The sequence below is a fragment of the Pleurodeles waltl genome, chromosome 3_1 (assembly GCF_031143425.1).
Source record: "Pleurodeles waltl isolate 20211129_DDA chromosome 3_1, aPleWal1.hap1.20221129, whole genome shotgun sequence".
Lineage (NCBI taxonomy): Eukaryota > Metazoa > Chordata > Amphibia > Caudata > Salamandridae > Pleurodeles > Pleurodeles waltl.
In genome coordinates, this window is record NC_090440.1 from 1,275,794,239 (window position 1) to 1,276,082,596 (window position 288,358).

Here is a 288,358-nt window from a genome sequence, read left to right on the forward strand (position 1 = left end):
TGGGCTGGAAGTATGGAAGAAGGGGGTTTTGCACCAAAAAATGACGTTAGGCAGGATAGAGTAAAAAAAAATAACTCTAATCTGCCTAGAGTCATTTTCTGACGCAAAACCATCCATACCACATGACTCCTGTCTTTGAAAAGATAGGAGTCATGCCCACCACCCCAATGGCCAGCACAATGGACCAGGGTCCCCTGGGCATGGCCAATGCACCCAGTGCCATGTAGAGGGGCCCATTTCAGGGCCCCCAGTGGCACTTTAAAAAATAAAATAAAATACTTACCTGTACTCGCCTGGGATGGGGTCCCCCATCCTCTGCTGTCATTCTGGTGTGGGTGGGGGTGTCCTTGGGGCCTGAGGAGGGCACCTTTGGGCTTTTTGCATGGTGTTCTACCATGGGAATAGGACCACAGGTCCCCTAATGCCTGCCCTGACCCAGGCATTAAAAATTGAGGCAAAGCAAGCTTTGCACCATTTTTTTACCCATCCTCCATCCCGTGCACCATTTTTGCACAGGAGTATATATATAGCGTTAAGGCCATAGAGTCATTTTTTTGTATGGGAACGCCTACCTTGCGTCTCATTAAGGAAAGGTAGGTTTCCACTTCCAAAAAAGTACTTTAACTCCATAAATTTGGAGCTAGATAGGTCTAGCACTAAAGTATAAATATGGAGTTAGTTTTGCACCGAATTAGAGTAAATAAAAATGAGGCAAATTCGGTGCAGAGTATAAATATGCCCCTAAATGCGGTCTAAAGAATATGTTACTACAGCAATACCTTCAGACTTTTTCAATAATATGTTCACTAATAAAACAATTTTTACTTACCTTTAGACACTCATGTAAACTGACGTGTCTCTTCCTACCCACTTCTAAAACAGTAGGATACCATATTTATGCTTAAAAGCCAACACAGTGAAAGTGAAGTTTTACCAATATGGCTGCCTTATTACTTTTGTAAGGGCAGTCATCAGCCAATCATATACTGTTTTTTCATCTGCCTATACAGCGGTATCCCACAAAATGACTGCAGTACACCGATCCCCAATGTATCACTAAGGTTTTTGTGCCTTATAGGCCTGATTCACAATGGAAAACTTATACTTATGTGGTGTGATGTGATGATGGGTAAAGGAAGGCAGCAATGTCAAGCAGTCTGTGTATGTTTGCAAATGTTCTGTTAACACAACATATTTGATTCCTAACGTGATCTCGATAGAGAACTCCCAGGATGAGTTGGAATAATCCTTCATTTTTCTCAGGCGGATACAAAGTGTGTCGATATTGTTAACTGGTAGCAGAACGAGGGACAACAAAAAGGCAGAAGTCGGTAAACCGGATGGGTGGAAGAGGCGGGCACTGTGCATTCACATTGCTCAGCCTCCGAGGCGGGCGTCGAGAAATCCGCATCTAGTGACGGGACTTTTTTTAATCATTGGAAGATTACAAAATAACAGTGCATGTCGTTGGATTTTCGCCCCCTCCACAGTGCATGCTGTCTGTAGACCAACAATGTCTGCTTCTTTGCACTGCTAGGCGCTTCTGCAATGTGTATTGCTTGAGACATTACCGCTTCCACGTTGCAATGTGTTCTGAACAAAACACAGGTTTAGAAAAGATGTCTGGCTTTGCAAAACCATGTTTTTGGATGGGAGACCGCATGGCACCAGATATGACTGAGTAACCTAAAAGACTTAGGCCCATATTTATACTTTTTGACGCTAAACTGCGCTAACGCAGTTTAGCGTCAAAAAATTTTGCGCCGTCTAACGCCATTCTGAAGCGCCATGCGGGCGCCGTATTTATGGAATGGCGTTAGCCGGCGCAAGCAGACCGGCGCTGCCTGGTGTGCGTGGAAAAAAACCACGTAGACCAGGCAGCGCCGGCGTTGGGCAAAAATGACGTTTGTGCGTCTTAAAATGGGGCAAGTCAGGTTGAGGCAAAAAAATCGTCTTAACCCGACTTGCGCCATTTTTTAACGACGCCCATCCCCCATCAACATGACTCCTATCATTGTAAAGATAGGAGTCATGCCCCCTTGCCCAATGGCCATGCCCAGGGGACTTCTGTCCCCTGGGCATGGTCATTGGGCATAGTGGCATGTAGGGGGGCACAAATCAGGCCCCCCTATGCCAAAAAAAATTATAAAAAAAAAAAAAAAAATACTTACCTGAACTTACCTGAATGTCCCTGGGGTGGGTCCCTCCAGCCTTGGGTGTCCTCCTGGGGTGGGCAAGGGTGGCAGGGGGGGTCCCTGGGGGCAGGGGAGGGCACTCTGGGCTCATTTTGAGCCCACTTGTCCCTTAACGCCATGCCTGACCCAGGCGTTAAAAAGCGGCGCAAATGCGCCGTTTTTAGCCACGCCCACTCCCGGGCGTCTCTTTTGCCCGGGAGTATAAATACCACGTAAAGGCCTGGGAGTCATTTTTTAGACGGGAACGCCTCCCTTGCATATCATTAACGCAAGGAAGGGGTTCACGCTAAAAAATGACGCACATTCCGGGAACTTTGGCGCTATACGCCTCTAACGCCATAGTATAAATATGGCGTTAGTTGGCGTTAGTTTAGCGTCGAATTTGCGTCGAAAAAAACGACGCAAATTCGGCGCAAACGGAGTATAAATACGGCCCTTAGAAAGGTATTATGATAGCCATCTAAGGCGACAGGTTCGCATCGCTCCAGACTCCCACTCAGCCTTTCATTCTCCAGTACCTTGAAATATTTTGATGGAAAATGCATAATTGTAACACTCTGTTAATATTAGTCCCCTGAGTCACTTCCAGGACACTTGCCTGGATCTTTGAAGAGTTTGTTTCAGGGCGCAAGCTCCCTGCAGTTCTTGACACGATCTGCAGTGCCCATGTTTTCCTGGTAATTTCGTTTGGCACCTTTAAAGTCTTGAGAAAACAGCAAAGATGTATTTTAGATGAGAAGGTGGTGACTTTCATGAAGCTTGAGTGTGTATCTTCTGCCATCTAACGGACAAATTAAGAATTGCTTGTTTTTCAAGAAACTACGCATTTCTCTGTTCTTCCATTTGCCTGAAAAATTCCCGTTCAGATGACACCGTCATTGTATGTATTGAACCATTTATGCGAATTATTTTTACAGCTACTCAGCAAATGTATTTAATCTTAAAGATAGCCAGTCTATGTTTATAGTCTATATATGCAAGGATACGGCAGTACTCTTCGTTGGCAAGGGGCTAGGAGTGCCAGCAGGCCAACAGAACTCTTTTATGTGTCTTGCAAATGGGACGTTCCTTCTCGAGAGCCCTGTTCCCATCAGTATGCAGATTTTTTTATATGTAAGTCTTGGGGACCAGGAGAAGCGTGCACGAATACACTTTTAAGGGTGTTTGTTATAAGGCACGATACAACTCACAATAGGCATTCTCAGCCCAACTGACCACATACAGTAATACCTTCCATTCATCAAACTAATACATTAACTGTATCTCCCCTCACCCTCAAAACACCTTGCCCCCTAATTGGCTGAAACGCCCTTGTCCCTCTCGATTCCACAACTTTCGTGATGTGTGCCTTTTATTCTAACGATTTGGAGGCACTCTGTCTAGTAAGAGCCTTTCCTCATTGCCTCGCCCCCGTTCCTTTTAACTCCGAGTACACCTTAACAATGTCCCACTGGAAGTGTAGTACCACGTTTTGAGCAGTCGTGCCTATACTTACTTCGTAACCTAACATGCTACCTCACCAGAACGCATACGCACAAACAGTGGTATTATTCAGAAAATCAGAAGCCCATGTTTCTACATTTATGACAGCCCTTGTCATTTAGCCAAATCTCATTAGCCATCTTTAGATCCTTGGGCCCATATTTATACTCTGCGCCGGACTTGCGTCATTGAGTAACCTAAAAGACTTAGAAAAGTATTATGACAGCCATCTAAGGCAACAGGTTCGCATCGCTCCAGAACCCACTCAGCCTTTCATTCTCCAGTACCTTGATATATTTTGATGGACAATGCATAATTGTAACACGCTATTAATATTATGGCCCGTATTTATACTTTTTTTGCGCCGCATTTGCGTCGTTTTTTGACGCAAAAACGGCACAAACTTGCAAAATACCATTGTGGGCCATATTTATACTTTTTGACGCAAAACTGTGCTAACGCAGTTTTGCGTTAAAAAAATTAGCGCCGGCTAACGCCATTCTGAAGCACCATGCGGGCGCCGTATTTAATCAATGACGTTAGCCGGCGTTAGCCGGCGTTAGCCGGCGGCGCTGCCTGGTGTGCGTGGAAAAAAACGACGTACACCAGGCAGCGCCAGCGTAGGGGGATATGGGGCTTGGGCGTCAAGAAATGGGGCAAGTCAGGTTGAGGCGATTTTTTCGCCTCAACCCAATTTGCGCCATTTTTTCCGACTCCCAACCCCCATAGAAATGACTCCTGTCTTAGCAAAGACAGGAGTCATGCCCCCTTGCCCAATGGCCATGCCCAGGGGACTTATGTCCCCTGGGCATGGTCATTGGGCATAGTGGCATGTAGGGTGGCACAAATCAGGCCCCCCTATGCCACAAAAAAAAATGAAAAAAAACACTTACCTGAACTTACCTTAATGTCCCTGGGATGGGTCCCTCCAGCCTTGGGTGTCCTCCTGGGGTGGGCAAGGGTGACAGGGGGTGTCCCTGGGGGCATGGGAGGGCACCTCTGGGCTCCTTCAGAGCCCACAGGTCCCTTAACGCCTGCCTTTTGCAGGCGCTAAAAAACGGCGCAAAAGCGGCCGTACATCATTTTTTTTGACCCGCCCACTCCCGGGCGTGAATTTTGCCCGGGAGTATAAATCCGACGCACATGCCTCGGAGTTGATTTTTTAGACGTGAACGCGTACCTTGCATATAATTAACGCAAAGTAGGTGTCCACGCTAAAAAATGACGCTAACTCCATGGACTTTGGCGCTAGACGCGTCTAACGCCAAAGTATAAATATGGAGTTAGTTTTGCGTCGAAATTGCGTCAAAAAAAACAACGCAATTCCGGCGCAAACGGAGTATAAATATGCCCCTGTATTTTGTAGGTTTGCGCCGTTTTGCGTCAAAAAGCGGCGCAAATGCGGCACTAAAAAAAGTATAAATACGGGCCTTAGTCTCCTGAGTCACAGCCAGGACACTTGCCTGGTCCTTTGAAGAGTTTGTTTCAGGGCGCAAGCTCCCTGCAGTTCTTGACACGATCTGCAGTGCCCATGTGTTTCTGGTAATTTCGTTTGGCACCTTTAAAGTCTTGAGAAAACAGCAAAGATGCATTTTAGATGAGAAGGTGGTGACTTTCATGAAGCTTGAGTGTGTATCTTCTGCCATCTAACGGACAAATTAAGAATTGCTTGTTTTCAAGAAACCACGCATTTCTCTGTTCTTCCATTTGCCTGAAAAATTCCCGTTCAGATGACACCGTCATTGTATGTATTGAACCATTTATGCGAATTATTTTTACAGCTACTCAGCATATATATTTAATCTTAAAGATAGCTAGTCTATGTTTATAGTCTATATATGCAAGGATACGGCAGTACTCTTCGTTGGCAAGGGGCTAGGCGTGCCAGCAGGCAAACAGAACTCTTTTATGTGTCTTGCAAATGGGACGTTCCTTCTCGAGAGCCCTGTTCCCATCAGTAAGCAGATTTTTTTATATTTAAGTCTTGGGGACCAGGTGAAGCGCGCACGAATACACTTTTAAGGGTGTTTGTTATAAGGCACGATAAAACTCACAATAGGCATTCTCAGCCCAACTGACCAAATACAGTAATACCTCCCAGTCATCAAACTAATACATTAATTAACTGTATCTCCCCTCACCCTCAAGACACCTCACTCCCTATTTGGCTCCAATGCCCTTGTCACTCTCAATTCCACAACTTTAGTGATGTGTGCCTTTTATGCTAACGATTTGGAGGCATTCTGTCTAGTAACAGCCTTTCCCCTTTGCCTCGCCCCCGTTCCTTTTAACTCCGAGTACACCTTAACAATGTCCCACTGGAAGTGTAGTACCACGTTTTGAGCAGTCCTGCCTATACTTCGTAATCTAACATGCTACCTCACCAGAACGCATACGCACAAACAGTGGTATTATTCAGAAAATCAGAAGGCCGTGTTTCTACATTTGTGACAGCCCTTGTCATTTAGCCAAATCTCATTAGCCATCTTTAGATCCTTAGGCCCATATTTATACTCTGTTTGCACCAGATTTGCGTCATTTAGTTTGGCGCAAATTCGGCGCAAACCTAACTCCATATTTATACTTTGGCGCTAGACCTGTCCAGTGCCACAGTTATGGAGTTTGAGTCATTTTTTGTATGTAAAAACCTACCTTGCGCTATTGACATGCAAGGTAGGTGTTCCTGGGCAAAATATGACTCTAAAGCATGTGCGCCTTATTTATCCTCCGGAGTCAAAACGACGCACAGGAGGAGGCAGGCCTTAAAACAAGGCGCCCAGCCAGATTTGCTCCGTTTTTTAACACTTGGGTTGGGCAGTTGTTAAGGGACCTGTGGGCTCATTTCCATGGTGGGAGACCATGGAAGCAGTCCACAGGTGCCCTTCCCTGCACCCAGGGACACCCCCTGCCACCCTTGCCCACTCCTGGAGGTCCCCCAAACATGGTGAGAGCAGGTAAGTGCAGGCAAGTATATATATATTTTTTTAAAGTGGCATAGGGGGGACTAACTTGGGCCCCCCTACATGCCACTGAGCCCAATGGCCATGCCCAGGGGACAGAAGTCCCCTGGGCATGGCCATTGTGCAGGGCAGCATGACTCCTGTCTTTTCTAAGACAGGAGTTATTTCCATGGGGGATGTGTGCCAAAAAATGGCGCTAGTCAGGTTTGAGCAAATATTTTTGACTCTAACCTGACTAGCACCATTCTTTGGCGCACAACCCCCAGCCTTCCCTTCGCCTCCACTGCCCGATTACCGTCATTTATTTTTACGCTTACCAGGCCGCAGCGCCGGCTAATGTCATTCCATAAGTAAGGCACTCAGCTGGTGTTTTGGAATGGCGATAGCCGGCAGTAAACTTTTTGACGCAAATCTGCGTTAGCACTGATTTGCATAAAAAAGTATAAATAAGGGCCTTAGTACCTTGTCTTCCTGTGCAGTACCTTCAAACAATCAATCAATCAATCAATCAGATTGGTAAAGGGCTGGCTAATACCCACCAGGGTATCCAGGCGTTTGCACGTCCCGGAGGCTCATTTAACCAGCCATGTCTTGAGGGCCCTTCGTAATTCCAGAAGTGAGGTGATGGAAAAAGCAAGGAGAAAGCAGTGAAAACTAGGGAAAAGCAAGGAGAAACCACACAAAAACAGGGGTAAGGAAGGAGAAAGCAGTGAAAACGAGTGAAAGGCAAGGCGAAGGCACGCAAAAAATGGGGGGGAAAGCAAGAAGAACAGGAGCAAAAGCGATGCAGCAGCACAGGGAGAGCTGGGCCTCCGACCTGGTACCTTAAAAATAATCATAATCATGCATGATCTAATCTATTCTCTTATTAGCACCCAGAAAATCAGTTGTACCCATGTATGGCAAATGTATTGTATTTAGTCACCATTTCACATACTGATGCCCTTCCTCCAATACGCCCCCCTAACCTCCCCCCAGGAGGTCCCAAGATATCCACTCCCAACACAGGTCCTTATCAACCTGTACTGCACAGTTGCCATTCTGTAAAATTCCTTATTATCTCTTCTGCAGTGACACAACCGCCACCCAAACAACTTTATCCCCGTCTTCTCTGAACCTCCTTTTCCTGATCTTCAGCCCTTCCTTTTTTCACTTTGTTCCAAGTATGTATCCCATGGTGTATGGCACCTCACAAACAGGTCCCTTAGCTTGATCTTGCCCACCCTTCTCCGTTATGTCTCTCTGACTGCCACCCTTATCCTTTCTCTGTTCATCTTTCTCCCACATTCCCTGGTCACACTATTTCTGCTTTTTCCTTTCTCCTGTTTGACCCATTACACATTCCTGTCATTTCCACAAAATCCATACCACGTGACACGTCTCCCTCCTGACCTTTTACTGTTAGGCATCTCCAGGATGGCACCCGCCATTTAGCTTTTGCCTCCTCCCTGCATCTACATCCATGTCTTTCATCACCTCTCTCCTTTCATCTTTAGTATTGAACACTCTCCTCTCACCAAAGCACTTCACATCATCATCCTACTCTGGAGTGCATGTCCTTTGTCTCGCTATCTTGATTCTGCCACGTTCTTTACGCTCACAGTGGTCAAGCTTGTATATGCAGGTCTTCATTGGCATTCATGACTCTTGCTCTCCTATCACCATGGGCCAGGTTAGTCTTCTTATGAGCTTGACTAGCAGTCTTTCCTCCTCATACTTCAAAGGTAATGGTCTATCGTCTGTTCTTGGCTCAATGCATGGTATTTCAAGGGCAAAGGATGCAGGCCCAGTTCCATGAATTTTCAACTGGATGGGCCAAAGGATACCTTCGGGTGGGTCAATATGAGCCCATTTCTGTCAGTTCTGGAGGTAGCCTATGACAGGCATATAGTGTGCATCTAGAGAGTTGTTTGAGATTATGAGCTGTTGTTTGTACTCAGCAGCCACAACCCTTATATTTGCAAGCAGGCCAGGCTTCAACACAAACACCTGGATTCCAAGCAGACTGCAATAGCCTTTCAAGGTTAAGGAGGTTCCTGTTACCACACCTAAGCCTTGACATTTCGCTCTATGAAGATTGGCCACTTGCTCCTTGCAATTTGTCCAACACCTATTTCTTTGCATACTGTGAACTTTGTAACTTTATATTGTCATGTTATTCTTTTACAGTGTACTTTTATTGATAAAAAAGTTTAAAAAAGCAACAACGCATTTGGAAACAAAGCAGTATTTTCGACAACTAAGAGCAGTTTTTATGCCTGACAAGTGTAAAACCAGTAATTGCAGTCATACGGGTAACTTTCTGGGACCATATTACACAAAGTGCCCAGTTACAGAAGGGGCTGAAGATGCTTGTGCAGCCTCTTCTGTAATACTGACGCATGTGCGGCCGCCGCTATACTCCAGGATGTTCCCTCATTTACATAGGGTGTAACCCCACATAAATAAGGGAATAATTTTGTCTCTGAGCCCACCCATATTATGAATGTGGGTGCAGAGACAAACAGGCACATAACATGAGAAACAAAAGCTATCATCCAGACTAACAGAATACTTGAGCATTGTTGGGGTTTGTGCTAGTCTGCATTGAATGCTCCATAAAGTGCATTTGATTCTCTTGAGTATTGTCATGTCATGCTATGTTATGTTGGTTTGTAAAGCGCACTCTCACCCAGCAGGCTATCCTCGTGGTGAGCAGGCCTAATGTGGTCACTCGAGAAGCCAGGTCTTCAGCTTCTTGTGGTTTCAAGAAGTGAGGAGAAGGCTTGGATTTGTACCGGCACACAATTTCACTGTTTAGGAGTGATGGAGGATAATGCTCAACTGCTGGATCTGGTTTTACATATGCGTGGGATGTCTGCAAATAGTAGTCTTGCCGAGCCTCGAAGTTTTTGAAAGCAGATGGTATAATTAAGGTATGCTTGGCCAGAGTGCCTTTAAAGTTTGGATGAGATGTTTGAAATGTGCCCATTTGGGTATGGGTAGCCCGTGTAGCTCCTTGAGATGGAGTGAGCGGTGTGTGTGTCATGGGAGGTTGGGAGTGATTCTGGCTGCAGAGTTCCGGATGTTCTGCAGCCTCCTTTTCAGATGCTTGCTTATCCTGTGTGGAGGGTGTTCCTGTGGTGTAGGTTGCTGGTGAGTGTGGGTGATGATTTTCTGCATTTTGGCTGGGAGCCACTTGAAAATCTTCCTCAGTGTCTTCAATATTTGAAAGCAGAAGGCAATGATGGCATTGACTTGGACTTTGATGTCGAGTATGCAGTCGAGGAAGATCCAAAACCTCTTGGCTTGGGTTATTTAGTTCTGAGGTAGGTCTAGATGAATAGCATTAGTGTCACCTTGTATATATCATCCCACATTGCATAACCCATGATAGCCCTTTATTGAACTGAATTATGATCAGTTCTATTGCGAGTAGACGGCTAGATAAAGAATATCACCAGGGCCACTAAAGTTATGCAGTAGGGCAGGACCAAATTATGTGACATAGTTGACTTAATTATGCATCAAGAAAAGTCAAATAATGTAGTGCAAAACAGCAAAGTTTTGCAATAATATTCATTATTTTGGCATTTTGTTTACACTTGTTAACACTGGTTGGACCTAGGTTGCACGTCATTAGTACAAGTTTAAAATACATGTATAGCAATAAGCAACTTGAAGGTGAACAGTCAACTGTGCTACAATATGTATTGCAGCATTTTTTTGTATCTTTTGATCCCTTTCAGATACAACCTTTTTTTAATCTGCATGTTATGCAGCAGATGATATATTATGTGGCAAATGTGGCGAATGCATGATTTTGAGAAAAATGCAACAGCCACAAAATTGCATGATTCCAGTGGCACTGATATAACCTGGGAATGTGCGATGTACTGTAACAATATACCAGAATAAGAAATGCTCACATTTGTAACTGCCATACTGGTGAGAACAAATTCAGCCAAACACAATACTTTACTCGAGATAACACGGTTATTTAATTCACATCAGCATCTGGCGCAAAACTGAAAGACACTTTAAGAGCCTGATTCACTTTTGTGTAAGTTTACTAGTTTTTTTGGTATTCATAAACTACAGGTTTAACTTTACGAATAGTAATTATACGACTGTGGAGATTCTGCCCTTGTGGCAGAGACTCCGCACATAAAAAGTTAGGCTTATCCTATCTTTTTATGTGCAGAACTCTCCACACCGACTGTGGCATCTCCAGAGTCATAAAATTACTGTTAGTAAAAATAAACTTGTAGTAAATAGCAAACTTACACAAAAGTGTAAGCTTACATTGTGAATCACGCCCTTAAACTATTAGGCATTGTAGTTCCACATTATTCTTGGGGGTCAGTTATGATTCCCTTGCCCTGGTTGCTGCTTGTCCAATGAGGCATGCATTGCAGCTATCTGAATAGTATAATGCATGCCCCATCCTACAGTATATTACTATGTGCATCTTGCACAAGCTAAAATACGTAAACACTCTCAGAACCCCCACACAAACCATAATTGAGGTGTGGAAGACCATTCACAAGTCCTGGGCTCTAATATCAATGTACCTGCTCTATCATAGGCAGGTATACCCCTGCCTCCACTGTCTCAACTAGAGATGGGGACCCAATGAAATCTCGATCTGTGCTTCAGCCTGAAGCCTAGCTCTGGCTCAGCTTGAGGTCCTTTTGGAAGCTTGAGCCCATAGAGAACCATGCTTTCAAGTACCTTCTGCCTGTCACTCTCTATTTACCCAGGATGTGGTTCACGATGAGAGCTTCCAATTTTGGAACTGGTGAGTTAGGTTTGAGTTTTGACGTTGGCTCAACATTCTGAGATTCCGGGCAAATCTCCAGTCCATAAATGAAATGAATGTGACCTTTTGTAATGTAACTGGTGTTCTTGTAAAGCACTGCAATACCTCCAGGTTGAGTTTGCACAATATAAAAACTGCACAAAGAGGTAAACTAAAGCACTAACATAAAAAGGTGAAACAGTTAGCCATTGATTGGCTGATGTGTACAAAGTGAAAACATTAAACCTGGATCAATTGCACCTTCCTCACTTAAATTGTGTGATCTTGGGCAAATATTTCATTTCACCAAAAAACTGTTTGTGTTCATATTTGTGCATGAAAGCATGTTCAAATACATGAATTAGCAAACCAACTATACAAAAACTTATTGCATTTGATTTAGTAGACTAATTTTGCTCTATGATAATCTGGGCCCCATACAGGGTCCACTTGACAACTGTCTTGCCTGTTGGTTAACTTATGGCACTGTCACATGTGTGAGGACGGGGGCAAGAATGACTCTAAACTCATGTTTAAAAACTATCACTTTTAATAAGTACTTCTCAATGCAGCACTACATTGCGACATATTAATGTCAAAGCTACTGTGTGTTCGTGAGATACACTTTTTTAAAGTGTGAACAGACTTTATCATATTTTACGTGATGATTGTGAACAGACTTTATCATATTTTACGTGATTATTGTTGCATGTTTTACATAGCAAACATTTTCAGGCCTTGCATGGGCTCTAAGAGCCAAGCCAGACCCTTAGCACGGCTCTTGCTCGGCTCTCCCTGTTAACTTATTGCCTCGCCCACCTCTACCACCAAAAGACACAATCCAATTGTAGTTTTAAAGACAGTGAAAAGAATTGCACCATTCTGATGTCGGGATGGAGGAAGCGCTTAACCGGTGCCTTCTCCATGGCCTCTCTGCTGTGACTGAGTGTGCCAAAGATCATGTTTGGGTGAGCCAGGCCCACCTGGATCCCCCTGCTAGAACCAGGCCTGAATGGATGATAGAATGTTGACAGTCTATGCCCCTCTTTTGCATAATTTGAAATTGTTGTTGAACAGCTTGCTGGGCAACTTACGTGAACCGTAAATATATTTTCGGTCCTCATGTGGTCACTTTGTTTTCTTTTCCTCCAATCATTGCTAATTGGAAAGCTGCACTTATATACACCCTACGGCATCTGTGCCTTGTGTTTTCTGGGCACTTGGATCCAGCCCTGTCTCCTTCTCCCCGACAATTCCATCTGCCCTCTGGTCATGTCTTTCTTCTTCCTAGCTCCAGTTTTGGGAGTTTCTTTTTTACTCCAAATTCCCCATTGATTTCTAAGAAGCCATTGTGCACAGTGTGGCATGCCGTGTCCCCTTTATTTCCTCACCTCAGTTCCACATCATAGCAACACTTCTCTTCATGTCCCAGTGCTTAATGTGAGCCAGTGGTTTCCAGTGGGGGGCACCAGTGTTTATTTTGTAGGACTGGCACTTATTTTCTGCATTAGGCATTTACTGCAAGCAAAAGACACATAAGGTAATGAAGGAAGAAGAGAAAAACAAGCAAGCATCACAAAGGGAGAAAGCAGAAAGTTGCAAGAGTGAGCTGAAGGGGCAGGGAGTGGCTGTAAGTGGATTACAAAGGCCTGAGATGGCTTTAGGAGTACGCTGCCTCAGCATTCTGTGCGTGCACATTTAATTGCAGCAGTTGCAAGTTTCAAAGGAGAGCTAAGGGCCCCAGCATGTTTTTATTTACAAATTAAACACAGTTTTGCCCTCATCTTCCATCATCCTCAAGTTCTTTTTCGAGGGTACTTGCTTCTCAACCACTCCTCCACCTCCATCATAATGCCCATTCTCCCGTTTCGCTTCAGGAAACAGGTGCCCTTAACCATCCACTGTTTATCCCCTTCCTATGAAGCCAAAGATGGCACACTTAGCCTTGCAGATCTCTTCAGCTCTTAGAGGCAGCTTGCTTGGATCACACGAGTCAGACAGCCGTGCATAGAACACATAAAATTCCAGTAATTGGGTACTCCTGTTGCCTCATGAAAGGGAATAATTTGTTTCTTCAGTTCACACACAGTTACTGAGTGGTTGGCTTGTGCTCCTGCGAGTCTTCCCTTCCCAGACCCTAGCATCTACAAGTGGAGATGGTCATGCTCCACTCCAACAAGCCCCCACTGCCAAAATTAGTATACACCAAGACGGGACCTACCACTTGTTAATGCGAATGTAATTTTCATGAAAGCCATTAAGAGTCCGCTCAATGAGCAGTGTTTTAAACAGGAATTAATAAATACAACTACTCATCCAACTGAGTAGAGGCAGGTTTAAAGGGGTGACTATGTGTTAAAATTATGGCTACAGTAGGACTAAGAGGCAGGAGATTTTATGAAAGTTCCACATTTTGTCCTGTGCACAAAACCCTGAGGCATCGAATAACATGTCCTGAAGAGCCAGATGTCATAGTTATCGCACCCCATAAAGTCTGACACCCAAGTGCAATAAATAATCCTAAATTCTGATTCTGAGAATTTACCACAAAATGGGACCTAATCTGCAGATTTTGTGATTGTCCACAACAAAATCTACACATATCAGTAGTTACTAGGTCTTTTTCCTCAAGAAAATAGCAATAAGTTTGATCTGCCACAAGTTAACTGAGGAAAATTGTGGGGTGGGCTGTTTGACACAAAACTTATAATTCCAGATTTGTACAGTAGTAGGAGCAACTACTCGAACAGAAACTAGCCAGGACACTCATAATCAAGGCTTAATTTTCATTAACTGTCCCAAAAAGTTTTTTGTTTTTTTTACAGAATTACTTCTAGGTATATGTTTCCTTATCTCTCATTTCTGAATAAAGTGCAGGTACTGCGCGTTTCCAGTGGTGGGGGCCTTGTTCTAGTTTGGCAATGGCAGTGTGGTGTATGTCTGATATTCCTGTACCTTGCACACTAAATGCAGTGAGTTCAAGCTGTGATACCCAGATTGCTGCTGTCTCTGAGACCATATGAATTTGTCACCAACCTCTTAGGTAATTATAATATGCTCTCATTACAATCTAAAAGCTTTTAAAACAATGTGGGCCTTATTTACATAAATCGGACGCATCGTCATCAATGCATCAGATTTCTTGCACTTCCCGCACATCCCCTAACGACGCTATTGATGCACTGTATTTACAACATCGACCTCCATGGAACATGTTTTCACAGATGCATCAAAACATCTGATGCATATGTTGGCACTAAACTCATGCATTGCTGGAGTAGCATCGTTAAACTGACGGAACTCCAGCAATGCTAGAAGTCTACCATAGGAAAAAGCCCAACATCAATTTTACACCTGCTCTGAGCAGGTGGTAAAATTTTGACACAGTGAAGTCGCAGAATGACTAAGTGAAATGTTGTACATTTTACTTCATCAGTTTTGTGTGGCTTTTCCCTTGGGAACGCCTACCCTGCAAACATTATACCTGGTACAGGTATAATGAGATGCAGGGCTCTACAAAATGACACATTGGGCCCAACGCTTCCATTTGTAACTAAGAAGCAGTGTAGTGCACTTCTAGGGCCACTGCTGCGTTAAAAAGATTACACAGTAGTGGTGCAAAGGGCTTGTACATGAGGCCCTGTGTGCTTTGGCTAAGGTATTCTATGCCACATATATCCATTTTCTAACAGAAAAGTTCAATTACTATGTGTTCATGAAGAATCTGAAATCCCCATTGAGCAAGTCTGTGTGAAAACTAGGACAAGGCACAATTGACAATGTTCCTTCAATGTACTTGCGTAATAAGTTAACTTACAAACGCTAGTACTGCAGGTTCACAGTAATTCTCAACCATCCTTTTTACCAACTAATTGTCAGAATGTACTAACTGCACTAACCTTGTGCTCTGCATGCAATGGGAACAATGCACATTTCCATCTGTCACTGGCTCTAGTAATGACCACATTCACAGGTGTAAGAGAGCCACTGAAAAAACGGGGAATCGAATATAAGAGAAAACTGAGCCACTAGATTTCAGTGCTCTACCTCATCACATCTGATGGCCAGTGACGTGTACAACACATAGTAACTGTCTAAAGGCACAGAGATTCTAGTTAATAATGGTAAAAGTGTGTTGTAATTTATTCTTAGAATTGTGGGGTTGCCTAGGGGATGTTTCTGGAATGTGGAATGTGGGGACTGTAGAATGTGGGGAAGGCTATTCGTTGGTGAGGAAGCTTCGAGTTTGGATGCTCTGCGCTGCTCTCAATAAACGCTACAGATATTTTATTCTGTCTACGTTTAAATATTACAAATTTGGTGACGAGATTTTGAGGAGGCACACTTACGGCAGGTATCCTTCAGCAGCGCAGGGGTGGTGCTGCTTTCTCTGCTCTCACCGCGTAGGACTCGGCGTGAACTTGGTCATCGGTAACGTGGCTGGCTGGATGTACTGGTACTGTTCTTGTTATGGTCTGCGTTTAGGCGGTGTATGATTTTAGCTGCCTTGCGAGGTCTACGTGTGTAGGAAAGTACCATCTTGCCTGGCATGTTACCCCCATTTTTACTTGTGTGTATGTTTGTTTTTGCCGGTGTCACTGGGATCCTGCTAGCCAGGACCCCAGTGCTCATATAGTATGCCCTGTATGTGTTCCCTGTGTGGTGCCTAACTGTATCACTGAGGCTCTGCTAACCAGAACCTCAGTGTTTATGCTCTCTCTGCTTTTAAAATTGTCACTGCAGGCTAGTGACTCATTTTACCAATTCTGATTGGCACACTGGAACACCCTTATAATTCCCCTGTATATGGTACCTAGGAACAGGGTATTGGGGTTTCAGGAGATCCCTATGGGCTGCAGCATTTCTTTTGCCACCCATATGGAGCTCAGACAATTCTTACAAAGGACTGCCACTGCAGCCTGAGTGAAATAACGTCTACGTTATTTTACAGCCATTTTACACTGCAATTAAGTCACCTAAATGTCTAACCCTCACTTGGTGAAGGTTAGGTGCAAAGTTACTTAGTGTGTGGGCACCCTGGCACTAGCCAAGGTCCCCCCACATTGTTCAGGGCAAACTCCCCGGACTTTGTGAGTGCGGGGCACCATTACACGCGTGCACTACATATAGGTCAATACCTATATGTAGCGTCACATGGTAACTCCGAACATGGCCATGTAACATGTCTAGGATCATGGAATTGTCACCCCAATACCATTCTGGTATTGGGGGGACAAGTCCATACATCCCCGGGTCTCCAGCATAGAGCCTGGGTACTGCCAAACCAACTTTCTGGGGTCTCCTCTGCAGCTACCACTGCTGCCAACCCCTCAGACAGGTTTCTGCACCCTGGGGCCTGGGCAGCCTGGTCCCAGGAAGGCAGAACAAAGGATTTCCTCTGAGAGAGGGTGTTACACCCTCTCCCTTTCGAAATAGGTGTGAAAGGCCTGGTAGGAGTAGCCTCTCCTGGCCACTGGAAATGCTTTGAAGGGCACAGATGGTGCCCTCCTTGCATAAGCCAGTCTACACCGATTCAGGGATCCCCCCAGCCCTGCTCTGGCACGAAACTGGACAAAGGAAAGGGGAGTGACCAGTCCCCTGACCTGCACCTCCCAGGGGAGGTACCCAGAGCTCCTCCAGTGTGTCCCAGACCTCTGCCATCTTGGATGCAGAGGTGTGAGGGCACAATGGACAGCTCTGAGTGGCCAGTGCCAGCAGGTGACGTCAGAGACACCTCCTGATAGGTGCTTACCTTTCTCTGTAGCCAGTCCTCCTCTGTGGGCTATTAGGGGTCTCTCCTGTGGGTATCTCACCAGATAACGAATGCAAGAGCTCACCAGAGTTCCTCTGCACTTCCCTCTTCGACTTCTGCCAAGGATCGACCGCTGACTGCTCCAGGACGCCTGCATAACCGCAGCAAAGTAGCAAGAAGAATACCAGCAACATTGTAGCGCCTCATCCTGCCGGCTTTCTCGACTGTTTCCTGGTGGTGCATGCTCTGAGGGCTGTCTGCCTTCACCCTGCACTGGAAGCCAAGAAGAAATCTCCTGTGGGTCGACGGAATCTTCCCCCTGCTAATACAGGCACCAAACTTCTGCATCACCAGTCCTCTGGGTCCCCTCTCATCCTGACGAGACTGGTCCCTGGAACACAGGAGCTGGGTCCAAGTATCTCGGACAGTCCAGTGGCCCTTCTGTCCAAATTTGGTGGAGGTAAGTTCTTGCCTCCCCACGCCAGACTGTAATCCTGTTTACTGCAAGAACTGCAGCTGCTTGGGCTTCTGTGCACTTTTGCAAGACTTCCTTTGTGCACAACCTAGCCCAGGTCCCAGGCACTCCGTCCTCCATTGCCCAACTTGCTGAGTTGGACTCCGACGTCATCTAACCCTCTTTTGTTGCTCTGAGTCGACCATCGTCCTCAGATATTTTTAGTGCCTGTTCAGGTGCTTCTGCGGGTGCTGCCTACTTCTGCATGGGCTCTCTGTGTTGCTAAGTGACCCCTCTGTCTCCTCCTCCAAGGGGCGATCTCCTGGTCCTTCCTGGGCCATAGCAGCACCCAAAATCCTCATCCGCGACTCTTGCAGCTAGCAAGGCTTGTTTGCGGTCTTTCTGTGTGGAAATAACTCTGCATCCTCTAGCACACCATGGCTTATCTTCTGACCAAAGTAGAAGTTCCTGGCACTTTCCGTTGTTGCAGAATCTTCAGCCTCTTCCACCCAAAGGCAGCCCTCTTGCACCATCATCCGGGGTTTAGTGGGCTCCTGCCCCCCCGGACACTTGCGTGACTCTTGGACTCGGTCCCCTTCCTTTACAGGTCCTCAGGTCCAGGAATCCGTCTTCAGTGCTTTGTAGTCAGTTGTTGTCCTTGCAGAATCCCATACCTCAACTTTACATTCTGGGTTAGTAGGGTAACTTTACTCCTACTTTTCAGGGTCTTGGTGTGGGGTATCTTGGACACCATTAGGTAGTCATTACAACATTGGTGGTAAAAGCCGCTTACCACTGTGCAGAAGACTGCCAACACACTGCCGCGGCCGTGGAATTCCACCACAGCTATTACGACCCACATCCCGAAATCCGACAAAATTCAGACAGCCACACAAGTCCGCCACACCAAAGGTCAGTGAGAAACTGGCAAAAACAAAACCTCCACCGTCATGCCAACAGAAATACGCCCATGCTATCACGACCCACGAATCCACGCGGCGGTTTTTCAACCGCGGTATTCCATTGGCGGCACACACCGCCGCGCTCAAAATACACACACTCTTACAAAACAACCCCACATTGGACAATTCAAAAGACACACACTTGATACACATACACACACCACTCCCACACACCCAATACAATATAAAACACACACCCACATCACCCACAAACCTGAACAACAAAAAATTCAGAAAGAAGGCCAGAGAGAGACACCACCATCCACAAACTAGCAGCCACACGACACCATCACCCACACTACTTCCACGCACAAAACACCACACACCACTACATATCACCACACTTATCACCACATAAACCACCCCACACATCACCTACACCACCCCATGGCACGGCAAAGACAACCCAGGTTCTCGAAGGATGAGCTCAGGGTCATGGTGGAGGAAATCGTACGGGTACAGCCACAGCTATTTGGATCACAGGTGCAGCACACCTCCATAGTTGGAAGATGGAGCTATGGCGAAGAATTGTCGACAGGGTCAACTCAGTGGGACAGCACCCAAGAAATAGGGACGACATCAGGAAGAGGTGGAACGACCTACGGGGGAAGGTGCGTTCCGTGGTCTCAAGACACAACATCGCGGTACAGCGGACTGGCGGCGGACCCCCAACTCCTCCCCCACAACTAACAACATGGGAGGAGCAGGTCTTGACTATTCTGCATCCTGAGGGCCTCGCAGGAGTCGGTGGAGGAATGGACTCTGGTAAGTCAAATCTTAACTATCATATCCCCCACCCTACCTGCATGCTATCACAGACCCCCACCCTCGCCCCCTCCCCTATTACTCCAACTCCTCACAAATGCACTAATAACACAAACCACCCATTCCAACACAAAGCCCTGCATGACACAACAAACCATGGACACCCATCACTCAAGCATGCCCACTGCACAAACCCATAACACCCCCCTCAACCATCATCACACAAGCCCCCACACAGGAATGCTAGCACTGGGGTACACGCTCACCCACCCATTGCCCACCATGACACACACAGATGCAATAATCATGCTTTTATACCCCTGCAGGACCACTACCCAACGTCACCAGACAGGAGGGTTCAGACATCTCCACCCCACCCACAGAAGAGGCCCACAGTGATGACAGCAGCTCTGTCCAACTGGATCCAGATGACCAGCCCGGACCATCGTGGGCCTCGGGACAGTCGGTTCCCCACACCCAGTCACAGGCCACCACAGAGCTTCCACCCTCTGGTAACACCAGCACAGCACCCACCCAGCGGGCCCATACCTCCGTCCCCAGGACACGTCAATCAGCTGTGTGTCCACCACTTCAGGGAACCCAGGATAACCCACCACCCCAACAACAACAGGAACCTGGGGGCAGTGGTAGTGGGCACACGGTCCAGGGGACGGAGGCACAGGAACACAGGGGAACTGGGAGGGCTGCTGTGCGACAGGGGGCAGACAGGTCTAGGGAACCCACTCTCCACGAGGCCCTCTCCTCCATCATGGGAGCCTACCACCACTCCCAGGAGACGATGGCAACAGTACTGGCCAAGTTTCCGGAGACCCAGCGGCTGCAGGAGGAACAGTATTTGGGGTTCAGAACCATCAGCTCCGCCCTGGGCACCATCGTAGGGGTGCTGGAGGAGATACTTAACACCAGGAGGGACACTGTGGCACTGCTTGGGGCCCCTGACACTAGCATGGACAATGAACTGCCCACCACCTCAGCCGGCACTAGTGGACAGGACGCCCCACCACAGGACCACCTCACCAGTACCCCACCCCCTGCAGACGGAGAACCACCCCGCAAACGGTCACTGAGATCCAGGAAAAAGACAGAGCACAATGCCAAGACCCCCGCCGAGAAATGAGACCACCCTGATTGTCATCCTACTGTCCCACTTTGTAACCCTGTCCATCTTGGAACTGCCCCAGCTCCACTTCCTATGCCCATATGGGCAATGCACCTGTGAGACCAATAGACTGGACTCTGCCATGGACATTCCTCCACCATCACCCCTCACCATTTTACAACCCCCCTCCAATATTGAGCACTTCAATAAACACCCTTGATACACAAAACAATCTGGAGTCAGTCTGTGATTTCGAAAATGTGTATTAGCAATGACAGTGACAAAATGCGTTTTCAAATGTAATGTCAACATACCTATGTCACACATCTCAAGTCCATGAGGAATCTAAGCAGATGACACACAGTGGAAACCACACCTGTGTGAAAGTACTTGTAGTAGGCAGGAATTTATTCTCACCTGTGTGTCACTGGAAATATTGCTGGATAACTGAGTCCCTGTTGTCAATGTCTTCTTTCTCTGCTTCCTCTTCATCACTGTCCACGGGCTCCACAGCTGCTACAACACCGTCATCTGGACCATCCTCCTGCAGAAAAGGCACCTGTCGTCGCAAAGCCAAGTTGTGAAGCATACAGCAGGCCACGATGATCTGGCACACCTTCCTTGGTGAGTAGAATAGGGAACCACCTTTCATATGGTGACACCTGAACCTGGCCTTCGGGAGGCTGAAGGTGCGTTTGATCACCCTCATAGTCCGCCCATGGGCCTCATTGTTGCGTTCCTCTGCCTTGGTCCTGGGATTCCTCACTGGGGTCAGTAGCCATGACAGGTTGGGGTAACCAGAGTCCCCTAATAACCACACCCGGTGCCTCTGAGGCTGACCCATCACATAAGGGATGCTGCTATTCCGCAGGATGTAGGCGTCATGCACAGAGACAGGGAACATAGCATTTACCTGGGAGATGTACTGGTCTGCCAAACATACCATCTGTACATTCATGGAATGATAACTCTTCCGGTTCCTGTACACCTGTTCACTCCTGTGGGGGGGGACTAGAGCTACATGGGTCCCATCAATGGCACCTATGATGTTAGGGATATGTCCAAGGGAATAGAAGTCACCTTTAACTGTAGGCAAATCCTCCACCTGAGGGGAAACAATGTAGCTCTGCATGTGTTTCAGAAGGGCAGACAACACTCTGGACAACACGTTGGAAAACATAGGCTGGGACATCCCTGATGCTATGGCCACTGTTGTTTGAAATTACCCACTTGCAAGGAAATGGAGCACTGATAGCACCTGGACTTGAGGGGGACCCTGTGGGATGGTCTGGCTCCAACTGGGCACACAGTTCCTGGATTGTGGCACGGTCAAACCTGTAGGTGATGATCAAATGTCTTTCCTCCATTGTCGACAGGTCCACCAGCGGTCGGTACACCAGAGGGTTCCACCATCTCCTCACATTTCCCAGCGGACGGTGCCTAGGAATGACAACAGCGACCACAGAGTCAAACAACTCAGAGATATGTACCCACAGTCTACACAGAACACCATTCATACACAAAACCTGGCCTGTATTTGTGTTGCGCGACAAGGCCTAGGTCTGTGTAACGCAGTCGGTAATTAGGCCATGTGGGCCCCTGAAATGGCGGCTGCCTGACCTCTAAAGTGGGACAATGGGATGTGAGGTAACTGCGCTGGCGTTGTACACCGTTGCGGTAGGCGGTCGAAGACCACGCGCAATGCTGCATTGGTTAACATTGTACCCTATGGGTCCCAGGAGCCAATGACGAAGTGCGCCGGCGGTGATGGTACGCACCGCAGCGGACGTGACCGCCATTTTCTATCTGTTCAATCACTCGATACCTGATCTTCGACAGGAGAGGACCTACACTGCAAGTGCTGCTGTGACCTCGGTCTGGAAGAGACAATGGCTCGTGCGTCAGGGGAAAGGGCCCCTGCCTTCACTGCAGAGGAGTTGGAGAAGCTCGTGGACGGGGTCCTCCCCCAGTACACGCTACTTTACGGTCCTCCAGACCAACAGGTAAGTACACAGGGAGCAAGTTGTATGGGCTATGCCTGAGTGGAGAGGGCTGGTTGTAAGAATGAAGAGGGCACAGTTCTGCGTGCATGAAGGACTGTGAATGCAAGTGCCACATGGCAAGGGTAGGGATGTGGGCCACTCACTTCGACGGTGCAGTTGGTAATGACTTCTCTTCTTCCCCTGTACATGTCATGTAGGTCAGCACCCACCAGAAGAAGGATATTTGGCGTGCCATCGCCAAGGACGTCCGGACCCTGGGGGTCCACCACAGACGGAGCACCCACTGCCGGAAAAGATGGGAGGACATTCGCCGCTGGAGCAAGAAGACGGCATAGGCTCAGCTGGGGATGGCCTCCCAACATGGGAGGGGTGCCAGTCGAACCATGACCCCCCTGATGTTCCGGATCCTGGCGGTGGCGTATCCGGAGTTGGATGGGCGCTTGAGGGCATCACAGCAGACACAAGGGGGTGAGTACAACATCATTCAGCGGACTTTGCGCGCAGTGAAGGTGTCTGGGTGGGGGAGGAGGGCTGTGGGTTTCCCTAGGCCAGGGCAAGTTCCATAGGCTAGGCCCACCCGTAATGCAGACCATGTGGCACCCCACCCCACCTCTGTAAAGTGCCAAGTACAGGTATACATGCCCCTGTGTCATCTATGTGTGCACATGTCGACCATAGGCATGTAGGACATATCCCAGGAATTGCATCTGTAGAGCCCAACAGCGCGACGTAGTGCAGGGGGCTGCTGTGTCTGTATTGTCCGCCAACTGTAGCGGTAAGCCATGCACTCAACCTGTCTTTCTTCTGTCGTCGTACCCCCTTTTTGTGGTCTCCCTGTTCTTGTGTGCATCAGCATCATCAGGCGGAGGTACAGTGGCACCGGAGCATGAGGGAGCTGCATCCCACATGGCCATGGACGCCCACACCACGGACTCTGAATCCACCAGTGGGACGGAGGGCGAGGGGAGCTTCACGACGGGGACAGGATCAGCAACCAGCGACAAAGACTCGTCCTCCGATGGGAGCTCCCTTGTGGTGGCGGAAAAACCTGGGCCCCCCACTTCTACAGGTACAGCCGCCACCCCCCCTACCAGCACCGCCCTCCCAGCAGCCCCTCAGCCTTCGCCCTGTGTCCGCTCACCCAGGAGGGTGGGCATCACCTTCGCCCCAGGCACCTCAGCCCCTGCCCCTGTCACCTCAGCTGCCCTCAGTGAGGAGGCCATTGACCTCCTCAGGTCACTCACTGTTGGGCAGTCTACCGTTTTGAATGCCATCCAGGGTGTAGAAAGGGAATTGCAACACACAAATGCATTCCTGGAGGGCATTCATTCTGGTCACGCTGCCCTTCATCGAACCCTGCAAACTCTGGCCTCAGCACTGATGGCAGCCATTGTCCCTGTCTCTAGCCTCCCCCCTCCAACTTCCTCCACCCAGACCCAATCCCCTGTACCCCAGCCTATCTCAAGCACACCATCAGACCAGCCTGCACACACCTCACCACACAAGGGAAGCTCAGGCAAACATAAGCACCACACATCCCACAGGCACTCACGCAAGCATCACACACATACAGACACACCAACATCCACTGCCTCCACTGTGTCCCCTCCTCGTCGTCTCCCTCCTCCCTCCCAGTCTCGTCTACACTCTCACCTGCATGCACTACCTCTACAGCCACTACGTCCCGCACCAGCACACTCACGTGCAGTCACCACCCCCACTCCCATTTACACGTCCCCTGTGTCCTCTCCCAGTGTGTCTGTGATGCCCCCTCCGAAGATACACAAACGCAGGCACACACCCACCCAACAGCCATCCACCTCACGACAGCCTCCAGCGCATGCACCTTCACCCAAAGTCACCAAACGTACACCTCCTACAACCACTACCTCACCCTCCAATCCCAAACCCCCTCCAGCTACACGTCCCAGTGTTCCTAAGAAACTTTTCCTAGCCAACCTTGAACTCTTTCCCACCCCCCCCCCACCCCCTCCAACTCATAGGTCCCGTACTAGCACCTCAGCCAAAAAATTGCCAGGAGCAGTGGTGCCTGTTACAGGTATGTGGAGTGCACTGGCCATCAGGCCAGCCAGTGTGGCACTGAGCCACTGCACAGCCAGTCCCCCGTGAAGCACCAGAAGTTGGACAGTGCCCGGCGGGAGAGGGGGAAGACTCCAGCCAGCAAAGCTGCTCACACGGGTCCCGGGGGTAGTGTCGACTCAGCTGTGATTCCTCCCAAGGTATGGAAGTGCCAGAAGAAATCTCCAAAGTCTGGGAGGGGCAGCACGGTGGAGAAGACCACCATCATCCCCGCTGCCCAGGAGGCCACCGCCAGCCCAATCGTCACTGGCCAGGAGGCCACCGCCAGAGTCACTGACTAGGAGGCCAGCCCCATCGTCCCTGGCCAGGAGGGCACCGCCAGAGTCACTGCCCAGGAAGCCAGCCCAATCGTCACTGGCCAGGAGGCCACCGCCAGAGTCACTGCCCAGGAAGCCGGCCCAATCTTCACTGGCCAGGAGGCCACCGCCAGAGTCACTGCCCAGGAGGCCGGCCCAACCGTCACTGGCCAGGAGGCCACCGCCAGAGTCACTGCCCAGGAGGCCAGCCCAATAGTCACTGGCCAGGAGGCCACCGCCAGAGTCACTGCCCAGGAGGCCAGCCCAATCGTCACTGGCCAGGAGGGCCCCGCAAGCCACAGCCCAGCTGACCCATGAAAGACCGCCAGCCACAGGCGTGCTGGGCAATGAAGGACCGCCTTGGCAAGCACCGCTGAACAGGCCAGTGACCGCTGAACAAGGCAAAGGCCGCCATGGCAAGCACAGCTGAACAGGCCAGGGACCGCTGAACAAGGCAAAGACCGCCATGGAATGCACAGCTGAACAGGGCAAGCACCGCTGAACAGGTCAGAAACTGCCAACTCAAGCACCGCTGAACAGGGCAAAGACCGACATGGAAGGCACTGCTGAATAGGGCAAGCACCGCTGAACAGGTCAGAAACTGCCAACTCAAGCACTGCTGAACAGGGCGAAGACCGCCATCGAAGGCACCGCTGAACAGGGCAAGCACCGCTGAACAGGTCAGAAACTGCCAACTCAAGCACCGCTGAACAGGGCAAAGACCGCCATGGAAGGCACTGCTGAACAGGGCAAGCACCGCTGAACAGGTCAGAAACTGCCAACTCAAGCACCACTGAACAGGGCAAAGACCGCCATGGAAGGCACCGCTGAACAGGGCAAGCACCGCTGAACAGGTCAGAAACTGCCAACTCAAGCACCGCTGAACAGGGCAAAGACCGCCAAGGCGAGCACCGCTAGCCCATTAGCGGCAGGGGCAGTGATGCAACTGGGACCGTCACGGGGTGAGTGCTGCACTCTGGGCACCAGTCCCCCTCCAGAACCAGTGGAGACATGCATCCACTCCTTCTGTCCTGCACAGGATGAAGCACTCTGGGCACCAGTCCCCCTCCAGAACCAGTGGAGACTGTTATCCACTTGAGAGACTGTGACTTTGCAATCCCCAGGATGGTACAGTGGGCAAACCACCCACTTGTGAGACTTGAGAGACTGTGGCTTTGCACTCCCCAGGATGGTACAGTGGGCAAACCACCCACTTGTGAGACTTGAGAGACTGTGGCTTTGCACTCCCCAGGATTGAACAGTGGGCAAACCACCCACTGTAGAGACTTGAGAGACTGTGGCTTTGCACTCCCCAGGATTGAACAGTGGGCAAACCACCCACTTGTGAGACTTGAGAGACTGTGGCTTTGCACTCCACAGGATGGTACAGTGGGCAAACCACCCACTGTAGAGACTTGAGAGACTGTGGCTTTGCACTCCCCAGGAAGGTACAGTGGGCAAACCACCCACCGTAGAGACTTGAGAGACTGTGGCTTTGCACTCCTCAGGATTGAACAGTGAGCAAACCACCCACTGTAGAGACTGTGGCTTTGCACTCCCCAGGATACATCAATGGGCATGGAGCCCCCTCGTGGATCTGGCGTGGTGCACACATCCGGCTGAGGTGCCCCCCCTTCCCTTCCCCCTGAGGTGCCTGTTGTATTTCTATCTGATGTCCCTGCAGTGTTCTCTCCGTTTTGATCAGGTATCTAGTGTGGGCCTCGCCCATGCATTTTGGGCCCAGTGGTCCACGGACAATGAATGGTGCATTGCCTGCACTACTAATCGTGGTGTATATTTTGTTTAATGTGTGTATATATATATGTATATATTTGGTTACTCTATTTTGACAATTACATTACAATGGTTCAACTCATTTCCTTTTGTCTTTGCATTCTTCCGGGGGGGGTTGGGGATTGTTGCTGTAATGTTTGGTTATGCATTGGTGTGTGTGTTGTAGTGGGTGAGGGTCAGGGTGGGGATTGTGATGTTGGTTGTGTGTGTCCCTGTGTTTTTCCCTCCCCCTCCCTTATGTCATAGGTGCAGTACTCACCGTGGTCTTCACCGCCAGCGTTGTTCATCCTCGTATAGGAGCAGGAAGACTATCGCAGGGAGAATATGGAGTTCCGGCTCCATGGTGTCGTCGTTCCTCGTGGGGTGTGTAGAGGTGAGCGTTTTCCCTTTGAAATGGCTGTTGTAATACTGTGGGCGGTACATTGTCTTCCGCCTGTCTGTTGGCGGTGACTGCCGCGCTGTTTGTCTGTACCGCCGTGGCGGTCAGAGTATTAAAGTGGCTGTCTTTGTTGGCGGTTTCCGCCACGGTCATAATTCCAAACGTTTTACCGCCGGCCTGTTGGCGGTTTTACCACCGCTTTAACACCGACCGCCAGGGTAGTAATGACCACCTTAGTGTTTTCTTACACTCCCAGCGACCCTCTACACACTACAGTAGGCCTGGGGTCCATATGTGGTCCGCATTCCACTTTTGGAGTATATGGTTTGTGTTGCCCCTAGGCCTATTTCTCCCTATTGCATTCTATTGTGTTCTACAGTGTTTGCACTACTTTTCTAACTGTTACTTACCTGATTTTGGTTTGTGTGTGTATATTTTGTGTATTTTACTTACCTCCTAAGGGAGTGTATCCTCTGAGATACTTTTGGCATATTGTCACTAAAATAAAGTACCTTTATTTTTAGTAACTCTGAGTATTGTGTTTTCTTATGATATAGGGGGTCATTCCGACCCCGGCGGGCGGCGGAAGCCGCCCGCCTGGCGGGAACCGCCAGAAGACCGTACCGCGGTCAAATGACCGCGGCGGTCATTCTGACTTTCCCGCTGGGCCGGCGGTCGACCGCCAGAAGGCCGCCCGCCGGCCCAGCGGGAAAGCCCCTTCAACAATGAAGCCGGCTCCGAATGGAGCCGGCGGAGTTGAAGGGGTGCGACGGGTGCAGTGGCACCCGTCGCGATTTTCAGTGTCTGCTAGGCAGACACTGAAAATCATTATGGGGCCCTGTTAGGGGGCCCCTGCACTGCCCATGCCTGTGGCATGGGCAGTGCAGGGGCCCCCAGGGGCCCCACGACACCCGTTCCCGCCATCCTGTTCCTGGCGGTTTTTACCGCCAGGACCAGGATGGCGGGAAGGGGGTCGGAATCCCCATGGCGGTGCTGCGAGCAGCGCCGCCATGGAGGATTCTTTGGGGCAGGGGTAAACCGGCGGGAAAACGCTGGTTGCCCTTTTCTGACCGCGGCTTTACCGCCGCGGTCAGAATTGCCCATGAAGCACCGCCAGCCTGTTGGCGGTGCTTCCGCGGCACTCTGCCCTGGCGGTTTTCAACCGCCAGGGTCAGAATGACCGCCATAGTGCTAAGTGATATAAGTGGTATAGTAGGAGCTTTGCATGTCTCCTAGTTCAGCCTAAGCTGTTCTGCTATAGCTACATCTATCAGCCTAAGCTACTAGAACACCTCAAATCTACTAACAAGGGATAACTGGACCTGGCACAAGGTGTAAGTACCACAAGGTACTCACTATAAGCCAGGCCAGCCTCCTACATTGGTGGTGAAGCGGTGGGATAAGTACTTGTAACTGCTTTACCACTTTGTCATTTGTGCTTTTCATGAGAAAAACCTATACCAAATACTTCAAGATATACACATTGAACTAAACAGTTAACTTTCCTTTTCTAAAAACTTTCTTAAAAGTTTCTAAAAAGTTTCAGAAAACTTTCTAAAGTTTTCAAAAAGTTTGAAAAAGTTTTTTCTCTGTGCTTTCAAAAGTTATAAAACTTTTTCTCTCTCTGTCCTAAACCTTTTCTATCATGTCTGCAGTAGAGCTCACTCCCAAAATTGTTCAGGCAACCTATGAGAGTTTAAACTTTAAAAGTTTGAGGGGTTTCTGCATAGAAAGAGGTTTAAGCACTGGCATAAATCCTACCAAAGACTTTCTCTTCAACCTTCTCCTAGAAAGTGACCAGAACCAGTCTGGCCCATCCCAGGAACAGGAGGTAGAAGGGGAGGGTACCCAGTCAGACTCAGAGGAGTTCCCTAAAGAGATTGGGGAAGGTTCTTCCAAAGACCTCCCACCTAGCAGGCCACCTAGTGACACTGGTAGTGGGAGGGGGTCACACATTAGTAGGGCACCTTTCACTCCTAAAGGCCAGGTTACTAGGGTCCAGCCAATTAGGGAAAGGTCTCTCTCTGCCAACTCCCATATTTCCTCTGTATCTCCAATTCCCAAGCCTCCCACCCTGAGGATAAGTTAATGAAAAGGGAACTCAGAAAGCTGAGGTTGGAAGAGGCCAGGCTGAAGCTTATACAGCAGCAGCTGGCCTTAGACAGGGAATCTCTGGATGTAGAGAGGGAAAGGCAGAGATTGGGGTTAGTTCCCTGTGGTGGCAGCAGCAGTGTTTTTGATAGCAATCCTGTTAGAGAGCAAGATTCCAGAAACCTGCATAAGATAGTCCTCCCTTACAAGGAGCGGGATGACATTAACAAGTGGTTTGCTGCACTTGAGAGGGCCTGTATGGTACAGTTGGTCTCTCAAAGGCAGTGGGCTGCTATCTTGTGGCTATCGTTCACTGATAAGGGTAAGGATAGGCTCCTTACTGTCAGAGAAAGTGATGCTAATAACTACAAAGTTTTGAAGAATGCGCTCTTGGATGGATTTGGCTTAACCACTGAACAATAAAGGATTAAGTTCAGAGACACCAGAAAAGAGTCCTCTCAAGACTGGACAGACTTTGTAGACTGTTCAGTGAAGGCCTTGGAGGGTTGGTTGCATGGCAGTAAGGTGACTGACTATGAAAGCCTGTGTAATCTGATCCTGAGAGAGCATCTTCTTAACAATTATGTGTCTGATTTGTTGCACCAGTACTTGGTAGCCTCAGATCTGACCTCTTCCCAAGAATTGGGAACAAAGGCAGACAAACGGGTCAGAACAAGAGTGAACAGAAAAGTTCATACTGGGGGTGAGAAGGATGACAAGAAGAATGATGGTAAGTCTTCTGACATGGTGGGGACAGAGATAAAAAACATTCTGAGCCTTCATCAGGCCCACAAAAATCCTCTGGGGGTGGTGGGTCCAAATCCTCTTCTAACAATCAGAAAAAGCCTTGGTGTTATTTATGTAAAGTAAAAGGCCATTGGGCAAGTGATTCCACTTGTCCAAAGAAAAACACCAAACCTCCCACCACCACAACCCCAACTGCAACCTCTAGTGCCCTTAGTAATAGCAGTGATGGTGGGAAGTCTACTACAAATAGCCAATCCAAGGGTGTAGCTGGGCTCACTATTGACAGTGTAGTTGGGGTTGGTCTTGTTAGGGAGACCACAGAGGCTGTTTTAGTCTCTGATGGTGGCATTGACTTTGCCACCTTGGTTGCTTGTCCACTTAATATGGGTAAGTGCAAGCAACTACCCCTAATCAACGGTGTTGAGGCCTACAGGGACAAAGGAGCCAGTGTAACTATGGTGACAGAGAAACTGGTTCACCCTGATCAACACCTACTTGGTCAGCAGTACCAAGTGACTGATGCTCACAATAACACACTTAGCCACCCCATGGGCTGTTGTGAATCTCAACTGGGGGGGGGGGGGTACTGGTCCAAAGAAAGTTGTGGTAGCCACTGAATTACCTGTAGATTACTTACTAGGCAATGATTTGGAGATATCAGCTTGGGCTGAAGTAGAGTTGGAGGCTCATGCAGCAATGCTGGGCATTCCTGGGCATATTTTTTCTTTGACAAGGGCTCAGGCCAAAAAGCAAAAAGGACAGGGAAACTTGAATCCTGGAACAATGGACCAAGTGCTCCTAGAAGCTAGGGGTAGAAAGAGTAAATCCTTGCCCACTATCCCTCGCTCTCCAGAAGATTCCCCTTTTGAGGAAGAGGAATCCTCTCCCTGTGCAGAACCTACACCAGATGAGCTGGCAGCAGACACTGCTGAGCTTTTGGGCGCAGGGGGGCCTGCTAGGGAAGAGCTGAGTGTGGCACAGCAGACTTGTCCCACACTAGAGGGTTTAAGACAGCAAGCTGTCAAACAGCAGAATGGGGATGTCAGTGATAGCCATAAGGTGTATTGGGAAGACAACCGCTTGTATACTGAGTCAAGGGACCCTAAACCTGGAGCTGCCAGGAGATTGGTCATTCCGTTGCAATACAGAGAGTTTCTTCTGACCTTGCCACATGACATTCTTTTGGGTGGGCATTTGGGCCAAAGTAAAACTTGGGACGGACTTGTTCCCCTGTTTCACTGGCCTCATATGTCCGAGGACACTAAAGAGTTTTGTCGCTCTTGTGTGACCTGCCAGGCCAGTGGCAAGACTGGTGGAACTCCAAAGGCCCCCTTAATTCCACTTCTAGTGGTTGGCTTGCCCTTTGAAAGGGTAGGGGTTGACATAGTTGCCCCCCTTGACCCTCCAACAGCTTCAGGCAATAGATTTATCCTGGTGGTAGTGGACCATGCCACTAGGTACCCTGAAGCCATCCCCTTAAGGACCACTACAGCTCCTGCAGTGGCAAAGGCCCTCTTGGGAATCTTTTCCAGAGTGGGTTTCCCTAAGGAAGTGGTGTCAGACAGAGGTAGTAACTTCATGTCTGCATACCTCAAGGCAATGTGGAAGGAGTGTGGTGTAACTTACAAGTTCACTACCCCTTATCATCCACAAACAAATGGTCTGGTTGAGAGGTTTAATAAAACTCTCAAAGGTATGATAATGGGACTCCCTGAAAAACTCAGAAGGAGATGGGATGTCCTGTTACCTTGCCTCCTTTTTGCTTACAGGGAGGTACCCCAAAAAGGAGTGGGCTTTAGCCCCCTTTGAACTCCACTTTGGGCACCCTGCGAGAGGTCCCCTTGCACTTGTTAAGGAGGGTTGGGAACAACCTTTAAAAGCTCTTAAACAGGACATTGTGGATTATGTACTTGGCCTAAGATCAAGAATGGCTGAGTACATGAAAAAGGCCAGTAAAAACCTTCAGGCCAGCAAGGAGCTGCAAAAGCAATGGCATGATCAGAAGGCTGTCCTGACCCCGTACCACCCAGGACAGAAGGTGTGGGTATTGGATCCTGTGGCCCCAAGAGCACTCCAGGACAAATGGAGTGGACGCCATCTAATTGTTGAGAAAAAGGGTGAGGTTACCTACTTGGTAGACCTGGGCACTGCCAGGAGTCCCCTTAGGGTGCTTCATGTCAATGGCCTAAAACCCTACTATGACAGGGCTGATCTCACCCTGCTCATGGCAACTGATGAGGGACAGGAAGAAGAGAGTGACACTCTCTGTGATCTCTTCTCCACCACTGAAGCTGATGGCTTAGTGGAGGGATTAGTACTGGCAGATTGTCTTACTGCTGAGCAGAAAGATAACTGTGTAAATCTTTTAAGTCAGTTTTCTGAACTCTTCTCACTGATACCAGGTACCACTACTTGGTGTGAGCATACAATCAACACTGGAGACAGTTTACCTGTCAAAAGTAAGATTTATAGACAGCCTGACCATGTCAGGGACTGCATTAAACAAGAGGTTCAGAAATTGTTAGACTTAGGAGTGATTGAACCTTCAGAAAGCCCATGGGCTAGCCCAGTGGCGCTTGTCCCTAAAACTCACAGTAAGGATGGTAAGAGAGAGATGAGGTTTTGTGTTGACTATAGAGGGCTCAACCAAGTAACCAAAACAGATGTTCACCCTATACCCAGGGCAGATGAGCTCATAGATACACTGGCTTCTGCCAAGTATCTAAGCACTTTTGATCTAACTGCAGGGTATTGGCAGATTAGGTTATCAGAAGATGCAAAAGCAAATACTGCATTTTCAACCATTGGAGGGCACTATCAATTAACTGTAATGCCCTTTGGTCTGAAAAATGCACCTGCCTCTTTTCAAAGGTTGGTGAACACAGTCCTGCAAGGGTTGGAAGTTTTTAGTGCAGCATATCTAGATGATGTAGCTGTCTTTAGCTCCACCTGGGATGACCACCTGGTCCACCTGTGAAAAGTTTTAGAGGCCCTGCAAAAGGCAGGCCTCACTATCAAGGCCTCAAAGTGCCAGATAGGGCAGGGGAAAGTAGTTTATCTGGGTCACCTGGTAGGTGGAGAACAGATTGCACCACTGCAGGGGAAAATCCAGACCATTATGGAATGGGTACTACAGGAGGTTTATTAAAAATTATGGCTCCATTGCAGCTCCTCTTAACGCCTCACTAGTAAAAATATGCCTAAAAAGGTATTGTGGACAGCTAGCTGTTAAAAAGCTTTTGAGGAGCTCAAACAGACCATGTGCTCTGCGCCTGTCCTAAAAATCCCTTGCTACTCCAACAAATTCATAATCCAGGCTGATACTTCTGAATTAGGGGTTGGGGCAGTGCTATTACAACTGAATACTGAGGGTCAGGATCAACCTGTTGCTTTTATCAGCAGAAGGTTGACCCCTAGAGAATAGCGTTGGTCTGCCATAGAGAGGGAGGCCTTTGCTGTGGTCTGGGCACTGAAAAAGTTGAGACCATACCTGTTTGGTACTCACTTTATTGTTCAGACAGACCACAAACCTCTACTTTGGCTAAAACAAATGAAAGGTGAAAACGCGAAATTGTTGAGGTGGTCCATATCCCTACAGGGAATTGACTATACAGTGGAACATAGACCTGGGAGTAACCACTCCAATGCAGATGGACTCTCCATATATTTCCACTTAGACAATGAAGACTCATCTGGGCAAGGTTAGTCTTATTGTCCCTCATTTGGGGGGGGGGGGGGGTTGGGTAGGAAAGTACCATCTTGCCTGGCATGTTTCCCCCATTTTTACTTGTGTGTATGTTTGTTTTTGCTTGTGTCACTGGGATCCTGCTAGCCAGGACCCCAGTGCTCATATAGTATGCCCTGTATGTGTTCCCTGTTTGGTGCCTAACTTTATCACTGAGGCTCTGCTAACCAGAACCTCAGTGTTTATGCTCTCTTTGCTTTTAAAATTGTCACTGCAGGCTAGTGACTAATTTTACCAATTCTGATTGGCAGACTGGAACACCCTTATAATTCCCCTGTATATGGTACCTAGGTACCCAGGGTTTTGGGGTTCCAGGAGATCCCTATGGGCTGCAGCATTTCTTTTTCCACCCATAGGGAGCGCAGACAATTCTTACACAGGACTGCCTCTGCAGCCTGAGTGAAATAAACTCATGTTATTTCACAGCCATTTTACACTGCACATAAGTAACTTATAAGTCACCTATATGTCTAACCCTCACTTGGTGAAGGTTAGGTGCAAAGTTACTTAGTGTGTGGGCACCCTGGCACTACCCAAGGTGCCCCCACATTGTTCAGGGCAAATTCCCCAGACTTTGTGAGTGCGGGGACACCATTACTCGTGTGCACTACATATAGGTCAATACCTATATGTAGCGTCACAATGGTAACTCCGAACATGGCCATGTAACATGTCTAGGATCATGGAATTTTCACCCCAATACCATTCTGGTATTGGGGGGACAATTCCATGCATCCCCGGGTCTCCAGCATAGAGCCCGGGTACTGCCAAACCAACTTTCCGGGGTCTCCTCTGCAGCAGCTGCTGCTGCCAACCCCTCAGACAGGTTTCTGCCCCCCTGGGGCCTGGGCAGAGCTGGGTCCAAGTGTATTCGACAGTCCAGTGGCCCTTCTGTCCAAATTTGGTGGAGGTAAGTCCTTGCCTCCCCACGCCAGACAGTAATCCTGTGTACTGCGTGAACTGCAGCTGCTCGGGCTTCTGTGCACTTTTGAAAGACTTCTTTTGTGCACAGCCTAGCCCAGGTCCCCAGCACGCCGTCCTGCATTGCCCAACTCGCTGAGTTGGACTCTGACGTGGTGGGACCCTCTTTTGTTGCTCTGAGTCGACCATCGTCCTCAGATCTACTAAGTGCCTGTTCAGGTGCTTCTGCGGATGCTGCCTGCTTATGCGTGGGCTCTCTGTGTTGCTGAGCGACCCTCTGCCTCCTTCCTCCAAGGGGCGACCTCCTGGTCCTTCCTGGGCCCTAGCAGCACCCAAAATCCTCAACCGCGACTCTTGCAGATAGCAAGGCTTGTTTGCAGTCTTTCTGTGTGGAAATAACTCTGCATCCTCTAGCACACCGTAGGCCATCTTCTGACCAAAGGAGAAGTTCCTGGCACCTTCCCTTGTTGCAGAATCTTCGGCTTCTTCCACCCGGAGGCAGCCCTTTTGCACCTTCATCCGGGGGTTTAGTGGGCTCCTGCCCCCCCGGACACTTGCGTGACTCTTGGACTTGGACCCCTTCCTTTGCAGGTGCTCAGGTCCAGGAATCCATCTTCAGTGCCTTGCAGTCAGTTGTTGTCTTTGCAGAATCCCCTATCTCGACTTTACTGTCTTTCTGGGGTAGTAGGGTAACTTTACCCCTACTTTTCAGGGTCTTGGAGTGGGGTATCTTGGACACCCTTAGTGTTTTCTTACACCCCCAGCGACCCTCTGCACACTAGACTAGGCCTGGGGCCATTCGTTTTTCTCATTCCACTTTTGGAGTATGTGGCTTGTGTTGCCCCTAGGCCTATGGTCTCCTATTGCATTCTATTGTGTTCTACAGTATTTGCACTACTTTGCTAACTGTTTACTTACCTGATTTTGGTCTGTGTAAATTTTGTGTATTTTATTTACCTCCTAAGGGAGTATATCCTCTGAGATACTTTTGGCATATTGGGGGTTATTACAACCCTGGCGGTACAAGACCGCCAGGGCTGTTATGACGGAAGCACCGCCAACAGGCTGGTGGTGCTTCGCAGGTCATTACGACCACGGCTGAAACTAGCAGCACTGCCCAGGAGATTACGAGTCCCCCTACTGCCAGCCTTTTCCTGACGGTTGCACCCGTCGCACACCCGCAACACCGCCGGCTCCATTTGGAGCCGGCTCCTGTGTTGCGGCCCAGATCCCCGCTGGGCTACCTTAATCTGTCAATACCCTGCAGTTCAATCAAAAGTGCTTAGATACTTGTCAGAAGCCAGTGTATCTATCCGCTCATCTGCCCTGGATATAGGCTGAGCATCAGTTTTTGTTACTTGATTGAGACCCCTATAGTCCCCACAAAACCACATTTTTTTTCCATCTTTACTATGAGGTTTGGTGACAAGCACCACTGGGCTGGCCCAGGGGCTCTCAGAGGGTTCAATCACTCCAAGATCCAACATTTTCTGTACCTCTTGTTTGATACAGTCTTTGACATGGTCTGTCTGTCTATAAATTTTACGTTTGACAGGTAAACTGTCTCCAGTGTCAATTGTGCGCTCACACCAGGTAGTTGTACCTGGAAATTAGTGCGAAGAGGTCAGAGAACTGATCAAGGAGATTTATGCAGTTGTCCTTCTGCTCAGCAGTAAGGAAATCTGCCAATATAGCTCCCTCCACTAAGCCATCAGCTTCAGTGGTGGAGAAGAGGTCTAGGAGAGGGTCACTCTCTTCCTCCTGCCCCTCATCTGTGGCCATGAGCTGGGTTAAGTCAGCCCTGTCATAATAAGGTTTAAGGCGATTAACATGAAGCACCCTAAGGGGGTTTCTGGCAGTGCCCAGGTCCACCAAATAGGTGACCTCACCTTTCTTCTCCACAATGAGATGGGGTCCACTCCATTTGTCCTGGACTGATCTTGGTGCCACAGGCTCCAATACCCACACCTTCTGTCCTGGTTGGTACTGTGTAAGGACATCCTTCTAGTCATGTTATTGCTTTATGGAGCTCTTGGCTGGCCTAAAGGTTTTTACTGGCCTTTTTCATGTACTCAGCCATCCTTGATCTGAGGCCAAGCACATAGTCCACAATGTCTTGTTTTGGAGCTTTTAAAGGTTGTTCCCAACCCTCCTTCACAAGAGCAAGGGGACCTCTTACAGGGTTTCCAAAGAGGAGTTCAAATGGGCTGTAGCCCACTCCATTTTGAGGTACCTCCCTAAAAGCAAAAAGGAGGCATGGCAACAGGACATCCCTTCTCCTCCTGAGTTTTTCAGGGAGTCCCATGATCATGCCTTTGAGAGTTTTGTTAAATCTCTCAACAAATCAATTTGTCTGTGGTTGATAAGGAGTGGTGAACTTGTAGGTAACACCACACTCCTTCCACATTGCCTTGAGCTATGCAGACATGAAGTCACTACCTCTGTCTGATGCCACTTCCTTAGGGAAACCCACTCTAGAAAAGATTCCCAGGAGGGCTTTGGCCACTGCAGGAGCTGTAGTGGTCCTTAAGGGTATAGCTTCAGGATACCTAGTGGCATGGTCCACTACCACTAGGATGAATCTATTTCCTGAAGCTGTTGGAGGGTCAAGGGGGCCAACAATGTCAACCCCTACCCTCTGAAGGGGCTCCCCAACCACTGGAAGTGGAATTAATGGGGCTTAGGTGTGCCACCAGTCTTGCCACTGGCTTGGCAGGTCACACAGGAGCGACAGAACTCCTTGGTGTCCTCTGACATATGAGGCCAGTGAAACAATGGAACAAGTCTGTCCCATGTCTTACTTTGGCCCAAATGTCCAGCCAAAGGAATGTCATGTGCCAAAGTCAGGAGAAACTCCCTATACTGCAAAGGGATGACCAATCTCCTGGCAGCCCCAGGTTTAGGGTCCCTTGCCTCAGTATAGAGAAGGTTGTATTCCCAATAGACTTTGTGGGTATAAGTGACATCCCCAGTTTGCTGTTTGATAACTTGCTGTCTTAAACCCTCTAGTGTGGGACAGGTCTGCTGTGCCACACTCAGCTCTTCCCTAGCAGGCCCCCCTGCACCCAACAGCTCAGCAGCGTCAGCTGACAGCTCCTCTTGTGTAGATTCTGCACAGGGAGAGGATTCCTCTTCCTCAAAAGGGGAATCTTCTGGAGAGGGAGGGATAGCGGGCAAGGATTTACCCTTTATACCCCTAGCTTTTTGGAGCACTTGGTCCATTTTTCCAGGATCCAAGTTTACCTGTCCTCTTTGCTTCTGGGCCTGAGCCCTTGTGAGAGCAAAGATATGCCCAGGAATGCCCAGCATTGCTGCATGAGCCTCCAACTCCACTTCAACTCAAGCTGATGTATCCAAATAATTTCCTAGTAAGCAGTCTACAAGTAAATCAGTGGCTACCACAACTTTATTTGGCCCAGTAACCCCCCCCTGTTGATATTCACAACAGCCATGGGGTGGCTAAGAGTGTTGTTATGAGCATCGGTCACTTGGTACTACTGACCAAGTAGGTGTTGTTCAGGGGCAGCCAGATTCTCTATCACCATTGTGACACTGGCGCCTGTGTCCTTGTAGGCCTCAACCTCAACACCATTTATTAGAGGTAGTTGCTTGCACTTACCCATATTAAGGGGACACGCAACCAAGGTGGCAAAATCAATATCACCATCAGAGACTAAAACAGCCTCTGTGGTCTCCCTTACTAGACCAACCCCCACTACATTACCAATGGTGAGCCCAGTTACACCCTTTGACTGGCTATTTGTAGTGTTCTTCCCACCCAAACTGCTATTTTTTTGGACAAGTGGGATCACTTGCCCAATGGCCTTTACTTTTACATAAAAAACACATGGCTTCTTTTGATTGTGTGAAGAGGATCTGGACCCACCTCCCCTGAGGATTTTTGTGGGCCTGAAGAAGACTTAGAATTATTTTGGTCTTTTCCCCACCCTTGTCATGAGACTTACCATCCTTCCTCTTGCCATCCTTGTCACCTCCTGTATAAACTTTTCTGCTCACTCTTGTTCTTACCCATTTGTCTGCCTTCTTTCCCAATTCTTGGGGAGAGGTCAGATCTGAGTCTACCAAGTACTGATGCAACAAGTCAGACACACAATTATTCAAAATATGCTCTCTCAAAATTAGATTATACAGCTTTTCATAGTCAGTCACCTTGCTGAGATGTAACCATCCCTCCAAGGCCTTCACTGAACAGTCTACAAAGTCTGTCCAGTCTTGAGAGGACTCTTTTCTGGTATCTCTGAACTTTCTCCTGTATTGTTCAGTGGTTAAGCCAAATCCATCTAAGAGTGCATCCTTCAAAACTTTGCAATTGTTGGCATCACTCTCCCTGACAGTAAGGAGTCTGCCCCTACCTTTGCCAGTGAAAGATAGCTACAATATAGCAGCCCACTGCCTTTGAAGGACCAACTGTACCATACAGGCCCTCTTAAGTGCAGAAACCCACTTGTTTATATCTTCCCCTTCCTTGTAAGGGGGGACAATCTTATGCAGGTTTCTTGAATCTGTTTCTCTAACAGGGTGACTATCAAGATTGCTGCTGTTGCTGCTATCATGGGGAACTAACCCCAACTTATGTCTTTCTCTCTCTACATCTAAGGATTCCCTATCTAAGGCCAACTGCTGCCGTCTTAGCTTCTGTCTGGCCTCTTCCAACCTCAGCTTTCTGAGTTCCCTGTCTAGGGTGTTATCCTCAGGGTGGGAGGTTTAAAAATTCTCTGATACAGAGGTAATGTGTGAATATGCAGAAGTGGACATTTCTCTAACTACCTCAACCCTAGTGACCTAGCCTTTTGGAGTGAAAGGTGCCCTACTGTAGTGTGACCCCCTCCCACTACCAGCTTCACTAGGTGGCCTGATAAGTGAAAGGTCTTTGGAAGTACCCTCCCCAGAGTCCTCAGGGCCCTCTCCTGAATCAGTCTGGGTACCCCCCTCCTCTACCTCCTGATCCTGGGTTTGACCACTCTGACTCTGGTCACTTTCAAGGAGAAGGCTAAGGAGGAGATCCTTAGTAGGGTTCTTACCAATCCCCAAACTTCTTTCTATACAGAGACCCCTCAAACTTTTAAAGTTTAGACTATCATAAGTTGTCTTCACGACTTTCGGAGTGGCCTCTACCACAGACATGGTGAAAAGAAAGAAGTTAGGGGCGAGAGAAAAAGTTTAGAAAACTTTTAAAGAAAAGAGAAAACCTTTTTCAAACTTTTTAGAAACTTTTCAGAAAGTTTTTAGAGTGAAAGTAAGACTGTTAAGGTTACTTGTGTATATTTCTAAGTATTTAGAATATGGTTTTCTTATGAAAAGCACCAATGACAAAGTGGTAAAGCAGTTACAAGTACTTATCCCACCACTGCACCACCAATGTAGGAGGCTGGTGTGGCTTAATAGTGGGAACCAACGGTACTTACACCTTGTGCCGGGTCCAGTTATCCCTTATTAGTAGAGTGTAGTAGTGTTCTAGCAGCTTAGGATGATAGAGGTAGCTATAGCAGAGCAGCCAAGGCTGAACTAGGAGACATGCAAAGCTCGTGCAATGCCACTTATATCATATAGGTACTATATCATAAGAAAGGCAATGCTCATAGTTACTAAAAGTAAAGGTACTTTATTTTAGTGACAATGGGTCAAAAATATCTCAGAGGATATTCTCCCTTAAGAGGTAAGTAGCATATACAAAACATGCACAACAAACCAAATCAGGTAAGTAAAACAGTCAGAAAGTAGTGCAAACACTGTAGAATACAATAGGATGCAATAGGCCTAGGGGCAACACAAATCATATACTAAGAAAGTGGAATGCGAACCACGAATGGACCCCTAGGCTAGTGTAGTGTGTAGAGGGTAGCTGGGAGTGTAAGAAAACACTAAGGGTGTAAAAGATACCTCACCCCAAGACCCTGGAAAGTAGGAGTAAAGTACTACTATTTCCCCAGAAACACACTAAAGTCGTGATAAAGGATTTTGCAAGAACCCCAACAGACTTCAAAGCACTGAAGACGGATTCCTGGACCTGAAGTCCTGCAAAGGAAGGGAACCAAGTCCAAGAGTCGCTAAAGTGTCCAGGGGGGGAAGGAGCCCGCTAAACCCCGGATGAAGGTGCAAAATGGCTGCCTCTGGTTGGAAGAAGCTGCAGGTTTTGCAACAATGGAAGGAGGTAAAAAGTTCTTCTTCATGCAGAAGATGTCTCACAATGTGCTGGAGGATGCAGAGCTGTTTCCTTGGCAAAATACCACAAACAAGCCTTTCTAGCTGCAAGAGTCATAGTTGAAGAAAAAGGGTGCTGCCCGGGCCCAGAAAGGAAGAGGGTGTCGCCACATGGGAGAGGAGACAGAGTGGGCCCTCAGCAACGTAGACAGCTCTCAGACAGGAAGGAAGCACCTGCGGAAGTCCTTGAACACATGTTCAAGACGTCTTAACACAGCAGTTGTCTCACCACTGCAAAGAGAGGTCCCACGACACCGGAGATCAACTCAGGGAGCTGAGCATCGCAGGATGGAGTGCTGGGGACCTAGGCTCGGCTGTGCAGGCAGGTTTTTTTGGAAAAGTGCACAGAAGCCCTTGTAGCTGCAGATCACATGGTGCATAGGATTACTGTCTGGAGAGGGGAGGCAAGGACTTACCTCTTCCAAATTTGGACAGTTGGACCACTGGACAGTCTGGGTCACTTGGGTCCACCACCTGTGTTCCAGGGGCCACGCTCATCAGGATGAAAGGGGACCCAGAGTACCAGTGAAGCTGAAGTTTGGTGCCTGCTGAAGCAGGGGGAAGATTCCGTCGACCCACAGGAGATTTCTTCATGACTTCCAGTTCAGGGTGAAGGCAGGCAGCCCCCAGAGCATGCACCACCATGAAACAGTCCAGAAAGCCGGCAGGATTAGGCGCTACAATGTCGCTGGTATTCTTCTGGCTACTTTGTTGCAGTTTTGCAGGCGTCCTGTAGCAGTCAGCGGTTAATCCTTGGCAGACGTCGAAGAGAGAAGTGCAGAGGAGTCCTGCTGGATTCTTGCAAGTTGGTATCTGAGGAAAAGCCCACTGGAGAGACACTAAATAGCCCTCAGAGGAGGATTGGCCACCTAGTCAGGTAAGCACCAATCAGGAGGGGCCTCTGACGTCACCTGCTGGCACTGGCCACTCAGAGGCCTCCAGAGTGCCCTCACACCTCTGGAAACAAGATGGCAGAGGTCTGGGACACACTGGTGGAGCTCTGGCACCACCCCTGGGGTGGTGATGGACAGGGGAGTGGTCACTCCCCTTTCCTTTTTCTAGTTTTGCGCCAGAGCAGGGAATGGGGCTTCCCTAAACTGGTGTAGACTGGCTTATGCAATGAGGGCACCATCTGTGCCCTTCAAAGCATTTCCAGAGGCTGGGAGAGGCTACCCCTCTCCAGCCTTTAACAACTATTTCCAAAGAGGGAGGGTGTAACAACCTGCTCTCTGAGGAAATGCTTTGTTCTGCCTTCCTGGGACTGGGCTGCCCAGACCCCAGGAGGGCAGAGCCCTGCCTGTGGGGTGGCAGAAGCGGTAGCTGCATAGAAAACCCAAGAGAGCTGGTTTGGAAGTACCGGGGGTCCATAGTGGAGTGTCCGGGATGCATGGAATTGGCTCCCCAATTCCAGATTTTGAATGGGAGGACAATTCCATGATCTTAGGCATGTTACGTGGCCATATTCGGAGTTACCATTGTGAAGCTACATATAGGTATTGACCTATGTGTAGTGCACACGTGTAATGGTGTCCCCGCACTCACAACGTCCAGGGAAATGGCCATGAACTATGTGGGGCACCTTTGCTAGTGCAAGGGTGCCCTCACACTTAGTAACTTTGCACCTAACCTTCAGCAAGTGAAGGTTAGACATATAGGTGACTTATAAGTTACTTAATTGCAGTGAAAATGGCTGTGAAATAACATGTGCGTTATTTCACTCAGGCTGCAATGGCAGTCCTGTGTAAAGGTTTGTCTGAGCTCCCTATGGGTGGCAAAAGAAATGCTGCAGCCCATAGGGATCTCCTGGAACCCCAATACCCTGGGTACCTAGGTACCATATACTAGGGAACTATAAGGGTGTTCCAGTATGCCAACTGAAATTGGCAAAAGTGGTCTCTAGCCTATAGTGACAAATTTAAAGGCAGAGAGAGCATGAGCACGGAGGTTCTGATTAGCAGAGCCTCAGTGACACAGTTAGACACTACACAGGTATACACATTCAGTCCACAAACTATGAGCACTGGGGTCCTGGCTAGCAGGATCCCAGTGAGACAGGCAAAAACATACGGACATACATATAAAATTGGGGGTAACATGCCAAGAAAGATGGTACTTTCCTACAACCGCGTCTTCTGCAGCTCCTTGGGCTTCTGTGCACTTCTTCCAAAAGTTCTTCATGCATAGCGTAGCCCAGGTCCCCAGCACCCCATCCTGCGATGCACAGCTCTCTGAGTTGTTCTCGGGTGGTGTGGGATCCTCCAGTGTAGTGCTGCGATGATCGCACTTTTCAACTTCTTTGTCCTCATTTTCTGGGACTCCTGTGGGCACTGCCTGGTCTTCTGTGGGCTCTCTGAAGTACTGAGCGGCCCCTCTGTCTCCTCAGCCCGAGTTGGGACCTCCAGGTCCCTTCCAGGTCCAAGCAGCTCCTCTTTGATGCAAATCGCATACTTGCATGAATCAAGGCTTTTTGGCGGGATCCAGCGTCGCAAACAGCCTGCATCTAACAACTCGATGTGGGATATCTCTTTCACCAAGCAGGAACCTGCAGCTATCTTCTTTGGTGCATTTCTGTACTTTTCTTCCAACCAGAGAATCCACTTTTGCACCTTCTTCCAGGATGCCAGGCGCTCCTGTTCTTCCTGGACTCTTCTTCAACTTCTGGACTTGGTCTGCTCTCTCCACAGGTCTTCAGGTCCAGGAATCCATTGTTGGTTGCTTGGAGTCTTGGTTGGTTGTTGCATATTTCTTCATCACAACTTGTAGTGTGTTCTGAGGAAACTTGCTGTATTTTACTCCTGCTTTCCTGGGCTCGGGGTGGGGTACTTTACTTACCTTTGGTGGTTTCCTTCACTCCCAGCGGCCCTCTACACACCACACTTTCCTAGGGGGGAATTCGACATTCGCATTCCACTATTTTAGTATATGGTTTGTGTTGCCCATAGGCCTATTGCATTCTATTGTATTTTCTATTGTTTGCACTATTCTATGGGGGTCGCGGGAGCACCGCCGACAGGCCGGCGGTGCCCTGCAGGGCATTCTGACCGCGGCGGTTCAGCCGCGGTCAGAAGAGGCAAACCGGCGGTCTCCCGCCGGTTTACCGCCGGTTTACCGCCGGTTTACCGCTGCCCTTAGAATCCCCCATGGCGGCGCAGCTTGCTGCGCCGCCATGGGGGATTCTGACACCCCCTACCGCCATCCTGTTCCTGGCGGTTCGCCCGCCAGGAACAGGATGGCGGTAGGGGGTGCCGCGGGGCCCCCGTAAGAGGGCCCCGCAAAGTATTTCAGTGTCTGCTAAGCAGACACTGAAATACGCGACGGGTGCAAACTGCACCCGTCGCACCCCTGCAACTACGCCGGCTCAATTCTGAGCCGGCGTCCTCGTTGCAGGGGCATTTCCTCTGGGCCGGCGGGCGCTCTTTTGGAGAGCGCCCGCCGGCCCAGAGGAAATGTCTAAATGGCCGCCGCGGTCTTTTGACCGCGGTGCGGTCATTCAGCGGCGGTACCTTGGCGGACGGCCTCCGCCGTCCGCCAGGGTCAAAATCAGGCCCTATGACTGTTTATTTACCTCATTTTGGTTACTAGTGTATATATTGTTTATAATACTTACCTCCAGAAGGAGTATTGTCTCTAAAATATTTTTGGCCTTGTGTCACTAAAATAAAGTACCTGTATTTTTGGTAACACTGAGTATTGTTTTTTATTGTGTATAAGTACTATGTAACTATAGTGGTATTGCAGGAGCTTTGCATGACTCCCAGTTCATCCTTGGCTGCTCTGCTACAGCTACCCTTAGACAGCCTAAGCTGCTAGAACACTGCCTACATTTCACTAATAAGGGATAACTGGACCTGGTTTAAGGTGTAAGTACCGTAGATACCCACTACAAACCAGGCCAGCCTCCGACACATCTGTACATACAGGAGTAGGACCCTGTCCACAAGCTTCTCCAGCTCCTCCTGGGTGAAGGCTGGAGCCCTATCACCTGCAGGACGTGGCATGGTGGCTCTCAGAGACAGTACACAGCAGCTCACGTAGTGGAGGTCTTCCTTGCACGAGTGTCAAGAGTCAAGTGAGCTAGGCAGCAGAAAATGGCATTAACGGCCACTGCATAAATGACCATCACCGATGGCGGTGATCATCCTTGGCTCCAATCCCTCATAGGCAGCAGTGTGATCCAATGAGGAGTTGTACTGCGGTTGCAGCTGCCTACCGCCATAATTACATACTCTGGCGGAATTATGTCACTTCCATCTGTACAGTGCACACAGGACAGGCGGCTGCCATCTTAGGCATATATAATGGTTTGTAAATAAAAAATAAGTGAGTCATGATAGACATATCTACTGAATGCAATGGAGGCCTATGTTATGCCATCATGGCTGGGCCCCTAAATGTGATTTTCATGCCACAGTAGTGTACAATGGGTGGGTGTAAAATCCAGTGCATGACCAGAGCTCTGTACCTCATAGGCAGTGTAACCATATAAGGCAGTGGCCTCTGTACATACATGGGATGTCCTGGGCAAATATGCAGCTTTTACATGGACCATTGTAACAGGCAGCTAGGTTGGTTTACATGGGCCCTCTACATGGCCATAATGGTATGTGGCGACTATAGAGGCCTATCATAAGTGTATGTTGTGTGCAACAAGGATCTTGTTAGCTAGCATGTGTTGAGTGGTCAACAAGTTGTAAATTTTCTCTTCTCTCTCCCAGATACCTGGTAGTGGGGAGACTGAGACATGCACTAGTGTACCGCGTCCTTTTGGACCTTTCAACCGTGGAGGAGCGACACATCATCCAGACCTATCGTCTGAATCGTAACACCATAATGGAACTATGGACCCAGTTGGAGCCAGATCTATTGCCTGCTATACGTAATCCCTATACCATCCCTCCCCCACAGTACAGGTCTTGTCTGTGATACACTTCCTTGTCTCGGGCTCTTTCCAGATTACAGTGGGTTTGGCAGCAGGGATGTCGCAGCCCATGTTCAGTCTTGTGTTGACAGATGTACTGTCTGCTTTACAAAGACACATGGACAGCTACATCAGGGTCCACAGCGTGTGGATTTGTCTACTGTTAAGGCTGAGTTCCATCATATTGGATGCATCCCTCATGTGATTGGGGTCATAGATAGCACCCACATTACTTTGGTCCCTCCCAGAGCCAATGAGCATGTCTACAGGAACAGGAAAAACTTCTACTTTATCAATGTACAGGTGGTGTGTCTCGCAGACCAGTACATCTCCCAAGCGACGGCCAAGTATCCAGGATCTGTGCATGACTCCTTCATTCTAAGGAACAGCAACATCTCACACATGATGGCACTCATACAGAAAGAGAGAGAGCTTGGCTCAATGGTATGTTTGCAATAGAATGTGTGTCACTGTAATGTCAACTCTCATCCAATTCAGCCCTGTGCCTCTACCGGTATTGTGACAGGTCCTACCTTTGTGCACACATGTGACTCTGGCTATTCTAACCTCCCCTTGCTGCTGGCAACAGTGAGGTACCCTACCACGGATGTGAAACACAGTTTCAGTGAGGCCCACGGCATGATGAGGCATGTAATTGAAACAACATTTGGACTCCTGAAGGCCAGATTCAGATGCCTACACGTCTCTGGAGGTGCCCTCCTCTACACTCCCCTAAAGGTATGCCAGATCATAGTTGCCTGATGCATGCTACACAATCTGGCCCTGAGACGTCAGATTCCATTACTGGCTAATGAGGACGAGGCTGCTGGACCAGTGGCTGATGATGGGGAGATGGAAAGTGATGAGGAGGATGAAGAGGAAGACGCAGCTGAATCTAGGACAGAGCAGATCAATCATTACGTCCAGTAACATAAAGGTATGTTGTGTGTGCTTTGTCAGGTGTTTGATTTCCAAATTGCCTTATGACAGTGCTCCTCGTGGTCAGGTACATCATTGGAGATGTTCAGTGCACCTATTACTCAGTGTGACTTGTGGTGGGTGACAGCCTATCAGGAGCTGTGTGACTGATGAAATCTCACTGGCACGTGTGGTGAATGCAGATTGATAGTTTTATAATTCCTATGTACAGGCATGTGGTGTGTCATTTGTCCTACAAGCTCCTGTGCAGATGTTTTCCCAACAAAAGATTATGGGGGTCATTCTGACTCCCGCCGGCCGCGGTAACCGCAGGGCCGGCGGGAGCCGCCAGAATACCGCTGCGCGGTTAGAAGACCGCCGCGCTTATTCTGGGTTTCCCGCTGGGCTGGCAGGCGACCGCCAGAAGGCCGCCCGCCAGCCCAGCGGGAAACACCCTTCCATGAGGATGCCGGCTCCCAATGGAGCCGGCGGAGTGGAAGGGGTGCGACGGGTGCAGTTGCACCCGTCGCGATTTTCAGTGTCTGCATGCAGACACTGAAAATCTTTGTGGGGCCCTGTTAGGGGGCCCCTGCAGTGCCCATGCCATTGGCATGGGCACTGCAGGGGGCCCCAGGGGCCCCACGACACCCCATACTGCCATCCTGTTCCTGGCGGCCAAAACCGCCAGGAACAGTATGGCGGTATGGGGGTCGGAATCCCCATGGCGGCACAGCAAGCTGCGCCGCCATGGAGGATTCCCCAGGGCAGCGGAAAACCGGCGGTACACCGCCGGTTTTCCGTCACTGACCGCGGCTGTACTGCCGCGGTCAGAATGCCCATGGGAGCACCGCCAGCCTGTTGGCGGTGCTCCCGCGGTCCCCAACCCTGGCAGTCTTGGACTGCCAGGGTTGGAATGACCGCCTATGTAGTGTGTCTCGCTATCTATCAAAACTGTTGGCTGTGGCATTCATGGACATTTCCCTTTCATAACAGTAGTGAGTGTACTTATTTACCCATTTCAGCTGCGATCAACTGTATAATACTCATGTGAATCCTGATTGTGTGGGTGTGACATTGTCTTCTGTTGTCCCCTGTGTTGTTGCCAATCCACACTGTGGACGACAACACTGTACTGTATATGCGGTATGGCTCCCACCATCTCTACTATCCTGATATGAGTCCCTGTCTTGGTCTATTTGCAGGTTGTGTGGCTGGGCTAGTGACTCCCTTGCAACAGGAATTTCAATCCTGTCTGGTGTAGGGTGTCACCTGCAGGGAATGGCTCCCTCTGCTGTCCATGTGACATACTTTTGGTGAAGGGGAATTACCACACATTACATTTTGCTAGGACTGACATTCGTACATGTGACAATAAAAACATGAAGACAGTTCCTGTGTTCTCTGGTGTTTATTGTGCACAAAGTGTGGAAAAGTTGATGAGTGGGGTCAATGTTGGAGTAATCATCAGAGTAGGTGGCCTAGCTGTAGCTAGTATAGGTCCAGTATCCAAGGATCATGTGAAAATGGAGTATTGACATTGAACAGCCAACGGGGTGTCTCAGTGGCATCCAAGGGTGAATTTTCAGAAGAGGGCCACTTCCTGGCTGTGGATCTATGTAGGAGGCTGGCCTGGTTTGTAGTGGGTACCTTAGGTACTTACACCTTATACCAGGTCCAGTTATCCCTTATTAGTGAAATGTAGTTTTGGCACTGGAGTCCTCCAACAAGCCTTGGTTCCAGCAAAGTCACGGTTTGCCTCAACTAGGCGCTATCTGGACCCAGGAGGGACCTGGGTGCCTCAGCTCTGTGTGACGAGGAAGAAGGGGCTCTCAGCACTTCAGAGAGCCCTCAGAGCACCAGAGCACCAGATAGCACCCACGGGTGTCCCAGGACACGGAGGTGAAAAATGTAGTTGGTGCAGTACTACAAAGGAAGGTCCCACGCTGCCGGAGATCAAGTCAGCGAGTTGAGCGTCGCAGGATAGAGTGCTGGGGTCCTGGGCCAGGCTGTGCACAAAGGAATTTTGCAAATAGGGCAAAGGGGCCTCAGGAGGTGAAGAAGAGACGGTACACAGGGGTACTGTCATTCTGGGGAAAGACAAAGGGGGTCATTCTGACTCCCGCCGGCCGCGGTAACCGCAGGGCTGGTGGGAGCCGCCAGAATACCGCTGCGCTGTCAGAAGACCGCCACGGTTATTCTGGGTTTCCCGCTGGGCTGGCGGGCGACCACCAGAAGGCCGCCCGCCAGCCCAGCGGGAAAAACCCTTCCATGAGGATGCCGTCTCCGAATGGAGCCGGCGGAGTGGAAGGGGTGCGACGGGTGCAGTTGCACCCGTCGCGATTTTCAGTGTCTGCATGGCAGACACTGAAAATCTTTGTGGGGCCCTGTTAGGGGGCCCCTGCAGTGCCCATGCCATTAGCATGGGCACTGCAGGGGCCCCCAGGGGCCCCACGACACCCCATACCGCCATCCTGATCCTGGCGGCCGAAACTGCCAGGAACAGGATGGCGGTATGGGGGTTGGAATCCCCATGGCGGCGCAGCAAGCTGCGCCGCCATGGAGGATTCCCCAGGGCAGCGGAAAACCGGCGGTACACCGCCGGTTTTCCGTCACTGACCGCGGCTGTACCGCCGCGGTCAGAATGCCCATGGGAGCACCGCCAGCCTGTTGGCGGTGCTCCCGCGGTCCCCAACCCTGGTGGTCTCGGACCGCCAGGGTTGGAATGACCGCCTAAGTCTTATCTCCTCCAAATTGCGACAGCAGGACCACAGGCCGGTCTGTGTTGATGGGGTCCACCCTCTATGTTCCAAGGTGCACACTCGTCGCTGTGAGAGGAGTCCAAGAGAACTGGTCGTTGACTTAGAAGGTGCCTGTGTGAGCAGGGGAGTGACTCCGTCACCCCACAAGAGATTTCTTCGGTCCTTCAGGTGCAGGGTGAAGACAGGGAGTCCTCAGAGCGTGCACACCATGGAAACTGTTGCAGTTGCTGGCTGGAGCTGAAGTTGCAGAAGAAAAGTATCCCTTGTGGATACTTTGTTGCTGTTACAGTGGTTCCTGGAGCAGGCTGTGGTTGATCCGAGGTCAGAGGATGAAGAAGTAGTTGCAGAGTATTCCTGCTCAAAACTTGCAAGTAAAATCTGAAGAGTACCCACAGGAGAGACCCTAAATAGCCCTGAGAGGGGGATTGGCTACCTTATCAGGTATGGACCTACCAGGAGGGGTCTCTGACATCACCTGCCGGCACTGGCCACTCAGAGACCTCCAGAGTGCCCCCACACCTTGCAATGCAAGATGGCTGAAGTCCTGGACACACTGGAGGAGCTCTGGGCACCACCCCTACGGTGGTGATGGACAGGGAAGTGGTCACTCCCCTTTCCTTTGTCCAGGTTTATGCCAGAGCAGGGGACAAGGGGTCCCTGAACTGGTGTAGACAGGCTTATGCAAGGAGGGCACCATCTGTGCCCTTCAAAGCACCTCCAGCAGCAGGGGAGACTACCCCTCCCCAGCCTGTAACACCTATTTCCAAAGGGAGAGGGTGTAACACCCTACTCCCAAAGGAAATGCTTTGTTCTGCCTTCCTGGGACTGAGCTACTCAGACCCCAGGAGGGCAGAGCCCTGCCTGTGGGGTGGCTGAAGCGGTAGCTGCAGAGAAAACCCCAGAGAGCTGGTTTGGCAGTACTGGGGGTCCATGGTGGAGCCCCCAGGATGCATGGAATTGGTACCCAGTACCAGATTTGGAATGAGGGACAATTCCATGATCTTAGACACCTTACATGGCCATATTCGGAGTTTCCATTGTGAAGCTACATATAGGTATTGACCTATATGTAGTGCATGCATGTAATGGCGTCCCTGCACTCACAAAGTATCGGGAAATGGCCTTGAACTATGTGGGGGCACCTTTGCTAGTGCAAGGGTGCCCTCACACTTACTAACTTTGCACCTAGCCTTCATTAAATGAAGGATAGACATATAGGAGACTTATAAGTTACTTAAGTGCAGTGAAAATGGCTATGAAATAATGTGTGCATTATTTCACGCAGGCTGCAGTGGCAGTCCAGTGAAAGGGTTTGTCTGAGCTCCTTATGGGTGGCAAAAGAAATGCTGCAGCCCATAAGGATCTCCTGGAACCCCAATGCCCTGGATACCTAGGTACCATATACTAGGGACTTATAAGGGGGGGTCCAGTGTGCCAATCGAAATTGGTAAATGAAGTCACTAGCCTACAGTGACAAATTTACAAGTAGAGAGAGCATGAGCACTGAGGTTCTGATTAGCAGAGCCTCAGTGACACAGTCAAACACTATACACACCACACATTAGGCCACAAACTATGAGCACTGGGGTCCTGGCTAGCAGGATCCCGGTGAGACAGGCAAAACACACTGACATATAGGTTTATATCTATGAGCACTGGGGTCCTGGCCAGCAGGATCCCAGTGACACAGTAAAAACACACTGACACACACTCACAAACAGGCTAAAAGTGTGGGTAACCATGCTAGAAAGAGGCTACTTTCTCACAGTCTGGTCTTGCAATCTGCTCCTGCAGGATGTCTGGATGGATGACCATGTTTCCGGTAAGGGGGGGTGGTTCCTCAGCTGCAGAGGGTGGGTGGCCAGTTGTAGGAGGCTGGCCTGGCTTGTAGTGGGTACCAGAGGTACTTACACCTTGTGCCAGGTCCAGTTATCCCTTATGAGTGTAGAAGAGGTGTTTCTAGCAGCTTAGACTGATAGAAGGTAGCTATGGCAAAGCAGCTTAGGCTGAACTAGGAGACATTTAAAGCTCCTACTATACCACTGGTGCCATATGCACAATATCATAAGAAAACACAATACACAGAAGTACTAAAAATAAAGGTACTTTATTTTTATGACAATATGCCAAAAGTGTATCAGCAGTTCCTCTGGCAGGGCATCCATTCCACTAGCTGAGGCTGATGTTGATGGCTCAGTTGGTATCTGGCTAGAGGAAGGGACCTGCTGGTGGGTGGAGGTAGCACGTAGAATGGTTGGAGCTCCTTGAGCACCCCTGAAATGGAGGCCATGGTGGCATTGTGGGCCTGCTACTGCTGCATGGCCTCCTGGTGGTATTGCTTCTGCAACCTTTGGTTTTCCTCCAGAATTGTGAGTATTTGGCCCATCTTGCCCTGGGATTGCTGGGATGCTCCCAGGACATGGGAGATGGTTTCCTGGCCAGTCGAGTCCCTTGGGGGCCTCATTCCCTGACCCCAGGTGCCCTCCCACGGCCCCTGAACCCCTATGCCTGTGCCCCTGGCACCGTGTGCCCACTCCTAGTTACCCGAGGACCATCTTTGTCTTGGATGTGAGGGGAAGACTCAGGTTCCTGTACTGTGGGGCACACTGCTGATTGACCAGTCCTTGGGACACATATTTGGGGAGCAGGGTTTGTCTGAGATGTAGATGCCAGAGGTTAGGGGGTTGATGTGGGCAGGGTGAGGCTGGGAGTGGTGGACTGACCAGGTGTCCTGGCGCTGCATCGATCTTCTTGTTGCGAAGTCGGGCTGCGTTGTTCCGGTTCGGCATGCAATGAAATTTTCCCTGCAGTGCAGGCTGTGCATAATTTCTGGCAGGCTGTGCGACGAATTTCGCCGCACAAGGAGTCTTTCTTGCAGAGCTGAGGCCTTTTTGGTTCTGAGACTTCAGGGAACAGGAGGCAAGCTCTATCCAAGCCCTTGGAGAGCACTCATTCACTACAGCCAGAGAGCAGCAAGGCAGCAGGGCAACAGCAAGGCAGCAGTCCTTCACAGAAAGCAGACAAGTGAGTCCTTTGGGCAGCTAGGTAGTTCTCGGCAGGATGCATGTTCTGGTTTCAGTTTCTTCTCCAGGAAGTGTCCGAGTTGGTAGGAGCAGAGGCCCTGTTTAAATACCCAAATTTGCCTTTGAAGTTGGATAGACTTCAAAGAGTGGCTTAGAAGTGCACCAGGTCCCCTTTCAGTTCAATCCTGTCTGCCAGGGTCCCAGTAGGGGGTGTGGCAGTCCTTTGTGTGAGACCAGGCTACAGTCCTTTGACATGTAAGTGTCAGGCCCTCCACCCTCCCAGCTCAGGAAGACCCATTCGAAATGCAGATGTATGCAGGTGAGGCTGAGTATCCTGTGTTTGGGGTATGTCTGAGTGAATGCACAAGGGAGCTGTCAATTAAACCCAGCCAGATGTGGATTGTATGTCACAGGAGGATTTAAGTGCAGAGAAATGCTCAGTTTCTAAAAGTGGCATTTCTAAAATAGTAATATTAAATACAACTTCACCAGTCAGCAGGATTTTGTATCACCATTCTGGCCATACTAAATATGACCTTCCTACACCTCAACTACCATTCAAACAATATATGAGGGCGGCCCCCATGTTAGCCTGTGAAGGGAGCAGGCTTCACAGCAGTGAAAAAACGAATTTAGGAGTTTTACACTACCAGGACATGTAAACTACATAGGTACCTGTCCTGCCTTTTACGTACACAGCACCCTGCCCTAGGGGTTACCCAAGTCACACCTTAGGGGTGACTTATATGTAGAAAAAGGGGAGTTTTAGGCTTGGCAAGTACTTTTAAATGCCAAGTCGAATTGTCAGTGAAACTGCACACACAGGCCTTGCAGAGGCAGGCATGAGGCATGGTTAAGGGGCTACTTATGTCGGTGGCACAACCAGTGTTGCAGCCCACTAGTAGCATTTAATTTACAGGCCCTGGGCACACGTAGTGCACTTGACTAGGGAATTACAAGTACATTAAATAAGCCAATTGGGTATGAGCCAATATCACCATGTTTTAAGGAGAGAGCATATGCACTTTAGCACTGATTAGCAGTGGGAAAGTGCACAGTCCTAAAGCCAGCATAAATGATCTCATAAAAAGAGAAGGAGGAAGGCAAAAAGTCAGGGGATAACCCTTCAGAAAGGCCATTTCCAACAGGTTGCAAAGAGCTGTGGGTTGTATGGGGGTGTGTTTTCTAGTGGTGTGTGTTGGTGTGTCTAATGTGGTTATGTGTGTCAAGTGTGGGGTATTCGATTTGTCCAATGTGGTGCTGTGTTCTGGTAGAGGTGTGATTTTGACCGCAGTGGTTCACACGGCCAATGGTTTTCCGTTGTGCAATGACCGCTGTGCTGATTTGTGGGTCATAATATGGAGGGTGGTATTTGTTCGGCGTGACGGTGCTGGTGGTGGGACCGCCTCTATCCTGCCCTCTGTTGTCCTGGCGGTGTCAGATTTGTAGCTGTTTTTGGGCATAACACTTTGTGGACTCTTAATATAGTGGGCGGGATACCACCAACACTGGCAGTCTTTTGGCGCCACAACCACTGCAGTCTTGCTGAAAGACTGCCAAACTCATAATGAGGGCCTTAATATTTTGTGACCCATTCTATTTATATATAGGTTGGATGGCAAAATACCATTGCATTTGGCAGAAGTTGCAACTACTTCTAATCAATACATTATAGTACATTCTAAATAAGAAACCACAAATCGCAAATCAATGTTATGCACAATTTTCAATGTATTTTTTGGACTATTAGTACGAGACCCTTAGCACTTTAAACACCAATTCCATGGCTCTTACTATAAGTGAGAGGAACAGATGAGATATTTACCACACGTGGAAAATACCATTACCCTGGAGTGATGTATTTTTCATCTGTGATAAATATCCCCTATTCTGACTTTTTAACTTACAGTTGAGGCATAACATGTGAAATCAGTTTTTTACACACTGAATCTCACACGTTTTGCCTTTTTTACAGGCCTTTCGTTTGCACAGGATTGGAATTTGACCTGCACATGTAATCAGGGCCATAGCACTATCCTTTATTTCCATTATAAAAAATGTGCTAGATCATATTTAGTGCAACTAGTTTATGGGGTGTGGTAAATACCTTAGCACCATTTGACCAACTTTTAATCAGGCCCTTAGGAAACCGTGACATTTTGTTCTTTAATCATTATGATTATTGGAATAGTCCGTTTTTTTGCACATATATCTTTACATTACTCAGAGGGAAAGGGCAACACTTCAACATGTGCAATCTCAACAAAAGTAAAATAAATGATTTAATTAGCTTGTCAGAGTTCATTTCCAGAAAGTTCACTCTTCCCTACTATTCTTCTGTGTATTTGCCAGGACAAGTGTTTCTGCTTATGTAATTCATACTGCTGACCCTCAACCCTATCCATTCTAATAACTTGCGGTGGATTTGGTGTTTGCATGCCATGCCTCACTTCTAATTTAAAAACTTGAAATAGGAGCTATTTACAGCACCCTGTCTATAACCCTCACTAGGTTGATGGTGAATATCAGTTTATTCTAGCCAGACTAAGGGCCAGATTTTTGGAAAGTGGCACTTTCTCTGTGCCGCTTAGCGCCCCCTACTGCCACCATGTGTGCGCCGTATTTAAAATATGGCGCACCACGGCGCAGGGTATTGGGCAATAGTGTAATTCTGTATGACCCTATTGATGGACTCTGGAGGGGTGGCGGCAAAATGTTGGTGCTACTCCTGCAGAGTACATAGGGGCCCATTCTAAATAATGGAAGCCCCCTTTTAACACCTGCTCTGAACGCGCCTGCTCTGAGTGTGCCATTTTTTCAGCCCCCTTAATGGGGGAACGCCCCCCCTTGCATACATCATGCCTGGTGCAGGAACAATGTGGCTCAAGGGTTTACAAAGTGGTGCAATGCAAGCATTACACCACTTTGTAAATATGGCGTGTGGGAAATGCCACCTTAACGCCACATTTGCGTCTAAATAAATGCTGCAAAAGTGGCTAAAGGGGCTCATAAATATGCCCCTAAATGTGGCTGATGTTTCTCCAGCTATTACATTACCAAGTGAACAGGAAAGAAACAAAATACAAATATTTGTGGTATAGAAAAAACGCAGGGAGGAAATCGCATTTAAAATAGATTAACATCACTTACATATGTATTATTAACCGACCTTGGACTTGAGGAACCAGGTCCAAGTCCCGGTTTAAAATCTGGTTATTCTGGGAAAATCACTCAATCTCCTTGTTCCCAAAAATTTTAATATAATCTGGTGCTCGTGCAAATACGCTCTTAACGCCCTTGTGTCAAAGTCGCTTTAGGAAAAAAAAGAAAGAAAACTCTCGAAAGGATTTTAGAAAACACATAACAATAGAAGTACGTGTATCATACACTAGGTGGCAGTGTTTCCTAAGAAAAATAGATCTTAATATAGATCCACGATATTTTTCTCTACTTTTAAATGTGCCGATATCACAGTTAAATGTAAAAAATAATCAGTGGCTAGAAGTTTAAATACTTCTGATAGGCGCTTTCTCGCGAGTTTCTTGTTTAGAACATCTACATATGAGAAATGTTCTCTTGAGCTTCTGGTTTAACATATCTATCTACATGTAACAACGTTTAGAGCCAGTAGTATTGCTAACGCAGAGGAATGTGTAATTTTTTATCGGATCAAATTTGATAAACTGAATTGACTACTAACTCAAGCGCAGTTGGGATTGTGTGTATGCAGTTTATCATCCCAATACCACAAAATAAATTTAAGTAAGCATTTTTATGGGTCGAGCATCAGCAGCACGCATGCGCTGTTTCTTGACATGCTTTACATCTGTGGGCTTTCACGAGGCCCATCACTTTGTTCCCTGGTCTGCGTTTCAAAATTCCTTTGGTAAGTGCTTTACATTGTCCCGCCTTGTTCCCACCCTGGAGACTGACCGTGTTACAAGGGTCAGTTAAATTCTGGCCATTTAGTTAGTTTCGTGCGCACCACTTTTTAGGGTCGAGCCTGCGTTGCATGCGCTCGCGCATGCGTTTCGCAGGGAGACTCTTTTGTATTTATAAAAGGGCTCGGAGCCCTGTCAACTTCACATCAGTGTTTTTTATTGGTTGGTGGGCTTCCCTAATAAAATCTGCTTGCTTTCATTAGTCGAAGGCACGCATACGTCATGCCTTTTCCGGTGGCTAGCCCTCCTCCAGCGCAGCGACCAAGTACAGAAAACATGCGACGCTCGCTGTTTTCCATCGGGCTCGTGGACTTTTTTTTCTCTAATTTACGAGCCCGATCTCGCTTGGCAGAAGTCGAGCGCTTTACGTACTTGATTTCACTTTTTCGGGTTATGCACATAAATGCACTTTTGCCCAATAGGTGAAAAGTCGGGTTAGGAGTTTAAAACACGATCAGCTCTAACATGAGCAAACGCGAGACCCGATGCATTGTAAATGCTTGTTTCTTTTGTCTCGGCTCACACTGCCGTCCCCCAGCTCCTCTCACCCGTCGCTGCATTTCTTGTTTGTGTCTGCCTGCCCAAACTGTTGTGTCGCTGGCAAGCAGCGCAGAAACAAGACACAACACACGTGTGTAGGTGAGTAATGCTTTATTAATCCTCTTACATCCTGTCTGTATTTCCCGCGTTCCCCACCTCTAGTTGTATCCTCCCCGAGTCACTCCTAGTGCGCTCCATCTCGCACCTCACTGCAGGGGGGGGGTTAATCCCTAACTCCTTCCGCTCCAGGGACGTGGTCTTGCCCACTTCCCGCAGCAACACTACATCCCTCCCCAAAGGGGGAGACGAATACGAACAAAGGATAACTGTAAACAAAAGTGATGCTGAGAACTTTGACCTGCGGCGGGCCAGGTTGGGAGTGTCATGCCCCGGGTCTCCACTGCTAGGGTCAGTCACATGCAAAGTCTGCATAGCGTCGTGAAGGACCTGGGTTGTGCCTCAACATGTATCGTCCGCTCCCGGACCTCTCTGACGCTGGGGCCTGATTTGCACTGTCGCTGGGTGCCTTTGCTCTTGGGGACTGCTCTTGCGCTGGTGCGGGCACTTGTTCTTCAGTAGCGACTCTCTCTCCGTCACTTGCTGTCTCCTGGTATACGGGGTCGGTGCCTGAGTCCGTCCCAGTGTCCGTGCTGCTTCTTCTGTCCTCGCAAGGTGTCAGCAGGGGCTGGAGTTTGAACAGTGCCACGTTTCGGGTTACAGTCTCTGGCCCCCGACTGGCTGTGACCATGGTGCCATTCACAGCGATTACTGTCCACGGTTGTGCCTCGAAGAGCAGGCGGAACTTGCCTCCTGGGTGGCGGTCTTTGACCAGGAAGGCATCGCCCACCTGCATAGTGACTGCACGAGCTCTTCATCTTCTGGAGGCATTCACGTTTGTACGGGCCCTCCTCGCTGCAGATCGGTCTGGTGGTGGTGGTTGTGTTGCCCACAAGGGGTGATGTGGGATGGCATCCGTTATTGTTCTTCCAAAACAGAGCTGGTTGGGGGTCACCCCGGTGGTGGTGTGGGGAGTGACCCTGTATTCTCGTAGAAATGTATAGATGGCGCTTTCAAGGTTTCTGGATTCCACCATGGCAATGCGGATTACTTTATTTAGGGTTTTAACAAACCTCTCCACTTCTCCGTTCGCTTGCGGCCACCGGGGTGTGATTCGCCTGTGCTTGGTATTGGTGGAGGCCAGGAAGTCCGCCCACTCTTGGCTGTTGAAGGGGGGTCCGTTGTCTGTGCGCACCTCGCCGAAAAACCCATGGGTGGCCATGAGTTTCTCAAATTTTGGGATGACTGTGTGTGCAGACGTGGAACGTACCACTTCAACCTCAGGGTACTGTAGGAAAGTACCATCTTGCCTGGCATGTTACCCCCATATTTCACTGTATATATGTTGTTTTAGTGTATGTGTCACTGGGACCCTGCCAGCCAGGGCCCCAGTGCTCATAAGTGTGCCATGTATGTGTTCCCTGTGTGATCACTAACTGTCTCACTGAGGCTCTGCTAACCAGAACCTCAGTGGTTATGCTCTCTCTGCTTTCTAAATTGTCACTAACAGGCTAGTGATCAATTTCACCAATTCACATTGGCATACTGGAACACCCTTATAATTCCCTAGTATATGGTACTGAGGTACCCAGGGTATTGGGGTTCCAGGAAATCCCTATGGGCTGCAGCATTTCTTTTGCCACCCATAGGGAGCTCTGACAATTCTTACACAGGCCAGCCACTGCAGCCTGAGTGAAATAAGGTCCACGTCATTTCACAGCCATTTACCACTGCACTTAAGTAACTTATAAGTCACCTATATGTCCAACCTTCACCTGGTGAAGGTTGGGTGCTAAGTTACTTAGTGTGTGGGCACCCTGGCACTAGCCAAGGTGCCCCCACATTGTTCAGGGCAAATTCCCCTGACTTTGTGAGTGCGGGGACACAATTTCACGCGTGCACTATACATAGGTCACTACCTATGTATAGCGTCACAATGGTAACTCCGAACATGGCCATGTAACATGTCTAAGATCATGGAATTGTCACCCCAATGCCATTCTGGCATCGGGGAGACAATTCCATGATCCCCCGAGTCTCTAGCACAGACCCGGGTGCTGCCAAACTACCTGTCCCGGGGTTTCACTGCAGCTGCTGCCAACCCCTCAGACAGGTTTCTGCCCTCCTGGGTTCCAGCCAGGCTTGGCCTAGGAAGGCAGAACAAAGGACTTCCTCAGAGAGAGGGTGTTACACCCTCTCACTTTGGAAAAAGGTGTCAGGGCTGGGGAGGAGTAGCCTCCCCCAGCCTCTGGAAATGCTTTGATGGGCACAGATGGTGCCCATCTCTGCATAAGCCAGTCTACACCGGTTCAGGGATCCCCCAGCCCTGCTCTGGCGTGAAACTGGACAAAGGAAAGGGGAGTGACCACTCCCCTGACCTGCACCTCCCAGGGGAGGTGCCCAGAGCTCCTCCAGTGTGCTCCAGACCTCTGCCATCTTGGAAACAGAGGTGCTGCTGGCACACTGGACTGCTCTGAGTGGCCAGGGCCAGCAGGTGACATCAGAGACTCCTTCTGATAGGCTCTTACCTGTGTTGCTAGCCTATCCTCTTTCCTAGGTAGCCAAACCTCCTTTCCTGGCTATTTAGGGTCTCTGCTTTGGGGAATTCGTTAGATACTGAATGCAAAAGCTCACCAGAGTTCCTCTGCATCTCTCTCTTCACCTTCTACCAAAGGATCGACCTCTGACTGCTCAGGACGCCTGCAAAACCGCAACAAAGTAGCAAAGATGACTACTGCAACCTTGTATCGCTGATCCTGCCGCCTTCTCGACTGTTTCCTGGTGGTGCATGTTCTGGGGGTAGCCTGCCTCCTTCTTGCACCAGGAGCTCTGAAGAAATCTCCCGTGGGATGACGGAATCTTCCCCCTGCAACCGCAGGCAACAAAAGACTGCATCACCGGTCCTCTGGGTCCCCTCTCAGCACAATGAGCGTGGTCCCTGGAACCCAGCAACTCTGTCCAAGTGTCTCCCACAATCCAGTGACTCTTCAGTCCAAGTTTGGTGGGGGTAAGTCCTTGCCTCTCCACGCTAGACTGCATTGCTGTGTACCGCGTGATTTGCAGCTGCTCCGGCTCCTGTGCACTCTTCCAGGATTTCCTTCGTGCACACCCAAGCCTGGGTCCCCGACACTCTAACCTGCAGTGCACAACCTTCTGAGTTGTCCTCCGGCGTCGTGAGACTCCCTTTTCTATCTTCGGGTGGACTCCGGTTCACTCCTCTTCCAAGTGCCTGTTCCAGTACTTCTGCGGGTGCTGCCTGCTTCTGTGAAGGCTCCCTGACTTGCTGGGCGTCCCCTCTGTCTCCTCATCTAAGTGGCGACATCCTGGTCCCTCCTGGGCCACAGCAGCATCCAAAAACCCTAACCGCAACCCTTGCAGCTAGCAAGGCTTGTTTGCGGTCCTTCTGCGTGGGAACACCTCTGCAAGCTTCTTCACGACGTGGGACATCGCTCCTCCAAAGGGGAAGTTTCTAGCCCTCTTCGTTCTTGCAGAATCCACAGCTTCTACCATCCGGTGGAAGCTTCTTTGCACCCTCGGCTGGCATTTCCTCGACATTGTTGCGACTCTTGGACTTGGTCCCCTTGTTTCACAGGTACTCAGGTCCGTAAATCCACTTTGGTTGCTTTGCTGGTGTTGGTCTTCCTTGCAGAAACCCCCTATCACGACTTCTGTGCTCTCTGGGGCTTTTAGGTGCACTTTACACCTACTTTTCAGGGTCTTGGGGTGGGCTATTTTTCTAACCCTCACTGTTTTCCTACAGTCCCAGCGAACCTCTACAAGCTCACATAGGTTTGGGGTCCATTCGTGGTTCACATTCCACTTTTAGAGTATATGGTTTGTGTTGCCCCTATACCGATGTGCTCCTATTGCAATCTACTGTAACTTTACATTGCTTGCATTACTTCCTTTTGCTATTACGGCATATGTTTGGTATTGTGTACATATATCTTGTGTATATTTGGCATCCTCATACTGAGGGTACTCACTGAGATTCTTTTGGCATATTGTCATAAAAATAAAATACCTTTATTTTTAGTATATCTGTGTATTGTGTTTTCTTATGATATTGTGCATATGACACCAGTGGTATAGTAGGAGCTTTGCATGTCTCCAAGTTCAGCCTAAGCTGTTCTGCTATAGCTACCTTCTATCAGCCTAAGCTGCTAGAAACACCTCTTCTACACTAATAAGGGATAACTGGACCTGGTACAGAGTGTAAGTACCCTTTGGTACCCACTACAAGCCAGGCCAGCCTCCTACAGGTACCGGGAGTATTCGTCAACTACTACTACCATGTAGGAGCCATCAGGAAGGCTCCGGAAGTCGGCGCTTACCCTTTGCCACGGGGCCGAGGGCCCCTTTTTGGTGATGACCAATGCTGGAGGATCCGGAGAGCCACTGGCTTGGCAGACAAGACATCCTTTAACGGCTTCCCCTACGAGCTGGTCTAGCCCTGTGAACCACACCTTGTTCCGGAGGTGGGTCTTCGATTTGACAAGGACCTGGTGGGCTCCATGGGCGAGGGATACGGCTCGGGCCGTCAAACTGGATGGTATTACCAGGCGGAATCCTCTCAGCAGGCAGCCATCTTCGCTTACTGAGAGCTCGTGTCGTACGTTGAACAACGCGTGTAGGCTGGCTTTAGCGTCCTGCGTACGGAAAACATCTGGGCGTTGGAGCGGCCGCCAGTCTCCAGACTGGGTGGCTGTTATGGCAATTTGTAGGCACTCGTCCTGGTTGGTAGCTGTTATTACTTCACTGAGTGGTATGGGCAGAGGTCTGACTCGGTCTACCACAACCCGCACGTACTCCTCTGTTTCTTGGGCCTCTGCCACTTCTTGATGGGTGGCCAGGCGGGCATGGCGTGATAGAAAGTCTGCGGGATTCTTTGTGCTTGGCTGGTATTCAATGGTAAAGTCAAATTCTTGGAGTTGCAAAATCCACTTCTCGATCCTGGGTGGCGGTTTTGAGGACGACCCCTTGAAAAGAGGCAGCAATGGTTTGTGGTTGGTCACTACGGAGAATGGCTTGCCGTACAGGTATAGGTGGAAATGGCTACATCCCCAGTGGATGGCAATGGCCTCCCGCTCAATTTGGGAGTATCTCTGTTCCGTTGGCGTGAGTGTGCGGCTGGCAAAGGTGATGGGGGCCCATTCCCCGCAGTCTTGCTTCTGCGCTAGGACAGCTCCGAGGCCAGTGGGACTGGCATCGACGACCAGCTGTGACTCCCATTAGGGGTTGAAAAACGCTAGCGTGATGTCAGCGGAAAGTGCGTTTTTGGTGGCTTGGAAAGCGTGTTCTTGTTCCTCGCCCCACTCCCATTGGTGGTCAGCTTGTGTGAGCTGTCGCAGGAGGCCAGTGATGTCTGCCAGGTTCTTCATGAAACGGCCACAAAATGTGACCATGCCTAGGAAGCTTTTGACCCCTGAGACTGAAGTGGGAGCTGGGGCTTCTTGGATATCCCTGACTTTGAGTGGGACTGGCCGTGCTTGGAGAACCGGTATCCAAAGAAAGAGATCTCTTCCTTCAGGAAGTCACATTTCTGTCGGTGGAGTGTTAGTCCTTACTTCTGCAGTCTCGTGAACACAGCCCGCAGCTTCCTCAGGTGTTCTTCTAGGGTAGGGGCATGAACCAGGATGTCGTCGCTCACGTTGAGGACTCCTGGAAGCCCTTGCAGGACTCCTTTTATGACATGTTGGAAAACTTTTGCCGCACTGGAAATGCCGAAGTTGAGCTGCTTGTACCGCCAGAGGCCATTGTGTGTGGAGAAAGTGGTTATTGGCTGGGACTCGGGGTGCAGCATGATTTGATGATACCCCGACCTAAGGTCCATTTTTGAGAACCAGCTGGAACCGGTTAACTCACTGAAGATGTCATCTATGGTTGGAGTCAGGTGTCTTTCTCTTTTGATCGCCAGATTCGGCATGCGCATGTCCACGCAAATGCGGACAGCGTCTGGCTGTTAGGGTTTCTTCGCTACCACGATCCGAGACACCCATGGTGTAGGGCCTGAGACCTGTTCAATGATGCCTTCTTGCTCTAGGAGTTGGAGCTCGCGCTCTACTTTTGGGCAGAGGTGGAACGCCACTCGCCGATGCCTGAGGGCCGTGGGGGCAATTGAGTCATCTATGTGGAGTCGGAGCGAGTGCCCTTTTAGGCAGCCAATGCCATCAAACAGTGAGCTGAATTCCTCAATAAGGTCTCGGAGTGCGTTGGCATGGATGCTGAATACAAAGTACACTAGGTCGAGGTATTGGGCAGTTTGGCAGCCTAGCAGGAACCCAGCACCGTCCTTCGATACGTAGATCTTCGTGGCCTTGTTGGTGACCTCATGGGTGACCTCCGCCGTGAATACCCAAACTATTTCTAGTGGTCGGGTGTTGCCAAATGCGTATACTTGCACACCTGTGGGTCGGAGTGGCGGCAGCGGCTTGGGTAATGTCTGGTACACACCTATGGCCATTGGACGAGAATTTGGCATGTGGGTAGCCGCCGGTTCCCGACAGTGTGCACTACGTGGACTGTGTGATGGTCGCCGTCCATGTCACTGTCCGAATCTGGGTCTGGAGTGGTCTGGATCACTTTGATTGACTTCTTTGTTGTGTGAGTTGTAGGTTTGGGCATAGATCAGCAGACTTTTGCGAAATGGTTGGCTTTTCCGCATGCGCTGCATGTTTTGCCCCAGGCTGGGCAGGTGGTGGGGTGTGGTGCCGGGCCACCACACCACTTGCAAGGTTTGCCTTTCAACCCCCCTTTGGAGCTGTCACCTCTTGTTCGTGGTATGTTCGCCGTCACAGCGTTGGCCACTTCTGATTTCACCTGGGCTGGTGGTGCTTGCTCCATGTGTGCCACATGAGCTCATGACAGTTCTTGGGACCGTCCGACGGTGAGGATTTCTTTCATGGGCATGTTCGGTTGTTGTAGGATGCGCTCCCGGAGCTTTGATGATGAGCACCCTTGGATGAACTGTGCCCGGATTTCGTCCTCCTCGTCGGGTAGTGTACAGGTGCTGGTTAACTCTCTCAGCCTGGTATAGAAGATGTCAACTGACTTGTGCGCTGTCTGGCGAGCTTGGCGCAGCAGAAATCGCTTGTAATCCGGGTTTGCATAAGGCTCGAAGTGTGCCGTGATTGCGCTTTTCAGGGTTTCATACATGTGCGGCCTTGCTTCTGTTACTGATTTGAAGACTTTGTGGATGTCTGCCCCACCAATGTGAAGAAGGAGGGGTCTCCGGCTTTCTGGCTGGACGTCCAGAGCCTCGAAGTATGTTTCGAGGCGCTCCACCCAGACTTTCCACCTCGCGGACTGGGTAGGAGGGGCGCCAGTGATGGTGAACGGCTCCAGAGGAGGTATACTGGCCATGGCGAGGGGTGTATGTCGTGGTGAGGTGCTGAGCGCCAGTCTTGGGTCCTCGGCTGTCTCCTATGTCACAGGCCTGAGGTTGACTTCCCCTGCACCACCTCCTTGCAACTGAGTCGTGGAAACTCTCGTGGTGCAGCTCCGAAGGGTCGTGGGGTAGGGAACCAGGGTGGCAGATGGGAGGCGTGCCTGGTGCAGGGTGCAGTATACAAAGTGCAGTCTGATGTCACCTGGTGCAAGCAGGTATTTTCTCCCTTCTTCTTCTCTCTTTTTTCTTTTTTTTTTTGTTTGCTGGTGGTGGTAGGCGCGGCAAAGTACTGTGGCAGGACATCCCTTGTATTCTGGTTAGTGCTGCCAGTGGCGAGGGTGTGAGGAGGTGAGTAAAACCCCTTGTATTTTTTTTTATCTTTGAAGAACTCGCATTGATGGGTGGGGCAGCAACAGTCCTCGAGGGAAAACCTTCTCACCTCGCGATGAGCGTTTGGCAGAAGAGGGCGTGGTAGGGCGGGACGGCCCCCTGGAGACTGCGCGCCGATGCTCTGTGTGTCGGCGGTAGCCGTGGCCGGGACAGAGGCAGCTGATGGCAGGATGGTCGCAGCCTCAGGGCTGTTCGCGCCGCGTTCTTGCCTGCTTTTTTTTGTTTTTTTTCTTAGCCTTCAGGCCTGCTGTTTTCCTTTGCCATCGGGATGGGCGCTGCCGGCAGTTGTCGGCCCGGGCCGGGATGGTTAGTGCGGCCGGCAGGTGGTGGTCGGGGCGTGCCTCCGCACGCGTCAGGGAAATACTCTGAGGGCGTGGCACCGGACTGGGTGGTGCAGCGCACCGGATCATCAGTGGTATCAAGAAGCGGTAGGCACACTTTCGTCGCCAAAAGAATGTTGTGTCACTGGCAAACGGCGCAGAGACAAGACACAACACACGTGTGTAGGTGAGTAATGCTGTATTGCTCCTCTTATATCCTGTCTGTATTTCCCGCGTTCCCCACCTCTAGTTGTATCCTCCCCAGCGTCACTCCTAGTGCGCTCCATCTCGCGCCTCACTGCAGGTGGGGTTAATCCCTAACTCCTTCCGCTCCAGGGAAGTGGTCTTGCCCACTTCCTGCAGCAACACTACACCCACCAACACCCTCAGGTCGATGCTTGCCCGTCCCAACGCCCCCGCATCACTGCTTCTCCCGTGCCTCTTCCCCTCCCCACTGTCAATGCTTGTTTTAAAGGCTGATACCCTTATGGAGGCCATAGTCTCCTTAACAGTGAGGGGTCCATAAAGAACGTGGCAATAAAATGTCTCACTAGGATTTGCTGGAATTGTAGTTTAGCAGCTGCAGTGAATTTAAAGCCATAACAGGATAGGCATATTGTGAGCCAGGATGCTCCTCATTAATTTGTAATCATGGGTGCCGGTATACCTAAACACCAGGGGTTGTAGTGAATGACATCATGTACCGTTTGCCCCACCTACATTTACATCACTGAACTGACTTATTTCCCTGCTCTAAACCCCTTCATTGTTGTTTCCTTCCACCCGTCACGCAACTGCCTCCCACATAACTGCTTGCCCGCCCCGACCACCCTGCCCGGGTCGCTGTTCCCTCTTCGCAACCCCCTGCCACAGCACAGCTTGCGGTTACTGTTAGCCAGCACTTGTAGGGCAAACAGAGCCCCATGTTTCAGAAGATGCAATATCGGCACAGACTGAAGAAAGAGCGGGCTTGCCTCTTTAAGACTAGAACTCCTCAATGGTGATGATTAGCCCCAAGTTGGAAAGTGAAAATCAACCGCTACCACAAATCTGCCACTCAGACTGGAATGAGGCTTTGGGGGTAGCCGACCAGGAGAGAGGTTTCCTCCCGGAATTATTGCGGCAATGGAACAGTCCACGACTGCTCAGGCTATGTTTTGGGCTTCTTTTGAGCTACGATGTCGTCGTCTATTTGTACGCCCATTTTCTGGGTTCTTTCACCATTTTGGGTTAAGGCGAAACGGTGGCTGGCCACTCCCAGTAGCAGTAAATTTAATAATGTAAATTTTATTGTGTGAGCAAAGTTAGGTGGAAGAACGCTTTGGTTATATTACTTGCATAATACAGTGGAGGCTTACTGAGCATGTCGGAGGAACTGGTTCAGCAGGCTTTGGCCTTGCTCGAGGAGGCAGGCAGGATTTGCTGGTGCCGGCCGTGCATCCTCATGCGTGAGCGGTGAGAAGTGCGACAGCGGGTGTGGCGGCCGCTGTGGTAGTGTGCGCAGCACCACGTAGTGATGCGGACAGGGAAGTGGAGGTAAGTTTGAGCGGTCGCTCGCGGAATCGTCGAGCGGCATCAGTAAAACAACATGGCTTGCGTCGGGAGACCGCTTAATAAGGAGCAGCTCTCTGCAGGCTCCAAAGGGTGACAGGCATGAGGAGAACGTGCCGTCCTTGTAGAGTGAGAGTGTTTAATGTTACAAGTGACAGGGTGGGGCCTCGCTCGGGCCGGTGCTGTAAAAGGCCAAGGGCTGGGAGAGGGTAGAGATTTAAGGGGGAGAAGGGTGGGACACTTTCCGGGCAAAGGTTTGGAAAATAATAAGAAAAAGAAAAAATTGCAGACAGGGGAAAATAAGGAAGTAGATTATGGGGATAGTTTAGGCCATCATGATTTATTTAGAACACAATTGGGAGGGGTTTCAAGTTGTGAGAGGCAAGGAGAGCACAGGGAGATGGAGCCTCAAGGCACTGTAATGTGGGATTAGGAGATGCAGGCTGTGCAGATCATTGACGTGGACAGAGATATAGTTGACAAATGGGAGCATGCTGGGACTTCAATAAAGGGTTATGTACAAGAGAATATTGCTGTTTTTGGTACAAATGTTCCAGATGAGGGGGAAAGCATACCTTGGTTAGCTGTTGGGGGGGACAACAAGCTGGGAGCTCAGGAGGGCAGTGGCAAACGTCGCAGGGCAGTGGAGGATCACAACAGTTCCATGCGAACACAACAAGAAGAGGAACGATGCTCATACGCTACGGGAAGGTTTCACATGGGGTTTCCAGTTGGGTTACAAGGGTCAGAGGGAGCGTAGATGGACGGAGACTCTGAAATCAGTAGCAGCAAACAAACAAGTGGTAAGGGAAAAGTTAAAGAAGGAAATTTTGGAAGGTCGCATGGCAGGCCCTTTTATTGATTGGTCGATGAAAAAACGTGATTATTTCTCCCATTGGGGTTGATCCTAAAAAAGAGGCAGGTCAATTCTGTTTGATTCAACATCCATCATGGCTGGAGGGAGCTTCGGTCAATGATTTTATTCCTGAAGAACAAGTATCTGTGTCATTTGCATCAGTGGATGTAGCATTTGATTTGGTGGAGCAGGGGGCTATGTTGGTCAAGAGCGACATTAAGTCAGTTTTTAGGCTTCTGCCGGTACACCCTGACGATTTTGAACTGTTGGGCATACAGTTTGAAGAGTGCTGGTATGTTGATAAAGCATTGCCAATGGGTTTTTCCATATCGTGTGCACTCTTTGAATGTTTCAGCACATTTTTGCAATGGGTGTTTCAGCAGAGCACAGGGCATAATGGTATAACACACTACTTAGATTACTTTTTCTTGGTAGGGAAGCTGGAGTCGAACCAGTGTAGGGAGATGTTGGAGGCTTTTCAGGAGCTTATGAGAGAGTTAGGGGTGCCTTTGGCATAATTATCCTTTCTTGGCATTGAAATAGATTCACTGGGCATGGAAGCACGGCTCCCATCGGAGAAGAAAATTGCAATGGCGCAATTGTTACTTCACATGTTGAATAGAGAGAAAGTGACAACGAGGGAGATACAGGTACTTTTGGGTCACTTGAATTTTGCGTGCAAGTAGGTTAGAGCCGGAAGAGTGTTTTGTAGGCGGTTGGCATTGTCCTTGTCAAGAAACCGGCTGCCTCATCACCATGTTTGCTTATCAGCAGGAGGAAAGGAAGACTTAAGGATGTGGTGGAAATTTTTGGAAGAGTTCATTGGTGTTCCCCTGCGACAATGGCGTGAAGTGTAATGGGATGCCCAAATTTTTTCAGATGCAGCAGGCGGTACTGGTTTTGGAGTTTACTGGCAGGGTAGGTGGTGCGCAGATGAGTGGCCGCAAGCATGGAAACAGGGAGGCAGAAATATTGCTTTTTTGGAGTTATTCCCCTTAGTGGTAGCAGTGTTCTTATGGGGCAGAGAGCTTGCACACAAGAGAGTTCTGTTCAGGGTGGACAACATGGCGGTGGTACATGTTGTCAATCTTCAATCTGGAAGGGATGCTCAGGTTGTAAAATTGCTGCGCGTTTTTGTGCTGCTTTGTCTAAGGTACGATGTTGCTTTCAGAGCAAGACATATTCCTGGAGTGGACAATGACATTGCAGATGCTTTGTCTCGTTCATAGTGGGAGGGGTTCCTTGGTCTGGTCACGGATGCTTAAATCAGGAAAGTGCAGATTCCTCCGGAATTATGGACTCAGGGAGAAAAAGGATGCTTCAACTGGTTCTGAATTCATTAGCAATATCAACGCGCCGAGCGTACTTGCCAGCCTGGAAAGAGTTTGAGCAAAGTGGGGCCTGTAGACTGAGGTAGCAGTGGGAGAAAGTGGAGGATGTGGGGCAGTTTATCCTAGGGCTGTGAAGTACTGGGTTTTTCAGAACCCAGTGGTGCCAGGGAACACACCCTAAGACTTCGAGTCCTTCCTGTTTCAGACTACAGACTTCTTGGTGAAGTCAAAGATCTTGTTTATTTGCTGCAGCCAGTAACAGGTATCCTAGAAGTACAACACTGTGTATATTCTCAGGAGACTGCTCCCTTTGCAAAGCTAACCTTCTCTTTTATACAAAATATTATGCTTTAGGCAAACATTCCTTATTTTACAGTTGATCATTCACATATTTTCACTACAAAGAAATAGCAGGTTTATGATGACAAGCCCATATTCCAGTTTGTCCAGCCCTCAATCAATTACCCGGCAAGGCTTAGTACTTTCATCAGATATCGACGGACCCCCAATATAAACGGGCACCTCCTCCTTGTAAAGCAAGTCATAAAGAAAGAAACAGGGACAGGTGTGTGTAAGATTAGGCATGGTTTGTGTGTGATGAAAGGTTTATGATGTGTTGTGCCTTGATACTAATCTCATTCGGCCACTGGGAAAGAAACTGGCCAAACAGGTTTGGCTTCAGGCAGTGGAGTCAGCTTGCCCAGGTCACAGAGGAGTCAGCAAAGATGTACGTGTCCTTCAGACTCGTTTTCAGCATTAGACATTGGCCTATGTGAGGGCAATCATAAAATGGCTGTCGTTTAAATAGAACACGAGGGTTCAGGACGGAAACTCTGATATTCGGGTGATTTCGTTACCCGAATATGAATACAATGCTTGTGCATACTGTTGGACCTGGCTTTTTGACAGGGACATCCCCAAACTTTTTGCCTCCTTCCTCCTATTTTTTCTGACCTGTTGTTGTTGGCTTTTGACCTCTGGGCACTTTACCACTGCTAACCAGTGCTAAAGTGCATATGCTCTCTGTGTAAATTGTACTACTGATTGGTTTATCCATGATTGACTATTTAATTTACTTGTAAGTCCCTGGTAGAGTGCACTACATGTGCCTAGGGCAGGTAGATTAAATGCTACTAGTGGGCCTGCAGCACTGGTTGTGCCACCCACCTCAGTAGCCCCTTAACCCTGTTTCAGGCCTGCCATTGCAAGGCCTGTGTGTGCAGTTTCACTGCCACTTCGACTTGGCATTTAAAAGTACTTGCCAAGCCTAGAACTCCCCTTTTACTACATATAAGTCATCCCTAATGTGTGCCCTAGGTAACCCCTAGAGCAGGGTGCTGTGTAGGTAAAAGGCAGGACATGAACCTGTGTAGTTATATGTCCTGGTAGTGTAAAACTCCTAAATTCGTTTTTACACTACTGTGAGGCCTGCTCCTTTCATAGGCTAACATTGGGGCTGCCCTCACACACTGTTGAAGTGGCAGCTGCTGATCTGAAAGGAGCAGGAAGGTCATATTTAGTATGGCCAGAATGGTAATACAAAATCCTGCTGACTGGTAAAGTCGGATTTAATATTACTATTCTAGAAATGCCACTTTTAGAAAGTGAGCATTTCTTTGCACTAAAATCTTGTTGTGCCCTTCAATCCACGTCTGGCTAGGTTTAGTTGACAGCTCCTTGTGCATTCACTCAGACACACCCCAAACACAGGGTACTCAGCCTCACTTGCATACATCTGCATTTTAAATGGGTCTTCCGGGGCTGGGAGGGTGGAGGGCCTGCCCTCACACAAAGGACTGCCACACCCCCTACTGGGACTCTGGCAGACAGGATTGAACTGAAAGGGGGCTTGGTGCATTTCTTAGAGACTCTTTGAAGTCACCCCCACTTCAAAGGCACAACTTAGTATAAAACAGGGCCTCTGCCCTACCTCATCAGACACTTGCTGGAGAAGAAACCTGAACCAGAAACTACATCCTGCCAAGAAGAACTGCCTGGCTGCTCAAAGGACTCACCTGTCTGCTTTTCTACAAAGGACTGCTGCCTTGCTGTTGGCCTGCTGCCTTGCTGAACTCTTGCCTGGCTGTAAAAGTGCTCTCCAAGGGCTTGGATAGAGCTTGCCTCCTGTTCCCTCTCTCAGGACCAAAAAGACTTCACTCTTCCTCTTGGACGCTCCGTGCGCCGAACTTTTCGACGCACAGCTTGTTCCGCGGCAAGAAAAACACCGCACACCGACGCTGATCAACGCGACGCCTTCGGGACGACCGAAACTTTGACGCATGGCCTCGCAAGGACAACGCCGCCCGACTTCCCGGGAGAAATCGACGCGACGCCTGCCGTGAGATCGAAACTTTGACGCACGGCCTCGCAAGGACAACGCCACCCGACTTCCCAGGAGAAATCGACGCGACGCCTGCCGTGAGATCAAAACTTTGACGCACGGCCTCGCAAGGACAACGCCGCCCGACTCCGCAGGAGAAATCGACGCGACGCCTGCCGTGAGATCAAAACTTTGACGCACGGCCTCGCAAGGACAACGCCGCCCGACTCCGCAGGAGAAATCGACGCGGCGCCTGCCGTGAGATCGAAACTTCGACGCGCTGCCCCGCAGAACGACGCGCAGCCGGAAAACAAGCAGGAAAATCCACGCACAGACCCGGGACATCTGGTAATCCCCGCGACCCACAGAAAGAGACTGTCCGCGCGCCGGAAAACGACGCACGACTTCCCCGCTTGGAAAATAACGACACAAGTCCGTGTGTGCTGGGGAGAAATCGACGCACACACCCTTTTTCAACGCACCTCTTCCTTTGTGGCCCTCTGAGGAGATTTTCCACCAGAAACCAGGTACTTTGTGTTTGAAAGAGACTCTGTTTACTTTCTAAAGACTTAAGACACTTTATATCACTTTTCAGTGATATCTTTACAAATTCATATTGCAACTTTGATCGTTTGACCTGAAGATACCCAGATAAATATTATATATTTTTCTAAACACTGTGTGGTGTATTTTTGTGGTGTTATGCTATAGTGTTGTATGATTTATTGCACAAATGCTTTACACATTGCCTTCTAAGTTAAGCCTGACTGCTCGTGCCAAGCTACCGGAGGGTGAGCACAGGCTGATTTTGGATTGTGTGTGACTTACCCTGACTAGAGTGAGGGCTTTTGCTTGGACAGAGGGTAACCTGACTGCCAACCAAAAAACCCATTTCTAACACATACTATTCTAATCATTCTCGGTCTGCTGATACCAAAATCGTTGTGATACGACGATGTTTATAACACGGCTCCAGAATTTTCAGTACCACAGACCCTCCTTTTGCCCTTACATAGGCAATAACCTATACTCACGCTAATCTGAGTCCAGGTCTATATTCATAAAGTCGTTGAGATGTTGCAGTAGCATCATCCTATTATTTAGCTCGTCCCTTGATACAGGTTTCCTTACACACGATGTAGCACAGAGGCCACATATTGCAGGAGCACACTGTACACACAGACAGGACAGGAAAAGAATGCCTAAGATCATCCCAATGACTATCAGAGTCTTCCATCCCCAGGCAGATATCAGCTCCCAGAACCACCCCATCAATGACCAATCTCCTTTATCCACGTGAATAGATTTGGAGATCTTATGCAGTTTGGAAATGGCCTGGTAGACTGTTGGAGCGTTATCTGGGATGAAAACACAGCAACTTGATTGGATCACTTTACATACCCCACCTCGGTCTGCAAGTATGACATCTAATGCGACCCTGTTCTGAAGAGTCATAAAGCGATCCGACTGGAGCTCAGCAGTCAAATTACTAAGGGCACCGGCGGTTTCAACTACTGTGGATTCAACCACCCTTGTCAATTGCCTTATGTTCCTGCTGTTAACCATAGGGCCCCAAAACGGCAGAAAACCCTTTACGAAATCTCCAAATTCTTGTCCTGTAGGGTCTTCTTTACTTATGACACCTCGAACTATCCTTGTCTTATGGTAATCTGCCGCGGCCGTGTAGGTGGGAGGTAACAGGAACGAAACAAAACATGTGCCTGAGAAGTCAGGAGGCAACCATGTATAGGCTCTATTATGGCAGATGAAATAGGTACCCTTAGCTGCTAAGAACGAAGGAGAAGTCTGAGACGCAAAAACATATGTTTCAGTGCAGATACTTTTCCCTAACTGAGCTGTGGGATTCTTGCCATTACCTTGCAGACATAGGTGACCCTGATGGGGTACAATCCAAATCGGGGAGGATCTCTTTGCTCGCTGGTTCCCACTCAGAGTAACTCCATATCCTGTTATGTTCCATCCAATATATGCTAGTGTCTCATCTCTCGGGATAGTCTCATAGGAAATATCTTCCCTAATCATATCTACTATACCCTTAGCTAGAGCACTATTCTTAGGATTATCTTTCACAGAACGTAGGGGGTTGGCTTCATACGTGTATATGAACACCGTTCTATATGCCCATACAGAACCATTATTGCTGAAAGGCAGGACCAGATAAGGGATACCTTTATCAGTAGTATGAGGCATAAGACCACACACCCAACAGTTAGTTGTGTTCACTACTAATTGGTGTTGGTGTAGAAGCTGAATGAATGAATTTTTGGCAAACTCTAATCTTCTGGCAGACTCGTGTTCAGGCAGGGGGTGAAAAGAATGCGAGGAAACAGTAGAAGGAGGTATGGGCTGAGTAATGGGTGCAAATGTCACTTGAAAAGAGAATAAAACATATCCTATTAAAAACGTCATTACACCAAGCAACATAAAAACACATAATATCAAAAATCGTTTCTTTGTCATTATTATACCCATTCTGGCTTTAAAGTCCATCTGTCTGGCAGGTCTCTCATTCTTGAAAAACTCCATCCTCTCTAAATGCTGCTCGTGGTGGTAGGGTGTTCTATGCTAGGGAATGCTTCTGTCAGTCCAGGGCAACTCCCTTAGACCAACCAGAACTGTCGACCTAACGTCTTCAGCTGCACTCCAAAGACTTGGGCAACCACGACCCTACAGCTGAACCCAGATGGCGGTTCGAAAAGAAAAAAAAGAAAAATAAGAAAGTTTCTCAGATGAGAGAGCCGCACTTTAAAAAAAAAATCAAAGAAACGGGAAAAAAATTATTTGTCCTTAGTTCTTGGTCTCAAATTATAACGGCTTTTTCCAGGTACTGTCTGGTTCTGGAACAAGAGTTCAGGCTCTGTAGTGTTCAATCGAATTGACGGTGGCACAGCTTCTTGCAAATTATTGTCACTTTCTCGTTCAGAAATTTTTCCTTTTACACGTGCATCGCTAAATGGCAAAAAACGAGGCACAGTCTCAGTCTCAGAGTCAGCAATCCCCTCCTGGTCCCACCGGTCATACGGTAGAGGAAAAGGGACGCCGTGGATCCAGTTCTTTTTCCCTTCCACTCGAACAGCTGATCTTGTTGAGAGAAGGACGAGGTAAGGGCCGGTCCAACGGGGCTGGTCATTCTTTGTCCGCTGGAAGTTCTTGACCAGTACCCATGATCCAGGATCGATAAGATGTCCAGGAGCTTCAGAGACATGAGGCAGAGTATCGTGAACCTGTTGGTGTAGAACACGCAATTTAGCCGTCAATTCATACAAATAATCAAGCAGTACAGGGTGTTCGACCTCACTGAATTTTGTTGGTCTTGGCACTCCCCATATGTTGGCCGGGCGGCCAAACACAATTTCATAGGGACTAAGTCCCACTCGCGAATACACAGTCATTCTTGTTGATAGGAGTGCTAGAGGCAGAGCGTCAGGCCATTTAAGACCAGAGCTCGCTTGTATCTTTGCCAACTTCAGTTTTAGCGTGCCATTATAGCACTCTACTAGTCCAGCTGATTGGGGGTGATTTGCAGAGTGGAATTTTTGCTGGATACCTAGCCCTTCACATACTTTTTTCATCACTCGACCCACAAATTCACTCCCATTATCACTCCAGACCATTCTCGGCATTCCAAACCTAGGGAAGAATTCTTTGACAAGGGCTTTAGCTGTGGATAAGGCAGTGTTGTCTTTTAAGGGATATGCTTCTACCCATCTTGAAAAAGCACAAACAGCAACGAGTACGTATTTCCGATTGTTGCACCTTTCCATGTGGATGAAATCTAGCTGCAAAACCTCGAACGGATACGTTGGAGGCGCAAAATGACCAGCTGGAGTTGGGGTTCCCCTACCAGGATTGTATTTCAGACACACCATGCAATTCTTGACCACATTCTCTGCACATTTAGGAATTCCAGCATTTTGCCATACTGGAGCCAACAACTTACAAATCCCTTTCACACTGATATGGGCCATTCCATGAGCCATTGTCACCACTGCAAGCACATACGCATCGGGTAACAACCATCGCTGATGTTCTGACAAGTCAACCCAACAACCATTTTCATCCAATTTACCCATACTTTCTTTCCACACACTCAACTCTTTCTCTGAAGCTTCAGCTTGAATAGACTTCACACCCTCTATCGTATCTTTACATATTCCAACGTCACCAACCCATCTTGCGGGGCTTGCAACATACATTCGATTCATCACATCTTTTGCTGTTTCTTTTGCGATTTCGTCAGCAAATGCATTGCCACGACCAACATCAACAGTAACCTTCTTGTGTGCACTGCATTTCACAATCGCAACTTGTAATGGCAAGGTCAGTGACTCAAGAAGCTCATTCACCAACTGACCATGCTGAATTTTAGTTCCATGCGAAGTCAGGAACCCAAGTTCTTTCCACAATCGTCCAAAACTATGGGCCACACCAAACGCATACTGGCTGTCGGTATATATGGTCACTTTCATTCCTTTCGATAACACACACGCTCTCGTGAGTGCAATCAGCTCTGCTGCTTGAGCTGAATTATGTGGTATACATGCAGCTTCAACAATCGTATGCAAAGTTGTGACAGCATATGCTGCAGTCGTATCACCATTCGGAAGCTTGAAGCATGAACCATCCACCCATAAGGTACCATCACACTCTACAAGAGGGGTATCTTTAAGATCTACTCTCCCCTTCGTTTCTTCTTCTGTCCTAAGAAAACAATCATGTTGTTCAACATCATCTGTTTCTACTGAAATCGGCAATAACGTGGCTGGATTCAACGTATTGCACCTCTTTATATGCACATGACTCGCTAACAGTGTCAACTCGTAACCTGACAATCGAGCACTAGTTAAATGCTGTGTCTTGGTCCTGTTTAACAACGTGTCCACTGCATGTGGAACCATCACAATCAACGTATTATTCATCACTAACCCAGCAGACTGTCGAATAGAAACAGCTGCTGCCGCTGTGGCTCTCAAGCAACTCGGCAATGCTTTAGCTACCGGATCCAAAGTCGACGAAAAATATGCGCATGGGCGCTGCTTGTCTCCAAAAGACTGTGTCAGCACTGACAATGCACAACCCTCTTTCTCATGGACATACAGTGTAAAGGGCTTACTGTAGTCGGGGGTAACCAACACAGGAGCCGAACACAATGCATTACGCAATTCGGAAAAACTTTTCTGACAATCTTCAGACCACGGAACGGGGTTTGGTGTATCTTTATAGGTCAATGCTACCAAAGGTTTGGCCAGCAAAGAAAAATTTGGTATCCATTGTCTGCAGTATGATGTAATGCCCAAGAAAGCACGTACTTCTCTCTGTGTCCTTGGCACACTCAATTTTGCAATTGCCTGAATTCTTTCTGAGGTCAGTTTCCTTCCCTCCTTCGATAAGAGATGACCTAAGTAGGTCACTTCTTGTCGACAATATTGCAGTTTTGAAAGGGACACTTTGGCCCTCATTCTGACCTTGGCGGGCGGCGGAGGCCGCCCGCCAAAGTCCCGCCGTCAGGTTACCGTTCCGCGGTCGAAAGACCGCGGCGGTAATTCTGACTTTCCCGCTGGGCTGGCGGGCGGTCTCCTTCAGACCGCCAGCCAGCCCAGCGGGAAAGAGGCTTCCACGATGAAGCCGGCTCGGAATCGCTGTGCGACGGGTGCAGTTGCACCCGTCGCGTATTTCACTGTCTGCGCAGCAGACAGTGAAATACATGTAGGGGCCCTCTTACGGGGGCCCCTGCAATGCCCATGCCAGTGGCATGGGCACTGCAGGGGCCCCCAGGGGCCCCGCGACCCCCCCTACCGCCATCCGGATCTCGGCGGTAGGGGGGGTCGGAATCCCCGCGGCGGTGCAGCAAGCTGCGCCGCCGCGGAGGATTCAATGGGGCCGCGGTACACTGGCGGGACCCCGCCAGTGGTGCCGGTCCGACCGCGGCTTTACCGCCGCGGTCGGAATCCCCATTGGAGCACCGCCGGCTTGTCGGCGGTGCTCCCGCGGTCCTCCGCCCTGGCGGTCAAAGACCGCCAGGGTCAGAATGAGGGCCTTTGTGATGTAAATCAGACAAATGATGAGAATTCGCATGTGGCAGTTACTCCTGCTACACATTTTACTCCAGATTTTAACTTTAAGGCCCTAAATATTATTTTTGATCTCCATGAGGTCAAAGGTGCCATTGATAGATCAAGGCAGGGAAAGGCCCCTGGACCCGATGGGGTTCCTGTCGACCTTTTTAAATCAGAAATTGAGCTCTGGGGCCCTTTGGTTACAAATGTGTTGAACAACGTGGTAACTAGTAATGTGCCCTCTTCATGGAAATCGGCTATTATTGTTCCCATCTTTAAAAAAGGTAATAGACAAGACCCCTCTTGTTACAGACCAATCTCCCTTATTGATTCAACGGCAAAGATTTTAGGTAGTGTGATCTTGTCCCGTTTAGAAGATTGGGTAACAGATGCCCAGATTTTATCTCCCATCCAATTTGGTTTTAGACCCGGTGTGGGCACAGTTGAGCAAGTTTTAAACTTACAATTGATACTTAATAAATATGTGTCTGTTAAGAAAGAGTCCATCCACATGGCTTTTATCGATCTAACCAGTGCCTTTGATTTGGTTAACAGATCCAAGTTATGGCAAATCCTAGAAGTTCTAGGGTGTGACCCGGCTCTATTGGAGCTTATTAAACGTCTACATACAGACCTAACGGTCTCTGTTCAGGTCGGCTCATCTGGGCAGAGAACCCCTCCTATTCCGTCAACCAGGGGCGTAAGGCAAGGATGTATTTTAGCCCCTTTTCTTTTCTTGATTTATATAAATGGGCTCTATGATTTTTTGGTTAAACAAGCAAAGGATGTACCGAAGATGGGCCAAAGATTACTTCCAGTTTTATTATATGCGGATGATGCAGTTTTAATTGCTCGTACTGCAAATGGCTTACAGGGCTTATTGGACATGTTTTATGAGTTTATGTCGAGCCTCGATTTGAAGGTCAATTACCCCAAGACTTTTGTCATGACCTGTGGCCCACGTAACACAAAATCCAAACAATTTACTATGGGAGGGCATTCTCTTATTAAGGTCAAAGATTTTTGTTACCTAGGCATGCATTTGAGTTCCTCTCTGTCCTGGAAGACTCATATTAATTTTAAGCTCCAACAGCTGATAAGGAACACCGAAGCGATCTTTCGCTTCTCTAATAAACTAGGCCATAGACCCCCCGCACATATGAAAACTTTGTATAATTCTAAGTGTACCGCAGCTGTGCTCTACGGAGCAGGCGTCTGGGGCTGTGTAAAGGTACCATCTCTCCAGAGGGTCGAAAATAAATTTTTGCGAAGATTACTGTTGGTTCCAAAATGTACTGCAAATATCATCTGCCACGAAGAACTTGGTCAGTGTTTTTTGGAGGATAGGGTTTTTTTGGCGCCATTATTGCTTTGGATTAGATGTTGGCTAAACCCAATGGCAAAATTGGTCCAAGATTGTATTTCCGAATGCTTACAATTGGAAAATTCAAATAGGATCCCCTGGCTTATGTTTCTACGAAACTCTTTTGAGAATTTAGGTCTTAGATATATGTTTGATGAACCTCACCTATTAACTATAAATTCTAGGTCCGTTCTGAAGGCTACTTACTCCGAGTACATATCAGACCTGAGATTTTACAGTTCTCTGAAATTAAAATCCTTTGATTCCTATTCTCAGGTTGTGACAGCCCCATGCCTTGAACCTTATCTGACCTGGTTTTCCAGTTTTAAGATACTTTCTTTTTTAACACTTTTTAGACTTAATTTAATTCATTTTAAAGTAGCGTTTCCTGAACCATGTTTTTGGAAAAGGGATTTACCTCTTTGTCCCTGTGATTCTAGATCAACCCAGAGTACTTTGCACTTTTTTCTCTTTTGCCCTTTTTATGCTGCTCCTAGAGGGGTTTGCATTTTACCCACTTTACGTTCTGTTAGACCCATCCATTACAAGGAAGCTTTAATATATTTTCAGAGATTGCCAGATAGACAAATTTGTCATTTTGTATTAGATTTTGTTACAGCTTCCTTAAGCATTAGGAAAAGGCTCATTTCATTTTAAATGTATATGTATGTATAGTTTAATATTGTAAGTTAATCTTTGTATTCTGTTATTGTGATTTTTCTTATGTTATGAGTTTTATTTGTTTCTTTTATGAGATTTTAGACCGGATGTTTACGTAATGTTTTAGATATGGTACTATTTTATTCTTCTATCTATTTACTGTAACGTAATTATTGTGTGGTATTTGTGTTTTTGTCTGTACTTTTATGGCATTTGCCGAATAAAGTTTTGTGACTGACTGACTGACTGACTGACAAATGATGCAACAACAACAAGGTGGCTTCTTTACAAATCTCTTCAGTATCTGTAGCGACTAGCAAATCATCAATGTACTGAATAAGGGTAGCGCCGTCAGGTAAAACAATGGCATCAAGCTGTGTTTTTAAAGCCTGACTATATATTGATGGACTTTCACAGTAGCCTTGTGGAGCGCGTTTGAAGCGGAAACTTCGGCCTCCTAAACTGAAGCCAAAAATATCCCTGCTCTCCCCTGCAATTGGGATGCTGAAGAAAGCATTCTTTAAGTCAATCACCGAGAACCAGGTGGCGGAAGCTGGAATCATAGTCAATATGGCAGTGATATCAGGAACAACTGGAAACTGTGGCACAACTATTTTATTTACTTCCCTAAGATCAATCACGAGCCTGTAAACAGGTGGCTTAGAGGGGTCAGTACGTTTCAAAACAGGCAAAACAGGACTATTACAAACGTTGCCTCTTGTCTCTTCAATTACATCTTTTTCAATTAAATCATAAATGATCGCGAGCAACGCTTTTTCACCTTCACTAGAGATCTTGTATTGTTGAATGCGTGGTAATTTAACATTGGCTTTCAATGTCACAACATAAGGCGGTATTTCCAACAGACCCACGTCATTTGGACCAGTAGCCCAAATGGTATCAGGAAGAAACGACAATTCGGTCGGAAGTTTATCCTTCGACAAATACATTGGAGAGACCAATTTCCTACCCAGTGTAAGTTGTACTCCTGAAGGAGAACAATATAATGTTGCATACAATCTTTTCAACAAATCCAATCCTAACAAGTTTTCACCACAACCTGTCGTCAGAATAAGGGGTGCTTCCAATTCACAAGGTCCAACAGAAAGGCACATAGGACTAGAAATCGGGTTCCTAACCGGGGCGCCAGAAAAACCTACTGAAACATTCATCTCGCCAGACAAAGGTGCGCCAGGGAGTTTTGTGTGCATAATAGAACTCTTTGTAGCACCAGTATCCAACAGAAAAGGCTCCGACACACCTGAGGTAATCACCTTAACATAAGGTCCATTCTGATCTACTGGAACTAAAAAAACTCCCTCTCTTCGTCTATGGCTGTCCTAACAATTATTACCTTCCAAGTTCTCATCTTCTGCATAGTAGTCGTCAGCATAGTACTGAGCCGTCCTACCAGACGCGTTATGTTGCTGGTCAAAACTATTCATTGAGTTTTGAGACGGAAAGGAACGCGTGTTCTTGGGGAAACTTCCACGTCCTCTACCTCTAGGAGCTTGTTGAACACCTCGACCTCTTGCGCCAGAAGCACCATTCATACGCTGTAACAAAATAGGACAACTATACTTGAAATGACCCTCTTCTTTACAATATGAACACTGATTGGGACCTACAGGAACACGTGGTTGAGAAAACTCGAACCTTTGCGAGTTTCTCTGGAACTGTTGAGGTTGCTGATAGTTACTCTGACCACCACGTGGCGGATACGCCTGTTGTAAAAGAACCTTCGTCTTTAATTCTTTAGTTTTCTTGTCTGCTCTATCCTTCTCATCTTTATCCCTATTTTCGTAGTACTGTGCAGTAGCCAATATTTGTGCTGAAGAGGAAACGGCCCAAGAACTCTCTGAATCCTTCAATTTCTTACACAGCTCGGCAAGCAAATTGTGCACAAACTTGTCGACGAACAACCGTTGACCACCTTCTGTACTCATATCTTGACCACTGTGGTCGATAAACGTTTCCTCAAACCTGGTAAAGAAATCAGACACTGTTTCATCTTTCTTCTGCTTACACGCAGACAATTTATCCCAATTCACACGCATCGCAGGCATTAAAGTCTTCATGTAAGTAATGATCCTAGCAGGCAGTTCTGCTACCAAAGGCTCAGGCTTGGCACCACCAACTTGTCGATCATTTGCAGCACTAATATTAGCCCATGAGTCACCTAACTCTTGTGCATGATCTGTATGGCGAATCAATCCCCACAAAGGCTGTGGAACAACATTCCCAAATAACATGTCTATGTCGGCTAAATTCATAATGCATGAGTCTGCAGTCTGTGATAATTCCTTATAATACCCTGCAGGGTTTTTACGGGGATCAGGCAAAGTCTGTTTAAGGGCTAAAACTTCAGCTCGCTTCCACGGAACATGTACCCAAACACGCTGAAAATGAGCTGGGACAGCATCAATGTGATTAGCATCATTAGCCTTAACAGCGTCCTTCCATTCCGGAGGGACTTCTCTCATTGGGTACTGTCGCACCTTTTTTTTAACAGAGGAGTCATGTTGGAACAATGACTGAGAAGGATCCTTATTCCTAAAGGACAACAACGTCGCAACTGCTGTCTCAACATCGGGACCCACAATCGTGCCCTTTGCAAACTCAAACCGTACTCGGCACAAATCAGGCGGATTTGTTTCCAAATCATTATCTTCCAATTCCTCACAAAGGAAAGCACACATTTTCTCAAAAACGTATCTTTGTTTTGGTGCTCCCCATTGACGGAAGACATCCATAACAGACTCTACATCGTATCTTAAAGGGTAAACAATCCATGTACGCGCCATATGGTCCAACATTTCTCTCTCTTGAGAATTAGGCAGTTGACTACGCGACTGTTTACGCTCCGAATCTGGGGTCACACCAGACGACCCAAAGAGAGGAAATATAAGGTTGGCAACAGTATCTGTCATTCTCTGTTGAACAGAAGGAGAAGTTGATGAAAGAACAGGAGGAAAAACAGAGGGAGGCAAGGCAGACGCAGAAGCAGACGCAGAGGCAGTATCAGGAAGAACACCAGAAGAGGCAGTCAATGTAGTACATAAAGTTGTAGGAGGTACAGATGGAGCAGGTAGCGAAGTCGGCGGCCCTTGAAGGGGCTGCGCCATAGTAGTAGGAGCCAACTGAAAAGAAGCTGGCGGCTGTGGAAGAACCTGAGGCACAATAACCGGAGGTTGCACAGCTAAAGGTTGCGGAGGTGCTGCAGCATTCTGCGCATAAGGGGGTGGCGAACTCAACAAGTGTGACATTAAAGGATCTTTCTCAAGTTCTTTTGCTGCATCTTGCTGAAGAAGCGGAAGAACTGTATAACATTTATCGGTCACCAATTTACGTTGCCTGTGCAACTGCTCATTCATCTGTTCTTCTTCATCATCTTTAAACTGCATAGTAGCTTGCATTATCGAGATACCCTCTTCCCTCTTATTTCTCTTTGCTAATTTAATTTCCTTCTGTTTGGCTTCCTTACGCCATAGGCGGAAAGAGTCAAACATCGCCGGCCGGGCTTTCTTCTTAAAAAGTTTAACCTCCAGATTATTCAGAATCTCTGTGTCAAAACTACCATATTGGGGCCATTTTAAAACTCCATCTTTCCTGGTGTATCGGATCCATACTTCATTATATGTGAGGGGGCCTATGCCATGTTTCACATATAGTTCATAGGTTGGAGTTCCAATCGGAGGAACCGGACACGAGTCCTCCAATCGGGAATCCCTATTATAACCAAGACAAAACAAATTTCCATATCTGCTAAGACCAGGCATCTTCGCTCTCTAGTCTAGCTTCAAACTTCAAAGGATTATCGAATACGATAGTCTCGTGAATACACGAACCCCTCGGCTTTGGTACTTGCAAGTTCCAAATCAAAGATCCCAAGGGGATACCAAACTAAGAACCAAACTAAGGACTGGGAGACGCTCCACTTATACTTAACTGAGGTATCGATGACGTCACCAGAAGACTCGTTTATCGTTTCGCTCTACCAAATCATCAAGGGTCCAAAACAGGGCGATAGTCAGGGCAGCAGTCCTTCGTAGCCGTCGGAAAGCGGGGAACCTCGCAGCAAAGACTTTCGGACCACGTCGACATACAGGGGTCGATGAAGTGGTGGCCTTCCTCCAGAATTTTCACACGAAGCTCCTCACGAACCTTTGGCTTGGACTGGTACCGCTGAAATCGCACCACGTTGGGCGCCAACTGAAGTACTGGGTTTTTCAGAACCCAGTGGTGCCAGGGAACACACCCTAAGACTTCGAGTCCTTCCTGTTTCAGACTACAGAAACACAGAGTCTTCTTGGTGAAGTCAAAGATCTTGTTTATTGGCTGCAGCCAGTAACAGGTATCCTAGAAGTACAACACGGTGTATATTCTCAGGAGACTGCTCCCTTTGCAAAGCTAACCTTCTCTTTTATACAAAATATTATGCTTTAGGCAAACATTCCTTATTTTACAGTTGATCATTCACATATTTTCACTACAAAGAAATAGCAGGTTTATGATGACAAGCCCATATTCCAGTTTGTCCAGCCCTCAATCAATTACCCGGCAAGGCTTAGTACTTTCATCAGATATCGACGGACCCCCAATATAAACGGGCACCTCCTCCTTGTAAAGCAAGTCATAAAGAAAGAAACAGGGACAGGTGTGTGTAAGATTAGGCATGGTTTGTGTGTGATGAAAGGTTTATGATGTGTTGTGCCTTGATACTAATCTCATTCGGCCACTGGGAAAGAAACTGGCCAAACAGGTTTGGCTTCAGGCAGTGGAGTCAGCTTGCCCAGGTCACAGAGGAGTCAGCAAAGATGTACGTGTCCTTCAGACTCGTTTTCAGCATTAGACATTGGCCTATGTGAGGGCAATCATAAAATAGCTGTCGTTTAAATGGAACACAAGGGTTCAGGACGGAAACTCTGATATTCGGGTGATTTCGTTACCCGAATATGAATACAATGCTTGTGCATACTATTCTAATCATTCTCGGTCTGCTGATACCAAAATCGTTGTGATACAACGATGTTTATAACACGGGTCCAGAATTTTCAGTACCACAGCTGATTCAAAAAGTGCAATCCAGAGTTACTATTTCGGGAAAATTAGCAGGCATTGCATTTATGGGCAAGTTATTGTGGGGTTATGCTCCTACGGCTGGCGAGCTGGGAAAAAGAATGTTGGAAGGTTGGGCCAGAGAGGTGGGGCAGAGTAGGAATGCCAGAAGGCCGGTGACGATTCCAGTGTTGAGGGCTTTGGTTTTCAAAATGTCAGAGATTTGCTCGGATGAGACCGAAATGTTGCTTTTCAGCACGCTTATGGTGTGGATGTTTCTTGGGGCTTTTAGGTTGCTTGAGATGTTAGGGGGGAGGTCACAGTCAGGGATACTTTGGTCTGATGTGCAAGTGAAGGAGGGCTCTGTCTCCATTTGGGTTAGGAAGTAAAAGTCAGACCAAAGAGGTAGAGGAATTATGGTTCAGTTGACGTCTTACCCAGATGGGAGCATATGCCCAGTAACGTGGGGTGGGGAGTTGCATGCAAGAAGAGGTTCTATTGCTGGGTTAGTCTTTTTACATAAGGATAAGCAGCCAGCGATGGCGTTTCTTCTGCTGTCAATGTTAAGAAAAGCATCTTTAGCTATAGGACTCATTCCTTCAGAGTTCGGTACTCACTCTTTTAGAATAGTCATGGCAACTGAAGCAGCCTGTAAAGGATGGGATAAGGAACAGATCATGAAGTTGGGAAGGTGGCGCTCCAAGCCTTTCAGAAGATACGTGCGCATTGATCAAGACTAAGTTTAATCAAGTGTCTTAAGTCTCTTGTGCTTGTTCTCTTGCAGGTTCAGTAGCTGGTCCAGCAAGCGAGGAGTTGGCAATTTGGCTCGTGGGGCATTCATTCATAAAATGAGCACGTCTGCAAGCTCACCAGGGCAGTCAGGGTCTGAATTTGGGGCTTAATCCATCAGAATTCGAATTAAAGTGGCACGGAAAGGGGGGCATGAAGTGGCCAGAGTTACTGCCACTGTTGAATAAGTTAGTGGTTCAAGGACAATGTCCAGATGTTTTGGTACTCCACTTGGGGGAGAATGATTTACTTGTAGCGAAAGGGTTGCAGGTTTTAAAAAATATGAAAAGAGACTTAAAAGAGATCTAGAGGCAATGGGCTGGATGCCATGTAGTATGGACAGCATTTGTTCCACGGATGGCGTGGAGGGGTGTGAGGCGACCAGGAGCAATTTGAAAGAGCAAGAAAGAAGATTAATAAGGAGATGAAGAATTTCTGTGGGGAGATAGGTGTTACTTATGTGGAACATTCGGACTTGAAATTGAAGGAAGATGTTTTCTTTCGAGGGGACAGTCTCCGTTTGTCATTCATAGGCAATTAACTTTATATGTTGCACATCAAAGAACTGTTGCAGGATCTTTTTAGGATATGTTAAGAATGGTGGGAGGCAGAAAGAGTCCATTATTGGCCCCTTTCTGGGTGGCGGGGGGCAGGGCCAGTTGGCACGGTTTGCACAGTTTTAGCCTTGAAAGCGGCAGCCGAGGTGGTAAAGGAGAGGGGAGACTGGACTTCGCAGGGTTGAGCCACATTGTTAAGATGTTTGGCAGGAAGTTAGCGTTATTATAGTTGCAGAGTAATAGCATCTTGAAAGGGGTTTTGAATATAGCTATTGCAATGAGAAAAACAAGAGGATAGGATTGCAATACTGTTGTTGGGAGGGGGAGAATAGGATAGGGGTGGGGGAGTGGCATAGTTGCAGCGCATGTATAGTGAGGTGGTTAGTTTTGTAAGGCAAAGGGCAGGTTATAATGTTAAGGCACCTGTCTTCAATAAAAGCGGCCTTTTCCACACAACTCGGTGTCAGTCTTGGTTATGCCCCCATTTTCCCCAATGATGCTTTGGGGGGTAGCCGACCGGGGGTGGTCTCCCGCCGGAATTACTGGGGCAATGGGGCAGTTCACGACTGCTCAGGCTATGTTTTGGGCTTCTTTTGGGTTACGATGTCACTGTCTATTTATATGGCCGTTTTATGGGTTCTGTCACCATTTTAGGTTAGGACAACAAGGTAGCTGGCCATTCACAGTAGCAGTAAATTTAATCCCTCCCTCCCGTTAGCTTGTCAATGAGTAAATAAAGGAGGTTTCTGCAGCATCAGCAGGATGGATGGTAAAGAAAGGAGTTTTTCTTGAAGACAGGTGTTCTAAGATAAGTTGGTATGTTGATTTGTTGTTGCTTGGAGGCAGGTGCTATGGCGGGGACACGGCCAGTTGGCATGGTTTGCACAGTTTTAGGCTTGAAATAGCAGGCCTGTGGGGAAGGAGCGGGTAGACTGGACTTCGCTGGGTCGAGCCACGTTGTTAAAATGTTCGGCAGGAAGTTAGAGTTGTTATAGTTGCAGAATATTAGCATCTTGAAAGGGGTTTTTAATATAGCTATAGCAACAAGAAAAACAAGAGGACAGGATTGCAATACTGCTGTTGGGAGGGTAGGGTAGGGGTGGGGGAGTGGCGTAGTTGAAGCGCATGTATAGTGAGGCGGTTAGTTTTGTAAGGCAAATGCCAGGTTATAATGTTAAGGGCACCTGTCTTCAATAAAAGCGGCCTTTTCCATACAATTCGGTGTCAGTCTTGGTTACGCCCCCATTTTCTCCAATGTCGGTTTCTTGTGTAAAGTAAACACAAATTAAACATTGTTGGAGTGGTGTGTGTGGAACCATGCTTAAGAAGAGAAGCTGAATCTAATGGTAAAGACTCAGAGTTGATTATTAATTATATGTATTTCATCGGCAGAACGGAGAGCGACCTGCCACAAACAACATGGAACTCTTAACAAGTTGTTCGGCACCATTGAGCAATATAGACGTGACTTCATACACAAACACACAGCTTACCACACCTACATTCCTGGGTGCCTTTTTGATAGATTCTTATCTGGGATCTCCGTAATTAACTATTTGATGTGGGGGCAGAGGCGGGACGTTAAAAATGCAGTGCAATTTAGTCACCACAATAACAAGGTTAGAACCAGGCAGGCGCTTTATAAACTCACTGGTCTTTTCAGAAGGTCTCAGGGGGCCTTTGCCACAGCCACCTCACTGCACTTTTGGTAAAGGAACTCTGAATCAAGCCCTGTGTAAAACAGCCATGTATGCCACACCATATCCTTACATTTTTAACATTCAGCCAAAAAGGCCTTTAGAAAAAAGGCATTTTTCGGAGAGTCTGGCAGGGGTGGAGGGCAGTGGGCTAGGTCTGGGTAGTGCTTCATTGTGCCGCGTACCTGGTTCTGTTACCCTGTTGACCAATTTCCCTTTGTGTTTCCGCCTTTGAGTTTATCTCATCCCTAACTAGCTTTCTGTCTGAGTGGACCACCCCTCAACCACACCGCCCAAGAATCACCTCCCCTCGTTAACTGTCCTAGAGTACTGATCCACATATGTGGTTTGAGTAGTCTATGAACCACACTCAATCCGTGCTCGGTAATTACCAAACCAGCAGGGAGATGCCGTATGCTGCTGGAGGGGCCAGTGGAATTATGCAATTCCGTGACCCCTAGGTTTTTTCACATAACTACGGATTTGCACAAAATCCTTCATCTTTTGGGTAATTTGCAGATTTTTTAAAAAGAAAATTGTTTCTAGAGCATACGGATCATGCGTTACTAAAACTGCAACCAATCATATTGCCACTCAGTGCCAAGTCCGTTGTGGCGCTGGAGCAGGTGACCTGTCAGTTGCTGAAATAGGTGTTAAACTGATGATAATGAGGAGAAATCTTGGCCCAGTGTTCAGATATGTAAAATGGCAAATTAGTGAAGAAAAACTGCTTCAAAATGTGCTACGTTTCTAAGCAGAATCTGCCTTTTCTTTCGGCATTATTTGGTCACCGCATAATTCCTACGGCCCAGGCTGCTGGTCGGCTTGGTGGCTTCAAACGTTCTGCATGTTTCAGTCTTAGTGCACGTTGCTCCCTTACTTTTGCAAATATCATTCTATAGAGCATCGTAGCCTGACTTGGGCATTAGGTAGACTCTGGTACTGTTCATGTCTACACCTCCACATTGCCCTTTATTTGAACTAGGTTATTACAAATATTTTACTAAATAACACATGTAAGCACACGTTTCCTGTTTTATACAAGTTGATGACAGGTTTTAGTATTATCAAGAAAATGGTCCTCGTTGTTTCGATCTCAGAAGGATGAAAGCCTCAGATTGCCCTTCCAGGATATAAACATGCAATTCTTAGCAAGCTCTTAACGTACTATGCTTTGACTCCTACACAATTGCCTTATATTGTGTGTGCTTTGTTACAGTATACACAGCAGTGGAGCAGCAGTGCTGTTTTGAGTAACTTTCTTTGGTGCATGGTAAAGGCTAATCCCGGAGCAAAGGCAGTGGTTATGGGAGTGCCGAGGAGGGGGGCCATCAAGTTTCCTGCAGAGCTTAATTTTCACTGTGTTCCTGCTGGTTGAATTTCAATTTCCCTCATCCTGTCTTTAATTCCTCAGCATTTCTATTTTGTTATTATAAATGCATGCAGGGGAATGGTGCCTCATTATGGATCCTGATGCTGTTCTCTGCTTTAGCAATCCCGGGGGCAGTGAAGGCTCACGGGAAGTATCCAGTTTACTCCTTCCACAACAGCCACAGCTAAGAGCCCACTCCATTGCAAAACAATAACATCACCTCCTCCAGGTCTGCTTACTAGAGACAGGTATTTGATATGGAAGTATGTATATACATGTTTAAAAGACATTGACATCGGCAAAAACTCGTGCATTTCCGAGACCTACTGGCTTTGCCAATACTTGTAGTAGTAATTGTATAGATCTTCAAACCCTGGCGGCACAGCACCCAGGATAATATGGTGCATGGCTAAAAACTTGTAAGGTCCCAAAGGCAAGATCTATTGGCTATGCCAATGCTTGTTCCACAATGGCAGTTACTTAGTAAGATATGTGCAGATCGTACAAGATCTGAAGACCCCACAAGACAGCCATGCATTTTTATAACATCTTGACTGTAATAATCCTTGATTGCTCTGTCAAGATTGGAATATATCGACAACGTCAGATTTTAATTTCAATCAAAACAATTGATTACTTTTTAGATAATTATTTTATAATCCAGGAATCATTAAAATAAAAATATAGGTCGCAAGGAGAGGCGTCTGCGATTAGTTTTCTACTCTCGATTCTTTCATCTTTAAAATATAAGCATCACACAATTCCTCCGAATCAAGTGCTAGAAATCGTTCTTCTAGCAGCAGCGGCTAGGTAGTTTTAATATACCTTTCAGCAATATGCTAAAACGCCGAATATGCAGAATAACAAAGTAGTTTTAATGGGTGTCTCATTCTAATATGTGAAGATATGCGGTCAGAGCCAACACGTTCAGAGAGTGCTTGGGCAGGAAGTGAGATGTAGTGGAGAGGTAGAAAGGGGCACAACAGTAAGGAGAGGAACTAGTCTATAGATTAGCTCTCAAAAAGGCCAGTTTACTTGATGGTAATCACATTATTCCAACTTGCTCGACTGAGGCCTTATATTTGAGGACAATCTATCTCCATGACAGTAGGTTCTCCTGCCAATTTCAAACTCCCTCCTCTCCTCTAGAACATTGCCCATAAAAGGGGTAATACCCAAAGTCCTTCCTGCAATAATTCTCCAAGCCCTGAACAAAGCTGTGAAACAACTAAGGAGGCGGAAGAACAATGATGTTTCCACAAAAGGTATGCCGCTCCTGCACAAACTAAAGGGGAGGAAGAGCAAAGCAGTAGGTCGTTAAGGGCTGACCACACAGATCTGGCACATCTGATTGATCAGAAGCTATGGGCAGCTCCTCGTAGGGCTAGTGCTGCAATGACTAACAAGCCCCTTGAGGGGGCTCCTTGTCGGCGAACTTTTGAAGATAAGAAGCTTTAATGAAGTATGTGTAGAGGCGCAGTGTGTAGACTGGTTCCTTAGTGGTTTAAAAATGCCTAAGTGAAACCTTTCAGGTTTTTAGTAAGCAGTGTGGCTGTGCGGGATGAGAGAGGCGCGTTGGACTTCTGCCAAAGAGGCTGGCATGTTTCTTTTAAATCTGCCTTGAAGCAAAGCAGACTGGGTTTTTTCAACAAGGACTATGCCAATGGGATTGTAGAGTTTATCTGCTGACGGTATAGGAAAAACGTTCAGATCCCTGTTGAGCAGCACGAAAGCCGATGACCAAGTTATCCCAATGACAGATCGGAGCTGTGCCTTTCAATAGGTCAAGACCTCTGTGCACACATCTAAGACCTGCATCGCTCTATCCTTGGTGGGGACTGGGCGACAAACAGGAAGATTTACCTCTGCCTCTTGATGCAACCTTTGGACATCTAAGGGTGAAATCAAGGTCCTATTTTAAGAAGTACCCTGCCTGAAAAAATGAAAAGGTATGGAGCCTCTCGAACCAAGAATCTCAACTCTCCAATTTTTCTGATAGCGACAATGACAACTAGTAAACAAAGTTTCAAGGTCAAGAACTCCGAATGGCATCTCCACTAATCCCTCACTACGATACGATTTTAAGGACAAGAGCACTAAGGGTAGATCCCATGGAGGACAAACATCACACACAGGAGTTTGAGCCAAGAGAAAACACTTAAGCAGTCTGAAAGCAAAGGTCTCAATAATTTGTAACCACCCCTCGGAATCCTGATATACAGCAGCAGCCCACTAAACTAAAAGAGTAGAAGGGGGCAGATCTAGAGAAAAACCACCCTGAAGGAATTACAATGGGTTCCATTCCCAAGGAATAATTATTTTCTTTAAACACTATTTATAAAAAGATGGTCACTGTTGATCATCAGACTTTCGAGTTAAAGAAAATCTGGGACACTAAATTGCCCTTGTGAGACCATCAGAAAGATCTGTAACAGGCCAAAATGTCTACTTGCCACACTGGGAGATGCATTCACCCCAGAGTCTTCGGAGACAATTCGGGAAACAGGAGCAGCAATAGTGACACAGATGGAATTAACTCACACCGTTTCCAAGTGCTAAAGAATTGCAAACCAAAGTTTCCTAGGCCACAATGGGACCACAGTGATCGTTTTCTGTATCATCAGCAACAGCCAGGCCAAGAGTTTGGGAAGGACTAGTGGTAAGTCAAAGCCTCTATACCCCACACCATCTTTGTAAGGAACTTAAGCAGAACATGGGATCTAACAACAGGTTTATCACTAGTTTCCCAAACGGGTCAAAAATCTACCTGAACACCTCCTGAAAAAGACAAAAGTTCTGGGAGGATGAAAAGACTCTGTCTAAAGAGTCTGTTAGAACATTGTTCACCTTTTGGTGTGGACTGCTTGTAATGACGGAGAGTGTTCTGTGCCAAAGGACCCATCTGAAAGTCTGCATGTGCCAGATCCCTGTACCTGGTTCCCTTGACAATTCACATATGCGTTGATCATAGTCTTGCACATTTTTAAAAGAACTGCTCTGTTCTTGAATTTCTCTATAAAGGCCTGCAAGGACTGTCACGGTCTGCACGTCTTTTACCACCGTAGGCTGAAGAACTTGAAGGAACACCTGGTATTTTACTGGTTCTAGACTGGCCAAGATAGGGGTGACCCTTTCTATTAGCCACGGTGCTGCTGACTGGAAAAGACACCAAGGCTGACCGTACCCTGCAGAAGGAGTCCTAGAGGAAAAACCTCAAAATTTGTGAAAAAACCTCTACTACAGGAACTCATGAAGAAGAGGAAAAACAATGAAAACACTGAAAAAAATAGAATATAATCTTGCAGGAAGAAGCAGGAGCACGGAAAAAATTGAAAACAGGAGTGAGGATCACCACCAAAACGAAAGTGCTTGCAACACAAGGAAGAAAAGAACTGCAGTGCTTATATACCAGAAAACAGGAAGTGACACAACAGGTAGAAAGTATGACACCATCTTGGATTGGGAAAGACCATATAGAAATGAATAGGAAAAAAGACCAAGTAGAAAAGGAAAAAGGCATGCTGTGAAGAAGAATACCAAGGAAGAAGACAAGATGGAGATCAAGAAGAAAAAAAAACGAGGACAGAAGAAAAAGAAAATGAAAATGAGGGAAAGAAGAGAAAGAGGCCAAGGAGGTGAGAAGATGGAAAATCAGGGAGGTTGGCAGGGGCTGCAGCGCGACCCAGAGCATGAAATGTGCCTCCTGTGCCGTACCGCAGCAAAATGAACACAGAAAAACAGGCCGTGGTGGTGCTGGCCTCCCGAAATGCGGACTGCCAGCCCCACTGCGGTCTGAGAGAGAGACGCCACGGTAGTTCACGGCATCACAATGACAGAAAGTCAGCATATAGGTCTTTCTAGTGGTAAGAGCAAGTTGTAGCCTTCTGCTTCCAAGACCCTTAGTTGTCTGGGATGCCAAGGTTGCTTCCCACCCATCATCTAGGGTTAGGTCTACTGGATCTGGAACCATCAGAGAGAACACTTTTTCTAGGCGACTTAGCAATGTCTGCCTTTTCATGTCCTGAACAACCTCTACTAGGACTGTGATCTGAGAGTCATAGTTATTTGTCCAGAGCCTACCCGAGAGGTGACATATATGAATTAAAAAGGAAGGTTTGGGCCTGGCAAAAGGGATATTTTGCCAGGTCGAACTGGCAGTTCATGACTGCACACAGGCTTTGCAATGGCAGGCCTGAGACAAGGTTAAAGAGCTACTTCAGTGGGTGGCACAATCAGTGCTGCAGGCCCACAAGCAGCATTTATTTACAGGCCCTGGGCACATATATTGCAATTTTGTGGGGACGTATAAGTAAATTAAATATGCCAATTGAGGATAAGCCAATGTTACTGTTAGACCTGACAGCCTAAGGGTGGTCACCCCCAACTTTTTGCCTATCTCTCTCCACTTTTTGACACTGTTTTTGCTGGTTTTAGGACTCTGTACACTTTATCACTGCTAACCAGTGCTAAAGTGCATATGCTCTTTCAGTTAAAACATGGTGACATTGGCTCCTACCCAGTTGACATATTTAATTTACTTGTAAGTCCCTAGTAAAGTGCACTGCATGTGTCCAGGGCCTGAAAATTAAATGCTACTACTGGGCCTGCAGCACTGATTGTGCTACCCACATAAGTAGCCCCTTAAGCATGTCTCAGGCCTGCCAATGCAAGGTCTATGTGTGCAGTTTCACTGCCACTTCGCCTTGGCATTTAAAAGTACTTGCCAAGCCTTAAACGCCCCTTTTTCTGCATATAAGTAACCCCTAAGGAGGGCCCTAGGTAACCCATAGGGCAGGGTGCTATGTAGATAAAAGGCAGGACATATACCTATGTGTGTTATATGTCCTGGTAGTGGAAAACTCCTCAATTCGATTTCCACTGCTGTGAGGCCTGCTCCATTCATAGGCTAACATTATGGCTACCCTCATATACTGTTTGAGTGGTAGATTCTGATCAGAAAGTAGCAGACAGGTCATGTTTAGTATGGCCAGAATGGTAATACAAAATCCTGCTGACTGGTGAGGTTGAATATTATATTACTATTTTAGAAATGTCACTTTTAGAAAGTGAGCATTTCTCTGCACCTAACATTAATCAGTGCCTTGCAGCCTGCCTCCAACCTACGTCTGGGCCGGGCTGGTTGACAGATCCCTAGTGCATTTCACCCAGACAACTGGATACTCAGTCACACCTGCACTCATCTGCATACTGAATGGGTCTTCCTTGGCTGGAAGGATGGAGGGCCTGACACATTTCAAAGGACAGTGGCCTTCCCTCACACAGTGGACTGCCAAACCCCCTATTGGGACCCTGGCAAACAGGGTTGTACAGAAAGGGGAACATGTGCACTTCAAAACCACTCTTTGAAGTCTCCCCCACTTCAAAGGCACTTTTGGGTAAATAAACTGGGTCCCTGGCCCTACCAGCTTAGACACTTCTTGGGACAGACACACTACACTAGAACCTGCAACCTGCCAAGAGAAGCTGCCCGACTGCCCAAAGGACTCACCTGGACTGCTTTGCTGTAAAGGACTACTGCCTTGCTGTTGTCCTGCTGCCTTGCTGGCCTCTGGCTCTGCTGAGAAGTGCTCTCCTAGGGCTTGGATTGAACTTGCCTCCTGTTTCCTGAAGTCTCGGGCCAAAAAGACTCAGGGGGTCATTCTGACTCCCGCCGGCCGCGGTAACCGCAGGGCCGGCGGGAGCCGCCAGAATACCGCTGCACGGTCAGAAGACCGCCGCGGTTATTCTGGGTTTCCCGCTGGGCTGGCGGGCGACCGCCAGAAGGCCGCCCGCCAGCCCAGCGGGAAACACCCTTCCATGAGGATGCCGGCTCCGAATGGAGCTGGCGGAGTGGAAGGGGTGCGACGGGTGCAGTTGCACCCGTCGCGATTTTCAGTGTCTGCATGGCAGACACTGAAAATCTTTGTGGGGCCCTGTTAGGGGGCCCCTGCAGTGCCCATGCCATTGGCATGGGCAATGCAGGGGCCCCCAGGGGCCCCACGACACCCCATACCGCCATCCTGTTCCTGGCGGCCGAAACCGCCAGGAACAGGATGGCGGTATGGGGGTCGGAATCCCCATGGCGGCGCAGCAAGCTGCGCCGCCATGGAGGATTCCCCAGGGCAGCGGAAAACCGGCGGTACACCGCCGGTTTTCCGTCTCTGACCGCGGCTGTACCGCCACGGTCAGAATGCCCATGGGAGCACCGCCAGCCTGTTGGCGGTGCTCCCGCGGTCCCCAACCCTGGCGGTCTCGGACCGCCAGGGTTGGAATGACCGCCTTAATCTCTGTGACGAAACTCCTTATTTGGTGAAAATCGACACATAGCCTAACAGAATCAACGCACAGCCTGCCAAGCGGTGAAATAATCACCACATCGCCGAACAGGAACAACGCAGCTCATCTCCCTGAGTGGAGATCGACGCAGCACCAGCGTTGCGACCGGAACTTCGACACACAGCCCACTGGATCGATGCATTGCCGAGCCGGAACGACGCAGCCTGACTTCCTGTGAGAAGAATTGACGCAGCGCCTGCTGTGCGACCGAAATTTCATCGCATCGTCCACCAGATCAACGCAGCACCAGTGACTTCGCTCTGCACACCCCCGATTTCCATGTATCATCCCTGGGCGTCACAAGACCCTGCATCGCAAAGAGGATTCAAGCCTGCATGCCAGAATTCGTCGCAAAGTCCTTGCCGCATGGAAAATAATCAATCTATCGTCTGTGTGCGCCCAGAAATCTGACGCACACCCCCAGTTTTCCACGCATCTCCTCCTCTGCGGTCTCCGTGTGTGTAATTTTGATGCATACTAGGTACTTTGTTCTTGCAAGAGACACTAGTTGCTTTTTAAAGACTTAAGAATCTTATCATTAGAAAAGCAATATTTCAACGTGTGATTATCAAATCTTGATTGTTTTTTACCTTAATTCATTCAGATGAATATCTCATATTTTTCTAAAACTGTGTGGTGTATTTTTGTGGTGTTTTCACTGTGTTATTGCATGAGTTATTGCACAAATACTTTACACATTGCCTTCTAAGTTAAGCCTGACTGCTCAGTGTCAAGCTGAGTTGCCGGGCTGGAAAGAGCAGGCACAGGCTCCCAGTCTGCCTGGGAGTGCCCTGGCTTGGAGCTCTGGCCAATCCTAACATTGCTATGAGCAGCAACAGGATTGTCCACAGTTCAGGCTGGGAGCCTATGCCTGTCTGCAGTGACCAGGAAAGAGGAGCGGCGTGGCAGCAGAGAAGGTGTTTTTATTTATTTTTTCAAATTAAATGTTTTTGTCCCCCCCAACCTTGCGCCGCCCGCTTCATTACTGCGCAGCGAGCCGCAACTGGTAGATACGCTCTTTTTTATGAATACATACATATTGTATGGCTCAAGCATCTTCCTCACACACAATGACGGACTAGAACATTCCTGGTGCTGTGATAGGAGAGAAACAAAAACACTCTTTTGAAAATGTGCTTTTAAGCCCACTTCAGAGGATTTATTCATATGCAATGGCACCCTGCTGTGTCTGAGTATAAAATGCCTGATTATAAAAAGAATTATTATGATGAGAAACCATCTTACCTACTTTGATGCATAAACGTTTTTGGGGGGAGGGGGTGGGTAATGTTAATGATTCTAATTATACTAACAGTAAATTGTACTATGTAATTAACAAATATTTACCTTGAACTGTCCCATTACAGTGTGATGAATCCCAGAGCAAACTTGTTAGTCACTTTCGGCAGAGTATTTTATCCAAAGCATATATGGTATCATTGTGGGCCAAGGCCGTATTTTGAAGTGAATGGCAACCTTTCTGACTGCGTGTCCCCTATTTTACCTGCATCAGAACTGTACATTCGTCTGATATTTCCTGTTTTTCCTCATTCACTGTCAACTATAACTAGACAACAAATGACATGAGGATTGCTTAAAGATTTAGTCTAAGAGCCTCCAGCTAGGAGACTGAGGCCCTCATTACAACCCTGGCGGTTGGAGTTAAAGCGGGGGTAATACCGCCAACAGGCCGGCGGTAAAAAAAATTGAATCACGACCATGGCGGAAACCGCCAACATAGACAGCCACTTTAACACTCCGACCGCCACGGCAGTAGAAACAAACACCGCGGCGGTAACCTCCAACAGACAGACGGAACACAATGTACCGCCCACCGTATTACAAGGCACCAATCTGCCATATTTTCCGGGGCGGTACCAATGCCATCAAAAGCACGGCGGAAACAGTCTGTGGAACGGAAACCACTCACCTTTCAACACCCAACAAGAAACCAGGACACCATGGAGCCCGAGTTACTGATCGTGCCCATGTTGGTTTACCTCCTCTTCTATCAGGAGCAGCAAAGACGCCGGCGACGACCACTGTGAGTACTGCACCTAGCACACAGGGGAGGGGAGGAGGGAAAAGAGAGTGACAATAACACGCAACACCCCCACCCCCACCAACAACACCATACACACAAATACATGCATCAACATTACATTTACACCCCGTCACCCCCTGGAAGAACGCAAGGACAAAATGAAATGATTGTAACAAGTGTAATCATCGAAAAATCAGATAGGACAAAATTAAAACATCAGTATATACAAATATGTACACCAACTACACAAGTCCGAATAGTAATGAAATTATTGCCAGTGGACCAGTGGTCCCAAAATGCATGGGCAGAGCCCACACATGATACCTGACTCGAAAAGGAAAGAACACTGCTTGGGCATCAGATCGAAAATAAACAGGCACCTCAGGGGGTGGGGTGGCACCTCAGCTGGATGAACGGACGACACCACTGGTCCACGAGGGGGCTCCATGCCCACTGCTTTATCCTGGGGAGTGCAAAGCCACAGTCTCTCAAGTCTCTCCAGTGGGTGGTTTGCCCACTGCTTTATCATGGGGACTGACTGCAAAGCCACAGTCTCTCAAGTCTCTCCAGTGGGTGGTTTGCCCACTGCTTTATCCTGGGGAGTGCAAAGCCACAGTCTCTCAAGTGGATAACAGTCTCCACTGGTTCTGGGGGGGGCACTGTGCCCAGAGTGCTTCATCCTGCCAAGGACTGGGGTAGTAAATGCTTTTCTCCACTGGTTCTGGAGGGGGCTTTGTGCCCAGAGTGGTTCATCCTGCCAAGGACTGGGGTAGTGGATGCTTTTTTCCACTGGTTCTGGATGGGGCTTTGTGCCCAGAGTGCTTCATCCTGCCAAGGACTGGGGTAGTGAATGCTTTTCTCCACTGGTTCTGGAGGGGGCTATGTGCCCAGAGTGGTTCATCCTGCCAAGGACTGGGGTAGTGGATGCTTTTTTCCACTGGTTCTGGAGGGGGCTTTGTGCCCAGAGTGCTTCATCCTGCCAAGGACTGGGGTAGTGGATGCTTTTCTCCACTGGTTCTGGAGGGGGCATTGTTCCCAGAGTGCTTCATCCTGCCAAGGACTAGGGTAGTAGATGCTTTTCTCCACAGGTTCTGGAGGGGGCTTTGTGCCCAGAGTGCTTCACATGCAGTGTGGCAGGTCCCATTCCCTCACCTGGGTGTGTGTGCCACGAGATTGCCTGGGAACAGGTAGCATGATACTCCATGGAGGCAGAGACACACTCCACCCTGCTGCAACTTCCCCTGCCACCTGCAAGTACAAACAGTGCTTGGTGTTGTGCCTTATGTACGCTGTGCAGGGTCCAGGACGTCTCCTGCAGCCTCGGACGGCTGGCCACTGGGGATGATAGCCATGTCAGCTGTGGTGGCACTGTCTGAGCACATTGCCGGGCTGGTGGCGGTGTCTGTGGTGGAGATGCTGGCAGTGGTGAATGTGTCAGCACCTGTGGAGGGACACAGCAGGACGTCTCCTGCAGCCTTGGATCGCTGCACACTGGGGATGATCCTGGGGACTGTTGCTGAGGCAGCAGATGTGCAGGTGGCGGTGCAGGTGGCGGTGTCCACCGCCATACAGGTTGCTGTTCTGGTTGCCAGAAGGGGTGACTCTGGTCCCTCAGCCGGAGGCTCCGTGCCCTGTCCTAACTTGTCCTTCAAAACAGAAGGAGAGAGTGAGGGAGAAAAAAACAACTAGGAGGAACACAACCGTACTAAGCTCCCTATATGTATAACCAGAAATCGCACAAAGAAGTACGGGGTTCACTAATAAATCAAAGAGCGAAAGTCAGGGGTACAACTTGTGCCCCCGACTAATCGAAGTCCTTATTAGGAGAATGAGGTCAGTATGATGCTGCGGAGTATTGGAAGGAACCGGGGGAATTCCCTTTACGGACTAGGTGGTCTCACACATTATATAGTGTAATGCTTCATCATTTGACCACCTAGTCCCACCCAGGTAGGACAGTGCCACCTTGGCAGACTCAACCTCACTGTTAAAAGAACAGGAGGGAGTGCGTAAATTAATTCTTCATCTTGAAAGATTTGGGATCCAGCTAACCTAGAGAAAATAAAAACACCTAACCAGTCACCTGTGCGAAGTTACAGTTTAATAATGGTGTCTGTTTGGTGTAGTTAAAAACATAAGTGGGACACCTCCGTGAGAGCAAGGACTCACAAGGTCACCTATCTAAAAATCGGTAGCCAACATGTTTCTGCCCTTAATAGTGAGCCAAGGAAGGTCTCGGGGCATACATCAGGGCCTCGGATCCCTAAGACTTAAATTAGAGTGAAAGAAACTATTCCAAATTAACAGAGAGTGAGAGTTAAGATGAAAGGCCTACCTTACCCAAGGAAATACCTTGAGGTGGCCTGAGGAATGCAAAACAGAAAAGCAATTAAAACAATAGTGAAACACAACACTGCACAGCAAACCAAACACACACGAAATTTACTCATGCACAGCATATATACGTAGTAGGCACTTCTACCACTAAGAGGAGGTATAAAACCTTACCCTATCCCTATAGACTAATGACCTCTGGTATGCAGGAGGGGGAGTGTCCCCTTATTGTCAAACACTAAGGATAAATAAAATAAAACAAAAGTAAAACATAACAAAAGAAGCAAGGTAGAGGGGTTCACACTAAAATGGGAGGATGACCCAAAACTGCATCTGCGTCTATCGAAGGAAAAGCGGAAAGAGGGAAGAGCCCAAACGGTTACCAGCACTATCTGGAAAAAAGGGCTGGTTGGTAGAGCGCAAAGAGGTCTATGCCAGATTAAGGAGGAGCTCGACATAGGGGAGTGTACCTCTGAACGAACAATTAGTAAAATACAATCAAAACGGACAATGCGTGGAGGGACCCAAGAATAAAGAAAGAAGAAATATCTTACCTGTGCTGCGTGAAGTCCGATAAGTCACTCACTGCTTCAAAGGGGCGCTCGCTGTACTCCTATGCAGTCCTCTCCTTGGACCGCTTGATAGAAAGGGCCAAGGAGAGGCGGTCTTTTATTTAGAGTGTAAGCGAGTGGCACCCGCAATAAGCGCCATCACTGCTGAGAATACTTGAAACAGGTGTTCAAAATCACCGCCCGGGCCCGTGGTGCAGTTGGGGGCCGACGTGAAGACCGGAAACGTGTCTCCACAGTCGGGTCCGGCGACCCGGCATTGTACTGCAGTAGGTCCGTGGCCACTGAGAAATGCAGTTCCCAGCTGCCGCGCGGAGTTCGGAGGCACTGCAGGAGGTCCGTGGCCACTGGGAAATGTAGTTCCCAGCAGCCGCGCGGGGCTCAGATGTGGAGGAGAGGGAGGGGAGGAGAGGAAAAGGCTCCAAAGTGGAGGAAAGGGAAAGAGGGAGGGGGTAACACGGGGGGAGGGGAGGCAGGAGGGGAGGTGGAAGGACAAAAGGAAAAGATGAAAATAAAAATTAAAAAATTAAGAAATAAAATATAAGAATTAAAAATAAGGAAAAAAAGGGGGACAGAGAGGGAGAACGAAGAGAGATAGCAGGACAGATAAGACAAGGAAAGAAAAGAGATGTGTGGTGCTTATGTTTGCCATGTCCACTCGTGTGTTGATGAGTGTGCATGCTGGTCTGATGGTGTGCTTGGGATAGGCTGAGGTACAGGGGATTGGGTCTGGGTAGAGGAAGTTGGAGGGGGGAGGCTGGACACTGGGACAATGGCTGCCATCAGTGCTGAGGCCAGGGCCTGAAATGCTCTCTGGTGGGCCGCCACACCAGAATGAATGCCATCCAGGTATGCATTTGTTTGCTGCAAATGCCTCTCAACACCCTGAATGGCATTCAAAATGGTTGATTGCCCAACAGTGAGGGATCTCAGGAGGTCCATAGCATCCTCACTGAGGGCAGCAGGACTGACTGGGGAAGGGCCAGAGGTGCCTGGGGCGAAGGAGATGCCCACCCCCCTGGGTGAGCGGGCACAGGAAACTCGATGAGGGGCTGCTGGGAGGGTGGTGCTTGTAGGGGGGTGGTGGCTGTACCTGTTGTTGCTGTGGGCACAGAGGTGCCCGCAACCGCAAGGGAGCTCCCATCAGAGGATGAGTCGCTGTTGCTGGTGTCTGCTCCTGTCCCGTCGTGGAGCTCCCCTCACCCTCCGTCCCACTGGTCCCTTCTGACCCCGTTAATTCACCCTCCAGGGCCCCATGGCTTGCAGCTCCCTCCTGCTCTGGTGCCACTGCTCCTCTGCCAGATGATGCTAATGCACACAAGGATAGGGTGACAAAACAAAAAGGGGGGAAAGACAGAGGAGACACATGGTCAATGCGTGCAACACCACTACTGCTGGTGGACACAATACACAGGGAGCAGCCCTATGCACTAACAGTGCAGGGGAAAAGCACATGCCCATGGGGGACTCTGTCTAGACCCATTTCATGCACAGCTGGAACCCATGGGAGCCTGACTAGGTGTATAGGGCAAATACCACCTTTGGGGTTGGAGTGGGACTGAGCCTGCAAATCAATGGATCTACCTTTGCATGTCTGCCCTGACCTAGGCGAACCCACAACCCACCTCCCCCACCCAGACACCTTATCAAGCGCGCAGAGTCAGCTGAATGAGAGTGTACTCACCCCCTTGTGGCTGCTGTGATGCCCTCAAGCGCCCATCAAATTCAGGATATGCCATCACCAGGATCCGGTACATCAGGGGGTCATGGTGCGACGGGCACCCCTTCCACGTTGGGAGGCCATCCCCAGCTGGGCCTCTGCCGTTTTCTTGCTCCAGCGGCGCAGGTCCTCCCATCTTTTCCGCCAGTGGGTGCTCCGTCTATGGTAGACCCCCAAGGTCCGCACTCCCTTGGCGATGGCATTCGAAATACCCTTCTTCTGGTGGGTGCTGACCTAGAGGAATAGTTAAGTAAATAAGGATGTTACTCTCCCATACTGTTCTTCTCCCACATTGGCCACAAACTTCCCACCCTGTCCCAGAAAAACATACACTCACCATCCTCACATGCTGGCCTGTCCCCCCGGTGGACCTGTCGACAATGGAAGACAGACAGATCATTATCACTTACAGACTTGATCGTGCCACAATCCAGGAACTGTGTGCCCAGTTGGAGCCAGACCTGATGTCAGCTATCCGCCATCCCACAGGAATCTCACCTCTAGTGCAGGTCCTGTCAGTGCTCCATTTCTTGGCAAGTGGGTCCTTTCAAACAACAGTGGCCATGGCATCAGGGATGTTACAGCCAGTGTTCTCTAACGTGTTGTCCAGATTGTTATCTGCCCTGCAGAAACACATGCGCAGCTACATTGTTTTACCTTAGGTGGAGGATCTGCCCACAGTGAAAGGTGACTTTTATGCCCTGGGACATATCCCCAACATCATTGGTGCCATTGATGGTACACATGTGGCATTTGTCCCCCCCCCCCCCTTTTCCCCGCAGGAATGAACAGGTGCACAGAAACCGAAAAAGTTACCATTCTATGAATGTGCAGATGGTGTGTTTGGCAGACCAGTACATCTCCCATGTGAATGCCAAGTATCCGGGCTCAGTGCATGACGCTTACATTTTGAGGAATAGCAGCATCCCTAATGTGATGGGGCAACTCCAGAGGCACAGTGTGTGGCTAATAGGTGAGCCTAAGGTCCCCAACCAGTTTAAATAGGTGTCTGACGACACTGTCTGCCTCCATGTTTGCGAGTGCCTAGACTCGCTATGGAGCCGCAATTTGCGACCCACCTCATTAATATTAATGAGGTGGGTCATTGCGACCCCATAGCGACTCGCAGACGGTGTCTGAGACACCGTACTGCATACCAATTTGCGAGTTGCAAATTGCGAGTCGCATGGACTCGCAATTTGCAACTCGCAAATTTTCTTTTTGCTACATCTGGCCCTAAGGGTCATGTCACATTTCTGAACCAGAAATCGCAATTTTGGAAATGCAAAACCCCAGGGTGCTGGGGGGCTAAGGTCCCCTCTGCTGCACCTTAAAAAATGTGGGGGGGACATGTAAGGTGCACACATGCCAAAAGGGCATGTGTGCTTTACATGTACAATTTAAAAATGCATTTTAAATGCATTTTTAAATTTTGCATATGGTTACCACCAAGTTCAACTTGGTGGTAATTAGCGATTCCTAAATGCCAAAATTGCATTTAGGAATTGCTTCATACATGTGCTAAGAAATCGCAAATAAGGAATCCTTTTTTGCGATTTCTAATTTAGAGAGTCGCAATTTGTGACTCTCTAAACAGGGTCGCAATTTTAAGGAATCGCTATTTTAGCGATTCCTTAAAATTACGTTCAGAATGTATTTCATACATTCTGAACTGGCATTTTGCATTTGCAAACGGGCATTCGCACCGTTTGCGAATGTAAAATGCTTTCATACATCTGGCCCATGGTCTCTGCTACATTTTTAGGCTGACGGGAAACTAAAACAATTGAAGAGCTGGAGCTTTATAGTTTTACCGTCTTAGACAGTGGTTAATGGTTGTTTGCCTTGGGAACTTTAAACGCATACACTGCTTCGGCTGGAAATAGAGCATCGTTTATTGACATGTGTAAAGTAAACAACGACATAGCAAGTTAATAACATGCACAAGGCAACGTAAGTATTCAATTAAAACACACCAGGGCACAAAACAACAAAACAGTCAAAGGAGAAGGTAACACCTCAATTACAGTAAAAAAACAACATCTACTTGCAATAACGCAACACAAAACACAGCATCATAAAAAACAGAACATATTACCACCACAATATACTACATTTTTACGTTGTGTAAATGGGAGTTAAGATACTTTTTTTGCATAGTTACTTAAAACCATTGCATTAAAACCACATTCATAATTTTATACGATGTTTAGAAGATCTCATCAGGTTCTGAGCTGTCTCTTTGTTCTTAGGCCCTTTTCATTAAACAGGTTTTTTTAATAGAGCTTTCCTTTCAGGTGCAGGTTTTTCACAAGTGCAAAGCAGATGTTGAAGATCTTCTATGCCAGCACCACACAAGCGACAAGTAGTGTTTGTCGGATCTCTTAGCCAGGGGCTGTGTTAAGTGCGCATGGTAAAAGCCCCAGTCGGTACCTTAAAAACTACTCTTTGGTGTGCCTTGAAAAGCAGAGGCTAAGGTATGCCTGTGGACCCAGGCTTGTTTAGGTGTTCAGTGTCATCCACGCATGGAACCTTCTTGAAAAGGCTGCTTTGTCCTCCACGGAGGACTGGAGCGTGATTGACCTCCAGACTGCTTTTTTGAAGACGCTGTGTGAAGTTGGGGTCCCCCTTTGATCAGTGAGCCCTGTCTTCCTTAATGAATCTTCCAGGTAAGCTGTGGCCGGTGCAGCGTTCTTATGCTGGAGCTCCTGCTATAGGTGGTGGTTAAGGGAGTCTGAAGTGGCTCCCCGGGCTTTACTCCAGAAGTTTATGTATGCACCTCCTCTTGCCAGAAACTGATTTAATAGACTGAACTCCAGTCTAATATGGGCGGGAGAGGTGTAATTCGGAAGGTTGAAGATGATCCAATAAACGTTACATACTATGTGATCTAGATCTAGTTTGCAAGTCTCTTCCTGTTTATATTTCGCTCCCATAAGTTATTGTAGGCAGGAGCTTAGCTTTAATTACCTGTAAGCGGGAAGTGAGTGATGGGCCATTGAATTCTGTTTTCAGTCTTTTTAGAGATAGTCCTAGGGTCAGACTTTTACCCATGATGCTACCTCATTGTGTAAATGGTGATAGGAGATTGGGGGATAATTGCTAATACAACGGCATAACTGGTCAAATTAATCATTTTTAATAAAAAAAATTTTTTTTAACTTCTCCAACAAAAGTCGCACATTTTATGGAATATTTTCTGCAAACTGTAATTTCTCTTGGAGGGAAGCTAGGATGCACTTGAAGATAAGTTAATCCCATGCAGCCACAGAATGTGGGAGACTGAGACTTCTTCATTTGGAGACACATTGGTTAGCAGCTCAGTGTTTACAAGTAAAATACTAGATACAATATGCTCTAGACCAGTGGTTCCCAACCTTTTGACTTCTGTGGACCCCTGCTTTATGATTACTGAAACCCAGGGACCCTCACTGACTCATTATTGGAGTCCGGGGACCCCCCCACTAAGTCATTACTGAAAGCTGGGGTCCTAATCTGTTAATATTTTTTGATTTTCTAAGCAGTCGCGGATCCCTTGAGGAGGCTTCGCAGACCCCCAGGGGTCCCTGGACCACAGGTTGGGAACCACTGCTCTAGACACCATGAGTTGGGTACCTGGTGGAAATCTAATTGTAAGACAGACTGTCAATCTATATTCATTATGCATGATGGACAAAGAACATCAGAAAAAATATAAACTGTGCTATTATCATTCTTTACAATGCTTGACATTAACCACATGCAAAAGTAGGGGTAAAATGTTGAATACATAAGGGGTCATCTTATGGTCTGACAGGAGTATACTCAGAGAGGGTCGCGCAGGACACACGGGGAGGAGGCCTTGATCCCACCCTCCCTCCCAGTAGCAGCAGATGCGGCATGGCCTGTGCCAGGAGGTGCATAAAGGTACCGTCTTTGACTTGCAGCATGGGACTCGAAGGACACATGTGGGGGAGGTCTTGATCATGTCCTCCCTCGCAGTAGCAGCAGACATGGCACAGGCCACACCGCCCACCTCACCGGCAGTGCCAGGAGGTGCATAAAGGTACCTGGCCTGTCTGCACCCGTCAGAGCCTGGAGGAGGCTGGGCTGGGCCACCCCCCTAACATTTCTTACCATTTAAGAGGTAACGTGGGGCTAGAATTGTTTGCCTCGACGGGGAAGCATATTATTATTCTGGGCATGGGAATATTTTCGCTACAGAGTTTACTTGGGCACTATACCTACACATTGATGCCCCATCCTACTACGGGTATGTTTGAACTATAAAAGTCTTATCGGCCTGTACAACAATAAGGGGCCTAGTGAGGATACAGACGTGTTAAAGTAATATTATGTAGGCAATACTGTTCAAGACTAATGCCAAGGATGAGTAAGAGGAAGCACCCAAACGCAAAAGTCACATCTCCTCACAGAGATCATACATCAATACTAAAGTATATCTCAGGTGCAATAGGGGCCATAGATAAGCTTTCAAATGTAGAAGAAATGCTATTGTTACAAGGGAGCTCTATAGAGGCCTCAACCTTGCATATTAGCCCCTCTAATCTAGACCCTGACTCCACTCACCGGACCAAGGTAATAGAGCATAACAATCAGGATGAGGTCCAAAATGGCTGTATTCAATACATTAATGAGACTAATATAGAGGTCATGATTTTCCCCTTCCACCTAAACGTACATGACAGCCCTGAGTACTCCAAAGGGGAAATGTTTCAAATATTCTGACAGCCAAATCTCATAATAAAGCAATATAAGTACTCAATCCACTCACCAGCCGCTAATTAAAACTGTCACAAAGAAACCCTTTCAGAAGACAAGTGAAATTATATCAAAACCTTATGCAAATATCTTAGACACAAAGCTTTAGAACTTACAATTAAATCATCACTTGATACCCTCCTAAATCACCTAATACAAGTGGAGAGTAACATGGTGACTATTCTTGACCTATTGAAGACACAATCAGTTGATCTAATCCCCACAACTATTCAATCTAACAGTACAAGCCACTCAAAACCATGCCCAGAAATTGAGTTGCAATCTCCGTCAATTACATCTCTAGCTAAGCAGCCTCCAATAGAGACATGCATAGACGCGGAACGCACACGCAGTGCACATCAGACTATGTCAGCGCACATAAATGTAAGTGATCCTGGGAGGGAAAACGTGTCTCATTCACCCCCTGATACATCACTCCTTCCAAGCGATATTTTACATCTACCCCCCGCGGTGACTCCCTATGTAGTCGTCCTGGCTAACGTCCCTACTGTACCTGGCCATAACCGGGAATCATGGAGGGCATTAAGAACTAAGGGGCATATTTATACTCTGTTTGCGCCGGAATTGCATTGTTTTTTTTGACGCAATTCCGACGCAAAACTAACTCCATATTTATACTTTGGCGTCAGGCCCGTCTAGCGCCAAAGATCTTGGAGTTTGCGTCATTTTTTAGCGTGGACACCTACCTTGCATTAATGATATGCAAGGTAGGCGTTCCCGTCTAAAAAATTACTCCGAGGCATGTGCGCCGTATTTACACTCCCGGGCAAAAATGACGCCCGGGAGTGGGCGGGTCAAAAAAAATGACATCCAGCCGTTTTAGCGTCATTTTTTAACGCCTGGTCAGGGCAGGCGTTAAGGGACCTGTGGGCTCGGAAGGAGCCCAGAGGTGCCCTCCCATGCCCCCAGGGACACCCCCTGCCACCCTTGCCCACCCCAGGAGGACACCCAAGGATGGAGGGACCCATCCCAGGGAATTTAAGGTAAGTTCAGGTAAGTATCTTTTTAAAAAAAAAATTGGTGGCATAGGGGGGCCTGATTTGTGCCCCCCTACATGCCACTATGCCCAATGACCATGCCCAGGGGACAGAAGTCCCCTGGGCATGGCCATTGGGCAAGGGGGCATGACTCCTGTCTTTGCTAAGACAGGAGTCATTTCAATGGGGGTTGGGAGTAAAAAAAAATGGCGTTAATCGGGTTGAGGCGAAAATTTGGCCTCAGCCTGACTTGCCCCATTTTTTGGCGCCCAAGCTCCATTTTCCCCTACGCCGGCGCTGCCTGGTGTAAGTCATTTTTTTTTACGCACACCAGGCAGCTCCGCCGGCTAACGTCATTCCATAAATACAGCACCCGCATGGTGCTTTAGCCGGCGTTAAATTTATTGACGCACAACTGCGTTGGCGCAGTTGTGCGCCAAAAAGTATAAATACAGCCCTAAATCTTTAAATTGGATAGGATCTCAAATGGAACCTCGCATGGTTGGCACCCTATTCGAAGACATAAACATGGTGAGGAGAGTTAAATGGGTAGGCAGGAGTCAAAAAAACACTAATGGGAGACTGTGTGGTACTTTCTTTTAAATCTCCAAGACTGGTGGAAAGAATCTTACAAAAACTTAAGTGCACAACAAGTATCTATCCGTGAAACTTCACTGTTACCATTAGGTTATTTCTACCAAGGCAACAAAGGTCAGGATCAATCCAGAAACTGGTGCCCATCATTAGGAGAGACAATTGAGCGTAACAACGCCATACTCATTAGCAATAGATTTCAGGCCCTGTCATACCTGGAAGAATTGGACTGACTGAGTGGTCATCTGGTCGGCGGAGCGGTAGGATTGCATTCGTGAAGTTTAGGCTTGATATGTCAAACACTAGCGAGCCTGCAGTAGTGGGGATGTGCCCGTGGGACTATTGATGATCAGCATACCATTAGACCAGGTGTGCGGGAAAAAGAAGATCTCGATCATTCAGTTACTAACCATTCCTTCCTTGCTCTCAATGGGGTAAAATTTGTTACCTCTGACACACATGGAGCAGGGGCCGTAAGATCAGGACTGGAACTTTTGTTTTGGAATGTGGCAGGACTCCACAGGAAGATTGAAAATACTGAATGGATAGACTTCATTGGAGCATTTTCCTGTATTTGTTTTCAGAAAACCTGGTGTACGAACCCCATACATATAAATGGATACAGGACATTCTACACTCCTGCTATCCCTTCCATACATGGGAGGTCGAAAGGGGTGCTCTGCACTTATATCTCAAACAAATTCAAACTGATAAAGATGATAAACCAATCTCTAACTTTAGTTATCAAATGATTGTGTGTAAATTACAAAGTTTGTTTCAGGTAGTCATTATAAATGTTTAGAATAACGTTCATTTGTGTAAAGTCTTAAACATAATCAGACAATTGCAGGATGACCTAGGATTAGTGTGTACCTCTACTAGGAGAGAGACCCTCATTGTATGACGAGGGGATTTCAATATACATTTGTGTACAGAACCCTTTGAGAAAGTCTGTGGCCTATACAAATGTGGTAATGAGGCCCAAGTTCACTTCACACATAATCACTATGGGCATATACTGAATGACACCATGTATAGGTTTGACTTATCCTTCTCAAACAAAATTTGTGCTAGTAAACTGCATTTTAAACCTACCTTTAATGGCAGAGGCGCAAACACAATTGATTTTATTCTAACCTCTAACAACTTCTTCCATAGCGCGTCTAATCAACAGACTCACAATATAGTACTCAGTGATCATTACCCTCAAAGTATACTCCTTGCCTTGCCTTCAGATAAAAAACATCATAGGGAATCTCCAGACCTTCTTAGTAATATAGAATTGGCATCTAGAAACGGGTATTCCCTAGGCTGGTCTCAGATCGAACCATTAGGTTTTATGAACCAGTTTCTTAGCGATCAAGCTAAAGATTTTGGGGTCTGCCTTGAGGATGGTGCAGATCCAAAAGAATTAATTAGAGCCTTCACATCAATTACATGCAGCATTAAAACGGGACTTAGGGCCAGATGTATCAAGCTCCCGGTTTGCGTTTCTTAAATAGCGAATTTTAAGAAATCGCTATTTAAGAAATGCAAAATGGGATGCATTAAATGTGCGATTCGGTAATAGCGATTTCTTAAAATTTGCAAACGCTATTACTGAATCGCAATTAGAGAATGTGACTCCATTCATCCCTATGGGCTGTAGGCCCATAGGTACAAATGGTTTTACATTTCCCAATTTGTGAATTTCAGTTAGGAATTCACAAATTAGGTAATGCAAACCCCAGGGGGCTGGGGCCCAAAGGCCCCCTCGGATGCACCCCAAAAAAATATTTGTGGACATGTGAAGCACACACATGCCATAGGGGTATGTGTGCGCTACATGTCATTTTTAAAAATGCATTTTTAATGCATTTTTAAAAATTGCACATGCTTACCACCAAATTGGATTTGGTGGTAATTGCATTTCCTTAGTGCCCAATTCGCATTTAGGAAATGCTTGATACATGTGCTTTGGAAATCGCAAATAGGAATTCCCTATTTGGAATTTCCTATTTAGAGAATCCCAATTTGCGGTTCTCTAAATGGGGCCGCAATTTTAAGGAATCGTTGCACTGCGAATGCCTTTCATACATCTTGAAAGGCATTTTTGCATTCGGAAACGGACAAATTTTGTGATTCCCACCGTTTGCGAATGCAAAATTGCTTGATACATCTGGCCCTTAGTTCTAGTGTGAGAACGCCAGGATCCCAGAAAAAAACAGAGTGGTTTAGTTCTAAGTGTACGAGGGTTCATAAAAGTCTTAAGAAGGCCCTAAATACTCCAAAAAGAAGCAAGAGCAAGATTCACGCACTCAGATAGGAGTATAAGAAGGCCGTTAAAAATAGGAAAAGACATATAAAAGAAGGCTTGGAACACCTTGTACGAAGCAAGCCTCAAAAACAATAATGCCACATTTTGGAAGGTAGTAAATTTCCCCGCTGCTGGGAGAAAAAGAATCTCCCAGTATAGAAACAGCATTACAGAAGGGGAATGGATTGCCCAGTTCTCTGAAATATATCGGGGCATATTTATACTCTGCTTGCGCCAGATTTGTGTAATTTTTTTAATGCAAATTTGGTGCAAACCTAATACCATATTTATACTTTGAAGTCCTACCACGCGAACGTCAAAATTTCGCAGTGTGCGTCATTTTCTGGATACGTGAAACCACCTTGCGTTAATGACATGCAAGGTAGGTGTACCCGTCCAAAAAATGACTTAAACACCTGTGCGCCATATTTATCCAACCACGCAAAAATCCCACACAGCTGGGAGGAGGAGTCGGAAAATGGCGCAAAGCCCGATTTGGGTCAAAAATTAATGCCTGGGTCAGCGCAGGCGTTAAATGGGGCAAACACACCAGTACTTAAGGAAAACACACAGAAGCAACATCAGAGCTCCCAAAGGAAGACATGGAGGTGCTATTCATCCAGCATGCACGGAGACGCAGAGCACAGGACCAACAGCAGCCGCTTCCACCACACCAGCAGATACCCCAAAGGGAACACAGAAGGCAGGAGAGAATATTCCAGACCAGGACAACCCTTCTGGGCCTCAGGGAACATGACATCATCCAGAGGTACAGAATAAACTGGCAAGCCATACAGCAGCTGCTGTGCAACATTGAGCCACAGTTGGCACCCAGCTTGCAGACACCTCACATCATTCCACCAGAGACCAAGCTGCTAGCTGTCCTCCACATGTTGGCAAGTGGCTCTTTTCAAACCATTGTGCCCTAGTTTCTGGGATCTCACAGCCCTCATTCTCTGCCTTCCTACCTAAGGTACTGCATGCCATCATCTCCCTCATACTCCGCCACATCAGCTTCCCCAACACACAGCTGAAGCAGCAGGAGACCAAACAGGGCTTCTACCAAATGAACAGCTTCCCACACGTGATTGGTGCCATTGACTGCACACATGTACAGATTGTGCCACCTGCTGCAACAGAGCATCTATACTGCAACAGGAAGCACACACACTCCATCAATGTGCAGGCCATTGTGGATAACTGGGGATTGATCACCAACATTGTGGCAAAGTATCCTGGGAGTGTACATGATTCATTCATCTTCCGCCACTGCACCATCAATCAGCACTTCCAGGATGGATGATATGGAAATGGCCTACTTGTTGGTAAGTACAGAAACCTAGTTATATACACACTGCACAGCAACCCTGTAGGACACACAACACATACATCACTACATTGACACGTGGCCAGGAAGACACTGAGGTTGTGACACTGCTAGTCATGTTTGATATCCTGACCCAATGGGATACACAACTATGGACAAATGACAGATGCAAATAACAACAGATGCCACTCCAGAGCCACAAGGGACCAATTTAAAACCACACAGTGACAATGACATGGCCTTAACTGGCAGTACAACTTGGAAGATTAATCTTACAATATCACAACAATAACGCTCAATCACAAACCCTTCCAAGCAATACGTACTGTGTAAGGGGTGTGTAATGGGTTTCGCTGCAGGTCAAACCCCATGAGACACATAGCATGATGATGCTGACTCTAATGAAGATGACATGGAATCATTGAGGCAGTATCAACATCTCACGTCACTCCTGGGGTGACATTGCCCGCTACCAATAAGGAAGTGGACTGTGCTAAGAATACATATTGATGTGACATTATTGCAAAGTGCACATTGCTACATATACCGATTGAGACAATTACACATATACACAACAGATGTACAGGCATATGGACCTTCTGACAATTAAACCTTCACCCCCAGAACCACGTTAGCCATCTTATCTGGACCAGGTTCAGTAGTGTAGGTTTACGTTTGACATGAGCCAACTCGGTGAGGGCACAAAAATAGGTTTGTATAGAACTTGTCACAAATAGGATATTTGTGCATTCTCAATTGTCAACACTTCAGTGCTGCAAACTTATGGAGATGTGTTGTACATTTTCACCTAGCCAAATCAAAGGGCCTCAGTGTTGTTTACTACTACATATATTGAATTGGATGGGATTTTCAGGCCACATAGTGCAACCGTGTTACCACCACAGTGGAATCGATTCTGTGTGTGGAAGTATCATGTCACCTCCAGTGAAGACACATGGACACTTCTTTCACATGACAAAATGCATGGGAGATACACAATGTACTGCAAGTTTACAAATATACCGCTGATATCCGGTCAATCAGCCAAACACCAGATTAGATAAATAAACATCCCAATGCTGATAGAACATCCTAGAAGCCTAGGATTCCACACAATAACACAAACACACATGAGTCACAGACGACACTAGATGGCAACTGCCATGCAAAGTTATCATCGAGGTGCAAGCAACATCCAAATTTTTACACTCATTTTCTCTTTCAGCTGATCAGAGGTATGGGATCCAGCCATGGATCATGACCCCATTTGCAAACCAAAGCACAGCAGGAGAGTGTGCCTATAATGAGGCACATCGGAGGACACGCACCATAGTAGAGAGGACTTTTGGCATCCTGAAGTCAAGATTCAGGCGCCTCGACATCACCGGAGGCAGCCTCTTATATACACCTGAAATGGTCTGCAAGATCATTTTGACCTGTGTCATCTTGCACAACATTTGTGTAAGCAGGAACATTCCCCTCTATGAACCAGACCCACAAATGCCTGAAGAGGAGGATGCTGTTCATCAACATGAGGGGGACCATCCAAACACTGCAGCAGGAAGGCGTCGGAGACAACACATTGTACAAAACTTCTTTTAACTCGAGTCACCATCACCACTTTCTTACCATATGTCATTAAACACCTCACTTCATCAGTCAATCACGGTTTGGGTAATTATTTATGCATCACATGATCCCTAGGAATCATAATCAGAGTTTAGCCTAATGGAATACAGAAATACAGATTAGGATATTGAAAAAGCCACATCACATTTGATGGGTATGAATGTACACCCAACATCACACACAGTGTTAATGACATATATCCTGTCTATTTCACATTTGAAGGGCAATATCAGAGGACCACAGCTAAGAGACACATCCATGTTGCCAACATGGTCCATTGCAGCATATGACACACAACTAAGACACCATCAATCATAAGGTAAAAAAGTGCTTCAAACATGAGGCAGTGGATGTGCAATTTTATTGTTAACAGGAATGTATGACCAGACCCTTGACAGCAGTAAGTGTGACATCAGCTATCTCTGCAAGGAGCATGTGTGACAAGAAGTCCATCTAAGCTGAAAATGGATAGCATGAGTGTCCCAGGTATGACAAGCATTGCTCACAAGACATGGCCTGCGCAGTCCATCCCAGGTTATAAGTCCTGCCACTGCCATGTTTTAAGTCTCTCCCCACCCTTCTCTAGGGGGCCCTGTAAATGAACTATTTGTACCCTGATAACCTTCATCTACACACACCCAGACTCCCATTCAGACTCCTGTGTGCTTCCCTCTTTAGTGTGGCATGCCATAATCATAGTTCATCTGTCTGCATGGACTTCACGTCCGATAATGCACTGCCTGGTAGTCGGTAGGACCTGTAATCACCTGTCCATTGCTTCCATGTGAAAGGTACCGTTGGCCCTTTGAACTTGATTCTCACCTACAGGACTTGTAAAAGACTGAAGCTGCATACACCTGTGAGCACTTCCATGCAGACCAGCCATTTAAACCTGCAATGCCATTGCTGCTGCCTGGAACTGCTCAGAAGCTGCCATTTTATGAATGTCCTTGTTGTACATTGCCGTATAAATCACTTGTGTAACACAGGCCTTGGGGTATTGTGTAACGTTGCAGCCCACAGCACAAGTACAGGTTTTAATTCCCACAGTGTTGTTCCAGCTTTTCACAGTCAGAGTCTGCTCACTGTGTATTTGCCTTGTTCATTTTTGTTCCAGACTGACCCTGCATCCTGTTAGCCTGACTGGTCCCTGTCTTTGCATTACCATTGAGGTTCCCTATGGCTACATTTGTCTCATAGTTGCTTTCCATGCCTTCTCTTTCCTCTTGGGGTATTGTGTCTGGCAGGTCTACGATGAATCCTCAAATGTATAGTATAGTTTAATCAGTTTACTTGTCGTATTATGGTCTGGGACATGTATTCAAATTGCCTAATCCAGCCCCCATCCCTTGTCTGGGTTTCATGTATTCATGAGTGACAAACAGTGACTGTACTATGGCTGTATACATGGATTTGGTACAGTGCCTCCAGCACAACAAACAACGTTTGCTAATGTGTATGAAAGGACATAACGACGGTCTACACACATTCACATTGGCCGCAACCTATGGATGGTGCTTGCGTGGTGACTAGCTGTGAGATTAATCAGCACAGAGGCACTGATGTTCCCTGTTGCAGTGGGAATTTTAGAGGCCACCCTGTGTACAAATGTTGTGATGAAACCTGCCTGTTTCCTATTACTGATCCGTAAAGTTTTTAAGCACACCAAGGTTGCCCTGTTGTCAGCCTTATAAAAGTTCTGCAGTGCCATAGCTGGACCATCACCATGTGTGTCGTCAATTTATCTTTGCATTTAGGTCAGTTCTGCTTTGAAGGATAGTCTGTTGATGCAGGCAATGGCTCCACAGACTCATGACCAGACCTGCAGGTAGCTGTGTGAACATGGAGGCCAATACTTACACAGGGTACACATGGCCACACACTTGAACTGGTCACCTTTGTGCAATGAACCACTGGACATATGTGAACACATGCAGCATGGTCTACTGGTCCTCCACTGCCACAGGAGAAACATTGGTCATTTATATGCCTCAAACTGTGGTGTACCAGAACTTTTTTGGATTGGTGTTGGGACTTTGTGTCACAAACACTGTACCTACCTAGCATGTTCAAATGCCTGACTCATGGGTAGTATACAAACGAGTGACCACGAAGTGGTATCCAACATTCCAGTACATGTGATGGCTAACCCTTGTAACATTGCCATTATCATCCGTCCTCTATCTATCCTGCGCATAGTTAGTCATGGGAGATATTTTGTCCCCCAAGTCAGGGAAGTTCACACAGCATGAGACGCTACGGGTATGACAAACACATATCCTGAGTGATGTACCACAATGAATGGCATCTGATGGTTATACACATTTACAACACATGCATACAAGCACATTATGCAAAATACGTCTTGTGACGTTCACACAGAGGCACGACAACAATTGAAATAGCCAATTCACAGACATATACACACAGGCCATGAGTGAATGTATCAAGTTGCGTAGCCTTACTATCCTCTATTGACACACCACATGTTCAAACTAGGGAATACCAATTTTTATTCCAAATGTTTGGGTTGCTGTTGCATCAGTCAAGAGTGCTCTTTCGGCACAACAACATGAGTATTATGGTCTGCAGTAGTGTGGTCTGCCACATGTGCCCAAACACTGGAACACACACAGCAGGCCCTAACAGCCTATCTCTGTATAGCTCCTTCTGTGCCGCGGACGTAGTGGTTACGTCCTGCGGCACAGTGCTCCTGTGCCGAGGACGTAACCATTACGTCCTCGGCACGGAGCCCGGAGGGAGCGCTAGCGCTCCCTCCGTGGGGTTACCCCCAACCCCCCCAAGGCGGGGATGGAAGGGGAAGACCTTCCCCTTCCACCCCCACACCCCATCCCTCCCACCCCCATTAATGACGTCAGCGTGCGATCGCGCACTGACATCATTACCCACTGCTGGTCGCACTGGAAGCCATTTGCTTCCAGTGCGACGAAGAGAGAAACAGGTAAGTTTCTCCTCCGGCGGGTGGGGGGTTTGGGCCAAAGAGGCACCAGGGAAAAGGAAAGGCTTTTCCTTTCCCCCTGTGTCTCTTTGAGCATTCCTGCTGCCCGATCGCATTGCAATCCGGCAGCAGGAATGCCCACTAGATGGCAGGGATTTTTTTTTATTTTTTTAAATGTGTAAGTGTTTGGGAGAGGCCCCTTGGGCAAGAGTCACTCCCATTTGGGGGCATGTTTATGTTGGCCATTTCTGCCCTCCTTGGGGGCAGATCAGCCTATTATTTTTAGGCTGATCTGCCCCCAAGGAGGGCAGAATCCACTACACGCCAGAGATTTGTTTCTGTTGTTGTATTTTAATGTTTTACGTGTTTGGGAGCGGCCCCTTGGGCAAGGGTCGCTCCCTTTTGGGGGCATGTTTATTGTGGCCATTTCAGATCGGCCTATTATTTTTTGGGCAGAATCACTAGACGCCAGGGATTTTTGTTCTTTTTGTTGTGATAAAATGTTTACGTGTTTGGGAGCGGCCCCTTGGGCAAGAGTTGCTCCCTTTTTGGGGGGATATTTATTGTGGCCATTTCTGCCCCCCTTGGGGCCAGATCGGCCTACTATTTTTAGGCCGATCTGCCCCCAAGAGGGGCAGAAAACACTAGAATGCCAGGGATTTTTTTAAATATGTTTATTTATGTGGGGGGGCGTCTCATTGCGCAAAGGGCACCCCCCCCAAGGGGAGCATTAAACTGTTGGCCATTTCTGCCCCCCTTGGGGGCAGATGGGCCTATTTTTTTTAGGCCCACCTGCCCCCAAGGGGGGCTGAAGCCACGTAGGCACCAGGGAAAGTGTGTGGTTTGTTTTTTGTTTGGGGGTGGGCCCTTGGGCAAGGGTCGCTCATCCTGGGGACACACTACCAAAGGTATTTTTTGCCCTCCTTGGGGCAGATAGGCCTATTTTTTAGTAGGCCCATTTGCCCCTATGGCAGAATCCACTTAGGCACCAATTTCTAAATGCTTGATGGTGGGATGTTTGTCAACTGACAAAGTATTTGCATTTGTGATCATTTTTTTCCTCCTTTTTGTTCTAGTTCAAAGCTTTTGCTTTCTTTGCTGTGGCTCCTTGCGGTTTTGGCGGTGGTTGACCTGCGGTTTGCATAGTTGCATGTTTTAGGTAAGTAAAAACAATTTTTTCCAAAGGAGTATTGTTGCCATGCATGAATGACATGTTTGCAGGTGGTGTACTAAATGCAGGTTTGTGTGAAATTGTCCTTAGATTTGTGCACAATGATATTTGTGTTGTCTTAATTCTAATTTGCTTTTCATGGCTAGCCGCAGGATGACCGCTCAGCAGGTGGTTGGTATGCTTTTTGAGTCATTGTCTGATCATGATTATGAGACGGACTCTGCATCTGAGGCAGAGGAGGAAGTGAGGGATTCTGGCAGTGAAGTTTCTGTCAGAGAGGAATCTTCTGATGAGGAAGCCACACTCAGTGCGGATGGAGGGCCTGTTTCAGAGGAGGACACTGATGTGCCATTAGTGCAGCAACCTGGGGCTGAAAGGTTTCCCGTTAGAAGACCTGAACTCTGGGTTGCCCCAAACTTGGATCACCCAGAGTTGCCTGCCTTTACTGGTCTCCCGGGGTGTAGAGTCAATACTGATAACTTTTTGCCTGTCAATTTCTTTGAGTTATTTGTGGATGATGTGTTTTTGGAAGAGATTGTTGAGCAGACTAATTTGTACACGGAGCAGTATTTGATGGACAACGCTGCTACACTTAGGCCGCACTCTAGAGCTGCCCAGTGGATTCCCACAAATTTGGAGGAGATGAAAAGGTTTTTAGGTTTGACTCTTTTGATGGGGTTGATAAGGAAGCCGTCACTGGCTTCTTATTGGTCTACTAGTCCCTTGATGGCAACAGCTATATTTCCTGCAACAATGAGTCATAATCGGTATTTGCTTCTTCTTAGGATGCTGCATTTTATTGACAATTCATTAGCCTTGCCACAAGATCACCCTGATTCTGACCGACTTTTTAAGATTAGGCCTGTCCTTGATCATTTTGTAGATCGGTTTTCAGAGGTCTATGTTCCAGGCAAAGAAATAGCTGTGGACGAGTCTTTGGTCCTATTCAAGGGTCGTTTGGTTTTTAGGCAGTACATTCCTAGCAAGAGGGCACGATGTGGAATTAAATTGTATATGCTGTCTGAAAGTAGTACAGGGTATGTGTATAATTTCCGTGTCTACACTGGTAGGGATTCCAGTATTGACCCCCCTTGTTGACCTCCCACTTTTGGAGTTACTGAGGAAATTGTGTGGGAACTTGGTAGACGACTGTTCAACAAAGGTCACCATTTGTATGTAGGTAACTTTTACACTGAAGTGCAGTTGTTCAAGGAATTGTTTAGAGTGGACACTGTTGCTTGTAGCACAATTAGTTGTAACCGGAAAGGCTATCCAAGGGAGCTTGTCTGTAAAAAACTTCAGAGGGGACAGTGCAGTGCTTTGCGGAACGATGAGCTGCTAGCTTTGAAGTTTTCAGACAGGAGGGATTTCTACATGCTAAGTACCATCCATGATGAGAGTACTTCCCCCGTGACTGTTTGGGGCCAGGTTGCTGAAGTGCACAAACCTGTGTGCATTTTAGATTATAATAAGCACATGGGAGGTGTAGATAGAGTTGATCAAAGGTTGGAACCTTATACTGCTATTCGTAAGTCTTACGTTTGGTATAAGAAGTTAGCAATTCACCTCTTCCACTTAGCAACATTTAGGGGCATATTTATACTCTGTTTGCGCCGAATGTGCGTCAAAATTTTTGACGCACAATCAGCGCAAACGTTGCTCCATATTTAAACCCTGACGCCCGAGCCCGCGGACGATAAAAATCCACAATGTGCGTCATTTTCTGGATGCGGCAACCCGCCCTGCGTTAATGATATGCAGGGTAGGCGTTCCCGTCCAAAATACGACGCACACAGCCGTGTGCCGTATTTATGCTTCCGGGCAAAAATGACTCTCGGCCGGGAGGCGGAGCAAAAAAATGACGCAAAGCCCGATGTGCGTCAAAATTTAACACCTGGGTCAGGGCAGGCGTTAAAATGGGGCAAACACACCTGTATTTAATCAGAACACACAGAACAAACAACAGAGCAGCAGAGCAGCAGAGCAGCAACAGGGAGACATGGAGGTGATTTTTATTCAGCGTGCACGTAGACGCAGAGCCGTGCAGCAACAACAGCAGCTACAACAACAACAGCAGGGACACCAAAGGCAGCGCAGAAGGCAGGAGAGGATATTCCGCCCAAGAACAACCCTGCATGGCCTCAGGGAACACGACATCATACAGAGGTACCGGTTGAACTGGCAGGCCACTCAGCAGCTGCTGAGAAATATTGAACAGCAGTTGGCCCCCACTTTGGTGACACCCCATACCATCCCAACAGAAACAAAGCTGCTTGCTGTACTTCACCTGCTGGCAAGTGGCTCGTTTCAGACAACTGGTGCCCTGGTTGGTGGAATATCACAACCATCATTCTCCGCATTCCTGCCAAAAGTACTGGATGCCATCATTCGCCTGACACCCCTCCACATCTGCTTTCCTAACACACTGCAGAAGCAGCAGGAAACAAAACAGGGGTTCTACGCCATCAGTGGCTTCCCACACGTCCTTGGTGCAATCGACTGCACACACGTACGCCTTGTGCCACCTGCTGCAACTGAACACCTCTACCGCAACAGGAAGCACACACATTCAATCAACGTGCAGGCCATAGTCGATCACCAAGGATTGATCAGCAACATTGTGGCTAAATATCCTGGGAGTGTACATGACGCATTCATCTTCCGTCACTCTACCATCCACCAACACTTCCAGGATGGATGGTATGGCAATGGACTACTTGTTGGTAAGTACAAAAATCCAACTTATATACACACTGCACAGCAACCCTCTAGGACACACAACACATACACCACAATAGCAACACCTAGCCAGGAACACACTGAGGTCCTCACATCACTAGCCATGTTTCTGAAGTCACCATTGAACCTGTCACACATTGGAATTTACTCTACAGCTTAATGTGAAGACATTAATGAGTGTGGTTGCCTAAATGTCACCTTGCAAATTGTAAGTGTCACAATAACCTGTACATTAATACAAGTCTTAAGGTATGGGATGTCCAGGGTACTTTCATATGAACGTGTTAACTACACTTTCATGTTTTAACTCTGCATGGAACTATCATCTCACCCCCAGTGAAAACACACGGACACGTGTATCACAAGTCACAATGCTAGGGAGGGCACACTGTACTGAAAATCCCAATACATACTGCTGACAAACGGTTAGCTAACAAACACTTGCTCAGCCAAGGAAAAAACTCAATGCAAAAGTTTTCTCCTACAAGTATAGGTTGTCACATTAGTACACAAAAGAGTCACAGACAACTACTGCCATCAAAGGTCTGTACAAGAGTGCCTCCTACATCTACATGATCCCATTCTGTGTTTTTCTTTCAGCTGATCAGGGGTATGGCATCCAGCCTTGGCTAATGACACCATTTGGGAACCCGACTACTGCTGCAGAGCGGGCATACAACGACGCCCATAAGAGGACACGCAGCATTGTTGAGCGGACCTTTGGGATCCTAAAGTCAAGGTTCCGCTGCCTTGACATCACTGGCGGTAGCCTACTATATTCCCCAGAGATGGTCTGTAGGATCATACTCACTTGTGCCATATTGCACAATATTTGTGTAAAAAGGAACATTCCCCTCCTCGAACCAGACCCAGACATGCCTGAAGACGACGAAGAGGAGGATGCTGGCCTGCAACAGGAGGGGGAACAACCAACCACGGCTGCTGGAGTGCGTAGGCGCCAACAGCTTGTAAATAATTTCTTTTCATAATTTCTTATATCAACACTTATTGCACAATTGTAAATAAACACAGATAACAAACACCACATCATGGTTTGGCCTATTCATTTCTGCCCACATTTAGTTTGAAATTGCTGAAGAAGAATGTCGTCTCATTGAGTAATAATTACATAACACTCATCACACAAAAAATATACACCACAAATGTCTGCACAGAGGCTATGATGTTTCATGATACATTACCATCCACAGAGGCCAACAGGAGTACAAATGTGGCAATGACACATGCCTGATCCAGACACCTGAGACATTCTCTCACTCAGAACAAAAATGTAGCTCATTTGAAAGTCTCATTACACGTGTTCAGTGACAGGGTGGGGCCATCCATGTGTACGTGACCATGTCCTCAATGGCTTCTCTCAATTTTTGCTACAAACAATGACCAATTGGAACAAGATTAGCTGCCACTAACTCATGAGGAGACCTTGAAGTTACAGTGACAACATACACCCAGACAGTTGATAGTGGATCTACATTGGCCCACACATATAAACATATGCCATCCAATCAACCAAATATTTGCAAGCAGCCGATCACAGTAGTGTCCCAGTTCGAACCTAGCAGGAAGAATGAAACATGCCACTAAACCAGGTAATGCATAAAGGGCCACATACATCAACAACCTATTTGTCATCAGCACATGAGGAACGCCGAGATTTAGCAAATGTTTTCAGTGCAAAATGGTATGTCAGATTGCTCCAAATAATCAATAGGGCAAACGTCAAATGGGCAAATGGGATTATTGAATGGCTAACAGTGATTCATACCCTATGGCCTTCCATGAGCCTGCTGCTGCAGGTTTAGCATAACAGAATAAATGAAAGCCATGGATAAATTAGCAAATCTGGAAGGGCAAACCCTAGAGTGCTGGGGGCCTAAGTCCACCTCTACCGCCCCCCAAATATACAAGAATTATGTACATGTGAAGTAAACACATGCATAAGGCGCATGTGTGGCCTACATGTCAAAAGTAAAACACATATAAGATACACAAAATCATTATTAGGACATGGTTAGCCCCATAAAAAGTGTAAGTGACAATTGCACTACCTGTTTGGACTATAGATAAATGGATTACCGTGATAAATGTGGACACATTTTTGAGAAGGAATACATCCTGGTATCCCATTCATCATTTCGAAATAGCCATCAGCAATTACCCAAAATATGTGTACAAATATGGTTATTAACCATTTTGAGCAATCATTAATATTACAGTGTGAATGCCTTCTATACATCCAATAAGGGACATGTGTCATAGCTAACCACAAATGTGTATCACTTAGCACCATTTGGTCATGACAAAATTCCTTTCACAACTTGAAAAAATTAAGACATTTTTGTCAAAATGCGTCATATTTCCACGCATACAGCATGGGCGTCATAATTTTTTGACGTACAGGAGTGCACAGAATGCAGTGTCAAAAAATGTCCTATTAAAATTAATAGATTAATAAGCTGCATTACATGGCCACCATATTTTCCATGATGCGTCATATTTCCACGCATACAGCATGGGCGTCATAATTTTTTGACGTACAGGAGTGCACAGAATGCAGAGTCAAAAACTCGGTGGCCATTTTATGCAGGAAGTGATGTAATAGGATATCCTGTTTACAGAATCTGTACTGTGAGTTTACTTTCACTTTCACTTTGCAGTCTCAGATTATTCTAGACTGTGTGGCTGTGTGAAAAGTGTTGTCCTGTGTTTTGCTGCTTTTGTGTCCAGTGTACCTTGTCTATTGTGCTTTTGTGATCATTGTCTTGTTGTCTAATATTGTCTTAGTCTGTTTTGTATACTTTTGTCAAATCCAGTGTTTCTTTTTTTTGTCTGTGGGAGTCTGTTCTGGGTAGTTTAAATTTGGGGTTAGTTGGGCTATTTTTCTTAAGTTTTCTTTTTCCTTCACTTCTCTACCTTTCCCCATTTCCCCCTTTTCCTTTTTGTTCTAAATTTTTCACCTTTCTAATAGTAAAGATGTCAAGTAGGCCACGGCTTGCCAGGATGGGTGAGGAGGAATTGGGGGGATTCATTTGGCTTGTTTGCCATTTACTCCCACTCATGGTGGAGGCTGGGGGCCGTGTGATACAGGGGTATCACACGGAGGCACGTAAAGTCCGGTGGGGGAAGGTGCGCCATCACTTGGTCCGGGTCTACGGTAGCATGAGGAATGACCATCAACTCAAGCACCGCTGGGCTGATCTGATATCCAGGGAGCAGGATCTGCTGGACCACCTGGGAATCAGGATTGGTGGCCATGTTGGTGAGTACAAATCAATTACATGTGAATAATTGAAAGCTGTGTGGGGACATGTGATGACTGTTACCCAATCTGCTAGATAAGTAGCTGACTGTGTGTAATGCTAGGGAAACCTAATGTGTATTTGTTGCACAATGTGTAGGAAGACAAATGCTAGCAGTCAGATGGCTCATGTTTTCAACACATACCGGATGCCTGTAGCTGTATGTAATGTAGTGTTGCCTTTGTGTCAGACAAGCAACACGTTAATGCCTCTATTTGAACTCTACAGGTCATAATTGCCAGTGAAAAAGGGATGTTGAAACATCATACCTACATATGTAGACGCCATAGCTAGACAGAAATTTGTAAAACCATGATGATGCTATAAATGAGTGGTGCCTTCACGTCAATTGAAGTTAGCTATGTTGTCCACACATATGTCACATGTGTGTCTGGTTGGTGTGTGTTGAAAATGACCACATAGCCTGTTTGAGTTTGAGGGGTCATGCAGTCCTCAAGTAACCAGCTTTTGGATGTCTCTCTGGGATGCACATGATGAGATGAATGCACCCCGATATTGTTGGGGCATACTAATGGAGGTGTATCTTTGACACCACATGACTGTCCTGGCCACTGCATGTGTGTAGTATGGTGTGTAACTGTAGCAGGAGACTCATCCAATGTAAATGTTGATTAAGAATTCTTCCATGCAGTATGAGCATGTGTGAAAGTGTTTCATTACGCATGTCATATTCTCACATTGTCATTGTAACTGCAATTGTTTGTCAGTGCACGGAGTCTGAGTATATTCTTCATTCCATGCTTTACAGGTGGACCTGCACCGTACACCGTGGGAGAGGTGGCTCATTTTGAGGACCCCGACACCTACAGTGAGTGTGGCCTGAGTGCTATTTTTATTGTTTGCTAGTGATGCATGATGGACTACTGTGTGTTCAACAGAATTCAAGGTTTGATGCGCTGCCCGTTCATTGGTATTGTTACATTAGTGGGATTTCAAATTTCACTTCAGTTTCTGTAGACCAATGCTTATCCATCTCTCAGATTTAGGGGCTGTAGGTCATTCCAGTCGGCCCGCTATGGGGAGTGGGATGAGTCATGTGGAATACACTGGTTAATGTAAGAGTTGCTCTGGGACTTGGCTTGGACTGAGTCTGCATTTCAGACTGACATTCTCCCAGATAGCTTCTGCAAAAGGCTTGTCTTAAATATGCAGCTTCCTAGTTGAGGATGGACTGAGTACACTGTAGGTTGGATCTTCCGGGGGCATGTACTTCCACAAGTTGAACTAGAAGTGTGTGGGACTACAGTGCAATGGCCTAGGTGTTCATTCTACTCATGATCATGGGTGTTCTTGCTCCTCTGTGTGTGTGTTTAAATATGCCTCACTGGTAGTATGTGATGTTGGCCTGAGTCAGTGCATTTTGACATGTGTGGACCTTGGATAGGACAATGTTTGGCTGACTCCAAATTGTTGCTAGCCCTTCATTGGTGTTGTGTGTGGCGGCAAATACTTGTTGACCTTTCTATACACTCCTGGGTGTGCATTGAATCTGGGATTGTTGGTTGTTCTTCCCACCCCACCCTCAAAGACTGCCATGTGATTGGGAATAGGGTACCTAGGACTGTAGCAACCATTATGTTACACATACTTGTGACCTTTTGCAACTTAGTTTAGAACCTAGTGTACACATTCGGTTATGGCACATGGGTTCAATATTTGCAAACAACAATTTACAAATGGCATTGAGTGAGGGTTGTGATAGTTATCACATAGAGTGACATATGTAGTGAAGTCAGTATGCGGAAGAGGTTCAGCCATAATGTCAGCTGCATTAGCCATTATTTGGATGAAAAGTTTAGGCTGATGTCACTCATCATGTAGAGACATGGATATGCTAGGTGTGAGATGGCCTTTTGTATGCAGGCTTCACATGTACTTCCTCTGAGACTTTCAATGAACTATGTTGTGACAATCGCTGTAACAAATACAGTACAAGTAATGTGCAATTGACCCATTGTGCAATTCCACCCAATGCATTTCCTATGGTAAATAGTTGCCATATCTCTTCACAGCTGCAAACATGAGTGCCGCAGAGAGACACCAGTTTGAACGGCATGCAATGCGATACCGGCACATCCTGCAGGTGCAGTCGGGGTTCAGGAGGATGGCCCGCAAATACCAAGCAGATCGGGCCTCCGGGGCATGGTGGGCCTCACCACTGGGTGTCCCTACATTGCCCACAACAGCCACCACCACCACATCCACCAGGTCTCCCCAAGTGGCCCCAGCAACGGCGGGAACAGTTGACCCTGCCTCGTCAGCACGACCTGGACCCAGCCATTTCCAACACGCAGGACAGTCCAGTGGGCATACAACTACTGCCACACCGTCAACCTCGGCCAGCACACAGACTGCAGAAGCCCCTCCTGTAGACCCAGCGGCATTCCTGGCATTAAGCCGTAAATTAGACAAAGTGTTTTCAAAGGTGGACAATCTAAGCCAGGATGTGGCATATATTAAGAAAAGGGTTCGGTCCATCAGGCGGACCCTACGGAGGGCCAACCTCTAGGACTTTTGCCATGTTTTACTTTTACCCCTCCCCTCTCTCCTCTTTCCTTTTAGTACTGAGAGTTGGGTTTTGGGGGTTAGTGTTAGGTTAGTGTAGGTTGTTAGCTTAGTTAGTGTTAGGGAGGAGGGTGGGGGGTCCTTATTCTTTCTATTTTTCTTTTTTGTGTGGGTGGGTGGGGGTCAATGTTGGGATTCATGTTTGTTAATAAAAAATAAATAAAATAAAAATCACCAAAAAAATATATGATTGTTTAGGATAGTATAGTATGTGTGTAGGTTAGTATGTGTTGTCCTGCATGTGTCCTGTCTCATAATGGTGGGTGGGGGGTTGATGTTTAGATCGTTTCGTTATATGTGTAGAGTAAGTTTAGCTTAGGTTAGTTAGGGACAGTTGTGGGTTAGGAGTAGTCAGGTTAGATTAGTGTAGGTATGACTTTCCCCTTAGTTGCCTCTGGTGTGAATAAATAGGAATAAACATATAGTTAACCCTTTGCATGATGCGTTAACTGCTACTTTATCATGGCCTTGACATCAGTGTAGGTGAATGTTTTTCTATGACATTTGTGTTCTATGCTACCCACCACAGAAAATGGAGGTTTAACATGGCAGCTATCCCTGTGCTAACTTGGTAAGTATCCACCATTTGGGAGACCCACCATTGGTAGTTTACATCGATCACCAAGGATTTGTGTTGATGAGTAGGTATTCTACATCACAAAGTGTGCTTCCAGACTTGTTATTGTGGGTAATTTATTAGGTCGGACTGCAGTGTGATGTTCAGGGAGATCTTTGTAGATGAGGTGTTGTTAACACTCTTGTCTTGTTGCCTTCATTGCTGACCTAGATCATGTGTGTAATAATTCAGCATGACTTCCCTTCATGGAAGTATACTCAGAAAGGGTGATTGATGCAGTGTTTTTTTTTGTTTGCTTAGATTTTGCTGCATAATTTCATGTTTTAGTATTGCATGGTGCCTACATTTATCAGCCACCATTAGTTGACTTGAATTGCTATAGATGGAGCATTATTCTGTCCAACACAGCATGATTGTGTGTGGTTTGTCCCTTCATCAGTTATTCTCCTCAGGATGGTAAGGCTATGATGCAATCCTGGCCACTGCACAGATGTATCAGACTACATGATGTCAGGACAGTTGTATTGACAAGCTACATGGTTGCCACACAGGCACTTTAGAGTTATCTACTGCACAGTTGATGTGTCAAATAACACAGAGACATATTAGGTGTGCAAGTGCTATTTATTGATAGGTGCTGTAGTGCAAAATGTACATTGTCCATGTTTGCTGAGTCCGTTCTGGTGCATTCTTACATGGTGATCCTACAGAAGGGGTGTGGATGATGCTCCTGACATGCTGGGGTGATGTCACAGACAGTGCAGAGGGACAGGATTTGGCGAATAGTAGGAGAGAGACATTCACTGGCAATGGTGACAAGTCATACAGTGGTTAGCAGAACAGTCATTGAGTGTAGTTGTAGTGAGACTGGCATTTGACAAAACGTAGGACCTTGGTCAAAGTAGGCCATGGTGCAGGGACTAGTGCTTCCGGGTACTCTTCCGTGAGAATGTGATCTGTTCCATGTCTTCTTCTTCTGATGTGTGTGTTGCCTGGTTTGTCCTTGTTGTTGTTGGTTGTGAAGAGGCAACACACACCTCAGTGTTAGAAGACATGGAGTCAGACATCCCGGGGGCTGCTCCCTGTGAAGTTCTTAAGGGCAGTACTGCTGCAAGGAGGGCCTGCTGGTTTTTGAGAATAGCAGCCACATCACGATGGTAGGCAGCCAGGTCGGCCCTGAGGGGTTCAATGTTGCATTCGTGCACGCGTTGACTGGATTGCAGTTGTAGGTGTTGTGTCAACTGGATTACAGCTGTGCTGATTTCCTTCTGTGTTTTCGCAAGTTCCTGCAAGAGAGATGTTAGGGCTTGCATAGCAGCTGCCTGATCTGCAAATGACATCATGCATGAACGCACTCCCTCAAGGCTGGCTGCCATATTTTGCATACCCACCCGCACCTCCTTGGCCAGCTCCCGCTGTACACCAACTACAGTTCTTTCAAAGCTGGTACCAGTGTCGTCAGAGTCCTCAGCTGTGTTGGAGCTGGCAGGTCTTACAATTGGGGTGGTGGGTGGGTCTTCTGTGATGGCTGCTTGTTCTGTGCTCCTCCTTGTGACTGAAGGTGGGGTCTGGAGGGTTTCAAGGACCTTTTGGATGGTCTCCTGGGAAATGTTTATGGGCTCGTCATCCATGTCATCAGGGAAATCAGGGACAGGCATATCGGCAGGAGATCCATGTTCCTCTGCAATGAAACAGGGTACAATTAGTATGTCTGTGTTGTGACAGTTTTGCCGTAACATGCAAGCCTTTTGATGTCTTTACTTTGTGCTCTGGTTTGGTATTGGTATCTGCTGTCCTTCATATGGGCATTGTTATAGGCCTATGGCCCACCTGTGTGTCACATGTATGATATAGAGTTATCAGACTTGTCTGCCTAATCGCCTCTAGGTGTTGCTTTGTACCAATTAGGGAATAGCCATCTTTTTGTCCTACTCGTCCCTCCGTGTATATCTATTCTTATGGTGAGACATTTTGTCGCGTGGGCTCTCATTATCCTAAATGAGACTACTGGATTTCTAGGCAGCAGGATCGATAACGGTGTGGGGGACTGAGTCTGACCCACTTGTAAAGAACTCTGTCACCCTAAATCTGTTTTTTTGCTCTGGCTAACTAGCAGTGCCTCATTTCTCCCACGGGGAAGAAATGATTAGGCAGCCGAGCGCATGACATCTTTGGAACTTCTCAGGGAAGTCGTGGTCACTCAGATCCAAACCAACTCTCTCATTTACAATATGATCTCATATACAAATGACAAAGACAGTATAAGTTTTATATGATGATTTCATAAAACGACTGTATTTTAGATAATAAGGCGTGAGCTGCAATAACCAGAACAATACAACATAGTAGAATTGAAATAGTCACCAGGAGAGTAAAACATAAGAACAAAGCTATCATAGTGCCTAACAGTTTCTACTCTCACTCTGCTTGTTCAATTTAGAGCACAGCATGTTAAGCTTCTAGCTTGCCTTTCCGAATCACTGGGGAGACATCAGCCCTCATACCTGAGCAAAGGCCTGTGATCTGGTTCAGCATCTGCAACAAGGCAGGCAGCGTCTAGTTGTGGTTCTCTGTTCGGAAACTCCCTCTTGCGTGTATTGGGACAAGGAAGTGATTTTATAACTAACATGTCATCGTGATCACAAAATGTCCCTACGCAGGAATGCCAAAGCTAAACTCCTACCACGTCTATCGGCAATGTACCAGACTGTATCCTTGACTGAAGCACAGAGTGAATATGTTATGGAGAACTCCAGTGCTGAAGTAGGCAAAACAGTGTGAAATGAATAAAAAACAACACCGTAGAACTGGCTATTTGAAAAATAACAGTACGAAGCCTAATAAAAAGCATTTAGTGCAAAGTGCACAGAGGCTCTAAGCTGTCAGCAAATGAATAAAATACATTCAGGGCAAAGTGCACAAAGGCCTAAAGCCTGAAGCTAATGCGCAAAGGATACGTAAAACTTACCACACTACACTTTCACTGGCTGTGGGTGTTGTGATTGCCCTGGCAGCACACTTGCCTCTCAGGACCTGCCCCAAAATCTTTTTATTCACATTGACCTAAATGTAATTGTTATGTGGCATACCCTATGCATGGCAATGTTACGATGTGATATGGATGTAAACATTGTTGATGTTTCCAGCTGATGTTGAGTAATGTGTGTTTAATTGGATTGCCCTGTTTATCGTATCAATGTCCTATTTGGTTCTCAGACTGTGCAGGTGTGTTTCAGTGACCAGTTGCATGTGTCCCCTCCTCAATGTTGTTGTCTGAGCAGTATGACATTAGTGATGTTGCCTTGTTAGCCAGGCACGTGAGGGACCCTGACGTATGCAGCATGTGTGTGTCCTTAGTGCTGTGTGGCTCCTATTGCTGTTTACTTTGGCTGATGTATGTGTCAACTATGGGCATTGGCATTTGAGTGTACTGGTGCCTTTGTCTTATTTCTAGAAATAGTTGCAGATGTCATCCTCACCCCCTAATTTAGGTAGTTATGTTCCATGGGGAGGTTCCTGCCATTTGCTACCATAGCTGCACAGAGATCAGAGGTGTTAGTGTCAACTGTTGTCGCAGTTACATTGCAGTTGTTGTTTTGGCTACTGGATTACGGATAGGGACCTAGTTGATGTAGGATACATTTTGACTGACGAGTGCCTGGATGTAAGTTTGACGTAGTGGCCTTCCCACCTGTCGCTGCTTTCCCTTAGCTCCATTGTTGTCATGACAGGATGGCCACATGGGACTGTTGTTGGTGCGGTGTTTTGTCGTGCCCCAGCTTCTGTCTGTGCTGGGCATGCCCCCCTGCCGTGCCCCTTTACCCATGCCACTTCATATATATGCTGACTTACATGCATTGTGTAGTAGGTATTCCCCACCCCGGTTGCAGTTATCATTATTGCATTATAATTCCCCATGCGACTTACCCTGCATGTGCGTTGTCTCGTGGTAGTCTGCTCTGTCCTGTCCTTGAATCCCTGTGACGATCTCCTTAGGGATGACGGCTGCGACCATCTCCTCCATGTGGTCCAGGGCCTCCTGGTGTGCTGGACTCCCCCCTCCAGTCTGCAGTGCTGCCTTCCTGTTCCTGGCCATTTTTTCCTTTGTCCTACGTTTGCAGTTATGCCAGCGTTTCTTACACTCGGTGACTGTTCTGCGTTCTTCAGCCACACTGTTGATCTTGTCCACAATTTGTTGCCATATGGCCTCTCTCCTGCTGATTGGCAACTTAGAGGTGATAAAAAATGGTGCTGGTGTTCCGTCACCTCTTAAACCAGGATTTCCTGCTCTTCTGCACTGAAGCAACATTTTCTTTTTTTTCTATAAATGTCCTGGTTCCTGTATGGATCCTCCTGGCTGGTTCCTGGTCTGCTGTGATCTTCCTGGGGTCTGTTGTGGCATCTGGGATCCATTTTGGCTCTCCTCTGCTGAAAGGGCAGTGTTCACGGGTAAATTTGACGCTATTGCGTCAAAATAAACGGCGCTTTCCGGGTTGCGCTGTCGTAAATCGACCTACAGTCATTTGTGTCGCGTTAACGTTGGTTTCCTTTACGACTTGACGCCGCTGTTTGCGTCACGAAATAATGACTCCCACCTGTTGATTGCGCCGCCGTGCGTCAAAGTATAAATTTGACGCCCGCACGGCGCATCAAAATGGCGTTAGCCGGCGGTAATTATTTTGACGCAAAACTGCGACGGTGCAGCTTTGCGTCAAAAAGTATAAATATGGCCCTTAATGCTTTTATTGTGTTTAAGGATAGGTCTCCAGAGTCAAAAATGACATTTGTGAAATTTCAGGAGTCAGTGATAGAGAGCCTTATTGTGGTGGAACAGGCCAGAGTTCCTAGAGAAGCAGTGGTGGAGGATGTGGCTAGATTGAAAGATCGCCACTTTGCTGAGCACATTCTTCCCACACCCAAAAAAGACTTTCCAGCTAAGAAATGTAGAGTGTGTTTTCAAAGAGGTATCCGGAGGGAGACTCGAATGTACTGCCCAGATTGTCCTTCAAAGCCTGGGCTGTGTGTGGGTGGTTGTTTTAAGAATTACTACACCCAGAAGAATTATTGGGAACAACCATGAGTGTAAATTCATGTCTGTTTTGTATTTTCATGTGTTCAGTTTCATGGTTAGCATTTCTGTCATGTACTTAGTTAGAGCTTTTGTGTTTGTAGTTTTGTAATTGTTTCTAATAAGTTAGGGGTTTCTTTGGTTAGAAAAAAAAAAGTGATGCTATTGTGTGTGGAGTGGGGCTTGGCTGAGGGTGTGCATAGTGTACATATTGACTTGCTATTGGCTACTGCAACACACTGCCAGCCAAACACCAGTCCGCACACTCCCATCAGCTGGTGTGATTGTTGTATCAGGCATGTGGGCGTATGTAAGTGATGGGCCCTTGAGTGGCGCTGTCTGTCGATGCAAGTGTTGTAATGTGCTGGGCCCGTGGCTTGCGGCGTGGATTGGTCTTGTGCATGACATATATGAAAGGTGTGTGAATGGACTGTACAGCGGTTGGTGCCTTGCCGTGGCTTTACAGCTCACGAGCTGTGAGTCATTGGTTCAGTTTTTTGGCCTTTCAGTTATTAACAAGTGCATTTCATTTTTGTGAAATCTCTTGTTAATAAAATTTGATCTACTGAACCATCACTCACCCTCGTGCCAAATCCAACCAGTATGTGTGGTAAAAATGACTAAACCTGCTCCGCTGTAATCAGGCGTCGCAGCACACCTGTGACACGCTAGGTGCCTCGGGTGGGACCCCGATGATAAAGCATGCCACCAACTTGGTTGGTGGGTGAGGGGTCTTTTTCACATAACCTAAGTGTGTTTCTTTTCACAATTTCAGTGTTTGGCACATCACAGACGTATGTGGACACATCAAAATGATATATTACAAAACTACCTGTGTTTGGGGGGAGGGGCACCTATGTTTTTGGTCCTGGCTGCGGCTTTCATCTAGGGAAACCTACCAAACCCAGACATTTTTTAAAACTAGACACCCCAAGGAGTCCAGGGAGGTGTGGCTTGCGTGGATCCCCCAACATTTTCTTACCCAGACTCCTCTGCAAACCTCGAAATTTGCTTAAAAAAGCATATTTTCCTGACTTTCGTTTGTACGATCACCGCTCCAGCACAAAATTCCTACTCCCCAGCGTTCCCCTCAGATTCCCAAGTAAAATGACACCTCACTTGTGTGGGTCCCCAAAGCAGAGTCAGCCTAAAGATGTATAAAAGAAGAATATGTGCGTATCAACTCGCTGTGCTATCCCCTCTATCTCTACAAGTTTTTGGCCTTATTCTGTTGCAGGCACCTGGCCCACCCACACAAGTGAGGTATCATTTTTATCAGGAGACTTGTGGGAACGCTGGGTGGAAGGAAATTTGTGGCTCCTCTCAGATTCCAGAACTTTCTGTCACCGAAATGTGAGGAGAATGTGTTTTTTTTTAGCAAAATTTTGAGGTTTGCAAAGGATTCTGGGTAACAGAACCTGGTCAGAGCCCCACAAGTCACCCCATCTTGGATTCCCCTAGGTCTCTAGTTTTTGAAAATGCACAGGTTTGGTAGGTTTCCCTAGGTGCCGGCTGGGCTAGAGGCCAAAATCTACAGGTAAACACTTTGCAAAAAACACCTCTGTTTTCTGTCAAAAAATGGGATGTGTCCATGTTGTGTTTTGGGGCATTTCCTGTTTCGGGCGCTAGGCCTACCCACACAAGTGGAGTATCATTTTTATCGGGAGACTTGGGGGAGCGCTGGATGGAAGGAAATTTGTGGCTCCTCTCAGATTCCAGAACTTTCTGTCACCGAAATGTGGGGAAAATGTGTTTTTTAAGCCAAATTTTGAGGTTTGCAAAGGATTCTGGGTAACAGAACCTGGTCAGAGCCCCACAAGTCACCCCATCTTGGATTCCCCTAGGTCTCTAGCTTTCAAAAATGCACAGGTCTGGTAGGTTTCCCTAGGTGCCGGCAGAGCTAGAGGCCAAAATCTACAGGTAGGCACATTGCAAAAAAACCCTTTGTTTTCTGTCAAAAAATGGGATGTGTCCACGTTGTGTTTTGGGGCATTTCCTGTCGCGGGCGCTAGGCCTACCCACACAAGTGAGGTATCATTTTTATCGGGAGACTTTGGGGAACACTGGGTGGAAGGAAATTTGTGGCTCCTCTCAGATTCAAGAACTTTCTGTCATCGAAATGTGAGGAAAATGTGTTTTTTTAGCCAAATTTTGAGGTTTGCAAATGATTCTGGGTAAAAGAACCTGGTCAGAGCCCCACGAGTCACTCCATCTTGGATTCCCCTAGGTCTCTAGTTTTCAAAAATGCACAGGTTTGGTAGGTTTCCCCAGGTTGGCGGCTGAGCTAGAGGCCAAAATCTACAGGTAGGCACTTTGCAAAAAAAACCTCAGTTTTCTGTCAAAAAATGGGATGTGTCCACATTGTGTTTTGGGGCTTTTTCTGTCGCTGGCGCTAGGCCTACCCACACAAGTGAGGTATCTTTTTTATCAGGAGACTTGGGGGAACGCTAGGTGGAAGGAAATTTGTGGCTCCTCTCAGATTCCAGAACTTTCTTTCACCGAAATGTGAGGAAAATGTGTTTTTTAAGCGATATTTTGAGGTTTGCAAAGGATTCTGGGTAACAGAACCTGGTCAGAGCCCCACAAGTCACCCATCCTGGATTCCCCTAGGTCTCTAGTTTAAAAAAATGCACAGGTTTGGTAGGTTTCCCTAGGTGCCGGCTGAGCTAGAGGCCAAAATCTACAGGTAGACACTTTGCAAAAAACACCTCTGTTTTCTTTCAAAAAATGGGATGCGTCCACGTTGTGTTTTGGGGAATTTCCTTTCGCAGGGCGCTAGGCCTACCCACACAAGTGAGGTATCATTTTTATCGGGAGACTTGGAGGAACACTGGGTGGAAGGAAATTTGTGGCTCCTCTCAGATTCAAGAACTTTCTGTCACCGAAATGTGAGGAAAATTTGTTTTTTTAGCCAAATTTTGAGGTTTGCAAATGATTCTGGGTAAAAGAACCTGGTCAGAGCCCCACAAGTCACTCCATCTTGGATTCCCCTAGGTCTCTAGTTTTAAAAAATGCACAGGTTTGGTAGGTTTCCCTAGGTGCCGGCTGAGCTAGAGGCCAAAATCTACAGCTAGGCACTTTGCAAAAAACACCTCTGTTTTCTGTCAAAAAATGGGATGTGTCCACATTGTGTTTTGGGGCTTTTTCTGTTGCTGGCGCTAGGCCTACCCACACAAGTGAGGTATCATTTTTATCGGGAGACTTGGGGGAACGCTAGGTGGAAGGAAATCTGTGGCTCCTCTCAGTTTCCAGAACTTTCTGTCACCAAAATGTGAGGAAAATTTGTTTTTTAAGCCAAATTTTGAGGTTTGTAAAGGATTCTGGGTAACAGAACCTGGTCAGAGCCCCACAAGTCACCCCATCTTGGATTCCCCTAGGTCTCTAGTTTTCAAAAATGCACAGGTTTGGTAGGTTTCCCTAGGTGCCGGCTGAGCTAGAGGCCAAAATCTACAGGTAGGCACGTTGCAAAAAACACCTCTGTTTTCTGTCAAAAAATGGGATGTGTTTTGGGGCATTTCCTGGTGCGGGCGCTAGGCCTACCCACACAAATGAGGTATCATTTTTATCGGGAGACTTTAGGGAAGATAGAATAGCAAAACAAGTGTTATTGCCCCTTGTCTTTCTCTACATTTTTTCCTTCCAAATATAAGAGAGTGTGGAAAAAAGACGTCTATTTGAGAAATGCCCTGTAATTCACATGCTAGTATGGGCACCCCGGAATTCAGAGATTTGCAAATAACCACTGCTCCTCAACACCTTATTTTGTGCCCATTTTGGAAATACAAAGGTTTTCTTGGTAGCTATTTATTACTCTTTATATTTCAGCAAATGAATTGCTGCACACCCAGTATAGAATGAAAACCCACTGCAGGGTGCAGCTCATTTATTGGCGCTAGGTACCTAGAGTTCTTGATGAACCTACAAGCCCTATATATCCCAGCAACCAGAAGAGTCCAGCAGACGTAACGTTGTATTGCTTTCAAAAATCTGACTTGCAGGAAAAAGTTACAGAGTAAAACGTAGAGAAAAATTGCAGTTTTTTTACCTCAATTTAATTATTTTTTTTCAGTTGTTATTTTCTGTAGGAAACCCTTGTAGGATCTACACAAATTACCCCTTGCTGAATTCAGAATTAATTTTGTCTACTTTTCAGAAATGTTTCGGTTTCTGGGATCCAGCATTGGTTTCACGCCCATTTCTGTCACTGACTGGAAGGAGGCTGAAAGCACAAAAAATCGTAAAAGTGGGGTATGTCCTAGTAAAACGCAAACAAATTGTGTTAAAAAATTGGGTTTTTTGATTCAAGTCTGCCTATTCCTGAAATCTGGGAAGCTGGTGATTTTAGCACCGCAAACCCTTTGTTGATGCCCTTTTCAGGGATAACACCACAAGCCTTCTTCTGCAGCCCCTTTTTCCCATTTTTTTGAAAAAAACGAAATTTTCACTGTATTTTGCCTAATTTCTTGGCCTCCTTCTGGGGAACCCACAACGTCTGGGTACCTATAGAATCCCTAGGATGTTGGAAAAAAAGGACGCAAATTTGGCGTGGGTAGCTTATGTGAACAAAAGGTTATGAGGGCCTAAGCGCTAACTGCCGCAAATAGCCAAAAAAAGGCTCGGCACAGGAGGAGGAAAAGGCCTGGCAGCGAAGGGGATAGTTACAGCTTTCATGTACATAAAAAATGTGTTAAATGACACAAACACAGTTAAAGACAGATATTTTGACACAAACGCAGCAAAAAAGACACATATGCGGCAAAATTTGCTGCATATGCGTTGAAAAATGAGGCTAACAGCCATTGTACATCCATTAGTCCCTAGCAGAAATTCCAACACTGCACCCCATGAAATTGGTTTTCCATGAAAAATATATAGATCTTTGAATGCGGGCAATTTTTAAGCATTTGCGTCAAAAAATGTTGACGGAAAGCCCGTAAGCGTCATAACAATTTCACGCATCATAATATAAAGTCACCGCATTTGAGACAGGAAGTGATGTAAACGGTTATCCTGTTTACAGAAATTGTACAGTGGGTGTGCATTCACTTTCACTTTGCAGTCTGTGATTCTTCTAGACTGTGTGGCTGTGCTGAGAGTTTTGTCTGTCCAAATTGTGCTTTTGACTCCTGTGTGCCATTCTAATTGTCATCTGTTGTTTTTGTAATTGTCTCAGTAATTCAGTGTAAGTGTGTTTTTGTCATTTTTGGTGTCTAATTTTGTCTTTGTACTGTTGGGAGTGTGTAGTGGTTATTGTTAGTTGGGGTATTGTTGGGCTGTTTGGGGATTAAGTTTCATTTTAATCCCTCCTTTTCCTGTATTTTCCTCTTTACCCTTTCCTATCCTATTATTTCTGTCATGTTGGGATGGCCACGTCCGGGGAGAATGGGTGAGGAGGAGCTGGGGGCATTCATTTGGCTGGTGTGCCACTTCCTCCCCCTGATGTTAGAGGCTGGTGGCAGGGTGATACAGGGGTATCACACGGAGGCGAGGAGGGTCAGGTGGTCCAAGGTGCTGTACCATCTGAAGAGAATATTCAACACCCAGTGCAATGACCACCAACTCAAGCATCTCTGGGCTGACCTTGTTGCCAGAGAGCAAGAACCGCTGGACCACCTGGGTGTGGTGATTGGTGGCCTTGTTGGTGAGTACTATTCAGCCTAATGTGCACATTTAAATGCTCTGTAGTCACAGTAGCAGATGTGTTGACATGCTGCATGCAATGTTTGTGGACATGTGGAATGCAAGTTAAATATACAGTGGCCCTGATTTATACAATATTTGCAAAAAATTACCGTCATTTGATGACGCAAATGCTGGGAGTGTGTAGTGGTTACTGTTAGTTGGGGTATTGTTGGGCTGTTTTTGGGTTATTTAAGTTTAATTTTCCTCCCTCCTTTCCCCGTATTTTCCTCTTTACCCTTTCCTATCCTATTATTTCTGTCATGTTGGGAAGGCCACGTCCAGGGAGAATGGGTGAGGAGGAGCTGGGGGCATTAATTTGGCTGGTGTGCCACTTCCTCCCTCCTAGTGAGGCACAGTGGTAGGGTTATGAAATATGTGTACCTAGGTGTGATGATGCCAGTGTAGAAGACAGACATGTAATTCCAACATTCATTTGTTCCGACCTAGGATACCCCCTCATGATTAGCAACTGCATACCATCCTGGCAATTCCATTTACAAATCACAGATCTTGTGGCCCTTGATTGTCATCCAGAAGACAGTCTTTAGTTGGCCTGTCACATGTGGACTACTTGCAGCATTTGCTATGTGGGTAATGGCAGAACAATATACACCTTTTTGAGCATTGCTATGCTGTTAGATAGGAGATGTGTAGGCTGCGTTAGCAGGTACTTCCTCATGGACAACCTATGATCTGTACTGTGATTTGGGCTGTTTAAGCTAATTTTGAGGAAGTGTTTGAATATCATCTGCAAATGTATCACACAATGACGTAACTAATGTTTGGCTTACTCTTTTTTTACAGCTGCCAATATGGATGCCAATCAGAAACGAGAATTCCAGAGGAGGGCGATGCGTTACTGCCACATTCTGGATGTGGAGTCTGGGTTTCGCAACATGGCATGACGTTATTGCCATGAGAGAGCCACAGGGGTCTGGACGGCATTTGCCCAAGGGGGCCCATCCGTGTCCACAACAGCCGCCACCACCAGCGCCACCACTCCAACCCAAGTGGCACCAAGGATGACAGCCACCGTTGCAAGTCCCTCTACATCATCTGCTCCTGAACCACTAACAGCAGCTCCTGAACCTCCCCCTCCGAACATGGCACCAGCACCAGCACAACCATCCACTAGTGGCACACAGACCACCTCTTCTGCAGTCATTGACAATGTGGAATTTATGAACATGCAATGGATGTTAAGCAGGATGGACAGGCTGCAGCACAAGGTGTCCCACAATAGCAGGTGACTGTGTGGGATAAAGAAGATCCTGCGGAGGGAAAACTTGTAACTGTTGGACCCTCAGCCATGATTCCCTCCCTCCTCTTTCCTGGTTCTTATATTTAGTGGGTTTAGGCGGTTTAGTGTTAGGTTAGTTCAGTTAGTATAAGTGGGTTGGGGGTGGAGGGGATTATATTTTTACATGTGTTTTATATGTGGGTGAGTGGGTGGGGGATGATGTTGGGGTTTTTGTGTATAAAAATAAAAGAAATAAAAAATAAATAAAATAAGAAAATAACCAAAAAATATATATTTGTTTAGGATAAGATAGTATATGTTTATGTTAGTATATGTTGTCCTACATGTGTCCCGTCATATACAGGGAGTGCAGAATTATTAGGCAAGTTGTATTTTTGAGGATTAATTTTATTATTGAACAACAACCATGTTCTCAATGAACCCAAAAAACTCATTAATATCAAAGCTGAATATTTTTGGAAGTAGTTTTTAGTTTTTTTTTAGTTTTAGCTATGTTAGGGGGATATCTGTGTGTGCAGGTGACTATTACTGTGCATAATTATTAGGCAACTTAACAAAAAAAAATATATACCCATTTCAATTATTTATTATTACCAGTGAAACCAATATAACATCTCAACATTCACAAATATAAATTTCTGACATTCAAAAACAAAACAAAAACAAATCAGTGACCAATATAGCCACCTTTCTTTGCAAGGACACTCAAAAGCCTGCCATCCATGGATTCTGTCAGTGTTTTGATCTGTTCACCATCAACATTGCGTGCAGCAGCAACCACAGCCTCCCAGACACTGTTCAGAGAGGTGTACTGTTTTCCCTCCTTGTAAATCTCACATTTGATGATGGACCACAGGTTCTCAATGGGGTTCAGATCAGGTGAACAAGGAGGCCATGTCATTAGATTTCCTTCTTTTATACCCTTTCTTGCCAGCCACGCTGTGGAGTACTTGGACGCGTGTGATGGAGCATTGTCCTGCATGAAAATCATGTTTTTCTTGAAGGATGCAGACTTCTTCCTGTACCACTGCTTGAAGAAGGTGTCTTCCAGGAACTGGCAGTAGGACTGGGAGTTGAGCTTGACTCCATCCTCAACCCGAAAAGGCCCCACAAGCTCATCTTTGATGATACCAGCCCAAACCAGTACTCCACCTCCACCTTGCTGGCGTCTGAGTCGGACTGGAGCTCTCTGCCCTTTACCAATCCAGCCACGGGCCCATCCATCTGGCCCATCAAGACTCACTCTCATTTCATCAGTCCATAAAACCTTAGAAAAATCAGTCTTGAGATATTTCTGGGCCCAGTCTTGACGTTTCAGCTTGTGTGTCTTGTTCAGTGGTGGTCGTCTTTCAGCCTTTCTTACCTTGGCCATGTCTCTGAGTATTGCACACCTTGTGCTTTTGGGCACTCCAGTGATGTTGCAGCTCTGAAATATGGCCAAACTGGTGGCAAGTGGCATCGTGGCAGCTGCACGCTTGACTTTTCTCAGTTCATGGGCAGTTATTTTGCGCCTTGGTTTTTCCACACGCTTCTTGCGACCCTGTTGACTATTTTGAATGAAACGCTTGATTGTTCGATGATCACGCTTCAGAAGCTTTGCAATTTTAAGAGTGCTGCATCCCTCTGCAAGATATCTCACTATTTTTGACTTTTCTGAGCCTGTCAAGTCCTTCTTTTAACCCATTTTGCCAAAGGAAAGGAAGTTGCCTAATAATTATGCACACCTGATATAGGGTGTTGATGTCATTAGACCACACCCCTTCTCATTACAGAGATGCACATCACCTAATATGCTTAATTGGTAGTAGGCTTTCGAGCCTATACAGCTTGGAGTAAGACAACATGCATAAAGAGGATGATGTGGTCAAAATACTCATTTGCCTAATAATTCTGCACTCCCTGTAAGGGGGGTTGATGTTTAGAGTGTTTAGTTAAATGTGATAAGTAAGTTTAGATTAGGGTAGTTAGGGCCAGTTGTGGCTAATGTGTAGTTAGGATAGGTTAGGTTAGTTAAGGTGTTTCCCCTAGTTTTAGTATCCATTTTTTACTGTTAAATAAATATTTAGGTACTCCTTTACAGTATGTGTCATATGCTTGGGGATCAGGGCCTTGGCATGGGTGAACAGTGTCAATTTAGTATTAGCATTTATGTTCCATCCTGCATCCAAATCCCATCATTGACATGGTTATTCCCACTTCCAATTGAACTGTCACATTGGCAGCTACACCAAAGTACACCAAAGCTACTTCTCTATGCATCTGCCATCCATTGCACCCACCACTCAAGGTTACTATGGTTCCCAGCGTGTTGTTAAGTTTGGATGTGTGTTTTCAATCTGTCATCGTTTGAGACCTGATTTGGAATCTTGGGTACTGTGGCACGTCTGCCTGCAGCCTGATGTTCATGTGAACCCTGATAAGGTGAGTGATGTTATAATCTTATGTAGTATTGTATGCATAACTCACAGCTATAATTTTTTACATTGTTCTCCCAGGTCCCACATTTTTCCATACATTTGTACACATCCATTCCTGCTGTATGGTGTGTGTGTGTGATGAAAGTTTATAGTCAGATGTCACACACATAAAGATTGTCTAGAAGGGAATTTGGAACACAATGATTTTTTGCTTAAACATCCCTTGAAACTGACTTTTTCAGTCCGACACAGCATTATGCTCCTAGTTTTCTATTTACTTCAGAAATAAGCTCAGGAAGCACAGATGAAGATACAATCCAGACCCCAGTGCATAGTTATCCACCCACAATCTTTCAAGGCTGTTGTATTGACATTCTATGGCCATTGACATGTGACATACATCACTAATCTCCTACACGGTTGATGTGTCACATTACACAGAGACAAAGTGGTTGTGTAAGTGCTATTTATTTTGAAGTGCTGTAGTGCAATATTTACATAGTCGAGGATTGTGAGTCCATTCGTGTGACACATTTGATTGTGATACTACACAGGTGCAATGGGACATGTCATTGGACATGCTGGGGTGAAGTATCATACAGTGCAGAGGAACACAAATTGCCAATGAGGTAGTGAGAGACCATCACAGAGCATAGTGTCAAGGTAAACAGTGGGCTGGAGAACAGTGCATGTGAGCAGCTGTTGCAAAACTGGCATGGACTTGTGCTACCGGGTACTCTTAAGAGTGAAAGTGATATGTTCCATGTCTTCTTCTTCTGATGTGTGTGTCGTCTCCTCTGCAGTTGGTGGTGGTGGGTTTGAAGGGGCAACACACACTTCAGTGTTTGAAGACGTGGAGTCAGAGATCCCTGTAGCTTCCAACTGTGGGGCTATTAAGGGCAGTACTGCAGCAAGGAGGAGCTGCTGGTTCTTAAGTATAGCAGCTATATCACTGTTGTAGGTAGCCAGGTCGGCCCTGAGGGTGTCATTATTGCATTCGTGCATGCAGTGAAAGGTTTGGTGTGAGAGGTGTTGTGGCAACTCCCTTACTGCAGTGCTGATTTCCTTTACACTTTGCTGATGTTCATGCAGGATAGATGTTCGCACTTGCATGGCTGCTGCCTGTTCTGCAGATGATATCATGCACAAACGCACCCCCTCAAGGCTGGCTGCCATATTTTGCATCCCCACCCTCACCTCCTTACCCAGCTCCCACTGTACTCCATCTACAGTCCTCTCAAAGCTGGTGCCAGTGTCCTCAGAGTCCTCATCTGGGTCGGAGCTGGCAGGTTGTACAATTGGGGTGGTGGGTGGGTATCTGTGATGGCTGCTACTTCTGTGCTCCTACTTCTGACTGAAGGTGGGGTCTGGAGGGTTCCAAGGACATCTTGGAGGGTCTGCTGGCTGATGTTTGTCAGCTCATCATCCATGTCATCAGGGAAGTCCAGGACAGGCATATCCCCAGGAGAGCCATCGTCCTCTGCAATGAGATATTGTACAAGTAGTGTGTCTGTGTTGTGGCATTTGTAATGTGACATGCCTGACTTCCTATTAGTGGGACATTGTAATCTTGGTTCCTGTTCATTGTTCTTGTCATTAGGATTAGCAGTCTCCCAGGCCTATTCCCCACCTGCATGCCACATGTAGTGTGGGCTGTTTGGGGAAATGTCTGCATCACATCCTCTAGGTGTAGGTTCTGCCCAAATTGTATGTTGCCACCTTCTTGTCCCACTCAACCCTCCGTCTACTTCCATTATCATGGTGTGGCCTTGCACTGGCTGTGGGTGTTCTGATGGAACTTGAACCACACTTAACAATCTGGAATTGACCCAGTCTCTGATATTTCACATCCACCTATATGTTTCTGAGACCTAGCATATGCTATGTATAGCATTGGGATGACACAATAAAGGTTTCAGCCTTGGTAGTGTGTACTGCTGATGTTGGGGAATGTGTGCTACATTGAATTGCACTGATGGTCCTAGCAGTGTTCCATTTCCTCTTATGAATGTGCGGGTGTGTTTCACTGGCTGGAAACATATGTCCTCCCCCTCAATGCTGATGTCTTAGCACTATGACACTTGAGATGTTGCATGGTGGCATTGCCGCTATTGTGACACATGCACATGGTAGACCCTGACATGTGCAGCATGGGTATGACATTACTGCTGCGTACCGGATAATGTTACATACAATACCTGATGTTTGTAGCGCCTATAGACATGAGCATTTGACAGGTTTTGTCATTTTTTATTAATTACAGGGGATTGATAACGTTGTCATCCTGAACCCTCTATTTTGGGTGTGTTTGATCCATGGGTACGTAACTGCCATTAGCTACTTAACCTTCACACCAGCAGAGCTGGTAGTGGCAACTGTTGTCACTGGTAAATACCACTTGCGGATATAGCCTGAGACTGGAAATTGAGCCCTAGTTCATGTAGCGACAATACCAGCTGTTGTGTGACAGCAGGCCAGTTTTATGTTGTAACCTACCCTCCTGGACTGGCTTTGCTTTTCCAACATCCTTGTCATCGCAGAGTACCCCCATGCAAAGGTTGTAGGTGTAGTGATGTGCTGTGCCCCAGGTTTCCCCTGAACAGCCCTTGCCCCGTGCCATGCCCCTTTGCCCTTTCCACTACCTGATTATCATGGCTGACATGCATTGTGTAGGAGGTATGCCCCCCTGCTTGCAATTAACAAATAGGCATTTTTGTTCCCCATGCCACTTACCCTGCATCTGTTTTGTATCCTGGTAGTCTGCGCTGTACTGTCCTTGTGTCCCTGTGACGATCTCCTCAGTGATGACAGCTGCCACCATCTCCTCCATGTGGTCCAGGGCCTCCTGCGGTGCTGGACTCCCACCTCCAGTCTGCAGTGCTGCCTTCCTGTTCTTTGCCATATTTTCCTTGGTCCTGCGCTTGCAGTCATGTCAGCGTTTCTTGCACTCCGTGACTGTTCTCCGTACTTCTGCCACACTGATGATCTCATCCTACCAATCTGATGACTCTCCTACCAATTGGCAATTTAGAGGTGACAAATAGTTGGTGCTGGTGGTCTGTCACCTCTTTCACCAGTATTTCCTGCTCCTCTGCACTGAACCAACACTTCCTTTTCTTCTTCTCCCTCTCCTGGGTCTTGTGTGGGCCCTCCTGGCTGGTTCCTGGTTGGTTGTTATCTTCCTGGGGTCTGTCATGGCTTCTGGGAACTATTATGGGGCTGCTTTGCACATTTTGCTATGTTTGCGCTGCTTTTGACGCTATTGCGGAGAAAAATGGTGCCTATCTGGTTTGTGGCGTCGTATACTGGATGAAAGTCATTTTCGCTGTGTTAAGGTCATTTTTCTTTACGATGTGGCGCATTGGTTTGAGTGACAAAAAATTACTCTAACCAGTGGTTTGCGCAGCCAAGCTTCAAAGTATAAATTTGACACCCGGGAGGCGCAAGGAAATGCCGTTAGCCGGCGTTAAACTTTTTGACGCAAAACTGCTTCGGCGCAGTTTTGCGTCAAAAAGTATAAATATGACCCATAGTTCTAAAAAAGCTCAGGACTATGGCCCTTCATCTTTGGACGCAAATAATTATCAAGGCGACTCATTGACTATTACCCTGCCGTTAGCATAAAAGAGGTCACCAAAGCCATTAATGCAAGTAAGAGTGGGAAAGCACCAGGCCCAGATGGAGTTCCAGTGGACATATTTAAGTCAGATACCGCACTTTGGGGTCTTTTATTGACTCAGGTCCTGAAAGCATGTTGTTCCACAGGTTTTATTTCAACTTGGGCAGAGTCCATCATTGTACCAATATACAAAAAGGGCAATCGCCATAATCCTGCATGTTACAGGCCCATTTCGCTTCTTGACTCCTTTGCAAAAATAGCTGGCCGGATCATCTTGAATCAATTACAGGAGTGGGCTGAAACAAATAATATCCTATCGGACCTGCAATATGGCTTTCGCCCAGGGATGGGGATGGTGAAACAGGCCTTAAATTTAAATACCCTGATTGAAAAATATACTACGATTCAGAAAGGCAACCTTTATATGGTCTTTGTAGATCTGACCTCGGCCTTCGATTGTGTTGTGCACAGCAAATTATGGTCTACCTTGATTCATCTGGGGTTAGACGAAATGATAATCCACTTTATAAGGGAGTTATACTCTGGAAGTAGAGCAAAGGTAAGGTTCGGGGTGCACGGGGAGTGTACTATCTCATTTAATATAATTGAAGGGGTAGGACAAGGATGCGTATTAGTGCCATTCCTCTTTTCACTATATATAAATAAACTTGAGACAGTACTAGTCAACGAATGCAAGGATTTACCTCAAATTGGTCATCGCCCAATTCCAGCTCTATTGTATGCTGATGACGCTGTTCTCATGGAACGAACCCCATTAGCTTTGCAGCGTCTTCTGGCAACCTTTGTTAATTATATGGCAGAACTAGGCCTTAGAGTTAACTGCTCTAAAACACACGTAATGAAATGTGGCACCAAGACTGCCAAGAACTGCCCCATTACAATAAATGGAGAGAAAATGAATGCTACAGAAACATTCTCGTACTTGGGAATTTTGTTTGATAACAGAATTACCTGGTCCCAATGTATTACTACCAAGAAATTACAGTTTACTAAAACTAACATGATCATAAAAAATGTCTCTAAACGAGTAGGCAGGATAACTCCAAAAGACATGTTGACAATTTATAGTGCCCAATGCATTCCTACTGCTACCTATGGGGCGGGATTATGTGGACATACAAAGTGTAATGCGCTGCAGATAGCAAAAAATTATTTTCTAAAGTCACTCTTAAATGTCCCAAAATCCACCTCATCACTTGTGTGTCATTCGGAATTGGAAGCCATGCATATCGTAGATTTAATAAGGGTACAACCAGCACTGCTAAGCATTAAAGTCTGGTCTTCAGAACATGCAAGCCTTAATCGATGCATTTTAAAAGACTGTTTAATCGTAAATCACTCTTTGAGAATCCTGTGGTTGGAGTATATTAAGAACTTTTTAGGGACTCAGGCCACCTGGACTATTATGTGACTCCAGACATAATGGGAACACTGAGTAGGAAAGAACTTAGAATGGAGTGCCTTACCCACTTGGCTGATTTAGTGTGGTCCATTGAAGCACAAAAAGCGAGTGTTCCGAGGAACCAACTGATGCAGATGGCGGATGGCATGGAAGCCTACCTAAAGTATGTTTTGAACCCCAGGCATCGCTTTGTCCTCATTTGTTTAAGACTTGAGACATTCCATCGCCTAGTTAGCTTTCCTGTAATGAACGACGAGTGCTGTACTGGAAAACTGTCCCTGTGATTCAGTCATGACACAAAGTACAATACATACAGTATATTCTGTATATTGTATATTAGACAAAGGAAAACATTTGTAATACCGCTTTTAAGATCTTTGCAAATACACCAATGTCACCCAGTTTATCTGCATCTACAATCTCTTCCAACAATTGAAATTTGCAATGGCATTGCAGTTTATATATGCTCAGTATTGAAAGCTAGAAAGTGTTTTTCGGAACTCTGCACATGCTTCAATCACAAATTTTGTTACGGCCCAAAGCTTTTTATTTGTTTTGCATAATTCTATAAGCGATTACGTTTTGAATCATTATTTATTGATGGATGCCATCCACGGATCTTAATTACTAATTTATTTATGTTAATTTTGAAATTGATTATATGTGCTTTTATGGTTGTCGATAACAACCGGATAAAGCATTTCTACTACTACTACTCAGAGAGGCGATTCAAATAATTTGGGTGGATTTCACAAATAATTGCATGAGATCCTTTGATCAACTGATACGGAGGGCAGGATTAAAACTTTTGCAGAAGCCCAGCAAGTGATAAGACTCCAACCCATCCAGTTCTAGAAATGTAAACAAATCACTTAGGCCCTCATTACAGCCCTGGGGTAAATGCCACCTACTACCGTGGCCGCAACGGTATTCTGCTATGGGTATTATACCAACACTGAAAAATCCGACACTATACAGACACCCACACAAATCCGCCACACCAAAGGTCAGTGATAAATTGGCGGTGCCAAAACTGTTACATCAACAGGACTACACCCACAGTATCAGGACCCACGAATCACTGCGGCAGTCTTTCAACCACGGTAAACCATTGGCGGTACACACCGCTGCGCTCAAAATACACACACACTTACAAAAGTACACCACATTGGACAATTCAAACTACACACACCTGACACACATACACACATCACACCCACACACCCAATCCAATATAAAATACACACCCACATTACCCACAACCTCTTACAACGAAAAAAAAGATAGCTAACAGAGAGAGACAAGCGAAGAGCACCCACTCAATCAGAGCCAGAAAACACCATCACCCATACACCATCCACGCACCTCACACCACAGACCCCACCACATCACCCCACGCACCCTCACACAAACCACTCACACCACATCCATGGCACCCCAAAGACACCCCAGGTTTTCAGAGGAGGAGCTAAGGGTCATGGCGGGGGAAATCATCCAGGTAGAGCCACAGCTATTCGGATCACAGGTGCAGCAGATGTCCATTGCAAGGAAGATGGAGCTCTGGTGGAGAATCGTGGACAGGGTCAACGCCGTGGGGCAGCACCCCAGAACCACGGATGACATCAGGAAGAGGTGGAACGACCTACAGGGGAAGGTACGTTCCATGGTTGCAAGACACCAGGTAGCAGTACAGAGGACCGGCGGAGGACCCCCACCTCCTCCCCCACAACTAACAACATGGGAGGAGCAAGTCTTGGCTATCATGCATCCTGAGGGCCTCGCAGGAGTAGCAGGACGACTGGACTTTGGTAACTCAAATCTTTACTACTATCACCCCCCTTCCTGCATGCCATCTCATACCCCCACCCTCACTCCTATCACTCCACCACCTCACACATACCCCACTATCACAACTCACCCATCCCAATACCAAACCCTGCATGCCACAACAATCCATGGACCCCATCACAGACCTGCATGGACACCCATCACCACAGCATGCCCAGTAGAGAGAATCACCTAGCCCACAAAATCACCATGCACACAAGGCAAAGCTGACAGGAAAAGCACAACCATAGAGGGCAACACACCCATACACAAGATGGCACACGCAGATACAATAACATTGCATTTGCATCCCCACAGGATCCCTACCCAACGTCACCGGAGAGGAGTTGCCAGCAACATCTAGTCCCCCCCAGAAGAGGCCCACAGTGACAACAGCAGCTCTGCACGCCTGGATCACGATGACCAACCTGGCCCATCAAGGAACTGTGGACAGTCGATTACCCTGCCACAGTCCCAACCCACTACAGAGCCTCCCCCCTCAGGAAACACCAGCACAGCACCTACCCAGCGGGCCCATGCCACTGTCCACAGGACACGTCAATCAGCATTGTGTCCACCACTACAGAGACCCCAGGCAACCCCACAAACCCAGACTGATCAGGGACCTGTGGTCAGTGGCAGTGGGCACACTGTTCAGTAGACAAAGGCACAGGACAACAGGGAAGATGGGAGGACCTCTGTGCGACAGAGGGAGGACAGGCCCAGGGAACGCACTGATTGTCACCCTTCTGTCCAACTCTGTCACCCTGTCCACCTTGAACTGCCATTGCCCCCCTTCCTATGCCCCCTTGGACAATGCACCTGTGATACTGAAAGACTGGACTCTAACTGGACATTCCTCCATCAACACCCCAGCCCAATGCACATCCCCTCTACTTATGATCACTTAAATAAACACCCTTGGAAAAAGTACAAATCTGGAGTATGTCAAATGATTCAAGTATGTATTAGTACAACATTATCAAAGCATTGCAAGTCATATGTACAGTTAAATTTGCATTCGAATGACCTTTAGTGGGCCACAGAGATCTGAAAACAGAGATGCTAAAGGGTACAGTAAGTGGCCATAGACATAGGGAAATCATGCTGCCATGTACAATGCCCAACAGAAAACTGAAATGTAAAGTGAAGTTACAGTGTCTTACCTGTGTGTCACTGGAAGTACTGCTGTATTTTATTACTTCTGTTGTCCACATCTTCTTCTGCCCCCTCTTCCTCACTGTCCAGAGGCTCCACCGCTGACCATCTCCAGGCTCATCCTCTTGCACAAAAGGCACCTGGCGTCTCAAGGCCAGGTTGTGCAGCATGCGACATGCAGCGATGATCTGGCACACCTTCTTGGGTGAGTAGTACAGGGATCCACCTGTTAGATGGAGGCACCGGAGGCTGGCCTTCAGGAGGCCATAGCTTCTTTCAATTATCCTCCTTGTTCGCCCATGTGCCTCATTGTAACGTTCCTCTGCCCTTGTCCTGGCATTCCTCACTGGGGTCAGCAGCCATGAGAGGTTGGGGTAACCAGAGTCACCTGCAAATATCGAGGGGTACCTGTTAGACACACACTAACACTTAGGGACAACCCCATACCCAGACACCAACTAATACTGGGTGGGGACCTTGGGCTCAACTATTAGTCACACCCGGTGCCTCTGGAGTTGGCCCATCACACATGGAATGCTGCTGTTCCTCAAGATAAATGCGTCATGCACAGAACCAGGATACTTCGCAATCACATGGGAGATTTACTGGTCCACCGAACACACCATCTGTACATTCATAGAGTGATAGCTTTTTCGATTCCTGAACACTTGTTAGTTTCTCCAGGGGGGGACAAATGCCACATGTGTACCATCAATGGCACCAATGATTTTGGGGATATGTCCCAGGGCATAAAAGTCAGCTTTCACTGTGGCCAAATCCTCCACCTGGGGGAATACGATGTAGCTGCGCATGTTTTTCAGCAGGAGGTCAACACGATGGAGAACATTGGCTGAGAAATCCCTGATGCCATGGCCACTGTTGTTTAGAAGGAATCACTTGCCGGGAAATGGAGCACTGACAGGACCTGCACTAGAAGGGGGATACCTGTGGGCTGGCAGATAGGTCGAATTGGGCACACAGTTCTTGGATTGTGGCCCGATCAAGTCTGTATGTTATGATAATATGTCTGTCCTCCATTGTCGCAAGGTCCACCAGGGGTCTGTACAACAGAGGTTGTCGCCATCTCATATTCATCCTCAGCGGTCGAAGCCTATGGAGGAAAACGGTGAGCAGAGGGTCATATTCACACATCAATTGAAATAATGATGCATCTTTTCCTTTACAGAACCAGTATGTGAATCCGAGAGTCAGTTGCTGTGCCAGTGTCTGCTGTGACGCAGTTAGGTGCCATGCCATGCCCCCCCCCCTGAAATGGCGGCTGCCTGACCTCTGAGGAGGGACAGGTGGAAATGAGGTACTTCCGCTGGCGTTGTGCGCCGTTGCGGCAGGCGGTCGATGACCGCTGCACAACTTCGCATGGGTTATCATTGGGCCCTATGGGTTCCAGGAGCCAATGGAGATGTACGCCAGCTATGACGGTACGCATCGCCGTGGACGGACGTGACCGCCATTTTCTACCTATTCACTCACTTGCTACCTGACCTTCAACAGGAGAGGACCTACACTGCAAGTGCTGCTGTGACCTGTGTCTGGAAGTGACAACGGCTCATGTGTCTGGGGAAAGGGCCTCTGCCTTCACTTCGGAGGAGTTGGAGAAACTCGTGGATGGGGTCCTACCCCAGTACATGTTACTCTACGGTCCTCCAGACAAACAGGTGAGTACACTGTGAGCATGATGCGTGGGGCATGAATGTATGGATTGGTCTGTAAGCCACATGTAGGGGGGGCTGAGGCATCCTGGTCAGAGTACTGCATGTATGGTGGTCAATGTATGTGCGTCAGGGGATGGGAGGGATCTGGTGGGCCATGAGTGTGACGGTCCGGACGGTTATCTGATTCCCTTTTCTGCTGTCTTTTCTATGCAGGTCAGCCCCATCAGAAAATGGGAATTTGGTGTGCCATCGCCAAGGAGGTGTAGACCCTGGGGGTCTTTGACAGGCAGAACACCCACTGCCGCAAACGGTGGGAGGACCTGCGCCGTTGGGCAAGGAAGACGGCGGGGCCCAGCTGGAGCTGACCTCCCAACGAGGAAGGGTTGCCCGTCGTACCCTGACTCCCCTGATGTTCTGCATCCTGGCGGTGGCCTATCCAGAGTTGGATGGGAGCTTGAAGGCGTCACCACAGCTGCAAGGGGGTGAGAACAGATTCAGATTCCTTACTGTGCGCGTATTAAGGTTTCCCTGGGTGGGGGATGTGAGCTGTGGGTGACCCTAGGCCAAGGCGAACATGGCAGGGTAGGTCCCTTGTTGGGCAGGCTCTGAAGCACTCCTAGCCCAATAGTGTTAGTGGGCATCTACTACTGGGCAGGGTCCTGTGAATTTCAGGTGTGCAGCTAATGGTGTTAGGCATTGTACCCCATGGGCTGGTGACTATCTTAGTAACTGATAGTGCATGGCCTAGAACATAGGGCTGCTCCCTGTGTGTTGTGTATGCCAACGGTAGTGGTGTTGCTGGCATTGACCAAGTGTATCCTCTGTCTCTCCCCCTGTTTTGTTTTGTCACCCTGTCCTTGTGTGCATTAGCATCATCTGGCAGAAGAGCAGAGGCACCCGCGATGGAGGGAGCTGCATCCCACATGGGCCTGGAGGCCGAATCCACTGACGGTGAGGGCACCAGTGGGATGGAGGGCTAGGGGAGCACCACGATGGGGACAGGAGGTGACAACACAGACAGCAACTCCTCCGACGATGGAAGCTCCCTGGCGGTGGTGGACACCTCTGTGTCCACCCCAACAACAGGTACAGCCACCACCCCTCCCCTACCAGCACTGCCCTCCCAGCAGCCCCATAGCGTGTTTACCATGCCCGCTCACCCAGGAGGGTGGGCATCTCCTTCGCCCCAGGCACCTCAGGCCCTGCCCCAGTCAGCCCTGTTGCCCTCAGTGAGGAGGCTATTGACCTCCTGAGAACCCTCACTGTTGGGCAGTCAACCATTCTGAAAGCTCTCCAGGGTGTTGAGAGGCATTTGCAACAAACAAATGCATACCTGGAGGGCATTCACTCTGGCGTGGTGGCCCAACAAAGAGTATTTCTGGCTCTGGCCTCAGCACTGATGGCAGCCCTTGTCCCTGTCTCTAGCCTCCTCCCTCCAACTTCCTCTGTCCAGACCCACTCCCCTCAACCCCAGCCTATCCCAAGTACACCTTCAGACCAGCATTCACCCAAATCAACACACAAAAGTGGCTCAGGCAAACACAAGCACCACACTTCATCTCACAGGCACTCAAACAAGCACCATCCCCATGCAGACACACCAACATCCACTGCCTCCACTGTGTCCCCCTCCTCCTCCTCGTCCACCTCCCTGCCAGTAGCATCTCCACTTACACCTGCATGCACTACATCCTCATCCACTACCTCCAGCACGCCCATCACTACACACCCCTCACTGGCAGTCATCACCCACACATCCATGCACACGTCCCCTGTGTCCACTCCCAGTGTGTCTGTGAACCCTCTTCCCAAAGTACACAAACGGAAGCACCCACCCACCCAACAGCCATCCACCTCACAACAGCATCCAGCCCATGCGCCTGCACCCAAATTCAGCAGACAGACACCTCCTACAACAAGTCCCTCTTCCTCCACTCCCAAACCCTCTCCCTCTTCCCACCCTAAGAAGCTTTTCCTGGCAAAGATTGACCTGTTCCCTACCCCCCGTCCTTCCCCTCGGGCCAGGGTGGCCAGAACCCAGCCCAGCACCTCAGCCACCAAGTCAACGTCCACTGTGGTTCCTGCAGCTATCAGAGGCTCTAAGGGGGCACCCGTCAGCCAAGCCAGTGTGCCACCAACCCCTGTCAAGGCCAAAACCATTCTGCCACCTGGCAAGGTGAAGAGGAGAACAGCATTCAGCAAGGGAAAGGAGCCACAACCACCCAGCAAGGCCACCTCAAAGACACCAGCTGCCAGACCCAAGGTCACACCACCATGTGCCAAGGTGAGGAAGGGGCACAAAACGCCAGGCAAGGCACCTCAGCCATCCGAGGCTGCAGGTGAAGGCCTGGTGGCTACCAGCACAACCACCAGCACTGCCCCCTGCACCGCGGCAAGCACCACCCGCAGCCCCGCTGCTAGCACCACCACCTGCACCGCCGCAAACACCACTACTGTCAGCAGCAGCACCCCAGTGGGCAGCTGTCCGAGGCTGCAGGAGAAGGGCTGGAGCCTCCCTCCACCACTGGCAGCACCGGCACCTGCACCACAGCCAGCACTGCCACATGCACCGCTGCAAGCACCGCCACGTGCACCGCCGACAGTAGCACCACTACCAGAAACAGCAGCCACAGTGGGCGGCCGTCCAAGGCTGCAGGAGAAGGACTGGAGTCTCCCTCCACCACTGGCAGCACCCCCACCAGCACCGGTACCACCACCAGTTTGCAGCCGTAGCTGCCAATAGATGGAGTCTAGCCCTGCCTCCATGGACTATCATGCAACCTGGGTCCCTGCAAATTTCATGCCCCTGACACCCAGGTGAGGGGCTGTGAACTGACACACCCCAAGTGTTGCATCAATGGCCACAAAGCCCCCTCCAGAGCCAGTGGAGATATGCATCCATTCACCCTATCCTTAGCAGGATGAAGCACACTCGGCACAAAGCCCCCTCCAGAACCAGAGGAGATATGCATCCACTCACCCGAACCTTGGCAGGATGAAGCACACTGGGAACAAAGCCCCCTCCAGAACCAGTGGAAGAAGGCATCCACTCACTCTATCCTTGGCAGGATGAATGACACTGGGCACAAAGCCCCCTCCAGAACCAGTGGAAGAAGGCATCCACTCACTCGGACCTTGGCAGGATGAAGCACCCTGGGCACAAAGTCCCCTCCAGAAACAGAGGAAGAAGGTATCCACTCACTATCCTTGGCAGGATGAAGCACACTGGACACAAATCCCTCTCCGGAACCAGTAGAAGAAGGCATCCATTCACTCTATCCTTGGCAGGATGAAGCACACTGGGCACAAATCCCCCTCCAGAACCAGTGGAGATATGCATCCACTTGAGAGACTGTGGCTTTGCACTCCCCAGGACCCAAGCAGTGGGCAAACCACCCACTAGAGAGACTGTGGCTTTGCACTCCCCAGGAGCCAAGCAGTGGGCAAACCACCCACTTGAGAGACTGTGGCTTTGCACTACCCAGGACCCAAGCAGTGGGCAAACCACCCACTTGAGAGACTGTGGCTTTGACCTCCCCAGGACCCAAGCAGAGGGCAAACCACCCACTTGAGAAACTGTGGCTTTGACCTCCCCAGGACCAACCAGTGGGCAAACTACCCACTTGAAAGACTTGAGAGTCTGTGGCTTTGCACTCCCAGGACCAAGTTTTGGGCAAACCACCCACTTGAGGCACTGTGGCTTTGCACTCCCCAGGACATCACTGTGGGCATGAAGCCCCCTCGAGGAGCAGTGGCGTTATTCCATCTTCCGGCTGAGGTGCCCCACCTTCCCCATCCCCCTGAGGTGCCTGTGTGTTTTTGACCTGAAGCCCCTGCAGTGTTCTCTCCATATTGAGGCAGGAGTCAAGTGTTGGCTTGGCCTATGAATTTTGGCCCAGTGGCCCACGGACATTTTGAGTGGAAAATGTACCGCCTTATGTACATATTGTATACTTTTGTAAATACTGTTTTTCAAATTATTACGTATATCTGACTATTTCCAATATATCACTGATTTGACTCTATTCCTTTTGTCCTTGCGTTCTTTCAGAGGGTTACGGGGTGTAAATATAACGTTGTTGCATGTGTTTGTGTGTATGGTGTTGTGGGTGAGGGTGGGGGTGGGGGTGGTGTGTGTTGTGTGTGTGTCACTCTCTTTTTCCTAGAACCGTCCCCTATGTGCTAGGTACAGTACTCACCGTGGTCGTCGCTCCTGGTAGATGAGGAGGTAGACCAGCATGGGCAGGACCTGCAGCTTGGGCTCCATGGTGTCCTGGTTCTTCGTTGAGTGTCGAGAAGTGAGTGCTTTTCCTTCCAAGTCCTGTTTCCGCCGTGCTTTTGATGGTGTTGGTACCACCCCTGAAAAGCTGGCGGATGGGGGGGTTGTGATGGGGTGGGCGGTACATTGACTTCCGCCTGTCTGTTGGCGGTTACCGCCACAGTGTTTGTTGCTACCGCTGTGGCGGTCACAGTGTTAAAGTGGCTGTCTGTGTTGGCGATTTCTGCCATAGTCATGATCCCATTTTTCTTTACCGCCAGCCTGTTGGCGTTATTACCGCCGCTTAACACCGACTGCCAGGGTTGTAATGAGGGCCTTAGTGCCTTAAAATAAGCATTGTCAAAGCCAATAGGTCTCGCCTATGCAAGAGCTATTGGCTCTGAGAACATGTTTTACCCATGTTGTACCCCAGCGCAACTGCTGTTCAGCATGGCTAAAAGTTAGTGGGGTAAAGGAGAGTGTCGTAAAATGGAGAGTTATGGAGTGGCATAGAGAGTCATGGAGTGACATAGAGTGGAGCGGCGTGGAGTGCCATGGAGTGGCACATAGTGGAGTGTTCTTGAGTGTTGAAGGGAGTAGAGTGGAGGGGTGTAGAGTGGAGCAGAGTGGAGTTGCAGAGTTTCATGGAGTGGTGAGGAGCACAGTGGAGTGGTGTAGAGGGTGTTGCATAGAGTGTTGTAAAGTAAAGTGCAATAGAGCGGAGTAGATTGTTGTGGAGTGTCAGAGTGGAGTGGAGTGGAGTACTGTGATGTAGAATAGAGAGGAGTATAGTGGCATTGAGTAGCATAGAGTGAGTTGCATAGAGCGTCGTAGAGTGGAGTAGTGTGGTTGAATGGAATAAAGTGTCAGAGTGGAGTATCGTGGAGTGGAGTGTCAGAGTAGAGTAGAGTGGACTAGAGTGAAGTGGTGTAAAGAACAGTGGCGTAGAGTGCATTGATTTTGAGAAAAGTGGTGTAGAGTGAATTTGCATAGAGTAGAGTAGCATAGAGTGTAGTTCTGCAGAGTCGAGTGTCAGAGTGCAGTTGCACAGAGTGATGAAGTGGCATAGAAGAGTGGGGTAGAGTGCACTGGAGTAGTAGAGTGGTGCAGAGTGGAGAAGCATAGAGTGAAGTGGCACAGAGTGCAGAGTCAAAATGCAGTGGTGAAAAGTAAATTACAGTGGCGTAAAGTGGTTTGGCGTATAGTAGTGGTGAAGAATTAAGTGGTGTAGAGTATAGTGGTGTATAGTGCTTTGGCAAAGAGTGCTGTAGAGTTGCATAGAGGGTAGAGAGTGAGTTGTAGTGAGCAATGGTGTAGAGTGGGGTAGAGTGCAGAGGTGCAGAGTAGCTTGGCATAGAGTATTAGTTTTGAGTGCATAGGCATGGAGTAAAATGGCAGAGAGGAATAGAGTGCTGTAGAGTAGATTGTTTCAGAGTAGAGTGAAATGTCATAGAGTGCAGTGATGCAGAGCAGATTAGAGTGCTTAGAGTGGTTTAGTGTAGTGTGCAGTAGAGACGTGTGGGGTGGAGTGCATTGATGTAGAGTGGTACAGTGACACCCAGTGTCAAAGGGCACAAGGATTGAGGCCATCTCTCAGCACCTCAGTTAATGAGCACCAGGTAGGCACAGAATGCAAGGGGCATGTGTTTATCAGGGGCACAACAGGCCTGTAAGTAGTCTTCAAAGGAGAGGGGTGCGGAGCCTGTAATGTGCAGACAGTGCAGTAACCTGGAGGGATGGAGGGCTGAAAGCCATAACATGTAGATAGTGCAGTAATATGGAAGGATGTGGGGCTGCAAAGCCTGTAACATGCAGAGAGTACAGTAACCTGGAGGGATGGGGAGTGGTTCAGAACCTGTAACTTGCAGACAGTGCAGTAACTTGGAAGGATGGGGACTGCAGAGCCTGTACAATGCAGACAGTGCAGTAATCTGGAGGGAGAGGGTGGTGGGGGCTGCACAGCCTCTAACATGCAGACAGTGCAGTAACCTGGAGGGATGGGTGCACTGCCTGTAACATGCAGTAATCTGGAGGTGTGGGGGGAGGGATTCAGAGCCTGCAATGTACAGTCAGCAGAGAGGGCAGGGATGTCATAATTAGTCATTAAAGTGTATCCTAACTGTGCGGCCAAAATCCCGGCCCTCAACTGCAGTACCCCTGTTCAACAGGAGCCCACTGCCAGGTACACACCCCTCTGCGCCAATGATCCCACACCTCACCACCCGAAAGGAAGCACCACCCACTATGCCCTACAGACTGTCCAGGCCCAATCCACCCTGCCCTGCAACACCCCCCTCCACTCCTATACACTCCAATGTCCTTGGGAATCCCATCCGGTTCTGGAGGGAGACTGTGGCAGACTCCCCAGACTTGCCGGTATGCCCCCACCATCCTAGGCTGCGGGCTCCATCTCCATCCTACCCTCCCGAGACATGGGTCACCCACCCCATTCCTCAGAGTCCTGCAAGCTCACCTCCACACCCTGTGAGGACACTGCCCCCATACCCTACATGCACCCCGCACCCCCACAGCAGAGATCTGTGTGTGTAACCTGACAGCCACAAAATTGAATCCTGTTTCAGCACTGGAAAATAGCGACTTATGTATTTTTTCTTGGAGGTTCCAGCCTGTGACAGAAAGCACTGTGAATTTCTAAGTTATTAATTTAAACTTGCATTACACAGCATATTAAATAGTCTGCTACAGAATGTGCAAGCACTTTTAAGATAGGGTTTCCAAAATATAGATTTTTGTAATGCACAGACTGTATGTAGTGCAATTTTGAGAACTTCATTAAAATAACGCACATCTCAGGTCAGCTGGTAACTCCCTTGCAGTACCACTCAGAAATAATTTGTTGGTGTCATCAGGAAGGTTCAAGGGATTCCATCAATACTGGCTTTCAAGTACCCCTTAAAAATGCAGATTAACTTGTTGCACACATTTGCATTTCTTTCCGGCAGCAGGCACCCTAGGAAGAAGCAGCGCCGGCTGGTGACATTTGAAGGTGGTTGGGTGTAAAAGTTGGGTATGAATTTTATGTAGCAAGTGAAGCGAGCAAACTTAAAGGACAAACATGAGGTCCAAAGTATGCCATCCTCCTAAGAAAAAAATGAAAAAAGATTGACAAATGGTGCATTCGAAAGCAAATGAATTTAGTGAGAAAGCAAGGTTTATAAAGTAGTGGGAACTTATAGTCTTACAAACTGTTATATATCTTACTGCATTATTATGTCCAACAGTTACTTTATTATGCAAATTGTACAGCGTGACTATTCCAGGCCCTTTAACGTGTGTGCTTGCACAGTGTATTGCACTGCATGCAGCATCAAATTTTGAAAAAACATGTTCTAACCAGGCATCAGGATGCACCCACAGCTGCTGGCTGCAATCAGTCATACAGAAATATGTGTAGACAGATCTTTAAGTGAGATGAAACAGTAGGGGCTCTCTAAATGGAAACATGTAAAATAAATTTCTGTGATTCCCATAGTGTGCCACCCAGCTTGTATTTTGTTCTCTCTTTTTATTGCTTCCTGAAATATAACACAACAACTGATATACACCTAAAACCTGTCAGTACTATTGGCTTTGTCAATGTTTGCTAGTTGTTTAAGGTAAATGAGTAACAACAATTATTAGTTATAAATAATTAACATTGGAAATATTTCAATTCTGAAATTGTGAGAATGTGAAGTGAATATTATTGAAGACTGTGGAAGAGGTATGGACTTCAGTTATGTGTACTTTACATTAGATATGTATGCCCTTTTTCTCTTCACATCTCACCCATTTGCACATTTTCAACCTCCTCTCTTTCCTTTTCAGCACCCCCTTCTCACTCTCCCCTCAATGCACTTCCTCGCATCTCCCTTATTTTACCACCCCAAACATACTCTGCACTCCTTCAAATTTAAGCACTTTATTTCATTTTGCTTTTGCCTTCTAAATATTTGTACCTTTATGCACCCCTTTACACAAATGTACACTGAATTTCATTTGCAACTGGAATACACAACAGTTGTTCTGTTTGCAACCCACTGTCAGGCACTTTGGTTTGCCTTCAGCCTCAGCACCACTGCTCTCAATCAAAGTCCCTCACAAAGACCTGGCACAAGTCAAAGTATGCACTGTGCAAGAGTAATACAATGCACAGAAATACAGCATGATGAAACAGCCAACTCTCTTGGGGAATGCAACATTAAATAAAACGTGAAATAAGAGGAACTAAATCATTGACACACATTGCACACTTTTTAGCATTCATTGTTTGAATAACAATCCATGTTTGTGGCGTTAATGTTAAGGGCATGAAGACAGGGCCAGTTTGAACACCATAGAGCTGATAAGTGTCTATACTGTTAGCACATATTTCTCCCCTTGCGCTTGACTCGGATATTTAGATCTATTTCCAATTGTCAGAATTAACCGTCCGGGACGGTTCTCTTTTAACATAACAGTTTTTCTTGATTTCAAAAAGTATTTGCAGTGATGCCCCTCAGATCCCGCCCACTTAAACTACTGAGCCCACCAAACTCAAGGAACACCACAAAAGATATTTCAACAGCCACAGACACCCGTATTAACTAAAACATGCCACTGTGTCCTAAAACAACACCTCACACACAACACCTCACACGTTCTGGTCATGTCTGCTAGGTGAATAAAAAGGGTGCATTTTTAATGTGCACAGTTTCATAATCTAAGTTTATTTCAGGAAAATATATGGACTCCTTCTTTTAAAAGATGTGTCACTGATTTTAGTAACTACACACATAAATAACATACGTACATTGCGCTGCTGAAGGGAAACTGTTGGCGAGGGGTGTTTATTTAGCACTAGCTGTTGGAGTGGAGAACACCTCCGGAGGTTGAGGGGGATACACAGAGCAATAAAATGATGGAGGGGGCTATTTTTAGAGGTGCTGGTGCACAAACATCTAACAGCAACAACAACTTCAGAACCGACAACACAGGGGTGGAAACAAGCACAAAACCCACCCATGAAAAAAGAATCTGCAAAAACTTTAAAAAAACAAACAACCAAAGCAAAAAATTCTCTGACAATTCCAGGAAGGCAGACAAACGCCTCATACTACTTCCTCTCACACAAGGATAATGTTTTAACTCATTTTTAGGTCGATGCGCAAGCACTTTGACCTGTTGTAAGAATTGGGGGCTTTTAACCACACCCACCGTAATCCCATCACTTTCATTCATTCGTGGGCTTGCCTTTCTAAAATCCTTTGTTATTATTGGTAAATACTTTATGTTTGTCCCTCCTGGGGTTGGTTTTGTTACCATCTTGCAGACTGCCCCTGTTACATGGATAATTGCACGATTGCTGATACGTTTGACTGCTAGTGAACTTCCTTTTCTTTTTGTGTCTCTCCTTTGCAATCACGCTCATGACGGCCATAGTGCTTTGAATCGGCTCGCTTATGTCAACTGTTTTACTTTTCATTTTCAATTTAAGTCGCAAGAAAAGTCCAGTTAGAAATTACAATGCTAATAGCTATAACTCAAGCAAATGTGCAGCCCATTACATTGCAGATGCTTGTTTTTCCCTTTAAGATGTCCCAAAACAGAAGGAAAAATTGAGTAATTTATGAACATTTCCAGTGAAAGAAGCGTGGGCGATCACCACCTCCTGTTACTTTCTTGCAGTTTCTACTATTTTTGTTCCAATTAAAGTTGCAACAAAACCCCAGAATGATCAGGAAAAATAGAAAATATCCCGGGCGCCCTTAAGTTCCTGTCACAGCAAAAAAAAAAAAAATGTTTTAAAAAATCCAGAAGGGTGAAGCAAACAAGCAGCCCTGGCAGTTCCCTGTTCCCAGAGCAGGACAAAATGGGGAGCTACTCCAAAAATGAAAGGATCCAGGTGGGGCGAGTTGTCAGAGCTGGGGTTGGGCTAGGGGAGGCACTCCTTGGACCCTTTGAGGCTAGCTCCATTCCTCTGAGCTCTAACACCTAAAATAGAAGCTGGACCCAAGACAGAGGGAGGAGAGGAGGGAAGAAGGCTGAGAATCAGAAAAGAAAAACCAGTAAGAGTTTTCATGCAACAAATAGTGGGTGGAAGTAAACTGCACACAGATGGGGGTGGGGGGGTGTTTGGGAGTCAATACTGGGAACGAGACAGCATCAAAGGCTGATGGCACAGTAATACGATTCCTTCCTGCCATTTGCTTTTTAAGCACAGTAAAACAATAAAGGCTTGGTAGCACATGCTGGGTGACCTTAGGTAAATGTTAGGAGAAAAGAACAATCTTTACAAGCCTGTTGTAGGAGGTTGGCCTGGCTTATAGTGGGTACCCTGTGGTACTTACACCTTGTGCCAGGTCCAGTTATCCCTTATTAGTAGAACAGAGGTGTTTCTAGCAGCTTAGGCTGTTAGAGGTAGCTATGGCAAAGCAGCTTAGGCTGAACTAGGAGACATGCAAAGCTCCTACTATACCACTTACATCATATAGCACAATATCATAAGAAAACACCATATTCAGAGTTACCAAAAATAAAGTTACTTTATTTTAGTGACAATATGCCAAAAGTATCTCAGAGGATACCCTCACTTAGGAGGTAAGGAATATACACAAATTATATGTACACAAACCCAAACAAAGGTAAGTAACAGTAAGAAAAGTAGTGCAAACAATGTAGAATCACAATAGGATGCAATAGGTAGACATAGGCCTAGGGGTAACACAAACCATATACTCCAAAAGTGGAATGCGAATCACAAATGGACCCCAGGCCTATGGAAGGTTGTAGAGGGTCACTGGGACTGTGAGAAAACAGTAAGGGTGTCCAAAATACCCCACCCCAAGACCCTGAAAAGTAGGAGTAAATATACCCTACTACCCCAGAAAGACAGTATAGTTGTGATAGGGGATTCTGCAAGAACCACAACTGCTACCAAAGCACTGAAGACGGATTCCTGGACCTGAGGACCTGTAAAAGAAGGGGACCAAGTCCAAGAGTCACGCAAGTGTCCGGGGGGGCAGGAGCCCACTAAACCCTGGATGAAGGTGCAAAAGAGCTGCCTCTGGGTGGAAGAAGCGGAAGATTCTGAAACAACGGATGGTGCAGGAACTTCCCCTTTTGTGAGAAGATGTCCCACGGCGTGCTGGAGGCTGCAGAAGTGTTTCCACGCAGAAATACCACAACTAAGCCTTGCTAGCTGCAAGAGTCGCAGTTGAGGATTGTGGGTGCTGCTGGAGACCAGGAAGGACCAGGATGTCGCCCCTTGGAGGAGGAGACAGAGGGGTTGCTCAGCAACTCAGAGAGCCCCCACAGAAGCAGGCAGCAGCTGCAGAAGTACCGGAACAGGCACTTAGAAGATCTGAGGACAGCGGTTGACTCAGAGTCACAAAGGAGGGTCCCACGATGTCGGAGTCCAACTCAGCGAGTTGGGCAATGCAGGACGGAGCGCTGGGGACCCAAGCTAGGCTGTCCACAAAGGAAGTCCTGGAAAAGTGCACAGAAGCCAGAGCAGCTGCAAATCATGCAGTACACAGGTTTGCTGTCTGGCGTGGGGAGGCAAGGACTTACCTCCACCAAATTTGGACAGAAGGGCCATTGGACTGTGGGAGACACTAGAACCCAGCTCCTGTGTTCCAGGAACCACGCTCGTCAGGATGAGAGTGGACCCAGAGGACCGGTGATGCAGAAGTTTGGTGCCTGCATTGGCAGGGGGAAGATTCCATCGACCCACGGGAGATTTCTTCTTGGCTTCCAGTGCAGGGTGAAGGCAGTCAGCCCTCAGAGCATGCACCACCAGGAAACAGTGGAGAAAGCCAGCAGGATGAGGCGCTACTATGTTGCTGGTAGTCATCTTGCTACTTTGTTGCAGTTTTGCAGGCATCTTGGAGCAGTCAGCGGTCGATCCTTGGCAGAAGTCAAAGAGGGAAGTGCAGAGGAACTCTGGTGAGCTCTTGCATTCGTTATCTGAGGAATAGCAAAGAGGAGAGACCCTAAATAGCCCAAAAAGGAACTTTGGCTACTGAGAAAGGAGGCTTGGCTACTAAGAGAGGTAAGCACCTATCAGGAGGGGTCTCTGACATTACCTGCTGGCACTGGCCACTCAGAGCTGCCCTTGTGCCCCAACACCTCTGAATCCAAGATGGCAGAGGTCTGGGACACACTGGAGGAGCTCTGGGCACCTCCCCTGGCAGGTGCTGGTCAGGGGAGTGGTCACTTCCCTTTCTTTGTCCAGTTTCGTGCCAGAGCAGGGCTGGGGGATCCCTGAACCAGTGTAGACTGGCTTATGCAGAGATGGGCACCATCTGTGCCCATCAAAGCATTTCCAGAGGCTGTGGGAGGCTACTCCTCCCCAGCCCTTCACACCTATTTCCAAAGGGAGAGGGTGTAACACCCGCTCTCAGAGGAAATCCTTTGTTCTGCCTTCCTGGGACTGGGCTGCCCAGGCCGTGGGGGGGCAGAAACCTGTCTGAGGGGTTGGCAGCAGCTGCAGTGGAGACCCCGGAAAGGCAGTTTGGCAGTACCCGGGTTCTGTGCTAGAGACCCGGGGATGCATGGGATTGTCCCCCCAATACCAGAATGGTATTTGGGTGACCATTCCATGAGCCTAGACATGTTACATGGCCAGGTTCGGAGTTACCATTGTGACGCTACATTTAGGTAGTGACCTATATGTATTGCACATGTGTAATGGTGTCCCCGCACTCACAAAGTCCAGGGAATTTGCACTGGACAATGTGGGAGCACCTTGGCTAGTGCGAGGGTGCCCACACGCTAAGTAACTTGGCACCTAACCTTTACCAAGTGAGGGTTAGACATATAGGTGACTTATAAGTTACTTATGTGCAGTGAAAATGGCTGTGAAATAAAGTGGACGTTATTTCACTCAGGCTGCAGTGGCAGTCCTGTGTAAGAATTGTCTGAGCTCCCTATGGGTGGCAATAGAAATGCTGCAGCCCATAGGGATCTCCTGGAACCCCAATACTCTGGGTACCTAGGTACCATATACTAGGGAATTATAAGGGTGTTCCAGTGTGCCAATCAGAATTGGTCAAATTAGTCACTAGCCTGCAGTGACAATTTAAAAAAGCAGAGAGAGCATAAACACTGAGGTTCTGGTTAGCAGAGCCTCAGTGATACAGTTAGGCACCACACAGGGAACACATACAGGCCACAAACCTATGAGCAATGGGGTCCTGGCTAGCAGGATCCCAGTGACACATATCAAACATACTGACAACATAGAGTTTTCACTATGAGCACTGGGCCCTGGCTAGCAGGATCCCAGTGAGACAGTAAAAACACCCTGACATATACTCACAAACAGGACAAAAGTGGGGGTAACAAGGCTAGAAAGAGGCTACCATCCTACACCTGTTTATGGGGGAAGCCTGTAGCAGTGATCTGGATACTGCATACTTCAGCCTGTAGGCACTGGGAGATTTAGGCCCGTATTTATACTTTTTGACGCTAAACTGCGCTAACGCAGTTTAGCGTCAAAAAGTTTTGCGCCGGCTAACGCCATTCTGAAGCACCATGCGGGCGCCGTATTTATTGAATGGCGTTAGCCGGCGCTAGCAGACCGGCGCTGCCTGGTGTGCGTGGAAAAAAACCACGTACACCAGGCAGCGCCGGCGTTGGGGAAAATGGCGTTAGGGCGTCTTAAAATGGTGCAAGTCAGGTTGATGCCAAAAAATCGCCTCCACCCGATTTGCGCCATTTTTAACAACGCCCAGACGCCATTTACATGGCTCCTGTCTTAGTAAAGACAGGAGTCATGCCCCCTTGCCCAATGGCCATGCCCAGGGGACTTAAGTCCCCTGGGCATGGTCATTGGGCATTGAGGCATGTAGGGGGGCACAAATCAGGCCTCCCTATGCCAAAAAATAATATAAAAAAAAATAAAAAATTATACTTACCTGAACTTACCTGAATGGCCCTGAGATGGGTCCCTCCATCCTTGGGTGTCCTCCTGGGGTGGGCAAGGGTGGCAGGGGGGGTCCCTGGGGGCATGGGAGGGCAGCTGTGGGCTCATTTTGAGCCCACAGGTCCCTTAACGCCTGCCCTGACCCAGGCGTTAAAATCCGGCGCAAATGCGGGGTTTTTTGCCCCGCCCACTCCCGGGCGTGATTTTTGCCCGGGAGTATAAATACGACGCATTTGCGTCGCAGTCATTTTTTTAGACGGGAACGCCTACCTTGCATCTCATTAACGCAAGGAAGGCGTTCACTCAAAAAAATGACGCTCTTTCCTCATACTTTGGCGCTAGACGCGTCTAACGCCAAAGTATAAATATGGCGTTAGTTTTGCGCCGAATTTGCATCGAAAAAAATGACGCAAATTCAGCGCAAACAGAGTATAAATATGCCCCTAAGTGAACTCCACTGCAAAAGGTAACACCAGCACAAATCAAAGAAGAAAATATTCCCCACAAAACACCATGTAAACAGACAAAGCATAAGGATGCAATACTTCATCCCTGCTCCATGGGAAGAATGAAAAAGGTGGGACAAAGAGGTGGACTGACCACTAGCAAGCAAGGATTTTTAAAAGACACTGAAACAAACAAATGAAAGCAGGGTGGTGGCTTTAAGCCCACAAGAGAAGTATATACTAAAGTATATACAAGAGGCCTTGAATGCTTGACATAAAAATGGGCCACAACTCCCACAACTGACCATTTTCAGCATACTCAAATATTTCTGTACATGGGGATCACATAAGGGAGTTCTATCTGGTCTGTATATGGTTATGACAGACCAGATGAATTATTTCCCATGTCTCAAAACTGGTGCCCGCACACGGTAGGGATAAACTACTCAGAGGAAGACAGAAGAATTTATAACTGTCCCAAAACAATTACCTTCAGGAGAGTTGATTGAAGTTAGAATACTATACAATGATACACAGAGGACATTGGTCACCGGCACGACTGAGTAAGGGAGGCCTCTTCCCATTAGAAATTTGTAGGAGATGCAGGTAACCATGCAGTGAAGTGCTACGACAGTATTTGTCTTGTATAAGATAAACCCTTAATGAGAACCTAGTGGCTGAGGGTCCCTTACTGGCCAAACCACAGTGTCACATGACACATCCATATTCCCGAATATCATGCACTGACTCAAGAGGTGGCTCGCCACTCTGCTGCCTGGAGCAAAACAGAGAATACTGAGATTATGGATGACGGACAAGACATTCTGACACATGAGACTTCACTGCAAAACATTTTTACCATAACATAATGTGAGAAAGTTAGTTATCAGCTATCAGATGGAGACGTTTGAGGGACCTGGGGTAATTTCTTGACAAGATAGTTGGAGCAAGGAATTAATTGGTGATCACCATGTATTGGAAGAAGAGTGACACAAGAAGATTATGTACATTACTGCTGATTTATTTTGATTCTCAATCACCAACTCTGAGGTGGGATGCTGGGTGAATTTCTTATAACATAATTAATTGTTTGATTATACTACTGCTTTTGTCTAGGACTTTAGGTAGGAAAGCTTACTTGTATGTCATGTTTAGAATGTTATACCAACTGTCATTTTGCAGATTTCTTTAAAAAAAATAGGTTTTACTGAGAAACGAGACATAAAGTCATTTTGAGTGTTTTCTCACACAAAACCTTTTTTTGTTGACAAGGAACAATACTTTAAATATTTATTTAACAATCCTAGACATCTCTCCTGCACCAACAGTAATAAGGTTCTTTACAAAATAATCAAACATTACTCATTGAACAATAAGAAAACAAATCTGGATAGAGCATCTGGGAGCTCAGAAATTACTGTTTGAAGAATCAGGAATAAGTCACAAAGAGTAACAAAACATGGACTGGATGATAAAACATTTTCGACTGGCTCTATTTCATGTCATTGGTGGTAATTAAGGCAGTGCTCAGTGCAAACACCTTTAACCACTATATTATCAAAACAGATTTCTGGAGGTGGTAGTGCATGACAGGAATGCTTGTGCATATTTGTTGTGAAGCATTTTGTTGTAATGATGATGTGTTCTGTTGTTTTATTGCAGCTGTTGTGCTTTTGTGCTGAATTGTTTCAATGTGATGTGGTATGTTGTATTGCCATTGTTATTTCATATTGAATTTTTGACTGTTTTGTTGTGCCATATCTTATTATGTTTTGTGTTGTTATGTTACTTTGTGTACATTATTCCATTATGTTCTGTTTTTTTAATGTAGATGTGTTATTAAGTACTACTACGTTGTACTCACATGCCTTTAAAGCTCTAGTGGAAGGCAACCATTTGTTACTGTACAAGGTGGTAAAATAGTGTCGTTTGAACCTTTCTTCTATTTAGCATACAACTCAACTCAAAACTTGTTGCAAAAACCAATCTTATATTTGTACTTTCGTAGGTTATCTTTGTAGCAATAAAGAACTAACCCTAGAAAGAACTCAGATGGAATCAATTTGCCTAACACTGCCTATGGGGGTAGCAAGTGCTAAATAAATGTTGCAATACAATGCAGCTGTTGGTGGAGTTAGGAATTAACTAAAAAATAGATGCGTTTTAGTTTCATCCTGAAGATATGAATGGTAGGCACTGTCCTGATTGTGCCTTTTTTTTATTTGAAAGGATTCATATAGCATAAGGAAAGCATTGATATAGCAAAGGAATTAGCAACATCATAACATTGTATATTATAAATAATTTAATGTATGATGAATAAAAGAGATAATACAACAAAACCAATATTTGCACAAGTCCACGGTCTCGGCCTGGCATTGCATTAATATTGTCAAAATCCATTATCTCGGATTTTACATTCCCTAGCCCAAAGTTTCCCATAGACTGCGAAAAATCCTAAGCGATCCAGATCTAAGTGCATATCGATGTTCTAATTCTTTGTTTTTTTGCATTGTATTGGCCAAGTGGGTGGTACCAATAATGACCGGAATATTGTAATGCTCACACAAATAGTATTTACATTTGAGAAGCCACTCTAACCTCTTATATCTGACTTTTTTTGGAGATCTTGTCAGGCGGAGAAAGTCTACAAACTTATACTCCTGAAAAATCTGATTAATAAAAAAAAATATTCATGCTCATTCTACCTTGCATTTTTTTCAAAGAATCTATATGAATAGTGTGCAAAATAGTGTAACTTCAAGTTGGGGAAAGCAAGACCAACTCTTTTCACAGGTCTATAAACCACCTCAATAGCCAATCTAGGCATCTTATTTGCCCATATAAAAGCAGAGAACATACCCTATAACTCCTTGAAAACTTCATCTGAAGGGCGCAAGGAGCCGCCAAAAATAAGAAAATACATAGCAGCAACACTGACATTCTAATAAAAGCTACCTTGCCCATTATTGAAATTGGAAGATCAATCCACCTAACAAGAAGTACTTTAATCTTGTGGATGAGGGGGACATAGTTCAGTGCAAATAGGTCATCCACATTTTTTAAGACATATATCCCTAAATATCTTTTACAACAGTGTTTCGATAGGGGGTGTAATTCTATTGGTAAGGTGTCTAGCGCGCAATTACCAAATAACATTTCTGTTTTCAGTTTATTAATTTTATATTCTTCCAACTCTTGAAAGTCTGGGAATATTTTAAAAACCTGATATAAAATTGCCTTATCTGATTTTAAGAATAAGGCTATATAATCTGCATACAATTTAAAAGGGGTCATACCACTTATCAGGGATTTAATAGTTTTATCCATTCGCATTGGCTATGGCTAAAGGTTCTATAAACAGTGCAAGAAGAATAGGCAACAAAGGACATCATTGCCGTGTGCACCTAGAAATTGTGAAGGTCCTCATATTATGAGAGGTAATAACAATCTGAGCTGTGGTCCATACATATACATGTGATATGCTATGAATCAGCCTCTCAGGAATCCCAAACTCTATTCACATGGCAAAAAGACTGAACCAGGACAAAAGGTCAAATGGCTTTTTGGCGTCCAATAGAAAAACATGGGCAGAAATCTAGTTTTGTGCAAAATAGTCCAGATCTTCAATTAAAAAAATTGTGTTAGAAAAAAGCTGCCTCACAGGAATAAAACCACACTGGTCTGGATACAACAAATCCCAACACTTTACCCATCCGACTGGCCAATACTTTAGCAATAATTTTATAATCTTCATTTATGGACTAATAGGTCTTTAGGAATTAAAATCTTCTTGTTTTTTATCTTTTTTCGGAAAGCTGACCACCACCACTGTGCTGAAGGAAACCAGGACCTCTCCTTCCTCCAATATAAGATTAGCAAATCTTACCAACTTGGGATTTAAGGCTGGCTTAAGGAACTCAGCAGGTAATCTATCCCCACCACATGCTTTCCCACTGGCTGCATCTTCACCACCACCTCTATCTCCTGAAGCGTAACAGCGGATGACAAAACTTGGGCTTCGGTAATACCTAGCTTTGACCGAGGAAGCTGAGATAAAATCTTTTAATTTGCTCTACATCGACCTGTTGTGCTTTACAGTGTCTGAGAAATTTCTTGTAGATCTGGTTGGACTCCTTGAGCCAAGTTTTGGTTTCATTATCAAATAGAGAAGTTACCTTACTATGCATGTGGCGCTCACGTGTCTTCCAAGCCAAAACTTTCCCAGCATACTCGCGCTTCTCATATACCTTTTAAAGATAAGCGGCATTAGCTACATAGCACTGCTTGTAATAATAATGTTGCATATTCACTCCTGCCTATTAAGCGTTGATTTACTAATTGCATTCTTGTTACATGAATATTCCTGATTTGCTTGTCAAAGAGTGGTCTTCAAACCCGCCCAGGAAACATTGAGTGCCCCTCTGTGCAGAATACCCTGTGAAGTTGATTGACCGCGTATTGTTGCCTTGAATGCATCGCAGACACAAGCTACACTAGCGGAGTCCACCTATAGTGCAAAATAACTAGTTATCTTACTATTTATTTCCTTATACCATTCTTCGTTTTAAAGGTTAACCTTATCAAAATACCACCTAGGAGTTGGCCTCACAACTTTTATCCCAAGAATCTCCGTTTCCACCATGGAATGGTCTGAGAAACTACACAGAATATGGGTATACAAACTTAATTCAAACTCACGGGAAGACAGAAAGTAAACTAATCTAGCAGTCAAGTTATATTTACCCGAAATGCAAAAATATTAGCATTTTGTCACATACTTCTCACACCACAAATCAGTTAGATTCAAGATTTTCATACATTCAGAAATAGCTATGGCCACCTTTGGCTTATTCTCCCTGGGAGTGGAAGATGTAGAGTCTAATTTGAGAAAAAGCAACCTGCAAGGGGAAGAACTTATTCATGTAAATTGCCTCCCCGCAGAGAGCGGCATTCGCTGACAATATACATTAATGACCGGCCCATCGCTCAAATATTTAATATTTTGGTACCTTTTTATGTTCAAAATGCATCCACTGGATGAGGACCAAATCAGGTGAATGGCCTTTTATCCAATCTTCAATTGCCTGGGCTTCGCCTTTGTTGTTTAAGCCATTAGCGTTAAATGTAATGATGTGAAGGCCCACCTTATGGATTATCATGGTGCATTTCTGATCTGCCTTGCGGGAAAGGCCTCTCTAGTGCTAGTTAAATTGTGTGGGACATGATTAATAAATATCAGGGTTCTAAAGAATTGTGTGGGACATGATTAATAACTATCAGGGTTCTAAAGCGTTCCTTAACTGTAACTCGACCACCAAACCCTTCCAACCCTTGAGTGATAAAAAATTGGAGGTGGGAATAGATTTATATAGGAACAGCTGCCACCCTTGATTCTCGCAGTGATTTCATTTGCCAATTTAGATCCCCTAAGGTGCTGAATATGCAGGATGAGAACTGTATATAAAGGCATTGGAAAACAATATTAATATATTGCGAACACCGCATTAAACGCCTGCCGTTAGGTACATTGAGCTGTGCTAACATATTGTTCCTTAAAGTGCAGTGCAATAACATCTGGAAGACCCCTAATTGCTAAATTGCTTCTCAAGGTGTAGTATAGCAGCAAAATTGCTCCACCCTGAGCACCCAACTACACTCCTGCCTATTCTCCCATATAGCAGATAAAGTTGTGCAAAACCTGCTTGCGCCCACATGGAACCAGACCACTTTCCACCCCTGAACGTTGGTACAGTTCTATGTATGCCATAATTCCAAGCATACCCAGCTTGCCCGACTCCATTGTTCATTATCAAAAATCACATTCTGTATTAATGCTGTGTTGAGCTCTCCCATTTTTTCTGATGCAGAAACCCCACCTAGACCCACCCAGCCTACCCATTCCCACCCAAACCCCAAATCAACCCACAAACCACTGGGGAAGAGTATTTTGACCCGAACCTTTTCTCACCGCCCCCTTTCGCCCTGGGTGCCTTGACACTGTTTGGATATTTGTGTTTTCAGTTACCCAGTGAATGAACCTTAGTACCTCCATTTTGCTTTTCTCTGCCTATAAATATCATTATGTCATGCTGAAAACACCGATCTATTGCTTTCTTGAGCAAGGGTATGTTTTCCAATGGTCAGGTGAGTCCAGCTTCTAGAAAACAATGTTATTTTAGCAGGCAAGCCATGACTCATGGCGACCTGCTCAAAAAAGAGGATGTCGTGCAATTAATCATTGACCCCACAAGCGTGACCTAATGCACTTTAGCAGTTGAATGTGTTCTATCATAATCCAGATGTGTCAAGTGTCTGACCACAGAAGCTTAACAGTCACATCATCTGTTTTCCATTTGCATGAAACATTGTTTGTTCATGGGTATAAAAGGGAGGCAACTTTTTGTAGCATGTGTACTTGCTCCACAGCCACCATAGCGTTGTGTATTGCTTGTAACCGCTCTGAGCTAAACAAAGTCTGGACTTTGCTTTCTTTGCATGTTCTGGTCCTTAGGTTTTTAGGGTAATTAGTGGTTGAAGAAGATTCCCAATTTCACTCCATCCCCCAATAAATCCCTGGGAACCCCGCCACATGCCCCCGGATCACTTATCTATACACATCAGCAGCACTTTAATTTGTGTCCTTCTGCTGCAAGGTGGACAGACTGCATATTATTTACTCTACCAGTCTTATATCACATCACAAATCTCAGTCCCAATCCAGGCCAAGGTAGTGACCTAAGAGGGAGGTCTAACCAGATATGTTCTGCAGTAAGGCCTGAAATTCTCCAGTGTCAATAAAAAGATGGAACTAGCCCTACACCAGTACTTTTTTTGGACTGCTGAAAAATTGATGCTTGCGCCCCCTAGTCTTAAATAGAATGATCATTTTAATAAATTCTCTACGTCTGTGCCTGCCAATGCTAACATAGCAGAAGAAACCTTGAACTGGGACACCAGTTGACATTGTTCTTTTCTCTACAGGGCAAGGTAAAAAATGATATTTAAGTCGAAAGTCCATGAAACTCACAAGTATTGTGTGTGGGTACTTAGAATTAGGAAGGCATTGAGCAGGCACTCGATGAGTCCAAAGTATTTGTTGGCTCTGGAATAGCTTTTTTTCAATTGAATGTATATACAGTCAGGCATCTTTTTACCTTCAACCCCTTCTGGCACCCCCAATGATCGTAAGGTTGGAGCACCTATTTTAATTTTCTAGGCCCTGTAACTTATCCTCTAGAAGTTATACACTTTTTCTCAGCTGGGTAACTTCCCATTGCATAGTCTCCATCATATCCTCCAGATTAGAAATGTTATCTTCACTGTTTACTTTAGCTTGCTGGGAACCTGGCCCATCGATTCCTCTATTTTAGCCAAACCATAATGCAGAGCAGCAATTTCCTGTGCCTGCGTAGATTTCAAATCTTTAATATCTGCCAAGATGAACTCAAACATCTTTCTTGTGGATTGTTCAGGTGCGTCCCGGGCATTTTGAGAGTTGAGCTATCCTTAGGGGTAGCTCCAGACTGTGGGGAAGGCTGCATGTTTTCAACAAGTGCCTCAATTACCTCCAAGCTCTGGGTGACAGACAGAGGTGTCATACTCACAAGGGACATCTTCCCAGGAAGTGCAATGGATGGGCTACTATTAACAATCCCCTCCATCCATTGAGGAAGCTGATTCCTCAGTTTGTGTAGAGCCCATGGATAATTTTGAAAACAAGGGGTACTGCTTAAATGGAGCAGAGGCAGGAAGGCTGTCCCCTGCATTGGGGGCACTTCTCCCTCCAGTCACAACATCAACAATACGTGGCGCTGACTGCGCACTTGCTGTTGCTACTGGGGATTCCAAATCACCCCCTATTTTCTGACTCTCACCACTCATTCTTATTTCACTCCCCTCAGAGCCTCTTCTTGCCATGCATTGCTTCGCCTCCAGGAGTTCTCTGACTCCGTACTCCATCCCCTGTAGTGCACTGTGGCTGACCTGAAGATTAGCAGAGCCACCTCGATGCTTTAACTTCTGTGTTGAAGTGGTTTGCACAGGCGCAATTGTGGAGCCAGCCCCCTTACGTTGAAATGTTCTCATCATCACTATCTGAGCTCACAAACCAGAGTTTATCCAAAAGGGCACCACAAGCAACTGTGATTTCACTTTCTATCCGTTTAATCCGGGTAAAGTTCATTCTTAGCAAGTAAGTGAGGCAAGAAAGCGAAAAGTGAGGCCCCATAGATTGAATCTGGCCTTAAGAGAAGCATTTCTCTTTTTCTCTTATTTAGCAGTAGGAGGAATCGATAAAGACAGCTCCAGAACAGTAGCAACAGTGGTAGCACTTTGGCAGCGACTGTGTGGATTTAACGCCAGTCTCTCAATGTGCAGCCTCTCCACTCCACTCGCTACACTGTGGCCCATGAGAGGACACTGGATGAAATGTGCCACCTCAGCAGACCACCATCTGATGCTGTCACCGCTGGAAACAGCCAAATGTAAAACAGCCACCAGTTGTCAGCTTCTGCCAAGTCTCTAAACTCCTCTAACTGCTTCTTCCAGACTAAGGTGGTCACTATGAACACAGCAGTTACAACCGCCGTGTTCATGTTGGCGGTCAAAACACTGACCGCCAGCGACCCCGGAATCCCGCTGGCCACATTATGAACATTTCTGTGGGCCAGCCAGCGGAAACATTGTTTCCGTCCGCCGGCTCACAGATAGGCCCGGCTGGGTAATTGACGGTGGCTCCACATGGAGCCACCATCAATGTCTCTGTTTGGCAGGTGCAGTTGCACCCGTCACACAGATCACTGCCCGAAATCGTGCGGTGACCTGCGCCACGGGGCTCTGCGCCGGGGCCCCTGCACTGCCCATGCAATGTGCATGGCAGTACAGGGGACCCCAGGGGTGCCCAGGGGTGCCCCGGGGCACCACCTCCGCCAGCCTGTCCCTGGCGGGATATCCCACCAGGAAAAGGCTGGCGAAAAATGAAACATTATCCGCAGGGTAGTGCCGCTACCCTGACAGATAGTGTTTCAAGTCACTGCCAGGCTGCCTGACTGCGGGAGCCTGGCAGTGGGTGAGGGCTGCCCCCCATGTTCAGAATATGGCAGTTTGGCCCGCCATGCCGGCTGGCGGCTTTAGCCGTCAATGCCGGCATGGCGGGACAAACAGCTATGTTTGTAATGAGGGCGTAAGACTGGTGTTTTGGCCTGAGTGTATCTCCAACAGTGCAACAATACGCAACATATCACCATCTGAGTCCGCTGCAGCATCTTCCTTCAACTCCGTGCCGCGGCTCCAATCCATGTACTTCCAAGAGGCAGGGTGGGGGAGAGTGCTTTAGCAGCAGAATTCACTGGTCAGTTCTGCCACCATGCCCACTGCCCACTGTCCTGACTATGTGAAGTAAAATGTTTCAGACAGCAATCATGGCTCTGATGAAGGACTGATTCTAGATAAGAGATTTTCTGGATCAGGGGGCCCAATCTGAAGAGAATTATGACATCAGATGCCACTGAAACAATCTGAGATAGGTTACAGTTTGGAGGGAAAAGGAGGAAAAGATACAGAACTATGCCTCATAGAGGAGTGTTTTGACACTCTAAGCGCCGCTAGCATCCTGCAGTGTAGGTGTCTCTCAAAGCGGTTCCCTGCCCGCATTATCATCCACAAACTTGCCAAGTGGTTGGGGTGGGACTATGTCCTCCAGATGCATTGCCCAAAGTGCTGCTAGTGTTCCGCAGTGCGGGACATGCATGTGTCCATATTGGCCCAAGGATTTAAAATCTTGTAAGAAAGCCCTTTTGTTTAATAATGTATTTGAACACTGACTTTATACTAGCTGGCTCAGAAAAAACAAATATGGGCAAGCGTAAACTTCCATAAGACTCTGCAAAGCCTGGGGAACCAACTAATGCCATCACAAATTACCTCACCAATACAATGGGATTAAAAAATAGCTAATTTTTCAACACTGAGGAATGGTTGACTGCAACTAAAACAGCTCTACACAGCACCATTGAGGATGCCAAGGATGAGATTGCTTTACTACAAGGGGTCCCAGCAGCCTATATGATAACACGCTAACAGTAATGTTGGAGTGTAAACTTTTAGTAATGCTTTAGTGACACAGAAGTCAGCATTAGGCGACTTTATATTCACATTTTAAGGCTGACATTTGTATAGTTGCACTAACGTGTATTTTGAAAATGTACCATTTTGACTGATAGTGGACATTGTGCCTACCACCGCAAACATTGTGCCCAACTGTGTTTGAAAATGTGTTAACCTGATTTAATAATGTTGAAGTACATTAATCATTAGAATGAATTATTATGAGTAAAAATGATGATGATTTATGTTCATTTATGATTTATTAGTTTAAAGTTATATGTGTGTAGAAAAATATTTGCACATCTGCCATATTTAATGTAATGCATTAACAAGGTTTGCAATTAATATTGAAATGCTTTTTTGATGATATATTATGAATAATGAATTCATAAGTACACATTTAATTTCTTGAGTTAACACAACTAGGTCTGAAGTTTTTGTAATGCAGCAGCAGTGTAATGCTGAATCATTTCTTTCCCTTTAACCTGAATTCATTCATTAGGTTGTTTCACATGTTTAGCGAAGTTTCCAATTGCATTTTGTGTAGGTTTTCCCATTGACCTTCAATTTGGTACATCGAGAGCTGGAGATTTGGACACTTAAAAAGACCCTATTATTCCATCACTTAGTCTCATGGGAATCATTGTAACTGTAGTGAGCCATGAGAAGATAATGGAATGTACACTGAGAATTTGGAAATATGGCAAATATACTGAGTGTCTTTAATTTAATTGGATATTGTCCTTTTTACGTGATGTGGACCATCCAGCTAACCAATCAAAATGCTTTGGACATTCTTAGCTAGGCAGAGACTTTTGCAAATTTTAGTCAGTACCCACTTGATTCTCATACTGCTAAGTCCTTTCTTGATTTTGTATTGTTAGCTTGTCTCCTGATGTGCAGCTTGTGTTCTGTACTTTCCCCTGATGATGCTTCTAATGAACTTTGCTGATGATGGGATGCTCTGTTGAGAAACCTGAATTGTACGCTGATCCCAGAAGAGGTATAACCAATTGCAATGCAAATTGTTTCCTTTGCTTTGTTTTCCTTAATTAGTTCAGCATGTTGACAAATGTTCATTTTTTTGTTAGTTTAACCTAACCAAAGATAGATTACTTTTTCAATTATTTTTGTCTTTTCCTTTTGCCCGCACCTGTTAGCCTGTTCCGGCACATGCTTGTCCTAATTTGCGATAGTAGAAGTGATAACTTTACCCATGAAAATTGATGTATTAATCTGTGAATCCGAGTATGACTAGTTTACATGATTTGAAACCTGTTTCTGTTGCACAAATGTTTATCTTTGTTAGTGTGTGTAATTTGTTTGGAATGTTTAATGGTAATGATATTGAGTAGATTAAACTTGTGTTGCATATTTCGTCTGCCTATGGTTTTCATATACTTGTATAACCTGATATTGCTTACTATTTATGTGACTTTGGCTTTGTGGTTATTCAAAGCTTTGAAAATGTTTACAGATTGGAGTTTTGTTTCTGTGGCCACACTGCTCATGGTGTTTAAATTTGTTGGTATATTGATTGAGATTGAAATGATTGTGTATGGTTAACCACTCTCCACACAGGGTCCAAAGATGCTAGCCACCTTGAAGTACAGTGTTTCAAATCCTAACCAGGAGGAGAAAACATGTTAGCAAAAGGTGGTAGCAGAGTTATGTTTTTTTCCCATGAGGAGAGGAACCCTGTATTTTGATTAGTGTTATGTTGTCGGATTGATGAGTAGTTATGTTTCAAAGCTACATTCCACATTGTGAGTTCTTCTATGGTTAGTTTGAGAGCTTGCTGAAGTTCCAGCATTGTGTTGAAAGTGTTACAAGTATATGTGTGAGTATGGTTTTGTGCTTGTGATGCTTTTGCTAAAAATCGCGATGAAGCATGATGTTGTGAGGTGTTGGAGGAATCATCATACTTGAACTGATTGTGGTGCTTTGTGCTATAAAATTGTCTGCAGTTGTTGTTGTTGTTGGGTAGGGGCCGTTGTGGCCTAAGACCCCAGGGCAACCCACAAGGGTATGGAGACACTTAGTTAATTTATTGGCTGTGGTGGAGTATTGGTCATGAGTTGTCACTGATGATACCAGTAGTTTTTCTTGAGTGAGTGTGAGTTGTTGGTTGGGATTAGGTGAATCCTGAGTGCATGTGGAAGATCTGTATTAACCAGGGTGAGATTTGCTAGTCACGTTTCACTGGTGTAATTGCAAAAGCCACAGTTGCATGTGAAACCTGTACAGCTTTCAAAGCGTTTGAGTCCTACCCGTAATGAGAAGACAGGTTCTTGATTTTTCTAGTACTGGCAAAATGCTTCCTTTCATGTATATGTGAGTTGTGTCAGATACCGTTGTGAAGCAATTTGCAGCTGCTGAGTGAAGTGAGTGTGACGTCATTAGGTCCGTGCTGAGATTGGTCAGTTAGGGAGAAACTGTGCATGTATTGATGGGCAGTATTGCATTGTTATTGGTTGAGGACAACTTGTGAAAAGAATTGTGGGACCGAAAATGATTTCCTGGTTTTGTTAGAATTTGTTATTTGTGGATTGAAATTGTGTGAAAATGAAATGTTTAAAAGCTTTAAGAAGTGCGCTGAGAGGAGATGTGTTTATTCAATGTCCACAGCACCAGTTTCAAAGGGTCCGGTTCAGGTAGTCCCTAGTACTTCTGTCAGCTCAGTGACACAAGTGCCTCCAATTTATCCAGCAGTTCCAGTTATTATTAGAGCACAGCAAATTTTAAGCCCAGTCATGAATCAGGTAATGCCAGCCACAAAAGTTGTTCAGATGGAATTTTTCTGCACAAAATTTTAATAAGAGACAGACAATAGCCATGTATTCCCCAATATCGACAACCCCAGCCGTTGCTTTGAATCAGTCAGGACAGACTTATAGTACAGGATTAACAGGTCAAAGTGCAGGGATGATGAATCCACAAAATCAAACCAATTTGACAGGGCCAGAAGCCTTGACAGTCTTGTAACCATAGATCCACTGTCTGCTCAAGGTAATATTGAGAGTAGCCTTCAGACCCCAAATTCAGTATCTGGAGCAACGTCACCATACTCGACTATTTCAGAAAAGGAAAAGTTAACTACATAAGTTCCAGTCATGTGAATTGCAGGTCCCAGCCAGGTATTAGATCAAATAGGTCCAATATTAGACATGGGATGTCCTCCAGGAACACCAGTTCTACACATGTCCTCGCCAGAACAGATTATGAGAGCCCTTTGTAATACCCCACAGAACAAGACACAAGGAAACATTAGTTTGCAGGGATTTTCAGCACAGCAATTGACTGAGTGGTTAGGCAGTCTGAGTGGAGCAACAGGTAGTGTGAACAATAGTGTCAGAACAGAAGAGACCCCAGAAAGAGACAGGACAATAGTTGTGCCCAGATTAAAATTAGAATTAAATGAGTTCATTGAAGGAACAGTCAAGCTGGAAAGATTGGATACTTATGATGAAGATTAATTGTGCTTCATGTGCAAGGAGGTCACAAATTGTGCCAGATTGTTTTATATAAAAAACAAGAATTATTGGCTGAGAAACATGAAGTGGAATAGGACAAATCAAAACACTTATGGAAAAGTTATAGATTAGAATTAAGTTTCAAAGGCATTGCAAACATGAGGTGCATTTTAAAGAATTAATTTTGAGAATTTGAACATAGGGGGCATGAGATAAATGGGAAGGCAGCTGGGCAAAAAAAAAGGGATCTGAAAAAACCAAAGCAGAAATTGTCTCCATCTGGAGCAAAGTAAGCTGAGAGTGTAAAAATGTTGCAACAAGAGAGATACCAGGTGGATGTTATTTCAATGTCCTTTGGAGCAGGTGACATACTGTCATTCACAAATGATTACCCGCAATTAAGGGAGAAGCCTGTAGAGTGGTGCAAGCAAACAGAGATGTTTTTGAGACTTTCAAAATGCCTGTGGAAAGATTTAAACACCTTATTTGACATTGTGGTCCCAGTTGATTCGTTATTTGAGTGCAAGCGGAGTCTTGATTCGCCAACTCATAAACCATCAAGAGATCCAGTAACAGGTGTGCCATCTGAAGAGGTGATAAAAGGGTACTATAAAGTAAATGTGTTCCTGAAAAACAGAGTTTCCCCCAAGGATGTTGATTGGCAAAGGATTGACAGGACAGCACATGAAACAAAGGAGTTGATTCATGCTTATTATGAGAGACTGTTGCAAGCATTCAAACAGCATAGTGGCTCTGAGGTTATTGAACCGAAAGACATGATTCATTTTGTGTTCAGATTTGTGCAAGGATTGAAACCTGAAATTAACAGCATGATCCAGAGTCATCTGATTTGTTGGCAGAATAAACCGATTGATGAAGTACTGCAGTGTGCTATGTACTGTAGTTATGAAATTGAATTTAAGCAGACAAATTTGAAGGAAAAAGCGATGGTGATTCAAATTAAGGGTCTCATTACAACCTTGGCGGTAAATGCCGCCGACAACCGTACTGACGGCCGCCAAGATGCCGTGACCGCGGCGGTATACCGCTACCCGTATTATGACCCACATAGAGAAATCCAACAAAATACATACACCCACACAAGTCTGAGAGCCCAAAGGTCAGTGATAAATTGGCGGTACCAAAACCCACATCGTTAAGCCAACAGAAATACACCCACAGCATCAGGACCCATGAATCACTGCGGCAGTCTTTCAAAGCGGTAAACCATTGGCGGTACACACCGCTGCGCTCAAAATACACACACACTAACAAAACTACACCACATTGGACAATTCAAACTACACACATCTGACACACATACACACAGCACACCCACACACCCAATCCAATATAAAACACACACCCACAATACCCACAATCCCTCACAATGAAAACAAATATTGCCAACTGAGAGAGAGACAAGCCAGGAGCACCCACCCAATCTGAGCCACATAACACCATCAACCATACACCATCCACGCACCTCACAGCACACCCCCAACACATCACCCCACACATACCACTCACACTACACCCATGGCACCACAAAGACACGCCAGGTTTTCAGAGGAGGAGCTAAGGGTAATGGTGGAGGAAATCATCCGGGTAGAGCCACAGCTATTCGGACCACAGGTGCAGCAGACGTCCATTGCAAGGAAAATGGAGCTATGGCGGAGAGTCGTGGACAGGGTCAACGCTGTGGGACAGCACCCAAGAACAAGGGATGACATCAGGAAGAGTTGGAACGACCTTAGGGGGAAGGTGCATTCTGTGGTAGCAAGACACTAGGTAGCGGTACAGAGGACTGGCGGTGGACCCCCACCTCCTTCTCCACAACTAACAACATGGGAGGAGCAAGTCTTGGCGATCATGCATCCTGAGGACCTCACAGGAGTAGGAGGAAGACTGGACTCTGATAAGTCAAATCTTTACTACTTTAACCCCCTACCTGCATGCCATCACAAAGTCCTACCCCTTCCCTCGCCAAATCACTCCACCACCTCACATACACCCCACCATCACAACCCACACATCCCAATACCAAGCCCTGCATGCAACACGAATGCATGGACCACAGACCTGCATGGACACCCATCACCACAGCATGCACACTAGTGACCATCATTTAGCCAACTGATTCACAGCTCACACAAGCCAAAGCTGCCTTGCCAATAAAAACCATAAAGGGAAAAATACCCATGCACAAGATGTCACATGCAGATACAATAACACTGTATTTACATCCCCACAGGACCCCCACTCAACGTTCCCAGAGAGGAGGTGCCACCAACATCCAGTCCCCCCCCCAGAAGAGGCCCACAGTGATGACAGCAGCTCTGCACGCCTGGATCACGATGACCAACCTTGCCCATCAGGGACATCTGGACAGTCGGTTACCCTGACACAGTCCCATACCACCACAGAGCCTCCCCCCTCAGGAAACACCAGCACAGCACCCACCCAGTGGGCCCATCCCTCTGTCCCCAGGACACGTCAATCAGCAGTGTGTCCACCACTTCAGGGACCCCAGGCAACCCCACAAACACAGGACGATAAGGGACCTGGGGTCAGTGGCAGTGGGCACCAGGTTCAGGGGACAGAGGCACAGGACAACAGGGACACTGGGAGGACTGCTGTGCGACAGGGGGAGGACAGCCCAGGGAACGCACTTTCCACGAGGCACTTGCAGGGATCCTGTGAGCATACCAACATTCCCAGGAGACCTTGGGCCAGATACTGTTCAAGTTGCAGGAGACCCAGCGGATGCAGGAGGGACAGTACCTGGGGATCAGGGAGGACCTCAAACATATCCACACCATCCTGGTCACCATTGCAGGGGTGCTGGCTGACATGGCCAACACCATTAGGGAGGCAGTGGCACACCAACGGGCCCCTGACACTAGCCACACCGATAAACAGCCCTCCACCTCCGTCGGCGCTAGTGGACAGGAGGCCCCACCACAGGACCAACAGGCCACCAGTACCCCAACCCCTACAGAAGGAGAACCACCCCGCAAACAGTCCCTGCGATCCAGGCAGAAGCCAGAGAACATTGCCAAGTCCCCCGCCAGGAAATAAGACTCTCCTGATTGTCACCCTACTGTCCCACTCTGTTACCCTGTTCACCTTGAACTGCTATTGCTCCCCTTCCTATGCCCCATTGGACAATTCACCTGTGGTACCAATAGGCTGGACTCCACCCTGGACTTTCCTACATCATCAACCCAGCCCATTGCAATACCCCCCCCCCACTTATTTGCACATAAATAAACACCCTTGGAACTAATACAAGTATGGAGTCTGTCAATTGATTCAAATATGTATTTGTTTAACAAGCTGCAAACATTGCAATTCAACTGTACAATCATGTATACATAGGTATGACCTGTAGTGGGCAGCAGGGAACACACCAGGAGCCAGAGTGGGGCACATAGATCTGAAAATAGAGATGCCAAAGGGTACAGTAAGTGGCCATACAATATGGAAAATCAGGCTGCCATGTACAATGTCCAACACAAAACTACAATGGAAAGTGAAGTTACAGCGTCTTACCTGTGTGTCACTGGAATTACTATTGTATGAGTGATCTTCTGTTGTCCACATCTTCTTCCTCTGCCTCCTCTTCCTCACTGTCCACAGGCTCCACCGCTGCCACAAGACCATCTCCAGGCTCATCTTCCTGCAGAAAAGGCACCTGGCATCTCAAGGCCAGGTTATGCAACATGCAACATGTAACGATGATCTGGCGCACATCCTTGGGTGAGTAGTACAGGGATCCACCTGTTAGATGGAGGCACCGGAACCTGGCCTTCAGTATGCCAAAGGTTCTTTCAATGATCCTCTTTGTTCGCCCATGTGCCTCATTGTAACGTTCCTCTGCCCTTGTCCTGGCATTCCTCACTGGGGACAGTAGCCATGAGAGGTTGGGGTAACCAGAGTCACCTGCAAATATTTGAGGGATACCTGTTAGAAATACACTCACCCTTAGGGACAACCCCACACCCATATACATATAAATCAACTGGGTGAGGACCATGGGCTCACCTATTAGCCACATACGGTGCCTCTGGAGTTGAGACATCACATATGGAATGCTGCTATTCCTCAAGATGAAGACATCATGCACAGAGCCAGGATACTTGGCATTGACATGGGAGATGTACTGGTCCGCCAAACACACCATCTGCACAATCAAAGAGTGATAGCTTTTTCTATTCCTGGAGACTTGTTCATTCCTCCGGGGGGGGACACAAATGCTACATGTGTACCATCAATGGCACCAATGATGTTGGGGATCTGTCCCAGGGCATAGAAGTCAGCTTTCACTGTAGCCAAATCCTCCACCTGGGGATATACAAAGTAGCTGCACATCTGTTTCAGCAGGGCAGACAACACTCTGGTCAACACGTTGGAGAACATAGGCTGTGACATCCCTGATGCCATGGCCACTGTCACTTCGAAGGAACCACTTGCCAGGAATTGGAGCACTGACAGGACCTGCACTAGAGGGGGGATACCTGTGGGCTGGTGGATAGCTGAAATCAGGTCTGGTCCAATTGGGCACACAGTTCTTGGATTGTGGCCCTATAAAGTCTGTAGGTTAGGATAATGTGTCTGTCCTCCATTGTCGCCGGGTCCACCAGGGGTCTGTACACAGGAGGATGTCTCCATCTCATATTCATCCTCAGTGGTTTAAGTCTAGGGAGAAAAACGGTGAGCAGAGGGTCATAGTGACACATCTATTGAAATAATGATCCATCTCTTCCTTTGCAGAAACAGTATGTGAATTTGAGAGTCAGTTGATGTGCCAATGTCTGCTGTGATGCAGTAAGATGCCATGGCCTGTGCCCCCCTGAAATGGCGGCGGCCTGACCTCTCAGGAGAGACAAGTGGAAATGAGGTAATTCCGCTGGTGTTGTGCGCTGTAGCGGTCGGCGGGCAAATTTGCATTGGTTAACATTAGGCCCTTTAGGTTCCAGGAGCCAAAGGAGATGTATGCGGTGGTCGTGACCACCATTTTCTAACTGTTCACTCACTTGCTACCTGACCTTCAACAGGAGAGGACCTACACTGCAAGTGCTGCTGTGACCTATGTCTGGAAGCAACAGTGGCTCATGTGTCTGGGGAAATGGCCCCTGCCTTCACTTTGGAGGAGTTGGAGAGACTGGTGGATGGGGTCCTACCCCAGTACACTTTACTCTATGGTCCTCCAGACAAACAGGTGAGTACAGTGTGAGCATGATGCGTGGGCCATCAATGTATGGAGTGCTGTGTGTGTAAGCCACATGTAGGGGGCTGAGGGGTCCTGGGCAGAGTGCTGCATGTATGGTGGTCGATGTATGTACGTAAGGGGATGGGAGGGGTATCGTGGGCCATGAGTTTGACAGTCCGGACGGTATGACTAATCCCTTTTCTGCTGTCTTTTTCCTGCAGGTCAGCGCCCATCAGAAAAAGGGTATTTGGCTTGCCATCGCCAAGGAGGTGCAGACAGGTGGAGCACCCACTGCTGCAAACGGTGGGAGGATCTGCACTGCTGGGCAAGGAAGACGGCGAAGGCCCAGCTGGGGCTGGCATCCCAACGAGGAAGGGGTGCCCGTCGTACCCTGACCCCCCTGATTTTCCGCATCCTGGTGGTGGCCTATCCAGAGTTTGATGGGCGCTTGGGGGCATTACAGCATCCACAAAGGGGTGAGTACAGATTCAGAATCATGACTTTGCACGCGTTAAGGTTTTATCCGGGTGGGGATGTGGACTGTGGGTGCCCGTAGGCCAGGGTGAACATGACAGGGTAGGTCCCTTGTTGGTCAGGCTCTGAAGCACACCAACCCCAATGGTGTTAGTGGGCATCTACTACTGGGGAGGGCCCTGTTTGTTTCAGGTGTGCAGCTGATGGCATTATGCTATTTACCTCATGGGCTGGTGACTATCTTTGTAACTGGTAGTGCCTGGCCTAGTGCATAGGGCTGCTCTCTGTGTGTTGTGTACGCCAACGGTAGTGTTATTGCTGGCATTCACCAAGTGCATCCTCTGTCTCTTCACCCCTTTTTGTTTTGTCACCCTGTCCTTGTGTGCATTAGCATCAGCTGGCGGAGGAGCAGAGGCACCGGCTACGGAGGGAGCTGCATCCCACATGTGCCTGGAGGCCGAACCCACTGACGATGAGGGCACCAGTGGGGCGGAGGGCAAGGTGAGCACCACAACAGAGACAGGACGGGACACTACAGACAGCGGCCGATGGAAGCTTGCTGGTGGTGGCGGACACCTCTGTGCCCACCACAACAACAGGTACAGCCGCCACCCGCCCTACCAGGACCGCCCTCCCAGCAGCCCTTCAGCGTGTTTCCCGTGCCCGCTCACCCAGGAGGGTGGGCATCTCCTTCGCCCCAGGCACCTCAGGTCCTGCCCCAGTCAACCCTGCTGCCCTCGGTGAGGAGACAATTGACCACCTGAGATCCCTCACTTTTGGGCAGTCAACCATACTGAATGACATCCAGGGTGTTGAGAGGCATTTGCAACAAACAAATGCATAGCTGGAGGGCATTCACTCTGGGGTGGCGGCCCAACAGAGAGCATTTCAGGCTCTGGCCTCCGCACTGATGGCAGCCATTGTCCCTGTCTCCAGCCTCCCCCTCCAACTTCCTCTACCCAGTCCCAATCCCCTCAACCCCAGCCTATCCTAAGCACACCTTCAGATCAGCATTCACCCAAATCAACACACAGAAGTGGCTCAGACAAACAGAAGCACCACACTTCATCTCACAGGCACTCACACAAGCACCATCCCCATTCATACAGACCAACATTCACTACCTCCACTGTGTCGCACTCCTCCTCCTCGTCAACCTCCCTCCCAGTAGCATCTCCACTCACACCTGCATGCACTACATCCTCATCCACTACCTACATCAGCAGCACGCCCATCACTACACATCCCTCACTGGCAGTCACCACCCCACATCCATGCACATGTCCCCTGTGTCCTCTCCCATTGTGTCTGTGACCCCTCCTCGCAAAGTACACAAAAGCAAGCACACACCCACCCAAGAGCCATCCACCTCACAACAGCATCCAGCTCATGCACCTGCACCCAAACACAACAGACTGACATCGCCTACAACCACTCCCTCTTCCTCCACTACCAAACCTTCACCCTTTTCCCACCCCAATGTCCCTAAGAAGCTTTTCCTAACCAACATTGACCTCTTCCCTACCCCCCATCCTTCACCTCGGGCCAGGGTGGCCAGAACCCAGCCCAGCACCTCAGCCACCAAGTCCACGTCTGCTGTGGTTTCTGCAGCTGTCAGAGGCTCTAAGGGGGCACCTGTCAGCCCAGCCAGTGTGCCACCAACCCCTGCCAAGGCCAAGAAGATTCTGCCACCTGGCAAGGTCAAGAAGGGGACAGCATCCAGCAAGGAGAAGGAGCCACAGCCACCCAGCCAGGCCACGTCAAAGACTCCAGCTGCCAGACCGAAGGTGACACCACCATCTGCCAAGGGCAGGAAGGGGAACAGAACACCAGCCAAGGCACTTCAGCCGTCCGAGCCTGCAGGTGAAGGCCTGGTGGCTACCAGCACAACCGCCAGCACCGCCACCTGCACAGCAGCCAGCACCGCCGCAAGCACCGCCACCTGCACCGCTACCTGCACCGCCGCAAGCAGCACTACTGTCAGCAGCAGCATGCCCAGTGGGCAGCCGTCCGAGGCTGCAGGGGAAGGGCTGGAGCATCCCGCCACCGCTGGCAGAAATGACACCTGCACTGCGGCCAGGAGCGCCACCAGCACCGCCACCTGCACCACCTCAAGCACCGCCGCAAGCACCGCCACCTGCACCACTGAAAGTAGCACCACTGCCAGCAGCAGCAGCCCCAGTGGGCAGCCGTCCGAGGCTACAGGGGAAGGGCCGGAGCCTCCTGCCACCACTGGCAGCACAGGCACCTGCACCGCAGCCATCACCGCCACAAGCCCTGCCACAAGCACCACCACCTGCACCACTAAAAATAGCACCAATGCCAGCAGCAGCCCCAGTGGGCATCCATCCGAGGCTGCAGGGGAAGGGCTGGAGCCTCCTCCCACCACTGGCAGCACCCCCACCAGCACCAGCACTACCACCACTGTGCAGCAGTAGCTGCCAGCAGATGGACTGTAGCTCTGCCTCCGTGGAGTATCATGCATCCTGGCCACTGCAAATCTCTTGGCTCAGTCACCCATGTGAGGGACTGTGACCTGGCACCCCCCAAGTGCTGCATCACTGGACACAAAGCCCCCTTCAGAACCAGTGGAAGAAGACATCCACTCAGCCCCTCCTTGGCAGGATGAAGCTCACTGGGCACAAAGCCCCCTCCAGAACCAGTGGAAGAAGGCATCCACTCAGCCCGTCCTTGACAGGAAGAAGCACAATGGGCACAAGTCACCTTCCAGAACCAGTGGAAAAAGGCATCCACTCACCCTATCCGTGGCAGGATGAGGCACACTGGGCACAAGGCCCCCTCCAGAACCAATGGAGGAGCCACCCACTTGAGAGACTGTGCCCTTGAACTCCCCAGGAGCAAGCTGTGGGCAAACCACTCACTTGAGAGACTGTGGCTTTGCACTCCGCAGGACCAAGCAGTGGGCATGGAGCTACTTGAGGGAGCAGTGGCGTACTATCATCTTCCGGCTGAGGTGTCCCGCCTTCCCCACCCCGGAGGTGCCTCTGTGTTTTTGACCTGATGGCCCTGCAGTGTTCCCTCCGTTTTGAGGCAGGAGTCAAGTGTAGGCTTGGCCCATGTGTTATGGCTCAGTGGGCCACGGACTATTTTTGTGTAGACATTGTCCCTCATTTTGTAAATATTGTATATATTGTACATACTGTTCATTTATTCATGTACGTATTTCTAAGGATTTCTAATATTACACTCATTTGATTCCATTCCTTTAGTCCTTGCGTTATTCTGGAGGGTTACGGGGTGTATATATAATGCTGTTGCATGTGTTTGTGTGTATGGTGCTGGGGGTGAGGGTGGGGGTGTTGCGTGCTTGTGTCACTCTCTTTCCCTCCTCCCTTGTGTGCTAGGTGCATTACTCACCATGGTCGTTGTCGCCGGCGTTGGAGCTCCTGGTATATGAGCAGATACATCAGCATGGGGAGGACCTGCAGCTCGGGCTCCATGGCGTCCTTGTTCTTCCTTGAGTGTCTGGAGGTGAGTGGTTTCCCTTCAAAGTACTGTTTCCACTGTGCTTTTGATGACATTGGTACCGCCCTGGAAAAGCTGACGGATGGGCGGGTTGTAATTCTGTGGGCGGTACAGTGTCTTCCGCCTGGCTGTTGGCGGTTACCGCCGCAGTGTTTGTTGCTACCGCTGTGGCGGTCAGAGTGTCAAAGTGGCTGTCTGTGTTGGTGGTTTCCGCCGTGGTCATGATTCCATTTTTGTTACCACCAGCCTGTTGGCGGTATTACAGCCGCTTTAACTCCGACTACCAGGGTTGTGATGAGGGCCTAAGTTTGCTCAGGCAGGAAAACAAAGTCTGCAATGGATAGTGAACACTAGTGGGATGCAAGGTATGCAACAGCATTGTAATAATGTGCCTTAGCTTAGGGGTAGAGGACATGGTGTTCGGATAGGTCAGAGTGCTAATGCAGTTGATGTTCAGTTGAAGAAGAAAATGCTTCCATGTCATGCTTGCGGAAATCTCAGACATTGGTGACGGGAGTGCCCGTCATTGTAATGTGAATAATTTGGTGTAGAATGGTGGTGTTGCACAAACTGTGGACAATAGTCAGGTTCAAATCCAAAGAGTCCAAAGACCCTGAATCAAAAATGTGACTGTTCCTACTGGATCACCACAATTGCAGGTTTCCCAACAGCTGTGAGTCCCTCACAAATGCATGTTACAAAGCACTGATGCAACAGCAACGAGTGATGGTTCCTCAGAAAACCATAAAACAGAGCGCAAATTTGAATCAGATAATCACACAATACCCACTGATTGATCTGAGTGATTATGAACTTTCAGAAACATACAACAGTGATAGTTCACATGAGGAAGAATGTGCACTGACTTCATCCATAGAGGTGCATCAGTGTGGTCCCTATGTAAATGTAAATGTTATGGGACATGATGTTTCATTCTTGGTTGACACTGGGCCAACACATTTCACCACAGAAGTTCCACATGTGCCCTTGTCAAAAAGAAAAGTACAGGTGGTAGGAGTAGCAAATCAGCATTGAACAACCCTGATTACAGAGCATATTCCAGTTAAAATAGGGTTATTTGAGGATTTGCATCAATTTGTGATTTGTGATTCAAGTTCTTCAAGTTTATTAGGATGTGGCCTATTGTGCAAATTAAATTGTTCCATCAGTTGTGGTCACAATGGAATAGCAATTCAGACAAATAGTGATGATGAGATATCCAGCAAAACTGAAGAAATGTATCCTTTTATTACATTATTCCCAGTGATTACAGTTAACGATTTGCACGAATTGCAGGGAACAGTGATGGGGAAGGTTTGGGACTTTTCAGGAAAATATATTTGACCCAGTTAAAATGGCAATAAAACCAAATGCAGTGTTTCCCAAGATCCCCCACTATATTATGGCCTCAGAAGTAATTGCAAGATTGAAAGTTTTGTTGAGCAGGGAGTTCTGAAGGAAGTCACAGGAAGCCCATGCAATTCCCCTATTATGGGACTATGGAAGACCAATGGAAAATACTGCGTAATCCAAGATTTGAGAAAGGTGAACACATTTTTTTGTTCCCTGTTGTCCTGTGGTAACAAATCCAGCTGTGATTTTGCTGTGGTGGAACCTTTCCTCATCTTTAGATCCTCAGACTGGTCTGCAGCAAGACCTGTATCTTCCAGTGACTCAGTTTCTACTAAGGAGAAGGGGAAAAGGAAAAAGCGGTCTGTTGGAAAGTCTTCCTTTTGGCCCTGGTTACCCAACATTTTGGACAGATAGTGGTAGTTACTGACTCTTGGCTGTGCCCTGGGTACTGCTTACCAGTCCCAGGGCCAGTGCTCTATATAAAGTGGATATGCAAATTAGGATAATTATAATTGGCATTATCAACCTACCAATAAGTCCCTAGTGCATTGTAGGCAAAGTAGGTCTAGTGACCTTAGCATAATTAGTGCACCAGGTGCACTGCTGAGGTGCCCAGTGTCATTTTAAAGACAGGTCTGCCTTGCTGGCTACTTTTAAACTAAAGTTACATGCAAATTCGACTTTGGAATTAGAAGTACTTCCAAAGTCTTAAGCTACCTTATTTTTACATACGTCACTTCTAAGGTGTGCCCTGTGTGCCTCCCTAAGGTTGGGTTCCATGTAACTATAAGCAGGGACCTTAGAAAAATTGTTTTATAAGCCCTGATGAGGTAAACTAGCCAAATTTGTTTTCCCTCACTATAGTGAATAGCCTCCATAGGCTAACATCAGGAGACTTTATTTTAATTAACAACGTCCCCATAAGAGACAGATACCTTGAGTTGGTATGAAATTAATCATTATAATAACTACCACAGCTTGCCATTGTTGGATTTAATATAACTAGTTCAGGTAAAGAGTTTTAAAACTCTACCTGAAAGTTGCCAACTTCAGCTCTATAGCGCCATTCTCTGATTGGACAGCCTATGGCAGCCTGGAGAGGCTGCCTTGATGGGGTGTGAAGTGGCCTGGGCTGAACACAAAGGATGTGCCTGGGGGAGGAGATATTCCTCAGCAGATGGTGAAACAGGATGGGGGAGAGCAGCCAAACAAGTCTTCAAAGGCAGAAAAGGACATTTGGAGCAGCTCAGGACCTCCCCCATTTACTGCAACCCCAGACAATTAGGTGCACTCTTGATTGGATTAGAAGAGGGCAGGAGAGGGGTGTGTTTAGAATTCCAACCACACCAGTGGGTGGGCTCAGCCAGATCTAACCTCCAAAAATCACTTTCAGCCATGTTGGATTTTTGAAGACTGTTTCTCCCTGGGATCGATTTTTGCCACACTTCCCAGGAAGTGGTTATTAAAGTGGGAAGGAGCCTACCTGTGATTGGAAAACGAGGTTTCCCTTGCTTTCCACCCCGGGAGCAAGGATAAATATGGCAGACTTGCATCCACATCTCAGATCCCTAAAAGGAAGAACACCAGAAAAAGAAGGACTGCTCTGCTGGACCCCTGACCTGCACCTGGACACTGTACTATGAAGGACCGCACCAGATGCACACCTGGGCTTCACCACAAGAAGGACTTTGCCTGGCTTCAACTGTTTCCAGAAGGGACTCCCTGCTTGCTACAGGTGAAAAATAGCTACGCAGAGCAGAGTAAAAAGTATCTGAATTCAGAAATCTTCACTGAGGCCTCCTGAGACGTGAACCCAAAGAGGGCTCCAGGGATGTCGGATCGGATTTGTGACTTCATCCAGCTGAAGAAAATCTTCAAGAAAATGACTAAGTCAGAAGGTAAACTTTTGACTGAGGCCTCCCGCTTGCTGTAGCTGAGCAGGGCTACATCGCAGTCAGATGAAACTTTGACTTTGCACGGTCGAGGTGCGACCAGGTGACCAAATTGGTGCTCTTTGATTCTATGCACTAGAAAACATTAATGATTTAAAAATTCATATCTCCGGTTCCCCTTTTCCAATTGTATTTGTTTTGGTGTCAAATTAAAGATGAAAATATTTCCAATTGTTATAAAGTGATTTTTTGTTTATCTGTTTCCTGTGTTTTATTTATCACTGCTTTGTGATACTTGAATGCTTTACACACTCTGGCCCTCATTACAACCCTGGGGGTCTTTGACCGCCAGGGCTGTTTCGTCGGATTTCACCACCAACAGGCTGGCGGTGAAATCCAGGGTATTACGACCGCAGCGGAAGTGCTGCGGTCACACTGCCGGGACTGGCGGTTTTCTGACACTTTTGTCCTGGCGGGAGTAATCCTCCAGGGCAGCGCTGCCCAGGGGATTACGAGTCTCCCTCCCGCCAGCCTTTTCATGGCGGTTTGAACCACCATGAAAAGGCTGGCGGAAAGGGGAGTTGCGGGGCCCCTGGGGGCCCCTACACTGCCCATGCCGCAGGCATGGGCAGTGCAGGGGTCCCCTGCCACGGCCCCGTGCAGCTTTTCACTGTCTGCTTTGCAGACAGTGAAAAGCGTGACGGGTGCAACTGCGCCCATCGCACAGCTGCAACACCGCCGGCTCCATTTGTGTTGCGACCGTGATCCCCGTGATCCCACCAGGTTTCCGCCCACCAGCCCAACGGGGATCTCCTAATGGCTGCGGCGGGAGCTAAAGTTGTAATGACCCCCTCTGTCTCCTAAGTTAAGCCTTGTTGCTTGTTGTCAAGCTACCAAGGGTTGAGCTGGGGTTAATTTATTGAGACCTAACTGAACCCAGTTGGGGTTAGTGGCCTGTTGCTGTTACCAATAACCCACTTTCCAACATGGTCCTTGAAAAAGAACAAAAGGAGAATAACGAAAAAAATTGCAAGGAAACTACGGTTCCAGGAGATTGACGATCTTGGGAGTTCAGCCACAAAGGGGCCCGTAGGCCTGCCTCTGGGGCAAGAACATAGTGATCCACAATCTCTTTTGGTTGAACAATCTTCCTTAGAGTTGTCACCTTTGAAATTAAATCCTAGAGCCAAACCCTTTATTGTACAATCAAATTTGGAGCCCAGTGAATCCCAACTATGCAGCCGGCTGAGTGGGAATTTTTTGTCATCTGTTAAAATTCCCACTCATACCCCAATGGACATTGTATAGTTGGATTTTGCTGTATTATTTGATGCTCATCTGATTTTGAACTGTTTGTTTTTATTTTCTCGCTTTGCAAGGATTGAAAACTTGAAAAAGATTCAAAGTAAAGATATTACTCTTGTAAGTATACCTCATCCACCAGAAATGTTGAAGTCTCGAATCCAGTTCCACTCTAAAATTGCTGTAAACTTAATTTTTCAAAACTGTGACTTGTTGCAGTGCAGAAGTGTTGGTGTGTTTCCTGTTTTGGATGACAAATTATTAGATAGCAGGCAGTCTATTCATTCAAAACCGGCACTGCACAACAAATACTCAAGGTGATTTATCCACCAGTAGTATTAAATTCTTGAACATTTCTATCTCAAGTGGAGGGAGATTAGTAAAATATTCTGGTCCGGAAGTTCCTGTTATCCCCCCTATGGAGGATGAGCTTGCAAAGTGGAGTTGGGTGGCTGGAGCCTTAAACAGCTTCCGGTCATAGGGCCAGGACCTAAATCGTAGGCACTAGCAAAATATTTTTAAGAATTGTGTCTTGGAAGGTAGCAGACATACTAGACTCGCTCAAAAAGCTGAAGATTTTATGCAGTTTAAAAGCTGAGATAATCTGTTTTCAAGAAACTTTGTTTTATGTGAAGGATAAATTGTTTTAAGCTGCAATGCAGTGCCTTCTAAGAAAGGGCATGCTAAAGGGGGAGTTGCGATCTTACTGATCAATTTGTTAAAATGGGAATATAAATATTTTTAAGCTTCCTCCAATATTTACTAGGCCATAAAAGTTGTGTTTTTTTGTAGAAGTCGGCAAAAGAGTTTCTCTGTTGGTGGTAAATGTTTACCTCCCTCTGGACAAAATGTTATAGCAGTATAGTTTCTTGAGAAACTTTTATATTAATTAAGATTTTATATTAATGATTGAGAAGAACAAAAATGTGAGGTACTGATAGCTGGTGATTTTAATTGTAAAATGTCTAACCAATCCATCAATCTATTTTGTGATGATGAGAAGGAAACCGCATTTAATATCCCTCCTCTACTGTTCCCGTCTAATATAAAGACAGACAAAAGAGGGTTTGCACTTCTAAATCAGCATAGAAAGAATAGTTATTCAATCCTAAATGGTAGATTTAACTCAGACTCACACACCCAGTTCACTCACAAAGGCTCAGTGGGATGTTCTATGATTGATTACTCTATTACCTTTTATCTCGCACCTCAATTTGTCTTGGACATATGAGTAGTGGATTCTCTGTTCAGTGATCATAGATTACTTGTCCACTCCCTATATTTAGGTCTTTCTTCCTTAGAGTCTTGGAAATTGGATGGCTCTAGGACCAGATTCAACCGAGGTACAGGTAGAACACATTGCCCATCGTCCAAAAAAGACAACTGAAAAATATGTTTAGAGCGGACTATCTTTAATTTATCTCTTTGGGAACACAATATCCTTAACTCCTTTGAGGAGTTTATGAAGTTGATTATAAAGACCAATTATCAAGTTCCCCCCAAACATCCCCGGAATGTAAGGCTGCCTTTAATGTTACCCTTAAATAAGTAAATCAATACATTCATTTGGCTCCAGTTTATCTCATTCTCTAAGGAAAATTTAGACTGATAACACTATTAAAGAGAAGAAGGAAGAGGTTGAAGTTAGGTTTATGAAAACAGAATGCTGATCGCTGATGGATAGAGCTGAAAGAAGCGCCTGGTTTCAGAAATTCATGTAAATTGTGGTCAATTATTGCAGATTTCTGTGGTGCTAGAAAAGCTTCTCATCCGCTCCCTATGTAGGAGGGTTTTAAAGAGGTTACATTTTCTTTACGCATAAAACATAGATTCTGCTAATTTCATCAAAGATATACTGCCTGTCTGTAAAAGGGATGTTGCTAATTATGGTCCACCTTCAGAAGCAGAGATTGAGTTATCTATTAAGGCAATGACATCTTCAGGTGCAATGGGCCTGGATGAGGTTCCTATTTCAGTGATCAAGCAAGATGCCTCTCTCTGGGCAAATATTTTGCAGCCCGTATTTGAATACTGCTACTTGAATGGTACAGTCCCCCCTCCTGGGTTGGAAGTGTCTTCATTCCCTTGCATCAAAAAGGCGATAGAAGCTCTATTGCAAATTATCGCCAAATTGCCCTGTTGGATGATGTCAGCAATGTGTTCACTAGAAGCCTGCTGAAACATCTTAAGTCATAGGCAGAGAGCAGCATGATATCCTGCTGGAACAAACTGGCTTTAGAAAAGTTCATAGTACACTTGATAACATTACCGCATTACAGCTAATAACCAAAAGACATGTAACAAGAAGGGGTGCTTCAGTTTATGCAGCTTTCATAGATTTCTCCACTGCTTTTGACAAGGTTGACCGCCCTACCCTGTGGAAGAAGGTAGCCAAGCTTGAGGTTCTGGCTAATCTTCTGCATTTAATTATAGCATTGCATACTTCAACCTGATGCACATTTTTGAAGGGTGGTGACCGAAGCTTATCAGCATAATTCTTTATTAAAAACGGTTTGAAGCAGGGCTGTTTATTGGCTCCTCTATTGTTCTCGCTACATATCCATGCTCTTTTTAAAGGCTTATCTAGGAGTCATGGTTTTATGCTCAGTATCAGAGGGAGCCCTCTGGTATGTCTACTTTTTTGCAGACGATTGACATTTTTTAAAGGTGAATTCTTCTAAATCCCAAAAGGTAAATTATTTGTGGTACTTGGGGGCACAGAAATTAGAGCGAGTTGAATCTTATTGTTTTTTGGGGGAAATCATATCTAGTGCCCTCAATGATTCATAACATATTTCAGATAATGTAGGGAAGGCCTTATCCCAAGCCTGTGGGCTAGGTGCCTTCTATAAGGCAACAGGTAGGCAGCATTTTTCTCATCTTATGGCAGTCTTTCAAGCCAAGGTTCCTGCTTCATTGGTATATTCAGTAGAACTGACAGATATAGCAGCTGGGGTATCCCTGGATAAAACCAAAGGGCAAATTTTAAGGCGTCTGACCTCTTGTAACACCTTAGCGTCAATTGCTGCCTTAAGGTCAGAATTTGGGATTAAAAGCTCCTTTGCACAAGGCCTACCCATAGTGGGGAATCTTCATTATGGCATCTTATATGTAAAGGTTTTTTTTCATAACAATGAGAGAGAAATCACTGTTTTTTAGAAACCTAAATTCTGCTTTAATCTCCTTTAGAGTACCTGAAGTTGGACTTAAGTGTAATATATTCATTACGACCTGTACAGCTGAGAATGTGTTTAAAACAGGCTTTCACAAAAAAAAAGTTATCAGTTGGACTCAAATCTATGTAATTAAAAGAAAAGATATGAAGTGTTGACCAACTCTGTTGAGATTAAAAGAGCCTAACCTTATTTAGGGTGGAACCTGCCTCACAGGTGAGGCATCTTTTCTTACTATTAAGATTAGATATGCTTCCATTGAAGATTTTAACCTCAAAATGAATATTTGTTTGTCCAGCTCTGCTGCTACTATGTAGAAAATGGCTAAAACCACTCTTTCTGAAATGTAATTAAAAAACATCAGGAGATGTGCTTCATTAAGTATATATGAAGACCCTAATGAAATGTGCTGGTATCAAGTTTTTAAATTTTTAAAGCATTTTTTAATTTATATTAACTTGTTTAAATGATCTGTTGTAGCTGCTTTAATATTTTATTAAGCATGTACATATTTTGTGAAATGGTATGTTTTTGTATATTGTATGGTTAAATTTATAATGTGGACCTCTTCAAAGTTCCAAATCATTGAATAAACTTTTAACTTTGTGCATACAATCGCAACGTTTTTGCACGTATATTCCTGATAACAGTAAGGAGATTTATTTCAAACATGAAAAACTTGAAAAATGACCTGAAAGATCTGAATCAGACAAATATCTGGGGATTTTCGAACGTTGGATCATAGCTAGGAGATTTTAGAAAGGGAATTGTGAGAATGATCCTGAAACCTTTGTGGATCGTGACTGTGTGTGTTATGGTCGCACTTGGATTTAACAAATAATACAATTTCTGTAAGAAGCAAAGAGTAAACAGAGGAGGGAAGAGAGAATGGAGAAAAAGAGAGGGGAGTTATTAGAAGAACGAGAGGAGAACAGAGAAATTCAGCAGACCAGGGCCCTTACGTTATCAAACAACTATGCTATGAGTTGTCTCATTGTAAATGAGAGTGTCTTCTTATGACAACATAGATTGCCATCTGACGAGGGATTTTTGGAGCGTAAACATTTTGTAATGCTTTAGTGGCACAGAAGTCAGCACTAGGCGACTTTATATTCACAATTAAAGGGTCAAATTTATATAGTTGCACAAACATATATTTTGAAAATGTACACGTTTTGATTTGTGGTGGACATTGTGCCAAGATAACAAAAGCTGTGCCTACCTGTTTGATAATGTGTTAACCTGATTTAATAATGTTGAAGTATATTAATCATTAGAATGAATTAGTATGAGTAAAAATAAAGACGATTTTTGTTGCTTTATGATTTATCAGTTTAAAGTCACATGTGCAGAAAAATAAATGCACATCTAAGTCATATTTAATGTAATGTGTTAACAAAGTTTGCAATTAATATTATAATGCCTTTTTGATGATATATTATTAATGATGAATTCATAAGTTTGCATATTATGTCTGTTTTATTAATTACAGCATTAATATATTATTGTTTTAGCATAACTAGGTCAGCTGTTTTTATAATGACACAGCAGTGAAACTCTGAACCATTTCTTTCACTTTAACCTGAATTCTTTCATTAGGTTTAAAATGTTTAAAGGAGAGTCCTTTTGTATTATGTGTAAGTTTCTCAATTGACCTTGAATCTGGTACATAGGGTTCTGCAGATTTTGACATTAAAACATACCCCATTGTTCGATCATTAAGGCCCTCATTACAACCCTGGCAGTAAATCCTGCCTTCCGCCGTGCTGACAGCTGCCAACATACCGTCTCCATGGCGGTATTCCACAATGGGTATTATGACCCACACTGAGAAATCCGCCACTATACAGACACCCACACAAGTCCGCCAGACTAAAGGTCAGTGATAAATTGGCAGTACCAAAACCCACACCGTTATGCCAACAGAAATACGCCCACAGTATCTGGACCCACGAATCACCGCAGCGGTCTTGGCATTGGCGGTAAACACCGCCGCACTCAAAATACACACACACTTACAAAACTACACCACATTGAACAATTCAAACTACACACACCTGCCACACACACCCAATCCAATATAAAACACACACCCACATTACCCACAACCCTTTCAGCGAAAAAAAGATTACCAACAGAGAGAGACACAAGCCAGGAGCACCCACTCAATCTGAGCCACAGAACACTATCACCCAGACACCATCCACGCACCTCACACCACACACCCCAACACATCGCCCCACACATCCTGACACATCCTCACACATACCACTCACACCACATTCATGGCACCCCAGAGAGACCCCAGGTTTTCAGAGGAGGAGCTAAGGGTCATGGTGGAGGAAATCATCCGGGTAGAGCCGCAGCTATTCGGATCACAGGTGCAGCAGACGTCCATTGCAAGGAAGATGGAGCTATGGCGGAGAATCGTGGACAGGGTCAACGCCGTGGGACAGTGCCCCAGAACAATGGATGACATCAGGAAGACGTGGAACGACCTACGGGGGAAGGTACGTTCCGTGGTTTGCAAGACACCAGGTAGCAGTACAGAGGACTGGCGATGGACCCCCACCTCCTCCCCAACAACTAACAACATGGAAGGAGCAAGTCTTGGTGATCATGCATCCTGAGGGCTCGCAGGAATAGCAGGAGGACTGGACTCTGGTAAGTCAAATATTTACTACTATATCCCCCACCCTACCTGCATGCCATCACAAACTCCTACCCCTAACCTCACCCCATCACTCCACCACCTCACATGTACCCCACTATCACAACCCACCCACACAAATACCAAGCCCTGCATGCAACACCAATGCATGGACACCCATTACAGACCTGCATGCACACCCATCACTAAAGCATGCCCAGTAAAGAGTATCACCTAGCCCACAAAATCACTATGCACACAAGTCAAAGCTGACAGGAAAATCACAACCATAGAAGGCAACACACCCATGCACAAGATGGCACACGCAGATACAATAACACTGCACTTGCATCCCCACAGGACCCCTACTCAACATCACCGGAGAGGACTTGCCAGCAACATCCAGTCCTCCCCAGAAGAGGCCCACAGTGATGACAGCAGCTCTGCACGCCTGGATCACGATGACCAACCTGGCCCATCAGGGACCTCTGGACAGTCGGTTACCCTGACACAGTTCCAACCTACCACAGAGCCGCCCCCCCTCAGGAAACACCACCACAGCACCCACCCAGTGGTCCCATGCCACTGTGCCCAGGACACATCAATCAGCAGTGTGCCCACCACTACAGGGACCCCATGCAACCCCACAAACCCAAGACGATCAGGGAACTTGGGTCAGTGGGCACACGGTTCAGGGGACAGAGGCACCAGGGGTCTGTACACCGGAGGATGTCACCATCTCATATTCATCCTCAGCGGTTGAAGCCTATGGAGGAAAACGGTGAGCATAGGGTCATATTCACACATCAGTTGAAATAATGATGCATCTTTTCCTTTACAGAACCTGTATGTGAATCCAAGAGTCAGTTGCTGTGCCAATGTCTGCTGTGACGCAGTTAGGTGCCATGCCATGTGCCACCCTGAAATGGCAGCTGCCTGACCTCTGAGGAGGGACAAGTGGAAATGAGGTAATTCTTCTGGCGTTGTGCGCCGTTGCGGTAGGCGGTCGATGACTGCAGCACAACTTCGTATTGGTTAAAATTGGGCCCTATGGGTTCCAGGAGCCAATGGCGATGTATGCCAGCGGTGACGGTATGCACTGCTGCGGACGTGACTGCCATATTCTATCTATCTATACACTCACTTGCTACCTGACCTTCAACGGGAGAGGACCCACACTGCAAGTGCTGCTGTGACCTTTGTCTGGAAGCGACATTGGCTCATGTGTCTGGGGAAAGGGCCCCTGCCTTCATTGCGGAGGAGTTGGAGAAACTGGTGGATGGGGTCCTACCCCAGTACACATTACTCTACGGTCCTCCAGACAAACAGGTGAGTACACTGTGAGCATGATGTGTGGGCCATGAATGTATGGATTGCTGTGTGTGTAAGCCACATGTGGGGGGGGGGCTGAGGCATCCTGGGCAGAGTGGTGCATGTACGGTGGTCAATGTATGTGCATCAGGGATGAGAGGGATAATGTGGGACCTGAGTGTGACGGTCCGGTTGGTTAACTAATTCCCTTTTATGCTGTCTTTTCCATGCAGGTCAGCGTCCATCAGAAGATGGGTATTTGGCCTGCCATTGCCAAGGAGGTGCGGACCCTGGGGGTCTTTGACAGGGGGCGCACCGACTGCCGCAAACGGTGGGAGGACCTGCACCGCTTGGCAAGGAAGATGGCGGAGGCCCAGCTGTGGCTGGCCTCCCAACGAGGAAGGGGTGCCTGTCGTACCCTGACCCTCCTGATGTTCCGCATCCTGGCCTATCTGGAGTTGGATGGGCGCTTGAAGGCATCACAGCAGCCACAAGGGGGTGAGTACAGATTCAGATTCCTGATTGTGCGCGCTTTAAGGTTTACCTGGGCGGGATGTGGGCTGTGGGTGCCCCTAGGCAAGGGCGAACATAGCATGGTAGGTCCCTTGTTGGGCAGGCTCTGAAGCACTCCTACCCCAATAGTGTTAGTGGGCATCAACTACTGGGCAGGGTCCTGTGGGTTTCAGGTGTGCAGCTAATGGCATTAGGCATTGCACCCCATGGGCTGGTGACTATCTTAGTAACTGGTATTGCATGGCCTAGTGCATAGGGCTGCTCCCTGTGTGTTGTGTACGCCACCGGTAGTGGTGTTGCTGGCATTGACCAAGTGTATCCTCTGTCTCTCCCCCCTTTTTTGTTTTGTCACCCTGTCCTTGTTTGCATTAGCATCATCTGGCAGAGGAGCAGAGGCACCGGGGACGGAGGGAGCTGCATCCCACATGGGCCAGGAAGCCGAATCAACCGATGGTGAGGGCACCAGTGGGACGGAGGTCGAGGGGAGCACCACGACGGGGAGAAGAGGGGACTCTACAGACAGCGACTCCACCTCCGATTGAAGCTCCCTGGCGGTGGCGGACACCTCTGTGCACACCTCAAAAACAAGTATAGCCGCCACCCCCCCATGAGCACCGCCCTCCAAGCAGCCCCTCAGCGTGTTTCCCGTGCCCACTCACCCAGGAGGGTGGGCATCTCCAGGCACCTCAGGCCCCGCCCCAGTCAGCCCTGCTGCCCTCAGTGAGGAGGCTATTGACCACCTGAGATCCCTCACTGTTGGGCAGTCAACCAGTCTGAATGCCATCCAGGGTGTTAAGAGGCATTTGCAACTGCCGCCGGATGGAGTCTAGCCCTGCCTCCATGGACTATCATGCAACCTGGTCCCTGGAAATCTTTCACCTCAGACACCCAGGTGAGGGACTGTGACCTTGCACCCTCCAAGATCTGCATCACTGGACACAAAGACCCCTCCAGAACCAGTGGAAGAAGGCATCCACTCCCACTATCCTTGGCAGGATGAAGCACACTGGGCACAAAGCCCCCTCCAGAACCAGTGGAAGAAGGCATCCACTCACCCTATCCTTGGCAGGATGAAGCACACTGGGCACAAGGCCCCCTCCAGAACCAGTGGAGAAAGGCATCCACTAGAGATACTGTGTCTTTGTACTCCCCAGGACCAAGCAGTGGGCAAACCACCCAGTAGAGAGACTTGAGAGAATGTGGCTTTGCACTCCCCAGGACCAAGCAGTGGGCAAACCACCCACTTGAGAGTGTGGCTTTGCACTCCCCAGGACCCAAGCAGTGGGCAAACCACCCACTTTAGAGACTGTGGCTTTGCACTCCCTAGGACCAAGCAGTGGGCAAACCACCCAGTTGAGAGACTGAGGCCTCGCACTCCTTAGGACATCGCTGTGGGCACGGAGCCCCCTCGAGGAGCAGTGGCTGAGGTGCCCCCCCTTCCCCGTCCCCCTGAGGTGGCTGTGTGTTTTCGACCTGATGCCCCTGCAGTGTTCTCTCCGTATTGAGGCAGGAGTCAAGTGTGGGCTTGGCCTATGAGTTTTGGCCCAGTGGCCCACAGACATTTTGAGTGGACAACGTACTACCTTATGTACATATTGTATATTTTTGTAAATACTGTTTTTCAAATTATTTCGTATATCTGACTATTTCTAATATATCACTGATTTGACTCTATTCCTTTTGCCCTTGCGTTCTTTCAGGAGGTTACGGGGTGTAAATGTGAAGTTGTTGCATGTGTTTGTGTGTATGGTGTGGTGGGTGAGGGTGGGGGTGGGGGTGTTGCAAGTGCGTGTCACTCTCTTTTTCCTCCACCCCTCCCCTGTGTACTAGGTGCAGTACTCACCGTGGTCATCGCCGCCGCAGTTTGTACTCCTGGTAGATGAGGAGGTAGACCAGCTTGGGCAGAACCTGCAGCTCGGGCTCCATGGCATCCTGGTTCTTTGTTGAGTGTCGAGAGGTGAGTGGTTTCCCTTCCAAGTCCTGTTTCCGCCGAGCTTTTGATGGCTTTGGTACCGCCCCGGAAAAGCTGGCAGATGGATGGGTTGTGATGGGGTGGGCGGTACATTGACTTCCGCCTGTCTGTTGGTGGTTACCGCCGCGGTGTTTGTTGCTACCACCTTGGCAGTCGGAGTGTTAAAGTGGCTGGCTGTGTTGGCGGTTTCTGCCGTGGTCGTGATCCCATTTTTTTACCGCCGGCCTGTTGTCGGTATTACCTCCGCTTTAACACCAACCACCAGGGTTGTAATGAGGGCCTTAGTCTCATATAAATCATTGGAACTGTTGTGAGCCATGGGAAGATGTTGGAATGTAACAAGTAATATACAGAGTTGATAGTTATTGCTGCTGTCACACGGAAGAAGAGATGACTTCACACCTGCCCTGAGAGAATTTGGAGATGTTGCAAATCTAATGGACATTTTTAATTTCATTGAATATTGGCCTTTTTACATGATGTGGACCCATCCAGCTAGCCAATCGAAATGCTTTGGACATTCTTAGTGAGGCAGAGACTTTTGCACTCTTTAGTCAGTCCCCACTTGATTCTTGTACTGCTAAGTCCTCTCTTGATTTGATATTGTTAACTTGTCCCCTGGATGTCCCTGACGTGCAGCTCATGTTCTGCACTTTCCCCTGATGATGCTTCTAATGAACTTTGCTGATGATGCAATGCCTTGCCGACGAACCTGAATTGTATGCTGTTCCCAGCAGAATCAATTGTAATGCAATTGGTTCCCTTTGTTTGTTATTCTTAATTAGATTAGCATGTTGACACCTGTTCATTTTTTAGTTAGTTTAACCCAACCCGAGATAGACAAATTTGAAAATTATTTTTGTCTTTCTTTTCTTTTGCATTTGCGCTCATGTGTTAGCCAATTCCCACAGATGCTTGTCCTAATTTGTGATAGGAGTAGGGATAACCTTGCCCGTGAAAACGGATATATTAATCTGTGAATCTGAATTTGACTAATGTCACCATCAAATAATTTAAAAACTGTTTCAGTTGCACAAATGATATCTTTGTTAGTGTGTGTAATTATTTTTGAACGTTTAATGCTAATGATATTGAATAAATGAAACTTCTTTCACAGATTTGCTCAGCCTATGGTTTTCATTTACTTGTATAACCTGATATTGCATACTATTTACGTGCTTTTTCTTTGTGGTTATAATAAAGCTTTGAAACTTTTTACAGATTGGAGTTTTGTTTCTGTGGCCTCACTGGTCATGGTGTTTACATTTGTTGTTGTATTGATTGAGATTGGAATGATTATGTACGGTTAGCCACACTCCACACTGGGTCCAAAGATCCCATCAACCTCGGAGTGAAGCGTTTTTTAATCCTGACCGGGAGGAGAAAATGCATTAGCAGTAGCAAATAATCCTGCTTGGCCACCCACAGTTTCAAAAACTCCTTTAGAGACATCCAAACTTTCGCGCAGCAATTATGTGACTTTTGCCCCATCAAAACAAAGTAGTCAACCACTGGATCCTATGATTGTTAGGCCAAGGAAATCTAATAAATTGACAAGAACCAGCAGTAAGAGTAATGAAGCTAAAGGGCCTGACAGTGAGCAAGCCTCAAACCTCAATAATAACTTAGAGGAAATTTTGAAAAGGGTGCATGCCAAACTGAATATTATTGAAAGAAAACTTCTATCTGGGATGAAAGAGGTAAAGGAAAGTGTTTCACTATTAGAGATGGTTTTTAATGATTTTATAGTTTTTTTAATAAGAATACCAATCAACCTCAAACAATTGTACTGAACACCCCATGGCCTAGTTCAGAACCAATAAATTCAGGAACCGGCGAGCATATTGCGGCTGGTTCATCCTAGCACAAGTCAATTTCTAAGCAAATCAGTGAAACAAATGTTTTATATCAGGAAATAATAATGGTGAGAAGGGTGCATTGGGTAGGCTTTACTAAAAAGCAGGTCATGGTGATTGCATTGTTGTAAATTTCTGTTCTACACCCATGGTAAAAACATTTCTTAGTGAGCTCCATCGTAGGCAACAACTGAGAGGTAGTCAATTAGAGGCAATCACAGTGGTACCACTTGGGTTCTTTTACAAACTCCCATGGAAAACATTACTCACAATGGACTTGCCCATACGCACTTTACATCTTATCCCAATTTGTATAACCCTTACTTACTTCTAATAGATTTCCTACACTAAGAGTCTGTAGTGAGCAGGATTGACCACAGGAGATCGCTGCATCAGACCTGAATACAACCTCAAATGAGGATAGAGAATCCTAGATAGCGAATAGAACCGAGTTGTCATGTATAATTCCCCAGAGTAAAAAACTTGTTATTAAGTCTTGGAATGTTGTCGGTAGCAGATATAAGTTTGGGAATGAGGAATGGCTGAATACAATTAAAAAAATCTAATTTGATATGTTTGAAGAAAACTTGTCAGGTGGGGTGTTTTCTTATTGAAGGGTACACCTCCAACATCACATCAGCTACACCCTCAAATAATGGAAGGGCAAAGGGAGGACTAGTTGTATTAGTATGTGTTAGGCCTGGCATCATTGGTGTGGCCTCTCCTAAATTTTTGCCCTCTGATCTCTTGTGATTTTGACCTTTTTGCTGACCTTTAGGGATCTGTGCACTTTACCACTGCTGACCAGTGCAAAAGTGCAGGTGCTTTGTCCTGTAAAGCATGTCAACATTGGCTTTTCCATAATTGGCATATTTGATTTAGCTATACATCCCTAGTAAAGTGCACCATATGTGCTCTGATTGTGCCACCCATTACAGTTGCCTTCCAAACATGACTTAGGCTTGCCACTGAAGAGCCTGTGTGTGCAGTTTTAGCTGCCATTTCGACCCGGCAAGTGCAACCACTTGCCAGGCCCAAACATTCATTTTTATTACATGTAAGTCACCCATAAGGTAGGCCATAGTTAACTCCAAGTCCAGGTGCAGTGTACATAAAAAGACGGGCATGTTCTTTTTAAGTTAAACATGTCCAGATAGTGAAAAACTGCTAAAACCATTTCTCACCATTGCAAGGCCTATCTTTCCCATCGAATAGCATTGGGGTTGTCTAAAAACATCTTTTAGGTATAACTTCCCAATTGGATGAGATAGAAATGTGGAGTTTGGTGTCTCTGGACTCATAATTTAAAAACACAATTTATGGTGAAGTCGGATTTTAAATTGTAAGTCTGAACATGGTACTTTTAGAAAGAGGCATTTTCTTACTTTAACCATTCTGTGCCTCCACCTGTCACTAAAAACACGTTTAGGTTAGATGACAGCTGGGCATTCCCACTAGACAGGACACACAAAGGGAGCTTGGGGGTGGCGTTAGCATATTGATGGCTTGTCACCAGGCTAATGGGTCTTCCTGGAGTAGTTGGGAGGATGGAGCTGACACTTGCCTCTGAATAGGGCTCTGCCTCTTCTCACACAAAGGGCTGCATAGCCCCTGTGTAGTGTCTGGAGCTCAGGAGGGCAAGGAAGGGCCCTTTGGGACTTCCAAGGAAGATCTGGAAGTTTTCTCAGCCTTCCAGGCTCTGGGCACCAAGGTACAAATGCTAGACCCCATACCCCAAAAGTGTTAAACTCTACTGGGATAAGGACACCCTGTCAGGAGGAAGGACTGATAGGCTGCCAGGAGGGACTACCACTCTGCTCTGCATTGATGTGATGGCCTACTGCTGCTGTGTGCTGGACTGTAGGAGGGACCACTACCTTGCTACTGTTGTGTAGGCCAGCTCCCAGCTTCTTCTAACCCCAAGAGTCTCCAAAGGCCTGTCAGCTTGCCACCCAGTTGAGCCACGGTCCTTGAGACATCAAAAAACATATCTGGGTTGCATTGTTTCTCATGATCTCCATCAGCCTGTCAGCATGTATCCTAGTGGTGCTGACACAGGCAAGAAGACTATAGCGCAGGGCGGCTGGCCCGCCGCACCGTACTAAGTACAGTGAATTTCTAGCCATGTCCCACGAGTGTCAGTCCACCCGACAAAGCCAAAGATTCATGCCCCCGTTCTGTCTACGCTTGGGAGTTGTACGGCAGCCACCTCCCCACTCCATTACCAGTGACTGCCAGACCAAAATAGCACAACTGTGGTGACTGCCTCAGTGCCACCCACGGGGACCAGCCACTGACCTGAGGGGCCTCAGCCAGGAGTTTGCCGGACATCCATCCATCACTACTGGTTCGGGACACTCAACCAGCTGCTGCATCTACAAGGGGGAAGAAGGTGACTCATAGTGCCGTGGCAGGACATACTGGACCTCCTCACATCTGCTGCAGCTCACTGCCTCCTCCTCCTCCAGCGGGATGGTGTTCTCTGCTCGGGCAGCCTCACCTATGTCACACCACAGGCGATACCCATACGCGGCCAGGGCCACAAGGAGAGTGCCTTCCTTCTTACCTAGGGGCTGGAGCCAGGAAACACCTTGTGGCCATGCTGCATTGCACATAAGAGAAGCGCCCATGGGATTCAACCTCCAGCCTGTTCTCCTGGGGGCCAGGAAACACCTCAGGGCTGTGCCACATAAAAGAAGCACCCGCGAGATTCAACCTCAACCCTGGTCTCCTGGGGGATGTGGCCATGTTGCACTCTTAAACCTCGCATCTGGAAATTAAGACAACTTGAAACCTTCAAAGACAGTGCCGTGGTAGAGGGGAAATCCTCTTCATACACACCGTAGAGACTTTGGGCACGACCAAGACTTCCAACTTTCCTCGGACCACACAAGGGGAGCCCCCATTTTGCCCAAGTTACATACATTATGATTGGGCAACCTGATTTCCATAACTTTCGTACCTGACTCATCTATTGGATTTCTATATCAATTTGGTTTTAATTTAGTTAGAAAAATAATTTGTATTTTCCTAAAACTAGTGTTGAGTCTTTTGTGGTGTCTTACACTGTGTAACTGTGAGTGAATGCTGCACAAACACTTTACACATTGCTTTCTAAGTCAAGCCTGCCTGCTTGGTGCCATGCTACTAGGGGTGAGCACAGTAATTTAAGGAGTGTAACTGACTTTCACTGACTAGTATTGTGGTTACTTCTTGGACAGGGCCCATATCCTGCCAACTAGTGATCCAATTTCTAAGAGTACCTACTGAAGTGCCACTGACCCTACAGAAGTCCTACACAAGCTCAGCATATTTCCAGATCTTACGCTTCCAAACTGATGAGAGACTGAACATTGTTTTAATACATTTTTATAATAACATGTTCGATGGTAATAGAAGCTGAATGATTGCCGATTTGGCAAGGGAGTTGTTTTTTTGAGAGATATATTAAGTCTGATTGCATTTACATCTGGCCAGGGGACTTCAACATAGTAAATGTGATGTTCTAGCAGGAAAGGCCTGTGGTTATATGAGCGAACCTGGAAAGATCAATCTCATTTTTCTTATAACCCCTATGAAGAGGAGATAAATGAAGTGATATTCAGACATAATTCAGAGCTTATGGAGCAGACTGTTAGACCTGACACGCTGCGGTAGTGTTTCTCCAAACTTTTTTGCTTTGTCCTGTAGGTTTTGCTGATTCTCTCTTAGTGGCCTTATGGGTCTGGGCACCTTCCCACTGTAAGTACAGCAGAAAGGGACACGCGCCATCCTTACATGTGTTAGGAAGTGGCGCTTACTTGTGAGTGCACACTTGTAGGAAAGTACCATCTTGCCTGCTACCCCCCTTTTTACTTGTGTGCCAGTTTGTTTTTGCCTGTCTCACTAGGATCCTGCTAGCCAGGACCCCAGTGCTCATAGTTTGTGGCCCAAATGTGTTCCCTGTGTGGCACCTAACTATGTCATTGAGGCTCTGCTAAGCAGAACCTCAGTGCTTATTCTCTCTCTGCTTTTAAAATTGTCACTGCAGGCTAGTGACCATTTTCACCAATTCTGATTGGCACACAGGAGCACCCTTATAATTCCCTAGTATATGGTACCTAGGTACCCAGGGTATTGGGGTTCCAAGAGATCCCTATGGGCTGCAGCATTTCTTTTGCCACCCATAGGGAGCTCAGGTAATTCTTACACAGGACTGCCACTTCAGCCTGAGTGAAATAACATCCATGTTATTTCACAGCCAATTTACACTGCACTTAAGTAACTTATAAGTCACCTATATGTCTAACCCTCACTTAGTGAAGGTTAAGTGCAAAGTTACTAAGTGTGAGGGCACCCTGGCACTAGCCAAGGTGCCTCCACATTGTCCAGGGCAATTTCCCCGGACTTTGGGAGTGCGGGGACACCGTTACACACGTACATTACATATAGGTCAATATCTATATGTAGCTTCACAATGGTAACTCCGAATATGGCCATGTAACATGTCTAAGATCATGGAATTGGCCCCCATGCCAAATCTGATATTGGGGTGCCAATCCCATGCATCCCCGGGGCTCCAGCATGGACCCTGGGTACTGCCAAACTAGCTCTCTGGGGTCTTCTCTGCAGCTACCGCTGCTGCCAACCCACAGCCAGGCTTCTGCCCTCCTGGGGTCTGGGCAGCCCAGTCCCATGAAGGCAGAACAAAGGACAAATAGGACACAATAGGTGTTAAGGGCCTGAGAGGAGTAGCCTCTCCTGGCCTCTGGGAATGCTTTGAAGGGCACAGGTGGTGCCCTCCTTGCATAAACCAGTCTACACCGGTTCAGGGATCCCCAGCCCCTGCTCTGGTGCAAAACTGAACAAAGGAAAGGGGAGTGACCACTCCCCTGTCCATCAACACCCCAGGGGTGGTGCCCAGAGCTCCTCCAGTGTGTCCTAGACCTCTGCCATCTTGAATGCAGAGGTGTGAGGGCACAATGGAGGCCTCTGAGTGGCCAGTGCCAGCAGGTGACTTCAGAGCCCCTCCTGATACATGCTTACCTGGTTAGGTGGCCAATCCTCCTCTGAGGGCTATTTAGTGTCTCTCCTGTGGGTTTCTCAGCAGACAACGAATGCAAGAGCTCACCAGAGTTCCTCTGCATCGCTCTCTTTGACTTCTGCCAAGGATCGACCGCTGACTGCTCCAGGACGCCTGCAAAACTGCAACCCAGTAGCAGGAAGCCTACCAGCAACATTGTAGCGCCTAATCCTGCCAGCTTTCTCAACTGTTTCCTGGTGGTGCATGCTCTGAGGGCTGTCTGCCTTCACCCTGCACTGGAAGCCAGGAAGAAATCTCCAGTGGGTCGACGGAATTGTCCCCCTGCTAATAATAACCAAGAAATTCCACTTCTGTATTTTAAATTAGTCTCTAATCCATGCTGGAGGCTAGGGGAGCACATCTGTGCATTCTCCAGAGACAGCTAAGAACCTTGGGCACACAACCGGAACAGCAGACCTCTGCCATTTGAGGGCCTGGCTGGATAGACTAGAGGGAGAGGGTTTGACACATAGCCTCTTTGAGGCAGCTCACCCCGCCCACTGAAGATTAAGATCTGCATTCCATGGCCCCATGGCAGACATGACTGAAATTTAGGCGAGACATCTGCGGTTCAAAGAGGAATCCTCTGAACCACTCCCTACGTCAAAGGCACACTATAGCATAACTACTGGTACCACACTGCAGCAAACTAGTGATATGCTTGTGGGGATGCAGGACCGGAGATACCTGACTGTGTGGTGCATACTGACAGAGGAACCTGTTATGCACAAGGAGTAATTACTGCCCTTGGAAGGGATCACGCACCCTTCCTGAATCATAACTGGCCTGAAGTGTGCTCTCCAAGGGCTTGTTGGCTTGCTCTTTGTTCTCTGGTGGAGGTCTCAGGGACATCAAAGGCCTCCCACAAAGGATCTACACCTTTTACCTGTGAAATCTGGACTCTTTAGTGCCTATATCTTCTGCTGGATTCCGCCAGGTAGCAGCGGTGTGAGCGTGGTACTAAGTATTGTGCCCAGAGACCGGATTTCTTGATACGGTGCCCTCAAAGTACTGCCTGCATCAAAGGAGTGTGACCCTTCATTGTGGGGCCTCAACACAAATAAGCACCTTAATGGTGCTGAGCGGATTCACTGGTTGTGGGACCCCACATGGGTCGCTTCATAGATCATGCCGCATTTCTCTTGTTCGACACGCTGACTGCATGCTCATTTCATGCAATGTCCAATTTACAGGTTGCTAACCTCAGTGGTGGGGGCGCACCTGTAGTAGTGCCGCATTCTACCTCATGTGGCACCGCTGAACTTGAGCCTCTCTGTGTGACAAGAATTGTCTGGTGCGACAAAGTCATGGTGCACCAGACATTGTGCCTCATTCCAGGGAGGTACAGAATTGGTAACTTTTTGTGTTTGACCGGAACTGTCTTGTGCAACTCAAGGCACTGAGCACTAAATGTTGTTCCTTATTCCAGCGAGGTGCAGAATTGTTAACTCTTCGCATATGACCGGAATTGTCTGGTGTGACTCAAATCATCACGCAACATATATTGTGCCTCATTCCAAGGAGGTATGGAATTGGCAACTCTTTGTATGTGACCCAAGCTGTCTGGTGCATGACAAGTCATTGCGCAGCAGATGTTGTGCCTCATTCCAGGGAGGTCTGAAATTGGTGACCCTTCATGTGTGATCAGAATCATCTGGTGTGATTCAAGTCATCGAGCACCAGACGTTGTGCCCCATTTCCAGGGGGGCACCGAGAAGCAGATTTGAGTGCTATTGTGAACAGTGTGTGTCTTAAGGTGACCCTCTCCCCACGCTTGGCAGAACAGTGGCTGGGAGTGAACTTCTCAAGTGTGTGTCAAACCTCCATTTGTCAACTGCTGCCTGATTAGTCTCTTATCTATTGCTTTTCCCCACCTTTCGTCTGGGACCCTGAATGGGTGTAACTCTGGCTGCGATCAGCCTAGTACCTGGGGAAAGGTTTCTTTCATCTCCAGCACATTGGGTGGGGTAGCAGGGGTTGATTGAAGGTGGAGGGGGGTTTGGGCCCACGTGATCTGTGAGTACAGTAACAACAGACCTGCCAGATATCAGTCCACCTCTTTAGGATGTTGGGAGCGAGTGTGTGCGGGTGTGTGCTATACAAGCCTGCCTGATAGCTGTGGCACCGCATAGCAGTGTAAAGTGTGTGTGTGGGAGTGACTGCCTGTGATCATCTGCACTGCACGGCGGTGTGGCCATATACATTGTTTCCTTGTTAAAAGAGTATCAAGGCCCACAAGGCTATTTAAAAGTGCTCTAATAATCAGTGAGTACACGTTGCTGCTATCGTTGTGAACTAGTGTACACCCTATAACTGTGTGGTATTGAATTGGAATAATTGCTAGTGTAGGTCTCATGCTGACAACGTTTTGCACTGCATGAGGGGTTTAGGAGTGAAAGTAGGCTTTTTCCCTAGTGTAAATATTGCTGATGTTGTTTTAACATAGTTGGGCCTAGTACTGCTAGTGGTATTTCTGAATGTGATTTACGCCCAGAGGCATTAAGTGTTAGATAATGTGTGTGTTGAATACAAATCTTCTATATATGCACAACGTATGAAATCTCTTTTGTGACGTTCAGTGCATTTATTGTGTTAGAGTGCTGTGTCAATGCTTTACCCATTGCCCCCTGATAAGCCTGACTGCTCAGTGCCAAGCTACCCAAGTGTGAGCACAGGTTATACAGTGAGTTTAATCACGGACACCTGATGGGAGTGGTAGGTTCTGCTTGGCTAGGGCCTTGTCTTACCAAACCAGAATTTGCCACCTCCAACACAGACCCATGAAGTAGGAAGAGCAGTAATTCCATCTTTCCAGGGAAATGGTTATAGTTCCACTATTGACCACATCCTGGTTTCAGAAAATGGCCTGGGGCTAATAGAACATTTTGAGGCTGTTACCAGCTCTTTTAGTGACCACAAACTACTATTGCTAGTTCTCAATATTAAGATCAACTGGGTGGTACATGATTAGTAGCACATATTGAAACCCAGGGCAATAACGGGGTAAGCCTTCAGTAGTCAGGTATAAATCCTCTTTTCTAGAAAAGATAATAAAAGATTACATTGCTGAATTCATAATTTGCACTGAATAGAAAATCTCCCAATGCCAAATCATAGCTGCCTTTTGTAAAATAACAACTGGGATCACAGGCAACTTCAGAAGTATCAGTAAGACTGCTGTTAAAAAGAACATTGGCTGGTTTGACCATCAGTGATCACAAGCAAACTGTGTAGTCTGTAGGACTCAAAAGATGCCCTACAGACTACACCAAGAAATAGGGAGGAGGTTAATATTCTCAGAAGTATCTATAAACAGACTTTTGACAAAAGAAGAGCAGATGTAGGAGAAAAGACATGGGCCAACCTGGTACAGGCTGGTGCAACAAGAGACACCATCTTATTCTGGAAAACAATCAACCAGCCCCTCCTTAAAGATCTGACATCGCCGAGGGTTGAGGCCCTTGTCCAACGGGCAGATTGGCTGAAATGTGAGATGTTTAGTCCCAATGATGACAGTCCAGCAGTGCCCACTGACAATATGCACGTGGTAGGTTCTTCACACCTAAAACCATTTAGCCATGAAGAAGTAATCAATGCTCAGAAAAACTGCACCAGTGGGAAGGCACCTGGGCCCAACGGGGTACCCATAGTTACTTTTAAACTAAATATTCCCATTTGGGCACCCATATTAACACAAATATGTAATACAGCTGCTACTGTTTTTTTGCCTGCAACTTGTACTGAGAGTATTATAGTACTGATTTTTTTAAAGGGGGTAGGGCGATGCAAGGTGTTATCACCCCATGTCTTTTCTGGACTCAACAGCCAAATTAATAGGGAGAGTCCTATAAGATATGCTGGAGACATGGGCTACTGAGAATCAAGTGCTTGCAGTCTCCCAGTACAGGCTCAGAAGGGACTTCAGTACTATGGAGCAATGTATCAACTTACATTTAATTATTTGCAAGTATACCTTAACTAAAGAGGGTCACATTTATTTATGTTTTGCAGACCTGAGCAACACGTTCAACTTGGTAAACCTTGCCAATTTGTTGCAGATGTTTGATGAAATAGGTGCCCCCAAAGAGATTATCACATATCTTACGACTGTATGACCACCTAACTGCTTGGGTACAATATGGGACGGGGGTGAATGCACACCATGTTTTTGGGTCACATACAAGATTTGAAAAGGTTGTGTTCTTGGCACTCTTTTGTTTTCTCTTTACATTAACGGGGTGGACAAGACAATGCAAAAGGTGGATGTTGAAGCTCCTAAGGTTGGCAAGCGTAGCCAGAACATTGAAAACTTTGTTGCATACAGAGAGGAGAAAGACTTAAAACTTAATCTGAGGACCTACAGTATTGTGTGTGGAAACCTAAAAAGAGAATCCATTGTATCAAAGGCGACGCATTTGCTGAAACTCAAAACGTCATATACCTAGGCATACAATTCTCAATGGACAATGGGACCCCCAACTGGAAACTGGTAAACTAAAATTCCTGAGCTCTTTAGAAGCCCTCTTCAGATCTGCTGCTAAGATTGGGAATAAGCCAATTAGAAAGATTTTGACATTGTATACGAGTAAATGTCTAACTAGTGTCAGCCAGGGCCCCCATTGTGGAGTATGAAAAATTTTCATTACTACAGACTCCGGAGAACCTCTTCCTATGTAGATGTTTGGCAGTGCACAGCTCAACCTCTACTTACATTGTTGGGTTCCAGGAGATGCTTATGGGCTGCAGCATTTCTTTTGCAATCCATAAGGCGTTCATACAATCACTTCTTCAGGACTGCCATTTCAGCCTGAGTGAAATAGTGCAAGTACTATTTCACAGCCATTTTCACTGCACCAGGTAACTTCCAAGTAACCTATATGTCTAACCTTCAGTTACTGAAGGCTAGGTGCAAAGTTACTGTGTGCGAGGGCACCCCTGCACTAGCAGAGGAGCCCCCACATTGTCCAGGACCAATTTCCTGGACTTCGTGAGTGCGGGGAAACCATTATAAGCGTCCACTACATATATGTCAATACATATATGTAGCTTCACAATGGTAACTCCAAATATGGCCAAGTGAGGTGTCTAAGATTGAGACATTGTACCCCCAATCCGCTTCTGGTATGGGGGGCCAATTCCATGCACCCTGGGGGCTCCACCATGGACCCCCGGCTACTGCCACACCAGCTCTATGAGGTTTCCACTGCAGCCCTAGCTGTTGCCAACTCACAGACAGATTTCTGCCCTCCTGGGGATTGAGCAGCCCAATCCCAGGCAGAACAATTCATTTCCTTTAGGAGAGGGGTGTTACACCCTCACCCATTGGAAATAGGTGTTACAGGCGGCATGGGAGGGGTATCCTCCAAGAGCCTCTGGAAATGCTTTGAAGGGCACAAACTGTGCCCTCCTTGCATAATCCAGTCTACACCGGTTCAGGGACCCCCCAGTCCCTGCTCTGGCGTGAAGCTGGACAAAGGAAAGGGGAGTGACCACTCCCCTGTCCATCACCACCCCAGGGGTGGTGCCCAGAGCTCCTCCAGAGTGTCCCTGGGTTCTGCCATCTTGTTTTCAGGATGGTCATGGAACTCTGGGAGCATCTGAATGGCCAGTGCCAGCAGGTGACATCAGAGACCCCTCCTGATAGGTGCTTACCTGGATAGATGAGCAATCCCCCTCTCAGGGCTATTTAGGGTCTCTCCTCTGGGTGTTTCCTTAGATTTGGTTTTGCAAGATTCCAGCAGGACTTCTCTGAAACCTCTGCTTCACCTTCTACCATCGGATCAACTGCAGAACTGCTCCAGGAAGTCTAAAACTGCAACAAAGTATCCAAGAAGGCTACTACAACTCTGTATCTCCAGCTCCTGCCAGCAACTGCAACAGTTTCTAGGTTGTGCACGCACTGAGGACTGCCTGTCTTCATCCTGCACTAGAAGGACCGAAGGACTCTCCCGTGAAGTGACAGAGTCACGTCCCTGCTTCAGCAAGCACCTCTCTGCAGTGATAACTGGTACTCTGGGACTCCTCTCCTGTCGACCAGTGTGATCCCTGAAACACAAGTAGTGGACCGAAGTGATCCTGACTGTCCAAAGGTACATCTGTCCGAATTTGGTGGAGGTAACGGCTTGTTTCCCCGAGCCAGACAGTACCCCTGTGCACCACGTCTTTTGCAGCTCGTAGGGCTTCTGTGTGCTTCTTCCATAAATCCATTGTGCACAGTGTAGCCCAGGTCCCCAGCACTCTATGCTGCGACGCTCAGCTCCCTGAGTTGTTCTCCGGCGGCGTGTAGAGCTGCGATGACCGCGTTCTCCAACTCCTTTGTCCCTGTGCCTTGGGACTTCTGTGGCTGCTGCCTGGTCTTCTGAGTGCTCTCTAAAGTGCTGAGAGCCCCCTCTGTCTCCACAGTCTGAGCTGAGGCCCCAGGTCCCTCCTGGTCCCAGGTAGCGCCTTTTCCCACCAACCATGACATTTGCGTGAGCAAAGGTTTGTTGGCGGAATCCAACAACGAAAACCAGCCTGCATCCAACGAGTCGATGTGGGACATCTCTTGCACCAAGCAGGAACCTGCAGCTGTCTTGTTGGGTGCATTCCTGACTTCTTCCAACCAGGGAATCCACTTTTGCACCTTCATCCGGGTTAGCAGGGGCTCCTGTTCTTCCTGGACTCTTCAGCTGTTCTTGTAATTGGTCTCCTCTCTCCACAGGTCTTCAGGTCCAGGAATCCACTGTTGGTGTCTTGCATTCTTGCTTGGTTTTTGCATAATCCTTTACCACGACTTCTAGTTTTCTGAGGAAACTTGTTGTACTTTACTCCTGTTTTCCTGGGCTCTGGGGTGGAGTACTTTACTTACCTTTGGTGTTTCCTTACACTCCTAGTGCCCCTCTACACACTACTCTTGCCTAGGTAGGGAACCGACTTTCACATTCCACTATTTTAGTATAAGGTTTGTGTTGCCCGTAGGCCCATTCTAGCCTATGGTGATTTTCACTATTTGCACTATTTTGAAACTGCGTACTTACCTGATTTTGGTTACTAGTGTATATTTTATGTGTATTACTTACCTCCTAAGGGAGTATAGCCTCTCAGATATTTTTTGCCTTGTGTCACTAAAATAAAGTACCTTTATTTTTGGTAACACTGAGTATTGTCTTTCTTTTGTTTGAGTACTGTGTGACTACAGTGGTATTGCAGGAGCTTTGCATGTTTCCTAGTTCAGCCTTGGCTGCTCTGCCTACAGCTACCTCTAGACAGCCTGGCTTCTAGACACTGCCTACATTTCACTAATAAGGGATAATTGGACCTGGTATAAGGTGTGAGTACCTTAAGTACCCACTACAAACGAGACCAGCCTCCTACAGAGTTTCCTCCTGGTACAGGGGGAGATATATTTGGAGCAATGATACCTTCAGTAGGTGTTGTTCTGAATTCAATAAAGATTCAAAAGTTGTCTACTATTGTGGATATCATGCTGACAACTTTTTCAGGAGCCATACTACTGATAGATATTGAATTAGCTGCTGAAAGAGCTAAGACTCTTCAGAACCGGTCTTTTAGCAAAGGTTGGCGGAGTTTGCAAAATTCTTAATTCTAGGCATTTCTGTTAATTTATTCCCAATAATAGTAAAGAAATTAGAAGCTTACTTACTAATCTGACTAATGAAAGTGCTGATTTGAAAGAATTGAAAGAACCAGGTGTTTGGGAGAAGGTTGGCAAAGGATTTGAGTCTGTGGGAAATTGGGCCAGCAACATTGGGAAAGGGATACTATTGAAAATGATACAAGGGATATTGATAATTGTGATTTGCTTAATTGGAGCGTGGGGAATATGTCAATTGTGTAAAAGGATTAAATTGAAGAAGACGAAGAATAATCAGAGGAGGGAACAAAAGAAAAGGGAAAATCTGTTTAGGGAAAATTAAAAAAGGAACGAAAATATGAGGGGCTAGAGATGACAGAATTTTAACTGATACAAAACATTTTGAGGGAAGATTTAGTATGATGACAAATTTAGTCATCAGAGGAGCGATTGTTAATGCTGAGTCTGTTAATGAAATTATTAATGAATATTCATGAATTCTGAGTGTTGAGTTCGCATATAAAATGTAATAACTTGGAGGGGAATGATGCACACATTTGAAATTGCGCCCACCAGTGTGGCCGCTAATGTTCACAAAGTGTACTTATGCATGGCTTTATAATATGAAATGATGAACTTATGTTTGAATAATGTAGTAATATGTCATATTGATGGTTATGCCTTATGTAATAGCTTTATTAACTGTAGGCCTTAACTTAGCGAGATCTTGGCCTAGTTGCACGGCCTCATGTTACGCAGCATTTTCTTAGGCGTTTAATGAAATGGATGCTTAGAGAATTAAATTGTGATTTTCCACTGTGGAGACCAAATGCTCGTATCTAAAATCTGTTTTCCTGAGAACTGCTTGCTAGGACATGATGTACTTGCTAATGCAACATTGTTTAATGTAATGTGTGTGAGACTAACTTTTCCAGGAGAAGACAAAGACCATACTGACTGGAGTCTAAGATGCAACAATATTGTTACCTGATGAGCCGGATGATGAGATCAGTATGAAAGGAGCCAGTCACCAACATGTGAACCACGTACAAGTAGAAATTTTGATTTGAAGTTTTAGTTTTATTGGACAAAGTGTGAACTTGCGATCCCCTGACCAATTAGGTTGTGGGAAGTAGTTTTAGGAAATCTAACTTAGCCAGACTGCACCATGAGAAGATGCGCCATTCTCCCCATTCCTTGAGTTTAGACCATTTGCCTATTTTTCCGTCTTGAAAAGAGCCATGCTTAACTTTATTGCTTAAAATACTTTGCCTTTCCTGAACCGTGATGCTGAATCCTGATGCTTTGCTGACCAGACTGACTTCCTGATGACAAAGACTATCTTAGCTTGCCGATCCATATGAGGAGAGGTATACTGTGACTGATATTTATTGCTACGTCTATTTGTTTTCTTTCTAGATACCAACCGCTATTTTGATAGAGCCATAGCTCATGCTAACTAAATTGTGTTGCATGAAGCCAAACAAGTTATGCTAATCTGGCATTAGTTAGGGATCTCACTGATGAAGTTTGCTACATGAAATAACAGCTGATGTCTTTTCTTTGCTGAATATAAATGTATGTAATATTGTTTGCACAGTTATTCTTGTTATTAATTTGCACTGTAACTCTAGAGTGTGTAGTAGCGCAAGCCTTGATTAGATTGCGATTCTTTTGCCGTTTTGGACAGCCAGTGTTGTTTCTGTATGTTTATCAATTTATTTTGAGATTGACTAACGTGTCTTTAGCATTGTTAATATAGGGAAATAAATACTGTAACTGTTACACAAAGGTGTGGTTATTCATGACTGAATGGTCATGGTGTGTAACAGTTACTGACTCTTATTGATTACTAATGTTATCGATTGTTATTGATTATTCATCTGCATGGACGGGATATATGGTGGGAAAACCTCGAAACGAGTCAAAAAGGTTAATCGACCTATTTGCATCTTCCTTGTAAGTTTACTTTATTAAGGTCTGACACGCTAACAGGAGTCCCCGGATTCCAATAATGATTCACTGGGAGCGCATGTGCACCAGTAATGATTAAGATGGGGTTCACAGAAGTCAAAAGGTTACAAACACTGGTATAAGGGATAACACATCAAACTGTTATGTCTTTGAAGGTAAATAGGTGCTTGGTGTCACTTGTGTGTCACCTGGCATTTTCAGACCTGCCAACTCACACAGTGCTACTGTGTGTCAAATGAGTTCGGCTCCCTTCACATAATCAGCCGACCAGGAGCTGACATCATTCATTAGCAGGCAAGGCGAGCTGGAAACCACTTCACAAAGTGGCTTTTCAGCTCGTCTTTGCATGCTGTAGCACCCGATGTCTATTAAGGTGTGTGAAAACACCCTGGGACATCTGTGGCAGCCTGAAACCCTTTGTTTAGTGTTTTTTGCTAGGGGTGTGGGGAGGTTTGTATAGAGCAGAGTGTCTCTTAGGAAGCTATTTCACGAGACCTCGCCCTCCTCGCGGAGATATTTAGCTGTAGGTTGGAAGATCTGCATTTTGATGGATCAGCCAGTAACTTAGCCATGGGCCCAGATGGAAGCAAGGAAAATAGCCCCTTTGACTGCATCTGCTACACCAATGGCAGGTAGGTCACTGGATTCAACGACCATGGTGTGAAAGTTGCTCGATGATTTTAAATGTTTATGTTGTTTATGAAGCGCTCTTTGAAAAACGAAATTGCTTCTGGGTCCCTAGGCACAGGGGCACAGTACAAATGGATACAGCTATGGCTGGCTCATTAAGGCGTGTGGCAGAACTAGCAAAGGATTCATTAGACAATGTGCTTCTCCTTCTTCCAGCTGTCCGAACAGCACCTCAGAGTTAAAATCCTGAATCCTATTCAACATAATCCCGACTGGCTCTGTTCAGAGTGGTTTGGACCACTGCGAGGCAATCCCTTCAATCCCTGGACCCCATAGTACTTGAGATTTTCAACTTTCCAGTGCCAGATGTCGACATACATGCATTATCTTCACGCGCCAGCAGCGTGTTTTAATGCACACTGAATAGATAAACGCCCTCCTGTAAATGGAACGCTCCAGCTGGTTCCCTTCAGTCCTCTTCCGTGTTGCTATCCTGAAGCCTCGCCAGGCTTTAATGTGCTCTGGCTCGCACCCAGCACCCGCAGACTTAGCAATTAGCCCCTAAAAGGAACGTTTTCTCATAGGTGCCATAAATGTCTTGTGGTACCACAGTTCGTGCAATACTTTCATTTTTATTAGAATCTGCAGCTAAACTGTGGCTAGAAAGGGTCATTGGATTCAGGAAATACGTTACAGAATGAGTACTTAAAAAGACCATGAATAAAGTAGAGTAGAAATGGGCACCGTCCTATTGTTGAAGAAAAGTGGGGTGGGGTTGATGTGCAGCACTGGTCTGACTGGATGACTCTTCTCAAAGTCATTTACAGTTCAACGCCAAAGATGGCTCCATTTACGACTGACTGCTTTCCACAAAAAGAACTATAGAAGGCACAACTGGTTTAACAGCACAAATGCACGGTACTCAAAGGTTTATTCAGTTGTGCTGTAAGTGCAAGGATTGGGAGGTTGAAGACATGGATAGCCGTGAATTTATGCGTTTGCTGCCATTCACCAATTTACTAGACCGTTACCCATGTGCCAAGGAGCATGGAACACCCCTAAGTATTGGGGATCTAGGGAAAGGAGTTTCTCCATGAGGACTAAAAGGTCACTGAGTATTAAAAAGAACAAATATGGATTTGCCAGTTGGTCTGCAGTCAATGTGGGATTGTTCATAAAGTTGAATTCACACTGGGGGAATAGGGGCCTTCACAAGAAATATACTGCTCGGAGCAGTTAAATGAGGCAGCAGCTGCATGCAAATACGAGAATTAATGTTACAGAACGAAGAATTATATTGGTGTAAAACTGCCAAAAATAGTTCCATCAGGTTTCCAGAGATACAAAATTTGAAAGTGAGAGTGCAAATAAGAAAGAAATCAATTCCATACTTTGGGGGCCAAAAGAGAGAATAACCTGCAATAAATGATGGTGCCAGGTGAGGAACTTTACATTAAGCACACTTTACGGAGCAAATTACAATGGAACCAGTAGGAAGGTTGAGCTAGATGAGAGTGGACTGAAAAGTGGGCAGCCCATGGATATAGTTAAAGGCCAGACTGAAAAAGGTGAATGCACTAGCAGTGTGAAGGGCAGCTGATGAAGTGATATGAACGGAGTATACTTGGGGGAAGTTTGTAGGGGACAATTAAAGACAGACTGAAGGGGGCAAGTGAGTGGACTCGAAGAGCAAAACGTAGAGAACAGTAATACAAGTGAAGAAAAAAATACAAAGTAAAGATGAGAGTTATAGAACAAGTGAGAGACACCAATAAAAGGTGGTGAGAAAAGGAAAAGAGTCATAGAAAACACCAACATTATCAGCGGATGGAGACAAGGCCAGTGATGAAGGAGGAAAACGATACAGAATCGAGGGGAAAAGAGGATGGAGAGTCTTAGTTGGAAAATGGAAAATCTATGTTTTTGCAGGACAAAAAAGTAGTGATTGAAGAGACCAAGGAATTTTTAAGAGATGATGGTGTGAAGGTCAAATGCCTATAAAGCAAAGGAAAAGAATAGTCATGAACCATCAGCATGAAAGTGATGGGATACTTTAAACAATGAAAATGTGCTGACAGTTGAGGGTATAGCTCGAAAAGAGGTGTGGGCACAGCACAAATCATTGGAAGGTGCCATTCAATGAAGGGAAGGAATTGTAGCTCATGACACTGAGCTGATCTGATTAGAATTATGAGAACTAAAGAAACTGCAATGCCAGAAAGACCACAAAAGCACAAGGCTGAATAAAGGCTACAGCAGCCTACAGAGTCAAAAGCTGTAGGCAAAATTAGGTGGAAAAAGAAGACAGTTCATCATGTCAGAAGATGGTGGCGGACCGTCTTTGTAAACTCAGCTGAGTGACAGTCTGGCTGTAGAATAGGACAAAGGAGTGAGTGTCTAGGAAAGCTTACAGTCGGTTTCTTATAGCAAAACTAAGAGATTTGTATGCTTGAAAGAATTCGTGAAAACTAATGCAAGAGATATATTGAAAACAGCTGTCAGGTGCGCAAGGAAAGATGCTTTCTCACGTTGGCATCAAACAAAATTGGAACGGAATTGTTGTTCCTCTGGAATATTTTTCATATATATTGCATCAGCTTGCCGTTACTCTACAACAGTAATGTTGCCACCCATTCATATCAGACTAACAGACATGCCCTGTAACACTTCATGAAAGCCTTTGTGAGTTATCTTCTTTATTAGTCACAGAAGTAGCCCGCGTTTTCTCTCAGGGAAATCTTAAAGAGAGATTCCATTCCAAAACCCCATGCGAGAATGGCTCCTCACAACCTCAGCAGCCATTCATTTTCTGGGAGATGATCTGAACAGAAAGTTAGTTGAGGTTCATCTGTGCAGAAGCCTTGGCTACTTGTTCACTGAAGAAGGCAGAGATGCTAGAATAGAAGTGAATGAAGCTACTATGGGAAAACTAAGAAATCGTCAGCATATCTCCAGGCATCCTAAAACTGACTGAGGGCACAACAGACATATTGTTCTAGTCTAGTGTCTGAGCTAGTTGTCAGTTTGGTAGTTGTGAATGGTATGATGCTGAAATGCCTTTATGTAAACTGAGTAAGCTACCCATAGTGGGTCTACTGAGCATGTTTATGATTTATCTCATGACAAGAGGTAACTATGGTATGTTCTAACATCAGATGGCACATCCTACCAGTAGTTTAAATCACCTATGATTAGAGTTTGTACATTAAGAGATAATCAAGTAAGTAGGCAGCTCAGAGAAAGTAAATAGCAGATATAGGGCTAGATTTACTCAATTTTCATGTAGCGCAAAGCAGCAAGGTACCTTACTGCGCTGAGTCGCATGAGACGGAGAGAGCAGAAATATGTAATATTTTCTAAGATGTGAATTTCTGCTCCTTCCTTGCGCTGGCGCACTATGTGCTGTCTAGCAGCAACGCAAGCACCTTTGGGCCAAGGTTCCAAGGTGCCTGCTTTATAGGCAGAATTGTTTTTGTGTAGAAAGAGATATCTTGCGCAATAACATTTCTAACAGTCAAATTCCTCTTTCTGTGCGTGATGTGGAATGCATCCCACATCCCACATGGAACGAAAAAGGAAATATAGTAAATCTGGGATTGCTTCAAATTCCATGGGTGGGTGCATGGTACGTCCATGCTCCACCCATGGAATACCTACCACTATGAAATTTAACACAACACAGTGCAGGCACTGTGTTGCATTCCATTTCTTTACAAAGTCATGCACTATGCAAATCGTCCCTTGCGTGGCTTAGTAACTATCACTTAAGGACTTACTTTGCCTTGCCTCAACTTGCATGATGCAAGAACAGTGGAAATTCTTAGTAAATCTGGACCATACTGTTTCATTGTGGGGCACCTTCCAACTTTTTAAAATCTTTAACACATTTATTAAAATAGTGTTAAACTAATTTTTCTATGTTCTTAACCTACACATCCTTTAGAATACTTCACTTTCTCCTTCTTCATCTACCAGCTGGATCAATTTACCTCTAACTCTTTACCCTCCGACCTTTCTCTGTTTTCCCCATTGTCCACTTTATCATCCATACTATCACCCACCCTCGCACTCAGTAACATCAAAAATAAACTCTGTACGTTTTTTCAACCAACCCGATGTTATCAATGCTGTACAACATACATTCATAAATGCATTCAGTGCAATCTTTTGGCCAGTCCACTTAATCCATTGGTTGTTGGCATTTTTATCACTTGCTAGTGGCTCGGTGGGATGTTCTTAAAGCTATGGCTTTTTCAGAAGGTTACATGGGGCTTTACACATTACCCAGTGTAACCTCGCCACTGTTCTGCTCGAACAACTCCAATGCTTTCTCTCTACCCCCTCATGAAACCCTGACTGTTTTCAGTGCGAGAGTACACACCAGTGTCGCTGCCCAACTTGTTGCACCATTGCATGTGTGATGTTGGTTCTGCCAATGCTTGTCTAATTGCATCGCAAACATTGGAAAAGTCCGAAAGTTCCAAAAAAGCCACTATGTAGGCAGGCATATACAGAGTGGCAATCTTGTATGGATTTATTTTACTGTTTAAAAAAAACCATTACATTGCTCTGGAATGCTTAGTATTCTATTTTGCCAATGTTAATTGTGTGCCAGCGTTTTCACTGTTGACACTCTTCGATTCTTGTTACGATTCTACCATGCATTGTCGCTAGTGTTACTCTTTTGCATCAATCAAGGACACATCATACAGCATTGGCAGTAAAAGTGCGAATTTTCTCTAGCTCAGTAGCAGATACATGTTTGTCAGTGCTTTATGTGCAATGATTCAGTCACACTTCAATGTTCTGGTTGGGTACGCTTGAGGTTAGCGACTTGTTGTTTATGTTTCTGGTTATTTCCTGGATGCTTACACTGTTGCACATCACTGGAGTGCAAGCAGCATTCATTCTTCTCTATAGATGTAACAAAAAGTAGGATACAGAAACTGTCACAGAGAAGGACTGGTTTGAGGTGACTGTTTTTTCCTGGTAATGGGGTCTTGCCATTTACGTGGCAGGATCTAGTGCTGGCAGATGCAGGGAGAAGGAACGTAAGAGAGATACCCTGAGGGCATACAAGAGCTGGGTGGAGGGACCTAGCAATAAGGGGTATCTGCTCAACAAGTATGCCTAATAGAATAAGCACTGGCAAAGGCAAAGGTTTTTGCCTTTGCTACCAGACACCAACTTTTGAAAATCTTGTGCAAGATGGTGCCATTCGTTCTTTCACTCAACTATTCACACTGAACTCCCTTTCCTAACAGTGACAGCTCCTTATCAGGGACTTCACGGTGCACCCCTGCCTTCTATGAGGCCCCACATTCTGCCCTTTGCCTCTGGTAATAGAGAAGTGTATATGAAAACACAACTTTTGTGGTTTCATGAAGCCTACCACTGCACTAGTTAGTTTTCTCAGTCTTGTTTTCATGCTTCTGATGACAGGAGGAGGAGAAGGGGGCTGAGGTAGCTGTGTGACCATCCATCCACATAGTTTTGTTTAAAAACACAGCACTATATAGGTGAATGTCTGAATTCTGCATGTGAGGGGTATAGTACATCTGTGATCCCCTCACACAGGTGCATTCCATTTTATCTATCAAATATACTGCACATGCCTCAGGGAGAACAGTGTATCGGCTAAAATGTGGCCGTCAGGGTGCACGTCAATGCATCCCTGAGGCCAATAGTAAGTCACACAGAACAGCAGGGGCAAGATCCCAGCACTGTCGCAGCTTCTTATATGGCTGTGCTTCCACTCCTATCAAGAAATAGCTAGAAGGATTGATACATGTCAAACCTGGCTCCGCTGCTCCATCTAGCTCTTTGTTGGGAATCATGGTTGGCTGGTTCCAGTATCCAGTGCCAGATTCCTACTCCATTGCTGACATGGAGTCTCTGAGTTGTCAGCAAATGAAGTAAAATAAAAATGTAGTTTCTCTGTGCATGTATGTATGTGTTTGAAGGCATGATAGGGAGTGATTGAGAGTGAATAAGAAAAATAAACCTCAAATATATCGACACTGAAATCACTTAGCGAAACAATCCATGACAGTGTGCCTGACAGACTTTGTTTTTACACAGTGTGTAACTACAGGGCGACACACCTGCCCGTACCCCAGTTTTAGAGAGATGAGATAATTACCAGGGTTAGGTACAATAGTCTTGATTACATCAGTTTTTATGTACCTTTAAACTCCCCCCCATGTTAATGCATGAATCGTGGTGATTATTGGTTCACAATTAGAAAGTGATATTGGGCACAGAAGCTAAAAGCATCTGACTGTAATTGAGATGGTTTGGATGCATAGACCACATACATCTACACTCTTGTGGAATTTTTTTAATGTTGATGAATTTGTTGTACAGGAAATCCCTGGAGTTCTGAACAGAGGTAAGAATTAAGATCACTGCATGATTTTACATCATCACATATCTTACATACTAGTGGTAACAAAGATTGGTGATTGTGATTATAGTGATCACAATCCCGATGAAGGCCAATGACCCTGAGTGACCATAGAGCATGGCAGAAACATGTTGTAAGAGATGACAGTACAATAACTCTCCAAGCTCATCTCATGGTACGTTTTTATTCCTGCCTAGTGAGCTAGAATAAAGTAGGGAGGGACACTCCTAAGGTAGTTTTAAACTTGATACTGTGCAGTGGATTCCTTTTTATTGTTTGTTTGCAACTATTAAAACAAACATTGCTCCACCCCTAGCGTTGGCTGCCCAGGGGGTGTTTTAGCACTCTATGATGAAGCATGCCACTATCCATGGGTGAGGGCACTTTGAAACCATTTATCGGTTCCCGTAGAGGGTGAAAATATTTGTAATTGTTACCTCCTCATCCCCTTTGTTGTGTTAGGTTCATAGTCAGGGAGGATGGTTGGGGAGTTGTACCTCTCGCCCCTTCTCTTTGTGTATTACAGGTATTACGTCCCACACTTTCAAAGATCACCAGCCTCCCCTGCTTCCTGCTTGCTCATCCATTCATTTTCACTTGCTCCCTCCCTCCCTCACTTTACTAATCACTGTCAGCTTGTCTTTTCACTCACTCAATCAAATAATCGCACATCATTCTTATTCACTCACTCACAATCATCTTGCTAAAGCTTATTCAGGAGTACTAGTCGAAAACACTCATCAAACAATAAAAACAAATAAAAAAAGAGAGAGAAACGCTAAATACAGTCTATAGGCTTGCGCTTATGGCCAAAAATGGCTAGAACTAGGCCCCTTAGATGTACACAAAACAATAGCTAACAGGAGTAAATCCATTTGTACCTGCACAATTGTATGCCAAGCATGCATAGAATTACGCATGTTTAAATCTCACTCAAGATGCTGGAAGCAGGAATTCCAAGGTTAGCTTTGTGAGTTTGTGAATGTTAACAAACCGATGTCCAATCCTTTCTCTCCCTTAAAATGGACTGTACATTTGTAAATTCAAAGGGCCGGATTAAATCTGTTTCTAGCAAGGAAGAGTACACCAGGAAACGTCCTGGAGGGCTAGGGGCCGGTGTTTATACACAGAGAAAAAAACATCTCCCATTGAGAAAAAAAATTATGCACTTGCAGGTAGGCTCTAGTTTCCCACAATGCAGGCTTGTACTGTAGATTCAATTATTTTGTGAGAGAATACTAGCATCATGAAAGGTCGCATGACTTTCCCAATTGTACGCCTGAGAATGTGTAAATTCATAAAAAGTGTGCATGTTCAGACAGGAGAGGTAATCTCCGAACCTACGTTTTCACTTTTTTGTGTACGACGCTAGAATTGGAAAAAGAACAAAATATACGCATTTGTGACAGTCAGAAAATCTGCTCTAATATCAAAAAAAGCAAATCTAAAGACAATGTAATTTGCCTAAAAATGAGCTTCCTACAGCAACCATGATGTCTTCGAACCTGCATGAAATACAGAGCTCTGCAAACAGGTGTTTAAAGGGGTTAGGCGCTGTTCCATTTGCAGCACCAACAGCACGTATTTAACTCTCAACAATGACAGATTTATCCACCGCCAGGCCTATTGTGTTGAGTATGTGTTTGAGATTAGACAAACCGAGGAGATCTGTCGCTTGGGTCGCCCTCAAATCTGAGATCCCGGATTAACTCGAAAGTCATAACAGATGCTCCTGATAGCCATTGCTCGGAAACCTCCTGTTATCATGTGTTGATCTCGACGCTGTTGCTCACAGTAATTGTCTCTCAGGGCTCACTAAACAAAAGAACCGTTGCATAACCGTCTTTAATCCGTCAAATGTGGAGCAATCACATTCTGTTAACAGTCTTGATTCTGTACTCTGTTTCAGGTTCCCTACAGAAGACTGAAATGCTGTTAAAAAGTTAGCGATGAGAGGGCCATGTTACAAGGGTTAATCTGATACTATTGTTTTTCATTAATGTTACACTAATTTCAGTAAACTTGTCTTTTTAAAAAGCACTGTGCATCACAGCTGGTTTCATTGAAAATACCAGGGCCCAATGCACAATGCAGTTTTCGATAATAAATGTATGTTTACCGCTAAGAATGTCCGTAGTTACATTTGTCAGATTCACACACAAGGATACCTACCAGGCGTAAATGTATTTACTACTGTGTTACTGTATGTCATGACTAAGCCCACATACAGAGTAGTAGATCAACATGTGGTTATCGATGAAGGTTTACGCATACCCACAAACGTCTAAGGTTTTGAACATTCACAAACTACCCTTCGATCTTTGCCTGCAAACAGTTTGAGTAAGTCCCCTTCCTGGTTGAGAATAGAAGCAAAAAACATCAAACTTCAATCAAAACTTTGACCCTGCATTCACAGATGTACTATTTGAGATTTACCATTTTCATTATTCTCAAAACTCAGCTATACGCCTTAAAAGCAGCACCAGGTGCCAAGTTTACAAGAGTCATGTCATGTACACTTAAATGCTGCTTTTTTAACGAAGTCTGGTAGCACACACTATACAATTATAAATAAGTGAGAGGCTGACCGATGTGCAAAAGCACATTTAGGCCCTCATTTTTACTTCGGCGGTCTTCCTTGAAGACCACCAAAGGCGCGCGCGCCAGAAGACCGCCAGTGCTGATGGTCTTCTGCCCACTATATAACGGGTACTGCTGGATTTTCGCCACACTTTGGGCGGAATACCAGCAGTAGCCGTGTTGGCGGGCAGAGGCGCATGGGTGGTTCTACCACCGGCCCGCCCTGGCAGAAGGACATCGCCTGCCGTATTATGTGCAATAATACTGCGTGGCTGTGTCCTGATGGCGGTGCGCTGCCATAGGACGAAGCACCCCTTCCCTGCCGGACAACCTCCTCCCCAGACCAGGTAAGCCGATCGTCTGATAGGGGAGGGGGGTCTAAGGGTGGGGGGTGTTGTGTGTGCCTTTGTGAGTGGGTGTTTCTCTGCTTGTGTGTATGCATGTTTGGATGGATGTATGCATGAGTGTATAAATGGATGTGAGTATGCGTGTTTCGATGGGTGTGTGCATGCATGTATGAATGGTTGAGTATGCATGTTTGGATGGGTGTGAGTATGCATGTTTGGATGGGTGTGAGTATGTGTGTTTGGATGGGTGTGAGTATGCACGTTTGGATAGGTGTGAGTATGCATGGTTGAATGCGTTTATGAGTGCTGAGCTGAATGCGAGAATGGATGAGTGTGAGTGAATGCATGTATGTAAGTGTAGGTGAATGAGTGTATGCGTGGAGAGTGTGGGTGTCTGTGTGCATGTGCATGTATGCGGGGAGGGGGGCACAGTATCTGGAAGGGGGCACTGTACCTGGAGGGAGTTGGGGCACTGTACTGGGAGGGGGATGGTGGAGGGGGGTGGTGGGATTTTGTGCTTGCTGAGGGGGTCTTGAGGGGGGGTGAGTCGTCTACCGGTAACAGGGAAGAAATTCCCTGTCACCCTTATCCTTTCTGCCAGGGTTTTTGTGGCGTTGCAACCTCTGCGGAAACTCTGGTGGAAAGGAGGCTCCTAATACCCTTGGCAGTCTTCCGCGGACTGCTGGGTCGGAGATGCTCATCTCTGGCCCAGCAGGTCTGACCGCACTGGTAGTATGAGTGGAGATGTGACGGGTTAGCACAGGCCAACCCGCCACACTCATTATGTGGCGGTCTTCACCGCCAGCCTGTTAGTGGTGAAACCGCCAACTTTTCCCTGCCAGTCAGAAGACCGCCAGGATCATAATGACCATCTTAATTTTTTTTACTTTAGGCTTCACATGGAGAAACCATTTACGTATCACCCACCAAGTTTTGGGGTGATTAATTCTTCTTCCCATTCTCAAAACTTTGATGAAGTTTACAACTTTTGGCTCTTCACAAAACATAGTGTAAAGTTACTCTAAAGTGTAAGAGTAAATTACATGTGTAAACTACTAAAAAATGTAAATTACCTTTGTGAATAAGTCCTGAAGTTTGTGAACACCATTCAAGTTGGTGGAGACATATAAGTTACACTTTTGAAGTCAATTTGCAATCAGATTTTGCGAATTGCCAAAAAGTAGTAAAATTACTCAAATGTGTAAGTTACCTTTGTGAATCAGGTCCAATGTGTAATAACCATGACCAATGTCATACATTTTTGCCATCTCCGAAGGTTGGACTGATGTCAACTACACATCATGTCACCAACAGCAGCTTGACTGTAAAGTTAATTCTTTGCTTCTCCTATCCACCAACTCTGTTCCTTTTCTTAAACAGAGTTACCTGCATGCCTTGAAATATCTCTTGAAAATTATGCTAAATAATATTTGAGATCCTCCAGATGTGGACAGTTGCCCATTCCTACATCTTCTTTAGCTGAACAGGTGACTGGTAGATCCCTATGTTATGTCCAAAAGAATAAACTGCTTTTACAGAAGCAAAAAACAAGTTCTAGTCTCCAAGAAAAACCTTCAATATTTGTCTCTTTTCCATGTAGGTCAGTTTGGGGAAGAGGAGTGCGCTGAAGGGTTAGATGCAGGGCCTGGCTGCAGCCTAAGCCCTGTGGCCAACCCCACACTGTGCTAGGCCAAAGTTACAATACTGCATAAGTTGCAGTTACTTGAGATAACTAGAACTAAATAACATAAGTGATTTGTCTGTTTAAAAGAGTATGTTTTAAGTGACATTTCCACCTTACTGTAACATCCTGTTAGTCTTTGTTTTTTTCAGTGAACTGATAGATAGATAGATAGATAGATAGATAGATAGATAGATAGATAGATAGATAGATAGATAGATAGATTTAGAAACCACATGACCAAGTGGTATATAAATATCACCTTAACCCCAAATGGCAATATAGGACCACATTACACAAGTTACCCGCATGTATTTGTTTATATTATATATTTATCAATTGTTTTTAGTACCTTATAGAAAGATTTAGAGAATTTGAGCACCATACATTTAGTATTTATTGTTTGCCCAAAATGGGTGGTTTATTTGACATGTTCTGAGAAATGTTTGTTTTGTTGGATATTATGTGCTAGTATTCAAAATGTGTTTTGTGCAACAATGTATATTATTATTAAATAAATCAAAAACAAAATCAAAGTGAATTGTAAGGACATTCTAAAATTTACTTTCCTTTTGTAGGATATTAACACCTTGTTTCATGTTAATTAAAATTGACCTGGACCTCTGCAGAGGTCAACAATATAAGTAATAACTGAAGAAAACTATATAAAATGCAAATGTATTCTGACAATTAAAAACCCATTAGGAGAAGGCAATTCATCTTTTTATAATGTGGAAGGTAAAATTTCAAATGTCAAAAGAAAGTCCCTAAAAATGTAAATACCATATAGCAGAACTGTGTGGATGGAGAATCTGTAATATTATGCATCAGTTCATGGTGGGGTGAGATATTAGAAGGTACATTTGAAGGCTATAAAAATGATTCCTAATATCTCTCAAAACAGAACAGAGGTGAAGTACATGGAGCACATTTTGGTATCCCAACTTACAAAGTCCTAGAATCTTGGCACTGATCTCTCCATCTCAATATGAGAGTATTGAGGGGAAGTTTGCTTGTCCGTAATAGCAGAAACACACCTTTTACCTTATGAGAAATTTGATACAAAAAGTATGGTAGTACATGCTCAAAACTATTCATAGCAATGAAACATCTATATGATTATAAATTACCACAGTAATTTATTTTGTGGGGAAAGCCTAATTTCTCAATTTGAACTTCAAGCAAATGATGTAACTGTACTGGAGTCTTTAAAAGGTCCTAGTGAAATTAAAACTCTCCAGTGCAAAATAAAAATTTCTATGTAAAATAATTTTAGATTTCGATCTCAAATCTAAATTTGTGAGAAGAGCCCTTTATGACTTGGCTGGCACATGGAAGAGCTTACAGCCCCAGCAAGTATATATTCAAGAGTTTGCATAAAAACTCTAAATAAGCAAAGGTCTGACCTAAGGATTTAAACTGGTATCCCTGGGCACAGACTCCAAAGTTTACATAAGATCTTCCCTTCGTATACACCTAAAAAGGATCAGCACTAAACCAAGGTATATCCCAAAGTATAAGTAAGAGTAGGGGGTATCTTTTATTTATAGATATGTCACAAATGATTCAGATGGATTTTCCCTATTGACTTATAGAGTTATAGAGTAAATGGCCACAGAATAGAACAAGGCTTTTTTCCGTAACTCAGTAAAATGCAACTTGTGAGAGAGACTGCTGGAAACAAACATCTGCTCAAATAGACACAGTTATCAAATAACTCTTTTTTTCTTCACCCATATACCAGCTAAGACCTTCGTTTTTGCAATTGTTATTTTTAGAAAGTGTCTGCCAGCATAAATACTTAATTCCTGCAAATTCCTTTGCAAGCCTAGAGGGGTCAGATCGAATAAAATAGTCATCAGCATACATAAGAGTGTGCAATGGACAAGACCCCAGTCTGAGGGGAAAAGTATTCACCTGCAAGAATTGTTGTGAGAAATCAGATGCAAGTCAGAAACAACAAAAGAGCTAAGGGGCAGATGTACTAAGCTTTTTTCCTCATCGCAAACAGCCCAATTACCAGAATCGGGCTGTTTGCAACAAGAAAAAAGCATTTTGTGATGCACAAACCCAATTTTGCAATTCAGTAATCTCTTTACCGAATCGCAAAAATTTAAATGACAGGCCCTGTGTATGTGCTATATCACTCTACAAGGGACTTACAGGTAAATTAAATATGGCAATCAGGTATATGCCAATAAAATCATGTTTAAGGGTGAGGGCACAAGCACTTTCACACTGGTTTGCAGTGGTAAAGTGCACAGAGTCCTTAGGCCAACAAACATCCCACCTAGATTAGGTGGAGGAAGGCAAAATGTTTGGGGGTGACCCTGTAGAGAGAGCCATTTGCAAAAGACATATTTACAGCCAGGAACAGATGAAGTACCATGTACATAAATGTTTGTGAGTGATACTGCTCAGTGAGAGTTAGACGCAAATTTTGTTCACCCATGAGGATTTGAGAAATTCTAATTAACTGAGTGCAAACTACTGCCAAACAGACAAATAACTGGTTACACTCATTCAGAAAATGTAAATCAGGTGAGAAAACAGCAATATTTTGTTTCAGATATAATTTGTAAAAAAGTTTTTGTGCATGAACACAAGTCTTTAAAAGAGCTTTAAAGTCTGCAGCCTTGCCATCAGTGAGCACAAAAGGTGGTGCAGGTTGCCACTCAATATTCTAAACTTGCCAACTCACACGGCACCACAGTGTGTCACACAATACTGACTTCTTTCATACGGTCATTACCTGATATCACACAGTCTTCATACAGTGAGCTGGAAACCCATAGAGAATGCAGCTTCTATCTCACTGTGTGCAGATTTTTAAGTGGGTGGGATGTAAACGCACAACGTGCATATTCTTTTTCAATGTGACTAAAAGAAGTTATCTACTTTATGTTAAAATTCCAAAATTTTAGATGCCTCTGCTGAAATGGAAGACAGAGAGTCTCCTGTGCTGGGAAGCCAAGGGGGTGACAGATAGCTAAACAAGCAACAAGCCTACTCGCCATGGTGTCTACTGCTAGAAAAAAATGAGCAACTGGTTAATCTGCAAATGTAAAGGTATTTTTTCTTTAATATATGGAATCACTTGAAGCTTCCTGATGACAAATACGCATTCTGTTTGAGAGGTATTGGAAGGTGAACAGCCGAGCTGGCAGTGCATGCCTTTAATGGGCAATTATAAACATGTCTGAACTATGTACAGTCTGCATATTATTTCGATCTATATTTTGGAAGCACACTATCACTATTTCCCACTTCACAAACCAGAATTCAATGTTGTGGCTCTTTGGATACACACAAGCATATCTGTAGTGATCACGTTGAAGATGCTCCAGGTCAATTTTCTTGTTTCTTCTTCTTTCAACAAACCTTTTCAGGAGTCTCGAGGGGTAAAGGGAGTTAAAATAAACTCTTCATGTTTTAACAGTGTAATCTGTTTGGTAACATATTAAATCTCAGAGCTGAAAAATAAATTGTAAAGGTTTATTACAAATGTAAGGCCAAATTATGTAAATAAGTCTCAAAAACATGCAAGATATATACATATATATATACACACACACACACACACACACAGAATCATCAAAGGTGAAGTAAAGCATCAAATCAGATTAAATCGTACTAGCATAAGGTATACAAGAATCTCGGTTGCACCAATACAAAAGATAAGAAATACAATTTAGAACTCAGTATAAATGTTTTGCTCTGTTGCCTCATCATTGGAAAAACTAATTTAATCTAAACTAATCTATAGGGGATTCTAACTATTTATCAGGAGATATAGGAAATGATGACTATATAATGGGAAAGTGTCAGCATTACAGAAACCTCAGTACATGTTCTGATAGAAAAGTGGTGGGTAACACAAAGCCACTCAACAGGATAAACTAGGGAGTTCTGTATCGTTCTCAGAAGAACCTGCTCTTGTCAAAGAATAAAGGAGATCTGCTCTTGTCTAATTAAATGACTATCAATTAAACCTCATAGAAACTTTGAAAAATCCATGTCACTAACACCAGCATATTTCCATCTTTCTTGCAAAGTTGATATTGGCAACCCCCTTCAAATTCTCATCCCATGAATCGAACATCAGGACAACCCTTGACAGCCTCTAGGAGCACAGTAAACAAATAGGAGTCTTCCATCTCAGTTTGTTAGCTCTCACTTTGTACTTGCTAAACTATCCTCCTGCATGCTACTATCTCAGATACACATTATGCCTTTCATTAACTGTATACTCAGGCTGGTGCACTTGAAACTAAAGAATATTACAATGAGAATATACTCCATGTGAAAGGCTAAACCCACAAATCAACATTTCAGCCTTTTTGTTAGGCTAACTTAATATGACATTTTAATGCACATTCGAAATACATGATTATACATGTATCTTCAAATATAACTGTAACAAAATTATGAATAAGCATGATAATATGCAAGTTCACCATAATATCTTATTCAAAGTACATGAATATAAATGTGCACATGTATTACAATTCAACATGTTAAAATCACCATTAAAGCACAGTTATATATCAAACATTAATCTTCTACTGTGAATGCATCTTCATTAATACGTTTAGATGTTCTACTTACAATTAGAAATGTTAAGGCGCACAATGTATGTATTGCTGAATACATTTGTATGTCACTCCTGCGACGAATAATGGCACAGCCAACGTTATGCATTCTCAATGTCAACCAATAGAGGTTTTATATAGTAAAAAAGTGCATTTCCCACTGATTAAACTTGCATTTATTGTTCGTTTAAGGTGTGTATTATTTTATACGCAGTTGCCGAAATATGAAAGAACAAAAAGTAGTCACAGAACATTTTGTTCTTTTAGCCACACCACTGATCCTTCCCCACCCTTGCTGCACTCAGTACTATCACTCCCATACTTTTAGGTCACTGCCTATCAGACAGCGCAGCAATCTAAATACATTTTGGGTACATTCAAAAAGCTGACCTATGAATGCATTCTGCTCATTGCTTGCCATTGTAACCCACATTATCTTGCTTTCCATTTGCCAGCTATCTGGTTTGAGCTTGTACCATCCCTTGCCCAAACCTTATTTACAGTATCCTTCCAAGTGCTCCATCTCTGTAAACAAGCCTATACATCTTGTTTTTATCTCATCACATTTGCTGTGTATTAGGTCAAATGTCAGGGGCTGTCTTCCAAGGATTTGCTGGATACTGTGAGTAGGAAAGACTTTTTGTCTAGCACATAACAGTTAAATGAATTGTGTAAGTATTTCAGAACATATCAGTATTAGGAGAACAAATGAAGCCCATTTTGTGTTATTTCTGATGCGAGTTGTAAACAAATACTTTAATCTGATCAAAATTAATCATTACACAAGGCTAAGCAATTTTCACACACTGTGCACTGCAGAATTTTATTAGTAAAACTGTATGTCTGTGCCAATGTAATGGTCATTTCAATTGAAAATGTGTTGTCTGTAATGGCAGTATGCTACCACACCATGAATACTCCACTCTATGCCACACAACTCTACTCTACCCTGAGCCACTCAATACTACTGCACTATACTCTGTACTGTACTCCGTAAAAACTCCATTTTACACCACTCTACACCACTGAACTCTGCACCACTCCACTCCACTCTATACCACTGTACGCCACTTCATGCTATGCCTTTCTACTCTACCCTGTACCACTCTGCCCTATACCACTCTACTCTATGCCAGTGCACTCTTCGCCACTCTACACCACTGCGCTCTTTGCCGATGCACTCTACACCACTCCAGTTTAGGCCACCCAATCTACTCTGCTCAACTCCAGTCTACACCACTCTACTTTAACCCACTTTGCAACACTGCACTCTACTCCCCTGCACTCAATGCCAATACACTTTACTCTGTAATATTCAACTCTATGCCACTGCTCAGAACACTAATCTACTGCACGCTGCTCTAATCTACTCTGTACCACTGCACTCAAGGCCAATGCACTCTACACCACTTTATTCTATGCCATTACACTCTATGCCACTCTACAGAACAGCACTACACCCTGCACCACTCCACTCGATGCCACTTCACTGTACTCTGAAACGATCTACTTTATGCAACTCTACTCCGCTTTGTGCCACTGCACTCTGTGCGCCTCTGCTCTTAAATACTGCACTCCACACCAATGGACCATACTGTGCATCACAGTACTCTATGCCACTGCTCTCTATGCCACTTTAATCCACTCTGACACTCCACTTTGCAACACTGCCCTCTCTGCCTCTGAACTCTCTGACACGCTACACTACTCCACTCTATACTCTACGCAGAAATTAGTCCCTTAATAATCTGCCTTGCTGCCATAGAAAGTAAATTTGCCATGGTAGGGGAGTTGGGATCTCAGTCATCTATGGACGAGGATATTAAAACTCTGTTTAGAGTAGAACTTAGTCCTTTGGCTGCATGACCTGATGCTATAGAGAAGGATTTATCCTGTATAAAGGGTGCAGGTGATAGTTCTGAAGTGGGGAATAAAGCAGGTGTTGGTAACCTAGGGGCTGGTAGTTGGGCAATTTATACAGACATGTGGGATTCATAATAATACACCAGCACTGTAGCAGTAAATTCTATTCAGTCAGCTGAAGCTGCCCTTTTAATTGATCCTAGGCCAGTGCCCATTCCAACAGGTCAGGTAGCTCGTCCCCCCTCTACATTCTCCCATCTGAGTTTTCAGAATCAAACGGAAGCAGGGACACATGTTAGGAAGTTATTGTTTAGGGAAAACATAAGTCCTAGAGATGGAGCACAAGGGTTGCCTAGGATAAATTTACTTCCAGCGTCCTGTCCATATGTTGCAATTTAAGCAAAGTACCCAAGCTCAATGCCAACCAGAGGGAGTAATAATATGTACTGTTTGATAAAACTCTAGATTGGCTCGTTAAGCATACAGATTTCCCTTTATCACAAGCACAAAATGTCCAGGTTGCTTGGGTAAGACCTAGTTGGGTGGATCACGAAGGGGACTGCATTATCATCAACTTCGGGTACCTTTTCTTGGCCCGCTCAGTTATATTGGGGAGATCCAGTAGCATGTATCAAGTGAATAGTGGTAATGAGCAACTTCAGCTGGGTTATTTTTATAGATCCGTGATAAATCCATCAGTAGCCCAAGACTGCCCGCCCACATCAAGGGAAGTTGACTTATATGCAATCTCAAGCCATAATTGATTTGAGTCACTTGATGGACTAGATTGACTCGCTAGAACCAATCTGCATTGTACCTCTCTAAATCTTGAGTCTTTGGAGAGGGATCAATTAAATCCAGAAAGTCGTCTGGTGTGCCTTACTTCAACATCCGTTCCAGTATCATCCGGATCAACTGGGGCGCAATCCGCTGTTGGACAGGAGACGAGTGATCCACCCTTTGAACGCCCTGGAGTAGTGCCACATCTCAAACTGATTTCCTGGAAAGTGGCAGGATTATACTCTAAGTTGGTGGATCCAGAATGGTCTGCTTTCATTTAACATATACATCTGCCTCTTTCAGGAGACTTAGGCCTTTGTTTTTTTGTAGGTTTGTGAATTTTTTCAAAGCTGCGGTTCCTTCAGGCGTGGAACGACCGTCTGGGGGGTTAGCAGTATGGGTAAAAACATCTGTAGTTGGCCAGCTCCAGAAGGTGTGGGTGGACTCTCCAGTCTTGCTTTGTGTTCGTCTCACCATATCCAGAAAGTTGTAATTATATATATAAATAATATTTACTCTAGATCAGCTGGCATTAATAAAAATGAGTCAGCAGCTTTGGATATTTTAAATTCTTATTTTTCCCACATTCTTCCTTCTGTAATGAAGGTGGTAGGGGGAGACTTCAGCTGCCAATATAAGCCGCTGAGTATTGATACTCAACTCATCCCTCCCTGGAAGAAGATGGCAGCAGAGGAATCCTGGCAACTGGGTGTGCGCCCATCAAAAAATGGACTACAGTGGCCTTTCAAATAAATGCACGTAACCTTAATCATGGCTTGTGCGCCTGCAATGGAAGGACTTCCTCTGATCCTCATGGTGCCAATACATATAATAGGCATCACCATACTAATTTAATGATTATACAATGTTAGATATTTGACTGTGGACTCATTTATTTGATATGGAAACTATCCCTCGTTACAACAGTGACCATAATGCTTTATTCTTGACATCGATTTAGTGATAAGCATATGATTGAGAATGACGGTCACTGAGATGGTACACTAGAAGTCACAAGCAATAGGCGTAGAATCAAATAAAGTAGTGTGCAGTGTTTGCAGGAGGCAATTGAAGGGATTAACAGCCTGTTGGCAAATAGAATGACCGACCTCAAAGAAAACTTTGTGTTGGTCACAGGAAAAAGTGTGCAGCTGTTTACCAGTATTAAAGATAGGTATTTTTATAAAGAGGTTAGGCAAGTCAAGTGGGGAGGCGGCCTAGGTCTTGGTTTAATTCAGACTGTAGAGAGGCTGAATGTGATTTGATAAAAGCAACAAAAACTCATGATAGATCAGTGATTGTGCTTGGCCAGGGCGCATCATAAAAAAGTTTTGCTTGATGCGAAAAAATCTGGGGAAAGAGAAAAATGAAAGGGACTTTTAGAGACAGCAAGAGCAAAGGATCTATGTAGTTTTTGTAATATAGTTTCATTTGAAAATAGGAATGGACATTGTGCTATTGAGTGTAATATTGCAGCCTGCAATTGGGTCCCACATTTTTCATCCCTTTATGGTGATACAGGTGTCATATGCTTTCTTCCACTGTTGAGGGTTTATTTAAATCCTCAAGTAGGATTGACAGGGAGGACGTAAGTGATGGCATATATGGGGGCACTGAACAACAGTTTGTTGGATGCTTGGAGGATGGAAACATGTGTGAGAGTACCACCCAGTAATTGGTAAAGGCTATAAAACGTATTGTCCCCAATAAAGCTCCCGGTTTAGATCAAATACCGGGTGACATTTTTTTTTTTGTGATCCTGGGACATGGATCACTTTTTTACTATTGTATTCACTGCTATTATGAAGGGGCTCCACTCCCATATCCATGGGATAGGGCGGACATTATCCCCATTTGCAAAAAATTGCTTATGGGATTCTCCCTCAAATTAACAACCAATAAGCCTGACTAATAGCTCTCAAAAACTTTTCTGTAAAATAATTCTGTCCAGATTGCAGGAGTGGATAACCGATAATTCTATTTTAACTCCCCTGGAAGCTGGCTTTAGAGAATCTGTATGTACAATTGATCAGGTTTTTAGATTACAATTGCTGTATTGCAAAACTGTAACTCTAGGTAAGGGTAGACTTTATGTAGTCTTTGTGGAGGTCCATCTGGCTTCTGATCTAGTGCCTAGAAAGATCTTGTGGAGGATCCTGGGTGAGATGGGAATTCCAGTTTAGTTAATAAACATCTTAGAGAGGTTACACACCAGAAACTATGCCCAGGTTAGATGTGCCAGTACAGGGGTGTTAACTGACCCACTTGTGGTGAAAAGAGGTGTACGGCAGGGGTGCGTACTCACCCCAATACTATTTTCATTGTATATTAATGGCCTTATTGATTTTCTTGGGTTGTGCGATAATGATGCTCCCAAGTTGGCCAATTAAAGAGTGCCTGCACTTATGTTTGCTGACAACACTTTGTTGCTCTCCAGAAGTCAAATGGGCATACAGAGGATGTTGAATCAATTTAAGCTTTTTTGTAAGGAAAGGGGACTCGAGAACAACGCAAGCAAGACAAAATACATGATATTGAATCCAAGTCGCTTAAACAGGGAAAGCCCTAAGCCCTCTGGAACTTACTTGGAGAGGGTGAGTACTTTTAATTATTTGTGCCCAACATTATCTAAACAGTTGACGTGGCACTTGCATTTACAAAAGCGAAAATTAAAGAAAGAGTGAATTACGGGAGGTATTATTAAAATGTTGCTGCAATCCCGATTCCGGCCAATTCTGCTGCCTCTAGAAATTTAAAACTCACAAGACAAGCTCTGGGTGCTGCAAGCTATAGTGCTGAACTGTGGGTCCATCTTTGTGTTAACTCCCTCAATTCAGTGGAAACTCGGTTCCTGCAGCAGTTGATTGAGCTTCCTATTAGCACCCCTTTGTCACCTCTAAGGCTGGATCTTGGCCAGAGATCAATTAAGGATAAAGTCTGGCTCCACCCATTGCTTCACTAGGGACAGATCTGGTTCACACCCGACTCTCTGCATATCGCAATGGGCTGGAAGAAGTTCCCTGGATTCGATATGTAAGGGCCACTCTCCGGGCATTGGGTTGGAGCACTTGGGGTGAAACCCTGGCTTATCACTGACAATTTCGAGGGCTACCGTTAAAACAATGAATTGGCAGCATAAGGTCCGGGATGAGCAAGCGGGGCTGAACAGAGACCAGTTAACAGAAACCTTTAAGTCTGTTACAAACACTTATTTGAGGGAGAACTTTTTGGATCAGATCCAACCATCAGCGGCCAGGCGATTGTATATGCAATTGAGGTACAACACTACCAATTGATCATTTTACTGCCATCTGGACAAAAACTAAGACTGATCAGACCACTCAATGTATATATTGTGGCACCTACTCTTCTGCCCGCTTTATTTAACCCCTTCGCTGCCAGGCCTTTTCCCCCTCCTGTGCCTGGCCTTTTTTTGCCTATTTGGAGCAGTTCGCGCTTAGGCCCTCATAACCTTTTGTCCACATAAGCTAACCAAGCCAAATTTGCGTCCTTTTTTTCCAACATCCCAGGGATTCTAGAGGTACCCAGACTTTGTGGGTTCCCCTGAAGGAGGCCAAGAAATTAGCCAAAATACAGTGAAAATTTAGTTTTTTTCAAAAAAATGGGAAAAAGTGGCTGCAGAAGAAGGCTTGTGGTTTTCCCCCTGAAAATGGCATCAATAAAGGGTTTGCGGTGCTAAACTCAGCAGCTTCCCATCTTTCAGGAACAGGCAGACTTGAATCAGAAAACCCAATTTTTCAACACAATTTTGGCATTTTACTGGGACATACCCCATTTTTGCAATTTTTTGTGCTTTCAGCCTCCTTCCAGTCAGTGACAGAAATGGGCATGAAACCAATTCTGGATCCCAGAAACCTAACCATTTCTAAACAGTAGACAAAATTCTGAATTCAGCAAGGGGTCATTTGTGCAGATCCTACAAGGGTTTCCTACAGAAAATAACAACTGAAAAAGAAAAATATTGAAATTGAGGTGAAAAAAACATCAATTTTTCTCTACATTTTACTCTGTAACTTTTCCCTGCAATGTCAGATTATCAAAAGCAATATACCGTTACGTCTGCTGGACTCCTCTGGTTGTGAGGATATATAGGGCTTGTAGGTTCATCAAGAACCCTAGGTACCCAGAGCCAATAAATGAGCTGCACCCTGCAGTGCGTTTTCATTCTATACCGGGTATACAGCAATTCATTTGCTGAAATATAAAGAGTAAAAAATAGCTATCAAGAAAACCTTTGTATTTCCAAAAAGGGCACAAGATAAGGTGTTGAGGAGCAGTGGTTATTTGCACATCTCTGAATTCCGGGGTGACCATACTAGCATGTGAATTACAGGGCATTTCTCAAATAGATGTCTTTTTTACACACTCTCCTATATGGAAGGAAAAAATGTAGAGAAAGACAAGAGGCAATAACACTTGGTTTGCTGATCTGTGTTCCCTCAAGTCTCCCGATAAAAATGATACCTCACTTGTGTGGGTAGGCCTAGCGCCCGCGACAGGAAACGCCCCAAAACGCAACGTGGACACATCCCATTTTTTTTAAAGAAAACAGAGGTGTTTTTTGCGAAGAGCCTACCTGTAGATTTTGGCCTCTAGCTCAACCGGCACCTAAGGAAACCTAGCAAACCTGTGCATTTTTGAAAACTAGAGACCTAGGGGAATCCAAGATGGGGTGACTTGTGGGGCTCTGACCAGGTTCTGTTACCCAGAATCCTTTGCAAACCTCAACATTTGGCTAAAAAAACACATGTTCCTCACATTTCTGTGGCAGAATGTTCTGGAATCAGAGAGGAGCCACATATTTCCTTCCACCCAGCGTTCCCCCAAGTCTCCCGATAAAAATGATACCTCACTTGTGTGGGTAGGCCTAGCGCCCGTGATAGGAAATGCCCCAAAGCGCAACATGGACACATCCAATTTTTTTAAAGAAAACAGAGGTGTTTTTTGCGAAGTGCCTACATGTAGATTTTGGCCTCTAGCTCAGCCGGCACCTAAGGAAACCTACCAAAACTGTGCATTTTTGAAAACTAGAGATCTTGGGGAATCCAAGATGGGGTGACTTGTGGGGCTCTGACCAGGTTCTGTTACCCAGAATCCCTTGCAAACCTCAAAATTTGGCTAAAAAAAAACACGTTACTCACATTTCTGTGGCAGAAAGTTCTGGAATCTGAGAGGAGCCACAAATTTCCTTCCACCCAGCGTTCCCCCAAGTCTCCCGATAAAAATGATACCTCACTTGTGTGGGTAGGCCTAGCACCCGCGCCACGAAATGCCCCAAAGCACAACGTTGACACATCCAATTTTTTGAAAGAAAACAGAGGTGTTTTTTGCAAAGTGCCTACATGTAGATTTTGGCCTCTAGCTCAGCCGGCACCCAAGGAAACCTACCAAACCTGTGCATTTTTTTAAACTAGAGACCTTGGGGAATCCAAGATGGGGTGACTTGTGGGGCTCTGACCAGGTTCTGTTACCCAGAATTCCTTGCAAACCTCAAAATTTGGCTACAAAAAACACATGTTACTCACATTTCTGTGGCAGAAAGTTCTGGAATCTGAGAGGAGCCACAAATTTCCTTCCACCCAGCGTTCCCCCAAGTCTCCCGATAAAAATGATACCTCACTTGTGTGGGTAGGCCTAGCACCCGCGACACGAAATGCCCCAAAGCGCAACGTGGACACATCCAATTTTTTGAAAGAAAACAGAGGTGTTTTTTGCGAAGTGCCTACATGTAGATTTTGGCCTCTAGCTCAGCCGGAACCTAGGGAAACCTACCAAACCTGTGCATTTTTGAAAACTAGAGACCTAGGGGAATCCAAGATGGGGTGACTTGTGGGGCTCTGACCAGGTTCTGTTACCCAGAATCCTTTGCAAACCTCAAGATGTGGCTAAAAAAGCACATGTTACTCACATTTATGTGGCAGAAAGTTCTGGAATCGGAGAGGAGCCACATATTTCCTTCCACCCAGCGTTCCCCCAAGTCTCCCGATAAAAATGATACCTCACTTGTGTGGGTAGGCCTAGCGCCCGCGACAGGAAATGCCCCAAAGCACAACATTGACACATCCAATTTTTTGAAAGAAAACAGAGGTGTTTTTTGCAAACTGCCTACATGTAGATTTGGCCTCTAGCTCAGCCGGCACCTAAGGAAACCTACCAAACCTGTGCTTTTTTGAAAACTAGAGACCTTGGGGAATCCAAGATGGGGTGACTTGTGGGGCTCTGACCAGGTTCTGTTACCCAGAATCCCTTGCAAACCTCAAAATTTGGCTAAAAAAAACACATGTTACTCACATTTCTGTGGCAGAAAGTTCTGGAATCTGAGAGGAGCCACAAATTTCCTTCCACCCAGCGTTCCCCCAAGTCTCCCGATAAAAATGATACCTCACTTGTGTGGGTAGGCCCAGCGCCCGCGACACGAAATGCCCCAAAGCGCAAAGTGGACACATCCAATTTTTTGAAAGAAAACAGAGGTGTTGTTTGCGAAGTGCCTACATGTAGATTTTGGCCTCTAGCTCAGCCGGCACCTAGGGAAACCTACCAAACCTGTGCATTTCTGAAAACTAGAGACCTAGGGGAATCCAGGATGGGGTGACTTGTGGGGCTCTGACCAGGTTCTGTTACCCAGAATCCTTTGCAAACCTCAAAATCTGGCTAAAAAAACACATGTTCCTCACATTTCTGTGGCAGAAAGTTCTGGAATCTGAGAGGAGGCACAACTTTAATTCCACCCAGCGTTCCCCCAAGTCTCCCGATAAAAATGATACCTCACTTGTGTGGGTAGGCCTAGCGCCCGCGACAGGAAATGCCCCAAAGCACAACATTGACACATCCAATTTTTTGAAAGAAAACAGAGGTGTTTTTTGCAAAGTGCCTACATGTAGATTTTGGCCTCTAGCTCAGCCGGCACCTAGGGAAACCTACCAAACCTGTGCATTTCTAAAAACTAGAGACCTAGGGGAATCCAAGATGGGGTGACTTGTGGGGCTCTGACCAGGTTCTGTTACCCAGAATCCTTTGCAAACCTCAAAATTTGGCTAAAAAAACACATGTTCCTCACATTTCTGTGGCAGAAAGTCCTGGAATCTGAGAGGAGCCACAAATTTCCTCCCACCCAGCGTTCCCCCAAGTCTCCCGATAAAAATGATACCTCACTTGTGTGGGTAGGCCCAGCGCTCGCGACACGAAATGCCCCAAAGCGCAAAGTGGACACATCCAATTTTTTGAAAGAAAACAGAGGTGTTGTTTGCGAAGTGCCTACATGTAGATTTTGGCCTCTAGCTCAGCCGGCACCTAGGGAAACCTACCAAACCTGTGCATTTCTGAAAACTAGAGACCTAGGGGAATCCAGGATGGGGTGACTTGTGGGGCTCTGACCAGGTTCTGTTACCCAGAATCCTTTGCAAACCTCAAAATCTGGCTAAAAAAACACATGTTCCTCACATTTCTGTGGCAGAAAGTTCTGGAATCTGAGAGGAGGCACAACTTTCCTTCCACCCAGCGTTCCCCCAAGTCTCCCGATAAAAATGATACCTCACTTGTGTGGGTAGGCCTAGCGCCCGCGACAGGAAATGCCCCAAAGCACAACGTTGACACATCCAATTTTTTGAAAGAAAACAGAGGTGTTTTTTGCAAAGTGCCTACATGTAGATTTTGGCCTCTAGCTCAGCCAGCATCTAGGGAAACCTACCAAACCTGTGCATTTCTAAAAACTAGAGACCTAGGGGAATCCAAGATGGGGTGACTTGTGGGGCTCTGACCAGGTTCTGTTACCCAGAATCCTTTGCAAACCTCAAAATTTGGCTACAAAAACACATGTTCCTCACATTTCTGTGGCAGAAAGTCCTGGAATCTGAGAGGAGCCACAAATTTCCTCCCACCCAGCGTTCCCCCAAGTCTCCCGATAAAAATTATACCTCACTTGTGTGAGTAGGCCTAGCGCCCGCGACAGGAAATGCCCCAAAGCACAACGTGGACACATCCCATTTTTTGACAGAAAACAGAGGTGTTTTTTGCGAAGTGCCTACCTGTAGATTTTGGCCTCTAGCTCAGCCGGCACCTAAGGAAACCTACCAAACCTGTGCATTTTTGAAAACTAGAGACCTTGGGGAATCCAAGATGGGGTGACTTGTGGGGCTCTGACCAGGTTCTGTTACCCAGAATCCCTTGCAAACCTCAAAATTTGGCTAAAAAAAAACACATGTTACTCACATTTCTGTGGCAGAAAGTTCTGGAATCTGAGAGGAGCCACAAATTTCCTTCCACCCAGCGTTCCCCCAAGTCTCCCGATAAAAATGATACCTCACTTGTGTGGGTAGGCCTAGCACCCGCGCCACGAAATTCCCCAAAGCACAACGTTGACACATCCAATTTTTTGAAAGAAAACAGAGGTGTTTTTTGCAAAGTGCCTACATGTAGATTTTGGCCTCTAGCTCAGCCGGCACCCAAGGAAACCTACCAAACCTGTGCATTTTTTAAAACTAGAGACCTTTGGGAATCCAAGATGGGGTGACTTGTGGGGCTCTGACCAGGTTCTGTTACCCAGAATCCCTTGCAAACCTCAAAATTTGGCTACAAAAAACACATGTTACTCACATTTCTGTGGCAGAAAGTTCTGGAATCTGAGAGGAGCCACAAATTTCCTTCCACCCAGCGTTCCCCCAAGTCTCCCGATAAAAATGATACCTCACTTGTGTGGGTAGGCCTAGCACCCGCGACACGAAATGCCCCAAAGCGCAACGTGGACACATCCAATTTTTTGAAAGAAAACAGAGGTGTTTTTTGCGAAGTGCCTACATGTAGATTTTGGCCTCTAGCTCAGCCGGAACCTAGGGAAACCTACCAAACCTGTGCATTTTTGAAAACTAGAGACCTAGGGGAATCCAAGATGGGGTGACTTGTGGGGCTCTGACCAGGTTCTGTTACCCAGAATCCTTTGCAAACCTCAAGATGTGGCTAAAAAAGCACATGTTACTCACATTTATGTGGCAGAAAGTTCTGGAATCGGAGAGGAGCCACATATTTCCTTCCACCCAGCGTTCCCCCAAGTCTCCCGATAAAAATGATACCTCACTTGTGTGGGTAGGCCTAGCGCCCGCGACAGGAAATGCCCCAAAGCACAACGTTGACACATCCAATTTTTTGAAAGAAAACAGAGGTGTTTTTTGCAAAGTGCCTACATGTAGATTTTGGCCTCTAGCTCAGCCGGCACCTAAGGAAACCTACCAAACCTGTGCATTTTTGAAAACTAGAGACCTTGGGGAATCCAAGATGGGGTGACTTGTGGGGCTCTGACCAGGTTCTGTTATCCAGAATCCCTTGCAAACCTCAAAATTTGGCTAAAAAAAACACATGTTACTCACATTTCTGTGGCAGAAAGTTCTGGAATCTGAGAGGAGCCACAAATTTCCTTCCACCCAGCGTTCCCCCAAGTCTCCCGATAAAAATTATACCTCACTTGTGTGGGTAGGCCTAGCACCCGCGACACGAAATGCCCCAAAGCGCAACGTGGACACATCCAATTTTTTGAAAGAAAACAGAGGTGTTTTTTGCGAAGTGCCTACATGTAGATTTTGGCCTCTAGCTCAGCCGGAACCTAGGGAAACCTACCAAACCTGTGCATTTTTTAAAACTAGAGACCTAGGGGAATCCAAGATGGGGTGACTTGTGGGGCTCTGACCAGGTTCTGTTACCCAGAATCCTTTGCAAACCTCAAGATGTGGCTAAAAAAGCACATGTTACTCACATTTATGTGGCAGAAAGTTCTGGAATCGGAGAGGAGCCACATATTTCCTTCCACCCAGCGTTCCCCCAAGTCTCCCGATAAAAATGATACCTCACTTGTGTGGGTAGGCCTAGCGCCCGCGACAGGAAATGCCCCAAAGCACAACGTTGACACATCCAATTTTTTGAAAGAAAACAGAGGTGTTTTTTGCAAACTGCCTACATGTAGATTTTGGCCTCTAGCTCAGCCGGCACCTAAGGAAACCTACCAAACCTGTGCTTTTTTGAAAACTAGAGACCTAGGGGAATCCAGGATGGGGTGACTTGTGGGGCTCTGACCAGGTTCTGTTACCCAGAATCCTTTGCAAACCTCAAAATCTGGCTAAAAAAACACATGTTCCTCACATTTCTGTGGCAGAAAGTTCTGGAATCTGAGAGGAGGCACAACTTTAATTCCACCCAGCGTTCCCCCAAGTCTCCCGATAAAAATGATACCTCACTTGTGTGGGTAGGCCTAGCGCCCGCGACAGGAAATGCCCCAAAGCACAACATTGACACATCCAATTTTTTGAAAGAAAACAGAGGTGTTTTTTGCAAAGTGCCTACATGTAGATTTTGGCCTCTAGCTCAGCCGGCACCTAGGGAAACCTACCAAACCTGTGCATTTCTAAAAACTAGAGACCTAGGGGAATCCAAGTTGGGGTGACTTGTGGGGCTCTGACCAGGTTCTGTTACCCAGAATCCTTTGCAAACCTCAAAATTTGGCTAAAAAAACACATGTTCCTCACATTTCTGTGGCAGAAAGTCCTGGAATCTGAGAGGAGCCACAAATTTCCTCCCACCCAGCGTTCCCCCAAGTCTCCCGATAAAAATGATACCTCACTTGTGTGGGTAGGCCCAGCGCCCGCGACACGAAATGCCCCAAAGCGCAAAGTGGACACATCCAATTTTTTGAAAGAAAACAGAGGTGTTGTTTGCGAAGTGCCTACATGTAGATTTTGGCCTCTAGCTCAGCCGGCACCTAGGGAAACCTACCAAACCTGTGCATTTCTGAAAACTAGAGACCTAGGGGAATCCAGGATGGGGTGACTTGTGGGGCTCTGACCAGGTTCTGTTACCCAGAATCCTTTGCAAACCTCAAAATCTGGCTAAAAAAACACATGTTCCTCACATTTCTGTGGCAGAAAGTTCTGGAATCTGAGAGGAGGCACAACTTTCCTTCCACCCAGCGTTCCCCCAAGTCTCCCGATAAAAATGATACCTCACTTGTGTGGGTAGGCCTAGCGCCCGCGACAGGAAATGCCCCAAAGCACAACGTTGACACATCCAATTTTTTGAAAGAAAACAGAGGTGTTTTTTGCAAAGTGCCTACATGTAGATTTTGGCCTCTAGCTCAGCCGGCATCTAGGGAAACCTACCAAACCTGTGCATTTCTAAAAACTAGAGACTTAGGGGAATCCAAGATGGGGTGACTTGTGGGGCTCTGACCAGGTTCTGTTACCCAGAATCCTTTGCAAACCTCAAAATTTGGCTACAAAAACACATGTTCCTCACATTTCTGTGGCAGAAAGTCCTGGAATCTGAGAGGAGCCACAAATTTCCTCCCACCCAGCGTTCCCCCAAGTCTCCCGATAAAAATTATACCTCACTTGTGTGAGTAGGCCTAGCGCCCGCGACAGGAAATGCCCCAAAGCACAACGTGGACACATCCCATTTTTTGACAGAAAACAGAGGTGTTTTTTGCGAAGTGCCTACCTGTAGATTTTGGCCTCTAGCTCAGCCGGCACCTAAGGAAACCTACCAAACCTGTGCATTTTTGAAAACTAGAGACCTTGGGGAATCCAAGATGGGGTGACTTGTGGGGCTCTGACCAGGTTCTGTTACCCAGAATCCTTTGCAAACCTCAAGATGTGGCTAAAAAAGCACATGTTACTCACATTTATGTGGCAGAAAGTTCTGGAATCGGAGAGGAGCCACATATTTCCTTCCACCCAGCGTTCCCCCAAGTCTCCCGATAAAAATGATACCTCACTTGTGTGGGTAGGCCTAGCGCCCGCGACAGGAAATGCCCCAAAGCACAACGTTGACACATCCAATTTTTTGAAAGAAAACAGAGGTGTTTTTTGCAAACTGCCTACATGTAGATTTTGGCCTCTAGCTCAGCCGGCACCTAAGGAAACCTACCAAACCTGTGCTTTTTTGAAAACTAGAGACCTAGGGGAATCCAGGATGGGGTGACTTGTGGGGCTCTGACCAGGTTCTGTTACCCAGAATCCTTTGCAAACCTCAAAATCTGGCTAAAAAAACACATGTTCCTCACATTTCTGTGGCAGAAAGTTCTGGAATCTGAGAGGAGGCACAACTTTAATTCCACCCAGCGTTCCCCCAAGTCTCCCGATAAAAATGATACCTCACTTGTGTGGGTAGGCCTAGCGCCCGCGACAGGAAATGCCCCAAAGCACAACATTGACACATCCAATTTTTTGAAAGAAAACAGAGGTGTTTTTTGCAAAGTGCCTACATGTAGATTTTGGCCTCTAGCTCAGCCGGCACCTAGGGAAACCTACCAAACCTGTGCATTTCTAAAAACTAGAGACCTAGGGGAATCCAAGTTGGGGTGACTTGTGGGGCTCTGACCAGGTTCTGTTACCCAGAATCCTTTGCAAACCTCAAAATTTGGCTAAAAAAACACATGTTCCTCACATTTCTGTGGCAGAAAGTCCTGGAATCTGAGAGGAGCCACAAATTTCCTCCCACCCAGCGTTCCCCCAAGTCTCCCGATAAAAATGATACCTCACTTGTGTGGGTAGGCCCAGCGCCCGCGACACGAAATGCCCCAAAGCGCAAAGTGGACACATCCAATTTTTTGAAAGAAAACAGAGGTGTTGTTTGCGAAGTGCCTACATGTAGATTTTGGCCTCTAGCTCAGCCGGCACCTAGGGAAACCTACCAAACCTGTGCATTTCTGAAAACTAGAGACCTAGGGGAATCCAGGATGGGGTGACTTGTGGGGCTCTGACCAGGTTCTGTTACCCAGAATCCTTTGCAAACCTCAAAATCTGGCTAAAAAAACACATGTTCCTCACATTTCTGTGGCAGAAAGTTCTGGAATCTGAGAGGAGGCACAACTTTCCTTCCACCCAGCGTTCCCCCAAGTCTCCCGATAAAAATGATACCTCACTTGTGTGGGTAGGCCTAGCGCCCGCGACAGGAAATGCCCCAAAGCACAACGTTGACACATCCAATTTTTTGAAAGAAAACAGAGGTGTTTTTTGCAAAGTGCCTACATGTAGATTTTGGCCTCTAGCTCAGCCGGCATCTAGGGAAACCTACCAAACCTGTGCATTTCTAAAAACTAGAGACTTAGGGGAATCCAAGATGGGGTGACTTGTGGGGCTCTGACCAGGTTCTGTTACCCAGAATCCTTTGCAAACCTCAAAATTTGGCTACAAAAACACATGTTCCTCACATTTCTGTGGCAGAAAGTCCTGGAATCTGAGAGGAGCCACAAATTTCCTCCCACCCAGCGTTCCCCCAAGTCTCCCGATAAAAATTATACCTCACTTGTGTGAGTAGGCCTAGCGCCCGCGACAGGAAATGCCCCAAAGCACAACGTGGACACATCCCATTTTTTGACAGAAAACAGAGGTGTTTTTTGCGAAGTGCCTACCTGTAGATTTTGGCCTCTAGCTCAGCCGGCACCTAAGGAAACCTACCAAACCTGTGCATTTTTGAAAACTAGAGACCTTGGGGAATCCAAGATGGGGTGACTTGTGGGGCTCTGACCAGGTTCTGTTACCCAGAATCCCTTGCAAACCTCAAAATTTGGCTAAAAAAAAACACATGTTACTCACATTTCTGTGGCAGAAAGTTCTGGAATCTGAGAGGAGCCACAAATTTCCTTCCACCCAGCGTTCCCCCAAGTCTCCCGATAAAAATGATACCTCACTTGTGTGGGTAGGCCTAGCACCCACGCCACGAAATGCCCCAAAGCACAACGTTGACACATCCAATTTTTTGAAAGAAAACAGAGGTGTTTTTTGCAAAGTGCCTACATGTAGATTTTGGCCTCTAGCTCAGCCGGCACCAAAGGAAACCTACCAAACCTGTGCATTTTTTAAAACTAGAGACCTTGGGGAATCCAAGATGGGGTGACTTGTGGGGCTCTGACCAGGTTCTGTTACCCAGAATCCCTTGCAAACCTCAAAATTTGGCTACAAAAAACACATGTTACTCACATTTCTGTGGCAGAAAGTTCTGGAATCTGAGAGGAGCCACAAATTTCCTTCCACCCAGCGTTCCCCCAAGTCTCCCGATAAAAATGATACCTCACTTGTGTGGGTAGGCCTAGCACCCGCGACACGAAATGCCCCAAAGCGCAACGTGGACACATCCAATTTTTTGAAAGAAAACAGAGGTGTTTTTTGCGAAGTGCCTACATGTAGATTTTGGCCTCTAGCTCAGCCGGAACCTAGGGAAACCTACCAAACCTGTGCATTTTTGAAAACTAGAGACCTAGGGGAATCCAAGATGGGGTGACTTGTGGGGCTCTGACCAGGTTCTGTTACCCAGAATCCTTTGCAAACCTCAAGATGTGGCTAAAAAAGCACATGTTACTCACATTTATGTGGCAGAAAGTTCTGGAATCGGAGAGGAGCCACATATTTCCTTCCACCCAGCGTTCCCCCAAGTCTCCCGATAAAAATGATACCTCACTTGTGTGGGTAGGCCTAGCGCCCGCGACAGGAAATGCCCCAAAGCACAACGTTGACACATCCAATTTTTTGAAAGAAAACAGAGGTGTTTTTTGCAAAGTGCCTACATGTAGATTTTGGCCTCTAGCTCAGCCGGCACCTAAGGAAACCTACCAAACCTGTGCATTTTTGAAAACTAGAGACCTTGGGGAATCCAAGATGGGGTGACTTGTGGGGCTCTGACCAGGTTCTGTTACCCAGAATCCCTTGCAAACCTCAAAATTTGGCTAAAAAAAACACATGTTACTCACATTTCTGTGGCAGAAAGTTCTGGAATCTGAGAGGAGCCACAAATTTCCTTCCACCCAGCGTTCCCCCAAGTCTCCCGATAAAAATGATACCTCACTTGTGTGGGTAGGCCCAGCGCCCGCGACACGAAATGCCCCAAAGCGCAACGTGGACACATCCAATTTTTTGAAAGAAAACAGAGGTGTTTTTTGCGAAGTGCCTACATGTAGATTTTGGCCTCTAGCTCAGCCGGAACCTAGGGAAACCTACCAAACCTGTGCATTTTTGAAAACTAGAGACCTAGGGGAATCCAAGATGGGGTGACTTGTGGGGCTCTGACCAGGTTCTGTTACCCAGAATCCTTTGCAAACCTCAAGATGTGGCTAAAAAAGCACATGTTACTCACATTTATGTGGCAGAAAGTTCTGGAATCGGAGAGGAGCCACATATTTCCTTCCACCCAGCGTTCCCCCAAGTCTCCCGATAAAAATGATACCTCACTTGTGTGGGTAGGCCTAGCGCCCGCGACAGGAAATGCCCCAAAGCACAACGTTGACACATCCAATTTTTTGAAAGAAAACAGAGGTGTTTTTTGCAAAGTGCCTACATGTAGATTTTGGCCTCTAGCTCAGCCGGCACCTAAGGAAACCTACCAAACCTGTGCATTTTTTAAAACTAGAGACCTTGGGGAATCCAAGATGGGGTGACTTGTGGGGCTCTGACCAGGTTCTGTTACCCAGAATCCCTTGCAAACCTCAAAATTTGGCTAAAAAAAACACATGTTACTCACATTTCTGTGGCAGAAAGTTCTGGAATCTGAGAGGAGCCACAAATTTCCTTCCACCCAGCGTTCCCCCAAGTCTCCCGATAAAAATGATACCTCACTTGTGTGGGTAGGCCCAGCGCCCGCGACACGAAATGCCCCAAAGCGCAAAGTGGACACATCCAATTTTTTGAAAGAAAACAGAGGTGTTGTTTGCGAAGTGCCTACATGTAGATTTTGGCCTCTAGCTCAGCCGGCACCTAGGGAAACCTACCAAACCTGTGCATTTCTGAAAACTAGAGACCTAGGGGAATCCAGGATGGGGTGACTTGTGGGGCTCTGACCAGGTTCTGTTACCTAGAATCCTTTGCAAACCTCAAAATCTGGCTAAAAAAACACATGTTCCTCACATTTCTGTGGCAGAAAGTTCTGGAATCTGAGAGGAGGGACAACTTTCCTTCCACCCAGCGTTCCCCCAAGTCTCCCGATAAAAATGATACCTCACTTGTGTGGGTAGGCCTAGCGCCCGCGACAGGAAATGCCCCAAAGCACAACGTTGACACATCAATTTTTTGAAAGAAAACAGAGGTGTTTTTTGCAAAGTGCCTACATGTAGATTTTGGCCTCTAGCTCAGCCGGCATCTAGGGAAACCTACCAAACCTGTGCATTTCTAAAAACTAGAGACCTAGGGGAATCCAAGATGGGGTGACTTGTGGGGCTCTGACCAGGTTCTGTTACCCAGAATCCTTTGCAAACCTCAAAATTTGGCTAAAAAAACACATGTTCCTCACATTTCTGTGGCAGAAAGTCCTGGAATCTGAGAGGAGCCACAAATTTCCTCCCACCCAGCGTTCCCCCAAGTCTCCTGATAAAAATTATACCTCACTTGTGTGAGTAGGCCTAGCGCCCGCGACAGGAAATGCCCCAAAGCACAACGTGGACACATCCCATTTTTTGACAGAAAACAGAGGTGTTTTTTGCGAAGTGCCTGCCTGCAGATTTTGGCCTCTAGCTCAGCCGGCACCTAAGGAAACCTACCAAACCTGTGCATTTTTGAAAACTAGAGACCTAGGGGAATCCAAGATGGGGTGACTTGTGGGGCTCTGACCAGGTTCTGTTACCCAGAATCCCTTTCAAACCTCAAAATTTGGCTAAAAAAACACATGTCTCTCACATTTCTGTGGCAGAAAGTTCTGGAATCTGAGAGGAGGCACAAATTTCCTTCCACCCAGCGTTCCCCCAAGTCTCCCGATAAAAATGATACCTCACTTGTGTGGGTAGGCCTAGCGCCCGCAACAGAAAATGCACCAAAGCGCAACGTGGACACATCCAATTTTTTGAAAGAAAACAGAGGTGTTTTTTGCGAAGTGCCTACTTGTAGATTTTGGCCTCTAGCTCAGCCGGCACCTAGGGAAACCTACCAAACCTGTGCATTTTTTAAAACTAGAGACCTAGGGGAATCCAAGATGGGGTGACTTGTGGGACTCTGACCAGGTTCTGTTACCCAGAATCCTTTGCAAACCTCAACATTTGGCTAAAAAAACACATGTTCCTCACATTTCTGTGGCAGAAAGTTCTGGAATCTGAGAGGAGCCACAAATTTCCTTCCACCCAGCGTTCCCCCAAGTCTCCCGATAAAAAATGATACCTCACTTGTGTGGGTAGTCCTAGCGCCCGCGACAGGAAATGCCCCAAAGCGCAACGTGGACACATCCAATTTTTTGAAAGATAACTGAGGTGTTTTTTGCAAAGTGACTCCATGTAGATTTTGGCCTCTAGCTTAGCCGGCACCTAGGGAAACCTACCAAACCTGTGCATTTCTGAAAACTAGAGACCTAGGGGAATCCAAGATCGGGTGACTTGTGGGGCTCTGACCAGGTTCTGTTACCCAGAATCCTTTGCAAACCTCAAAATTTGGCTAAAAAAACACATGTTCCTCACATTTCTGTGGCAGAAAGTACTGGAATCTGAGAGGAGGCACAAATTTCCTTCCACCCAGCGTTCCCCCAAGTCTCCCGATAAAAATGATAACTCACTTGTGTGGGTAGGCCTAGCGCCCGCCACAGGAAATGCCCCAAAGCGCAACGTGGACACATCCAATTTTTTGAAAGAAAACAGAGGTGTTTTTTGCGAAGTGCCTACATGTAGATTTTGGCCTCTAGCTCAGCCGGCACCTAGGGAAACCTACCAAACCTGTGCATTTTTGAAAACTAGAGACCTAGGGGAATCCAAGATGGGGTGACTTGTGGGGCTCTGACCAGGTTCTGTTACCCAGAATCCCTTTCAAGCTCAAAATTTGGCTAAAAAAACACATGTTCCTCACATTTCTGCGGCAGAAAGTTCTGGAATCTGAGAGGAGACACAAATTTCCTTCCACCCAGCGTTCCCCCAAGTCTCCCGATAAAAAATGATACCTCACTTGTGTGGGTAGTCCTAGCACCCGCTACAGGAAATGCCCCAAAGCGCAACGTGGACACATCCAATTTTTTGAAAGAAAACAGAGGTTTTTTTTGCTAAGTGACTCCATGTCGATTTTGGCCTCTAGCTCAGCCGGCACCTAGGGAAATCTACCAAACCTGTGCATTTCTGAAAACTATAGACCTAGGGGAATCCAAGATGGGGTGACTTCTAGGGCTCTGACCAGGTTCTGTTACCCAGAATCCTTTGCAAACCTCAAAATTTGGCTAAAAAAACACATGTTCCTCACATTTCTGTGGCAGAAAGTACTGGAATCTGAGAGGAGCCACAAATTTCCTCCCACCCAGCGTTCCCCCAAGTCTCCCGATAAAAATGATACCTCACTTGTATGGGTAGGCCTAGCGCCCGCGACAGGAAATGCCCCAAAGCACAACATTGACACATCCAATTTTTTGAAAGAAAACAGAGGTGTTTTTTGCAAAGTGCCTACATGTAGATTTTGGCCTCTAGCTCAGCCGGCACCTAGGGAAACCTACCAAACCTGTGCATTTCTAAAAACTAGAGACCTAGGGGAATCCAAGATGGGATGACTTGTGCGGCTCTGACCAGGTTCTGTTACCCAGAATCCTTTGCAAACCTCAAAATTTGGCTAAACAAACACATGTTCCTCACATTTCTGTGGCAGAAAGTTCTGGAATCTGAGAGGAGCCACAAATTTCCTTCCACCCAGCGTTCCCCCAAGTCTCCCGATAAAAAATGATACCTCACTTGTGTGGGTAGTCCTAGCGCCCGCGACAGGAAATGCCCCAAAGCGCAACGTGGACACATCCAATTTTTTGAAAGATAACTGAGGTGTTTCTTGCAAAGTGACTCCATGTAGATTTTGGCCTCTAGCTCAGCCGGCACCTAGGGAAACCTACCAAACCTGTACATTTCTGAAAACTAGAGACCTAGGGGAATCCAAGATGGGGTGACTTGTGGGGCTCTGACCAGGTTCTGTTACCCAGAATCCTTTGCAAACCTCAAAATTTGGCTAACAAAACACATGTTCCTCACATTTCTGTGGCAGAAAGTACTGGAATCTGAGAGGAGGCACAAATTTCCTTCCACCCACCGTTCCCCCAAGTCTCCCGATAAAAATGATACCTCACTTGTGTGGGTAGGCCTAGCACCCGCGACAGGAAATGCCCCAAAGCACAACGTTGACACATCCAATTTTTTTAAAGAAAACAGAGGTGTTTTTTGCAAAGTGCCTACATGTAGATTTTGGCCTCTAGCTCAGCCGGCACCTAGGGAAACCTACCAAACCTGTGCATTTCTAAAAACTAGAGACCTAGGGGAATCCAAGATGGGGTGACTTGTGGGGCTCTGACCAGGTTCTGTTACCCAGAATCCTTTGCAAACCTCAAAATTTGGCTAAAAAAACACATGTTCCTCACATTTCTGTGGCAGAAAGTCCTGGAATCTGAGAGGAGCCACAAATTTCCTCCCACCCAGCGTTCCCCCAAGTCTCCCGATAAAAATGATACCTCACTTGTGTGGGTAGGCCTAGCGCCCGCCACAGGAGATGCCCCAAACCACAACGTGACACATCCCATTTTTTGACAGAAAACAGAGGTGTTTTTTGCGAAGTGCCAACCTGTAGATTTTGGCCTCTAGCTCAGCCGGCACCTAAGAAAACCTACCAAACCTGTGCATTTTTGAAAACTAGAGACCTAGGGGAATCCAAGATGGGGTGACTTGTGGGGCTCTGACCAGGTTCTGTTACCCAGAATCCCTTTCAAACCTCAAAATTTGGCTAAAAAAACACATGTTTCTCACATTTCTGTGGCAGAAAGTTCTGGAATCTGAGAGGAGCCACAAATTTCCTTCCACCCAGCGTTCCCCCAAATCTCCCGATAAAAATGATACCTTACTTGTGTGGGTAGGCCTAGCGCCCGCGACAGAAAATGCCCCAAAGCGCAACGTGGACACATCCAATTTTTTGAAAGAAAACAGAGGTGTTTTTTGCGAAGTGCCTACTTGTAGATTTTGGCCTCTAGCTCAGCCGGCACCTAGGGAAACCAACCAAACCTGTGCATTTTTGAAAACTAGAGACCTAGGGGAATACAAGATGGGGTGACTTGTGGGACTCTGACCAGGTTCTGTTACCCAGAATCCTTTGCAAACCTCAACATTTGGCTAAAAAAACACATGTTCCTCACATTTCTGTGGCAGAAAGTTCTGGAATCTGAGAAGAGGCACAACTTTTATTCCACCCAGCGTTCCCCCAAGTCTCCCGATAAAAATGATACCTCACTTGTGTGGGTAGGCCTAGCGCCCGCAACAGAAAATGCACCAAAGCGCAACGTGGACACATCCAATTTTTTGAAAGAAAACAGAGGTGTTTTTTGCGAAGTGCCTACTTGTAGATTTTGGCCTCTAGCTCAGCCGGCACCTAGGGAAACCTACCAAACCTGTGCATTTTTTAAAACTAGAGACCTAGGGGAATCCAAGATGGGGTGACTTGTGGGACTCTGACCAGGTTCTGTTACCCAGAATCCTTTGCAAACCTCAACATTTGGCTAAAAAAACACATGTTCCTCACATTTCTGTGGCAGAAAGTTCTGGAATCTGAGAGGAGCCACAAATTTCCTTCCACCCAGCGTTCCCCCAAGTCTCCCGATAAAAAATGATACCTCACTTGTGTGGGTAGTCCTAGCGCCCGCGACAGGAAATGCCCCAAAGCGCAACGTGGACACATCCAATTTTTTGAAAGATAACTGAGGTGTTTTTTGCAAAGTGACTCCATGTAAATTTTGGCCTCTAGCTTAGCCGGCACCTAGGGAAACCTACCAAACCTGTGCATTTCTGAAAACTAGAGACCTAGGGGAATCCAAGATCGGGTGACTTGTGGGGCTCTGACCAGGTTCTGTTACCCAGAATCCTTTGCAAACCTCAAAATTTGGCTAAAAAAACACATGTTCCTCACATTTCTGTGGCAGAAAGTACTGGAATCTGAGAGGAGGCACAAATTTCCTTCCACCCAGCGTTCCCCCAAGTCTCCCGATAAAAATGATAACTCACTTGTGTGGGTAGGCCTAGCGCCCGCCACAGGAAATGCCCCAAAGCGCAACGTGGACACATCCAATTTTTTGAAAGAAAACAGAGGTGTTTTTTGCGAAGTGCCTACATGTAGATTTTGGCCTCTAGCTCAGCCGGCACCTAGGGAAACCTACCAAACCTGTGCATTTTTGAAAACTAGAGACCTAGGGGAATCCAAGATGGGGTGACTTGTGGGGCTCTGACCAGGTTCTGTTACCCAGAATCCCTTTCAAAGCTCAAAATTTGGCTAAAAAAACACATGTTACTCACATTTCTGTGGCAGAAAGTTCTGGAATCTGAGAGGAGGCACAAATTTCCTTCCACCCAGCGTTCCCCCAAGTCTCCCGATAAAAATGATACCTCAATTGTGTGGGTAGGCCTAGCGCCCGCGACAGAAAATGCCCCAAAGCGCAACATGGACACATCCAATTTTTTGAAAGAAAACAGAGGTGTTTTTTGCGAAGTGCCTACATGTAGATTTTGGCCTCTAGCTCAGCCGGCACCTGGGGAAACCTACCAAACCTGTGCATTTTTGAAAACTAGAAACCTAGGGGAATCCAAGATGGTGTGACTTGTGGGGCTCTGACCAGGTTCTGTTACCCAGAATCCTTTGCAAACCTCAACATTTGGCTAAACAAACACATGTTCCTCACATTTCTGTGGCAGAAAGTTCTGGAATCTGAGAGGAGACACAAATTTCCTTCCACCCAGCGTTCCCCCAAGTCTCCCGATAAAAAATGATACCTCACTTGTGTGGGTAGGCCTAGCGCCCGCCACAGGAAATGCCCCAAAGCGCAACGTGGACACATCCAATTTTTTGAAAGAAAACAGAGGTGTTTTTTGCGAAGTGCCTACATGTAGATTTTGGCCTCTAGCTCAGCCGGCACCTAGGGAAACCTACCAAACCTGTGCATTTTTGAAAACTAGAGACCTAGGGGAATCCAAGATGGGGTGACTTGTGGGGCTCTGACCAGGTTCTGTTACCCAGAATCCCTTTCAAACCTCAAAATTTGGCTAAAAAAACACATGTTACTCACATTTCTGTGGCAGAAAGTTCTGGAATCTGAGAGGAGCCACAAATTTCCTTCCACCCAGCGTTCCCCCAAGTCTCCCGATAAAAAATGATACCTCACTTGTGTGGGTAGTCCTAGCGCCCGCGACAGGAAATGCCCCAAAGCGCAACGTGGACACATCCAATTTTTTTAAAGATAACTGAGGTGTTTTTTGCAAAGTGACTCCATGTAGATTTTGGCCTCTAGCTTAGCCGGCACCTAGGGAAACCTACCAAACCTGTGCATTTCTGAAAACTAGAGACCTAGGGGAATCCAAGATCGGGTGACTTGTGGGGCTCTGACCAGGTTCTGTTACCCAGAATCCTTTGCAAACCTCAAAATTTGGCTAAAAAAACACATGTTCCTCACATTTCTGTGGCAGAAAGTACTGGAATCTGAGAGGAGGCACAAATTTCCTTCCACCCAGCGTTCCCCCAAGTCTCCCGATAAAAATGATAACTCACTTGTGTGGGTAGGCCTAGCGCCCGCCACAGGAAATGCCCCAAAGCGCAACGTGGACACATCCAATTTTTTGAAAGAAAACAGAGGTGTTTTTTGCGAAGTGCCTACATGTAGATTTTGGCCTCTAGCTCAGCCGGCACCTAGGGAAACCTACCAAACCTGTGCATTTTTTAAAACTAGAGACCTAGGGGAATCCAAGATGGGGTGACTTGTGGGGCTCTGACCAGGTTCTGTTACCCAGAATCCCTTTCAAACCTCAAAATTTGGCTAAAAAAACACATGTTACTCACATTTCTGTGGCAGAAAGTTCTGGAATCTGAGAGGAGGCACAAATTTCCTTCCACCCAGCGTTCCCCCAAGTCTCCCGATAAAAATGATACCTCAATTGTGTGGGTAGGCCTAGCGCCCGCGACAGAAAATGCCCCAAAGCGCAACATGGACACATCCAATTTTTTGAAAGAAAACAGAGGTGTTTTTTGCGAAGTGCCTACATGTAGATTTTGGCCTCTAGCTCAGCCGGCACCTGGGGAAACCTACCAAACCTGTGCATTTTTGAAAACTAGAGACCTAGGGGAATCCAAGATGGTGTGACTTGTGGGGCTCTGACCAGGTTCTGTTACCCAGAATCCTTTGCAAACCTCAACATTTGGCTAAACAAACACATGTTCCTCACATTTCTGTGGCAGAAAGTTCTGGAATCTGAGAGGAGACACAAATTTCCTTCCACCCAGCGTTCCCCCAAGTCTCCCGATAAAAAATGATACCTCACTTGTGTGGGTAGGCCTAGCGCCCGCCACAGGAAATGCCCCAAAGCGCAACGTGGACACATCCAATTTTTTGAAAGAAAACAGAGGTGTTTTTTGCGAAGTGCCTACATGTAGATTTTGGCCTCTAGCTCAGCCGGCACCTAGGGAAACCTACCAAACCTGTGCATTTTTGAAAACTAGAGACCGAGGGGAATCCAAGATGGGGTGACTTGTGGGGCTCTGACCAGGTTCTGTTACCCAGAATCCCTTTCAAACCTCAAAATTTGGCTAAAAAAACACATGTTACTCACATTTCTGTGGCAGAAAGTTCTGGAATCTGAGAGGAGGCACAAATTTCCTTCCACCCAGCGTTCCCCCAAGTCTCCCGATAAAAATGATACCTCAATTGTGTGGGTAGGCCTAGCGCCCGCGACAGAAAATGCCCCAAAGCGCAACATGGACACATCCAATTTTTTGAAAGAAAACAGAGGTGTTTTTTGCGAAGTGCCTACATGTAGATTTTGGCCTCTAGCTCAGCCGGCACCTGGGGAAACCTACCAAACCTGTGCATTTTTGAAAACTAGAGACCTAGGGGAATCCAAGATGGTGTGACTTGTGGGGCTCTGACCAGGTTCTGTTACCCAGAATCCTTTGCAAAACTCAACATTTGGCTAAACAAACACATGTTCCTCACATTTCTGTGGCAGAAAGTTCTGGAATCTGAGAGGAGACACAAATTTCCTTCCACCCAGCGTTCCCCCAAGTCTCCCGATAAAAAATTATACCTCACTTGTGTGGGTAGTCCTAGCACCCGCTACAGGAAATGCCCCAAAGCGCAACGTGGACACATCCAATTTTTTGAAAGAAAACAGAGGTGTTTTTTGCGAAGTGACTCCATGTCGATTTTGGCCTCTAGCTCAGCCGGCACCTAGGGAAATCTACCAAACCTGTGCATTTCTGAAAACTAGAGACCTAGGGGAATCCAAGATGGGGTGACTTCTAGGGCTCTGACCAGGTTCTGTTACCCAGAATCCTTTGCAAACCTCAAAATTTGGCTAAAAAAACACATGTTCCTCACATTTCTGTGGCAGAAAGTTCTGGAATCTGAGAGGAGGCACAACTTTAATTCCACCCAGCGTTCCCCCAAGTCTCCCGATAAAAATGATACCTCACTTGTGTGGGTAGGCCTAGCGCCCGCGACAGGAAATGCCCCAAAGCACAACATTGACACATCCAATTTTTTGAAAGAAAACAGAGGTGTTTTTTGCAAAGTGCCTACATGTAGATTTTGGCCTCTAGCTCAGCCGGCACCTAGGGAAACCTACCAAACCTGTGCATTTCTAAAAACTAGAGACCTAGGGGAATCCAAGATGGGGTGACTTGTGGGGCTCTGACCAGGTTCTGTTACCCAGAATCCTTTGCAAACCTCAAAATTTGGCTAAAAAAACACATGTTCCTCACATTTCTGTGGCAGAAAGTCCTGGCATCTGAGAGGAGCCACAAATTTCCTCCCACCCAGCGTTCCCCCAAGTCTCCCGATAAAAATGATACCTCACTTGTGTGGGTAGGCCTAGCGCCCGCGACAGGAAATGCCCCAAAGCACAACATGGACACATCCCATTTTTTGACAGAAAACAGAGGTGTTTTTTGCGAAGTGCCTACCTGTAGATTTTGGCCTCTAGCTCAGCCGGCACCTAAGGAAACCTACCAAACCTGTGCATTTTTGAAAACTAGAGACCTAGGAGAATCCAAGATGGGGTGACTTGTGGGGCTCTGACCAGGTTCTGTTACCCAGAATCCCTTTCAAACCTCAAAATTTGGCTAAAAAAACATATGTTTCTCACATTTCTCTGGCAGAAAGTTCTGGAATCTGAGAGGAGGCACAAATTTCCTTCCACCCAGCGTTCCCCCAAGTCTCCCGATAAAAATGATACCTCACTTGTGTGGGTAGGCCTAGCGCCCGCGACAGAAAATGCCCCAAAGCGCAACGTGGACACATCCAATTTTTTGAAAGAAAACAGAGGTGTTTTTTGCGAAGTGCCTACTTGTAGATTTTGGCCTCTAGCTCAGCCGGCACCTAGGGAAACCTACCAAACCTGTGCATTTTTGAAAACTAGGGACCTAGGGGAATCCAAGATGGGGTGACTTGTGGGACTCTGACCAGGTTCTGTTACCCAGAATCCTTTGCAAACCTCAACATTTGGCTAAAAAAACACATGTTCCTCACATTTCTGTGGCAGAAAGTTCTGGAATCTGAGAGGAGCCACAAATTTCCTTCCACCCAGCGTTCCCCCAAGTCTCCCGATAAAAAATGATACCTCACTTGTGTGGGTAGTCCTAGCGCCCGCGACAGGAAATGCCCCAAAGCGCAACGTGGACACATCCAATTTTTTGAAAGATAACTGAGGTGTTTTTTGCAAAGTGACTCCATGTAGATTTTGGCCTCTAGCTCAGCCGGCACCTAGGGAAACCTACCAAACCTGTGCATTTCTGAAAACTAGAGACCTAGGGGAATCCAAGATGGGGTGACTTGTGGGGCTCTGACCAGGTTCTGTTACCCAGAATCCTTTGCAAACCTCAAAATTTGGCTAACAAAACACATGTTCCTCACATTTCTGTGGCAGAAGGTACTGGAATCTGAGAGGAGGCACAAATTTCCTTCCACCCACCGTTCCCCCAAGTCTCCCGATAAAAATGATACCTCACTTGTGTGGGTAGGCCTAGCACCCGCGACAGGAAATGCCCCAAAGCACAACATTGACACATCCAATTTTTTGAAAGAAAACAGAGGTGTTTTTTGCAAAGTGCCTACATGTAGATTTTGGCCTCTAGCTCAGCCGGCTCCTAGGGAAACCTACCAAACCTGTGCATTTCTAAAAACTAGAGACCTAGGGGAATCCAAGATGGGGTGACTTGTGGGGCTCTGACCAGGTTCTGTTACCCAGAATCCTTTGCAAACCTCAAAATTTGGCTAAAAAAACACATGTTCCTCACATTTCTGTGGCAGAAAGTCCTGGAATCTGAGAGGAGCCACAAATTTCCTCCCACCCAGCGTTCCCCCAAGTCTCCCGATAAAAATGATACCTCACTTGAGTGGGTAGGCCTAGCGCCCGCGACAGGAGATGCCCCAAACCACAACGTGGACACATCCCATTTTTTGACAGAAAACAGAGGTGTTTTTTGCGAAGTGCCTACCTGTAGATTTTGGCCTCTAGCTCAGCCGGCACCTAAGAAAACCTACCAAACCTGTGCATTTTTGAAAACTAGAGACCTAGGGGAATCCAAGATGGGGTGACTTGTGGGGCTCTGACCAGGTTCTGTTACCCAGAATCCCTTTCAAACCTCAAAATTTGGCTAAAAAAACACATGTTTCTCACATTTCTGTGGCAGAAAGTTCTGGAATCTGAGAGGAGCCACAAATTTCCTTCCACCCAGCGTTCCCCCAAGTCTCCCGATAAAAATTATACCTTACTTGTGTGGGTAGGCCTAGCGCCCACGACAGAAAATGCCCCAAAGCGCAACGTGGACACATCCAATTTTTTGAAAGAAAACAGAGGTGTTTTTTGCGAAGTGCCTACTTGTAGATTTTGGCCTCTAGCTCAGCCGGCACCTAGGGAAACCAACCAAACCTGTGCATTTTTGAAAACTAGAGACCTAGGGGAATACAAGATGGGGTGACTTGTGGGACTCTGACCAGGTTCTGTTACCCAGAATCCTTTGCAAACCTCAACATTCGGCTAAAAAAACACATGTTCCTCACATTTCTGTGGCAGAAAGTTCTGGAATCTGAGAGGAGCCACAAATTTCCTTCCACCCAGCGTTCCCCCAAGTCTCCCGATAAAAAATGATACCTCACTTGTGTGGGTAGTCCTAGCGCCCGCGACAGGAAATGCCCCAAAGCGCAACGTGGACACATCCAATTTTTTGAAAGATAACTGAGGTGTTTTTTGCAAAGTGACTCCATGTAGATTTTGGCCTCTAGCTCAGCCGGCACCTAGGGAAACCTACCAAACCTGTGCATTTCTGAAAACTAGAGACCTAGGGGAATCCAAGATGGGGTGACTTGTAGGGCTCTGACCAGGTTCTGTTACCCAGAATCCTTTGCAAACCTCAAAATTTGGCTAACAAAACACATGTTCCTCACATTTCTGTGGCAGAAAGTACTGGAATCTGAGAGGAGGCACAAATTTCCTTCCACCCAGCGTTCCCCCAAGTCTTCCGATAAAAATGATAACTCACTTGTGTGGGTAGGCCTAGCGCCCGCCACAGGAAATGCCCCAAAGCACAACGTGGACACATCCAATTTTTTGAAAGAAAACAGAGGTGTTTTTTGCGAAGTGCCTACATGTAGATTTTGGCCTCTAGCTCAGCCGGCACCTAGGGAAACCTACCAAACCTGTGCAGTTTTGAAAACTAGAGACCTAGGGGAATCCAACATGGGGTGACTTGTGGGGCTCTGACCAGGTTCTGTTACCCAGAATCCCTTTCAAACCTCAAAATTTGGCTAAAAAAACACATGTTACTCACATTTCTGTGGCAGAAAGTTCTGGAATCTGAGAGGAGGCACAAATTTCCTTCCACCCAGCGTTCCCCCAAGTCTCCCGATAAAAATGATACCTCAATTGTGTGGGTAGGCCTAGCGCCCGGGACAGAAAATGCCCCAAAGCGCAACATGGACACATCCAATTTTTTGAAAGAAAACAGAGGTGTTTTTTGCGAAGTGCCTACATGTAGATTTTGGCCTCTAGCTCAGCCGGCACCTAGGGAAACCTACCAAACCTGTGCATTTTTGAAAACTAGAGACCTAGGGGAATCCAAGATGGGGTGACTTGTGGGGCTCTGACCAGGTTCTGTTACCCAGAATCCTTTGCAAACCTCAACATTTGGCTAAACAAACACATGTTCCTCACATTTCTGTGGCAGAAAGTTCTGGAATCTGAGAGGAGACACAAATTTCCTTCCACCCAGCGTTCCCCCAACTCTCCGGATAAAACATTATACCTCACTTGTGTGGGTAGTCCTAGCGCCCGCGACAGGAAATGCCCCTAAAGCGCAACGTGGACACATCCAATTTTTTGAAAGAAAACAGAGGTGTTTTTTGCGAAGTGACTCCATGTCGATTTTGGCCTCTAGCTCAGCCGGCACCTAGGGAAACCTACCAAACCTGTGCATTTTTGAAAACTAGAGACTTAGGGGAATCCAAGATGGGGTGACTTGTGGGACTCTGACCAGGTTCTGTTACCCAGAATCCTTTGCAAACCTCAACATTTGGCTAAAAAAACACATGTTCCTCACATTTCTGTGGCAGAAAGTACTGGAATCTGAGAGGAGGCACAAATTTCCTTCCACCCACCGTTCCCCCAAGTCTCCCGATAAAAATGATACCTCACTTGTGTGGGTAGGCCTAGCACCCGCGACAGGAAATGCCCCAAAGCACAACGTTGACACATCCAATTTTTTGAAAGAAAACAGAGGTGTTTTTTGCAAAGTGCCTACATGTAGATTTTGGCCTCTAGCTCAGCCGGCACCTAGGGAAACCTACCAAACCTGTGCATTTCTAAAAACTAGAGACCTAGGGGAATCCAAGATGGGGTGACTTGTGGGGCTCTGACCAGGTTCTGTTACCCAGAATCCTTTGCAAACCTCAAAATTTGGCTAAAAAAACACATGTTCCTCACATTTCTGTGGCAGAAAGTCCTGGAATCTGAGAGGAGCCACAAATTTCCTCCCACCCAGCGTTCCCCCAAGTCTCCCGATAAAAATGATACCTCACTTGTGTGGGTAGGCCTAGCGCCCGCGACAGGAGATGCCCCAAACCACAACGTGGACACATCCCATTTTTTGACAGAAAACAGAGGTGTTTTTTGCGAAGTGCCTACCTGTAGATTTTGGCCTCTAGCTCAGCCGGCACCTAAGAAAACCTACCAAACCTGTGCATTTTTGAAAACTAGAGACCTAGGGGAATCCAAGATGGTGTGACTTGTGGGGCTCTGACCAGGTTCTGTTACCCAGAATCCCTTTCAAACCTCAAAATTTGGCTAAAAAAACACATGTTTCTCACATTTCTGTGGCAGAAAGTTCTGGAATCTGAGAGGAGCCACAAATTTCCTTCCACCCAGCGTTCCCCCAAGTCTCCCGATAAAAATGATACCTTACTTGTGTGGGTAGGCCTAGCGCCCGCGACAGAAAATGCCCCAAAGCACAACGTGGACACATCCAATTTTTTTAAAGAAAACAGAGGTGTTTTTTGCGAAGTGCCTACTTGTAGATTTTGGCCTCTAGCTCAGCCGGCACCTAGGGAAACCAACCAAACCTGTGCATTTTTGAAAACTAGAGACCTAGGGGAATACAAGATGGGGTGACTTGTGGGACTCTGACCAGGTTCTGTTACCCAGAATCCTTTGCAAACCTCAACATTTGGCTAAAAAAACACATGTTCCTCACATTTCTGTGGCAGAAAGTTCTGGAATCTGAGAGGAGCCACAAATTTCCTTCCACCCAGCGTTCCCCCATGTCTCCCGATAAAAAATGATACCTCACTTGTGTGGGTAGTCCTAGCGCCCGCGACAGGAAATGCCCCAAAGCGCAACGTGGACACATCCAATTTTTTGAAAGATAACTGAGGTGTTTTTTGCAAAGTGACTCCATGTAGATTTTGGCCTCTAGCTCAGCCGGCACCTAGGGAAACCTACCAAACCTGTGCATTTCTGAAAACTAGAGACCTGGTGGAATCCAAGATGGGGTGACTTGTAGGGCTCTGACCAGGTTCTGTTACCCAGAATCCTTTGTAAACCTCAAAATTTGGCTAACAAAACACATGTTCCTCACATTTCTGTGGCAGAAAGTACTGGAATCTGAGAGGAGGCACAAATTTCCTTCCACCCAGCGTTCCCCCAAGTCTTGCGATAAAAATGATAACTCACTTGTGTGGGTAGGCCTAGCGCCCGCCACAGGAAATGCCCCAAAGCACAACGTGGACACATCCAATTTTTTGAAAGAAAACAGAGGTGTTTTTTGCGAAGTGCCTACATGTAGATTTTGGCCTCTAGCTCAGCCGGCACCTAGGGAAACCTACCAAACCTGTGCATTTTTGAAAACTAGAGACCTAGGGGAATCCAACATGGGGTGACTTGTGGGGCTCTGACCAGGTTCTGTTACCCAGAATCCCTTTCAAACCTCAAAATTTGGCTAAAAAAACACATGTTACTCACATTTCTGTGGCAGAAAGTTCTGGAATCTGAGAGGAGGCACAAATTTCCTTCCACCCAGCGTTCCCCCAAGTCTCCCGATAAAAATGATACCTCAATTGTGTGGGTAGGCCTAGCGCCCGGGACAGAAAATGCCCCAAAGCGCAACATGGACACATCCAATTTTTTGAAAGAAAACAGAGGTGTTTTTTGCGAAGTGCCTACATGTAGATTTTGGCCTCTAGCTCAGCCGGCACCTAGGGAAACCTACCAAACCTGTGCATTTTTGAAAACTAGAGACCTAGGGGAATCCAAGATGGGGTGACTTGTGGGGCTCTGACCAGGTTCTGTTACCCAGAATCCTTTGCAAACCTCAACATTTGGCTAAACAAACACATGTTCCTCACATTTCTGTGGCAGAAAGTTCTGGAATCTGAGAGGAGACACAAATTTCCTTCCACCCAGCGTTCCCCCAACTCTCCGGATAAAACATTATACCTCACTTGTGTGGGTAGTCCTAGCGCCCGCGACAGGAAATGCCCCTAAAGCGCAACGTGGACACATCCAATTTTTTGAAAGAAAACAGAGGTGTTTTTTGCGAAGTGACTCCATGTCGATTTTGGCCTCTAGCTCAGCCGGCACCTAGGGAAACCTACCAAACCTGTGCATTTCTGAAAACTAGAGACCTAGGGGAATCCAAGATGGGGTGACTTCTAGGGCTCTGACCAGGTTCTGTTACCCAGAATCCTTTGAAAACCTCAAAATTTGGCTAAAAAAACACATGTTCCTCACATTTCTGTGGCAGAAAGTACTGGAATCTGAGAGGAGGCACAAATTCCCTTCCACCCAGCGTTCCCCCAAGTCTCCCGATAAAAATGATACCTCACTTGTGTGGGTAGGCCTAGCGCCCGCGACAGGAAATGCCCCAAAGCGCAAAGTGGACACATCCAATTTTTTGAAAGACAACAGAGGTGTTTTTTGCGAAGTGCCTACATGTAGATTTTGGCCTCTAGCTCAGCCGGAACCTAGGGAAACCTAGCAAACCTGTGCATTTTTTAAAACTAGAGACCTAGGGGAATCCAAGATGGGGTGACTTGTGGGGCTCTGACCAGGTTCTGTTACCCAGAATCCTTTGCAAACCTCAAAATTTGGCTAAAAAAACACACGTTCCTCACATTTATGTGGCAGAAAGTTCTGGAATCTGAGAGGAGCCACAAATTTCCTTCCACCCAGCGTTCCCCCAAGTCTCCCGATAAAAATGATACCTCACTTGTGTGGGTAGGCCTAGCGCCCGCCACAGGAAATGCCCCAAAGCGCAACGTGGACACATCCAATTTTTTGAAAGAAAACAGAGGTGTTTTTGGCGAAGTGCCTACATGTAGATTTTGGCCTCTAGCTCAGCCGGCACCTAGGGAAACCTACCAAACCTGTGCATTTTTGAAAACTAGAGACCTAGGGGAATCCAAGATGGGGTGACTTGTGGGGCTCTGACCAGGTTCTGTTACCCAGAATCCCTTTCAAACCTCAAAATTTGGCTAAAAAAACACATGTTACTCACATTTCTGTGGGAGAAAGTTCTGGAATCTGAGAGGAGGCACAAATTTCCTTCCACCCAGCGTTCCCCCAAGTCTCCCGATAAAAATGATACCTCACTTGTGTGGGTAGGCCTAGCGCCCGCGACAGAAAATGCCCCAAAGCGCAACGTGGACACATCCAATTTTGTGAAAGAAAACAGAGGTGTTTTTTGCGAAGTGCCTACATGTAGATTTTGGCCTCTAGCTCAGCCGGCACCTAGGGAAACCTACCAAACCTGTGCATTTTTGAAAACTAGAGACCTAGGGGAATCCAAGATGGGGTGACTTGTGGGGCTCTGACCAGGTTCTGTTACCCAGAATCCTTGCAAACCTCAACATTTGGCTAAAAAAACACATGTTCCTCACATTTCTGTGGCAGAAAGTTCTGGAATCTGAGAGGAGCCACAAAATTCCTTCCACCCAGCGATCCCCCAAGTCTCCCGATAACAAATGATACCTCACTTGTGTGGGTAGTCCTAGCGCCCCCAACAGGAAATGCCCTAAAGCGCAACGTGGACACATCCAATTTTTTGAAAGAAAACAGAGGTGTTTTTTGCAAAGTGACTCCATGTAGATTTTGGCCTCTAGCTCAGCCGGCACCTAGGGAAACCTACCAAACCTGTGCATTTCTGAAAACTAGAGACCTAGGGGAATCCAAGATGGGGTGACTTGTGGGGCTCTGACCAGGTTCTGTTACCCAGAATCCTTTGCAAACCTCAAAATTTGGCTAAAAAAACACGTTTCTCACATTTCTGTGGCAGAAAGTTCTGGAATCTGAGAGGAGCCACAAATTTCCTTCCACCCAGCGTTCCCCTAAGTCTCCCGATAAAAATGATACCTCACTTGTGTGGGTAGGCCGAGCGCCCGCGACAGGAAATGCCCCAAAGCGCAACGTGGACACATCCAATTTTTTGAAAGATAACTGAGGTGTTTTTTGCAAAGTGACTCCATGTAGATTTTGGCCTCTAGCTCAGCCGGCACCTAGGGAAACCTACCAAACCTGTGCATTTCTGAAAACTAGAGACCTAGGGGAATCCAAGATGGGGTGACTTGTAGGGCTCTGACCAGGTTCTGTTACCCAGAATCCTTTGCAAACCTCAAAATTTGGCTAACAAAACACATGTTCCTTACATTTCTGTGGCAGAAAGTACTGGAATCTGAGAGGAGGCACAAATTTCCTTCCACCCAGCGTTCCCCCAAGTCTTCCGATAAAAATGATAACTCACTTGTGTGGGTAGGCCTAGCGCCCGCCACAGGAAATGCCCCAAAGCACAACGTGGACACATCCAATTTTTTGAAAGAAAACAGAGGTGTTTTTTGCGAAGTGCCTACATGTAGATTTTGGCCTCTAGCTCAGCCGGCACCTAGGGAAACCTACCAAACCTGTGCATTTTTGAAAACTAGAGACCTAGGGGAATCCAACATGGGGTGACTTGTGGGGCTCTGACCAGGTTCTGTTACCCAGAATCCTTTGCAAACCTCAACATTTGGCTAAACAAACACATGTTCCTCACATTTCTGTGGCAGAAAGTTCTGGAATCTGAGAGGAGACACAAATTTCCTTCCACCCAGCGTTCCCCCAACTCTCCGGATAAAACATTATACCTCACTTGTGTGGGTAGTCCTAGCGCCCGCGACAGGAAATGCCCCTAAAGCGCAACGTGGACACATCCAATTTTTTGAAAGAAAACAGAGGTGTTTTTTGCGAAGTGACTCCATGTCGATTTTGGCCTCTAGCTCAGCCGGCACCTAGGGAAACCTACCAAACCTGTGCATTTCTGAAAACTAGAGACCTAGGGGAATCCAAGATGGGGTGACTTCTAGGGCTCTGACCAGGTTCTGTTACCCAGAATCCTTTGAAAACCTCAAAATTTGGCTAAAAAAACACATGTTCCTCACATTTCTGTGGCAGAAAGTACTGGAATCTGAGAGGAGGCACAAATTCCCTTCCACCCAGCGTTCCCCCAAGTCTCCCGATAAAAATGATACCTCACTTGTGTGGGTAGGCCTAGCGCCCGCGACAGGAAATGCCCCAAAGCGCAAAGTGGACACATCCAATTTTTTGAAAGACAACAGAGGTGTTTTTTGCGAAGTGCCTACATGTAGATTTTGGCCTCTAGCTCAGCCGGAACCTAGGGAAACCTAGCAAACCTGTGCATTTTTTAAAACTAGAGACCTAGGGGAATCCAAGATGGGGTGACTTGTGGGGCTCTGACCAGGTTCTGTTACCCAGAATCCTTTGCAAACCTCAAAATTTGGCTAAAAAAACACACGTTCCTCACATTTATGTGGCAGAAAGTTCTGGAATCTGAGAGGAGCCACAAATTTCCTTCCACCCAGCGTTCCCCCAAGTCTCCCGATAAAAATGATACCTCACTTGTGTGGGTAGGCCTAGCGCCCGCCACAGGAAATGCCCCAAAGCGCAACGTGGACACATCCAATTTTTTGAAAGAAAACAGAGGTGTTTTTGGCGAAGTGCCTACATGTAGATTTTGGCCTCTAGCTCAGCCGGCACCTAGGGAAACCTACCAAACCTGTGCATTTTTGAAAACTAGAGACCTAGGGGAATCCAAGATGGGGTGACTTGTGGGGCTCTGACCAGGTTCTGTTACCCAGAATCCCTTTCAAACCTCAAAATTTGGCTAAAAAAACACATGTTACTCACATTTCTGTGGGAGAAAGTTCTGGAATCTGAGAGGAGGCACAAATTTCCTTCCACCCAGCGTTCCCCCAAGTCTCCCGATAAAAATGATACCTCACTTGTGTGGGTAGGCCTAGCGCCCGCGACAGAAAATGCCCCAAAGCGCAACGTGGACACATCCAATTTTGTGAAAGAAAACAGAGGTGTTTTTTGCGAAGTGCCTACATGTAGATTTTGGCCTCTAGCTCAGCCGGCACCTAGGGAAACCTACCAAACCTGTGCATTTTTGAAAACTAGAGACCTAGGGGAATCCAAGATGGGGTGACTTGTGGGGCTCTGACCAGGTTCTGTTACCCAGAATCCTTGCAAACCTCAACATTTGGCTAAAAAAACACATGTTCCTCACATTTCTGTGGCAGAAAGTTCTGGAATCTGAGAGGAGCCACAAAATTCCTTCCACCCAGCGATCCCCCAAGTCTCCCGATAACAAATGATACCTCACTTGTGTGGGTAGTCCTAGCGCCCCCAACAGGAAATGCCCTAAAGCGCAACGTGGACACATCCAATTTTTTGAAAGAAAACAGAGGTGTTTTTTGCAAAGTGACTCCATGTAGATTTTGGCCTCTAGCTCAGCCGGCACCTAGGGAAACCTACCAAACCTGTGCATTTCTGAAAACTAGAGACCTAGGGGAATCCAAGATGGGGTGACTTGTGGGGCTCTGACCAGGTTCTGTTACCCAGAATCCTTTGCAAACCTCAAAATTTGGCTAAAAAAACACGTTTCTCACATTTCTGTGGCAGAAAGTTCTGGAATCTGAGAGGAGCCACAAATTTCCTTCCACCCAGCGTTCCCCTAAGTCTCCCGATAAAAATGATACCTCACTTGTGTGGGTAGGCCGAGCGCCCGCGACAGGAAATGCCCCAAAGCGCAACGTGGACACATCCAATTTTTTGAAAGATAACTGAGGTGTTTTTTGCAAAGTGACTCCATGTAGATTTTGGCCTCTAGCTCAGCCGGCACCTAGGGAAACCTACCAAAACTGTGCATTTCTGAAAACTAGAGACCTAGGGGAATCCAAGATGGGGTGACTTGTAGGGCTCTGACCAGGTTCTGTTACCCAGAATCCTTTGCAAACCTCAAAATTTGGCTAACAAAACACATGTTCCTTACATTTCTGTGGCAGAAAGTACTGGAATCTGAGAGGAGGCACAAATTTCCTTCCACCCAGCGTTCCCCCAAGTCTTCCGATAAAAATGATAACTCACTTGTGTGGGTAGGCCTAGCGCCCGCCACAGGAAATGCCCCAAAGCACAACGTGGACACATCCAATTTTTTGAAAGAAAACAGAGGTGTTTTTTGCGAAGTGCCTACATGTAGATTTTGGCCTCTAGCTCAGCCGGCACCTAGGGAAACCTACCAAACCTGTGCATTTTTGAAAACTAGAGACCTAGGGGAATCCAACATGGGGTGACTTGTGGGGCTCTGACCAGGTTCTGTTACCCAGAATCCCTTTCAAACCTCAAAATTTGGCTAAAAAAACACATGTTACTCACATTTCTGTGGCAGAAAGTTCTGGAATCTGAGAGGAGGCACAAATTTCCTTCCACCCAGCGTTCCCCCAAGTCTCCCGATAAAAATGATACCTCAATTGTGTGGGTAGGCCTAGCGCCCGGGACAGAAAATGCCCCAAAGCGCAACATGGACACATCCAATTTTTTGAAACAAAACAGAGGTGTTTTTTGCGAAGTGCCTACATGTAGATTTTGGCCTCTAGCTCAGCCGGCACCTAGGGAAACCTACCAAACCTGTGCATTTTTGAAAACTAGAGACCTAGGGGAATCCAAGATGGGGTGACTTGTGGGGCTCTGACCAGGTTCTGTTACCCAGAATCCTTTGCAAACCTCAACATTTGGCTAAACAAACACATGTTCCTCACATTTCTGTGGCAGAAAGTTCTGGAATCTGAGAGGAGACACAAATTTCCTTCCACCCAGCGTTCCCCCAACTCTCCGGATAAAACATTATACCTCACTTGTGTGGGTAGTCCTAGCGCCCGCGACAGGAAATGCCCCTAAAGCGCAACGTGGACACATCCAATTTTTTGAAAGAAAACAGAGGTGTTTTTTGCGAAGTGACTCCATGTCGATTTTGGCCTCTAGCTCAGCCGGCACCTAGGGAAACCTACCAAACCTGTGCATTTCTGAAAACTAGAGACCTAGGGGAATCCAAGATGGGGTGACTTCTAGGGCTCTGACCAGGTTCTGTTACCCAGAATCCTTTGAAAACCTCAAAATTTGGCTAAAAAAACACATGTTCCTCACATTTCTGTGGCAGAAAGTACTGGAATCTGAGAGGAGGCACAAATTCCCTTCCACCCAGCGTTCCCCCAAGTCTCCCGATAAAAATGATACCTCACTTGTGTGGGTAGGCCTAGCGCCCGCGACAGGAAATGCCCCAAAGCGCAAAGTGGACACATCCAATTTTTTGAAAGAAAACAGAGGTGTTTTTTGCGAAGTGCCTACATGTAGATTTTGGCCTCTAGCTCAGCCGGAACCTAGGGAAACCTAGCAAACCTGTGCATTTTTTAAAACTAGAGACCTAGGGGAATCCAAGATGGGGTGACTTGTGGGGCTCTGACCAGGTTCTGTTACCCAGAATCCTTTGCAAACCTCAAAATTTGGCTAAAAAAACACACGTTCCTCACATTTATGTGGCAGAAAGTTCTGGAATCTGAGAGGACCCACAAATTTCCTTCCACCCAGCGTTCCCCCAAGTCTCCCGATAAAAATGATACCTCACTTGTGTGGGTAGGCCTAGCGCCCGCCACAGGAAATGCCCCAAAGCGCAACGTGGACACATCCAATTTTTTGAAAGAAAACAGAGGTGTTTTTGGCGAAGTGCCTACATGTAGATTTTGGCCTCTAGCTCAGCCGGCACCTAGGGAAACCTACCAAACCTGTGCATTTTTGAAAACTAGAGACCTAGGGGAATCCAACATGGGGTGACTTGTGGGGCTCTGACCAGGTTCTGTTACCCAGAATCCCTTTCAAACCTCAAAATTTGGCTAAAAAAACACATGTTACTCACATTTCTGTGGCAGAAAGTTCTGGAATCTGAGAGGAGCCACAAAATTCCTTCCACCCAGCGATCCCCCAAGTCTCCCGATAACAAATGATACCTCACTTGTGTGGGTAGTCCTAGCGCCCCCAACAGGAAATGCCCTAAAGCGCAACGTGGACACATCCAATTTTTTGAAAGAAAACAGAGGTGTTTTTTGCGAAGTGACTCCATGTAGATTTTGGCCTCTAGCTCAGCCGGCACCTAGGGAAACCTACCAAACCTGTGCATTTCTGAAAACTAGAGACCTAGGGGAATCCAAGATGGGGTGACTTGTGGGGCTCTGACCAGGTTCTGTTACCCAGAATCCTTTGCAAACCTCAAAATTTGGCTAAAAAAACACGTTTCTCACATTTCTGTGGCAGAAAGTTCTGGAATCTGAGAGGAGCCACAAATTTCCTTCCACCCAGCGTTCCCCTAAGTCTCCCGATAAAAATGATACCTCACTTGTGTGGGTAGGCCGAGCGCCCGCGACAGGAAATGCCCCAAAGCGCAACGTGGACACATGCAATTTTTTGAAAGAAAACAGAGGTGTTTTTTGCGAAGTGCCTACATGTAGATTTTGGCCTCTAGCTCAGCCGGCACCTAGGGAAACCTACCAAACCTGTGCATTTCTGAAAACTAGAGACCTAGGGGAATCCAAGATGGGGTGACTTGTGGAGCTCTGACCAGGTTCTGTTACCCAGAATCCTTTGCAAACCTCAAAATTTGGCTAACAAAACACATGTTCCTCACATTTCTGTGGCAGAAAGTACTGGAATCTGAGAGGAGGCACAAATTTCCTTCCACCCAGCGTTCCCCCAAGTCTTCCGATAAAAATGATAACTCACTTGTGTGGGTAGGCCTAGCGCCCTCCACAGGAAATGCCCCAAAGCACAACGTGGACACATCCAATTTTTTGAAAGAAAACAGAGGTGTTTTTTGCGAAGTGCCTACATGTAGATTTTGGCCTCTAGCTCAGCCGGCACCTAGGGAAACCTACCAAACCTGTGCATTTTTGAAAACTAGAGACCTAGGGGAATCCAACATGGGGTGACTTGTGGGGCTCTGACCAGGTTCTGTTACCCAGAATCCCTTTCAAACCTCAAAATTTGGCTAAAAAAACACATGTTACTCACATTTCTGTGGCAGAAAGTTCTGGAATCTGAGAGGAGGCACAAATTTCCTTCCACCCAGCGTTCCCCCAAGTCTTCCGATAAAAATGATACCTCAATTGTGTGGGTAGGCCTAGCGCCCGGGACAGAAAATGCCCCAAAGCGCAACATGGACACATCCAATTTTTTGAAAGAAAACAGAGGTGTTTTTTGCGAAGTGCCTACATGTAGATTTTGGCCTCTAGCTCAGCCGGCACCTAGGGAAACCTACCAAACCTGTGCATTTTTGAAAACTAGAGACCTAGGGGAATCCAAGATGGGGTGACTTGTGGGGCTCTGACCAGGTTCTGTTACCCAGAATCCTTTGCAAACCTCAACATTTGGCTAAACAAACACATGTTCCTCACATTTCTGTGGCAGAAAGTTCTGGAATCTGAGAGGAGACACAAATTTCCTTCCACCCAGCGTTCCCCCAACTCTCCGGATAAAACATTATACCTCACTTGTGTGGGTAGTCCTAGCGCCCGCGACAGGAAATGCCCCTAAAGCGCAACGTGGACACATCCAATTTTTTGAAAGAAAACAGAGGTGTTTTTTGCGAAGTGACTCCATGTCGATTTTGGCCTCTAGCTCAGCCGGCACCTAGGGAAACCTACCAAACCTGTGCATTTCTGAAAACTAGAGACCTAGGGGAATCCAAGATGGGGTGACTTCTAGGGCTCTGACCAGGTTCTGTTACCCAGAATCCTTTGAAAACCTCAAAATTTGGCTAAAAAAACACATGTTCCTCACATTTCTGTGGCAGAAAGTACTGGAATCTGAGAGGAGGCACAAATTCCCTTCCACCCAGCGTTCCCCCAAGCCTCCCGATAAAAATGATACCTCACTTGTGTGGGTAGGCCTAGCGCCCGCGACAGGAAATGCCCCAAAGCGCAAAGTGGACACATCCAATTTTTTGAAAGAAAACAGAGGTGTTTTTTGCGAAGTGCCTACATGTAGATTTTGGCCTCTAGCTCAGCCGGAACCTAGGGAAACCTAGCAAACCTGTGCATTTTTTAAAACTAGAGCCCTAGGGGAATCCAAGATGGGGTGACTTGTGGGGCTCTGACCAGGTTCTGTTACCCAGAATCCTTTGCAAACCTCAAAATTTGGCTAAAAAAACACACGTTCCTCACATTTATGTGGCAGAAAGTTCTGGAATCTGAGAGGAGCCACAAATTTCCTTCCACCCAGCGTTCCCCCAAGTCTCCCGATAAAAATGATACCTCACTTGTGTGGGTAGGCCTAGCGCCCGCCACAGGAAATGCCCCAAAGCGCAACGTGGACACATCCAATTTTTTGAAAGAAAACAGAGGTGTTTTTGGCGAAGTGCCTACATGTAGATTTTGGCCTCTAGCTCAGCCGGCACCTAGGGAAACCTACCAAACCTGTGCATTTTTGAAAACTAGAGACCTAGGGGAATCCAAGATGGGGTGACTTGTGGGGCTCTGACCAGGTTCTGTTACCCAGAATCCCTTTCAAACCTCAAAATTTGGCTAAAAAAACACATGTTACTCACATTTCTGTGGGAGAAAGTTCTGGAATCTGAGAGGAGGCACAAATTTCCTTCCACCCAGCGTTCCCCCAAGTCTCCCGATAAAAATGATACCTCACTTGTGTGGGTAGGCCTAGCGCCCGCGACAGAAAATGCCCCAAAGCGCAACGTGGACACATCCAATTTTGTGAAAGAAAACAGAGGTGTTTTTTGCGAAGTGCCTACATGTAGATTTTGCCCTCTAGCTCAGCCGGCACCTAGGGAAACCTACCAAACCTGTGCATTTTTGAAAACTAGAGACCTAGGGGAATCCAAGATGGGGTGACTTGTGGGGCTCTGACCAGGTTCTGTTACCCAGAATCCTTGCAAACCTCAACATTTGGCTAAAAAAACACATGTTCCTCACATTTCTGTGGCAGAAAGTTCTGGAATCTGAGAGGAGCCACAAAATTCCTTCCACCCAGCGATCCCCCAAGTCTCCCGATAACAAATGATACCTCACTTGTGTGGGTAGTCCTAGCGCCCCCAACAGGAAATGCCCTAAAGCGCAACGTGGACACATCCAATTTTTTGAAAGAAAACAGAGGTGTTTTTTGCGAAGTGACTCCATGTAGATTTTGGCCTCTAGCTCAGCCGGCACCTAGGGAAACCTACCAAACCTGTGCATTTCTGAAAACTAGAGACCTAGGGGAATCCAAGATGGGGTGACTTGTGGGGCACTGACCAGGTTCTGTTACCCAGAATCCTTTGCAAACCTCAAAATTTGGCTAAAAAAACACGTTTCTCACATTTCTGTGGCAGAAAGTTCTGGAATCTGAGAGGAGCCACAAATTTCCTTCCACCCAGCGTTCCCCTAAGTCTCCCGATAAAAATGATACCTCACTTGTGTGGGTAGGCCGAGCGCCCGCGACAGGAAATGCCCCAAAGCGCAACGTGGACACATGCAATTTTTTGAAAGAAAACAGAGGTGTTTTTTGCGAAGTGCCTACATGTAGATTTTGGCCTCTAGCTCAGCCGGCACCTAGGGAAACCTACCAAACCTGTGCATTTCTGAAAACTAGAGACCTAGGGGAATCCAAGATGGGGTGACTTGTGGGGCTCTGACCAAGTTCTGTTACCCAGAATCCTTTGCAAACCTCAAAATTTGGCTAAAAAAACACATGTTCCTCACATTTCTGTGGCAGAAAGTACTGGAATCTGAGAGGAGGCACAAATTCCCTTCCACCCAGCGTTCCCCCAAGCCTCCCGATAAAAATGATACCTCACTTGTGTGGGTAGGCCTAGCGCCCGCGACAGGAAATGCCCCAAAGCGCAAAGTGGACACATCCAATTTTTTGAAAGAAAACAGAGGTGTTTTTTGCGAAGTGCCTACATGTAGATTTTGGCCTCTAGCTCAGCCGGAACCTAGGGAAACCTAGCAAACCGGTGCATTTTTTAAAACTAGAGCCCTAGGGGAATCCAAGATGGGGTGACTTGTGGGACTCTGACCAGGTTCTGTTACCCAGAATCCTTTGCAAACCTCAAAATTTGGCTAAAAAAACACACGTTCCTCACATTTATGTGGCAGAAAGTTCTGGAATCTGAGAGGAGCCACAAATTTCCTTCCACCCAGCGTTCCCCCAAGTCTCCCGATAAAAATGATACCTCACTTGTGTGGGTAGGCCTAGCGCCCGCCACAGGAAATGCCCCAAAGCGCAACGTGGACACATCCAATTTTTTGAAAGAAAACAGAGGTGTTTTTGGCGAAGTGCCTACATGTAGATTTTGGCCTCTAGCTCAGCCGGCACCTAGGGAAACCTACCAAACCTGTGCATTTTTGAAAACTAGAGACCTAGGGGAATCCAAGATGGGGTGACTTGTGGGGCTCTGACCAGGTTCTGTTACCCAGAATCCCTTTCAAACCTCAAAATTTGGCTAAAAAAACACGTTACTCACATTTCTGTGGGAGAAAGTTCTGGAATCTGAGAGGAGGCACAAATTTCCTTCCACCCAGCGTTCCCCCAAGTCTCCCGATAAAAATGATACCTCACTTGTGTGGGTAGGCCTAGCGCCCGCGACAGAAAATGCCCCAAAGCGCAACGTGGACACATCCAATTTTGTGAAAGAAAACAGAGGTGTTTTTTGCGAAGTGCCTACATGTAGATTTTGCCCTCTAGCTCAGCCGGCACCTAGGGAAACCTACCAAACCTGTGCATTTTTGAAAACTAGAGACCTAGGGGAATCCAAGATGGGGTGACTTGTGGGGCTCTGACCAGGTTCTGTTACCCAGAATCCTTGCAAACCTCAACATTTGGCTAAAAAAACACATGTTCCTCACATTTCTGTGGCAGAAAGTTCTGGAATCTGAGAGGAGCCACAAAATTCCTTCCACCCAGCGATCCCCCAAGTCTCCCGATAACAAATGATACCTCACTTGTGTGGGTAGTCCTAGCGCCCCCAACAGGAAATGCCCTAAAGCGCAACGTGGACACATCCAATTTTTTGAAAGAAAACAGAGGTGTTTTTTGCGAAGTGACTCCATGTAGATTTTGGCCTCTAGCTCAGCCGGCACCTAGGGAAACCTACCAAACCTGTGCATTTCTGAAAACTAGAGACCTAGGGGAATCCAAGATGGGGTGACTTGTGGGGCTCTGACCAGGTTCTGTTACCCAGAATCCTTTGCAAACCTCAAAATTTGGCTAAAAAAACACGTTTCTCACATTTCTGTGGCAGAAAGTTCTGGAATCTGAGAGGAGCCACAAATTTCCTTCCACCCAGCGTTCCCCTAAGTCTCCCGATAAAAATGATACCTCACTTGTGTGGGTAGGCCGAGCGCCCGCGACAGGAAATGCCCCAAAGCGCAACGTGGACACATGCAATTTTTTGAAAGAAAACAGAGGTGTTTTTTGCGAAGTGCCTACATGTAGATTTTGGCCTCTAGCTCAGCCGGCACCTAGGGAAACCTACCAAACCTGTGCATTTCTGAAAACTAGAGACCTAGGGGAATCTAAGATGGGGTGACTTGTGGGGCTCTGACCAAGTTCTGTTACCCAGAATCCTTTGCAAACCTCAAAATTTGGCTAAAAAAACACATTTTCCTCACATTTCTGTGGCAGAAAGTACTGGAATCTGAGAGGAGGCACAAATTTCCTTCCACCCAGCGTTCCCCCAAGTCTCCCGATAAAAATGATACCTCACTTGTGTGGGTAGGCCTAGCGCCCGCGACAGAAAATGCCCCAAAGCACAACGTGGACACATCCCATATTTTGACAGAAAACAGAGGTTTTTTTTGCGAAGTGCCTACCTGTAGATTTTGGCCTCTAGCTCAGCCGGCACCTAAGGAAACCTACCAAACCTGTGCATTTTTTAAAACTAGGGACCTAGGGGAATCCAAGATGGGGTGACTTGTGGGGCTCTGACCAGGTTCTGTTACCCAGAATCCCTTGCAAACCTCAACATTGGCTAAAAAAACACATGTTGCTCACATTTCTGTGGCAGAAAGTTCTGGAATCTGAGAGGAGGCACATAGGGCCCGATGTAGCAAAGGGTTTGCGCCTCGCAAACGGCGAAAATCGCCGTTTGCGAGGCGCAAAAGCCTCTTTGCTATTCAGAAATGCATATTGCGAGTCGGGACCGACTCGCAATATGCATTTCAGAATCGCAAATAGGAAGGGGTGTTCCCTTCCTATTTGCGATTCGGAGTGGAATGCAATTCCATCTGCGACCGCATATGCGGTCGCAAATGGAGTCGCAGTTACCATCCACTTGAAGTGGATGGTAACCCACTCACAAATTGGAAGGGGTCCCCATGGGACCCCTTCCACTTTGTGAATGGACCGACAATTATTTTTTCAGGGCAGGGAGTGGTCCAAGGGACCACTCCCTGCCCTAAAAAAATACCGAAACTAAATGTTTCGTTTTTTTTTCTAAGTGCAGCTCGTTTTCCTTTAAGGAAAACGGGCTACACTTAAAAAAAAAAAAACTGCTTTATTTAAAGCAGTCACGAACATGGAGGTCTGCTGACGACAGGAGGCCTCCATGTTTGCGAGTGCCTAGACTCGCTATGGGGCCGCAATTAGCGACCCACCTCGTGAATATTAATGAGTTGGGTCATTGCGACCCCATAGCGGGTCGCAGTCGGTGTCTGAGACACCGTACTGCATACCAATTTGCGAGTTGCAAATTGCGAGTCGCAGGGACTCGCAATTTGCAAGTCGCAAATTGGCGTTTTGTTACATCTGGCCCATATTTCCTTCCACCCAGCGTTCCCCCAAGTCTCCCGATAAAAATGATACCTCACTTGTGTGGGTAGGCCTAGCGCCCGCGACAGGAAATGCCCCAAAGCGCAACGTGGACACATCCAATTTTTGGAAAGAAAACAGAGGTATTTTTTGCGAAGTGCCTGCATATAGATTTTGGCCTCTAGCTCAGCCGGCACCTAGGGAAACCTACCAAACCTGTGCATTTTTGAAAACTAGAGACCTAGGGGAATCCAAGATGGGGTGACTTATGGGGCTCTGACCAGGTTCTGTTACCCAGAACCCTTTGCAAACCTCAAAATTTGGCTAAAAAAACACATGTTCCTCACATTTCTGTGGCAGAAAGTACTGGAATCTGAGAGGAGGCACAAATTTCCTTCCACCCAGCGTTCCCCCAAGTCTCCCGATAAAAATGATACCTCACTTGTGTGGGTAGGCCTAGCGCCCGCCACAGGAAATGCCCCAAAGCGCAACGTGGACACATCCAATTTTTTGAAAGAAAACAGAGATGTTTTTTGCGAAGTGCCTACATGTAGATTTTGGCCTCTAGCTCAGCCGGCACCTAGGGAAACCTACCAAACCTGTGCATTTTTGAAAACTAGAGACCTAGGGGAATCCAAGATGGGGTGACTTGTGGGGCTCTGACCAGGTTCTGTTACCCAGAATCCCTTGCAAACCTCAAAATTTGGCTAAAAAAACACATGTTCCTCACATTTCTGTGGCAGAAAGTTCTGGAATCTGAGAGGAGCCACAAATTTCCTTCCACCCAGCGTTCCCCCAAGACTCCTGATAAAAATGATACCTCACTTGTGTGGGTAGGCCTAGCGCCCGCGACAGGAAATGCCCCAAAGCGCAACGTGGACACATCCCATTTTTTGACAGAAGACAGAGGTGTTTTTTGCGAAGTGCCTACCTGTAGATTTTGGCCTCTAGCTCAGCCGGCACCTAAGGAAACCTACAAAACCTGTGCATTTTTTAAAACTAGGGACCTAGGGGAATCCAAGATGGGGTGACTTGTGGGGCTCTGACCAGGTTCTGTTACCCAGAATCCTTTGCAAACCTCAAAATTTGGCTAAAAAAACACATGTTCCTCACATTTCTGTGACAGAAAGTACTGGAATCTGAGAGGAGGCACAAATTTCCTTCCACCCAGCGTTCCCCCAAGTCTCCCGATAAAAATGATACCTCACTTGTGTGGGTAGGCCTAGCGCCCGCCACAGAAAATGCCCCAAAGCACAACGTGGACACATCCAATTTTTTGAAAGAAAACAGAGGTGTTTTTTGCGAAGTGCCTACATGTAGATTTTGGCCTCTAGCTCAGCCGGCACCTAGGGAAACCTACCAAACCTGTGCATTTTTTAAAACTAGAGATGTAGGGGAATCCAACATGGGGTGACTTGTGGGGCTCTGACCAGGTTCTGTTACCCAGAATCCTTTGCAAACCTCAACATTTGGCTAAAAAAACACATGTTCCTCACATTTCTGTGGCAGAAATTTCTGGAATCTGAGAGGAGCCACAAATTTCCTTCCACCCAGCGATCCCCCAAGTCTCCCGATAAAAAATGATACCTCACATGTGTGGGTAGTCCTAGCGCCCGCGACAGGAAATGCCCCAAAGCGCAACGTGGACACATCCAATTTTTTGAAAGAAAACAGAGGTGTTTTTTGCGAAGTGACTCCATGTAGATTTTGGCCTCTAGCTCAGCCGGCACCTAGGGAAACCTACCAAACCTGTGCATTTCTGAAAACTAGAGACCTAGGGGAATCCAAGATGGGGTGACTTGTGGGGCTCTGACCAGGTTCTGTTACCCAGAATCCTTTGCAAACCTCAAAATTTGGCTAAAAAAACACATGTTCCTCACATTTCTGTGGCAGAAAGTACTGGAATCTGAGAGGAGGCACAAATTTCCTTCCACCCAGCGTTCCCCCAAGTCTCCCGATAAAAATGATACCTCACTTGTGTGGGTACGCCTAGCGCCCGCCACAGGAAATGCCCCAAAGCGCAACGTGGACACATCCAATTTTTTGAAAGAAAACAGAGGTGTTTTTTGCAAAGTGCCTACATGTAGATTTTGGCCTCTAGCTCAACCGGCACCTAGGGAAACCTACCAAACCTGTGCATTTTTTAAAACTAGGGACCTAGGGGAATCCAAGATGGGGTAACTTGTGGGGCTCTGACCAGGTTCTGTTACCTAGAATCCTTTGCAAACCTCAAAATTTGGCTAAAACAACACATGTTCCTCACATTTCTGTGGCAGAAAGTACTGGAATCTGAGAGGAGGCACAAATTTCCTTCCTCCCAGCGTTCCCCCAAGTCGCCCGATAAAAATGATACCTCACTTGTGTGGGTAGGCCTAGCGCCCGCCACAGAAAATGCCCCAAAGCACAACGTGGACACATCCAATTTTTTGAAAGAAAACAGAGGTGTTTTTTGCGAAGTGCCTACATGTAGATTTTGGCCTCTAGCTCAGCCGGCACCTAGGGAAACCTACCAAACCTGTGCATTTTTGAAAACTAGAGACCTAGGGGAATCCAACATGGGGTGACTTGTGGGGCTCTGACCAGGTTCTGTTACCCAGAATCCTTTGCAAACCTCAACATTTGGCTAAAAAAACACATGTTCCTCACATTTCTGTGGCAGAAATTTCTGGAATCTGAGAGGAGCCACAAATTTCCTTCCACCCAGCGATCCCCCAAGTCTCCCGATAAAAAATGATACCTCACTTGTGTGGGTAGTCCTAGCGCCCGCGACAGGAAATGCCCCAAAGCGCAACGTGGACACATCTAATTTTTTTAAAGAAAACAGAGGTGTTTTTTGCGAAGTGACTCCATGTAGATTTTGGCCTCTAGCTCAGCCGGCACCTAGGGAAACCTACCAAACCTGTGCATTTCTGAAAACTAGAGACCTAGGGGAATCCAAGATGGGGTGACTTGTGGAGCTCTGACCAGGTTCTGTTACCCAGAATCCTTTGCAAACCTCAAAATTTGGCTAAAAAAACACATGTTCCTCACATTTCTGTGGCAGAAAGTACTGGAATCTGAGAGGAGGCACAAATTTCCTTCCACCCAGCGTTCCCCCAAGTCTCCCGATAAAAATGATACCTCACTTGTGTGGGTAGGCCTAGCGCCCGCGACTGGAAATGCCCCAAAGCGCAAAGTGGACACATCCAATTTTTTGAAAGAAAACAGAGGTGTTTTTTGCGAAGTGCCTACATGTAGATTTTGGCCTCTAGCTCAGCCGGAACTTAGGGAAACCTAGCAAACCTGTGCATTTTTTAAAACTAGAGACCTAGGGGAATCCAAGATGGGGTGACTTGTGGGGCTCTGACCAGGTTCTGTTACCCAGAATCCTTTGCAAACCTCAAAATTTGGCTAAAAAAACACATGTTCCTCACATTTCTGTGGCAGAAAGTTCTGGAATCTGTGAGGAGCCACAAATTTCCTTCCACCCACCGTTCCCCCAAGTCTCCCGATAAAAATTATACCTCACTTGTGTGGGTAGGCCTAGCGCCCGCGACAGGAAATGCCCCAAAGCGCAACGTGGACACATCCCATTTTTTGACAGAAAACAGAGGTGTTTTTTGCGAAGTGCCTATCTGTAGATTTTGGCCTCTAGCTCAGCCGGCACCTAAGGAAACCTACCAAACCTGTGCATTTTTGAAAACTAGGGACCTAGGGGAATCCAAGATGGGGTGACTTGTGGGGCTCTGACCAGGTTCTGTTACCCAGAATCCCTCGCAAACCTCAACATTTGGCTAAAAAAACACATTTTGCTCACATTTCTGTGGCAGAAAGTTCTGGAATCTGAGAGGAGGCACATAGGGCCCGATGTAGCAAAGGGTTTGCGCCTCGCAAACGGCGAAAATCGCCGTTTGCAAGGCACAAAAGCCTCTTTGCTATTCAGAAATGCATATTGCGAGTCGGGACCGACTCGCAATATGCATTTCAGAATCTCAAATAGGAAGGGGTGTTCCCTTCCTATTTGCGATTGGGAGTGGAATGCAATTTCATCTGCGACCGCATATGCGGTCGCAAATGGAGTCGCAGTTACCATCCACTTGAAGTGGATGGTAACCCACTCACAAATTGGAAGGGGTCCCCATGGGACCCCTTCCACTTTGTGAATGGACCCACAAATATTTTTTAAGGGCAGGGAGTGGTCCAGGGGACCACTCCCTGCCCTAAAAAAATACCGAAACTAAATGTTTCGTTTTTTTTTCTAAGTGCAGCTCGTTTTCCTTTAAGGAAAACGGGTTACACTTAAAAAAAAAAAAACTGCTTTATTTAAAGCAGTCACGAACATGGAGGTCTGCTGACGACAGGAGGCCTCCATGTTTGCGAGTGCCTAGACTCGCTATGGGGCCGCAATTAGCGACCCACCTCGTGAATATTAATGAGTTGGGTCATTGCGACCCCATAGCGAGTCGCAGTCGGTGTCTGAGACACCGTACTGCATACCAATTTGCGAGTTGCAAATTGCGAGTCGCAGGGACTCGTAATTTGCAAGTCGCAAATTGGTGTTTTGTTACATCTGGCCCATATTTCCTTCCACCCAGCGTTCCCCCAAGTCTCCAGATAAAAATGATACCTCACTTGTGTGGGTAGGCCTAGCGCCCGCGACAGGAAATGCCCCAAAGCGCAACGTGGACACATCCAATTTTTTGAAAGAAAACAGAGATGTTTTTTACGAAGTGCCTGCATATAGATTTTGGCCTCTAGCTCAGCCGGCACCTAGGGAAACCTACCAAACCTGTGCATTTTTGAAAACTAGAGACCTAGGGGAATCCAAGATGGGGTGACTTATGGGGCTCTGACCAGGTTCCGTTACCCAGAATCCTTTGCAAACCTCAAAATTTGGCTAAAAAAACACATGTTCCTCACATTTCTGTGGCAGAAAGTACTGGAATCTGAGAGGAGGCACAAATTTCCTTCCACCCAGCGTTCCCCCAAGTCTCCCGATAAAAATGATACCTCACTTGTGTGGGTAGGCCTAGCGCCCGCCACAGAAAATGCCCCAAAGCACAACGTGGACACATCCAATTTTTTGAAAGAAAACAGAGGTGTTTTTTGCGAAGTGACTCCATGTAGATTTTGGCCTCTAGCTCAGCCGACACCTAGGGAAACCTACCAAACTTGTGCATTTCTGAAAACTAGAGACCTAGGGGAATCCAAGATGGGGTGACTTGTGGGGCTCTGACCAGGTTCTGTTACCCAGAATCCTTTGCAAACCTCAAAATTTGGCTAAAAAAACACATGTTCCTCACATTTCTGTGGCAGAAAGTACTGGAATCTGAGAGGAGGCACAAATTTCCTTCCACCCAGCGTTCCCCCAAGTCTCCCGATAAAAATGATACCTCACTTGTGTGGGTAGGCCTAGCGCCCGCGACTGGAAATGCCCCAAAGCGCAAAGTGGACACATCCAATTTTTTGAAAGAAAACAGAGGTGTTTTTTGCGAAGTGCCTACATGTAGATTTTGGCCTCTAGCTCAGCCGGAACCTAGGGAAACCTAGCAAACCTGTGCATTTTTTAAAACTAGAGACCTAGGGGAATCCAAGATGGGGTGACTTGTGGGGCTCTGACCAGGTTCTGTTACCCAGAATCCTTTGCAAACCTCAAAATTTGGCTAAAAAAACATATGTTCCTCACATTTCTGTGGCAGAAAGTTCTGGAATCTGTGAGGAGCCACAAATTTCCTTCCACCCACCGTTCCCCCAAGTCTCCCGATAAAAATTATACCTCACTTGTGTGGGTAGGCCTAGCGCCCGCGACAGGAAATGCCCCAAAGCGCAACGTGGACACATCCCATTTTTTGACAGAAAACAGAGGTGTTTTTTGCGAAGTGCCTATCTGTAGATTTTGGCCTCTAGCTCAGCCGGCACCTAAGGAAACCTACCAAACCTGTGCATTTTTGAAAACTAGGGACCTAGGGGAATCCAAGATGGGGTGACTTGTGGGGCTCTGGCCAGGTTCTGTTACCCAGAATCCCTCGCAAACCTCAACATTTGGCTAAAAAAACACATTTTGCTCACATTTCTGTGGCAGAAAGTTCTGGAATCTGAGAGGAGGCACGTAGGGCCCGATGTAGCAAAGGGTTTGCGCCTCGCAA